At 38.8% G+C, this 233,889-nt stretch overlaps 6 protein-coding genes and 2 long non-coding RNA genes across 22 annotated transcripts in view; 5 read left to right on the forward strand and 3 right to left on the reverse strand.

Moving 5' to 3' along the window:
• Positions 1–21,923: 21,923 nt before the first annotated feature.
• ptpn5 (protein tyrosine phosphatase non-receptor type 5) lies at positions 21,924–110,143 on the reverse strand. 3 transcript variants are annotated; one of them, XR_003410665.3, is made up of 13 exons: positions 109,988–110,143; positions 79,829–80,004; positions 72,730–72,840; positions 56,126–56,203; positions 55,759–55,997; positions 48,516–48,702; positions 45,045–45,129; positions 41,428–41,507; positions 38,000–38,137; positions 32,578–32,688; positions 32,051–32,211; positions 31,754–31,862; positions 21,924–31,652 (listed from the first exon to the last, which is right to left on the reverse strand). XR_003410665.3 is itself a non-coding variant. In XM_027010494.3 (13 exons), exons 2-13 carry the CDS (start codon positions 79,982–79,984, stop codon positions 31,559–31,561), a joined length of 1,554 nt encoding a protein of 517 aa, XP_026866295.3. In that variant the 5' UTR covers positions 79,985–80,004; positions 109,988–110,143; the 3' UTR covers positions 21,924–31,558. The 3 variants fall into 3 exon arrangements, 2 of the variants coding, with proteins under 2 accessions (XP_026866295.3, XP_026866296.1); XM_027010494.3 differs by having other exon boundaries at positions 31,754–31,867; XM_027010495.3 differs by lacking the exon at positions 109,988–110,143 and adding an exon at positions 58,284–58,359 and having other exon boundaries at positions 31,754–31,867; positions 79,829–79,840.
• Positions 110,144–122,663: 12,520 nt separating this feature from the next.
• Positions 122,664–143,363, forward strand: slc67a1 (solute carrier family 67 member 1). Of its 2 annotated transcripts, XM_027010493.3 has the most exons (11): positions 122,664–122,973; positions 123,197–123,353; positions 131,501–131,598; positions 132,338–132,483; positions 132,611–132,743; positions 138,020–138,129; positions 138,676–138,783; positions 140,811–140,911; positions 141,053–141,154; positions 142,545–142,665; positions 142,849–143,363. In XM_027010493.3, the coding sequence occupies exons 2-11, from the start codon at positions 123,249–123,251 to the stop codon at positions 143,022–143,024; spliced, it is 1,200 nt and encodes a 399-aa protein (XP_026866294.1). In that variant the 5' UTR covers positions 122,664–122,973; positions 123,197–123,248; the 3' UTR covers positions 143,025–143,363. The 2 variants fall into 2 exon arrangements, with proteins under 2 accessions (XP_026866294.1, XP_035376843.1); XM_035520950.2 differs by lacking the exon at positions 122,664–122,973 and having other exon boundaries at positions 122,984–123,353.
• Positions 143,364–145,228: 1,865 nt separating this feature from the next.
• Positions 145,229–193,806, forward strand: otog (otogelin). Its single transcript, XM_081706508.1, has 57 exons — positions 145,229–145,431; positions 145,603–145,660; positions 145,972–146,029; positions 147,298–147,361; positions 147,953–148,060; positions 148,444–148,601; positions 149,151–149,272; positions 150,015–150,223; positions 150,494–150,624; positions 150,746–150,852; positions 151,056–151,165; positions 151,541–151,666; positions 151,834–151,942; positions 153,475–153,521; positions 153,992–154,137; positions 155,179–155,311; positions 155,431–155,608; positions 156,335–156,459; positions 156,597–156,809; positions 157,119–157,284; positions 158,320–158,394; positions 158,510–158,553; positions 158,796–158,961; positions 169,720–169,827; positions 170,213–170,351; positions 170,600–170,734; positions 171,741–171,884; positions 172,049–172,168; positions 172,350–172,466; positions 172,931–173,087; positions 173,270–173,296; positions 173,436–173,603; positions 174,055–174,333; positions 174,418–174,538; positions 174,632–174,711; positions 175,085–177,585; positions 178,286–178,463; positions 178,552–178,700; positions 180,860–180,949; positions 181,177–181,363; positions 181,651–181,871; positions 182,291–182,429; positions 182,600–182,788; positions 183,112–183,321; positions 183,897–184,001; positions 184,366–184,470; positions 185,134–185,235; positions 185,326–185,424; positions 185,637–185,677; positions 186,065–186,140; positions 186,321–186,499; positions 187,044–187,148; positions 188,711–188,830; positions 189,519–189,564; positions 190,272–190,343; positions 192,130–192,209; positions 193,216–193,806. Exons 1-57 carry the CDS (start codon positions 145,356–145,358, stop codon positions 193,414–193,416), a joined length of 9,519 nt encoding a protein of 3,172 aa, XP_081562634.1. The 5' UTR covers positions 145,229–145,355; the 3' UTR covers positions 193,417–193,806.
• Positions 193,807–193,892: 86 nt separating this feature from the next.
• tnnt3b (troponin T type 3b (skeletal, fast)) lies at positions 193,893–206,368 on the reverse strand. Of its 8 annotated transcripts, XM_027010500.3 has the most exons (13): positions 206,314–206,368; positions 205,364–205,483; positions 204,172–204,189; positions 203,092–203,110; positions 202,650–202,695; positions 202,289–202,405; positions 201,314–201,391; positions 200,826–200,939; positions 200,063–200,172; positions 199,635–199,725; positions 198,282–198,322; positions 196,934–196,974; positions 193,893–195,404 (listed from the first exon to the last, which is right to left on the reverse strand). In XM_027010500.3, exons 1-13 carry the CDS (start codon positions 206,351–206,353, stop codon positions 195,010–195,012), a joined length of 1,230 nt encoding a protein of 409 aa, XP_026866301.2. In that variant the 5' UTR covers positions 206,354–206,368; the 3' UTR covers positions 193,893–195,009. The 8 variants fall into 8 exon arrangements, with proteins under 8 accessions (XP_026866301.2, XP_026866303.2, XP_026866302.2 ...); XM_027010502.3 differs by lacking the exon at positions 205,364–205,483; XM_027010501.3 differs by lacking the exon at positions 204,172–204,189.
• Positions 206,369–211,280: 4,912 nt separating this feature from the next.
• On the forward strand, positions 211,281–218,399 carry LOC145653188 (uncharacterized). The gene is made up of 2 exons (XM_081706141.1): positions 211,281–211,584; positions 212,980–218,399. The coding sequence occupies exon 2, from the start codon at positions 212,994–212,996 to the stop codon at positions 217,254–217,256; it is 4,263 nt and encodes a 1,420-aa protein (XP_081562267.1). The 5' UTR covers positions 211,281–211,584; positions 212,980–212,993; the 3' UTR covers positions 217,257–218,399.
• lsp1b (lymphocyte specific protein 1 b) lies at positions 212,053–230,091 on the reverse strand. Of its 4 annotated transcripts, none has more exons than XM_027010469.3 (14): positions 229,833–230,091; positions 226,546–226,674; positions 224,994–225,507; positions 224,803–224,918; positions 224,190–224,280; positions 223,863–224,030; positions 222,695–222,736; positions 222,479–222,522; positions 221,152–221,233; positions 220,618–220,755; positions 219,678–219,776; positions 219,247–219,336; positions 218,980–219,085; positions 212,053–212,356 (listed from the first exon to the last, which is right to left on the reverse strand). In XM_027010469.3, exons 1-14 carry the CDS (start codon positions 229,883–229,885, stop codon positions 212,349–212,351), a joined length of 1,680 nt encoding a protein of 559 aa, XP_026866270.2. In that variant the 5' UTR covers positions 229,886–230,091; the 3' UTR covers positions 212,053–212,348. The 4 variants fall into 4 exon arrangements, with proteins under 4 accessions (XP_026866270.2, XP_026866272.2, XP_026866274.2 ...); XM_027010471.3 differs by having other exon boundaries at positions 225,045–225,507; positions 229,833–230,090; XM_027010473.3 differs by having other exon boundaries at positions 226,442–226,674; positions 229,833–229,852.
• LOC113577688 (uncharacterized) lies at positions 226,541–228,004 on the forward strand. The gene is made up of 2 exons (XR_003410662.3): positions 226,541–226,678; positions 227,818–228,004. It is a non-coding gene; the product is annotated as an uncharacterized LOC113577688 (long non-coding RNA).
• Positions 230,092–231,084: 993 nt separating the features above from the next.
• LOC145653261 (uncharacterized) overlaps positions 231,085–233,889 on the forward strand; it is a 7,581-nt gene continuing 4,776 nt past the window's right edge. For both annotated transcript variants that reach the window (XR_014119646.1, XR_014119647.1), the window contains exon 1: positions 231,085–231,238. This is a non-coding gene — a long non-coding RNA (uncharacterized LOC145653261). The remainder of the gene's footprint in view (positions 231,239–233,889) is intronic.

Here is a 233,889-nt window from a genome sequence, read left to right on the forward strand (position 1 = left end):
GTAGCGCCACAGTCCAGGAGCTCACTGATGCCCTGATCCAGGTCTGGGAGGAGATCCCACAGGACACCATCTACTGTTTTATCAGGAGCATACCCAGATGTTGTCAGGACATACAGGCATGTGTGCCATACTCACTCACCACTGAGTCAAATTGAGTTGCTGGGATGAAATTCATGCAGATTGGATCAGCCTGTGACTTTTTTTACATATTTTTTACTTTTATTTTCAGTGCGATTCTGCATCCAGCCTGATGACTTTGGTTTTCATTGAGCATTGTGTAATTTTGTTCTCAACAAAACTGCACAATTTATATCAGTGAAGTGTCACAATTTGAATCTTTCATCTGTCGAGATCCAATCCAAAATGTTACCTTAATTTTTTTGAGTAGTGTATGTATTTGTGTGTTGTGTGTGCGTGTGTGTGTGTGTATACACATCACTTTGCATTGTACATAATATGTATAGTCAGTTCTGTATCTTACCTTAAGGAAAGGGATACACCTCTTTCTCTTTTAATTCAGGGAACAAACATTTTAGTGCAGTATATTTAGTTATATCTCATTTTCAGCTCTGTTCATTTTCTAGCTCATTTGTGTATGGTGTTATAGTGGTTTTATTTTTTCAAATGGTAAGTTAGTGTCAGTATGAATTCAAAGATGAAAATGAAAACCTCTTATCTAGGAATACTGCCAATGCTCAAACAGTGGAGTGCTGAACACAATGCTGTAAAGGTTCTATGTAGAACAGAATTACAAACAGTTTGGATGTATATAGTAATGTATACATCCATTCCCTGCCTATTATATATACCTCTTGTCTGCGTTCATACGTATGTATGTGTGAGGTAAAAAAAAAAAAAAAAGAATTGTGTGTATATATATATATATATATATATATATATATATATATATATATATATATATATATATATATATATATACACACACACACACACACACTCACTCAGACACACTACTCTGTTTTGATCCTACTTCACCCCACCCCCACATAGTTTGACTTAGTTAATTGGATGTTAATTTAATAACCATGAGTACCTACTTAATTGCAGTTATTTTTGCATGCTGTGTAATTAGATACCTTGTAAAAACTTGGAATTTATAGGTCTGATGGTTACAATCATTTTAAAATATTTGATGGCTATTGGACAATTGTCCTAAAATTAAATATGAAAATGCACCCAAGGTGTGATCTGCTAAAATTGGTTTCCCAGAACATTTTACTAACGGTTTGGTCTGGTTTGCGGGGGTGGGTGGGTGATTTTGCTTTACATATATATTAAAAAACAAAACAAAAAACATTTGCATGTCTTAGTCATGTTCAGCTTTCTGAAGAGACAAGTGTCTGTCAAACTGTGGTTTTCCCACCTATATTTGAAAGAATGTCCTTATCCATATTTCTGTTTATTTTATCAATATATCCTACAGTTCAGTCACAGCCACCAACCCCTCAGGGACAAATAACACATTGATTAAAATTATTCAGGTACTTTACAAATGCAGCCTAGTTTTCAATATTACTTAAAAAAAAAAAAAGTTTTCATTTAGCGAAATTGAACAAAATGTAACAAACTTTAGCTATCAATTTGATATGGCTGCTGAATTAATAAAAGCAGGTTAACTTTTGTATGATTTAAAATTTTTAATGTCAAAAAGTACTCCTATTCAATATACTTACAGATTGTCAACTGAAGACTTTAGTTCAAAGTAGAAGGCATCGCATGGAGTTTATACTCTTCTGTACACACCGTGCCTCACTTGCCTTGTCAACAGTGCATCACTTCATAACACTGGTGTTTCAATTCTGTAACCCTCCTCTTAAACACACCCATAACAGTGAGAGTGCATTCCCGTTGTTTGTTGTCCATCAGCTGTCATGAGTCTCTATTTATGTAAGTATTTCAGCTTATAAAATTAGCAGAAACATAGAAATATGTTTAATCAATTATGAAAAATCTTTTAGAGTTCTGAATTTAAAAAAATATGAATAGCTTCTTGGTTAACATATTTGTCACTTTGTTACTCCATTTTTCTAATGTGTTGTTGGATTAGACTTTGTTAGTATTTGTTAAAATGTTGCTATATTAATGATGTGAAACAGCAATTAAGCATTTTATGTTATGTTCAAAAAGAAGGCATTGGAGTCTCTTGCTCTTACTAAAAAAAGGCCTTGGTTGGAATTGGCTGTGGATCCCTTATGCTCCACGAAAAGAATGACTGAAGTATGTGCACCATGAAATAAAAGTGAAATATTTTATTTAGATGTATTACATACATTTTCTCTTGATACTCTGCAGAGCTTATTACATTCTAATACATTCCTAGTGTTGTGGTGTGCAATTATTGAGATGGGAAAGAGTGGAGATGTTTTTTAATGCATGGGACTTGGAATTAAACAAATTGCTGGCATGATTTTTTTTTCTTCCTTTTTATGTACAAAAATGAAATACTTACATGAGAAGGACCCTACTAGTTCTTAACTGGGCAGGTATGCCAGGGTTAATTGTTGCATTGTTAGGGTTGTCTTTCTTTTCTAATATACCTCAGATTGTAGATCACATAGTGGTCTTTAGTGAATGGCTACAAACCTTATGACACTGGTTACTCAGTCACTACAATCCACTGAAGACAGGCATAACCATAATGGACCTCATTTCAAAATTTATTGTTTACAGACTTGTATAATGTAAGAATTTATTGTATGGTATGGGCTTATTTATGTAAATTAATCTATTTTTTGGGGAGTTTTTTTTGTTTGTTTTTTTGTTTTGTTTTGGGTTTTTTTTGGTACTGTAATTTGGACTTGCTCTAGACCATGATTGATGTCAGCAGTTTTGGATACAAGCAGAACAATAATTATGTTGGTTTGACTGCATTCTTTATCTGTTTGAAATTAAATTGTTTTTAAAAACTGGGCTAATGAAGAATAATAAGTTGTTTCTTAATATGTGACATCTCACCCTTTGACATGTTTTTGTGCATGTGTGAATTTTATTGATTATGTTATATCCAGTTAGGTACAATTAACATTTCTGCAAAGAATTTCAGTTGTAACTATGTGCAACTTAGTATTCACTGGATGCTAGAATTTTCTTTTCAAAACCACTATTCTTCTAATAAATTTTGTTGTGAAAAATATCCAGTCAGCTTCATGAATTAAAGGGTGTCAACAGCTTAGTGAAAATTGGGGCATTTGTTAATGCACAATCTGCTCTGTGACACAGACAATACAATCAATGCTGAGTGGCATTTCAGCTTGCGTGTGTGTATGTATGCAGGTGTGTGTGTGTGTGTGTGTGTGTGTGTGTGTGTGTGTGTGTGTGCGTGCGTGTACGCGTGCGCATGTATGTCCTTTAGATGTGTGCCTGCTCCCATCAGCACACGTGTGATGTAAGAGGAGGTGGACTTTTACCATCTGGGCTCTACTGTGGAAAACCAAGAAAATACAGTAGTGCTGAATTTGAACACTACTGTGATGTGTTTGTTTGCTCATAAGCTCAGTTGGTCTTGTTCTAGTATCACAAAACAAAGGACACCCAGTTTGAAATATATGGTGTGCCTTTGATTGTGCCTGCATAACAAGCAAGTAACTTGATCAATAATGTTAACTTTAACTAGCTAGATGTTTGTAATATTTATGGCAAGCTCTCTGTATATATTACCTTGATGGAAGTGTGGCCAATTCAATCATGCTATGCACTGTAGTCATACCAAAAAAATGTGCATTAATATGGACTTTGCTATTGACAAAAAGCAAACATATTTGTACATAAACTATAAACAATAAATATACAAATTATGCATCTTTTGATATGATATATTGCATATTTTAAATGTTATTTAATTTGTTACCCATTCATACAAGTCTATTAGAATGTTTATTTAGCTGATCATATTACAATAAACTATGAGACCGAGACATTAATGATGTGAACATTTACCAAAGACAACATGAATATTGCGAACATTAACACTAATGTGAACATGATCAATAACCGACAACGAAGCACACTTCCGCAGCGGTTTAAGTACACACAGACATTACCAGACTAAAGCATGTGCAGGTGTGTGCTAAGTACAAAGGCGTGGTTACAAACAAGATAATTAAGTCCCACTGCACATGGTGGGCCATATCATGTGACTAGTGGGGAGGGGAGCTTTCTGTGACATCTCCAATGAGCTCAACAGTTCCATATCCCAGGTTTTTCCACTGCATTTGGCAAGATTTTGATAGCTTGTTGGAGGGAAAGAGTCCTTATCCCCATCTCCTTGGTCACAGATGTAGAAACATAAGCCAGGAACCCGGGTAGCATCCATTGCCATTTGAGAATACTTGGTCTTTTTTCTCATAATCTCCTTAAACACCATATTCCCATTGTATTCTTGATTCAACAACATATGGTTGCTTTTCTGCTGTGGACCCCAAGTCTGCTCAGTGTTGTACTTACAATGCCTGTGTTCGAAATGACATACTACTCGTGTACTGATTGGGCCCCAAATCTGTATGCATTATGTGACTCAAAGAAATTTTTCCAGTATGCAGAAGATACCTGGATGATGCGCTACTTTTGCCAAATACGTGGACCAGAGGAACCTTCATGGTGTACTGCATCCCGTCATGCGAGGGTGTTGGAAAATCTTTCACAAGTGGGTGGAACTTTCATATATTCCTTTATAATTTGGTTTGCATTTCTTGCATACTTGATTCTACTATGGGGACCAGTATGTAGTATACATTTTATACTAAGTGCAGTCAATGTCTGAGGTAAGCAAAGATTTTTTTTCCCAATTCAACATCAATCTTCCAATCCTGAGCCGTATTCTTGCATCCTTTGAAGTTATATGGTGCATTGGTTGGACTGTATCTACAAATAGTGTGAAGTGGACATTTCATACCGATGTTTGTGGGAGAGCTTTTGTGGTGGTTTGCTTTGGTTCCAAAGTGATGCCAGCTGTTTAAGAACTTGGTAATACTGCCAAGCGTAGTACACTTTGGTGAGGCTTGTAGTGCATCCTGTTAAAATATGCCTTAGGGATGCAGGTGCTTGATGAAGGGAGAAAGAAGGGTCTTCTCCCAAGCATTGCTTCAGGTTCTGCAATGTGGGTAAAGCAGTATTTTTCAGGGTTCTTGCAGTTAGTCCATTGTTCACTGAGATGCCTTGGCTCTGCCTCCTGCAGTCTTCTCACCTCCTGATGTCTTCTTACCTCATCCTGTCTTCTCACCGCCTCCTCAATAAGCAATCTCTTCTGCATTGTAATTCCCTTGTGCCACTGTGGAATTTTTGGGATGAGTCTAAAACCCATCCCCTGTGCTAGGCTTGGCCAAGTACATCTCTGTAATGAAGAGCAGACTTAACACTTTGAATAGCTTCAGTTGGGGTCCACTTCCATGTTACTGTGTAGGGGACTTCACTTTGGTGGCTTTGAATAATTCCACCAGACATACAATTGATAATCCCAGTTTACCATTTGCATTTTATTTTCATTCATGCAGTTTACTCTTTACAGCTTTTCCACTTTGTAGATTTCATACACAATTGAGGCTATATGAGTCTAGGAATGTTATCAAGCTGGAAACACAAGTTTTCCTGACAATGTCTTTTTGTTGCAATGACTGTTATTTTTAAGATGTTCAACTGAGCTTTGCATCATATCATCAGCCCATCATATCATCAGCCCATCATGTCATCAGGGAAGAGCTGTCATCAGTGTTGTTATATAGACTCATATAAATGGTAATCAGTGATCAAACTGTAGCCTTTTTCCCTCCTGCAACCCATTTTACAGCTCTGATTTACAGCTCTAATGAGCTCACTTGCTATAGTGAAGGACAGTTTTATCCAGAGCATTGTACATATCATTATACATATACACAAATACATACATAAAACATTCCTGTCTCATCAAAGAATGGCAACAGATGCAAGTGTAGGTGGAGTTATTTATAATTTAAGGCTAATAAGTAGTTCATTGATAATCATATTTGAGTACTTTTAAGGAGAGTGTAATATTATTAGAGGATGGATATTGGTAAAATGCAGTTGTTGAGGGGCAGTATGATTGAGATATCATTGAAGGGCAGTAACTGAATGGGAAGTAGGCATTGAAATGCTTGAGAAGCATTAGTAATTGTGGGGTTATTAATGTTTAAATTAGTCATAGGTAATGGGAAGTTGTGAATTTTTTGGCTAAGGATGCTAGATGTGTTTAGGTGTTGTTTTGGTTGAGACAGAACTGTAGGACAGCTAAGGTTTAGGGTTATTAATTTGATGAATTGTTGTTGAGGGGATTTTGGCTGATTGTTATAGTTGTATTTAAGGGGCTTTTGGCTCTGTGTGGTACTATTTGTTGAAAATGTTTAAATCAGCCTTACAGCCTGTATATGTCAGATATGGAATTTGCATCAATTGAGCAGATGTCTTCTGACCTAAGAACCCTAAGAAGATTAAGACAATCATGAGAAAAGTGAAAATACATGAAAAGAAAGCATTTACAAATGTTATGGTCAAACAATCAAACAACAACCTTAGCAATCACTAGTGAAATAATAAATCTGTTAAATGTAAAGCTGCATGAATAAAATGATTCTCTATCAGCAGAGAAGGAGCAATTTTACATTGTTCTTTTTCTGATTACTTCCATGCTGTGCTCAACTGAGTAGTCACAACCTTCCCGGCAATCCTTTGCAGCGTTACAGGTTAAAAGCAGACAGTATTAAAATATCTTTTTAGACATGTCTGCTGTAAACGCATACAAACAATAAACAATCACCAATGAGTATTTACATAACGTTACTGGTAAGTATATACATTTTCATTGTAAGTATATACATTTTCATTCTCAATTCAGGCAATTTAAAGGTTCCCCTGTCTTCAAAGGATGGCTGTGGTACCACCAAACCTCCTAGAGGGAAGCACTGCTCTCTTTCCTTGGGAAACCTTGTAAGTATGCAACTCATCATTGACATTGCACAGTCACATGGTGTTACACTGTCCTTTGGGACATCACATGTACATACACATGTGCACACGCACATACATTAATGAATGTATGAGTATTAAAGTACAGAGTGTGGCAGTAAGGTGGAATGCAGATGATGCAGCTGGTGCAGGAAGTATGCTTTATTTGTGGTGCTGGGCTTTCTTTGTGATGGACCTGATGTCGATGGCCTATTTCATATCCCTGGTGATTGCAATTCAAGGAACTTGGAGGGCTGGAGAGTTTCCTCTAAAGTTTCTTCTGAGTGTGTTTAACACCAAGTTCTATGGAGGTGCAGTCATTAGTGTAGATTGTGAAGAGCAGTGGAGAGAGCATACACCCTTGGGGACCACCAATACTGATTGTCCAGGTGCCAGATGGCATTTTTCCCAGGTTCACCTGCTGCACTCTGCCACTGAAGAAGCTGGTGATCCACTGACAGGTAGAGGCAGGCATGCTGAGTTAAAAGTTTATTGGGAGCAGTTTTTGGCTATGTGCATTGTGTACACACAAGCAATGTGTAATTATGTTTAGTACACAATTAAGTTAGTATGTGTACACACATGCAAGTTTGTATGTGGCTATATGTACACACTAGCAAGTTGGTCAGCACAAACCTATAGACAAGAGGGTGAAATCTATGGCTGCCACTTTACTTGAACAGTAAATAAATAAATACATAGGTATACCGCATATGCAAATGATAAACAAGGTATGGGTGTAACTTTGCTTGAGTCACTAAGCATTTAAATATGCAGTTAGAAATCTTTTACTGTCTTCTTTTCCAGTTTAACCAGTGTTTTAGAATGGTATTGTCCTTAACTGACTGTTGTCACATGATGATATGTATCTGATACAGACAACAAAACACTCTTGTAAGTCTTATAAGACCGCATGCCAAATGCTGCATATGTAAATGTAATTATGAACTGAGTTGTGTCTAGTTTTATAATGACCAACCTTGCAAAACTGTGCAAGACATGTCCACTTACAGGTCTTAACACCCCTTGGATTCCTGGTGATTGGTTGCTTGCAGAGGACTTTAGCTGATGGGTCAGGGATATCCTGGGAATCCTAAAGCACAATCAGGCCAGTCATACATATTGATCGAACAGGCCAACATCAAAGTGCAATTTACGGAATTGCAATTGCACTTCATCTTCACATTCTGGTAAACAGCCAGTCTTTTTGTATCTATGCATTTTCTGTATTTGCTTAAGACATTGACAATGTTAAACTGGCTTTAAATGATTGCTGTAAAAATGTTGAACAACTGCTTTTAGTACCTGTATGTAAATTGACTGTCATACATTATTTGTATTTCCAGTGTAACAGCTTTCATTTATTAATGGCTATTTTATTAACAGCTGTTATGCTGAGGCTATTAACAAGTTTGCTGGCTATGAATAGTCTTTCAAATAGAAATGTCATTAGTTAATATTTTGTGAGTGAAAAATAATGAATTACTCATCTGTCCATTTTTTAAAATAAATTCATATTTATTAATCATAAATTGTAACAGATCAAAGAGATGCAGGAAGCATGTGCAGAAGGTTAATGTGCTTTTCCACATGATGCTAGGCAAGAGTATGTTCACACAGATAATAGTCAAACAGATGCAGGCAGAGCAATACAGGGCAGGTATAAGCAGAGTCAAAAACAGTCCCAGTGTCCACAGGGGCAAACAGGTGTAAAACAGCAGGCAACAGAACAAGAATCTAAAGGTTCAGTCTACAGTCAAATAAAAGTAACTAAAAGGATATTTGTGGGCAGATTTTTTCCAAAACTACAGTGGGTTTTATTGGTCTTGACCAGATGGGTGTTTTCAACATGAGCCAGTGATGCGTCAGTTCGGACAAATACACACTAATGCAAAGAAATTATTAAGATAATAACAAAAGAAACAAAGGCATCAAAATTAAAATATGGTAAACTAAGACAACCTAGTATTTCTAGCTGCTTAGTGAGAGGTTATCGACTGGTTTAAGAAACGAAAAAGAAAACGCTTTGTCTCTGCTGATGTTCCAGGGTTTGCCAACCCCCCCACCCCCTGTTTCAGTACATTTTGCAGTTTGCCAGATTGCCATAGTGCTCAATTTGACAGACTCTCCTGCAGGGGTAATATTTGTACAGTGGCATGCAAAAGTTTGGGCACCCTGGTGAACGGTTAAGCAAGTTGAAGATGACATGATCTCCAAAATGGCATGTTCATTTTGTATTTTAAGCAAAAACGATTATTTATTTTCAGCTTTTACATTTTCAAAATAACAAAAAAAGGAAAAGGGTCTGAAGGAAAACTTCAGGAACCCTGCATGGTTACTACCTAGTAGCACCCCCTTTGACAAGTATCAAAGCTTGTAAATGCTAGCCAGCCAAGAGTCTTTCAATTCATGTCTTGTGGGTTTTTTCATCAATTCTTCCTTGCAACAGTCTTCCAGTTCTGTGAGGTTCCTGGGCCGTCTTGCATGCACTACTCTTTAGAGGTCTATCCACAGATTCCCAATGATGTTCAGATCAGGGGACTGTGAGGGCCATGGTAAAACCTTCAGCTTGCGCCTTTTGAGGTAGTCTATTGTGGATTTTGAGGTGAGTGGTAAGGAGGTGGACGCATGTACAGAGAAGAGCAAGACTTATTAAGGGCAAATCCAGAGTTGTAGTCAGAGTAGTCCAGAGTATTACCAACATGGAGAGTCATAGAATACATGATTAAACTCAACAAGGGCTAGGATAAATGAAGGACTAAACACATGGAGGCTTGAGTAAACAAAGGCAAGAATTAACATACAGGCTAGGGAAAATGGACATGACATATGCATTCAGGCAGCAGAAAAAACGAAACTGGGGCATGGAACTAAAATACACGAGACAGGGAAAACACGGAAGCTGGGAGGGACTAACCGTGACAAGGTGTGTGTAGGATCATTATCCATTTGTAGAAGCCATCCCCTTTTCAACTTCAGCATTTTTACAGATGGTGTTATATTTGCTTCCAGAATTTGCTGAAATTTCATTGAATCCATTCTTTCCTCTAGCCGTGAAATGTTCCTCGTGCCATTGGCTGCAACACAACCCCAAAGCATGACTGATCCCACCCATTCTTAATGGTTGGAGAGGTGTTCTTTTCATGAAATTCTGTGCCCTTTTTTCTCCAAACATAGCTTTGCTCATTGCGGCCAGAGAGTTCTATTTTAACCTCATCGGTCCACAGGACATGTTTCCAAAATGCATCATTTTTGTTTAGATGTTCTTTTGCAAACTACTGATGCTGAATTTTCTGGTGAGGATGCAGAGAGGTTTTCTTCTGATGACTCTTCCATGAAGGCAATATTTGTGCAGGTGTCTCTGAACAGTAGAACAATGTACCACAACTCCAGGATTCTGATAAATCTTCCTGAAGGTCATTTGCAGTATAACCTTCTCCTGCTTTGTGGGCCTCAACCATTTTCAGAGTGCTAGGCAGCTGCTTAGAAGAACCAATGGCTTTTTTGGACAAGGTTAGAGGAGTCTGGGTATTTATAAAGCTTAGAAATGTGCATTACCTGGTCTTTCCTAACAATGATTGTAAACAAGCCATAACCCTAACAGACTAATTAAGGTCTGAGATTTTGGTCAGTTATCTGAGCGTTCAAATCTCCTAGGGTTCCCATACTTTTGTAAAGTATTCCTTTCCTTTTTTCACTCTAAAATTGTACAAAACCAAAATAATACATTGATATTGCTTAAAATGTTGAAAAGTGTGTTTCATCTTTAACTTTATGCCTTTTGGAGATCTTTTCATCTTCAGCTTGCTTAACTGTTCATAGTAACATTTATTTTGACCAGAGGTGTCCAAACTTTTGCATGCCACTGTATATCTTGGACGAAATAAGGCCTGCCTAGGTCATAATCAATATTCAATAACCTCTGTTCACATTTGGGGGAAACAAATTTAAAAGATATAGGAATACAGGAATATATATGATCCACCACAAATCAGTTATAAAGAAAATAAAGAAATAAAGCAATAACAGAATTAAAAAGTAATAATAATAAAGAAAAGAAAATATTCCTATCAATTTCTACCTCCTGGCCTTAGAATGAGGGTAGAGCAATTGGATAATCAGTTTAATTACTTTCCTGGTTTCTAGACGTTACAAACTGCAAACTTTAATATGTTGTCTAATTGTTTCATATAAGATTTCTGGTAAACACAACTAGGAGTGAGTAGCAATTTGTTTACAATATGAAGTGAGCAACATACGGATGAGGTAATATGAGTGAATAGTACAAATTAATGAGGTACAAGTAATGAACAGAATAATGCAACAACAAGTACTTAGAAAATAACAGAAGCAATTTGGTGATTGTATTAAAATCACCATACATTACTGTTTGATTATTTCACATCATAGTAGATTGAATGGTCATTTGTTACTTTGTGAGTCTGTGGGATGAGAAAAGTTACTTGTCTTGGTAGGGATCTGAGTTTAATGGAATTTATGGTCTCAGTTTCTTACAATATGTCCAGGCTGGTAGGGGCTTTTCACCTTACCATCCATCAGTTTATGACTCTAAAGGAGGGTGGGTTGAGGGTCAGAAGCCAGGCCATCTTGATAGCCAGACCATTTATGGGTTTGTTGCCCATGTCAGAAGGCTCTGCTGATTTGTTTAAAATATACATGTGTTAAGCAAAAATACAGAGGAGGTAATATGAATGCACAGTGCTTGGGTCTTCCAACAAGACAATCCTAAGTACATTTCAAAAGCAACTAAGACATGGCTAGTCAAGGTTCTGCAATAGCCCTCTCAGTCTCAAGAGTATAACCCAATTGAAAATATGTGGTCTCTATTGAAAAGATCAGTTCATAAGAGAAAACCTAGGAATCTCAGTCCAACATCCCTCCACAAATGCTCTCAAACCATGTATTTTAAAATCAGCTTGACCCATGTTGTGTGCAGGGGGTTGGCATGTGTCCTTAAACCTTGCAGATGGGCCCAACAGATGGAGGAAGTGCAGTGTAGGGGGAGAAAGTTGGCTGTGGGCTGTGTTTGTTTGTGTGTGTGTGTGTGTGTGTGTGTGTGTGTGTGTGTGTGTGTGTGTGTGTATATATATATATATATATAAAGAGAGAGAGAGAGAGAGAGAGATAGAGAGATAGATAGATAGATAGTAAAAGATGTAGAAGCACTTACACAGCTGATGAAGGACCTCTGTTCTAAATGTCCTTGTGTACTTCACTGCATTGGTTGTATATAATTGACTTGTTTTTTTTGCAAAGATCAATAATAATAATAATAATAATAATAATAATAACAACAAGAACTATAATAATAATAAATGCACAGATCACCCCTTGCTCTTACTAGAATATACTCTGCCCATCCAGTTAAAACACCCTGTTGTTCAGCGCCATCTCCATCAGAACATCAGAAAAAAAAAAATCTAAATTTATTTCTATAGTGCATTTTACAACAGATGTCACAAAGCAGCTTTACAAATGTCCAAGTCCAAGCCCCCATTGAGCAAGCCAAGGGCAACAGTGGCAAGGACAAACTCCCTAGAGCATGAGGAAGAAACCTTGAAAGTAACCAAGACTCAAAGGAGGGGCCCATCCTCCTCTGGCTGACAATGGTCACCACAATAATAACAATTCATTCCTTGCCATGTAACTGAACTTTATCACAAAAAATAATGCATTCCAGCCACTGCATTTCAGCCCTACCACAAAATGGCCTGCTAACCTTTCAGTGATCATCTCGTTAGCTCAGGAAAAAGTGTTAACAAGGACAAGGCAGCTGATATCTCTCTGTTATGCTGATTGGATTAGAACAGCAGACTGGTTGCTATAAAAGGGGGTGGTATTTGAAATCATTGTCTTCTTCTGTTAACCATGGTTACCTCCAAGGAATCACATGCAGTCATCATTGCTTTGCATCAAAAGGGCTTCACAGGCAAGGATATTGCTGTTTGTAGGATTGTGCCTAAATAAACCATTTACTGAATTATCAAGAACTTGAAGGAAAGAGATTCTGTTGGTGTGAAGAAGGCTTCCCGGCACCCAAGAAAGTCCATCAATTGTCGGGACCATCTCTTAAAGAGAATTCAGCTACGGGATCAGGTCAACACCAGTGCAGAGCTTGAAAAATGCAAGAAAATTTACTGCTACCACAAATGAGTGAGTCTGACAAAACCCATCAGAAATTTCTTTTTTTAATACTGGCAAATATTTTGTTTCTCAGCTACTGATATATAACCCAAAATGACAAAATATTGATTATTCCAACTGTATATGTATGTTACAACCCCACCTAGGCTGTGAGGCCATAACAAGGAAAAGGAAAGGTAAACAGTTAACAGAATGTAAGTTGTAAAAAGTGCAAAGCAACAAAACAAACAGAAGCACAAATGAAGTCTCCTTTTGGTGTATTTCACAGTGGATATTAATTACAAACAATCTTATTGGTGCAATGTTTTCAGGGGTGACCAAGGCCAAAACAATAAACACCCAACAAAAATAGCAGTCAGTCCCTACCACCAGTATCCAACACCAAAGTACCAAACAGAACAATATTTACACTGTTTATACAATATCTATATGTATATATACACAACAGCTACTGAAGCTGAAGGGGAGAAGCCAAGGGGCGAAGCCAAAGAATGAAGTCCAAAAATGGGGAAAACAAGGTCATACACAAAAGTCACACAAAATTGCAACCACAAGCCAAAGAAACCAACAAATACAAACCAACAAAACTGTCACCCTTCTCTCTTCTCTTCCTCCTTCTCTCTTGTGGGAGGGGACATTAAATATTAGCAGCAGTTGTCTTGAAAACCTGGTGAGGAATGGGGCAAAGTCTCAAATAGGGGAAATCACCCCGCCCCCCCACCAATAAGCGTTAACTTCCAAAGGAAGTTCGAGCACAAAAAACAACAAAACAAGTCAAAATCATCAACATCTGGAAAGAGCATCTGCCACTACTTTTGAACGAGAACCAACATCAAAGCCATGCTGAAAGACATGGAACGTCTGAAACTTATGTGGGGTATTTCTAAATAAGACTGGTGAGGTCAGCTTTGGCTTCTAAGGGCAAGTCAGACAACTTTTCAGGGAGATGTGTTAATGTTTCTGAGTTAGGCAGATGAGCACAAGGCAGACAGTTCCAACCTAAATGCAAATCATCCTGTTCAGGGGAATATTCAGTAGCATTACAACAGTTGAAACAGGAGTACAAGAAGGCAAATCTTCAACATGTTAATATGACACAAGCGACTTTCATCATTGTTTCAGTGTAGCTATCACGTAGTTGGTGGGAGACAATTTGGACAGGATCACATAGGGGAAAAAACAAACGCACTGAGGGAAGAGCCAGTAATGGGGAGAAGAGCGAGTACTTTCTCACCAGCCTCAAATTGTCTCTTGACTGCCTTTCTGTCATATTTAATCTTCATGGTGGTCTGAGAAGAACACAGGTTCTTCTTGGATATTTCTCAAACTGCCTGTAGCCTGTCATGAAGCCTAGAAACAAAGTTGTAGACAGCCACTTCTCATGTAGGACCTTAAGAGGTCTGTGAACAGCACATACAAAGAGCAACGTGTTTGGGCTGAAACCAAGAGACTCATTCACAGTATTACGGATGGCAAATAAAAGTGGGACTCCCTCATCCCAATCTTTATCACATTCAAAAAAATATGTCCTCAGCATATTCTTAAAGGTTTGATGGAACCGTTCCAAAGCACCCTGAGATTCTGGTTGATGGGTGCTAGATACTTGATGGTGTATGTAGAGCTCATGGTTAACCTGGGTGAATAGATTAGATGTAAAATTTGTGCCTTGGTCAGACTGAATACATTTGGGTATGCCAAATGTGGTACAGAACTTAGTGCTTTGATCACAGCTTTTGACTTTAGGGAATGAAGGGGAATAGTTTCAGGATATCTTGTAACAGTACACATCAAGTTAAAAAGATAACGATTTCCGGAGCATGTTTTTGGAAAGGGTCCAAAACAGTTAACTAAAACTCTTTCAAACAGTTCACCAACAGTGGGGATGGGACACAGTGAAGCATATGGGACAACCTGATTAGGTTTCCCAACTAGCTGACAGGTACAGCAGTACTTTACTACATCAGATCTAACTGATGTCCACAAGAAATATTTTAGGATATGCTGAGTGGTCTGACTCTTAGATGACCAGAGAGTGGATGATCATGAGCTAGAGACAGTATGTGGGAACGATACGACAAAGGAACAACTATTTGAGTCACAAATTCACATTCTAGGTTGCTAGTAAACATAACCCATGTTCTCATTAAAATATGTTCCTGAATAAAATACTTGCTTTGATATCCCAAGAGTTTATTTTTCCTATCAATCAGTTTAAAACACTGAGCCAGCATCTCATCAGACCTATAAGCAGCAATAAGATCATACCTAGACATCAAGTTAGCAAGGAAGTGCTCTTTATTATGCATAGGAGAATAACAATGTGAAGCACTGACAAAACAAAAAAAACAAACTAATCTTTCTTCAAGAAAACAGCTAGATGACGTGTCAAGACTCTCAGGTCTGTGATAGAGACCCCGCCAGCCTCCTGGAGTGCAGTCGGCCTGGCCGACGTGGATGCTCCCTGTGAAAGTAGGCTGTGAGCTTGGGATCCAATACTTGAGAGGCCGGTATCCAACACCGTTCCTCCAGGCTGTACCCCTCCCAGTTGACCAGATACTGCAGCTGTGTTCCTCTCCACCTAGAATTGAGCAAGGTACGTACCTTGTATGCCGGTCCCCCCTCAATGTCCAGGGGCGGAGGCGGAGTACTTGATGGCTCACCTTCCTCTGCAAGGGGACTCTCTACCACCTGGTTTTAGGGCTGACATGTGGAAGGCCTGAGATGCCCTGCTGCTTCCAGGCAAACCTAGCTTGTAAGTAACTTTGTTAATCCGCCTGGTTATGGTGTAATAGCCTTCATATTTGGCCATTAGCTTCCTCGTGGAGCCTGCTCAGCCATCTTTCGTCGAAACCCACACCTTTTGTCCCAGTTCATAACGAGGTGTTTCCCCACATTTCCTATCCACGTTTTTCTTGTAGTTTACAATCTCTGATGCGTCTCCTCCCAGAACTGCAAACTGCAGCAAAACCACATCTCCACTGGTCGGACAGACGTAGGTGGATTCCAGGGATAGAGAGGTGGCTGATACCCTAGGACACATTCAAATGGTGTTACTCTGGTCCCTGTATGGTACAGCGAGTTTTGTGCATACTGCGCCCAGGGTAGGTATGCACTCCAGGTCTCGGTGTGCTGTTGACTATACAAGCATAAAAACTTGCCCAGTTCTTGATTCACCCTTTTGGCCTGTCCATTAGCCTGGGGGTGGTATCCAGATGTCAGGCTGACCATGATGTTCAGCTTCCTAAGCAGTTCTTTCCAGAGTCTAGATATGAAATGAGGGCCCCTGTCAGAGACAATGTCTTCCGGCAAACCAAATTGCCAAAATACATGGCAGAAGAGTTGGTCGGCCATTTCCAAGGTAGTAGGTAGACCTTTTAGCGGTATAAACCATACCATTTTAGAGAAACAATCTATGATCACCAGTATTATGGTGTTCTCAGAGACAGGCAGATCTGTAACAAAATCAATAGCTATATGAGACCAGGTACCAGAAGAGTGGGTAGGGGAAGTATCTTACCTGCAGGTGGGATGCATGGACTTTTGCTCCGGGCACAATCTGTGCACGATGCCACATACCTTACGATCTCCTTATTCATGACAGGCCACTAATAGTGAGCGCTTAGCAATTGTGCAGTGCACATAAACCACCGATGGCCCACACGATAAGGGCTCTGTGGTGTTTGGGTGGCACAAAGACAGTGAGGTAGGCAGTGCAGACTCAGATCGGCTGCCTCTATCTCTTGATCAAGATCCCATTTCAGTGTTGCCAAGAAGCAGGAGGGGGAGAGAACTGGCTCCAGGCTGGTTGACTGGGCTTCCGCATTATGTTGCCTGGAGAGCGTGTCTGCCCTTATGTTGTTCTTTCTCGGTCTATACGTGACACAGAATTTGAATCTGGAGAAGAAGAGTGACCACAGGCTTGCCTGGAGTTCAATCTCTTGTAGTTCTGTAGGTACTCCAAGTTCTTATGGTCGGTGATGACCATAAAGGGGTATTTCGCTCCCTACAACCAATGTCCCCACTCCTCGAATGCAAGTTTCATCGCCAGCAGTTCCCGATCTCCCACCACGTAGTTCCTCTCAGTGGGGCTCAGTTTTTTGAGAAGTAGGCTATAGGTTTTAGTTGTCCTGCCTTACCCTTGTGTTGGGACAACACAGTGCCTACTCCCACGTCTGACGCATCCACCTCTACCATAAAAGGCCTTTCGGGATCTGGTTGCTACAGAACCGGAGTGGTCTTCAAATCCTCAAAGGATTTTTCCACCTGGTGGTTCCATTTCACCCTCTTGGCCTGTCCTCGAAGGAGGTCCGTGAGGGGCCTGGCCAGAGTACTGAATGACCTAATAAATCTACGGTAGAAATGAGCAAACCCCAGGAAACACTATAGTACCCTGCACGTCTGTGGTCCAGCTGATAATGCCGGCCTGGCTTTCTGATCCTTCCTCTTCTTAGGTGTCATAAAACCCACAGACTGCAGTGTAAGGATACTCTTACTTGGTTATACAAGGAACTGTGCCTATAAATGGGCAGTGGTAACTCAGTGATTAAGGTGCTTGACTTGTCATTGGATGGTTGCTGGTTCAAGACTCTCTAACGCTCAATTGCTCAAGTTGTACTCACTCATAATTGTAACTTGCTTTGGATAAAAGCATCAGCTAAATGCCATAAATGTAAATACATTCCATCAGACTCAATCCTTTACCAGGACAACCATCTTTTCTCAACCCACAGATATGTTTTATAAGTGTCCATTGTTTTATTACTCTTTTCATAACTTTTTCCTTATTAATTTGCATTATTCATCCTAATCAATTCACTATAAACATACAAATGAATTGATCAGGATGAATAATGCAAATTAAGCAACAGCTGTTGCTGTTTATTGTAAAAAAGTTGACCACTCCTAATTTATTCATGGTGGGTCTTACTAGAATGTCCTACAGGAATTATTTCCCCTATTGTGAAGAGAAAAGTTATTGAATATGCATGAACCAAGCCCAACACATACCTAGAAAGTTTGACCCCCTTCTCAGTCTGAGTACAAGGTGTGAAACAGAGAAGGACCCATGAAGCCACCCCAAAACATAACTTCTCAGAGGAGACATCAACCTTTCTTTTAATCTAAGTCAACAGCCTCTTGCTAATGGTTAGAAAAGACTCAAATTTCAAATTTTATTACTTTTTTTTTTTACTTACTTTGTTGGTTTGATAATTTCTTATTATAGTTTGTGTTCATCAGAATTTGTTTATCACATCTTATATCAAGCAAACTTACCTGGTTGTGTTGATTAAGACCAGATTTCCACTGTGAAGCGAGTGATGAATCCAAAACCTCTGCTTTGGAAAGGTCTGCCCATGTCAAAACTGAGCCAGCTCTGAAGATCCAGTCCCATGGACTGAGAAGCCTGGTAGTTTTATTGTCATTGGCCTTGATTCCTTGTGCATTGTCGAGTCAGCAACACCTGGGGAAAATGGACACTCTCTCTCATTGTCATCCCAGTGGTTTGATAGGAGACGGACTTTCTCTCAGTGCCACCTAGATAGTTTCAATGGAAAATGAACACTTGTTCTCAGTGCCATCCAGAGGGTTTTGATGGGAAATGGACATTCTCATTGCAATCCAGATGGTGTGATGGAAGATGGACACTGACTCTCTGTGACATCCAGACGGCTTCACCCAGTCGGTTTGACATGGTCGAGCCAACGAATCCTTCCTCCCCTCTGTAATGCAGCCTTCTCAATTCTATGATTAATTAGTTCTCCCACTGGCAGATTCACCACAGTTTCCCCCTTCTCTCCTGTGTCATCCTGTAATACCTTGAGTCATGTTCTTTCCCTACAAAACTACCTTGGTTAAGTTTCCTTTGTTGGTTATACTGTTAGGTCTGTTTACTATAGTTATTCTAGTGAACTCAATACTACTAGTCATTGTTATTAGTAGAGTCTTAGTCAATAATTTTTAAGCATGTGTTCCTGTCTACTCAATAAACATACTTTAGTCATACTGTCAAACAGTCATAATGTCGAGAGATATTCTAATGTTTGGTAGACAAGAAATAATCACATATTGAACTGGTGACTTTCTTGAGTTGAGACTGAATTATTAAGTCATTAATAAATTTAAAAATTATAAATTTTCCTTGTTAATCATGCGCTCTAATTTACCTTATCAACAGTGAATGGCAATTTATTAGTGTTAAAACCACTATACATCAATGTCTAGTTCGCTCTGCACAGGACCATAAAACTTTCCAGAGAGTGGTGACGACTGCCAAATGTCACGGTAGACCAGCCATCCAGCAGGAGAGAATTGCCCACTTGTGCTAGGGATCAACCCAGTTACCAGCCTATTGATTATTGATTGATTGTATTCACCTGTTCCCTCTGTTCACCCACCTATTTAAACCCACAGGTACATGAAAAAAAATGCTGCACAATAGCGGACTATAGACCTGATGATCTTTGAACGTTCCTGCGCTCCCTTTGTACAAGGAATTATATTTTGTGTTTTTTGTTTCATCAGTGCTTTTTATGTTATTCTCTATGGATAATAAAGAGCCCTTCCCTGCAATCCCGCCTCTCGCTTCCTCCGTCACAGAATGTGCAGCCACCTGGAAGCGAGGCGAGTAGCCCTGACTGGGCGCACCTGCTGGCTGTACAGATGGTGTCACTGGACCAGCAAAGGCAGGAAATTGGAGAGATCCGCTCTCTAGTTCAGAATCTCGGGGTATGTGTGGAGCATCTAACCTTGAATCCTGAGAACCAAAACCCATTTCTGGCTGCCCTGTTGGTTCCAGAGGGGGTAAGGGGTTTGCTAGCAGAGGTATACGGAGGAGCTCTGGAGGGCTGCAAAGTGTTAGTGAACTTTTTTTGGTTACCAACCCCATCTGCGTGACCATGCCAAGGTCTCTTTTGTGATCTCTAGTCTTACCGGGAAAGCCTGTACCTGGTGAACCGCACTGGTTGAAAGCCATGTTTTCTCATCCCCGGCAAGGGAGATTATGTGGACAAGCATTACTACGCCTGAGACAGGGGGCCAGATCAGTGGTTGATTACGCCATGGAATATCAAACCCTTGCGGCGGGATCGAAATGGAACGAAACGGCATTGGTGGATGTCTTCCTATGCGGTCTAAGGAAATTGCTGCAGGCAGAAGATAGCCTGCAAACAGGAGGTGGCTACGCTAAATGAGGCAGCGCATTTAGTGATCACGTATGATCGCCTACTGTAAGAAAGACATCATCACCTGGAGCAGAGGATACCCCATCGAGAGGGTACGCTGTTGAGAGGACTGGCAGATACACCAGAGGAACCCATGTAATTGGGTGTGGCTGGGGTCCGCCGTAACCCTAGAGAGTGGAGAAAGAATGACTGTCCCGTGAGTTACTCCCCCACCAGATCCATGTGTAAAATCCTGGTTAAAGTGTTTCACCAGGGCCGTATCCAACCATGGACTGGGCGTTTGTGAGGAGACTGGGGATAAGACTGATTCCTTTGCCTGCCCCTAAGAGTTCAAGCGCTGGATGGAGGACTGGTGGGATCGGGTTACGTGTCACACCTTGTGTAGTACTAAAAATGACTGAGGAACACATTGAGCAAATTGCTTTTTATCTTCTTTAGTGCCTATAACCTAATAAGGATTAGGAAGGGTGAAGAGTGGAAGACCGCACAACCTCCGGGCATTATGAGTACTTAGTTCTGCCATATGGTCTCACCACAGCTCCCTCAATATTTCAGGCCTACATTCAAGAGGTCCTAAGGGAGTTTCTGAATAGATCCTTTGTTGCCTATATCAACGATATCTTGATCTATTCCTCTTCCTGGACCCAACATATGCGTGTTGAAGGGTTGTCCTTCCTGTCCAATTGCGGAGCCACCTGTACTGCAAGCTTGAGACTGCAAGTTCCACCGCAAAGAGGTGAGTTTCCTAGGGTACATTATTTGTGAGGGCAGCATGTGCATGCAACCCGGTAAGGTAGAGGCAGTGAAGGATTGACCAAACCTGCAGGTGGGAACTACATTTCCTAGAATTTGCACATTTTTCACACCAAAGCCATCACAGGAGCAGTCTTCCCATCACTGGAAGACATTTACCACACCAGGGTATTCAGGAGAGCACACATACACAGACACAACTCTCTTCAGACTCCTACCATCAGTGAGATGGTACAGGAGTGTGAAATAATCAACTAGACTCAATAACAGATTTTATGCACAGACTGAACAACCATCACTGACACAAGAACTTTCTGTCTAACAATGTAATACACTCCAACACATGCAAACACATACGCACAGACATGTATGCTTTTTGTTGCTGCACTGCATTTGCACACTATGCACTATACAAAGAACATTTAAAAGTCTCACTGCTCTTAGTCTATCACTACATTTCAATGAGCACTTTACATTTATTACACTCCACACTCCAATGTCTTTTATTGTACGTGCTTAAAACAACCTACCTCATATGTACATACATCCCAGCTTATACGTACATAATATACATCTTCTCAAATGATCCTTTATTTTATTTCCTTTCCCTTTTTCTCATATTTATATATTTTGTATTTTTACAATATATTAGCTGGAATGCAAGGGAATGCAGAATAAGAATTTTATGGTCCAATGTAACTGACTGACTGCTAGGCATTTGACAAAAAACACAATAACTATGTTGGGCCATCAACACACTGTCATTGCCAGACTTAGACCAACATGAAGACTTTAGTGTAATCCATTAAAACAAACAAACAAATAAATAATGATGCAATTACAAATTGATTATGAAAGATAATATTTTTAAATTAGGGCTATAACACAGAAGCTTGGCACAGGATTATCAAAACTCTTGAAAAGCAAACAGTTACAGGCAATTACAGGTCAACTAGGGACAACAACCACAGAAGACAGGGTAATTACCAAAGCTTTGAAGGAATGCCCCCCAGCCTCCAGAGTGCAGGAACAGTCAACTTTTACAGAATTAGGGTTAGAATGCCAGATATAAATAACTCGGAACCAGAAAGGCTATATCATAAATGTTAAAATGAACAGACATAAATTTCCAGAGTGTGGTTTTATGGAATATGTAGCGCATGACTGTGGAAGTGATGCAAATTGATTACAAAAGAGATTCTCAACTGTGATAGTTAGGCAATTATCTTAACTAATCATGTAAATTACTGCAAGGTGGCCATGTTACAGTGACAAAAACCTTCTTCTTTATAACAACAGAATGTCTATGAAATGACAAAAAAAAAAGCAGGAAATTCATAAAGGAAAAAGGTTTGGTAAAGGCAGTCTTCAGTATATGTGTTTAAAGAAAATGAGACTGCAGTCAGATTTCCCTGAAAACAAACAAGTTTAAAAAATAGCTTCAAAGGCAAACCCTGTCAAATGAAGGGGCTGGTGATTTCAATAGGTAATAGACCAAATAGAATTTTTCAGTGAACGACAGGCAGAACCGACTTTAAATAACTTTTACAACACTAGGAGCGGGAAGGGTGTTTTGGACAGTGGATTTGTTCAAGTTGATTGGGCTACACATCACAGAGAAAACCATTGTTAGCTCTTACCCTGCCAGCTGGCGACGGTTACTGAATGAGCATGTCGGATTTGGTACCATGTGGGAGACAAAATTATCATTGAGGATTTCAGAACTGTAGGGTTGTAGTCTGGAAACCTACCCTGAGCTGAGTATCAGAAACACAAATAAAACACTAAATTTAATGAATCTTCAACAATTAAGATTTAACAATCAAGTGGGTGAGAATATAGAAAACAGATCTGGATTTAGAAAAGGTTTTTAAGGATGTTTTTAATGAGCAGAGGTGTAGTAGTCACAAGAGTTCTTGTTAGTGTATTCAAATCAAACAGGTAGAAATGTTAGCAGCATTTAGGCTATTTCTGTTCAAAATATAAATTAAAAATTGCATTTTCATGCACAGATTAATGACTGTCACCTAATGCCAGATGAGCCCATACCTGATTTCTAATTTCTTGCTCCTCACCAACCCGACCTGTTCCCTGTGTAACCCTGCTCAGCAATCTCCTTAGTTTTGACGTAACCTTGTTGAGTGTAATTCTAAGCATCCTACTGTGCCCATTGACCTTTGATTGTTTTTTGTTTGTTTGTTTGTTTGTTTTTGGATCTCGCCTTGGATCTCAAATATCAGGAGAGGCAGTGTTTTTCTGCCTCTCCTGATATTTGACCACTGCCTGTTTTAGACTACATTCTTTGGATTGTGTTGTACTTTAACCTTTTCAGCCTACTGATTACCATTAAACTGGATCCTAACCCTCTCACTGAGCAGTCACATTCATTCCCATTTAAACCAAACCTGCTTGTTCACAATGAGTGACATCAAAAAAAATTCTCCACTATGACGCTTAGGCAATTAAAAATGTATTCACATTTATAAATGTATTCACATTTCCATTTTTAAGTTAAGCTAATGAAGCTCCATTTAACCTCCAGCTTTTTCTCTCTACTCTGAAATGTAACCGCAACACAACCACAGTTAATACAAATACAGAACAAAATAGAAGTCACTGGTATAAACATGATACCAACAGATCCAAAAAACCCTTCAGTGCTACATGATGGTGGTGGATATTTCAGGTTGATATTTCATTGGAACTGCAGTTGATGATAAGGGCATATGGGTAGTAGGTAGCATATTTTGGTATGTAATTGATAAGGTTGTCATGATTTCACAAACTACCATGTTTGAAAAGACTAAAATCATTCATTTGCTCATGCAAAGCAGTACAAGCTGAAATTCTATAACATACTAAACATACATCAATCAATTATATAGAAGAGCCACATAGATACAACAACTTATTGAAATAAAAATAAATTCAATGTAGGGTCACATTCACTTGGTGATTCATTATCATAAAAAAGCATACGTATACTCCACATTATTGTATAAACCAGCTGTTATTTACATAGTTAAGATTAGTTTGGATACAGTGTTTCGGTATTTTCATACATAAAACCTTAAGGTGCAGAATCAGTGCTTTTTATTGACTAACTGAAATAGTTTTTTTAAAAGACAGGAACAAATTAGACAAAGACAAAGGAAAAGGTATATTTAGAAGAATCACTCAATGTTGAGCAAGGTCCTGTTGATCTGATGTGTAAAGATAATTCAGAGTGTCTCATTACTACAACCTTAGTTCTTCATGTTTAATGTTTGAACAAAACCAGACATTATTTTGCTTTAAATGAATGTGCTGGTTTAACCTGTTCCTGGTTACCATGCACACTTCAGACTATGAGTTTAAAAATCAGTCAAGCTTTCACAAAGAAATACACAAAATATACAATAATAATAAAAAATATATACACACATTACAAAAATTATCTAAACTTTCACATAATTAAACAGCATAGCATGAATACTCACAAGTCCATTAAAATGTTTTAGTAATTACACAGATATTTAACTATATTCTATGATTCTGTCTATCAGTTAAGTTAAAATTTTAGATAAGCCTGATTTTACTAATACCTTTTACTCATCATGACAATTTGTGATGAGACACTAACTATGTTTCCATCCAAGTGTTTTTTTGTGGCAAATGTATGCAGAGAGAACCATTTTTCTTAAACTGCATAGGTGGGCTGTGAAGGAAACAACAACAATCTTCAGTGTCAAACAAACACTTCTATATATTATTTTTAAAATGATTACACATGCTCTCAATTTTTGCACTTCCATATTTAAATTTATCTCTGGGGTCTATTCTATTCTATTTTATTAACATATAGTTTTCTGTATTTAATAATACATTTTATTTCAATTACTATAGTATTACAACAGGTTTTGTTTAATTTAGACCTCCACAGGTTAATTTAGCATGTGGTTGGATATCATGATTAATGTCATTAAGAATAAAACCTTCTCAAAAATCTCAAATAAATAAATTAATTAAAAATGTGAGAAACATGAATCAATTATTGTCACTGGATGCCACTGGATGGTCTTTGTTAATGTATATTTCCCAGAGCAACTGGACAACCAAGAAAGGTGCTGATACATTTATTTTCATGTTGTTGTTATGTTTTCTTCGAGGCAGGAAAAGAAAATACATTAAAATTAATTTCTGTAGTGAACAGCTATATTTTCTGACATTTTTGTTTTGTGCTCCATTTTGGATTTGATATGATCAAATGACTACTGATTATAGGTTTTTTTTGCAGTGTTTTAGAATTCGTTGTTTCAACATGTTCAAATAAAAAGTAGTATACCCCTTGATTGGCTATCTGTAGGAGATGTACTACAATTGATCTTTTTTCCACATTTTAGTTTAACCTCTCAATCCAGTCTTACTGTTTAGTTGTTAATCTTAATATATTAGGTTAATATTAGTAAATTAGCATATTAGATTAATCTTATTATATTAGACCTACCCCTGTTTGTGTAGAAGCAATCAGTGAATCTATGTTATCAAACCATTACACCTGAGAAGGTCTGTAACATGGTTAGCTAACTGTGCTGAGAAAACTGTGCTAAGCATGGTTTGTAAATGTCCGTTGCCGAATTGTGTTTATGTGGATTAAGTGATCGGAATAGTTCTTGTCCATCCTCAGATATGTTCTTGTGGTAAAGTGATTGGAATATTCCTTGTGCATACTGAGAACTGTTTGGGTCTACCATGGAAAAGAAAAAGTCGTCTTTCCACACCCAGGTTATTACTGTTAAAAAAACTTTTTTTTTCTAGATCTATACACATTCACACCTTTTTTAACAGAGATTCCAAATATAAATACTACAACTTCTCATAATTACTAATGTTCTAAGGTACTATTCACATACTATAATACAGCATATGGAAATGACTGTAAAATCATTATAATCTTTTAATTGATATATGTCGTAGTATTTCTATAGTCTGCAAAATCATAGCAGCTCAGTAATATGTTATTAAACAGTTATTGTATAATACATTCTTATCTGTTTAATTCAACATTATACTGCTGCTGCAATACTGGCAGAAAATAATTATTCTCGAGAGAGCTGAAAGAGAGACAGAAAAGAGGTTTAACAAACCGATACATTTCTGCTGCTTTCAAAGCTGTGCGTAATTGGCTTGTCTAGTGAAGTCTGGTGACTGTGGTGTATTACTGTATCCTAGATTATTTTGGGAGAAGTGGGATCAGATACAGAATATGTTAGGGAATGTAATAGCAAATGTGGTGTGATGAGTCAATAGAAAATCATTGCATGGACTAGATCAAATTGTGTCTTGTTTTTGATACATGGGATGTAGGCTATTAGTCTAGCATGTTTAGAACATGTTTTAAATAACAGTGACATATTGAGATTCTTACAATAAAATGACACAAAAATACAAATATAAATAAGCAGCAAAAATTATATAATAGTGTACAGATGGAAGATAATAATAATTTTAAAGAATATGCCAATGTGATGCTTGCAACCTTGAGTACATTTGAAATGCATCATGACGCATTTCACCTGTCAGGTTGCACAAAAATTATACTTCATATAATAAGATACCTGAACCTAGTTGCATTAAACTTTAAATGGGTAAAGCAAGTGCAACAGTTCATTTGATAGCTTCAAGTATGCCACTTGGTAAAGTAGCACCAACCAACATTAAATGGGCTTTACATATACCTTGCAAGAGAAAATTTGTATTACTAAGTAGTTGTTTTGACCCTTAAGCTGTGTGGCGTTTGTTGGTATATTTTGGTATATTTTAGAATGTCCTCCACCTGCTTAACTACTGTGGAAGAGTTTCTCTTAAAAGAGTTTCAGTGGGGAGGAAAACACTGTCAAATCTGTGTACTCTGCCCGATCTGACTATACGCAGAACATCACAGTTGCATGCATTACATTTTACAACATTTTGTGAGAGGAGAAAAATAACCCCAGATTAGATATAACAGAAAAGGTCCTCAGTGCCTCCAACAATTCTAATGAAAGGTATCTTAATGTTATCTAACTTAGCTGCTTGATAGTAAAGTAGGATAACTTTACTGAATCTAACATTTCTTAGTACAGACTGTTTACTAATCATATAGCCTCTTTGTTGAAGAGAAGCTGATAGGCTAGTTTGTGAAAGAAGAAAACTTATGAAGCCTATGTAGGTCCAGTGTCTGATACAAATTCCTTAGGGATCAATAAAGTGATAATAGAGGGATAGAGGGATTGTTAAAAAAAAAATCTGTAGCCTATCTAGGCTAACGCATGGTCATTATTTCTCATTCAGCAATGTGGAGGGGGAAGTCAATCATAGACGTGGCCATCCAAGAAGAACATGCTTTTTTGAAAGTTTCCTCACTACTAGGTCTACACTGGAATTACGTGAGAAAAAAAAAATACTGTGAGGATGAAAGACCAAATAATGAAATCAGTACAAGAATCTATCCTGAGTTGAGTCCTATTTCCCTTCAACATATGGTTTATAGATTGAAAAGTCAGTTAGTGCACCCACCATGAATAGACTTCATATATTCTGCTTTTTCCTCCTGATAAAAGGGTATAATGCATCCATAGATTCATCTAGCAGTTATATTTAAAATATGTATGTTACCATTTTGTTAACATTTTCATTTGATGCCAATGGAGGTCAATGGAAAGACAATCATTTTTAAATTTTTAAATGGAAAATGTTTAACATTTCCTAGAGGTCAGTCCATTACACAGTACATGTAATATATCCCAAAATTCTGCAGATTTGGTCAGCACTGCATATCAAATGGGGCCGGTTCACAGATCTTATAGCCACAGGTGATGCCAAACAGGCTATGCCAAGGCGACTACACCAAACAGACAATACCACACAAGAAGCAAGTTGATAGGGCTTCCAGGCTGTTTTGTCACTATGCTAACTTTAACATTGAACAAAGCTCCTTACATTTACATGTTCAGCATTTGGCAGACGATTTATCTGTTGTGCAGTTTTGTTCAGATTACATTTTATGTAGATATATACAGGGTGTTTCTGAGTCCAGTGTGCATATATACACATTATCTAAAGATTTTTAATCAGATTTAATATATTTGGATTGATGAAAATCTCTGTCTCTAAATGTAGCCAGTAGTACCATTTTAGAATGGATTCCTCAATCTTGTTAGATTTCAAATGATTAATTTTTCTGATGGGTGATTAAGCCAGTTGGACTTATGTTGTCTTGCAATGAAATTAGAAAAATATTTTTGTATCTGTGTTAAATGTAGTATGTGCAGTAGTTTGTAACATTTTTTTTCATGAACTGAAAGCAATTTTTAGCCTGTGTGGGGCCAGACTAAGGAAACATATAGAAATATTTTTGACTATGTTCTGATACTGACTCTATTAGGTGTTTCACAAAACACCAACATGAAATCTAGTTCAAACTGATTATATTTGTTGCAAACTGTGTCTCGGTTTGCTGTGCTGCCACATTTTTCAGTTTTGATGTTTTGTCGGATTTCACCTGCCCTGACAGAAAATCTTGCTTTTCTTTATGTAGTGATTCATAATGCTGGCACAGGTTGTATTTATAGTGATTCATAATGCTGGCACGGGTTGTATTTATAGTGATTCATAATGCTGGCATGGGTTGTATTCTTTAAACACAATTGCTGGCCTCTCTCCACTAACCCTCTGCTTGCACTGCATAATTAAAAGATAATATGGCAGGAAAATTGCATACTGTGGCCAATTTTATTTTATTTTTCTCCACTAGATGTATTGCTTTTAGATGTGGAATGGGCCAGACAGCAAGCGTTGATGTTGCTGTTAAAAGGTGCTGGGTCAGAAGAAAGGAGCTTAGTTTGAGGAACTCTGTGCTAACCTGTCTAGTTTTTGGTTGGTTACATCTCTTCCATATGGAGCTCAGTTATTGGTGTCATAGCCTATAGCTTCATGACTATGCAATATAAGATTGTTATTCACTATAATCAATTAGTCTCATGTATTATATCTGACATAATAGGTAAGTGTAATGCCACAAAGTTAGTCAGGGAGCAGTCTTTATACTACATATAAAAATAAGAATAAATAATAGAATAAAAAGAGAAATACTGCACTTTATATTTCCTTGCTTTCACACAATGCTGCAATTACAGTATTTGCCTAAAATCAAGTTTTCTCTTTCACTCCATCCTGCACTGTGACTGCAAATTAGTATTCCTTATTGTCAATATAATGAAGGATAGTTTTAATGTGATAAAAAATGTAACTGCATATATTAGAAAATTGCTTTATGATTTCCAAATCTGGAAGGTCTCATCATTTGGCCATGGAAAAATATCTAGAATGTTAGCGGTAGAACACTTCTATGAAAAAACATTTTATTAAACTACTTTAATTTAATAGCATAATAAACCTGGGGTGCATTTCCCAATGAGAATTAATCTTAGCGATTCATAAACAACTTTAAGAATGATGTTAATTTATGAAAACAACTTTTGTGAGTGTTTCCCCAAAACCTTCTTAATCTCCTAAACTACGAATTAATTTTAAGTGTTTGTTGACTGTGCCTATGCACCTCTGCTGGTAAAGCACCATCAGTCAGAAACCAAACCACTGATTTATATCCATGTTGTCATTAAAAACTATTGTGAAAACAATTATTATAAAGACGAATAAGTATTTAAATTCATAATAGGGGAAAAACATAAACATTACATTGGCAATTCATAATAAACCTATCAATAGGAACTAGTATGTCAAACCAGCAATGCAAATTGTTGCCAATACTTGCTACTACTACTACTACTACAGAAAAAAAGCATTCATTTACTTGATTTAAATGTGTACATCAACAAATAATCTGTATTTCATTCAAGTTAAACTCTTGCATGAAAGCTTGATTTGAGACACATAATAAAATAGAAAATGGATTAAAAAATCCATGTCTCTACAGAATACGCCACAGAAATATAACCAATGTCTGGCTGCTCCTCTTATTTCCCACATATTAGTTTCACTGTTCTAATTCTCTTATTATACAAAACGCAATGTCTAGCCAACTAAAGAAAATCTTCAAAGGAAAGTGGGAAACTTTAAAACTGCCTGTAAAGCACCGTTTCTCAGCTCACTTCCCAGGACGGATCACTAGTTTGAAAATCACCACCATAAAGAATGAAATTCCCTAGGTGCCAGGATATAAAAACAAAAGTATACAGTTGAACCTAGAGAAAAGGCTGGCCAAAGTATCTCAAATGAAGAGGGAAAATGATATTTTCAGTGGGTTGAAGTAGCGCTATGCATGGACCTGTAAAATGAAACTCATTCACTCACTGTTTTTCCTCTCAGAGCAGACAGAAAGGCGCACATAATGTCACGTGATGTTATGCAAACTAATTGGTTATTTGTAAATGTGTTTTTGTGAAATAAAAGATTAAATTTGGCATTAATTATACAGCTTTTTATTTGTTGTCACAACAAAGCCATCCTTGAATCAGTTCGTAAGTTCTCCATTCCAGAGTGTTAATAGGCTTTGTAATTTGTAGATTAAAGAGGGAAAAAATGAAATTAAATAATTAAATCCTAACTGCTTTAGTATACAAATAAAAATAGATATAAATTGACTGTCCAAATTCTTTTGGAGGACGCATTATATTTAATTGGAGGGCACTTAATATTTAATTGATTTAGGCATCCAGTTACAAAGGGCTCTATATACTTATTTAATCGGACATTTTGCATGTCTAAGTTCTATTTTTTTTTCCCTTTTCATACAACATATGCTAGATGGTTTGGAGGTCAGTGGGGGAAAGGATTAAATTTGTTTTTAATTCTAAATCTGACAACAGATGGTGAAGGATGTTTGGGACTGTTCCAAGGCACTTCACAGTTGTTTTAGGGATACTGACAAGATAGGTATAGCATTGCTTACTGGTAAATTTCTGGTAGTTAGGATGTTGCAGTTTGACATTTAATTAAAGTGTTAGGCCACTGTTAGTGTTGGGGTAATATTGTAAAAGTATTAAGATTTTAATTAATCCCAAATAGTTCATCAGACAGGCCATATAGATGAACTGGGCAATCAGTACTCTCCTGATAACGCTGCAGCATGAAAAATGCTGCAGAAAAAGCACATGTAGCCCTCATCCTCTCATGCTGGTAGGTATCATGTAGTAAGGGAATGCTGAGACAACAGGTTGGAATTGACATTGGGGATAAAATTGGGGTCAAACAAACAAACAAAAAAAAAAACAGTCCCCTATGACGCCTTATGAAGTCTTACTGATTCCAAAGGTAGATAAGGGTATTGTGGGAGTTGAAGTCCTGAGTTGAAGTCTTGCAGGTACACTCATAAACTCACACTTAATGCTAGATCTTTGTGTAATACAGCCTAGCAGGAAGAGAACGTATGCATGACTGGCTCAGGTCTGTCGCAGGCAGATAGGAGGTGCTGATAGACTGATGGTTAGGGTTTGCTGTAGACACTACTCTTCTGATCTCTGATTCAGCTGCCTCTCATACAGACTGAGCACATGATGCACAAACTGGTACTGCTCCGCTGTCTGAATCATGCCTCCCCTATACACACAAGAAGATTATTTATTACTGTTCATGCATATATTGAATTATTAACATACTATCTATAGGTTATATGCCGCACACTGTGCATATATTTATACCGGTCCAAACGCAGCTGACAGGTGGTTCTCAAGATGTCCACCACTCCTTCACATCTCAGCTGCTCACACAGAATAGTAGTGGCAATGAAGCACCCAGTGCGGCCAATTCCTGCACTGAGAGGAGTCATACAGTCAACACAAATACTTTACTTTGAGAAAGCAGAGACAAAAAGGCTGAAGGATGTCAATGTATCTTAGGTAAGATATCATTTCATAATTTTTCAGTACATTGCTATATCATACCACATTGTGGTATGGACTTACAGTAAAATATATAAAATATGTTTGTTATTGTACCTGCAGTGGACAATGACTGGTCCACTGTGGGCTAGAGCCTGTTTCCTAGCTTCTTCTACTTCTTGGACCAGTTGTAAAAGTGGGGGAGCTTTGTCTGGAGTTTTCTGATCAGGCCATGATGTGTACCAGTAGTGCCTGAGACAGCGCACCTCACCCTCATACTACACACACACACACACACACACACACACACACACACCTTGCTTTTAAACACTTTCAGCATTTGAGGTCTTACATATGTCACATAGGTGTGTGTGTGTGCGTGTGTATATATATATATATATATATATATATATATATATATATATATATATATATATATATATATATATATATATATATATTTAGATTTCCCCCCCCTAAGGTTAGTGATATATCTAACCCTAACACTCTCACTCACACACTCACTCACACAGACAAACACACATAATGGATTTTTTTTTGTTGTTGAATTTTTCTATATAACACATCATAATGAAAAATATAGGCTTTTTGAAAACACTGATCAGCAAGTCAGAAAGAATTACCTTCACAGTGAAGATTCTTAGGCTGTAGTCATCTGCCTGGATGAACTGTTTAACAGTGATTTCAATGCCTTCGCAGGTTACACTATCTTCTGGCCAGTATTCTGTACATTTCTAACACACACACACACACACACACACACACACACACACACACACACACACACACACACACAAGCATATACATACATATTGACATGATTGGTTGCACTCTCATCTAGATACACATTTACATACAGTGGTGTAAATGCATCCTTGAAAAACTTATTTTTCTTATTTTCTTCTTCAAATTTTTGTTTGAACACAAAACATAATTTAAACATATTTGCCATAAATGGATGTTAAGTGACATGCTTGACCAGATAGTTTATTGCCTATACTAACAGTACTGAAGATCAGTCCACCGTACTAATACACATTTTACTGCAGTTTTTTAACAATTTGTAAACAGTGTTTCAATACAGTTCACGTTTTCATGTCTTTATACATCTTACTGCCCAAACATGCATGAATGCTTTGTGAATCATAATGCAATGACTTAAGCAACATGAACACTTGATGGCAGCAAGAGGTTTTCATAGGCTGGGAGGGGCATGTTTCCTGTGTGAATGTGGCTCTAGACCATCTTTCATTTAATTTCATAACGACAATATAATGAAACTTGGTAGTTGATATGATTTTATCACTATTAGTAACTCTCTGGTGAAATATTCTCTTTTTCTCTCTTCTGTTCTGAAAGAGACTCTTAGAAAACAACAGTAACTGCACCGCCTTCTTCCAGTAAAAACCTTTTTTTTGTTGAGTTCTCATTAGTAAACTGCAGCAGGTTGTTTTGCACTTCAACAGTGTCACTCCTTAAAATGCACATCCATGATGTGAGAGGTGATAAAACCTGTAGCTCACTGGTGACCTAGTCTTCATAGGCTTTTGTGCAAATTTGATAAATAAGCCTTAATTTAGTTTGTGCCTACAAAAATCAATTAACACATGCAAAATACTTCGAAAATCTGTCCCTTAGTGTCCTTGTCTTGTATGTCTTTTTCATTTTCCCATTTTTTCACATTAGCAAAATTTACCAATACATTGCAGCTCTCGAAATCCAAACACTTTCTGCATTATGAACCCGAACAGGTTTACTGCAATTCACTTAGAAATGGTTAATTACCTGTTTTCTCCTTCATCCCTCCATTAATGACATCCCAGGTTTTTGTTCTTTTTATGTATTTATGCCACTAATTATTTATTTATTTGTTTTAGGTAAACAAGTAGTTTTCCTATGGTTTAAACAATCATTCAATTTTGGTATTTTAGTTTAAATAGACAAACTTAGTAACTTATATGTGTACCTATTGCGTTCTACCTGAGCCACCTAATCAAGGACTGGTCAGTATTTTCATCAAGGAAATAAATTATCAGGAGTGTTTCTGTTAACTCAACTGGTGTATATAGTTTGACTACATTGCTGGCATGGAATTCTTAGCACAGCAGCATAACCTGTAAAATGTTTTTCTTTCTTTCTTTTTTCATATTACTATAGCCACATTTATAATTTCCTTGAATTAAGCACACTGAATTTTCTCTAGCCATTTTGTTTTGCAGATTGAGTGGTATGATTGTACAAAGTGGTATGATTTACAAGACAGCAATGTTCTTCAGTTGGAATGTGTGGTTGAAATGTAAGTCAACATAAATTCATGGTTAATATTTGTTACTGTCTTGAATGTGGATGCTTTTAAATTGTCATATTAATGCTTATTTTAAAAAAGTGGAGCAGTGGTAGCTCAGGTACTTGACTAGTAATCCAAGTCATTTCAAGCCCCACCACTGCCTGTGAGCAAGGCCCTTGGGTGCTGAAGTTGTACTCAGTCATAACTGTAAATTGCTTTGGATAAAGGCATCAGTTGATGCTGTAATTGTCTATAAACAAACTAGTTATGTTCATAATCAGTTAGCCAGCAGTGCACTGGTCACACCAATGACCACTGTCTACCCTGATACCTGTGGGTCACCCATAGGCTGCTTTTATATTTAGTATTCCATCATTCATCTACATCCAAGACTTCCATTATTGGTAAGATCTCCGATATATCTTTTTGGATCATCTTGAGCAAAAATATGTTTAATGTAACAGAATGTTCTGAACTTCATCAGGTTCTACCATCTGTTGACTTAACTTTCTGAGGGTTCAAAATAATAAATCATCAGCAGACATTTGAATAAGATACATGAATATTCAAATAAAATACGTTGTACATGTTTTTCAAGTTGTAAATTAAGGTTTGTCAATCATAAATTGTTGTAAATTAAAGACTTACTCTTATGTTCTAATAACAGAAGAAAATATTGCCATAATGACAGGTTGTAATAAGATATGGGGAGTTGGAGTAAAAAGATGAGAGTATTCAAAGAGAATTAGATGTGAGTATTCCTAGAGTACTAGATGAGAGTATTACAAGTTATTATTGTGGCGGCCTCTACTTCAAGAAACACCGTTTTCTTTAGACCCACCCACTTGCTTTCAGGCTACTCTTCTTTGAAAGAGTGTTTCTAAAATACTTTTTACTACACAATTTCAAATTGTTGTTTTCCAATAAAACGGTTTGAAACTTTGGTCTCTGAATTGTTTGCTCTACCACTGGTGAAACAAATATATCAGTGATATATAACATATGTCACACAAGTTAAAAGTGGTCACACTTCAGTGGTCACTTGACCTGTGCCCACTTTAGTCAACCAGTTGTACATTAAATCAGTTGGTCAAACATGCCTTTCTCAGAGTCAGTGAAACTTTCACAGACATATTGAATTGTGTGACCTGAATCACAAAAATGGTGCTGCTTCTGGTACCTCAGTTTCCCCTGTGTTGTAAATATAGGACTCTTTACATGCTGTTTTGGAAAATCCCAGACAAACAAATGCAAATAGTAAATGGCAAAAAAGGTGGTAAAAGCCAGCCTTCTGAATTTGGGCTTTGAGGATATTATTATTCCTAAATTTCACAATTTGGTTTGTTACTCCACCCTAAAATTATCATATTTATTTTTATTATCATATAATTATCATATTTATTTTTATTATCATAATTTATAATTATCTTGTGTGTGCTGATGAAGAAAAGCACTGGCAATTTAAGTAAGTGGTGCATAAATAGCATAGTGGGAATTAAAGAAAGTAGCAGTGTATTTGATTACTCCATGATTTGATATTAGTGATATTAATGATACATTACTATTTGGTGCTAGGTGGTCTTGAGCCTGAACCATCTTTTATGAATTTCTATAATTGTGTTGCACTAGAAATTATATAGTTGTTTAGTCAAAGATTGGTTTATTTAAGTAATTCATAAAACTGTTTCCAGTGTTTTATTCTTTGTTTTTCACCTTTGTATATTTTAAATCGAGCAGTAAATAGATGACATTTTACCTTTTTAAGGTAACCTCAAATTAAGTGTGCCATTGCTAATAATTGTTGTTTTCACACTGGACACATTGTTCAGCATACAATATGCTGCAAATCAAGATGTCTAGATGGCAAGAAAATATATTCAGTAACCAAATAATACAGTATCTGGTTTAATGCAATGTTGTGATAAGGAATGAGCTACAGGCATCATAGCAGTAAACCCACAACTGTGTATGTACCTAGATAAAAATGTAACACATTGTATCTAACAGCCTTTAAATGATTGTCCCTTCATAAGTAAGATGGCAGTGACAATTGCATCATTGCCTGCTATATCCTCAAAAGAAAATAATGTTACTCAAGAAAGCAAAGCAATGCCATTACGTAATGGTTACAACAGGTATATTGATAAATATGTGCAAACTGGTCTCATTTATTCTAAAAAAGACGAGAATTTGGTCAAATCTAGTACTATTTCTTAGCCAAATCAAAACATAATGGGTCACATTTTCTAAGCATGCAAAACCAGCAGTGTGTAGAAATTTAGCATGTGGAGCAGACGTGAGTTTGTGTCTCATTCATCATGATCTATCTCTTCAGTAACATCAGCAAACTGGTTCATTGCTTTGGCATTAATATATGGACCATCCAAAATACATTATTACATGATTACCATACAGTGTATAGCTGTGCTTATATTATGGAACCCAGCTATTGTGTTGAAACCCAACTTGGATGTGTAAACCCTCTTTGTCTGTGACCATGTACATCATGTAATCATGGCTCTTCACACAACAGTACTGGGTTCAGGCATAGTGCCATTTTTATTAGCTGAAGAACAGAAAAAAACAAATTGTTGCTTTTATGAAAAGACAGGCTGCAGCTCCTAGCTCTTATTTAACAAAGAGGGAACCACAGGTTAAAGGTTTGTTTAATAGTAAAGAGGAAGGCTTTCCTCTTATCGCTAATATATGTAATCCACACATATTAAAAACTATTTTACAGAGATCCAATATTTATATTATGATACATTTTATATTATTTCTTAGGAGCAGATCTCAACTTTTCTGTCTATTACACATAATGACAGTGACTGGTATAGCGATGATTTCAGACTATTTTAACCTGAGAATTCTATTTATAGTGAAAAATGTATGTTAACCACAATATAAATCATAGTCTGTATTGTAAAGCCAATAATTTAAAGAACTTCATACAATAAAACCTCTGCAACCTCTGTCTTATTATGCACTCCTGGAAAATGTATATGTCATACTTGGCACATCTTTGCCCTCAAGAATGTAGAGTTGACTGGGAGATGCCTGCAGTTCTCCTCTCTGTATGCTGAAATGAAGTAGATGTGAACATGTAGATGGCAGCCAGAAGTTTTTGTAAGGTGAGGAATGCTGTCACTCTACTGTGTTCAAAGATCTGTCATCTTATTTCGTTAAATAATGACAATATAATGTGACTTGATAGTCAACACAATTTTATTATTAGTAATTTTCTGGTGAAATATTTTTCGTTGACAATTTCTTTGATAATTGCTGTAGCACTCTTTGCAAACAAAGTAATTGTGCAATCTTCTCCTTATCCACTCTGTTCATGATAGTAAATCTCTACAGGTTGTTAATTTCTAAATTTCCTCCCCTAATTTTGTGCTTCAAGTGCCACTCCTTAAAATGTATATTCATGAAGTGAATATTTCTGAAGTGAGGTGCTAAAACCTGCAGCTTAGTAATGATCTCATCTGCACACACAAAAAGGCTTCTGTGTACCTTTAATATATCAGCTCTGCCATAGTTTTATGTGTGTTTATTCAAAACATAAGGAAATATGGCCCTGTGTTTGTAGTTTAAAAATACTAACTGAAACTACAGAGCTAATTTAAAATTTCTTTTAAATTCAAATGTGTGCAGGAGAAGTTGGTAAATTATTACCATTAAGCAAAAGAGTACTAATGATAAATCTAATAGAAACTTGATTACAATATTATCTATTATCTAATATGTGTCTTCCTTACCTCATTTTTCTCTTCAATGTTGGTGATCATGACAATGATTGGGCAGTGTTCCTGCCAAATCATCCTCCAGAAATCTCCCACAGTGTTCACAGTTGGACCCTGTGTGGCAATATATACCTTTTCTTGTCCACCATAGCCCTAAACACACACACACACACACACACACACACACACACACACACACACACACACACACACACACACACACACACACACACAGAGTAATTGCAGAATTATAATAAAAGACTATACAATGTCACATTTGTGTTTTATCTCCTGCTTCATCATTTGTTTTATGAGTAACACATTATTGTGTGTTCATCATGCATCATTGCTTGATTTAGTTGTTTTCCCATATAATAGGCAAAATAGACAGAGTTTATGATAAATGACGGTAATCAAATATGTAATAAATATTTCAAAACTATCAAAGCATGTAGTATAAGGTGACAAAGCATAAAATCTGATAGAAAAATAAAAAAGTAGGAATGCAGGAAAGAGATGATATTTTCCCACTGGTATGTCTGCATGTGTTTGTGATGACAAATAAGCAGATGGTTGAAAGGGTCACTTTACACACAAAGTGGCTACAGGGTATTCCCACAAAAAATGAATAGGTTTTATGATCCGTTTTATCTCAAGGTAGATATTTCATATTGCAGTGTCCTTGCACACATGACAATGCTATCAGTGTGTATTCTTGATTTTAACCTTTGCTCTAATCTTTGGTGTCTGCTTTTGGAATTAGCAGGTGTGCTCTGTAATTGTCTGAAATTTAGATGATAAAAGAAAGGAGGTTTAGCACTTTCATATGTAATTGTTACAGGTTCAGGAACTTAGGTAATCAATCCCTTTCCCACCATATAGTCTACAGATGGTAGAACCTGATGAAGTTCAGAACATTCTGTTACATAGTCTACAGTATGTGTGTTGAGTGGGGATTTTAGTTGATGAAATGCACTTTTTAGTGGCCGGAAATGCAGAATTTTATTGAATTTTTCATTTTTCAACTTTAGCATTGGAGACATAAGTAAAATGTATTTATATGGTGCGTTGTCACCTTTACAACAAACTTTAGACTGATGGGAAGGGGTAAGTTTGGAAGTCAGAGAGGAATGGGTGAACATACCCCAATTCTAGGTGAGTATCTATTGCAGGGTACAAGAAGTGATTGTGGCTAACATCATCCATACACAATTCCAGTTGTCTAGGGGGTGACATATGTCTTGTCCAGCTGCATATGGACTTTTTTCTAACTTTTGGGGCAGAGGGAAGAAAATGCAGAGCTATTCTAGACAAATGGAAATGTTCATCCATTTATTTTGTATCAAGTATCACAACAAGCCATCTCTATTTGAATTCACAATGAAGGTATGACATTCTAAGGCATACTCACAAGCAGGTTAAGCCACTTTTCAGTTAGTGGAATGGTCAAACATATCTTTAACTGCTATCAGTCATATCAGACTAGCAGTCAGGCCACAGCTGTTTACTATCTCAGCAACAACCAGCATGATAGAAATATATATTGTTGCTTGCCATTGTCAAAGTTTAATTCTGCACTTGTGTTGCGCTCATTCATGCAGGTTCCGTGTCCTCAAACTGACATGCACTGCATAACAGTAATGCAATTTTAGTAATGTAAGTAGTACAATAGTGCAAGTCTAACAAGCTTAAGTTAAAAGAATGAATCCTTACAATAATGTAAATATTGACTATATTATTCCAATATTAGCGAAACTATATTGTCTGTCAAACTTACAAAATTACAAAATTTTGTTACTGACATATAATGCTCTATATGGCACCCCAGTACCAGTACCAGCAGTTTACACTAGTTTCCCTATCCATACCTATAATAATAATAATAATAAATAAATAAATATGAAAAAAAAATTATGTCCTCTGGTTGATTTTATTTACATTTCAGCAATAGGAAGATGTTAGATCTTAGTACCCAGCAAACAGGGAAGGATGTTTGCTAGGAATACCTTTTCTTAATGTCTTCAAGTAGGCCTGGAATTTTAATGTTCTGGTATCTGGAACATCCTTTCAAATGAGACCAATGATTGTAGTATTTTTAACAATTTTAATGATTTTTAGGACAGAGGATGTGTCACGGAACACTCCCCTTGCCACTGGTCACATGGTATGGCCCACCGCATGCAGTGGAAGTCACTTTGTATTGTTTGTGACCACGCCCCCATGATGGCACACACCTGCACCTGGTTTAATGTTGTGTGTATTTAAACCCTGTTGATGTGTACCTCAGTGTTGGTCATTGTTTGTGTTGCTAGTCACACGTGTATTTATGTTAATTTATGTTATGTGTTTTATGTTTGTGGTGCCATCGTTAGTGTTCATGTTAAACATTTGTTATGTTTGAGTGCCGTCGTTGTATACGCTACATGTCAATAAACATGTCTGTGTGTCCTGCTCCGCGCCCTGCAGCATCGGTCATTGAGGGTATCAGGCTACCGTTGTAACTTGCTTGTCTTTGTATGGTTATAATTGTGCTCTGAATGTATTTGATCCTGCCCCTGCCCCATGTTTTTTGTGCTTTTGTTTTACTTATTTTTGAATGCTGATATGAGGATTACAAAATCTCAGAAAAGATCATTAACAAGGTCCTTACTTATTAAATCCAGTTCTCAAAATGTCTTAAATGTGGGGCAGATGCACAGAAAACCTTCACATTGCTTTATATTTACTTGTGAGCATTACTTACATTAAAGTGAGTATTTTATGCCTACCACTGTCATGTGGAATTAGCAAATATTATGTCCTGGCTGGCACCCCAGCAAACACAAGGCAGTGCCAAAGCATCTAACCCTATGCCAGCACCATAGATCACAGCACAGTACCAGACAGAACCTTAGATCACAACTCAGACAAGCACCAATCAGAACCACAGATCACAGTATAATTCTCACAAACATCACCACTTATCTTCCACAAAGTACTGATTACCTCTATTCACTCTCACTGTCTCCAATCATCCAATCACACATTTTCTTTGGCATAGCATGGTTACCATCAAGTTTTATGAATCTGGCCTTATATGTCTTAAATGGTGAATTTAAGAATGCAGGCCACATGCCTTACATTAAATAAATGGGGTAGAAACATAATAGGGTAATCTATGTGGGCAGGATTTTAGGGTGTCTATGATTCATTGTCATGGAGATCAGAGGGGAAGTTGGGAACATACACAAAGTTTGCTGGGGGGAGGAGCTTCAGGCAGGCTACCAATCATACATCATTAAAAAAAAAAGCCTTGAAACAAGTTGAAATTAAGGATTTTTTTCTGTTATCTGTAATTAATATTTTGATGTAGCATCATAACACAGAAAGCTGTTTTAAAACCAGAAATCTGAACTGTGAAAACCTATAAAATAAAATCTGGCATTCAAATCTAATCTACTTACCTTCAAATAGTTAGCATTGATATAGGTGCTGAGAAAGTCATCCTCCTCTGCTGCTTGAAGGCAAACTCTACTGTGTGTATCTGAAACAAACATTGATGTTCATGGTTAATAATACAACTTAAATTAAAAATCTGAATTCTAGAAAGTAATATCACACAAACATCTATTATAATCTTCATTGCATACACTCACGCATATACATATATATACATTTTGAAAAAATAATGTGAGGATTAGTAAATACTAAATGCATCAGTGTTCATATATCATGTAGTCTGGAAAGAGTTAGAATTGGTGATGTTCAGATTGTGAGGGGTCAGCATTGATAATCATGAAGACTGAATCTGCAGACCTGATGATGCTCTGTATTTTGTATAAGTCATGTTTTCTGGCAGAGCTGCACCAGACTATTATGGAAGAAGTGATGACTGATTAGCTTTGTAGAACTTCACCAACAGCAGTTGGGGCCAGCCAGATCCCAGTTGGTTTAGCAAGTAGTCGTGGCCAAAGGTTTTGAGACTAGCACAAATTATGTTTGCTGCTTCAGTTTTTATGGTGGCAACTTGCATTAACTCTAGATTGTGAAGAGTGATAAGATGAATTGCAATTAATTGCAAAGTCATTCCTTGCCATGAAAATAAACTTAAATCACAAAAATTACTGCATTCCATCCCCTGTATTTTAGCCCTGCCACAAAATGGCCTGCTAACATCATTTCAGTGATCTTCTTGTTAGCTCAGGAGAAAGTGTTTTAACGAGGACAAGGCAGCTGATATCTCTCTGTCATTCTGATTAGAAGATCAGACTGGTTGCTTTAAAATGGTGGTGATACTTGAAGTTTTCTTCTGTTAACCATGGTTACCTCCAAGGAAACACATGTCATCTTTGCATTGCATCAAAAGGGATTCAGAGGCAAGGACATTGCTGCTTTTAAGATAGCGCCCAAGAACTTGAAGGTTCAATTGCAGTGAAGAAGGCTTCAGGGCACCCAAGAAAGTCAAGCAAGCGCCAGGACCATGTCTTAAAGAGGATGCAGCTATGGGAGTGAGTCAACACCAGTGCACAGCTTGCTCAGGAATGGCAGAAGGCAGATGTGAGTGCATCTGCACACACATTGAGGCGAAGGCTTTTGGAGAATGGCTTGGTGTCAAGAAGGGCAGCGAAGACACCACTTCTCTCCAAGAAAAACATCAAGGACAGACTGACATTCTGCAGGAAGTATAGGGATTGGACTGCAGAAGACTGGGGTAAAGTTATTTTCTCAGATGAAACCCCAATTTGGGACATTTGGACAAATGGTTGTCCTGAGAAGAAAAGGTGAGTGCTCCCATGAGGTAACCTGGGAGCATTCATATGTGGGGTTGCTTCTCGTCCAAGGGAGTGAGTTTGCTCAAAATTTTGCCTAAGAACACTGCTATGAATAAGGAATGATATCAAAACATCCTCTAAGAACAACTTTTCCCAGCGATCCAGGAGCAATTTGGAGACATTGAAATTTTGGGTTCAAGGCCGGGAAACTTCCCAAATCTCAATCCTATTGAAAACATGTGATCAATTCTAAAAAAGAATTTTGAATTGCTTTTTGTTGATATATACAGAACTAAATGGTCTGGCCCCACAATATATGAGTGAACTCAATGTTTACTACAACACCTGCCTACTGTATACGAAGAGAAACCATGCATTTTGACTATTAGTAAAATTTTGTAAAATTTGTAAGAGTTTCTAATTCAGGACCCAGACATACTTTCAATTTTTTTTAATGCTCGCTAAAGACTTTTTTACTCAAGCTTTTGAGTAATGTCCTGTATATAAAGACACAAAGTCAAAGAGTTTTCTGAAAATCTGATCCAGCCATTTGATTTTAGTTATTCTGGTAGATAAATCTGCTGGAGCTGCATGCTGACCACTGGCAGATCTATTGTATATGGACTGTTGACTTATTTATTTATGACTTATTTATCATTACCAATCTAATTACATCTTTCATTTACCTGAACACTTTTATCCAAAGCAGCTTACAATTGTGACTGAGTACATTTTGAGCAATTGGGGGTTAAGGGCATTGCTCATAGGCCTAACAGTAGGCAGCAGTGGGACTTGACCCAGCAACCCAACTCAAGTACAAGTCAAGTACCTTAACCTCTGAACTGACTCTGTGGCTTCAGGAAGCTTCAGTATTAAGTGCATGGTGCAAGGTCTGGAAATTCCAGTACAAATTCCTACAACAACCCCTATTGATTCAGGCTATGGATGAATTTTCTTTTCGCTCAAGGAAGATTCAGGAACAAAACAATGGCTAAAACATCATGCTGGTGTTACGCAAATGGATATAGTAAGTTAGAATTTTGTCATCACAGTACCCTGTTATTTTAGGAAGCATGACTCTTGTATTTTCTGGCACCTTACAGAGTCTGTAGCTTGGTCATCTGAGTACAAGGATGACCAGTGCAAATCCACCTCCATAAAATATCTTGCCCCCCAGGGCATGGAACATATTTTTTGGGAGCACAGAGGAGGCATTTAGTAAGAAAGCCACCATGGAATTATCACCAGACTGATCCTGGGACTGTCCTGTTGAGCTATACCACTATACTTCCAGTTTAGCCCATGCTGGTAAAAAGAATGCTGCTGTGGAGAATACATCAAGAAGGTCCTATAATGTATGGGATTATATAACCCTTCCTTGTCTACAGCGTCTGATGGACTTTTCTTCATGGTGGAGAAAGATTGTGGACTGTGACCCTGTTTTGACTACTGTTGTTTCTCATCTATCTGGTGAACCTAGAGGGTCTTGTCTCTCATGAGAGACAGTTTGATGAGGCTTTTGATGCATTGACCATTTCAAGCGCAAGAATCTTCTTAGTATATGTTTTTGAAGACGTAGGCATGTCTCCTGGTCTCTGACTACAGATCTCAAACATCACTTTGCATGTGCTTTGGTGTTGGCCTATTCTAAGACATTTGTAATTGAGTTGGGGATTGAGACTGTCCTGTTGCAGAAGCAAGGATTACCACCAAAGCTTATTCCAGCATATAGAATACATACGCCAGTAGACTGGAATTATAGCATCAGCAACCAGAAGCTCCTTGCCATCAAGATAGCCCTGGAAGTGTGGATACATTATCTGGAGAGCTATTTCTATGCTTTCATTGGCTACATCAACTGCAGGAATTTATCATTAGAGCCCAATGCCTATCTTCTAAGTGAGGTGAACAATGTCTTTTTTTCTGGGTTTCAGGTCACTACTTTACACAGACCAAGTTTCAAGAACACTCAAGCAGTTACGTTGTCACATCCATGACCCTGAGCTACCATATAGTTCCATCTACCTACTTAGATGCTCACTTTTCTTGGGATGTTGACAAGAAAGTCAGAAAAAGCCAGAATGAGACACCCAAAATTGAACAGGCCAACAGAGGATGTGTGTGTTCCCAGACGATTTTTAAAAGAAGGCTTATCACCTAGCAAACACCTCTCTGGATATCAGCCATCTTGGAAGGAGTCTCATATTCAGCTCCTGTCCCAAAATTCCTGGTTGCCTACATTCAGCACTATTTATGGTTTTAAATATGTACATCAAAGGTTTATATCATACACTCTTATGCATACTCACTTGGCAGGATGGTTTTGTAACGATTCTTCCTCACCACACCTGGTATGTTATATTCCTTTGGGTCAACAAAGTTCATTGGTGTTTCCTATTCAAGCAAGAATAACAGAAAGAATATTACTCCGATTAGAAATTTACCAGTACATTTAATAAACCTGGCATGTTTGTGTCTTCTCTAACTCTCTCTCTCTCTCTCTCTCTTTTCAGGGATAAAGCAAAAACAAATGTTTTATTCTGTCCAGGTCTCCATCTTCAATTTACAAAGAGGCCTCCATAGGAGGATAGTCTATTTTTTGTTTGTTTTTAAAAAAGGTGCCACACCATCTTTTTAATTTGGCTGCTTTTTTCTACCATGCAGTCGCTTCCTTCAGGTTTTCATTTAAAAAAACAAAAAACAAAAGCAAAAAAAGCAAAAAGTGGTGGCAGCTGAGAATAAGGCAGATGATGCGTATGTGGTCTTGGCACTCAACACCTGGTAAATAAATAAAATTAGGATTTCAACACCACCTCAAACAAAACCATTGTTACTACTCTTTAATACAGCTGTCAAGATACACAAAAACTTGAATCTACACTTTCTTTAAATACTCAAGTCTACTAGGGTTTTAAGGGAAAACTTTTCTATTGCCAGTTTGCATATTGTAATTTTATCCATCATCCATCTACATAACTTTTCAGTGCATGTTTGAATTTATCTCATTATGAAACTAAACAAAACTATGTTTAAGTGAGCCTCATGTAATAAGACATACAAAATAAAAGAAACAGCACTAGCATTAAAAAACAGTGCAATTCTTGCAATAAATGCAAAAGTGTTTGTCATGTGGGAGCACCCAGCCCCCACACATCCATCAATCAACTACCTATGAACATTATAACCATCACCTGTCCCTCGTATCTCCAATGCTATTTATTCCCGCAGGTCTCCTTTCCAGATGCTTCTCACATTAGCCACACAATTTGTGTTTACCTTATTTATCTTAGTTGCTTTCTAGCCTACATTTGGTTTGTTAATAAACCTTGAAGTTCCTGGCACTTGTGCCTGGTTCTCTGACCCACATACCCAAGATGTCATGGAATGTACAGCCTAATGAAAGGAGTGCAGTGAATGAGCTGTGTTCATAAGAGGTGCTTAGCTTGCAAGGGTCCACAATAGGTCATCACCAGCCACAGGAACTTGCAGAAGAGCAATTAGAACTGCACCAGCTGCAACAATCTTAGAATGTCTTTGAGGCTACTCTCTCTGTGAGCCCAACTCCTGTAGACAGTAGCCCCACCCCTGGACGTTTTATGATGGTGACCTTGAAGATTCTAAAAGCTTCCTGATTCAATGTGAATTTTTTGGGGATATCAGCCAGTTATGCTGGAGCACTGTTGATGGCATTCATTGTCAATTGGCTCACTGGGAGAGCCAAGGCTTAAGGCACTGCACTGGTGACCTCCGACTCCCCACTGAGGCACAGCTACCCCAACATCGTCCACTAGCTCATTGAGGTTTTGCTTGTGGTCAAGCCCTGAATCAAGCAGAGCTGCCCAGTAATTCAAGCAGAGCTGCCCAGTATTCCCTGGAGTTCCATATGGTGGCAGCTGCTACGCAATAAATGAATGAAGAGACCCTTATAGACATGTTCATACAGGGACTGAGAAAGGACCTCCAAGCTGAGCTGGCATGTTGCGAGGAGGCAAGGTTCCTGAATGAATGTGTGGACCACACCATCCATTATGACTACCTCTGGAGGTCATGCATTATTCTGCAGCTGCTGCCACAGCATTGTCCACACCAGCATGGGAACGACCAGCTGAGCCCATGTAGCTGGGCAGTGCCCACCTCCTTAGCAGAGGAGTGGGGTTCCAGAACTGACTGTTTATGTATTGTGGGGGGAATGAACAGGCTGTGTATGTATTGTGAATGATCACATTCGAATGTCCTGCTATCTCTGCCACCTCACCACTGATGAGCAACTGAGTAGCATTCACTGTGCCAAATCAATTATTACTTTAAAGGGGAATATTACAAACAATGCTTGCACTCTCCTCATCCCAGCCCTAGTGGACTCTGGAGCAATAGGGAGCTTCATGGACCACAGGGTGGCCAGAAACCTTGGAGTGGAGGCACTGCCAATGCCTCACATCATTGTAGTGGGCTCTGGAGGGGGTCCTGTGAGGAAAGGACATATCACAGACTCCTGTGCTAGGCTTACACAGCTTCCTACACAACCAGCCCCTGTCATTCCTTCTCACTTACTCCCCCACACATCCTGTCACCTTAGGTTTTCCCTGGCTACAGTTACATAACCCCCTCATTTCCTGTTCCTATATACAGATACTCTGTTGGTTCCTTTTGTCATTACCATTGTCATTACCTCGGGTTTCTGGTTTTACCCGTGGTCCACCTCCATCGAGTGCCTGGATGCCTATTCCAATCTCTTGGCTGATGTCTTCTCCTCTATCAAAACCACACATTTGCCATCGCACACTATAATGGATTATGCTATTAAGATAGTTGAAAGCACGTGCCCTCCTAGGTGCCTGGTCTATCCCCTTTCGTGGAACAATATATACAGGAGGCCCCAGCTCAGGACTGCATCTTCTCCTCCACCTCTTCAGCCACAGCAAGTGTTTTTTTCCCTTAAGATGAAAGACAGTCATCTCTTTCCCTGCAGAGATGATAGGGACTTAAATGCCCTCCTGGTGGGGCTTATAGGGGCTTAAATTACCCCCACTCCCTGCTTCTGGACCCTGCGGCTCAAAAGCAGCTACTTCACCAAACTCAATCTATACAGTACCTATAATTTGATACCCATGAGGGAGGGGGACAAATGGAAGAATGCAGTCAGCATGCACTCTGATCACCATGAGTACCTGATTCTTCAGTATAGCCTAGCAACAGTCCTTGGAAATAACTGCATGGGTTGTATATATAGAATTAATGTGGTGAATTATATAAGTTGTGTTATTAACCACATAAAAGAGTCAACCAGGCAACACCTGGTCAAAACCATCACTGCCACATCAGATAAATTCCTATAAATTCATAATATCTTTATTAAAATTAAAAGTTGAAAATTTCATATACTGTGGAGACAATTTTAGATGGCCATGCTGGGGACACCAAAGGCACATTATATTGGTCTTGACTCAGTTAGGTTGACAAGTTTTACTTGACTTGAATGTAAGTATTCAAATAGCTCTAAGAAAAATTTGTATATTTTTTAGCGAAAAAACCCATGCTTTCCCAGATATAGTATATTTATGTTGTTTTTAGAACAATGCATCTATTTTTACACACGAAAAGTTCTCAGTGCCCAGAGACATATAAAAGAAAATATCAAACCCATCATCTACTAGAGTTCAACTCATGATCCTACAAAACAGCTGTTTTGCTGACATTATCAAGGTAGTGCACACATTTTACCCAATTGTCTTTATTTTGTGTGTGCGCGCTTCTTTTAAAATATAACAAATAAGACTTACATAGAACTCAGCTTGTAGTGCAGCATCATTTAAAGCCCGTGTGTGCAGCTGTGCAGGTGAAAGAATATTAGATGCCCTCTCAAGGTACTCCTGTGTGCTCTGCTCTCGAGGAGACAGCAGTGCACCATAAGGCTCTGTGGTGCCAGGTGTGCACATATCCAGAGTCAGAGACACGTTTGAGCCCCTCCTGTGGTGACAAAATCCAGACAACAGTCATAAAGGAGCCGCATAACATATATCTAAACCCCAGTGTGCATGTGTGTGTGTGTATCCAAACATACACAGATGTAATGGTAGTAAAAATAAAAAAATTACAAGATACACAAAGCAAAATTGATAAAGAAACAGGATATTTCCCATTTTAGACAAACATCCTTCATCAGCCAGTGTTTCTACATACATATTACGGCATACATATGTTTTGTTTATTGTGATCATCTGTGTTCTTTGGATTACTTGACAGACGTTTGAACATTGTTTTTAAGAGATATACCCTGTAAATGGAGTATAGATACTCAAGTGGCCTTGCATTTGCAAGGTGGGTGTTTCTACTACAGTGGATGGTAACAGTACAGTAATAATACATTTAGAATTGGCATTGAACTGATACAACGTAGAGCAGCAGAAACCTGACAAAATTACAAAGAGGAGAGGAGAAAGAATAAGTAAAGCAATCTCCTTCTCTAAAACTATTAAGTTAATTACCCTGTGACTTCAGTATATTCAGAGTGTGTAAAAAGCAGAAAAGTTCCTGAGTTTGCCATCAGCCTGCTGAGTTTTAAGCTGTACTGGAAAGAAGCAGATAACTCTGTCTGCAGATTTTTTTTCTGAGAGAAAAATTCATCTTGTAATCATTATCAGATTATACTTCTCTTGGTTTTAAGAAGAGGTTGACTGAAGAGAGATTGTAGTCAAAGTACAGTTCGGCTCATATAGATTAGTGCCTGGTGTATGTACTAAATAGAACAGTGATTTGATGTGAAATTTGTAAAGTGGGCTCAAACCCACGTCAGCTAGATAATGACACTAATGTTAGTGAGCAACCACACTAACAATGGTAGGCCCATGTGCAGAACAGTTAGATCTTGGATCAGGTAAACCAAAAGGAAAAAACTAAACCCCATGCCAAACATGGAAAAAGGGAGAACAAAGGACGCCATGAGAAAGAAATGGCAACCCCGATTCACTGGGGAAAACCAAAGTAAAACTTCCCAAACAAAACCAGAAAACGGGGAGGAACTTGAATGGCTAAGGGAATCCTCGGGAGAGAGACAGACTTGAGAGGGAAAACTGGAGAGGGGACAAGAAGTGAGGTGTAGCATGAGGGCTCAGACCTCAATACTTGAAGTTACCGGCTAGGAGCTTGGCTCAGAACCTTGGCACAGACCCAGCACTGAATGACGGGGTCACTGGGCTTATAAAAGGTCTAGCCCAGCTGTTGGGTGTTAAGCCTTATTAGTGGTGTGGTTGACTTGAGGCCTCCCTCTGGTGGCCGGAGAGGCCATCAGCCTGGTGCCAACCCTTACAATACCACCCCCCCTGGAAGGGGCAGCTCCTGACGTCCAAAGGTCAGCTGCACGATCCCGCCAAAAACCCCAAATGAGTTCACGGTCCATAATATGATGGGAGGGGACCCAGGAGCGCTCCTCCGGCCCGTATCCCTCCCAGTCCACCAAATACTGAACTTCACCACGAACCCATCGGACATCCAAGAGATGCTTGACCATGTATACCGGTGCACCGTCCACGATGCGTGGACCCGGCAGGTTGGAGGGGCCCACCAAACACAATACGGGCCTAAGGCGAGATACGTGGAAAGTAGGGTGGACACGCAATGATGGGGGAAGGGCAAGGTGATAAAAACAGGGTTTATGCCGCGAAGAACCTTGAATGGCCCGATGTAGAGAGGGGCAAGTTTGCAGGTATAACCACGCAAAGGCAGGTCCTTGGCCAATAACAAACTCCACCCATAAAAGGTTCTCAGACAAAGTGGATGGACAGAAAGAGGCCAGACAGCGGAGGGTGCACTCCAAGTCCTGGTTAGCCCTTTCAGTCTGGCCGTTGGATTGGGGATGGAAGCCAGAGGACAAGCTGGCAACAACTGACAAAAGGCCCACCAGAACCGGCTAGTGAATTGAGGCCAACAGTCTGACATGATGTCGCTAGGCAGCCCATGAAGATGGACAACTTGTGTAAGTAATAGTTGAGCTGTCTCTTTCACAGATGGCAGTTTTTGCAGTGCAATAAGGTGGCCAGCCTTGGAGAACCTGTCGACAGCCACCAAAATCACAGTGTTGCCCCTTGATGGGGGCAGCCCCGTGATAAAATCAAGCAACAGATGAGACCAAGGGTGCAGGGACAGTCAGTGGGTGCAACAGACCAGCAGGCCTAGTCTTGTGGTCCTTGCACTGAGTGCAGATGCAACAGGAGTTCACAAACGCTCGGATGTCGGGTTCCATGCATGGCCACCAAAATTGCCCGTGTGACTCCTGGGTGCCCTGAAAAGGGGGATGCATGTCCCCATTCGAGGACCTGAGCTCTAACCACCTTAGGAACATACAGCCGTCCTGGTGGGCCTCCACCGGGTCTGGTTCAGCCATGAGAGCCTGACGTGCTGCCTTCTCAACCCCCACTGGATTGGTGCCATGACGTGGGCCCTTGGGATAACGGTTGAGGTCAGAGCAGAAGGCAGTGAGGATTCGAACTGGTGGGAGAGGACATCAGGTTTAATGTTCTTAGTGCCCGGCCGGTATAATGAGGTAAAATCAAACCAGGCAAAGAACAGTCCCCATCTGCACTGGCACGGATTAAGTCGCTTGCCTTGTTGTATGTAGGCCAAGTGTTTGTGGTTTGTTCAGACCAGGAAGGGGTGTTTTGCCCCCTCCAGACAGTGTCTCCACTTGGAGTGCAAGCTTGACCGCCAGTAATTTGCGGTCGCCCACATCGTAGTTCCGTTCTGCTGGGGACAGATGCCAAGAGAAGTAGGCACAGGGATGCAGTTTTTTGTCCTCTCCTGATCACTGGGACAGAACTGCACCAACACCCACCTCAGATGCATCCACCTCAATGATAAATAGAAGCTCTGCATCAGGGAGCCGAAGAATAGGAGCTGTGATTAGATGGTGCTTTAGTTCTTCGAACGCCTGCTGGGCTTCGGTGGACCAGCAGAACCGACCAGACGCTTTCCTGGTCAATGTGGTCAGTGAGGCTGCAACCGTGCTAAAGTTCTTCACGAACCTGCGGTAGAAGTTCAGGAAGCCCAGGAAGCATTGGACCAGATGCACCAAGGCGGGTTTAGGCCAGCTCTCCACAGCCCATACCTTGGCCGGGTCCATACATAACGTGTTGTAGGAGATGATAAATCCCAAAAAGGAGGAGATAGTTTATGCATGGAACATGGACTTCTCCAGCTTGACGAAGAGGTGGTTCTCGAGTAGGAGCTGGAGAACCCACCCAACATGGGTAACATGTTCATCTGCTGTTTGGCTGTAAATCAATATGTCATCTAAGTAGATGAACACGTACCTATTAAGGGCTTCCCTTAAGACCTCATTGATGTACCGTTGGAAGACAGTGGGTGCGTTCATCAGCCCAAACGGCATGACGAGGTATTCATAGTGCCCAGAGGGGGTGATGAACGCCGTCTTCCACTCGTCTCCCTCCTGGATTCTCACTAAGTTGTAGGCAATGTGCAGGTTCAGTTTAGTAAAAATGGAGGCCTGCTGCACTGTCTTGAATGCTGATGTCATGAGGGGCAATGGATAGCGGTCCTTGATGCTTATTTTGTTAAGGCCCTGGTAGTCTATACAGGGGCATAGCCCACAATCTTTCTTCCCAACAAAGAAGAACCCCGCACCAGCCAGGGAAGTAGATGGCCAGATGAACCCTAGGGCCAAGGACTCTTGTATATACTCATCCATTGCCTGATGTTCGGCCCCAAAAGGGAGAACAGGCAGCCTCTAGGGAGACTGGAGCCCAGGAGGAGGTTTATGGCCATGTCATATGGCTGGTGGGGAGGCAATAGTTGGGCCTTCTGTTTGCTAAATGCTTCCCTGAGGTCCCAGTATTCCTGGGGGACTCGAGACCAGTCCAGACTGCCAGAACCATGACTGGACCCAGACCAAGCCTTGGGTAGCTGCAAACAGGAGCTCCGACATGACAAACCCCAAGACAGCATTGACCGGGTCAGCCAGTCCACTGTTACTGAAGCCAGGAGTACCCCAAAATCAGTTGTAAGTCGGAAGCATGGATAATATACAATGCAATCTGTTCAGTGTATGGGCTGACTTGCAACATGATTGGACCAGTCTGATGGCCAACAACCCCTGGCTCAAGGGACCGACCATCAATGGTGGCATTGGGTAAGGGTTCGTCCAGTGGGACCAGCGGCAGGGCTAACTTGTGGGCTAACCCAGCATCAAGAAACTTGCCCGCCACCTCCCGAGTCCACGAATGCCTGGAGACATTTTTCAAACATTCCCCAAGCAATTGTGGTACAACCCTTGAGCTCGCGGAGGACTAGTTGAGCCAATCAGAGGTCCTCCCTCCCCTGACTGATGTTGTCTTTTCCCCTGGAGCTCAGGACAAGCTAGGTGGAGATTACCTGAGCTTCTGCAGTACAGACACCTCCCCTCCCACATCCGCACGTCATGCTCACTTCGGGAAAGGGGGGTGTGTCCGATCTGCATTGGCTGGGGTCCGGACTCCCCCCGCTTGTCAGGCACATGAACAGGACTAAGGGTACACAGAGCTCCGTGACAGCTTCCACTGATCTCTGGTCCCCATGCTCTGTGCCTCTCCCGTATGCGATTCGCAACACCAGATTGATCAGGTCATCGAGAGAGGTGGAAGTATATCGGTGGACCAGTTCATCTTTCAGCTCGTCGCTGCAGAGCGGCAATCAGCACTGTTGGGTTCCATCCACTCTGGGCCGTGTAATCAGCCACCACTATTTTCCCCTGAGGTGCATTAAGAAGACAAATAGCCATCTCCTCTCCAGTGACTGGATGGTGAAAAGTCCATTTGAGGGCATCAGTGAACACCACCACAGTGGAACATACATCTGTTTGGTGCTCCCAGACCAGGGTGGCCCATGCCAGAGCCCACCCGGTCATAAGGGAGATTATGTATGCCACCTTAGCTCACTCAGTGGGGAGCCAAGAGGGCTGCTGCTCGAAAGCGAGTGAGCATTGAAGGAGGAACCCCCTACACTGCCTCACCAGCAGAGCTGGACATGGACTGGCTCTGCCGCTGCCATAGCCACCTCCTGAGTAGGGGCAGCTGAAGGCACTGGTGCTAATATCATGAGGTCTCTCAGGGCCTGCAACTGGGAAGTGATCCATTGCAGGGCTTGCTCATGTCGACCAACAGTCACCACCTGATTGTCAGAGCTACTTTTACCTGTTCTACCCAGGTCAGCTAGGTGATGATACCAACAGCCTACTGGGTGAGCAACCACGCTCCAACAATAGTGGACCCATGTGCAGAACAGTTAGATCTTGGATCAGGTAAACAAAAGGAAAAAACTAAACACCACGCCGAGCGTGGAAAAAGTGAGAACAAAGGACGCCATGGGAAGAAATCGCAACCCCAATGCACTGGGAAAACCAAACTAAAACTTCCCAAACAAAACCAGAAAATGGCGAGGAACTTGAATGGCTAAGGGAATCCTCAGGAGAGAAACAGACTCGAGAGGAAAAACTGGAAAGGACGTGTAAAAATACAGACACCCTCGCAGCACAGAAATGAGGTGCAGCACAAGGGCTCACAGACATTCAATCAAATGATATTTCTCTAATCAAATTATAGAACTTTTGCTATATATATATATATATATATATATATATATATATTAATGATCAAATTATATATATATATATATATATATATATATATATATACACAAATCTATTGCAAACGTTCTATAATAGATTTTATATCTATCTATCTATCTATCTATCTATCTATCTATCTATCTATCTATCTATCTATCTATCTATATAATGTTTGGTGTTGAATTATTATGGGCATTTTAAAATATGAACTCATAAACTGACATTTTCAACAATAAACACATGAATAATGAAAGTTCACCCATGTAATGAGCATCCATGTGTTCATCAGTGTCACAAAACATGTTAGTTAGTTAGCATTTAACTGCAATGGAGTTTGATGCAGTTGATGGTGTAAGACAGCAAGGAACAGTGGAAACTGCTTTGGGGAAACTCTGTTGTGCATCCTCTAGCCTTTCCTAAATTGTCAGTTTCTAACCATGGGACTACTTCTAATAACGTACAAAGCACTGAATGGTTTTGCCTCACAGTACCTTAGAGAACTCTTGGTGCATTATGATCCGCCACATCTGCTTACACCAAAAGGTGCAGGTTTTTTACTACTAGCAAGAATAAGAAAATTTACCGCAGGTGGCAGAGCCTTTTCCGATAAAGCAGTCCTATAAAGCTGTCGACACCATCGGGACAAGACTAGGACCTCTAGAAAATTGGACTAGACATTAATTGGTTATTTTTTCATTTTATTATTAGTTATTTATTTTTCTATGATTTTTCAAAGCCCCCCGCCCTTGAGTCTTGGTTACTCTCAAGGTTTCTTCCTTATACTTTTGTGAGTTTTTCCTTGCCACTGTTGCCCTCTGCGGCACTGGGGGCTTGGACTTGGACATTTGTAAAGCTGCTTTGTGACATCTGTTGTAAAAAGAGCTACATAAATAAATTTTCATTTTGACTGATAATATTTTTGGGTGACAGTCTAAACAGAATTACTGGCACCCTTAATTAATATAAATTAATCATGTTGAATAAAATTCACTTTAATATCTGTAAGATTTTTTTTTTAATGTCCTTAGCAATAGAAGTAAATAGTTTTAATCTGGTACAACTGACTAGTATGACTGGAGTAATGTTGCAGAAAATGAGTTGGGTTACAGTTTACAATGCAATACTTATAAAAATGTATCTATAAGAGGTGTATCTAATAAAATGGACAGTAATTGTAGATGTTTCCAAAATAGTCAGAAGATGAATTAGCATTTTTAATGAGTATATCTTCTATGTGATCTTTCTTTCTCTTTCTCTTTCTCTTTCTCTTTCTCTTTCTCTCTCTCTCACACACACACACACACACACACACACACACACACACACACACGAGCTCTGCTCTCAAATTCATATACATACTTAATTACTGAGGAATTCAGTGTCAGTTTAGTGTGGTCAGAAAACATCACCTTTCCTGTAGGCCCACAGGCTTGACTGTGAGAGTTGTGGGGTCACTCTCTGTCTTCATATCCATAAAGCACTCAAACACAGGTGTTTCTGGAACTGCATCCAGTTCATAGAAATCCTCCTGTTTGGCATCAGTCCACTCAGAGTATGTGAAGGACGGCTGTCTGCTCATAGATTGACGACGGTTTTCAGGGAAGCCAGTAGAAATACCAGGCACCAATGTTCTAATGCAGAATAATGCCTAGAGAGATACAGAAAGAGAAACAGAAACAGAAAGAGAGAGAGAGAGACCTGTAGAGTTGCTGTTGTGTATATAAAGTAAGACACAGTATTTAGTAGTGAACTCTACAGTGTATAAAAAGTACTTACTCCAGTGCCAAGGATCACCACTCCGAGAAACAGTGTTGCTAACAAGGGACACACACACTCAATTCTCCAAATCTCCATCTGCAGAGAAAGGTATTCGGGTGTTATTACTTTTGCACATGCCAGGAGGACAGTTTAATTCTTGAGGCAAATTCTGCTATGATCCAATATGAGGTGAGTATGAATTGAGTATGTGCTTAAACCATTTTACAGGATGTTAGAGTTTTATGTACATTTATGCAATTTTTTTTAGATCCATTTTAAAGGCACTTACAGGAACAGGCTACACTATCAGCACAAAAGATATGGTGCAATATCTCTGTATAAAAAGCATAACTGATAATTGGAAAACACAGATTTGTTATTCAGATCAATGCATTGTAACTAAACCCTTATATAGAACTTGTATAAACAGAACAATTAAAAGATTTTAAAATTAAAATAACCTGTCACATTTCCCAAATATCCTATATTTAAAAGCTAAAATGGTTTTCAGAAGAGTAGCATTTATTACATTTTCTTAATGTATTCAATATAATTTTAACTGTTGGGTGGTTGGAAACATGACAGATAACTGTTAACAACTGTTAGTAGCTGTTAACGAAATTGGATTGTTTATGATAACAAATTGTTCATTTGTCAGCTTCTTTTAAATATTTGTAAGTTAATGAACAAATGAAGTGACATCATGGATGCAGCTTCAATGTATTTAATATATTTTCTGCCATGTAGCGTAACCTGTGATATTGCTAGATGTAGTTCACTGTTTGCTAAATCTCTTTTTGTGTGTCTTTAATATAGTTAAGGCTACTAGCATAGCGAACTTTTTTTTTTTTTAAAGTAGTTTGCCAAGTAGTGGGAGGAACACATAAAAACGCTGCTTAAAGCCTACAAAACAATCAATGTTTTAAAATTATTTAGAGATATTCTGAGGGAGAGGGGATTTATACACACAGCAGAACAGTACCTTCATCAAAGTAATGATAAACAACAACAACAGAAAAAAAGAAAAACAAAAAAATTATTCCTGACCAATGAGTGAAAGACTTTTGCATCTATGCTCCATTCCCCAAACCCCTCAACAAAGTTTTTCATAATGTGTGAAGTCAAATAGGATCAAATAAACATTGAACGAAAAGTATCAATTTCACCTTGATCTAGACTAGACAGGACTAGGTGAGAAAGCGCTTGTAAGCACAAACAAAATTTGAGTGGTCCAGTGTTTTCTAAATTTAAAAAAATCATATTGACTAATATAGGGTATCTAATTTTGAAGAAATTTAAAAAATTTCCATGAAAACATTGTTTGTCACAATACAACGCAATCAGCTAATATTAGACATATTCTCTTGTCTGTTTTTCCCTTGACCTCATTTCACTTTAATTTGATGAAATATCTTTTAAATCTAATTTTTTAAAATCTAATCTCAAATGATATCTCCTATATTTCTGCAGGAGTATAAACTTCTGAGTGACTCGAAGTGTCTTTAGTCATGTCATGGCTAAAGTTTTTTGAGCTTTAGCCATGACATAGTCTCTTTGGCTTTAGCAGCTCTTAATTCCACTACTGATGTTTTTTAAATGATGTTTTTGTTTACTCTGCTCTAAATGCAGTGTCTAAACTCATTAAGTTACTCTTTTTACTCTTAGACAGCACATTTATGAATTACGCTTCTGAACAAATTGGGTGGGTTGTCTAGCCTTTAAAGGCATTTTCAGTGTTAAATATACTGATTCATCCTTTTTATAAACATGTGCTCTTGTACAAACAGCGGTTGATGTGGATCATTTATGTCAAGTTTCTTAGGTTTGCTAAATCAAATGTGGAACAGTCATTCAAACCAACTTTATCAAAAATGTCTGAAGAACTTAGGAATTTTCTAGTATGAAAATTTGGGGTTGGCCCCAGCCAAGTCCACCAAACCTCAAGACAGACAAGGTTTTTGTTCTATACCTTTTACAGTTCATCTGCATGCCCCTTTAAAGGAAAGGTTCAGCAAAAAAAATCAAATGTACATAATTTTACCTTTAGCACAAATGCAGTTGATTGCTTCTTTTTACTTTTGCATTGTAGCTACAAGGCAAACGTAGCTAAAAAGTAAGGTAAGCTTATTCCCATGAAATAACATAGTGCAAACAGCATACCAAAATCATCACATACCTGCCCCCGTGTAGAGTTGTTAAGTATTCTCAAATAGACTTGCTTATGTGATTTTGAGACTGTATGTCACTGCTATCTGAAAAATGAAGAAAAAGTACAGCCAAAATTCTAGCTTCAAGATGGCAGCTTTTACTTTTTTAAGCTATGCAGTGTTCATTTGTCCATTTAAAAAATCAAAATGAATAAGGGCTTTAAGTTCTCACTGCTATTTCACGGAAATCAGGTTATGTGAGTCAATTCTGGACAGCACATTGCAGACAATTGCAGCTGTCAGTTCCACAGAGCACACACCAACCCAGTACTTTCAGTTCCACAGAGCACACACCAACCAGGTATTTCCAATAAAATGAAGAGTAGGAGAAATCTGCATCTGACATTAATCAATGGTACATGTAATTACATGGTATATTAATCAGTGTTACATATAATAACATCTTAATCAGAGTTACATGTAATGACATCACGCTTGCTATTTTGAGCTTGCTATCTCTTTCTATGCCAACCTCTCTAGATCTCTCCTTCACTTCCTTTTTCCCCATTTGCTACAATTACAGCTTATTGCCTCCTGTAATGGAGCTTTAATGCGTGTCGTGGGTGATGTGCACTCATGGCCAACTATGCACATAAACCTACAGAAAGTGGTAAACAAGCTGTTAACGTGTTATTTCCACTGATTCCATTGCTCTGCTTAGGCTAAACGTGTCGTTTCCATGGTATCATGTAGCACATTTTCAAGAGCCAATCAAAATATATTCAACACTTCCAACCACAAACCTACAATGTCTTTCTGTGCAATATTAAATGCCGGTTTCAAGCTAGCATTAAGCTTTATTATCTGGAAGACTAAAAGTGAAATCGCAGCTGGTCAGGTTTTGGTTTTATTTATTGACAATGACATGAATAAAGCTTTTGCAAACCTAGCAACACTTTATCACATATTTAGGGTATTTCTCACATGTGAAAATCTCAGACCATGACCTCATTTCAGATTCACTTAGCTTTCAAGTGCCCAACATTCACTGGTTACCATGCACCAGGTGGTGGTTGTCATCCACCCCTCCTGTCATGCTTGTCACCAGCACTACAGATTCCATTTTCAGTTTCCAGAGAGACTTCATAATCCTCCCATCGATCTTGTTTGTTCTAATTCCCATCTATTGATTCCATCCATTGTTAATTTTCCTACTATTCTCAGTGTATTTAAATCCCATTGTTTGTCCTGTTCATGGCAAAGTCCCAGCTAGTGTTTGCTAGAATATTCTGAGCCATTTGTTATTTCTTGCCTGTTTCCATAATCTCTTTTTCGCCTGGTTTTTGTCTTCTGTTTTCACCCAGCCCTTGTTTTTGTCTGCCTGCCTACTTATGACCTTTGCCTGTTCTCCTGATTTCATTGTATTGCATTGCACTTTTGTTTGTCTAGCTCACTCTACATTAAACCTCTCATTTTACTGACCCTGCACTCAACTTCACTACCTAATGTAGCCAGTGGGTTCAACTCGCCCAATGCTATCATGACTCAGAAACAGCTGCTGGATCAACATTATTAAGGGCTTGAATAGCTAGGTAATATGATTGACAACCTCTCTAAGATTTGCTAGGAAATATTCTTGTATCACTCACATACCATAAAGAATGGTGTGATATGATTTACATAGGTTGTCATACCTATGCAAAAGAGATTATTACTTCCATTAAGTAATTGCCATTATACATGTCCTACTTTAGCTAACCCTAACAAGGTCACCAGCATTATAACCGGTCTACTAGCCTATATACATTATATACATATATACATTGTTATTATAGTGAATTAAAAAAATAAAAATGTCTTAATTTTCCAGAAATTTCTGTTACTGTTGTTTTGGTGATTACACTTATGTCTGCCTTCCATGTGAGGCACTAATAAAAAGTAGAACCAGATATTATATAGGTATACCTGGACATGCCAGGTGAACAAATGTTTGACACAAAGCTACATTTCCCATAATAATGTGCTTAGTTCACTGATGTGTGCAATACATTTTTCCATATTAAAGACTACAGAGCATTGTTTAGTCACAGTACACATACATTTTTTAGCTTAAAATGCTTTATTTTCAGTAAAAATAATAGCAAGTACTCATCCCCTGAAATCTTTGCTTTAGCATACAGACTGTGAAGTTTGGGTTGAAGAGTAAGTTTAACATACTAAACTGTATGTTGTAACTATTTGGAGTTTTAATATATAAAACTATATATATATATATATATATATATATATATATATATATATATATATATATATATATATATATATATATATATATATATATATATACACTGCCTGGCCAAAAAAAAGGCCACACACTAATATTTCGTTGGACCACCTTTAGCTTTGATTACAGCATGCATTCACTGTGACATCATTTCCACAACTTTCTGCAATGTCCCAACAATTATTAATTTTCCCCGAAGATTTTGTATTGATGATGGGAGATTTGGACCACTGCGCAAAGTCTTCTCCAGCACATCCCAAAGATTCTCAGTGGAGTTCAGGTCTGGACTCTGTGGTGGCCAATCCAAGTGTGAAAATGATGTCTCATGTGCCCTGAACCACTCTTTCACAATTTGAGCTTGATGAATCCTGGCATTGTCATCTTGGAATATGCTCGTGCCATCAGGGAAGAAAAAATCCATTGATGGAATAACCTGGTCGTTCAGTATATTCAGGTAGTCAGCTGACCTCATTCTTTCTTATTTGTAGACCTGACCAACTGCAGCAACCCCAGATCATAGCACTGCCCCCACAAGCTTGTACAGTAGGCACTAGACATGATGGGTGCATCACTTCAGCTGCCTCTCTTCTGACCCTGATGTGCCCATCACTCTGGAACAGGGTAAATCTGGACTCATCGGACCACATGACCTTCCTCCATTGCTCCAGAGTCCAATCTTTATGCTCCCTAGCAAATTGAAGCCGTTTTTGCCAGTTAGCCTTACTGCCTAGTAGTTTTCTTAAGGCTGCACAGCTGTTTAGTCCCAATCCATTGAGTTCCCTTCGAATTGTGCATGTGGAAATGCTCTTACTTTCACAGATTAACATATTTTCCACAACCACAGGATGTGTCTTTCGACATGATTGTTTAACAAATGAGAAGCTACTCACTGCTTCAGTTAGGGTTAAATAACTTGTTGCCAGCTGAAACATAATCACCCATGCAGTAATTATCCAATGGGAGGCTCTTACCTATTTGCTTAGTTAAACCCAGGTGATGACCTTTTTTTGGCCAGGCAGTGTATATACAGTTGTGCTCATAAGCTTACTTACCCTGGGTCATTTGTGTAGTTTCTGTTGTCATTATGATTTTAAAAAGGGCAAAAACAATTGTTTGATAAATGGCTTGACCCAACCACTAAACATGAATAAAAGAAAAGTCATTATATTAACATTATAGCCATATATATGTAGCTATATAACATATAGCCATATTTTAGACATGAACTCTGGTGCAGTTCATTTGATGTATGACCACAGCAGAGAAAGATTGAAGTGTGGGCAACATGGGCAAGAATTTTGTCAGGAATGGCACAAGCGACCACACAAAAAAACATTGGAATGGTGACATTTGCACATCATGTCAATGATGTCATCATGTCAAAGTGTGGGTCAGTTAACCTTGTTCGAATGCTATTACACATAAGGTGACAATATTCTATTTTCTGTCCAATTAGCTTACTTAAAATCAGATAAAATTTCACACATTTTCATCAAGATAACGTGTGTAGCTTGCATCAGAATTATTACAACCTACCTATCATATTGCTGAGTGTTTCACTTTTGTTCCTGTTAACTGAGGTGATGTCATAAAGATGTGATTGAATTAGATGTCCCAAGTGCAGTATGTCCTGAGCTCAGTATGAGGAATTTCCAATGCTTTACGATTACTTAAAATATGTGTATATTCTGCTGATAATTTGTATCTTGTGATATCATGATATATTATTCTTTTGGGGTGTTTTATGCCTTGTCACGGAACGCTCGTCTCCCGCGAGGCACATGGTTTGGCCAGCCACGTGCAGTAGGAGGGTCATGTTTGTAGCCACACCTGCACACCTGCACACCTGTATTGTGTTAGTCTTTGTGTATTTAAACTCGTTGTGTGCAGTGTTGTCAGTTATTGTTGGTGTAATGTGTGAACGTTAAATGTTTTTCTTGTCGTTGTTAAATGTAAGCGTGTTTGTTCAGTGGTAACCGTGTTGCGTTCATTGTTTGTAACACATGTGAGTGCCGTTGTCTTTATGTTTCAATTAAATGTTCGTCCATGTCGAAGAGAGTCTGTGCATCCTGCCCCTCGCCCTGCGGCACTCAGACCACCACACGTTACATGCCTAGCCAAGCATGTTCTATGATTCATTTAGTTCTTTTTCTGAATGTTTGATTAATTGTGCATAATGACATGTAGAATTATATTTTAATTATATATTTTGGGTATCTGACTCATATACTGTATTTCAATGCAAATTCAGGGGCACTGTAATACTGAAATATTTTGGAGCACCCTCTGGCACTAGCCAGGATGAGGAGCCATCTACCTCCTCAGCCACACAGGTGCCTTCACAAATGTTGTCTGAACCTGAGGATGAGGATGAGGACTGAAGGCCCATATGCTTCCACCTCTCCCCAGCAGGATTCTTCAGGTGTTTTTGAATAAATTTCCCTTTTTGCACAGTTTTAATTTTCCAGCACTATAAATAATAATACATATAAAATAGTGCCCCTGTACTTTATGTTAGAAATGACTGTAGCAGCCTTCCCTCCAAATCCTGCTGCTGAGGATGGAACTCTGTCTAGTGAGCCACCACCTAACTTTGATAACCTAGTGATATGAAAATTAATTCAGCTCAGGACTGACAGTCTGGAAACATGCAAAATATTTACTGACTTCACACGATAACAGGACAGAAAACCAAACCTGCATGAAAACATGAAACAAACTGGCATAAGATATGGGAATCAATTGTTAAATATTATATTATGGCACTTATGGAGGCTGGGAGGATAAACCGGAGAGAGCTGCTGACATGTTTCACTGCTATTGTGCAATCTCAGTACTTTCATATGGGTTATTCAGTGTTCCTTATTATTTGATGATACCCCGAAGAAGCTGGAAGTGACATTTTCCAATGTTGTTGTTGATTCTGCAACCTCAGTCCTTCCGTAAATATTTTTTTTCATTGGAAAATGTGGGAGAGAAGTTTGGAGTACTGTTAACCTTCCAAAGTCTCTCAGCTTTAGTATGGCACCGAACTATAAAGATCACCCAGACTTAGTATGAAACTGAACTATAAAGATCACTCAGAGTTAGTATGGCATTGAACTATAAAGAACACCCAGACTTAGTATGACACTGAACTATAAAGAACACCCAGACTTAGTATGACACTGAACTAGACTTAAATGTCAGAGAGCTTAAACAGGAACAGAAGAATTTGCCTGACTTACTATCGAAGACCATTACCCTGACTGAGCTACTGATATTTGCACACGAAAAGGCGGTCCCAGAAATGTATCCAAATTTGTGGCCTGCTCTCAAGAATTTGCCGTACTCTTCTCCAGTGACCGTTGCTGAAGCAGAGAGGAGCCTTTCAAAGCTGAAGCTCCTCAGGTCCACCATGTCACAGGAACACCAAAGTGGCCTTGCTGTCATGAGCATTAAGAATAGTTGCTGGGCCGATCCCTGATTTTACAGGTTTTAGATGGTGGATTTGCAATCATTTTGTATGGTGCATCTTTGAAGTGAAATAGTGTAATAATCAGGTTATCTTCTTTAGGGTATTATAGTGTTATTCTGTTTGCATGTTTGTGTGATATAGGACTTGTGCAATTTGGTTTTATTGTGTGTTTTTGTAATTAATAGATAAATCACTTTACTGATTTTAAAGGGAAGGTCAAGTGTCACAGCAGTGCAACAGAGAAAGAAATGTTATGTAAGTAAAATGGCAACATAAAAAGTAACTGATAAAAATATCTACAATAAAAATAAATACAGTAATATTGCAATAATAATAGGTACAGTAAACATAAGGTTAAAAAACTGCAATGTTTAGTAAGTTGTGTAGATATTATGCAACAAAATAAAAAAAATGGGATCAGAAATAAGCACAGTAAGTCAGTGTACAGTAAGTCACATAACTATTATGCTGTGTAAAGATATATGTACAGATGTACAGAGGCATCCTCTGAATAATAAATGACCAAGTTAACCAAGAATAAGTACTTTGTAAGCTACACAGTGAGAATAGAATAAAGTGTAGCTAAAGTGGCTGTGCATTGTAAACAATACCATATACATATATTAATAAATTTGTTGGCAATGCATAATGTTACTTTGAATGATCATCTGATGCTCAGTGTGCCAGTAGTGGTTCAGTGTACAATAATGATAATGATATCCCGACACAGTGGAGAGGAGTTGTGCAGTGAAATTGCCATTGGAAGAAACGATCTCCTGCACCACTCCTTGCTACTGTGGAGCTGAATAAGTCTGTTGCTGAAGGTTTGGATCACTTTTGGCCTTCCAGTCCATTTTGTTCAAGGATGACACCCAGGTATTTGCATGTGTCTACCTGCTTAACATCCTGACCCCTGAGGGCAACTGGCCTGGTTGTGGTGCCTTTCCTCCTGAAGTCCACCACCATCTTTTTGGTCTGAGAGACATCAAGGAGCAGTTGGTTCCTCTAACATGTGATGTGAGGACAACCAGTCTGAGGTTGTTCAAGGAGGAGGTAGTTGATTCTTCGAAACAGGAACCAGACAGGACAATTTCCACAGCCCTGGCACCCTCTCCTGTTTAAGGTTCAGATTGAAGAAGTGCCACACAGCTGGGTGACACAAACCTTCAGAACCCGTGGGCTGATTCCATCAGGTCCTGCAGATTTGCCTGGTTTCAGCTTCTCCAGCTGTCTCTTCACCTGGCTGGCTGTCACATCTATGTGTGATTGTTGTGAGTCCACGGATAATGGATGTGAGGTGGTGGTGGTGGTGGGGCGGGGGGGTGTAGGAGAGAAAGGGGAGTGGAGGTGGTGAGGAAGCAGGGGAGATGCCTCTGTTGGTTGTGGGGTTGGGTGTTGTGTTGAATCTGTGAAAGAACACATTCAGCTCATTGGCTCTGTCCAATCTGGTCTTTACTGCCCACCTCTCCTTTGCATTGCTTCCGTCCAGTTTCCTTCTGTAGGCTTCTCTGCCCTCAGTCTCACCTCGGTCACAGCTCCTTTGTTGATCTCTGTCCTTTATTCTGAAAGCCTGTTACTTCCTATTTTCCTACTTCCTGTCATTTTGTTAATGTCCTCACCAGCTGATTCACAAAACAATCCCCGGCCTGTCATGTCAGACAGGAACTACAGAGCCTCCTCTGTCTCAAGTGACCACCTCCTTATCCTCCTCACCATCACTGCCTTAGAATCACAGGCCAGTATGTGGGTGACAGTAAAACCAGGTTGTGATCAGATCCACACAATGGAGATAGGGCAGATTAACTGTATGCATCTTCAATCTTAGCATACAGAAGATCCAGTACTTTGTTCTCCCTGGTTGTACAGTTAACAAACTGGTGGTCCTTGGAAGTGAGGTGGAGAGTGAAACATGATTAAAGTTTCCTGAGATGCTAATGAAAGAGCTTGGGCACCGGGTCTCATGACGTATAGGAGTATGACATCTGCTTTGGCTGCTGGTGGAATGTAAACAATAACAACAATTGCGATTGTGAAGTCCCTTGGTAGATAATATAGACATAGGCTAACCGCTAACAGTTCATTGTTTGGGCAACAATGGCGTTCCTATACAATAATACATCTGGGATTACACTGTTGTTCACCATGAGGGCAACTTCTCCTTTGTTCCTGCCACTCAGATTCACGTCTCTGTCTCCCCTCACTGTATGAAAACCAGGGATGGAAACACTCTAGTCTGGGATATCAGCACACAGCCACATATTCAGTTTGCCCATTTTATTTCCAAGAGATCTCATGTTTCCCATTATTACAGAGGGAATAAATGGTTTATATTGTCTCTGCATTGGTTTCCTTTTAATTCCAGCTCTGCACCCTCTGAATGGTCTGCATAGTTCCTTGGAAACTTTAAACTGATCAGTAGCTGCATGTGTGTGTAGGTGAGGGGCCCAATTGTTCTCCATACTGCTCAACAAAGTTCTAATAAATAAAAAACTGCCATCTGAACAAGATAAAACTAACATGAAGGAAAAGATAATAACTAAGTAAAGTAAGTAAAATAACCATTGTAAGAAACTAACAGAAAGAGTAGAAAAACCTAACATGAGCAATAAACAGGCGGGAGTTGTTGTAACTGTCTGCCTCCTCCATGACACAATTTTATATTTATTATAGTGTAATAAGGGTAATAATTCAATTATCTTTTTATTTGTATTAACGCCCAATTTGTTTCTATTTCTCTTTATTTCTTCTATTTGGTATTCTTATTTTTGTATATATGTTGATATTTGTATAAGTTAATGATTATTTATTTGTCTTTCCAAACATCTTAATAAATATTACAATTAGTGCACAGGTTGGGGGCAGAAGCAGGGGTTCGTCCATGGTTCCATACAAGCTTGAATTGCCACAGGAACACAACATGGACCAAAGGCAACAAACAGATCAAACACAGGTCATGATGTCACCAGGTACACTCCTTAACACCACATGAGAGAGCAGAGTGGTTTTGAAAATGAGTAGTGGTCAGACATGGAGCAGTGAAGAGGTAAAATTCAACATTCACATTTGGTTCAATGAACAAAACTGTTCTACACATGGGGAAAAATGCACAAAAATGCTTAAGCATTCTGTCACACCGGCTGAACCCCAAGCACATTACAACACCCAACATGCTGTTCATCACACGACTAATGACTCAACCAATCATACACATTCCTTCAGATCCTCATCACTGGAATATTGATATATACATTCAACTGTATTTAAACCTGCTTAGAACTTCCCAGTATTGCGAAGTATTGCCACTAGTATCTACTGTGCTGTGCATACTGAATGTTCTTTTCTTGATTTCTCTCCAGTGTATCGTTTTTGTTTTTTTGCTCTTCTGTCTTCTGATTTTTGCTTGCCCCTTTTTGAAATAGTTTGCCGGGTTTATGATTGCTGTCTGTTTTTTTGACATGGACTGATTACCTTAATGATTTGGATAACCCCTGTCTTTGCTTTCCTGCTTTTGACCCTGGCTTGTTCACCCACCACGAACTTGGAATACAATAAATCCATCGCTCTACATCCGTGAGCGTCTGACCTTGCTTGCCCCGACACAGAATACTTTGCCACTATGCAGATGGCGGATTCAGAGGCATTCATTAAAGGAAGCTATTACCAGCCAAGGACAGCTACTTGGCCAACACCAACAGGTACTTGAGGGATTCACGCGGTCTATGGACACGCGGTCTATGGCATCCGTTGCCATTCCCAGCGGTACTCCAAATGCAGTCCCCATGAGTAAACCCGATAAATACGACAGCTCTCAAGAAAGTGTCAGGGTTTTTTGTTACAATGCACCCTGTATTTCAATAGCATCCCTCCTTGTTCTAACCAAGCAAAGATTGCATTCCATACCTCTCGTCTAATGGAAAAAGTGCTAGTTTGGGCTACTGCCGTCTGGGAAAACATACAGGCGGTTTCTTTTGAGGACTTCATCGCTCAATTTAATGTCGTTTTCAATCACCCACATGGGGGGAGAGCATGCGGAGAAATGCTTAGCAAACTCTGCCAGGGCAGACTTCTGTGTCAGCCTATGCCCGTGAGTTCTGTACCGTTGCTGCTGGTAGTGGGTGGAACATTGCGGCCCTGCTTGTCACTTTCCAGAATGGTCTGAACACAGAGGTACTGCATGAACTGGCTTACTGGGATGACGAGCTCAACCTCGATCAGTTTATAGCCCTAGCCATCCATCTTGACCATTTTCTATGGGAATGAAAACCGTGTAGAGCCAACAGTACCCCTTTAACTTATACCACTCCTGTAACAAGAGTAGATCCCAAACAAGAGAATGCAGTGGAGCCCATGCAATGTGATTCTGCTTGCCTGACTGTGGAGGAAAGGAGACACCGTTTCCTGGAGGGACTGTGCCTGTACTGTGGGTCTTCAGGACATGTTGTCAGGGAGTGTCATATTAGACCCAACAGGTCTACTTCCTTGTCCCATAGAGGAGACATGTTCACCAAACCACTTACCAAGGTAGGGATCATATCCATTAAACAGATGGTAGTGAAGTCTTTTACGTTACCTGTCTGTTAAGGCTCATACTCCCTCCTCTCTGTTTACAGCCCTGATTGACTCCGGAGTAGAAGGCAATTTTATACACGCCCACCTAGTTAAAGATTTAGACATCCCTGTAGAGTCCTTACCTAAGACCCTTCGCCTAGCTGCTCTAGATGGGTCTTCAGTAGGGCCTGGCTCCATCACTCTGTGCACTACACCAGTCAGACTCACCACTAGCGCACTTCACTCAGAACTCATCTCACTACTGGTTATAGAAGCCTCATCCTTTCCAATCATTCTGGGCCTTCCATGCTTGGAACAACACAACCCAAACATATCACGGTCACAAAGGGAGATCACTCATTGGTCGTCTCAATGTCAAGAAGGACTGTCTAACGTTACCTACATAGGACCTATGTTCCATCTCTGTAGAAAGCCCTGCTGACAACCACACCTTTTCTGTTCCTCAAGAGTACCAGGATCTCACTATGGTGTTCAGTAAACAAAGAGATACCTTGTTACCCCGTCACCACACAAATGATTGCTCCATCGATCACCTGGAGGGAGCCGTGTTACCTAAAGCCTGCATACTGTATATCCCCTCTCCCAAGAAGAGGAGAAAGCCATGGAGACGTACATTGACGAGACACTAACTCAAGGCTTTATTCAACCTTCCATGTCCCCCCTGCCGTCTGACTTCTTCTTTGTAAGGAAGAAGGTTGGAGGTCTACATCCATGCATTGATTATCGCAACCTTAATCAGATATCCAGAAAATATGCATACCCGTTACCACTTGTCCCTGTTGCCCTAGAACATCTTAGAGAAGCCAAATACTTCACCAAATTAGACCTCCGTAGTGCATACAACCTGATACATATAAAAAAAGGAGATGAGTGTAAGACTGCCTTCAGTACCACCAAGGGTAACTATGAATATAAAGTTATGCTTTATGCCTTACGGTCTCAGGGTAGCACCATCTGTCTTCCAAGCATTTATCAACGACACACTTTGTGAATACATAGGAAAATATGTGTTCGTGTGCATCGATGACATCTTCATATACTCACGGGATCTGGAATCTCACATACAACAAGTCCGTTCTGTTTTGAAGAAACTCCTGGACAATGGACTGTATGTGAAAGGAGAGAAATATGAGTTCCAACTCACTACTATGACCTTCTTGGGATATGTAATCAGCCAGGGCGGTATCACCATGGATGACGTAGATAGAAGCCATTCTCACTTGGCCCACACCCACCACAGTCAAGAAGCTCCAGAGTATCATCGGCTTCGCGAACCTCTACCAATGCTTCATTAGGAACTTCAGTAGAATAGCAGCTCCTCTTACAGCCCTCCTGAAAGGAGCAGTGACCAAGCTATGCTGGAGCCAAGAGGCAGAGTGATCATTCAGAGAGCTAAAGAAAGTATTTACCACTGCTCCCCTTCTTGCTGACCCGACTATCCCGTTTGTGGTGGAGGTAGATTCCTTGAACATAGGCATAGGGGCTGTTCTATCTCAGAGACATAAGGCTTCCAAACTACATCCCGTGGCGTATTTTTTCCATAAACTGGCCCTGGCTGAATGTAACTATGGAATAGAAGAACGTGAAGTGTTAGCCATCAAACTGGCTTTAGAAGAATGGAGGCACTGGTTGGAGGGGGCTAACCATCCTTTTTTAGTGATCACTGATCACCAGAATTTAGAATATATGCAGTCAGCCAAATGATTGAACCCCATCAAGCCTTTTGGTCATTGTCCTTTTCTAGATTCCATTTCAGGATTATGTATCATCCGGGGTCCCGCAATATTAAAGCTGATGCCCTGTCCCACATTCACCTAAGGGAGACGGATGAGGACTCTTATGACCAGGAAAACTTCCTTCCCACCTGGGTACATTTGGCATCCATACATTGGGAGATAGATGAGGAAATTGAACAAGCCACGCAAGGTACCATCATCCCAAAAGATTGTCCTGCAGGGATACGTTACATACTGGCATCATGGTGGGATTGGCTGTTAATCTGGGTTCATTCTTCACTCGCTACGGGACAGCCCAGTGAGACTCGCACTCAACAGCTCCTGGCTAGCCAATATTGGTGGGAGATGATCACAAGTGATGTACAAAGGTACGTTTCTTCCTGTTCTGTATGCAGCCAACAACCCCTAACACTCTACCTGCAGGTAAACTCATGCCACTTCCCAGACCTGAAAGACCCTGGTCCCATATAGCCAATGATTTCATCAATGACCTACCCTGCTCAAATGACAATACTACTATACTTATGGTGTATGATTCATTGCCTTTACTGGATTTCCCACAGCTCTTCAGATTGCAGAGGCCCTGTTCAACCAGGTATTCAGCATCCTGGAAGACATCTTGTCGGACTGGGGACCTCAATTCACTTCCCGTGTGTGGTGAGCCTTTTTTGAACACATAGGAGTTGCCATTAGCCTTACTTCTGGTTATCACCCACATGATAATGGCCAATGCAAACAGACTAATCAAGAACTAAGCAAGTTCCTGTGCTGTTTTTGTTTGCACTATCCATCAGACTGGTCTATGTTCCTTCCTTGGGCAGAAATTGCCCAAAACTCGCTCACAAGTTTCTCCACTGGTATAACACCTTTTGAGTGTTTCCTAGGCTACCAGCCCCCGATGGCCCCGTGGACCTCGATTACGACCAATATCCCTGCTGTGGATGAATGGATGCAATGCAGCGAGAGGGTATGGAAGGAGATGCACCAGCCGGGAGACCATGTATGGTTCTCTCATGGAGACCATACGGGATTTCCGTAAACCGGGTTCATGTCACAAACTTGGTCCTAAGTATATTGGTCCCTTTGAAGTATGCAAACGCATAAATGAAGTGACTTACCAACTCAATCTGCCTGCACATTAGCAGATCTCTAGGTCATTCCATGTCTCGCTTCTCAAGCCTGCTGTTCCAGCTCCTTTGGATGAGATGTCTCCTGACGACACTCCACCTCAACAGGTTGACTATGGCAACCTAGTGTATGTGGTACATCGCATTCTGGACTCCAGGAGACGAGGGAATTCGGTCCAGTACATGGTTGATTGGAAGGGGTTTGGTCCTGAGGAACAGATCTGGGTCCCTCGTTGTGATGTCCTGGATCCCGGTCTACTTTCAGATTTCCACATGCAGTTTCCTGACAGGCCTGCTCCTTGTTCTCGGGGACGCCCTTGCCGCCTTCCTTCTGGGGGGTTCTCAGGTGGGTTCGGCATTTTCCGCACCAGTCGTTGGGCGTCGTTGGCATCCTCATACCTCGGCTGTTCAGGTCTCTTTGGGGGGGGGGGGGGGGACTACTGTCATGACGGCCAAACCCCAAGTACATGACTCTACCAATCATACACATTCCTTCAGATCCTCATCACCAGCCGGAATATTGATTTCACTTGTTTCTCTACATTCAACTGTATTTAAACCTGCCTAGAACTTCCCATTATTGCGAAGTATTGCCACTAGTATCTACTGTGCATACCGAGTGTTCTTTTCTTGATTTCTCTCCTGTGTATCGGTTTTGTTTTTTTGCTCTTCTGTCTTCTGATTTTGCCTACCCCTTTTTGGAATAGTTTGCCTGGTTTATGATTGCTCTCTGGCTTTTTGACATGGACTGATTACCTTAATGATTTGCATTACCCCTGTCTTTGCCTTCCTGGATTTGACCCTGGCTTGTTCACCCACCACGAACTTGGAATACAATAAATCCATCGCTCTACATCCGTGAGCATCTGCCCTTGCTTGCCCCGTCACACATTCAAAATGCACTCCCTGCAGTAGAGGAATTCCTTGTGCTGTTGCTTCCATAATGCCTCCTTAAATTTGTCAGTTCTTCCTGAATTTTCAACTGATAAAAATACCACCCCAAACACAAACCCCTCTCATAAGGCAGTTTGCATTTTGGCAGTTATTGCGGAGAAATATGTCATAAAATTCAGCTGTTCAGTCCTGATGTGACCCATCTATATAACTGTTTAAATCTTTTGCTTCAATGGTTAATATGTTAGTTTGAACGATAAGCAAACCAGGAGTGAAAAGCAACAATGTAAAATTTTTTGCTTTTGTCTGGACCAAGGGAACTAACTACTAATATAAACTGAATCTTAATGTCCGGTGTTAGGGACCAGTCACCTTTGATATTTAGTGTATAAATCTGTGAGTAGTCACCTGTTGGCCAGAGGAGTCAGTAGTTGATAGCAGATACTGCAGGAGGTCCAACACTTTATGGGCTGCTGGAAAAGCTCTGTATCCATTCAGCATGTAGAGAACCCACAAACCCTGCACACAACACATGTACATATAAACTGAGAACCACATTATTATTATTATTATTACTATTAGTATTATTTTTGTTATTGATAGTATTGTTAATATTATCATCATTACTATATTCATTATACTGCAATGTTCTGTTTTCTTGCACCACATTCAGAAGAGAGGCTGAGATTTCCAAATGGCACATACAGCAAGTAGTAACTATTAAAGCATATAACTTTTGGTCTACTGTGTGAAATACAATAAGTGGTTTACAGTAAGTAATACTAATGCTAGAATTGACAGAACTACTTTCATGGAACACTCCCCCCCATGAGTCACATGGTACGGTCTGCCACGTGCAGGGGGTTCATTTGTTTGTAGCCACACCCTCCGTGAGGGCACACACCTGTACAGGGTTTAGACGTTAAGTGTTTGTATGTTTATTTAAACCACTGTCAGTGTGCACCTCGTTGTTGGTCATTGTTTGTGTTGATGTGTATGCATGTTAAACGTCTATGTTTGTAACTGTAGCTATTAATTTCTACATATAACTAGTTAATACAGCAGTTATTTGGTATTACATTATAAGTAAACAATTTATTAGTATGTTTCCCCTGTTTCCTGCTTTTCTTATTTTACAGTTTTTGTAAATGTATAGGGTAATCACAATTAATGAAATAACCGTAAAGCTCCAATTGTCTCTCAATGCCTCTGGTTCCCATAAAGAGAAAGGATACCTTTCTGTCAACAGCACTGATTTCTCACCCCATTATTCTCCTTCCTTCTGATTTTTAAATCTGTCATTCTTTACTATTTACTTTTGGTTACCATGAGTGTTTGTCTTTTCTTTGATTTGTTGATTGTTTTGTAAAGCTTTAAAACAGCCACAATGCATCCAAAAGGAATGATCCCTCATGCAAAACAACAATAACAACACAGTCCATGGGGTCCAATGTAACAGACAAACTATAATCTAAAACATAACATAGATGTAAAATCTAAACTCAAACTCCTTATCTGTTGCATGCAAACTCCAAGAGCTTATCAAATAAAATCTGAAGCACTTTACTGTGTTGATTGATTAACATGAAGTATTGATTGATTGACATGAAGTGTTCCTGTTTATCCCCTTGGCCTGTAATTACTCTTAATAAATATCTTAACTGACATGCAACTACTGATACTGGATAGTGAAGACAGATCAATGCTTTTCACTTCATGAATACTTCAGATGCTTAGCTAACTAATTAGTTATCTTAAATAAAAAGCTCTGGTTAGCTACACATGGCTGTCAGAAAGCAAACTGTGAAAACAGACCCAAAAGGAACAGGAACATTACAAAATGTAGCCATGCTAACAAATGAAATATTCACATCACAGTCTCACATAGTCACGTACAGTACTGCAGGCACACATCCTTTCTCTGTGAGCCATCTAGAGACTTAAAAAAAAGTAAAGGTCAGTAAGCCATGAGTCGGAAGGGAGTTAGGCAGGTTGTATTAATGGAGGAAGGAGACAGAGAGGGGAGAAAACAAGCAGAGTGAGACCTTCATGAGACCTCGGCCATGGAAACTCATTCCGTGAAGCTCCACTGTTCTTGAGCTAATATGAAGACCACATGAAGGTTGGAGGTCTGTAGTGATTCATTCTGCAGAAAGTTGGTGACCTCTGAACACTATGTGCCTCAACATCTACTGACCCTGCTCTGTCACTTCATGGGTGAGTTGCTGTCATTCCCAATCACTTCCACTTTGTTATAATAATCAGTAGACAGTTGACTGTGGAATATTTAGTAGCGAGGAAATTTCACAGCTGGACTTTTTGCACAGGTGTTTTTTGTAAAATTGGAGCTTGAGTTTGAGAAAGGTGCTATATAAATAATAATAATAATAATAATAATTATAGGCGGGGCTACTAGCAAGGGGTTGGAACAGAACAAAACCAAAACAAGGAAGCGTGGCAAAACAGAACCAAAGCGAAACCAGGAACAGAAAACAAAACAAACAAGTGAAGGTGTCACCGTGGGAACTGCAATGCCAGGAGCAGGAAAATGTGACACAGTGACAACTATTACAGTTTTATAAACTAAAAGCCTTTACTAACTCTCCTAATTGAGCGCTCTGTCGTTGAGGCAGATGATTTTTTTAAATAAAGACATTTGCAGAATATAATTCTGCATCTCTCTCATGTGGAAACCCAGGTTGAATTATTAGCACTCTATTGATTATGGGTTTTGCTGTAACTCAAATCAGCCTTTTTAAAACCACAATTCTAGACATGCTGTCCAGGACAGGGGGAGAGGTCACTTAGTCTAAATTCAGGTTTACAGGTTGTCTAGCCAGCTTTCTGGAATACAGCCCAGGGGCACTGCTTAAAAAACATCCTATCAAGCATTGAACAGGTGAAAACTTGCACGCTAGTGGCATACTGTGATAAGAAACAAAGATTTGTAAAAATCGTCTCCATTGTATTTTTCCTCATGACCTTTTTGACAATTCCAGCTGCACTTTTCCAACAAGCTATTCGATTGTGGAAAATGTGGGCTTGTTGTGGAGTGTGTACAAATTCCAATGCTTTAGAAAAGCCTTTAAACTTGCACTGCTAAATTGTGGACTGTTGTCAGTAAATACTTCAGATGGCACTCCATGTTTGGCAAAACTGGCCTACATGCAAGTAATAATGCTTTGTGCTGTACTGGGAGTTCAGACGACATATTTCTGTGTACAGGAATAGCCAGTGACTATCAGGAAGTCTTTGGTGTGAACAGCCCCCACTTTCTGACACGGTCTCTGAGCAAATGGATGTGGCATTAGTGGTTTACTTGCATTACTCAGCCGACATTTAAAGCATGTCTGGCAGGATGATCCAATATCTGAAATATCCTGATTGATTTTAGGCTGGAAGATAATTTTGCGAGCTCTTCTCTTACACTTCTCCATGTCCCTCATGAACTCACTATAGCATCTGTTTTTGTAGACTTTTTGGGATGGCTATCTTTCTGTCTTTGTATATGATATCATCGACCACAGTCAGCTCTACAGTTCCAATATTCCAGAACATCTGAGGTGCACTCTTGCCTTACTTCATGCCAACCTCTTTGAAATGTTTTAGGGTGTGAGCCTTCTCTGTCTCTCTGCAAATCTCTCTGATGCATCTTTACAACTGCAACAGATTATGATGAAGTCACCATATTCACATGCACTTCCACTTTCTCAGCCATTTTCTGGTTGGGTGGGGCGTTGGTATCTCCAGCTCTGGACTAAAGCTGTATGTACAGTATCTACAACTCTAAACTGTAGAAACCTGAGGTATCTCAAGTTGAGGTTTGAGTAAGATTCGACTTCTGACCCTCCACAGTCACTGGGACCTTCCTCTGAGGCTCTCATTTGTTTTTTCAGTTGCTGCTGCATATGAGGTGTAATGTGTTTCTCAAATGCTGCTGTATATTTGGTGTAGCATTCTTTTGAATACTGCTCTACATGTGGTGTGGTGTTACTTCACAATGAAAAAAGCAAATTTTTGAAATATTCTGTAAACAGTGCCACCATCTTAAAAAGTATGTACATTGTTGTTTGTGGGTTCTATAGAACCTAACAAGTATGCCCTTTATACCATTCTAAAGCTTGTTCAGTCCAATCATTCAAAGTGTGACAAGCTCCAACTATTCAGGTGCAGTTGTGGATTTAATTGACTATTCAGAAAAACTTTGAAGTTCCTTGGCACAGTTTGCTTTCTGGCTACTGCCACTGATTGAATTAACAATTCATTAAACAATTGAATCCATTAAAGTCTGAGTGTTTTGTTAATGTGGTTGAATATTTGCTGAAATCCACACAAATTGTATTAGAATTAGCAGTGGCAATGGATCTCTTATGACTCTTGTTAAAAACAAGAGTATCGTGTGTAAATCATGACTGTCCTCTCTCAAGATGTAAGAAGCAGAACAGTCAAATCCATCAAAAGAAGACCTCATCCAAGGACCAGTTGAACAATATGGTTCTCCACCAGTACAAAAAGAACCAAAATATCTTTATAGCCCTGAGAAGTCAAATGGGAAAGAAGATATACACGTCAATTGATAAAGGCAAGGCATTATCCACACAAACACCATCAATACCTGCTGGCACTATTATCAGCACAAACACCAACAACACCTTCTAAGCTGAAGAATGACTGGCCAACTTGTCACTTTAAAAATGCTATAAAATCACTTCAAGTAACTCAAATACATCAGTATCCTCCACAAAATAGAAAAAAAAATGAATAAAGAGAAGCTGTTAATTCAGTTTTCTATTAAACAACTATATAAATATATTAAAATAAGTTGCTTTAAACGGAATTACAAGTATACAAGAAACATCATTTACAGGTGGAAACTCTTAACTTGGTATTCAATAACATGCATACTTTTTTTTACAGTAATTATCAACAGTTTTTGCAATAGATTATTAAAAAAAAATTTGGCCAGATTTACTGTAATTTCTACACAAGATTTTTTCACTGCCTGTGTGAAATAGAACGACAGCATGTAAAAGAGAGAACCATCTGTGGGTGTGTGAGAGATGATGATGTGCGTGAGACACTGATAGTATATTATGGTCCCTGCTATAGTTGAGATGATAATCACTGTTCTGAAAACAAGCCGGAGTCTAACATGCCAGTAATTCACTCGATTCTTGATTTGATTAGTAACAGAAGGAGTAGGGCAGTTTAAATACATGCAGTAGATGTAGTGAGGTTATGATTGTACTGGGAGCTTTTCTGCCAGTTCAAAGGGTTAACATTTTAACATCAGATCTTTGGCAAATCATTTTTAGTAAATGATCTTTATAGGTTCATGCACACTATTCCTTAATGAAACATGGTTGGCAGAAGGCTGTAGCAAAATGGTTTTCCAGTCTACAGTTTTATAAATACATGCTGAACTCCTAAGAGAGAGTAGCCACTAGCTCACTTTCCAAATAATACTTCTGTTACATATTGAAAGGTGCTCTCAGAATCTAATTTTTAATAATTCACAGATCCCCAAAGTACTGTGTAAAGTTAATGACTTCACTGAACTATTGCCAGTTATCGCCCTTGATTATGACTTATCATGACTAACATCCCCTTGCATAATATCAAGCACAATAATGCCAAAAAAGTTCTGCATCATTTGATACTTTGGTATTTCACAGCTTATTAAAAAAGTCCTTACAATTGGAGCAACAACCAGGATTTGGTGATTACTAAGTCTTTACAACTGAACTTATTGCCAAGGATTTGGCACATTCTGATCATATTGTGTCTTCTTTGACATACCATGTATTTTTTTGGATACTCAAACCAGTTCTGTTTTTGTTGAAAAAGATACATAAGTGAAAGTAATCAGTTTATGAAAAGGCATAGTTATTACCATCCATAAGTGCAGACTCTAGTTTTAACATTTACCTCTTTTAAGCGATTTTTTAAAATCACAAAAAAAATCACAAATAATTATTCAATATTACAGTTAACAGTACTTCAGTCAACTACTATAGTTACTACAACAATATATTAATATAATATAGTTAACTACTGCTTCAGAATATACATTCATGTTTATTTATTCATTTCAACTCAAACTGGACAACATTCAGAATGTTATCACCAGAAATTAAACAAGTGGCGTTCGGTTTTGTTCCATATCAACCAGATAGCTAAGTTATTTCTAAAAATACAACTGTCTACAGTCTTTTAGTCATAATTGTGCATATATTTAAAGTATTCTATTTTAACCTTTTTGCCATTTCTGCCTTGCTTGTTTTCTGTGGGGATAGGCATTATTAAATTACACCTATTATCAATGTGTCGATAGTTTACTGTAAGGTAGGAGTGGGGCTTTCATATTAATATGCTGAATGAATAATAAATCATAAGGACATTATTTAGAGCAGTGGTTCCAGTAGTGGGGTGCACATCGCCTGGGGGCATGGACCTACTGTGGAGGGAAGGCAGATGAAACAAAAGACATGTCGGAGTGGGAGGGCGGGCTCGAAAATATTCTTATCTACAAAAGTATGCACTGCAGAAAAAGTCTGGGCAGCACTGATTAAAGCATAAACTTACACAGATTTGTATGTCTGTGTCTGGATTTGAAGAATGATAATTAAGCTAAGGTTGTTTATATCCTTAACCAGCTGTAAAAATAAAAGACAAAAGCTTAAGAGTAACATCATTACAAACTAACAAAAGCTTATATTCATTTCAACCTGACATCATTATACACATATGTATTTACAAATTTGGCTTCGGTGGTCAATTTGTAGGCCTGTTATTGATTATTATTGACACTGTTGTCTACATAATCTATTTTTAGTCAGTGGTGTTGTGTGAAATGTTAGCTAATCTACTAATATGAAACAAATAGCCTAGTCTTCATCATGGCCAGACAGACTAAGCATATTTAAAATGTTTCAGTTGCCTTTATGACAAATGCTGTATCTTACTGTTTTGAATGTTTCTTATGGATAACGGCATAATGATTGCTTTGTCTTACTGGCAGTTTAAACAATTGACCTGTTGCAGTGCATAAACTACAATTGCTGTCACTAGAAGGGCTGATGCAGCAAGGGCTATGCTCACGCCCTCTCTCTCACACAGTGAACATTAAATAACAAGTCAAAAAATATTAGGTACTCATGCATCTTGTCAGTGAAGTCAGCTGCATTTTTTACCCAGTTGTATTGAGCTTCAAATTAAAATTTTAGCTCCAAAAAATGACCAAGGTCTGGACCTCAGTGACCTCATAGATGGCAATGGTGAAGAACTGTGAAGTTGATGCAAAATCTCACACATCAAAAAATACTGCAAGAATATGACATTAATGTGCATTTGCTTGCATGTCTGTTTAATTTTTAAAAATTGTTTAATAATGACATATTAATTATGCTCTTATATAAATTATTCTGGTTTATTTTCTATTCTAGAAAATTCAAAATGTATGCAGCAGTAGATAAGCTCAAACAGTATAGGGTGTTTGTAGACTCACAGTAACTTGAGAGACGGTGTATAGGAGGAGAAATGCTCCAGCTGTAACACTTGCTCTCCACATTCTTCTCCACAGGCCAGCAGGTGCAGTACTGGGGGCATATGAGCCATCACTCTCTTCTGCTGGCATGTCCTTATCAGCAGACTGTTCTGCCATGCTTTTCTCTGCAAAACTTTCTGTAAAAAAGATAGAGTTACTAACTACAGTGAAATAGAAATCCAATTTCTGAAACACACAGAGGTGCCAAAATGTAAAGATATGTTCCAGCCCAAACCTTCTGCATCATATAAAAAAAACAACACTGACACTAATTCATAAATACATTACATACTATATTACATTCCACAGTTCAATAATAATACATTATGTATATTAGAGACATAATAATAACAGATATAGCTGTCCTAAAGCAATTTGAATTGATTCCCTTTACATATTTTAAGAGACATAAGTGTTAATCAGGTGATTACTGCGGACAAGTATTTAGGCAGTTCACTGCCTAGATTGTGCTGTGGTTGGGAATCAAAGCACAGGCATATGGGATACTTGACCATGGTAGATGGTAGACCAATTGAGCCACTGTAGATGCTGAAAGGCTGGTGACTTTGAGGTGATGTTATGTTATTGAACATATATATTTTTGTTATATTTTAGAACATATAATGAAAGACACAACTTCTGTTGATGGGAAGTGAACCACTAATGTGGGTAATCCACTGTATGCACTGTAACAGGCTCAACAAGTTAAGCAAATTGCAATACTGTGAAACTGTTGAGAGCAGTATGTAATTTTTTTTAAAAATATGCTTAATTAGTAGTTAATTATAGAATAATTCAGTACAATTATCATGACTGTTACTCCAAACAATACAATTTGACAACAGAAAGTATTTATATACATTCTGTTCGTTTCATCCAAAATTGGTTCTGAGACTGTGGATGTGGAGTTCTGAGACTGTGGATGATGAACAGGCACAGAAACACACACACACACGCACACACACACACACACACACACACACATATATATATATATATCGTAACACTATAAAGCTTAACATTGGGTTTGTAAATACAGGATAACAGCATTACAATCATTTGTGTCTTCATCCATGTGCCTAATAACTGTATTTATGTGCCTAATTTTCAAATATCAATATTTGAAAATTAGAATATTACTGGTTTACAGTGAAAACATCTCTTTATTATTCTGTTCTCTCATTTTTGATTTTATCAGGTCCAGCAATATTCCATGTGTTACTGTGAGTTCTGTCTTAATTCACCAGTCAAATCTATCACTGGCGAAATATATCACTACGTAACACTGGTCCTGTGTTTTTTAAAAAAAGATAAAGAGATAAAAAGGTTAGTTTAACCCCACTTATAATGTTGCTTATAGGTGAAGAACCCAGTGGCCTGTTGATTCTGGCATACACTTTAGCTAGGGATAGCTTTAAATGTATTTATTTGTTTGTTTGTTTCTTTGCTTATTGCATTAAACTTATTTTCTCTGAATAATAATGTGGCCTGACTATTAAGTAGCATTAATTAGAGTAGCATTTTCTGCATAAACACAAATGTTAAGAGGGTTGTTGCATGTTTCTCTCTCTCTCTCTCTCTCTCTCACACACACACACACACACACACACACACACACACACACACACACACTCACAGCAAACAATGGTCAGGTTTAAGTAGAGTGGATAGTAAAAGATGTTCACTCATCTATTCCCTTCTGTTCCTGGCATCCCTTTCTCTCTCTTTGTCATTCGTACTTTCTGATGAATAAAACATATTACCATCTCTATTCATGCTGCAGCTGGAGTGTCGTCAGCATCTCCGGCTTCTATATAGCAAGGATTACTGCCACAAAACAGCTACAACCACGGACACATCCAGTTTTTTCTCACACCCCCACATAATCAACTCAACAAACTTGTTCAATCAACAGTTTATTTCTGGCCATGGTACGTTCTTGAGACAGAATGAGAGATGTAGGTGGTTTTTGTATACAACAAATATAAGATTTTATGATTCAAGTGAACCTATGAGGCTGGGAGCTTCAAGAAACAAAACAAAAAAAAACAATTCATTAAGGAAATGTATTATTGTAAAAGCTGAAAAATAAAAAAGCCAAAATGATCAACAGAACGTGTGGATTCAATACAATGTGTTTCTAAGTCTTAGGGTAATTCATTGTTGTGTACTTAACTGCAGATTAACAATTTCAGTACACTATTATATAATATACTGGGGTAAAATTGATAGATGGGAACACTAGGAGGATATATTACAATATATTTTTGGATAAAAGGTTTAATACTTGTCTCCGTTTCGCAAAGCTATGAGGTATATTGAGCTATCATAGTCCAATGAGTTAAATCAAGCTATCGTGTGTTAAAAAGTCTTTTGTTCACATAGTTCTTTTACTTATGGGGTGTCTAGAAAACATTTGCATTCTTATAGGTTTTAGCTCTAGTCATTATTTTATTTCAGTGGACCAGCTTTTGAAGATATCCTTTAGGCAATTTGTTGTTTACCTCTGTATTTTATGACTCTAGAGCAGACAACAGATCTGAATCTAAGGGTTTTTTTTTTATTTTGTGCTGCACACAATTCTACAGTTTAGTTTACATAATTGTATAAAAAAAGGTGAACATGCTTAGTTTTACTTTTCCATAAACATCTCCAGACCAGTGAAATGAAGGGACTGGAGTCAAGATAAATAGTAACAGAAGAGGCTAAAACCAACTACACAACATAACACAAGTATGTGGTTTGTCAGATAAGGTCTGAGTTTACTTCTATTGTACTGACTGAAGTATACATTCCCTCTATGGCCAATGGTCACACAATTTCCATGGTACCATCATCCAACATGACCTTCAACGGATTATGAATATTAGTGTGCAAATAAAAAACTTCAGCACTTGCACTTTCTCTGACAACTGGTTCATACCTAGCAGGGATTTTTCCGCTTATGATGGTCTCTGCTCCTCCTCATTTCTATCCTTGGGTTTCTGCTGTCTGAGGTACTCACTAAGCACTTCATTCCTTGGGGCCATCAACCTGGTGTAATCCTGGATCTTGGTTGTTTCATTCTAGATAATGACTCTCTATACTGTATAGTACTGTACATATAGTATCTATCTATCTATCTATCTATCTATCTATCTATCTATCTATCTATCTATCTATCTATCTATCTATCTATCTATCTAGAGAGAGAGAGAGAGAGAGAGAGAGAGAGAGAGAGAGAGAGAGAGAGAGAAGGAGGGCAGCCTTGAAACAACCAAGATCCAGGTTTGGCCCCAAGTGACGAAGTGCTTACTGAAGACATGCTGAGTGCAAAATGTTTAACTATTCTTTGTCTGTCGTTATTGATATATCCGTGAGAAGTGTAGATTAATTGCTATTCTGACAGATAAGATTGTAACACTAGAGGTGTGCATCCAGACCTTAGAAAGTTTTAGACCTACCAAGGAAATAGAAGTGCAAGCGCTGGATGCCTTAGGCGAAGTTACCAAGCCCTCAACCCCAGCACTATAGCCCTCACAGCAGGGCGAATGGGTGACGATATAGCGATATGAGCTTTGGCTTGCCTACGGGAGCCTCTCCCATTCTTGTGTTCAACAGGTTTGCCCCATTCAGCAAGCCACCTGCTGAGAAGCTCTGGTTATAGGGGAGTCTATTTTGTGACACTTGAAATTAGCTAGGCCTTTAGGGACACCAGCAGCAGTAGTTGTATAGCGGGGGTCAGGGTATTGCAGGTAATCTTAAGGTCTTAGGCAAACAGAGGTTCTCTAAGATAGTCATTCATGTAGGTGCTAACGATATATGCCTTTGCCAGTCAGAGATTACTAAAAATAATATTGCAGAGGTATGTCAATTAGTGAAGGCTATGTTCGATGCTGTAGTATGCTCTGGTCCCATCCCAAAGCATCGTGGCAATATGACATACAGCCAGATATCATCGCGGATGGTGCTCACAAAACAATGTGGGGGTTTTAGACAATTGGACCACATTCGAGGGCAAGCCAGGCCTTTTATGGCAGGATGGTATCCATCCTACCAGGGAGGGTGCTGCTCTCCTTTTCTGTAACATAAACCAAGTCTTATCATAGACCTAGTTAATCTATAACAATCTAGAGCGGAGGCCAGGCAGCAGACAAAGAAGTTAAACCAACCGTCAGCTGGTCACTACGTGACGTCCTCCTAGGTTCATCATATTTACACTCTGTCTGCTCCCCGAGCTAAGCAGAACTACAGAAACCAAAGAAAAAACATGTCTTAATAACCTAACACTGCCTGCAGCTTTCATCTAAAGCTGGGTTTACTAAATGTTAGATCCTGTAACGTGGAGGCTTTAAGGAGGATGCGGAAACGAGTAGCATGACAGACCAACACACGTTTATTTGACATTTAAACGTTAACAGAGGCAAAAACCAACAACACAAATACGTAAATGACAGACCTTGGCTTTGGCTATTTAATGGCCCCTTCTAGAAGAAGGAAGAGAAGAGAGAAGGGAGACTGCTTTGTTAGCTTGGAGTTTGTTGGTTTGTTTGGCTGTGACTGAAAATGTGTATGACTTTTTGTATGACCTTGTTTTTCCTCATTTTTAGACTTCGTCTTTGGCTTCGCCCCTCCTGCCTGTGTGTGTGTGTGTGTGTGTGTGTGTGTGTATATTGTATAAAGAGTGTAAATATTGTTTGTTTGGTACATTGGTGTTGTACACTGGTGGTAGGAAGTGACTGCCATTTTTGCTGGGTGTGGGTTTTGCCTCTGTTTGTGTCAGGAGGTTAGGAAGGTCTGTTGTATATTTCTTTTGTTTGTTAGGATTATTGAGTGTGCATTTTTCTTTCACTAGTGTGTTTTTTTTTTTAATTGTTTTGGCCTGGGTCACTCCTAAAGGAATAGCACCAGTAAGATTATTTGTAAATAATATATAATACACAATAATACACAAAAAAGGAGACTTCCATTTGTGCTTCTGTTTTTGTTGCTGTTAATTTGTTTTTTTTTTGTTTTTGTTTTTGTTTTTTGGGGGGGAGGGGCAGTTTCCGCAATCTGTTAGCCATTCACATTTTTCTTTTCTCCCTGTTACGACCTCACACTAGATGGGGTCGTAACACAAATTATGCATAACCAGAAAGAGCAATTATTGTTGGTGATTTCAATATTCACTTTTATAGAGTACAAGACCACCTGAGATCAGCCTTTAGTATTATATTAGAATCAATTGGTTTCACACAATATATGAGAACCCACACACTTTGGTGGACATACAATTTACAATTGATTTAGTACTGACATATGATGTCATTTCAGACCATTCCCTCATTTGAACTATATATGAGCCACAATACAGCAACTTCACCTGGCTACCACAACAGACAGCCAATCACGTCAGCCAATGCATCTAGATTTATAACAAATCTCCCAGAATTTGCAATTAGGATACCCTCAAACTGTCACGGTATGGTCCCTCCTCCCAAACATCTTCCTGTGTGAGTATGTATGTATGTGTGTTTGTTAACCCTGGTATCACCATCCGAAGCTGCCCGTAGCCTGGGCATAACTTTGGACAACCAGTTGTTGTTCTCAACTCATGTTTCTAATCTAACCTGGTCTTCCAGATTTCTCCTTTGTAACATACGAAGGATTTGGCCCTTTCTCTCACAGGAAGTTACCCAGGTGCTAGTGCAGTCTCTTGTGATCTCAAAGCTTGACTATTGCAACTCGCTACTTGCTGGTCTTCCTCTAAGAGCCAACAAACCTTTACAACTTATCCAGAATGCAGCAGCACAACTGGTCTTCAAACTTCCAAAGTTTATACATGTCACTCCACTGCTGCATTCCCTTTATTGGCTCGCAATAGCTGCACGCATCAGATTTAAAACCTTGATGCGTGCCTACAAAGCCAAAAATGAACCATCCCCTTCATACATGAGGTCAATAGTCAAAGCCCGATCCGTACCTCGAGTACTTCGACCCTCAAGTATGGCTCGGCTTGAAATACCTTGCTTTAGGATTCATGGACGACAAGCAGCGAGGCTATTTTCTGTCCTGGCTCCAAGAGGAAGGAATGAACTCCCACTTGCAGTCTACAAACACAGACTGAAGACCCATCTATTTGCAGAATATATAAAGGACAACTGACACTGCTCCCATATTGACTGACTAAATTAATACTTATTGTAGGGTATTGTTTTTTAACAAACTCTAGCACTTATTTTTTTTTATTGCACTTATCATTGTTTAAGATAGACCTTATGTATTTTGTACTTTTGGGTATCAGCACTGATCCCTGTATTCTACAGTATTCTAGTTCATTGGTATGCTGGACTCTAATCTACTGTACTATACTAGGATAATCTATGAGTAAATGACAAAGCACTTCGTAAATCACTCTGGATGAGAGCATCTGCTAAATGCCGTAAATGTAAAAGTATAAGAGAAGGAAGATGGGAAAGAAGACGCGTAACTGCTCCTCTCCAGTCCATGCAAGGAAACCCCCCATAATCTTGGGCACGCTCTATACGGGAACAACAGGGGAGATTGCTCCTGGAAACATTTGGGGGGGCCCTGTATATAGCTCAGGATCGGACTCTGTGAAGTCCGACAGACCTTTGACAGACTAATGGAACTGGTATGAATATGACGATGCAGTGACATTAGTCTGCAGTTGGACTCCAAGTCTGACCGTGAGGAGGATGGCGGAGAAGGAGGCCCTCCATAGGGACCCTCTCTCTTTTAGCGACACTGCAGACTATGAGAGTGATGAGCCTTCAGCCCCCAAGGCTCCACCCAAGGCTCTGCCCAGGGCGTGCTGCTCCGGAGCAAGCAAGCTGCCCCGTGTGACTTTCATGGAGGCATCATCATCGTCCAAGGAAAACACTCCTACCCCTAAGGCAAATAGCCCCAGAGTGCATGTGTCTACATCCAAGCCTCAGAGAGGCAAGAAGGCAGCGGCACCAGTGCCTGCCCCAGAAACGGGCAAAACAGCTTGTGCACTTCCAGACCTGAGCAGCTGCCACCCAAGCCGCTGAAAGACAATTCCAACTCCAACCCAGCTGACGACTGGGGGATGGGCTTAGGCTCCTGCCAGCTTCCCCAGACCAATCACAACCCTTTGTTTAATTATATTCATGTACCTGTCCCGGTCACTGTGCCAATCCCAGTCACACTTAACGTGTCCGTCACTTTGTCTCCCTTTGTGTCTGTGCCTGTACGCTGTCTTTATGTTTATCAATAAACATTGTTGAGTATCACATGGCTGGTTTGTGCATCCTACCAAGCCTCCCAACATTACAAAAACCAAACGGAATTTGATCAAATGATTGAATGCTTAGAATCAGTATTTCGCTGCACACTCAATGATGTTGCTCTATTCAAGAATAAAAAATTTAGGGGCAAAAAAGTTGTATCTTTGCATAATGATCACATTCACAATTTAAAACAAAACACTTGAAATATAGAATGTAAATGGTGGCACACTAAGCTTGTAGTCTTCCAGCTTGCATGGAAGGCTCTCCTTCCTTGTAGAGAAAGGCAATTATTACCGCTCAAACAGCTTCTCTCACCCATAATAGAAAATAGTCAAAATAATCCTAGATTTCTCTTTAGTACAATTGCACATCAGAATAAAACTGACAACAATGCTCAGATTACAACATCATATAGTGAGGTCATGGTTTTCTTCACTGAATATTAACGTGACATCAGGCATATATCGAGACCAGACTTGGACCTCTAGAAAACTGGACATTAATTGCTTATTTTTCATTTTATTATTATTTATTTTTCTCTTAAAATTGTTATTATTGTGGTGACTGTGGTGACTATTGTGGTAGCCCCCCCCCACCCCCCTTGAGTCTTGGTTCCTCTCAAGGTTTCATCCTCATGCTCTATGGAGTTTTTCCTTGCCACTGTCGCCCGTGGCTTGCTCACTGGGGGCTTGGACTATTTGTGACATCTGTTGTAAAAAGCACTATATAAATACATCTGATTTTAGTTTAATTGATAATTTGGTAGAAAAACTTTATAAGATTCACAAATGGAAGCCCATCAGGACTTCGTGCTTTATGACTATGCATGACAATATTTATGATGCATTTATGACTTGATCTGAAAAACTCCATTTATTATTTTTGTTCAGAGGATACAGGATATCGTTCCAATTCATATATTGTGTTCTACTCTCCTTGACACACCAAACATTTAAGTGATCTGTAATCATGGTCATTCAAGATTATTTCCAATCTAATTTCTTCCGTGAAGTTGACGGTTTGTCACTCTCCTTCTGGTTCTTAACCCAGTTCTAGTCATTTCTCCTTCAGCATTCTCTTAGCTTGATGCAGCCCAATAATGTCAATATTATGTGTTTCTATCATGAGAAACTACTCAATGCATCAGTTAAGGTTGCCAGCTGAAACATATTGATCACTGCCATAATTATGCAAACACTCAAAATATTTGTTAATTTAAATCCAATCAGCTTTTTGGGGCCTGGCAGTGTAATTCATATTCAATTGAAATTTGACAAGATTAACTATACATATAAGGCACATCCATCTACTATATTTGCTAAGTCCCCATTCAGTTTAATACCCGACTGTCTGGCAGTCCACGTAACCTAACTTCAGAATTCCATAGTCACTGTTCCGCTGGGCTGTACAGTAGTGTTAGCTGCAAATGCTGTTACATCCAAAATTATATCTCATAAAAGACTCATAGGCCTGCAGGATACAGTCTCGTTAGTTTGCAGTACTCAGGTCAGGGCAAACCTTCAACAATCCTCCTTTGTGCTGTAATCTGTGTTGTTGTAGTGTTCAACCCTTGCTTTGATTGTGAAGCAAAGCCCTACAATGGGTCTAAGCAGCTGGCCCTCCCTGAGTCTAAGAGCTAATATACAATGAACTCTCCAATTAAGGGAGCTTTTGGAAATAACCTGTTCCCTTATGACCTCCTTTAATGCCTTAGAGACAAATTCAAGTCAGATCCAACTTCTGTTTTTATTTGGGTCATTCATTACATGAGCAATTTTTCATAGTCCATTAGTTACTTTTGTTTGGGATGCAGATCCTTCAAGCTGCACTTTTGATGCATTTTTGCAGTGTAACATCCATGTCACAAAAAACATATATTGATCTGAACTGGGACCAATGATGAATGGATTAATGCCATATTGTCAGAATTTTCTGGATGTTTATCCAGCAATTCTGCCAGCATACCCATGGAAATCTCCCAAGTGTCTCAGTAACTTCCATGCTTGATACTTCACCAATTTGTGTTGACATATTGCTGTTTTCATTTTAGAAGCTGGTATGCAATTTCTTTTCAAATACAAAATTAAAAAAAATTGGAGGATAGCCAGTAATTGTTGTTTTCCAGTGACAGAATAGAGCATTCTCTGCAATTAAAGATATTTGCTAGGAACCTCTCACAAACACATTCACTCTCTACTCTACATCCTCCTAACTGGAAGCCCCAGTTCCACTTATAGGGAGAACATCTCCCTGTTTATGATGCCTCCAAACCATCATGCCACCACCATTCTTGACATGGTAATGCACAGCTCTTTCAATCTGTAGTTTTTCCATGTCATATACTTTGGACACTGACTTAAAAGTTTACATTTATGTTTATTAATACAGAGCATATTTTTCTTGTCATCTGTTCACTAGGTTTTATTGGTCTTTGCCAACCGAAAGAAGTGGTTTCTTGTGTTTGACACAACCATTAAGGCCTTTGTTAGATACACCCAGATTTATTGCAATTTCTTTTTATACAGCCTCCCTTGCTTCCAGGGTTCTGTTTCCTAGTAGTGTTAAAATAATCTTAAGTGAGAGAGTGTTCAGTGTGACACCTGCTCTACCATTTAAATATGATTTGTGTTACTGTGCTTCTGGGAAACCCAGCCCAGGTCATTATGTTGATTTTATTACTCAGCTCAATGTTTCATTTTGCCATTTCTTGCTATTCTTTTCAGAATTTAAGCTGTACAGCAGGTACTCCTGATAATTATGCTACAGTGTGACAATCTCCCTCTCCAAATCTGTGTTAGTTTCCATGGTTACCTTGCCATGTTCTTTTGTTTTGGTTTTTCTTTTAGTTTAGTCTACACCCTATCATGTGTTCATGTTTCCAGCCTTTAATGTGTTCCCTACCACCTGTATTCATGTGTGTAGCACACACCTGCACCTGGTTTAGTTTTGTTATGTCTGTTAGTGTGTGCATCGGGGTTGGTCATTGTTCATGTTGCCTTTGTTCATGTTCACATTGTTCATGCTAATCGTGTTTGTATTCATGCTCACCGTTTATGTTATGTGAGTTGCGTTGTCTGTTCCGTATGTTAAATGACTGTCTCAAGGAAGGGAGTCTATGTCTATATGTCCTGCTTCTTGCACTGTGGCACTCGGGCCGTTACACAGTACTAGTACTATATATATATGTATATATATATATATATATATATATATATATATATATATATATATATATATATATATATATATATATCATCGCAACATAGCCTCCTCCTGTTTGTGTTTCTGCATTGGCAGTGGCTACTGAGTATTCTCCGGAACAGGATAGTCTACATTTTGCTCATAACTGCCTACCCTGTGCTTGTTCACCCATCTCTGAGGCTTTACAACATCTCCCCGAAAAGCTGTCAGACTTGCCACCATCCGCTCGAGATGACATCATTGCTCTTATTCTGATGCACCCTGCTCTCTTCACAAACATTCCATCTCGTATCTCGGTTTTGCAACACAACATTAATGTGGATTCTAAGACTCCAATTAAGGAACATCCCTACCATATTAACCCCCAGAAACATGCCTTGCTAGAAAAAGAAACCACTTATCTCCTTGACACAGGTCTTGCCATTCCCAGTACAAGCCCTTGGTGTTCCCTGTGCCTCATAGTTCCAAAACCGTTTTGCACCGATTACCATAAGATAAACCAAGTGACAGTACAGGATTTGTTCCCCATGCCTCTGATATCTCAGCTTTTGTCACTCCAGATAAGTTTACTGGTATACTGCCTCAAAAACGCCCCGTCCATCTTCCAGAGGCTCATGACTATGGTGTTGGGTGATGTCCCAAATTATGAGGCTTACTTAAATGATATTGTTGTGTACACAGGTACGTGGGAACAACATTTGCAGGTTTTAGACCTGGTATTTAAGAAGCTGCAAGGGGTTTTGCTCATTCTGAACTTGGAAAAGTGTGACTTTGGAAAAGGGGAAGTGTCTTACTTAGGGAAGCTAACTTAGGGAAGCATAGTACGCCCTCTAGACAACAAGATACAAGAGATTCAGTCTTTTCCTCCACCTGACAACAAGTGGATCCTTACACATTTCCTTGGAATGGCAGGGTTTTACCACTGTTTTTGTAGGAATTTCTTGACTGTTAGCCCCCCTAACAAACTTGCTCCATGAGAAGGGACATTTTGTATGGTCCCTACCATGTCAGAAGGCTTTTGATGCTATAAAGGCATTACTCCACACCGATCCTTACTGTGCTTGTTTAGTCTCGTCCTTTTAAACTCGAAGTAAATTCCAGCGGTACCAGTTCTGGAGCAGTCCTCATTCAGGTGGATGCACACGGGTTGGAACATCTTGTTTGGTATTTTTCTAAAAGGTTTATTAAGCACCAACTAGTGTACAGCGCCATTGAAAAGGAAACATTTGCTTCCATAAAATGCATTGCCACTGGAAATGAGAAATCTTTCATTCTTATGGTCTCAAAGGTGGTTAACAAACTCATAAGCCAGCCTTCTCTTGGTTTCCCCAATGAAAAACTTTATATAAAAGTTATATATATATATATATATATATATATATATATATATATATATATATATATATATATATATATATATATATATATATATACATAAAATAAAAGTAGGTTATATTACTCTTACCTACCCACCCAATGTTACCAAAAGTAATTTATCCAGGTAAAATACTAGACAGATAGTGGTATAAAATAATACATTTCAAATATTCTCATTACTGTAATTGAATACTTTTTCAAAGCAACTGCATTTATAAAAAACAAAAAAACAAAAAACAAAAAAACCCAAAACACTAACACTGCAATATTTCCTCATTTCATTCACTAATAACTCTTTAAGTTCATATTCTATAATTGTACTAATAACTTTTTAAATTCATATTCTCTAATTGGACTAGTTCTACCTAGTGAATCAAACCAAATTCTGCTGATGTCACAAGTCCCTCCCACTCTCAGCATCACCCTCCTAATGATCACTAACTGCTCTAATATGTTCCACGTTCCTTGTTTAGCTCTCCCTTTAAATAGTCCTCCATTTCCCCAGTTTACTCTACTTTGCTCACCTTCAATGCCCTGTTATGTGGACTGTTTACTATTCATGCCTGCAATTGCATCCATCCTCATCCATGTACAATAACTAAAATTGTGACACAGCTTCCTGTGTTGCCTGGGTGCACATTATCTGCTTGCTCTCTGCTTTTAGCATGCTATGTATGCACTTTTTACAAATATACTTTTAATTTTAAACTTGAATGTCTGAGAGTTTAGTCTACTGAAGCTAAGATTTCATGTGACTAAAAATATCATCATTTAATGATTTCATCTTAAAATAATTTTGAAACCTTAAAAACTAGTTTTAAACTTTATTTTATTTTTCCATTTGTTAGATAAAGGAGCAGTGTGAAAGACAGCAGTAAAGGAATATACACCAAACCAATTCATGGTGTATAATGTGGCCACAAATGATTTTTTTTTAAATTAACTTAGAATGGGCCCTTCTCTCTTCCGACAGAACTGCCATGTTGTACCGCTATATTTCTACATTAGCCCAGAAAAGACAAACCAAACATTGGCTCTGTATGCCTTTTGCATTTTTACATTGAAGCAGTGCAGTTCGATTGTGGTGGTGCTATAGCACAAACTGGATGAAATAGAAAGAAAAAGAAGAAGTGGTTGCTGTCGGTGGTTAAACATTTGTGTTGTGAGAAGTTTGAGAACCCACATTTTAGACAAATGAAGACTCATACTTCTTAGCACAAGAAAAGTCAAGGTAGAGTGAATACTTGTCATCAAGTGAAAACATGAACAAAGCTAAATAAAATCAGGACAGACAATGGAAGAAAACAGGAATAAAAACTGGTGTTGCATTTCGCTAAAAAGTTACAAAATTGCCTGTTTTCTGCTGAACAGGTAATTTAATGTACCAATCTAAATTAAATTTATTGCTGTAGTTAGAACTTGGCCAAAGTAACCTTTTTTTTCCTGTGTCAGTGTAAATACTTAATTGCTACCAGGATTGTAATTTTTATTCATATGCCAAAGCTAAAATTTCTCTTTTGTAGCTATTTGTACCAAAAAACTGGTTACATTTCCGAGATCAGTCTAGAGCTGCTGAAAGTTATTGCCAGTAAGAATGAAATACAGTCATACAGTCTGGAGACAGAGAAGAAAATCTGGAATACATAGTTGTCACGGTATACTCCCCTTCCCACTGATCACATAGTACGGCCCACTACGTGCAGTGGGAGTCTACTGTTGTCTGTGTTCAATGTGACTGCCTTTTTGTTGCCACACCCCCTTGTTAACACACCTGCACCTTGTTCTTTGCTTCATCTATGTATTTAAACCCCTGTGTGTTGTACCATGGTGTTGGTCAGGTTCAGGTTCAAGTTAGTTGTTAGCACATAAATTAGTTCTTGTACCCGTTGTTTATCATTCGTATCACGCCACACTGGTTGACATATGTGCATGTCATATTGTTTATTGTTCTAGTCTTATATAAATAAATGTATGTTTACGTCAAGAGAGGTCTGTGCATCCTGCTCCTTGCCCTGTGGCACTCGGGCCATCACAATAGTAAGAACCAGGACAAAATGAAACCAACTAACCCTAACACAACCCATCTCCAATAATAACTGACAATAGGAACCCGAGGGGTACAAATTGTTATGATAGAGTCTAGGTTAGTCTGTAACCTCAAGTGTAGAATGATGGATAGGTAAATGTTAAATAATTAAACTGTGGGAAAAGGTAGTGAATGGAATAACAAATGTGAACAGAATGGAATAATAAAGAGGTATATTAAATGGTAAATGTAAATGGGTATATTAAACACAGATGGAATAATGAATAGAATAATGAATGGCTATATTGTAATGAATGGCTGTATTTAATGAATGGATATATTGTAATGAATGGGTATATTGTAATGAATGGCTGTATTTAATGAATGGATATATTGTAATGAATGGGTATATTGTAATGAATGGCTGTATTTAATGAATGGGTATATTGTAATGAATGGGTATATTGTAATGAATGGCTGTATTTAATGAATGAATATATTGTAATGAATGGGTATGTTGTAAGCTACACAGGGGACAAACAAGCACACAAGAAAGACATTGGGATGTTCGCTGCTAAAACAGAAACAAATAATAACAACAAAAAATCCCACTAACTGTACAAGAGGAGAATTTCACTAACCTGGTGCAAAAAAAAAAAAAAGGGGGGGGGGGGGGGGGGACACATTCACTTACCTAAAAAACATAAACAAACAAAACACAACAGAAACAGTGACTAACCCTGCATCTGAAATGACATTTACATTCCTGGTTTTGAGCGACTACGCTGAACTGGCCTAAGAACTTATGGCCATTTCTGTTACAGTGTAAACTAAGAATAAAAGCACAAGAGGTATGCTTATCACTCTCTCTAAACCCACAACACATACAGCAGAGCATAACAAAATACACAGAATAATTGAACAGAAATAAGAAATTCCTGACTTCAGTCAAGGGCATGAAATGACAAAACATGAGACACAAACCAAAACAAATCATGTGGTGACATACCATGTGAAAAGAATGGAACAAAAACAAATAAAACAAGCACATGGAGCTCAGCACCACAGCAACGGCAATGCAGTAAAGTTTATAAAAGCTTATAAAAGCTGCTACCACAATGCACAACAACTCTCTCATCCCTCCTCTTCAGTTTATTGTTATCATTGTTATCATGTAATTAGTAGAAAAAGTAACATTAATCTTAGATGTACCTTTATTATTGTATGTATGTTCAGATAGCTCACTGCAGTTCTATAAACTATGGATAGGCAATAATAATAATAATAATAATAATAATAATAATAATAATAATAATGCTCTGTTGTGTAAGGAGAGACAAAATGTAAGTGCATTTTGGCAATGAAGTTATCACTCCTGCTGGTTATTCTAGACATATAAATCAGAAATTATATAAAACTTTCCATGCAAAAATAGACTGCAATGCTTTACTGGTAGAGCTATATACCAATTGATTATCCTGAAAGACCAAGCAAGGAATAAGAAATCATGCAACGGCCAAGGCTAATCCATTTAGAGACATCCTTGAATTGGCCTTTGTTGAAAATGGAATCATGAAATCATTTTGAATATGTGGAAAACTCTAAAAATTAACTTTTAAAATAAGCCAGTTAATATTCTATATGGTTATCATAGGTGTTTCGTGTTTGTCTCTGATCAAGCAGTACCTGAATGTGCTGAAAGCTTCCAATTTTGGAAAATCCAAACAGCACTTGTATCAGTCATCAGTCTTGCAAGCAGATAAGCTCAATGTCTTCAATATTTTTGAAAACACAAATACCGGTACTAATGGTGTTCTCTGTGAGCATTCTTTCTATGTGATAGATGTTTTACCTTCTGATTTGATAAAACTAACAAATTTAATGAAGCTTTTTAAGAAAAAGTCTCTCTGCCACCCCCACCCTCACCCCACACACACACCACAGAACACACACACACACAAACAAACAAACAAACAAATACAAAAACACACACTTTGTGCTCAGTAAACAATAGATGCAGGACTGTGGTCTGATGTGATTTTTACTGCCATGAAGGTATCCATGGAAACAAACATTCACTTGGAAATGGTTAATATAGTATTACGATTAAACACAGACATCAAACTCCCACATCCCATAACATTTACTTCCCACTGATAGCCCTTAACCCCATAAAATGTACTTCCCACTGATTAATCCTTAATACTTATTGCCAATACACAGTACAGTTTCCTAAATCATGCCTATGCTCATTATATTTCCAGATCCTACAGCCAACCATTCCATCTCTCATTCATATGCACACAAAAAAAGACAACCATAAGGATTACAGAAAAAAGTGACAAAAAACTGATGCCTGATAATACATTATTGTGAAACTATCTGGAACATCAACAACAAGTAGACTAGCAGTACAATCACAACACCTTGAAGTTAAGCAATGTTTTACAGATTCAAATGTGTTAAGTCCTTCTTCAGTAATACCTAGTTCTAAAACCGTGTCCATGGTTCAACTGATCAATATAAGATATTGAGTAAAATATTGTAATGCTTATTTCTTGAGCACAAAATTAATCTATTCTAGTTTACATTATATTAACATTATGTGACTTTTGGTTTCACCTGAAAGAGAGGTAATGAACCTGACAACATATCTGTTATACTAGTAAATACAGCACTGCTATAGGAAATTATGGACTATCTGCCAACTATGCTATGTTTTGCCTGTAAGTAGTGTACATTAGTTGTTCACAACTTTTATAGAGCACTATGCTAACAACTATAGTGGACTATATAGGGCATCTGAAATGCCTACTGAATGTCTGATACACTAAATAGAACACTAAACAGTAATAGGGTGTGAATTCTGACATAGTTTGGTATTGGTGACATCATGTCTCTGGGTAAGTAAATACTTTGATGTCAAAATGATTAACTATGAACGGTATTCTTTTCCATGGTAACCAGTGGGATTCACAGTGAATAAAAATCTCCACATCTGCTTCAGAACAGTGCACAGCTCGTCATGTTTGCATTTCACATCACGCAGTATTGCTTTATATTGTGGTATCACATGAACCAGTCTTAGTTAGCTGGCTAACATTTAGGCCACTATATGAAAAACACTAAGATCTTCTTTATAAAAGTTGCTAATGTTAGCATAGAAGAAGTGAACGTCCACATTACCTTGAAAGTTATTACCTTGACACAAAGACACACAGTCCACATTGCCTTAAAGTTAATTTTGACATTACCTTCCAGGAAAGTGGAAGTTAGTTTCTTTCAAGTTTGTGACATGTTCCTAGCTATGTTCTTGAGCATGCTTCATTCAGGTTGTGAGTTTTAAACCAACAAATATATGTCGCTCATAGAAACTGCCTTATTTTATGATATGAGATGATATAATTTATTTGTGGTCAGTTAGGTTTTTTATATTATTCAGGTAGATGCTGATGGCTGACAAATAAAACTAAGGGGCTGAGAGCGTCAGCCCCTCAAATGCCTGTGTACATTCCTGTGTAAAGGTTTTATACCTGCTAACTGCCTGTAGCCTGGTGAAATAAAGTTTTTGATAAATAAACTCTGTGACATGGTGAGGCAAAGCAGGATGTTTGGGACGAGTCGTATCGAACACAATGAAACATTTTATTGTAACACAAAACAAAGACGAACGCATGGCTAGCAAGCTAACCAGGTTAAACATTGACAGCATCATATGCAAACACAAGGCTTGTATACATGTACACTAACGATACGCAATGAGGAGCAGGTGTGAAACACAGGGAGGGCGTGACCATACAGAGGAACGCATGCACCCACACACACACACACACACACACACACACACACACACACACACACAGAGGGAGACATTTGGAGGGAGGGGCCGTATCGTGACACTCTCCTAATGTAATTATGTAATTTATTTTGCTAAAATTCAAAATGTATAAATATATTCAGAACACATTTCAGAATAGATTTAGAATACATATTGAAAAGGCACACTTGAAACAGCTGTGGTGTATGGCCATTTGTTGAGGCCATTTGTTGGTGTTATGGGTTGACAGTTGTAATTTGTAATTTGTAAGGTGCTTCTGGATGGTAAATCTGTTAACTTTGCAAAGAATAACTTTTGAAACTTTTCAAACCACCTATTTGAACAGGACACATATATAGTGATATCTTTCATGGCTCTCTATTGCCATTGTTAATCTAAATTTTTCAGTGACTTAATTATTTACCTGTATTATCTAGCTAATAGAACAACAGTTAAAGCTAACAAGAAGCAAATAAATAATATTGGTAGCTACTGCTAGCTAGTTTATTCCAAAATGTCAGATCTTTTTAAAATGATCATTTGTCCATTTATATTGCAATTTTAGTCAGGGGGGGGGGGGGGGGGCTTTCATTTTAGTAAATTAGCAAAACCTTTCAATATTATGAAAATTTAAATATTTTGAAATCATCTTTCTTCCAATGTCTCAATGCCTAAGTCTTGTAAGTTTTATTGTTCATATAAGGCTTAACAGATAGCTTATATTATGTTATATCTACCCTTGGTTGTTGTAGCTCAGTAACAACAAGTCTTTTGGTGTCCATATTGTCCATACAGTGATCCACCAACTTTCAGTCTACATCACAAGCATTCTGAGATGTGTTACTTGTCCATTTAATGCTTCTCTCACAAAACCGATATGATCCTGTTTCATCAATGTTTCAATCCACATTAACATGTCACATCTATTACTATATGATATCATTCATCCTTACTAGATTTTATTGTTTTTATTGAGTCTTTTTCCCATTTATTAACCTGCGCAGCATAACGATCTTTTCACGATAGCTGAGTAAGTTGTATCCCACTGCCACTGTAGCACTTACTTGTACTGTCATGATAGGTAATCAAGAAACCAACTGGTCAAATATATTGGTCAACAATGATTCTAGCCATAACAAAGAGTAGGCACAATACTGTTCACCATGCCTTAAGATGAGCTCTAACAAGGTTGTCAAACACTGGCTGTTTCATCTCTCTCTGTTTCATTATTTCTTATGTTCCAAGAAACTGTACTGCATTGTCCTCTCCTGATGATTTTCTCTCTACATATTTCCATCTATGAGCTACTTGAACGGGTAGCATCTCTCAGGTTCAGGCAGGTTCCCTCTGGTCGTTCTTCTCCATGGCTTACCCCTGAGTTACGTACCCTGAAAAGCAAAGGTTGGCACCTTGAGCGCCTCTATAAGAGAATTGGTCTCACTGTTCATCAAGTAGCCTATTCTGACCATATGCTTAATTATAGGTCAGCTCTAAATACTGCGCGCTCACACTTCATTTCCTCTGCTATCAATGGTCCCAGACATAAGACCAAAACTCTCTTTTCCACTATTAATAAGATCCTTCAGCCTCCATCTTCCTCTCCATCTGGTACTGTTGAACAATTTGAAGGTTTTCTTAGATTCTTTAATGAAAAAATTGCCTAAATTAACCAGTTTTTACCCTCTGCTCTCCCTACATCTGATTATGGGGAGACCCTTCTCATCCCTGCTGCTAAACAATCCTCTGCCTTCTCTCACACCCAACCTTCCCTAATCTCTGAGATTATAACAAAATCTAATTCCTCTACCTGCCAATTTGATCCTGCCCCTACTACTCTTCTTAAGAAGTGTTGTTCTGCTATTTCTGCTCCCATCTGTCATCTCATTAATGCATCCCTTACCTTAGGTTGTGTTCCTTCAGCTCTCAAAACCTCATCTATCATTCCCATTCTTAAAAAAACTGGACTAAATGCTGCACTTTTGATAATTACTGGCCCATTTCCAATTTCCCTTTGCTGGCCAAGGTATTAGAAAAAGTCATAGCTTCTCAACTGCAGTCTTTCTTAAATACATAGGCTCTCTTTGAACCCTTTCAATCTGGTTTCCGTCCCATGCACAGCACTGAGACAGCCCTCTTACATGTTCTAAATGATCTTCCTCTCTCTTCTGATTCTGATGTCCTAAGTATTCTCCTCCTTCTATATATAAGTGTCACATTTGACACAATTAACTATAACATACTCTTTTCCCACCTCTCAATCATTGGCATTACTAACATGGTTCTTGAATGGTTCTCATCCTATATTTCAAATAGAACACATTATTTTGTTTCAGGTAAATACAAATCGCACACTGCTACTATCTTGATCAGTTCCTCATCCACGATTAGGAACCTTGGCATACTCTTTGACTCCTCTCTCTCTTTTGAACCCCATGTCAAATCCCTGGTCAAAAATGCCTTTTTTCACCTCTATAATATTACTAGGCTTAGGCCCATGCTTTCCAAACATGACGCTGAGACCTTGGTTCACACCTTGATCACCTCCCTTCTTGATTACTGTAACTCTCTCTTCATTGGCATCCCTAACAAAACCATCTACTCATTTCAATATGTCCAAAACTCAGCCACAAGAATCCTCCTTTATATAAGTAAATTAGTTCAGATCACTCCTAGTCTACATCAGCTACACTGGTTCCCCATCCCTGAACACATTCAGTTCAAAATCCTCCTCCTTACATACAAAGCTCTGCACGGTCTGTCACCTCCCTATCTATCTCTTATTGCCCCATCCATACACTTCAGTCCTCTAATGCAGGTCTTCTCTCCATCCCCATGTTTAGACTGGTGTCTATAGGAGGCAAATCCTTGTCATGGCCCCAAAACTATGGAACACTTTACACTGCAAATTACACTGCAAATTACACTGCAAATCTCTCCATCTCTGCTCCACATTCTTCTCCTTCAAATCTCAACTTAAAACATATCTCTTTTCTCAACACTTTTCATAACATCTTTTCTTATCTGTATTTGTTAATTATTGTGTTGTTTCAATGGCATTGTAAAGTGACCTCGTGTCTGTGAAAGGTGCTATATAAATTGAACGTATAATAATAATAATAATAATAATATTATTATTATTATTATTATTATTATTATTATTATTATTAAAAACCTGTGGAAAAAGAAAAGACAAGACTTGTGCTCAGAGAGTTTGAAACAACTACAGTCGATGCATCAGTGTACTATTTCAGTGTACTATAGAGAGCTCAAAGAACTGATTGTGTCAAAATCTCCCAGTGACAAACTGAAATACTTCAAACTAAAAGAAAATCAAAGCTCTTTTAGTCCAAGTGTTACTACACTGGCAACGAAAACAAAGCGATAAAAGTGACAATCCTGGATCTCTAATAACACAGTATGTGCAATAATTTGATTCACTCTGCGAATCCCAAAAAATCGCAAATAACCCAGAAGCTGCAATCAAACAATTCATGCAGTCAGCCCTAAAACTACTACTGGACACTGTAAACCAATAATGTTTCACTGAGTTCATCACCTCAGCACATAAAACATCAGCATTACTGCAAAGCGCAAAGTTTGAACATTACAAACCAAAAAAAATAAATCGAAAATGAAAGGAACTACATATGGCCTAATAGACCAGTTTATTGTAGAAATACAAAAGCAAACTTAAAACGTCTGCCAGTCTTGAAGGCATTTTAGTAAGAGAGAAAACTGCACTGTTTGTGATTAAGCTGTACACTGATGGATAGCTCTACCGTGACAGTTCTACCACCTGACTTTAGACACAATAGTTTATACACCAAAATAAAAGCAGTGCTTTAAATTTACATCATGCTGTCATCTAGTAAAACAAACAGCACATTTACTCCTGACGTTACAGTTGCTTCTTATCTATCTTTGTTTTTTTCTTTCCTTCCCTTTTTCTCTCTGTCAGACTCTTCTTTCGTGTTTAAGAGTTGTTTGTCTTTGTGTCTGTCTAACTGTTAAAGTTAACTTGATAAGTTTGTGTAAAAGGAAATTTGTATGCTAATATAATGGGGATGATTACGGTGAAGTTGCTTCTATCCAAACTGTTATCCACTATCAGTAGTGTTGATACCCTACACACACTATGATTTTTTCAATGAATTGTTTTCATTCATATTCTCTAAATATTCTTAAAATGTACACTTCAATGTACATAAATCACATAGCTGTTAATTGACATTACGCTATATCAATGATCTCACTTAATGCAGCACTAGGTAATCCATATAAAATTGTAATATTTGCTAAAACTGTTACAATGTAAAAGGCTGACAGTAGTACATGAGACAAATAATCTATGAAAAAATCAGGCTGTCTACAGCTAGTCCTCCTGATGGCATTTACAAGGATCCACTGTGCTGGAATCAAAACAGTAGGAGTGTCTGAAGGAGTGTCTATCACTGTTTGTGCATGTGCACGCTCTTATGCCCTGTCGAGCACAATCAGAAAGTGGCTTCAGGAACTTTGCAAAAACTATGGTGGATAACCATCAATAAAACAATCAACATCCCTCTTTTGCCAACAACAGTTTAGATGACAAAGTTGCACCCTAGTGGGTAGGACTTTGGGCTGACAATTGGAAACTGCAGTTGGGCTCTTGAGCAGGGCTCTTAACCCTCTCAGATCTAGGGCTGCTGCACAATGACTGACCCCAGCTTCTCCGGAACTGTGTTTTGTTACTTTATACTTGTACCAAGAAATGTAAAATAATTGAATAAGTGATTTTCTGATAGATTAATAAACAGCAACTAAAATAAGTGTAAACCTGATCAGATTACAAGCAGACATATATCTGATACAAGAAACTCACTTAACAGTGAGTTCCCATAATCCCATAATCAGAAATAAAGAACAAGTATTTTAATCAACATACAATTCTAAGAAAAGCGACCAAAAAATAATACTTATAAATAATTCCACCAATCCACAGTTCTACCAACACTGATCCTGAAGGGTGTCACAATTGGCGTAGTCTGTGTATTTAAACCCTGTGTATTTCCCTGTTACTTTGCTGGTCTTTGAAATCCATGTTTCTTTGTTCTCTGTAGTTGGATCTACTAAGACCTGTCGTGTTTGTCTGACCGTGTTTCTTAGCCTGTTTGTGTAGTTTGTGTTCCATATTGTAGCCTGTTTAGTTATTTTCCTGTTATCATGTTTTACTTTCTGTTTATTTGATCTTGTATCATCTATTCATTTTGGCTCTATGACCCTGGATTGTACTAAAGACTCTGATTGTGGATTTGCCTTTAATAAATCTCGGTCTTTTCAGCATATGCATCCACCTCGTGATCGCTCCATGTTACAAAGGGTGATATGATCAACACCACCATCGACTACTGCAACAACAATATTTTTTATTCATGATCCAAATTCTCAGATTCTTCACTTATAATTGGAGGTGATTAAAGTGGGATGAATAACTGTATTGATACAGTTTAAACAGATCTACCACCGCAGTTAATTCTTGAAAGTGGCACTCCATGGAAACATTAAAGCAATACATGAGTGATTGTGGACATGGTAATAGTTGGCAACCAAAATATGCATTAATCACAGAATATTCACATATTTCATCAACCTATTAATCATTCTTTTAACTTTCTTCTTACCAGTAGCTCAAATTATGTCTAATATTTGAGATACCAGAATTTATCCCATCATAATCAGTGATCATGCCCCTATATCACTCAGTCTAATCAAACAAATCAAAACAACAACACAAGATGAAGATTTAACACTTCTTTGCTTAAAAGTAATTTTTCACAAAGGAGCAGACATCCTTCATAAAAAATATATATATTCTCCAGTAATCTCATCTACATTGCTTTGGCAAACAGCAGAACAAGTAATGAGAGGAAAAATTGCTACTTTCTAGTGGCCTGATCAAAACAAAAGCTGATCCAACCAAGCTACACAGTTTTGTTATCTTCCTTTTACTCTTTCCTGTTCACAACTAGTTGGGGTAGCACCTTTTATACTGGTTTAATACTGCGATGTCATTTTAATGCAATACTCCACTAAGTGCAATATTCTTTGTGCTTTGTGTTCTTGTTTGTCAATTGTTTCTTGTCTTGGTTGGACTGATCAGAAGTAATATTTGTTGTATATATTGTACAATGACAATAAAGGCATTCTATTCTATTCTATTCTATTCTATTCTATTCTATTCTATTCTATTCTATAATAATTTCTTGCCACATTCCTGCAGGTAAACCCAATACTACAAACTAGGAGGACTAGGAAAACTAGGAGGACTCTTGTCCTTCTCCTGGATTGAGGATGGCTTCTCCTGGATTGAGGATGGCTTCTCCCTTGTCGTACGTATACTCTTTTTTACATAGCTCAGTTTTTATCCTATCTGTTTCTTTTGTACCACTGCTGATTCGTCCTGGCTGCTCTCCTAGTGAGAAGTTCTATGTATGTATCTACCTAATGCTGGTGCGAGATGCAGGTTATGGCAGTGTGATATAAGGGTCATCATCACATATACATTCCTCATGAAATGCAGAGAAATTGGTCCAGCTTTTATTTTATTGTGACTGATTTATTGTAATGGTCTTATAATTGGATGCTCTAAAAAAGTCATTAAATAAAATTTTACAAGATGCAGCAACCAGAGCCTTTGCAAGAGTTTGAAGGTTTTACCATGTTAGTTCAATTCTTTCAGCTCTGCACTGGCTCCCAGTTAAATTTCAAATCAACTTTAAAATACTCTTGTGGACATAAAAAGCTGTAAATGGTATGGCCCCACAGCATATGAGTGAAGTCAATGAATACTATAACTATATACCTATTGTGTATTTTGCAGGGTCCCCCGGTAATAGAGTTTTCTGGTAATCTGCTTCATGCATTCGTGCATTCACTCAGGCTTGTGACAATGATATAATGCAATGTCTTAGAAAGCCCTCAGGATAGTGCTTGTCACCCCAAATTTACTATAATTTATTCCTATATTCCTTTTTGGCTAAATTAGCATTCTAGAATTTTACCCTTTATAGTGGAGGTTCTGTAATGGGACTTTTCCATTGCAATCTGTCACATTTGCATTTTCCAAGACAGGTTCCTGCCCTCCTGTATGATGACCTGAGGTTGGACATTGAGAAAACTGATGAGCTAACTGACCAAAAGGACCAACTGACTCATTTGAACGTGTATGAGACAAAAAACTGGAGAACTGTGTCCCTGCATTGATCCAAATTCCAAATGCTTGCATCAATAAATAACATTCCCAAATCTCAAAACATGAGGAAATAGAAATGGAAATAGATAGTGTTCGCTACTTGATGCATAAAATGCCTTAAAGTAAGATATATAAAAAGGTTCTGTCAAGTTAAACTTGGTGAACTGAATTTAAACCTTCACACATGTAACTGTGGCACATAACCTTTAGAGGCTTTCCTTTTTAATTAGTTGATTTTCAAAAAATAATTGATGTTCCATAAGACAGAGGAAGTCAAAAGGGTAAAATTGATCTGATGGAGCTTATATTAGAGGCTGAGTGTTGGAAGTCACGGGAGTTGTTTGTGGTCAACTTAATAAGCCAAAAGTACAGGCTATCAAAGCCAAGCCAAAATTATATGACCAAAAAGCACTTGAAATCATGAACTACTTTGGAAAGCTTATTTTTATCAAGCAGCTTAGGGAAGCTCATCCAAGCCAAAATTGACTGTTATTGAACAGTAGTTCATGGTGTAGAATGGAAGGACATAAAAGGAGCTGTAGCCAAGGAGCCCATGCTGACACGTTTACAAGCAGATATGGCTTACCAAGGCCTCAATGTTACTGAACCAGTATTGTTACACAGCATGATGATTAAGCGTTAATATTTATGGATAGAAAATAAGTGCCTGGGACATCTCATAAAAATTTCCTTGCTTATTGTTCTGGATCTGGAGCCTCGTAGGATCTTAGCCTTGTTCTCCACCAGTCTCTATGACTCCTCTTATTTGGACTTGGGGTGTCCAAATATATGGCTTGCATGTGCAAATGTATATGATCCCTGCTGCATTGTTTTGTCTTTCAGTGTATGCTTTTCCTGCCAGCATTTTGCATGCTGGGCCCAGAGTGAACATGCCTGCAGAGCCAGGGACACACCTCCAGTGCCTGCCCTTCCAGCAGGTGCTGTGTTAGTGCGCCTGTTGTGTTTGTTTGCGGGCACGCTTCCTTGTTTCTGTGTGAACCCACTCTCTATTTGGGTGCGGTATGTTGTCTTTCTCGGTTGGGTCCCACTGAGGCTGCCACTGCTGCCAATCGGCGCAGGCTGCTGTTGCCACTGGTCTCCACTGCACTTCCTGTCCGGTTGAGGATGTAGCTGCAACTGTTAGCCGCATTGCTTCTGGCTCCTATGAGGCTGCTGTGGATCGTCAGCCTGGTCAGACCCATCAAGGAGCAACACCGTACTGCCCTGGGAGAGGCACAGACTTCTCCTTTCCCCCTCACATGTTGAGAGATCTCCCTTGATGTTGGCTCCTAGCCCTTGTGTTGGGTGGGCACCAGACATTGCAGTGTTGTCTTAAGTGTATAAATGTACACGGTGGCCTGGGGTTCACTGTCCTGAAAGCAGACACGTCGTGAGCCGTGCCCTTGGGGAGGTGGGGATGTATTGTCATGGTATGCTCCCTTTCCCACTGATCATGTTGTACAGCCCACCACATGCACTGTATTTTTTTGTTGACTGTATTCATTGTGACTTGTGTCTTGTTTGTAACCACACACCCCTTGTTAGCACACACCTGCACTAAGTCCTTGTTTCAGTATGTATTTAAACCCCTCTATTTGTGTAGTTTGATGTCGGTCATTGTTCATGTGCATGTTCATATTAGGTGTTATATGTATCATGTTTGATGTTCATGTTAGCTGTTACGCGTTCATTGTATTCACGCTACACTGGTTATACGTGAGTGCCATATTGTCTGTTGTTCTTGTCTAGTGTGAATAAATGTCTGTCTGAGTCGAGAGGTCTGCGCATCCTGCTCCTTGCCCTGCGGCACTTGGGCCAACACAGATACTGGTTGTTAGCCATTGACTATCTATTAAATAATAGAAATGGATCTGCTATCTGTAATTTCAGCACAAAGAAAAATAGTTCATTTGAAATACTTTTTCACCAGACATGGCATTCCTTCAGTGGTGGTTACAGTCACTGATCCTCAATTAACCTGTGGCGCAATGGTGATAAATAGTAAAGGCAGTACTTTCTAAAACATGAGGAACCCCCGAACAGAGAAAGATCAGGATTGATCAGGATCAGGAAAGACCAGTCAGGATTGACGCCATGGCTTGCAATGCACAAAGCTTCAGGAACTGTCAGTCATTTTCTTTTCTGTTTTACTGTAGCTTTGATGTGATCACAGCAGACTGTCAGGCCTTCAGAGTGGCTCAAATTTTAGCCTGGATTTAGATCTATGGATGTTCGGTATCAGAGGCATTAGGGGAGCATGACAGAGTTTTGGAAATTGAAAACATTGGTCAGACAAAAACTGTTTCATGTGTGGGCATTTTTATGTATATTTGTTAATTGTGATTCTCGTTTAAAAGTTAATTTTGAACCATTACAAGGCATAGTGTTGAGTTAAAAGGAAGATTTGTGGCAGCTTATGACACAGCAGCAGCGGTGAAATGGGCAGAAGCAAATTAATACAGGACTATATCTCCAGTAATACTGGACTCTAATTTGAGTAATACAAGACTCTAACTCCAGCCCCAGAAATAAAGTCTAGCTTTGCTCTTGCATAAACATTGCCAACACTTCTTCTGAAGTATCTTTTTAATGCGTTTTTTAATTAATTAATTTATTTTTATCAGAGCTTGAGGATCCAACAAAAAAAGCTTTTACTGTACAAATGTTCTGAAAAATTAAAACCCAGACCAATGGTGCAGTGGTTAATGTTAGTTGTAACAAGCAAAATATGTACTCTGTCAGCTAGTTTGCTTAGTATCTATATAACTCTACTATTTAAAATAGTCAAGAACGGTCAGAATAACCAGCACAAATCAGTAGCAATTAGAAAATGGACTATGAGGTTGTGTGCTGCTTTGTGTGCACAACTTTATGTGAACATGAAACACAGCTTCATGTGTTGTAGTCCATACACATTTCACTAAAAGTCAACGTTGTGGGTTGAATTCATGACAAATAAATCAATCCATCAGCTTTGTTAATAAACATACACAGAGTGTGGCATTCACTTCATATTTGCCTGTGCTTTGGCCAGTAAGCTTAGATTAAAGGAGCAAAAGGTCATTTTTACCAGCAAAAAGTCACAAACAATATTTATGAAAGTGATTATTTATTATTTTAACATTTATTATTTTTTCTACGATGTGCACCTCACCTGAAATGAAGAATCAAATTGCTTTGTAGTCCTCAAATGAACCAGTTTATGCTCTATAGAGCAGGTCCCACACAGGGAAACAGTCATGTTTAAAATTAGATTTAGCAGAGAATCTTTTAAACATGCAGCCTCTAGGTGACAGTATAATGGCTGTTTCCCAATATGAAGAAGAATCATTAGAAAAATAACTAGCTCTTTTAACATTACTCCTTTAACATTGCTCCTTTAACAGTCATTATATAATTTCATCCATTGTGTCTAAAATACCAGCCAGTATTACACCATATAAATACAGCCAAAATAACCCAAAAAGACATGATTTACCTATATATAACCTACCTGCAAATTAAAAGTGACTATGTGGCATTGAATATAATTTCATTTTCAACTTTCAAGCTGCACTAAATAGACATAGGCCATTGCCTGTGAATTTCTAACAACTGTTGGAAGGCTTGTGATTGTTTATAATGTGACATATGATATAATTTTGTGGTTTCTGAAGACCATGGTTTCGGTGTATGGAATGCATGGAGGGATCTTCTTTTTTTATGTACTTTCAAAACAAAGAACATTAAATTTTTTCTCAGCGTATTCCAAATTTGTAAAGTTCATTAAAAGATTAGATTCATGTGTCATTTTACAGTGTAATAACCCATATATAATATTACAGTGTAATATCCCATATGTCATCTTACAGTGCAATATCCCATGTAATATGTAATATGTAATCTTAGTGTAATATCCCCTGTGTAATCTTACAGTTTAATATCCTATATGTAACACCCATTGTATGTTTCACATGTATGTTTCATACATGTGCTCATCAATCGCTATTTCATCCTGATTTGAGAAATGTATAAATTAATTTACAATTAACACAACACTCACCTTGTTAATTTGCAGTGCTCAAATAAATAAATGAATTGTGTTAGATCCACTGCCCAAATAAATAAATGAATGGTGTTAGATTCACTGCTCAAATGAATAAATGAATTGTGTTAGATCCACTGCCCAAATGAATAAATGAATGGTGTTAGATTCTCTGCCCAAATGAATAAATGAATGGTGTTAGATTCACAGCCCAAATGAATAAATGAATGGTGTTAGATTCACTGCTAAATTAATAAACGAATGATGTTAGATTCACTGCACAAAAAATAAATGAATGGTCTTAGATTCCTTGCCTAAATGAATAAATGAATGATGTTAGATTCACTGCCCAAATGAAAAAAAAAAGAAAGAAAAAAAAGAATGGTGTTAGATTCATTGGCACTTTGGGAAACTGACTGAAAGTAAACTATTTTCTACTACCATGAAACACATACAAAAAAAAGTAAATGACCCACAATTCAACTGTGAACTGTAAAATTAATTATCGGTCTAAAATGTATTCTTCCCCCCTTCTTTCTCTTTCTCTCTCTCTCTCTCTCTCTCTCTCTCTCTCTCTCTCTCTCTCTCTCTCTCTCTCTCTCTCTCTCTCTCACACACACACACACACACACACACAAGATGGTGGTTTAGCTAGGCCTATAGGTAAAGGTTTCTCCAATACGACCTATAATGTACTTGTTGAATACCGAGTCAGATAGACAGACAGACAGATAAATGTAACAAAACGTATCTTAAACCCGAAGCCTTTTTCCAAATATCAAGATTAAATTGAGGCTGTTACAAACCTGACAAACAACCATTTATGTTACATATAAGCTACGTAAACATACATAGTAGTCAAATCCACCTCTTAATTTATGCGCACATTAGAACAAGCACACGGCGATGTGAAGGTATACACACACAGTGTAACCCCTCATTTCCTCATATGTCCAAACGCCTCTTTAACGAGCGATGTGAAAAATAATTCATTTAAAGAGTAGCATAATTTAATGTAAAGCTCATTGACTAGTTTCGCCCATTGAGAATTATCCGTCGTTGCTTCTTTATCATGTATGCGCATTCGCAGAAAAGCTATTATTGCTGCCAACGAATCATTAACACTGTTAGAAAAAAAATAATTAACGTAGAAAATATGGAAGCGTTGAAACGGATCTTGAGGGAGGAAAAGCATAAATGCGCGCTTACCTTTCAGACTGATGGAGACGGCGAGAATGAGCGCACTGGCTCTTGCAACATCATTAATATTCACATCACAGCACTAACGGAGCCGCGCGGAGGAAGAAAAGGTAGCGTGAGACGCTGCAGTCTCCGCAGAATGAACAGAGGCCTTCCACCACTCCGCCCGTGCTATTGAGCCCGCCTCTCTCAGCTCAGATGCAGGATGAGGAAGAGGAGTGTGTGTGTGTGTGTGTGTGTGTGTGTGTGTGTGTGTGTGTGTGTGTGTGTGTGTGTGTGTGTGTGTGTATCTCTGTTCATGACGTGTAAGGTGTTGTATTTTGTGGTTTTCTTTGGCGCATCTACGGCGTGCTCTAGGTAGCAACTGTGCGTGGCTGATCGGTAACCTAGACAACAGAGCAACGTAGCGTTATCAGTACTGTGGCTGCACCGGAGGATGTATTTTCAGCAGCTCGTCTTCATTATACGTTTTCTGATAATAGTTTCTGCCTACCGACCTAAACATGTATCGTTTGTCATTATATCCTCAGTTCATTACATCCTCAATTCTCTATAATTCCATTCTATGGAATTATATTGTCAATAGATTTAGGAAAGGGTACCAAGTATTTAATACTAGCCATTTTAGCACATCCAACAAGAATAGTAACCAGAGTACAATTAGGATCAACAATTAGGATCTCCTTAGTCATATATAGTCAAACTACACAAACTACGCACTATTGGAATTAGTCACTCTCAAGTTCCTATGTAGGGTATTTTTTAAACCAAGCTTACAGTCCAGTGGAGTGAAATAAGCCTACTAATAACTGGATGAAAATGTTGTTCATTCATGCTTGCTGTATTCAAGAGAGTTTAGTGCTACTGGTGTCTTCTGTGCTTTACTGCTTTGCACATTTGTTTTTCCATCTAACTGCAGTCCATTCAATAATTGCATTGCATTTCTGACTCTAACAGTCAAAGTCAAATTTATTTATATAGCGCTTTTTACAACAGATGTTGTCACAAAGCAGCTTTATGAATGTCTGAGTCCAAGCCCCCAGTGAGCAAGCCAAGGGTAACAGTGGCAAGGAAAAACTCCCTAGAGCACGAGGAAGAAACCTGGAGATGGACCAAGACCCACCCTCCTCTGGCCGAAAGAATGGAGGCGTCAGGTCTTGACCCGTTTTATATGACGTTATATATTAGTATATATTTTGTAAGTCACAACTATCTTGTCTGACATCCCTATCATCAAGTGGTTCGATCCCTGGTGATGACTGGGTGTCAGTAGCGAGTCTAGAAATGTATAAATCTGGTAGCCATTGTGTGGCCAAGGCAACTTTAGGGGTCCAAGTCCATAAAGCAAAACTTATGTGTAATTTTCAAAAAACTCATTTTTTGTGATTGTTAATTGCCTTTATATTGTTAAAAGAATGCAGCAGAAAACCCATACAAATGCATATCCTTGAGTTTCAAATAAATCTCCATTGTCAGAATTAGAGTAGAGGAAGGTCAATAATAATGAGACAGATCAGAATAACATTACTGCAAGACTTAATCAGTTAATGAGACTACAAGTTGGGTCTTGAGTCTGAAGTGAGCACAAGCCTACTTTTGCATCTATAGTTGTGAATTCTAGTTTAGTCTCATTATGTGGTGGCAGAGAGAGTGGACTGGGAGGGTACATCCAGAACTCCCAGGATGCCATGTGCAAAACTGGTCAAAAATGAATGTTTAATGCTGTTTAAAAGAGTGGAAGATTTGTGTGTGTATCTGTTCACTGAACTTGGTCTGTTTCCTTTATTTTATTAGCTAGCATTTTTAGAGTATTACTCTTTTCATACATCATACAGTTCATACAGTTTCCTCAGCAATTAGTTCTGATTCTGTCATGTTCATGGGAGGTGCGATGATGTTATGGTATAATAAAAAGTAAACCTGTCTGAAGGAGAGAACCTATATGTTGCACATAGCTAAATGCAGCATTTAAAAGAAATAAGCATATTATCTTGGAACGGTTTCACTGTTTCTATAGCAACTTTCTCTGCTGGAAACAAATATAGCTAAAATACCGTGCTAGCTACCAGCCAATGTAAGAAGAATGTAACGGTACACTCCACTTCCCACTATCACATGGTAGAGCACACCACGTGAAGTGGGAGTATATTGTTGACTGTTTTCACTGTGAATGCACCTTGTTTTTTGCCATGCCCCATTGTTAGCACACACCTGCACCTTGGTATTGTGACGGGCGAGGGTTAAGCAGGATGCGAGGACGAAGCACGTCGAACACAAACATACATTTTTATTTCACACAGGAATCACACACGTCTTAACACAGACTACTTAGATCAAACCTGGACAACTTTGACGATACGAAACGAGACTTATATATGCTCATGACAATTACACACAACAAGGATCAGGTGCACAACACAAGAGGGCGTGGCAATACGAACACACACAGACACGCACACGCATGCAGACTTGTCTGTCTTCTTTGAGAGAGGTCTGTGCATCCTGCTCATTGCCCTGCGACACTTGAGCCATCACATGTATGAACATTTATGCAACGTGAATTTTTTGCTAAACTTACTTTCGCTTCGCTCTGCTGGTATCTGTATTTAATTTCATATGTTGAATAACTTTCTCTCAGATATGTGGGTGAAAATAGCTTAATCAGCCACTTACATGAAAGAAATTTTGGAATGGCACATAGGACGGCCAATCAGATTTCAAATGTGGCCAGTGTCAAGTTTACCCCAGCCTCCGTCTACACCATTGCAGAGAGTCCAAGAAATCATTTGGCCTCACTCTTGCCCATCCCCTATCCCTCAACACAGAGCAACCAATATGGGTGTCGCCTTACCAGTGAGGGCAGAGCTGGTGATTGGTGCTCTCCTCCAAGTGTGTTGGATCATCCAGGGATGTCACTCTAGTAGCAACTGAAAAATATGCAGTGCCCGACTATACGTGTATTGAAGGAAGCATGTGTTAGCCTTCACCATCTTGGCTTCGAAGTGTTGTGTAATGGGGGGAAACTTAGTTAGCTAGTGAATGGAATTGGAAACCACTAACACTGGGAGAAAACCTGGGATAAAAAGTTAAAAAAGAAAGAAATCAGGGAAACCCTGGGAGCTGAATTCTTCAACATCCCCCAGAAGGTAACAATTTACATTTCACCACTGTTACAGTGTCACTATATCGTTAATTACAATGTAGTCTCTTGACTAACAATATATAATAATGAATTGCTACTCTGTACTTATGTACTGGAAATATGTGTACTTGCATACTGTGTAATTGTTACGAACTAGATTAGCCCTAATCATTAAATCAGATCTATCTCATCTGAGTTCTAATTATTCCCACATGATCTTCATCATCCCTGAGTTCTAATTATTCCCACATGATCTTCATCATCCATAAATTCTAATTATTCCCACCTGATCATTATCATGCCTTTGCTCAACTCGCTGTCTTACATGCCACTATTTCCCTGTTATTGTTGTGATGCATACACAGTGAGTTTTGTGCCTGTTGGTTCTCCTGGTTATCGATCTTTGCTTCCCTCCTAGACTACACCCAACGTCTGATCCTTGTAAACCTCTCGGACTCTGCCTTTCTGTTTCGACTCTGGAATGGATAGACTATGACCTAGATTATGTTCTCCCTACCCCTGGACTAAGACATACTGGCCTAGTAGTTGATGCTCTTGGTTCCAGTAGCCTGCTCTGTGTTGCAAATAAACCCTTGTGTTATTGGATCCACCCCTTCCCGAGTTTTTACTATCATTACAGTAAGGAGGAATATTCAAGTGTATGATACTCAAGTACAAGTTGCATTGAGATCCTTGATTCTGTGCTCAGGAAGTGATTTACATACTTTAGCTGCTTTTATTTCCCAGCATCAAAGGCAGGCAAAGATTCCATGCCAAAGATGCTGACAGGTACATCATGTTAGGATCTATTCTGAGGTTTTACCAAAAAAAGAGATTTTGCAAAAAGATAATAAAACACCACAGGACCAATGCATGTTCAGTAACTTTTATTCATTGTGGAAGTTCTTTCTGACTGCAAAAACCAAAAATTTGTGTCAGTCTCAAAACTTTTGGCCACGACTGTATATACTCTATTCTTTAATGCAAATTGGCTTACACTCTATGAACTCAGAACTGTGTAAGACAACTGTAGATGCCAAATCTAAGCCAGTAGCAGGAGTCACCATGAAGTGCAGGATTTAGATGCCCTGTCCCCACTGCTGTTTTGGCCTGAAGCCCCTCAGTGAGATCCTCACCAAGAATCACCAAGAGTGACTATGAATACAGGCTATAGAATGGAGCAACAATCAGCCACCTTCTGTACATGGATGACTTCAAGCTGCATTACAGAAGTGAACGAGACATTGACTCACTAATCTATCTCACCAGAATATATAACAATGACAATGGAATGCAATTAAGACTGGTTAAGTGTGGTCGTATGTTTACAAAAAGAGGGAAGGTGGCTAGAACAGAGGGGATCACACTACCAGAGGGTAATATAACAGATGTTGAGGGCAGGTTCAAGTACCTTGGAATCCCACAAACAAATAGGAATAATGAAGAGGCCACAAGGAAAGCAGCTACAGTCAAATACCTACAAAGAGTGAGGCAAATCCTGCAAAGTCAGCTGAATGGGAAACCAAGATCCGAGCTATCAGCACCTATGCCCTGCCAGTCATCAGGTACCCGCTGGCATAATAACATGGCCTAAGCAGGAGATAGAAGCCATTGACATCAAGAGATTGAAACTCCTCACACACCATGGCTGAGGTCTAGTGAGCATCAAAGTCACTATCCAGTATAAATCAGCCACAATCCAGGAATACACCAAGATAATGGCCTCAAGTAACAAAGTGCTTAGTGAATACCTCAAACAGCAAAAACCCAAGGAAGATGGAAATGAGGAGGAACAGGGACCATCATGGGAGGAAAAACCCCTGCACAGTATGTACCACCAGCAGATAGTGGAAGTGGCTGATATGGAGAAGTCCTACCAATGACTGGAAAAGGATGGATTGAAAGACAACACTGAGGCACTAATCATGGCAGCACAGGACCAAGCGCTAAACACAAGATCAGTAGAGGTTGGGATCTACCACACCTGGCACATAACAACCAGCACATAATGACGGGATGCACAAAGGCAAGGGCGTACATAGAACTCCAAAACCAATTGCGTGACATAGTATACAGGAACATCTGTCCAAGTACGGGCTGGAATTTCCAAGTTCTAAGTGGGATATACCCCCTAAGGTGGTGGGAAATAACCATGCTAAGAACCTGTGGAACTTCCAAGATACAGACAGACAAGATGGCTAACCAGCCAGACAAAGTAGTGGTGGACATACAAATAGAAGAGGGCCATAGTGATAGATGTGGCAATGCAGAGTGATAGCAACATCAGGAAAAAGGAACACAAGAAGCTGGAGAAATACCAAGGGCTGAAAGAAGAGACAGAAAAGATGAGGGAGTGAGGGCAAATGTAGTTCCCGTGGTTCTGATAGCACTAGGGACTGTAACCCCCAAACTAGAAGAATGGCTCCAAGAGAGTCCAGTCCTGGGAACAGCTAAGATACTATGCAGGATTCTCAGGCTCCCAGGCCTCTGGTAGAGGACCCAGGCTTGAAGGAAAAAGACCACCTGGAGGGTGGGTGGGAAATCTTTTTTCACTTTTATAGTGAAAAAAATGGTTTTAAATAATTTTTCATTCACTTGTGTAGTGGCCAAGACCCTCTGAGATCAGTGTTTAGTTCAGCGTTTAATAGAATCATTTGGTTTCACTCAATATATGTCACGGAACGCTCGCCTCCTGCAAGTCACTGTGGAGCCTGGGCCGAGGAGGACCGAGGAGCACCACGACGACCAGAAAGAGGGCGGTCACGTGGAGCCAGCGGGATCTCAAAAGCCCCTTCCCCTCAGCGGACTCGCCAGCGAGACTGGATGGGTCTGCCCAAAGCCTCGGAGGCAAACCGCCTCAGGGACGCTCCTAGAGCGGCGGGACAGAGGAGGACCATTAGGGGAGGTAGCACATCTGGAACCGGGGAGACGTGCAACCCCGTGTGTCCGTTGAGGCTACGGACACGTCGAGGCGCCTGCGGAGACGGCAGGCGTCACGTCACAGTTCCTTATGTTTGTGTGTTGGCGCTATCGTGTGTGTTTGCGCCTTTCGTTGACAGGTGCAATGTTTTGTGGAGCGTACCGGACTGCCCCGAGAGAGGCAGGGAAGCTGCTTTTCTCCCTCTTGCCGCGAGGTCTCCCTTGCTGGCGGCACCTAGCCTTCCTGGTACTGAGTGGGCACCGGGCACTGCCGTGCTGTGTGTTGTGTTTACGTGTATATGGCGCCCGGAGGCTCGCGTTCATTGGACGGACGCGTCGGGAGCCGCGCCCCTTGGAAGGGGGTTCTGTCACGGAATGCTCGCCTCCCGCGTGTCATGTGGTTCCGCCAGCCACGTGCAGTAGGAGGACTTTCATTTGTGACCATGCCTGCACACACCTGTACTTCGTTTTGTCTGTGTGTATTTAAACTCACATCAGGATGTGCGGCGTCGTGGGTCATCGTAGCTTTAATGTCTAAATGTAACGTGTTTGTTAAATGTATCTTTGTCTATTGTGTTCGTTTAACGGCAATCGTTTCTAGTTCATGTTTATCATTTGTAATATGTGAGTGCCGCTGTCATTTATGTTATTAAATGTTCACCCCTGTCGAGGAAGTCTGTGCGTCCTGCCCTTTGCCCTGCGGCACTCGGGCCGACACGCGTTACAATATATAAGAGAATCCACACACTCTAGTGCACATGCGCTTGATTTTGTACTGACATATGGTATAGAAATGTTCAAGTTCGCTTTATTTGTCATATGTATATAAACACAATGTACAATGTATATATGGATATGTGTATGTACACAATGTACAGTTCCAGTTTACAAATGTACAGATTTAATGTCACATGGTGGTGGTGGTCCCCACAGTTAATCAGTTTCCCTGATTCAGGGCCCGACTGGCCTGTGGGAAGAAGCTCCTCTTCAGTCTCTCTCTATTGGTCTTCAGGGAGTGAAAGCACTTCCCTGACCTCAACAAAGAGAAGAGCCTATTGTTTGGATGGGTGGGGTCCTTCACAATCCTCCTGGCCTTGGTCTGGCACCACTTGTAATAGATGGTGGGCAGGTCAGGAAGTTCCGTATGAATGATGTGCTCTGCTAAATGTGCCACCCTTTGGAGTGCTTGTCCGTCCTGCTTGGTGCTGTTCCCAAACCAGACTGTGATGTTCCCCGTGAGGATGCTCTCGATAGTGCAGGTGTAGAAGTTCCGCAGTACCTTGGAGGGCAGTCTGAAGTCTCTTAGGCGTCTGAGGTGGTAAAGACGCTGACGAGCCTTCTTTGCCAGGCGAGAGCAGGACAGGTCTTGCGAGATGTGAACTCCAAGGTATTTGAAACTATCTACTCTTTCCACCGTGGTTCCATTGATCCTCACAGGTTGGTAGTGCCGCTCCTGCTTCTTGCTGCAGTCCACAATCAGCTCCTTTGTCTTGCTGACGTTTAGGAGGAGATTATTTTCCTGGCACCAGTTTTCCAGGTGTTAAATCTCCTCCAGGTAGGCCCTCTCATGTAATGAATCTGCTGTCCCGAGTGCCGATGGGCGTGGAGCAGGACGCACAGACTCCCTAGATAAGGTGAAACACTTATTAACGAAAGACACAAACAACATTGGTGGCACTCACAATATTAAAAGACATAACCTCCATAATTAACACAGCGCACTACACAATAACACTTCATAAGGACTACATACGTGTTTAACATAACAGCAGACTAACAATGAGCAACACCATACACACACTAGCAGAGATTTAAATAGACACGACATTAAACCCCGTGCAGGTGAGCTTAATCACAAAAGGCGTGGCCACAAACAAGGTGAACCCCCCTGCATGCGGCAGGCCATACCATGTGACTCGTGGGGGGGAGCGTCCCGTGACAAGAAATAGAGAACATAGTCATACTACCCCAGTCTCAGACCATCTCAGACCATTCCCTCATTTCATTTGAACTAAATATGAGCCAAAATATAGTAACCTTGCCTCACTCCTACATCAGATGCACATTAGACATTGCATCTAAGATTTACTGCAAATCTCCCAGACTTATCATTTGTGACTGGGATACCCTCAAACTCCATGGAACTTGATCAAATGTCTGAATGTTTAGAATCAGTATTTTGCTGCACACTCAATGATATTGCTACACAAAATAGGAACAAAAAATTAGCTCCTTAGTATACTGATCACAGTCACAATTTAAAATGGAACACTCGAAAGATAGATTGTAAATGGTGCCAAAACTTGTAGTTTTCCAGCTTGCATGGAAGGAGAGCCTTCTCAGGTATAGAAAAACCTTTATTACCACTCAAAAATCTTATCTCTCGACCCTTATAGAAAATAACAAAAGTAATCCCAGATTTCTATTTAGTACAATTACACATCTAACGGAATAAAACTGACACCAATTCTCAGATTACAAGATCACATAGTAGTAATGAGTTCATCAATTTTTTCAATGAGAAATTTAAGCACATTACAGATAACATTCAGAGTATTAATGTGACATTAGGCAACTACTTAGACATGAAAACAACCAAGACAAAAAAAACTCTAAAATCATTGATTCTTATCCAGCCTGAACTTACAGTACACCTCTGATCTCCCATGTCAGCTGTCAATCTGCAGGCCCATCTCAAACCTTTTCATTTATGTAGCTCACCAGCTAAACTCAAACCTGCATCAGAACCAAATACATGAAGTTTTCAGTCAGGGTTTACGCCTTATAATAGTACAGAAACAGCACTGATTAAAGTAATTAATGACCTGTTGTTGACCTCTGAACAGCGTTATGTCTCTTTGCTTGTATTGCTTGATCTGAGTGCAGCATTTGACACCACTGATCACAACATTTTGCTAGATAAACTAGAAAATGTTCTTGGGATTAAAAGAGAACATAAATGGAGACTTTTCAGCATACAGCAAGGTTAGCTATGGTGTCCCACAAGGATCAGTTCAAGGGCCTCTGTTTTTTTATTTATATATGCCACCTATAGGTGATATTATATGTAAACACTGTTCTCGTTATGCTGATGATGCTCTTTTGTCTCAGTCAAACCAAAGGACACATATCAGTTTAGTATTACTGAGGAATGTGTAAAGGATGTCGGACACTGGATGTTGAGCAACTTTCTCTCACTTAATCCTGACAAAACAGAAGTGCTTCTTTTAGACCCAGAGACACCTAGGACCTCACTCTCTAATTACTTGATGAGCCTCAATGGTCTCCCAGTCACATTTTCTTTAACAGTTAAAAATCTTGGATTGATTATGGATCCCAGTCTCTTGTTTGAAACTCATGTAAAAAATATTGATAGGACTACCTTTCTTCACATAATGCCGAAAAGCTAGTGTATGCATTTATCACTTCAAGATTGGACTACTACCATTATGTGCCTAAACAAGCTCCATCTAGATCAAAATGCAATAGCCAGAGTTACTGGCTTAGCTACATTACATTGACTCCCAGTAAAATTTCGTATTGATTATAAGATACTTCTAATGACTTACAAAGCACTGAATGGTTTTGCCCTCATACCTGTATTTTCCTTTGGCTCTATTCTTTTAGCTGTGATGCCACATCCATCTTTGCACATTATTGTTCCATAATTTACACACGTTAATACCCGGATATGCCTAATAACACATTCTCTATATGTCGAGGTACACGTACTCCTGATGTCATGTTGTTACTGAGCATTAACCCGTCTCAGCTGCCACCATGATGCCCCTGATGTCCCCTGTTGTAGCCCACCACACCTCCACCCCAGCCAACTACGTCTCCTTCTCCTTGACAGGCCTTCTCATGGAAGATGGGTTTTGCATACATGCACACCATCGAAACTAGACTACGACTTCAAGAAAACATTAATTGCTTATTACTTTATCCTCTCTCATTTCTTATTCTATTCTTTATTATTCATATTCTTACGACCCTTGGTGGGTCTTTTTTTTTTTTTTGTCTGTTTCTATGTATTTTGTCGCAGGTTGTCTTGTTGTCCACGTTTACATCACCTTTTGGTGGTGTTGGTTGCTGGTTTCTGTGGATTTTGCTGGTTTTCATCTGTTATGACTTCTGGGTTTGATTTGAAACAGTTCTTCCCCACACTGGAAAAGTTTGATGAGTGTCGGAAGGATGATTTGTTGCTGATAGCGGATTTCTTCAATGTAGGGTGGCCAGGGTAACGCCAATTTGTAACAAAGCTTAACCTATTAAAGGGATATTGGCAAGTTCTGTTAATGGCGAGAGCCTCTGAAATCACTGCTTTTGCTACCCCTGATGCATTCCTACAATATCAGATCATACCTTTTGGTTTAAAAAATGCTCCAGCGATGTTTCAACATCTTATGAACAGAGTATTAGCTGGCATTGAAGGGTGAGATGCCTATTGAGACGATTTTATTGTGTATTCGGATACATGGAAAAATCACATACACGCCCTTCATGAGGTATTCCTCCGGTTCCAAGAATCCACATTAACCCTAATTCTGGCTAAATGTGAATTTGGCCATGCTACGGTGTCTTATTTGGAGAAACATGTGGGTTGTGGTGTTGCACGTCCTCTGGATGCAAAGGTGCAGGCCATACTGGCTTTTTCTGCCCCTACAACCAGAAGAGAATTATGGCGTATTCTTGACGTGATGGGATACTACAGGAGTTTCTGTCATAATTTCTCAGATGTGGTACATCCTCTTACAAGCCTTCTGTGTAAGTCTAAGCCTTTTGTTTGGTCTTCAATCTGTCAGGCAGTGTTTGATGCCGTAAAACGGCTGCTGTGTTCGTCACCTGTCCTTTCTGCCCCTAACTTTGCGAAGCGACTTAAATTGGATGTCGATGCAAGTGGAGCGGTGTTAGTACAGGAGGATGCTGTTGGCATAGATCATCCTGTATCTTATTTCTCTGCAAAATGTAATCGACATCAACTACATTATAGCAAAATAGAGAAAGAAGCTCTCACCCTGTTGCTAGCCATTCAGCATTTTGAGGTTTACATCAGTTCTAGTGTTCTACCTGTGACTGTGTATACTGACCACAACCCTCTCGTGTTTTTGCATCATATGTCCAACTCCAATTGTAGGCTCATGTGCTGGTCTTTAATTTGCCCAAATTTTAACCTTAATATTGTACACAAAAGGGGAAAAGTAGATGTAGTGGCAGATGGGTTGTCATGGTCTGGAAACCCTTTGATTACTCTTATGGCTGGGGGTGTTACCACCCTTGGTGGGTCATTTTTTTTGTCTATTTCTATGTATTTTGTTGCAGGCTGTCTTGTTGTCCGCATTTCCATTGCCGCACCAGGTGCTGACGATTGACGGTGATTGCAACATGTGGCCTGATTGGTTATTCTGCCTTACCACACCTCACATATAGCCATTCGAGGAGAAGAGCCAGGAGCCCTACCTTTGCATACTTGGCATTGTGTCTATTCTTTTTGGGTTGTGATTATGTGAGGGTTTCGTGTTTAGTTTGGTTATGTATGTACAGAGTATGTTGGTCATAGAGATGTAGGGAGATGACGCCATTTATTTTGGGCACTTTATTCTCTGTTTTGGTTTAGGGAATTAGGGCACTTTTTTGTTGATCCTTTATGTTTATTCTTTTTCTTGTTAGGCAAGTTATTTGATCTGTTTTCATTCCAGACCTGTTTGTTGGTTGTTTTGACATTGTCATCTACCAACATACACCACTCTACGAATAAAGACCAATTGTACTTTATCTCCTTTTTTCTGTTATGGTCCGGAGCCTAGACCGGGTCATGACAATATTGTTACTAGTGTAGTGACTGTTGTTGGCCAGAGGAGGATTGCCCCCCTTTGAATCTTGGTTCCTCTCAAGGTTTCCTCCTCATGCTCTAGGGAGATTTTCATTACCACTGTCACCCTTGGCTTGCTCACTGGAGGCTTGGACTTGGACATGTGTAAAGCCGCTTTGTAAAAAGCACTATATGAATAAATTTAAATTTGACATTATATATATATATAAATATACACACACACACACACACATTTTACATTGCAGCATGCATGTTTAGTCTTTGGAATCTATAGGCTACAATAAATGGGGAAAAAAAACAAAAAAAAAGATGTAATTTCAACTTCTAAATCATTGCTACACTAGGCAACAACTTTTTTTAAAAACTTTTTTTGTCCCACATACTAAAATAGGTAGACCTTATAGTACTTTTATGCTGAAATCAAATCTGTTCTTATAGTCTTTCTGTAAGAAAGTGACACAGCAATGACATTTTATTACACTTAAAATATGTACAAACGTACTTCTAAAAAAATACAGTTGGCTTCAGACACATCCCTGTTCAGTGTCCAGAAAAAGACCACACAATCCACCTTCGTTGTTACTGCCTTTACATACCACAATGATATGTGAGTATACTGGGACAAAAAAAAATCTGTGCCCGATAGATTAATTCGGAGGGGCTGTTTTCGCAAGGGGCAAAATCTTTTGTTAACCAGTCTAATCAAAGCAAACGTGCCAAGCTGCTACGCGTGTATAGTCTGACGTGTGTTACGGCCCACTAGGCGCTATGACGTGTTTTAGGGAGTCCCATACCATTTAACCGGATTTCTGCTTCTGCGCTGCACAATGTCCAGCTTTTTAGCTGGGGAACTGAATTTGAGTTCTAAAGTGTTCGAGCCTTTCCTGATAAAATCACGTCTGTGTATCTTGGATCTGCAAGAAAGGCTACTGACGAATGCTCGCTATGGTGATGTTTTTTGCGTAGTCTACTTTTTGATTTATCGAACATCGACTACTAGTCTGGGAAAGCAAAACCACGAAAAACACCCAGAATCCTGCTGGAAGATAAAGTCTTTTTTTTTTTTTTTCCCTGGCGAGTTTCATAACTTGCCGACTGCGGGTGTGTTTCTGTGTTTCAAGCTTTACTTTAAGTTCAAAGTCCCATACCTTTCCTCGTAGATCATACATTTCGTTGAACTCCAGGGGTCTAAAAAGCAAGGCTGTTTTCTGCTCGATCAAGTATAACCCTTTAGATATGGTTCTCTTCATGATGCAGTTTAGACGAATAGCATAGACAAATAACTGGAGGACTAGACCAACTTTTTATTCATTTTGATTTTTAGTGGAGAATCCGGATTACGACAGTTAAACAACAGTGACAGAAGACTAGCCATCATGGAACCGCCGACATCGCCAAAGATTCAAAAAGTTATACATGTCACCTACCTCATCGTGGCTATAGACATAACCTCGCTCTTCCTGCAGCTTTCAGTAACACCGGTAGGTCACGACTTATATATTTGGTGATCACTTCGCTTGTTACTCTTACTGTAAAGGTGTATCTAATGGGGTGCCATAAATTTACTGTCTTTATTGTCGACTCTACCGTAGTTTGTGTCTTGGTTTAAGGGTCGTGTTGGACTCCTATTTGTGATAGCTAAGGAACACAATTAATCACTTTTGTAAGCCACACTGGATAAGAGTATCTGCTAAATACTCTAAATGTAAATGTGTCAACCTCTATGAGCCTCTTTCATGAGTAACGTCTACTCTTAACGCAATGTCCATGCAAACAACTAGGATTATAGTAAGCACAACAAATATAACTGATCAAGGACCTCTGTCCATTATGAGCCATTCAGTGAGGGACTACACCTTGGTTACTACAAATTTTCTGTACCTCACTACAGTTTTGAATATCTCTCTGTCTGTCTGTCTCTCGCTGTCACGCTCTTGCTCGTATATACTTGGACTAGGACATTTGTAAAGCTGCTTTGTGACAACAACTGGTGTAAAAAATGCTATATAAATAAATTCGCCTTGACATATATATAAACAGAACATTTCAGATGTTTGCTTGCACAACTGATGAAGGACCTCTGTCTGAAACATTCTGTTTCTCTGGAAACTGTATACATTTCTACAATTTTGAATATCTCTACATCGCTTACTACAGCACACTGCAGTTACTCACTTGATATATATAAAATCTCCACTCGCCCTCCCGGAGGTCTTTTTCCTTCAAGCTCTGATTCTGGGAGCTTGAGGGGCTGCATAGTATCTTGGCTGTTCCCAGGACTGCACTCTTCTGGATGGAGATCTCAGATGGCGTTCCTGGGATCTGCTGGAGCCGTTCTCCCAGCTTGGGGTCACAGCCACTAGTGCTCTGATTACTATAGGAACCACAGTTGCCTTCACCCTCCATATCTTTTCTAGTTCTTCATTCAGCCCTTGGTATTTCTCAAGCTTTTAGTGTTCCTTGTTCTTGATGTTGCCATCACTTGGGATTACAAATCTATCACTACAGCCCTCTTCTAATATTTATTCTCCACTACATCTGGTTGGTTAGCCATTACCATGTTGTCGGTCTGTATCTGGAATTCCCACAGGATCTTCCCTCACTCATTTTTTACCACCTTTGGGGGAGTATACCACTTGGACCTTGGAACTTCCATCCCATACTCAGCCTGTTTCTGTATGATACCAGCCACTTGGTTATTTTGTTCCAGTTATTTGCTTGTGTGTGTGTGTGTATGTATGCGTGCAAGCATGCAGGATGCAATGTTTAATATACATCTTCTTGGGTACTTGGGACTGTGGCAAACAGCAAAAATATTGGCTCTAAGGTGATATAAAAAAACTCCCACTGTTGTGGTGAGAAATATGTAAATCATATTTGAAGAACCCTTACACTTGAATAACACTTAGGAATAAAGTGTAAACTGATATTGTGAAACCTTGTGTTAGAAATTTGAATCAGGAGACTTGGTAATCTTCATATTTTCTGTTTGTGTGTGTATCTTCAGATCAGTTTTTTTCGGAGACTTAAGTGGGAGTGGGGGTGGGGGTGGGTGGGTGGGGGGGGTTGGGAGGGTGATGGATAGGGAATGAGTGTGTGAGGCCTCAGATGCCTCAGCTCAGAGAATGTTCTCACCCTCTGACCTTGGTGCCTGCTTTCACAGAGCCATAACGTGCCGTAGCATAGAAAACAGGAACATTCACAAGTATTGCACTTAACAAATCTGTCAAACATAATATAAAACAGCATATATATATATATATATATATATATATATATATATATATATATAAATTTATTTATTTTTATGTGAGAATTTCTCCGTGGATGGCTGCTTATTAGACCTGTCCTTCCAGACACAATATAAATCTGTTTGGAGTAATGAGGTCAAATATACTGTCCATAGGCAGTGAAGGAACATTACAGTCATCCTTTCCTGGGATACACCATTCATTAATTTCAGGTTATGACAACTAGGGATATTAATTAATCAAGCTGCAGGAGCATGTGAAATTAAGCATGTCACGGTTAGAGATTGGGTATGCAGACCAAGAAATTCCATTATGAATATTTACGAGCTGTGGGACACATTACAGATTGACTACCAAAAATATGTGCTCAGGTAACAGACAAAAGATGAGCAAAAATAATGCCTCCTAAATCAACAAATGACATTCTGGGAATTGTACTTCCTCCCTCACTAATTCTTACTCCTTTGCCTACAAGGTGTGATACTGAGTCTGCTGACCACGTTTGCACCTGAATTCTGAATCTACTCTCATACTTGATTTTTGCAAAACCCCTTCATGTCTTACAAAGAATGATGGGTCTACCTGAGCTGTGGAAAGGTTTTTCCCTTTGAAACTATTAGCTTACTCAAAGGTAGCTTAGATGTTGCTTTGGTGTCAGAATTGGTACAAAGTGCCATGTACACACAATACCAACAGCCAAGAGTTGATACTTTGTATAGTTTATGGAGCTTGGCTTGAACATGTTGACAATGTATGCTCTTCTAAGAATGCAGTCCCATAGAGTAGAACAGTACAGCAAGTGTACATATGATGTTTCACATGATTTTGTCTTGTCCTTGTTGGTTATCAGGAGTTCAGCTTGTCGATCTTGTATTCTCATCTCACACGCACCAGGCTGCATCATAATGAGAGAGAGAGAATGAGAGTGATTGATTTGCACAGGGAACTCTTCATCATTGAGTTTGTCTGGGCTGGTATAGCTGCACACAATGTGTTGAAATTTTCACCTGCAGGTGTGGCCTCCATAGCCTAAAAACATAGGTCTTTCCTGAGGCTCTGTGTTTCTTCACTACCTGCCCTGTGAAGGTAGGGTCCTGCACTAGCATTTTAACTGTGTGCGAGGCAGAGCCATTTGCTTCTATCCAACATGAAAACTATTCAGCCACCACCAGGACATCTTGTTTTTCCTCATACTTTGGTAGTGTATTGTAGCCTAAATTTAAAGAGATAACAGGCCACTGCTCTCTCAGCAGGAGTCCGTATCTGAGTGTTACACTGACCTTGTGAAATGTAACACAATTTTGAACAATTGATTTTGCTTGCACCCTAAATTTAGGACTTAACCAAGAGTGTGAAAACTTTGATCAATGTATCCACCCCTGTGTGAACTACAAAATGAATGAGTGGTCAAGTAGGGAAATGGCAATATAGGTGCTACTAGCTTTCCCCCCTTTGGTTCAGATACCTCTTGGATCAACTTTTGCACCGGAGTCAGTCCATGTACAAGTTTCCCTGATTTGAGAACTGGACTGTAGCTCATGTATAGAGGAAATGCCAGGTTTGCTACGCTCTTTCAGTGAGACGCAGTCAGTGGAAAGCTTGAAATACTTTCCCGACACATCAGTGAGCAGCTGCTTTGTGTCTCACTTGAATCACTGTTATTGTGCTTTGATTTTTATAGTGGCTAGTTCACCATGTAGTTTAACTGTTTCCAAATCCATGTTTTTAACCAGGATTCCTGCAACTGCCAAGAAGTCACTGTGATGCCACAGGTGTCCAAAACCACACGCAACCCCAGTTGCAAACGGAGTGTTTGTGTAAATGGCGACCCTTTGGACTAGTCCACAGTAACATCGGAAAATTGGAGAGCATGCCTGTTTTTAATGTTATAACCACTAAAGACTTTTGGGCTCCATCCAATTCAGAAAAATTATGTGCAGTTAAATTATTAAAAGCAATTTGAAGCTATCAACAAAAGTTTTATTACAATTAATTTTAAGAAAAATTAAATTTGTCCAAAACATAATTTTGTATTTCTTTGTTTTGCCACTGTGGTTTGCAGTTCAGTTTTGATTGCACTGGTTAACAAATATTTTGTCCCATACAAAATATCTATTTCTCATGTATTTTTGTACGCTGAATCCAAGTATGTTTTCAGAATGTCTGTCATGCAGATGTTTGTTGTTGTTGTTCCAGTATACTTGCATATGTATAGTAAGGAAAAAGCCCCAAAGAATGGAGAGCCTCTCTGTGTCGGCAGACTATTGCTGGATACCAAAGTTATTCACAAAGTGAGGCCCATTCTCAGTCATCAATTTTGTCAGTAGTGAGACTGTCTAGCTCTCAATCTTTTTCTTCCTTGTCTATGCATGAGATCAATTAAGACAGGACCTATTGTTTGGGAGCACTAGATTCCTAGGATAGATTATCCAAGGTGTTGCCATTTCAAAGTTAGTGGGTGCAATTGTACTTGCACAACAAAATTATTTAGCCTTAGAATTATCAGAGTATTCTGAGTCAGAGTTGGCATATATAATAGCCACGTCTGGATCCAGTCATTTGGGATGAAGCATTCTCCTCCTCAGTGTTACGTTATTGCCGTGGAGGCAGGGGTTGTTGCCTTAGCTTGGACTTAAGGTGGTTCCTGTCTCATTTGGAGTAATTTAATGGCCTCTGAGCATTTTGAAGCAGATGTTTTATGCTTTTTACACTATTAGTCTACCTTTTAATTCTTCCTGTTAAGAGTATTTGGACTCCCAATACCGCTAAATAACAAGTAGGCATTCTTCAGAGTCGTGCTTGATGGTACACCCCAATGCCTTTTTATACTCTTCTAGGGTCATGCCCTATAAGTGGGAAAACCTTTAGAGCAAAAATACTGAGATCTTTAGTTCATGCTTCCCAACCTCATCTATTATCTCTGAATTGTAACTCTACTTAGGCACCTTTGTTCCACAGTTCTTAATGTTTATTTATTTGCATGCGTACAGCTTTTTCTTCAGCTCAGTTTTTCAGCATGAGGGTGGTAGTCAGTCTAAGTACACAGGAGAGAGGTCAGACTTAAGTAGATGGAGAGAGAGCGAGAAGGGGGGATGGATAGATCGGGGGCAAAAATTTTCTCTCAACTGAAGCTTCCCTGACATTGCTGCATGCTTTCAGAGCATGTGTGCATACATATTGCACCAAGGCACCTTCAAGAATTAGAGAAGCACTTACTAAGCTTGGGTATGAATCTTTCTAAAGTAATTATATAAATCAGAATCTGTAACAATCAAAATCCAGACATGCAATGCTCTGCTCACAAAAACTGGCATTAGTTGACAGAACAGTTCAGAGACCTCAACAAGTCAATTCCATGTTAACTTTTCATTGAACAAAATTCCTTGAAATAATTTTAGGTCCTAGTCAAACAAACTGAATCAGCTTGAGTAAGAACACTGGCATTACCCACACTCTCAGCAAGAACACAAATGTCTGTTAAGGACACTGCATAATTTGCATAATTCTCTGATAAAGTATCTCCTGTATCAATCAGAAATGAAACATCTTGTTCCCCTATTAGAGGAACAGAGATGCTTTTGACACATTTGCTGATGGCATGATGGGCAGAAGCGGCAGGGCAAACTAGTTTAACAGTCAGTTCAGTGGCCTATTTTTGCGATAGAAGGGACACTCAGAATCTAACTTTGCAGGATGCCTTTCTGTTATTGACTGGTTGCTGCATGATGCTTGTGTGCCAGCTGTCTATCAGTGTAGCAGCAATATTTGGAGAAACAAATTGCAATTCATCATTTAACTCAAGCTCATGCTTGAGATCTGACCATCTAGCATTTCTCCAGTTCAGCACTGTAGTAACCAGACCGTGATTTTAACCAAGCAGATGAGAGATATACAGGAGAGGCATCTGAATTCCTCCACGTGTCACCCTTCCGGTGGTCGGTCATAGTTTTAATTGGGTGTAATTTGGGAATAAGCCATAGATGGACAAAGTCAATTTTATTTATATATATATAATAAAATCACTCAGTATTTACAAGTGGAAACTTGGTAGTTATGCAGAGAACAAGACAAATTTATCTTCAACCAATGACAGGATGGGATGGTACCCTTATAGATTCAACTAAAGGAATAGATTACTAGATAACGGGTAGAGAGTAGTACCTAATAAATCCGTAACTCCTTGTATGTGTGCAATATTTATGTGTTCGAAGTGTTCAGATAACCTGACCTATTTTGGATTATGAACTTGGGAAAAGTATTGTGAAATCATTTGTAAGGTCTGTAAAAACAGGTAAACTAAAAACAATTTAAAAAACAGCAGCAAAATAAAAAATATTAAAAAAAAATGTAGTTGTTATCTAGAATTGCTGATATTGTATTACTTGAATTAAATCAATACAATTACATTTTTAAATATTACTCATTTAAGTACAACATACAACATCAAGACCTAAAGGGTTTTTAAATTATTATTATGGATTACTGTCAACAAATGTTACCAACATTTTGAGTGTCGCAAACCGAGTTGAATCAAAATTACAGTTAAAGTATATTTTCACAGATTTGAGATATAGTGTGGTAGCTGGTAGGCCTAAATGGATACAATTCGACTTGGACATCTGTAAAGAAGCTTTGTGATGATGGCTGTTGTAAAAAGTGCTATATAAATAAATTTGACTTTGACAATTACTAGCAGTAGGGTAACAAACCAGAACATAGTTTCAGATATGCTATCTGCAGAATGCTAATAGCATAAAACCTATGATACCCTAGGGTTTTTTAGCCACTTATTTAATTGGATGCTACAAATCTAAATAAAACAATATTTACCTATCATTTACAGCAACTTCAATTTAAGATAATCTTAGGAAAAATCAATATGTAATCATAGATTTCTCTGCAACCCATTTCTCATACACAAACTTTTTCAACTTTTCAACTTTTGCACTCACTGACTTCATCTCAAAGTTACATCCAAATGTTGTATTTGGGTTTGTTGTGAGTTTTAAAGGCAATGGTATGCTGTAGATTTTAAGATGGACAAGAATTCAACCAAAAGCTTGAAGTGTTTATTAGAGAAACATGAAAATGTTCAGATGAAAGCTCTACAATATTTTTAAAAAGTGCAATCCTCAAAATGTTTGCTGTATGCTGACTGACACTAGACAGCCCTGGAGTCCTGTGTCTCTGCATGAGTTTGTATTAACCTCATCTGAAAATAGGAAGGCATACCCAGGCATATAACAGCAGTGAGTTAAAATGGAATTTCATAGTATAGCATAGTATAGACTTTGTGTCTATCTGCTGCATCTGTAATGAATTGTTAGTTGCCAGTTGGCTTAGAAAATAAGAGAAAGCCAGTAGTTAACAGGACAGAAATACAATCAAGAAACATTAAACATAATCATAAAAAAAATAAACCTTTTATTATTCTGACTGGCTCTGTCTGCCACCAGAGGGAGGCAGTGAGCTACCACTCAGTAATTCGTGACAGCCTACATAAGGCTGCTTCCAGGTTGCTGCTGTCTGTGCCTAAAGTTGGTAATCTTGTGTAACATCTTGTTGATGCTGATTACTAAATAGCCATTTACTTCTCTTAAATCTCTCTCCGCACAGACAGTTTTGATATTTTTTAAACAAATAAATAACCCCACACTAAATTAACACACAACTGTACACTTTAGTTCTTTCGCTCTTTAGCCAGACTTTATTGGCCTCTCATTCGTTCTTCTGTTCTTAGCCTCACTATGAGCCTTTACCCAGAGTCCTACTTTCTCTTGTCCTGGGTTAAATAACACTAAAATGTTAAACTGGTAATTCTGCTCTTACCTTTCCAGGAAATATGAGACACAGCCAGGTGGGTTTGAACAATCTAAAATGAATTAACCCTAAAAAAAAAAAAAAAAAGGTTCTGGCAATTGTACAAAGCAGAACGCTATTTTAAAGAAGTATTAACATATTTTGGTTCAGTTCTTTTAGTTTAGTGAGTTCTAGTTCAGTAGAAATACAATAAAAGCACATCAGTATCTCATACCTGTTTATTCTAGCGTTATTCTTGTGGTGTATGGGTATAAAGACTGTTGAAGCACAACAGGAATGAATGCATTAAATACTGATCTTTAAATGGAGCCTTAGAGACTTTTTCCCTGCCATTTTCAGCTATATAATGTCAAAAGTACAGTTGAACTCAGTGGTAGGTTGGTTGTTATTCACTCAGTGAACTGTAGTTTTATTATTGTTTGCATGGACAACTACAGGCCAGTTGGTATGATAAAACATTTCCATTAGAAACTGGCATTAATTATTATTAGACCATCATAATCCAATTTGTTTGATATTTGATTTCCAAGCAGTTAATGCATTCTCTCTTTGTGCAGTATCTCGCAAAAAAGATGGGATTTGACACACTCTGGTTTGGATACCTGCAGACAACTGTGGGCGTGATGCAGCTCCTGGGTGGCCCTGTGTTTGGCAGGTGAGAAGCATAGGTGTTGTTCTGGTTAAAAAGGCAAAGTTGAACATTTTGGAAAAAAGAAAAGCATATTTTTTATGCATATGAAAGACACAAAAATAAACAACAAAAAAACCCCCAGAAATTACAATGCTTTTTTGATAGATGAAGTGGGTATATGAAACGGCAACAAGGAACATTTTCTGGAATCATCTTAGATGCTTTGTCACTGATGTGCAGGTCCAGTCCAGTGTTCACATCATCTCTTCTGCAACATGCAGATAAAACAAAGATTAGTAGTTAGATTTGTAAAGATGAACAAGAGATGAACAGTCCATAATCAGTATACATATGCCATTGATCAGCATGCAGCTCTGGCAGGTCTATGTATAGCAGCATAACTAAAAGGGAGGGTCAGAGGGTGACCACAGTCCTCGGGGCTCTGAGACTTGGCACTGCATTCACATCATCAGTCACAAATCGGAGTGATCAAATGTTGTTGGGCAACAGCGTCAACACCTCGGGTTACCAAAAAATTATGACTGGGTGCCCCAGGTCACAGAAGACATTTTTGTGCAGGAAGCTAACCAACAGCTTAATAAAAAAGTACATCTTTAACCTAGATTTAAAAATTGGGAGTGTTTGAATCCTGAATTAAAACTTGATTGCAGTTTAATAACTGGCTTTATGGGAAAAAGCTGTTCACCCGGTACAATACATTTTTTTTCCCCCTAATGTCTTCAATCTGTACATGTTTCCTTAGGTTTGCAGATATATTTGGAGCACGTGCCGCTCTCTCTCTGTCCTGCTTTGCATCAATGGTTTCTTTTCTGCTCTTAGCAGCAGCAGACAGCACCATATTACTCTTTCTGCACAAACTACCGGCTGTTTTCATGCATGTCCTCCCAGGTAACACACACACTTGTATGTACATGCAGCCAATCAGACACATTTTGATGTTGAAAACTGTGTGTGTGTGTGTGTGTGTGTGTGTGTGTGTGTGTGTGTGTGTGTGTGTGTGTGTGTGTGAGAACAGGATCACAGATGGTTGTGGCAGACCTGTCTGAAAGTGGAAAACGGGCAGAGGCCCTGGCAAAGCTTGGTCTGTGTTTTGGAATTGGCATGATTGCTGGCTCATCACTGGGAGGCACCCTCAGCACACACTATGGGTATTTTCACATGTGTGCACACACACACTTTTTTTGTTTGTTATATATTTATTTAACCAGAGTATATTCACATGTAAATAGCATACTCTGATTTCTTAGAATGAATTTAGGCCATAATCTTTTTTTAATATAATAAAGAGAAGTAGATTTCAGCTCAGTAATCGGATTTCTCAGTGCATGTATCTACATGCTCTGTGTATCCTGCTATGTTTTCACACATGGGCAGGGCAGTCTAAGAATTCCAAAAGATATCAAAGTTGTACCAGAAAATGCATAATTTCGAACAATTGCCAAAATAAACGCACAAAGTGCCCCCCCCCCCCCGAAAAAAAACAAAAAACAAAGAAGCCTAAGAAGGACAGCAGTCCACACATGAAACAATAAAAATGTAAGTCCATATTTGCCAGTAAAATGACTCCATGTCATATGCACATCATATGCTACTTCACTGAGTTTTCTCAATCAAATTCCTGTCAAATTACTGTCAGGCTCACGCAGACTCTGATTTCTCTGACTCCTGAAGTACATGTAAGCATGTTAATTAGGTTACTGACAAAAATCCTATTTATTTATTTATTTATTGTCATTATCTGATTATTGAGTGCATGTAAACATACTTTGTATTACAGATCCAGGTGTGATCAGCCCAAAAGTGGACATGGCTCAAGCTAGTATATAGTTATTTTGACCCAAGATTTGGCATACATGTATTACTTTAATAGCACTTTATATATAAAAAATAATAAGTGGGACAAAAAGCAGCATTAGGTTCTAATGGAATACAGTATATATTTAGAATACAAATATGAAGTCCACAGTATGTTTGGAAATATTCAGTAAGGATTCTCCTAAAGATTTATGATGCAATTTATGATGATGATTTCATAATACAATTATCATATTCCAATACAATTACGCCAAACATTTAGAAAAATCCTTACAGAATACATCACTGTCAATTAACACCCTCACTTCTAATTTGGTAATTCCTGTAATAAGTAATTTTGGCTAGAGTTTAGCATAAACTAGCATGCTGGATATAAAATTGGTCGGCTTGCTGACATAATTGAGAAAATAGGATTTCAAATGGCAGTAGTAGATGCCGCTGAACTAGATATCTAATGGCTGTTATGACTTGGCTTCCTCTTACCCTTCATTTTTTTTAATGTTAATGCTAGGAAATATGACCGCGTTTAATATCCAAGCTACCAGTCAAACATTAAACAAGATGCATCTTATCTGTGATAACATGGTAAACCCAGTTATGGTGGTTTATTTAAAATATGCCAAATCAGTAGGCTTGATTTCTAAAATTGGTAAATGATGAAACAACAACTTTACATGTGCCTATTCAAAATGTATTATATTAAATGTATATTCTTTATGTAGGGAAGCTTACGTAAATTTCATAAACAGGGCAATTCAAGGTGTTTTGCAAATGAAGTATAAAACACAAAATGATGAACCTTAAAAATTAAATTAAAAATAAAACAATCTGAAAGATAATCAAATAATCTTGCATCAGCACATGCAAAACTAGATTACACTATAATTTAAAAGTACAGTTAAAGTGAAGAGAAAGCAGTCTTGATGCTCACTTAGATACTGAAAAATAGAATTGTTTTTAACCTGGATTTAACAATAATTATATTTGGTGAACATTTACCTACCTGCACAATCCCTCTTCAACCTCCTGATTTTAGTTACATTTACATTTGCACTTAGAGAAGTGTTTTGTCATTTACTCAAAGAAGTTCAGAACAGTAGGTTAGCGTTCAGAGTACACGTGAGCTTCTATCCCCCTGCCTACATGTAACGGCAAGTCACATTGGTGTGTGTAGTCGTTTGTTTATGTCCTTGTGCTCACGTTGGATGGTAGATGTGGGGAAATTTGGGTTTGTATTAAATGGTGTGGTACCGATTAACACAGTGTCTTTAAATATCATCAAACTTTCCTGTGAAATGGGACCATAAATGTGTCTTAGTATGATGTAGTGGGCTTTTTTTTTTCTTTGTTTGTTTTGAATTTGTGTGTGTGTGTGTGTGTGTGTGTGTGTGAGAGAGAGAGAGAGAGAGAGAGAGCGAGAGAGAGAACTAGCTTTTATCTGCCATAAACTGATAATGTACTCTTACTCCATAACTGAGTTTAAATGCTTAAGGCGGGTATGTCCAGTGTCTGGTCCTGGAGGGCGGAGTGTAATTTATTACTCTACTGAGACACATATACTATACCTGGCAATGGACTAATGAGCTGAATTAGGTGTCTTTTAAGCATTTGTCAATTACCACAGTGATTTTTGTCGTGGTTTGACACCACATTGCTACATTAACATTACATGTTATTTAATTAATGTTGCACTGTGGGGTCAAAGCGTTTTTGTTATTATGCCAAGTTTAATTTAATTAGGCATAGAATAAATTCTGAAAATCAGCAAAATATTTCCTCAGCAAAATGTTTTTGTTTCATTAAGTAGGCATATGTAATTCAAATTAATACAGATGTAATTCAGTCAAAGAGTAAAATAAGGTGAAAGTCAACAAGATAACATTTCCTTTCAGCTGCCACTGGCTGGAGAGTGAGTGAGTGAGTGAGTGAGTGAGTGAGGACTCCCATGATGCCATGCCATGTTTTTGTTGTGTGCTTTATTTCAGTTGGCTTGTCTTAAGTTTGTTTAATTGTGTGTAGAGATCCACCCTCTCTGTGATGTGGTTTTTCTGCACATTTCTTGGTTTTGCTGTGCTTGTTGTGCTGCCACAAATGAACCTTTTTTGGAGCCGTGATGTCAACTGACACTCTTTTTCACGCTGATGCTACAGTGGTTTCAGAAGTGGGATAAAGCCACGGAGTCTGAAGTGATCGAGTGATGCATCAACAAACTCACAGGCAGGTAGAAGCCCAGAGGAGAACTGGGTAACAAGCAGTACGCCTGCTCTCGGCCTGATGGTTGCAGCCAGCCAAGAACAGATGGCTGGAGAAGATGGCAAAAAGGCTTGTGCACCAGAGCCCAGCAGCAGAGCCCAGCCAGTGCCTAGCGTGGGAGGTGTGACTAGTATCTATCTAACACTATAACAGTGAAGGCAGACGGGTGCGATACTCCGCACAGTTCCGAATGGCTGCCCAGCATCCCTCACTGCGATGCAGTTGTGTCTGGAACTGGAGAGGAAAGCACTTCAGGATCTGCCACCTGAGCAGCATGATGACCTTGCATCATTGACTCAGGCTGGACTAGCCATCTGACTTCTGAACTTTCCCAATGGACCGGACTTCTTTTTTTTTTTTTTCTTACTGGCCCATTAAACAGGTAAATCAATCCACTGGTGGAGTCATGTCTTTAACCCCCCAAGCTGGTAGCAGTTCATTAAATAGCTAGGAAAAAAAGTCAGAATAAGAATAAAAATGGATAGGACAAAACACAATGGAGGCACAGAGATGCAAAAAAGACCATTAGACAGATGTTGCCAAATGTGTCAAAATAACTGGCATGTTTGCTGCAGGACATTGTTCAGCACCCATGCTTGATGAAGAGATGGAGCAAGATGAGGGCAAGAATGGAGGGAGTGTAGAACATGGGGTAAGCAGAAGCTAACATTGATGAGCAAGGAAACCTGCTCAATGTTATGAGAGGTGCTGGTGATGATTGGCCTCGAGCTATGCTGGAGTCCAGAAACCCATTAAGACACCTTAATAAAATTGTGCAAAAAAGTACTAGTGATGAACAAACTAGCTTGTGATTGCAAAGTTATGTTGATAACATTACAATAAAACAAATTCTGCATGTGTTCAGTTTGGTTAGCTTGTTACTTTTATGACTGCATTTGTAGTTTGCTAGCTAGCTCATCATAATATCAACATTACCATGTAGTCAGGTCACAGAGGTTAGCTAACAAACTGCGCTCTGGGTCAGACAATTAGTAAACATTTCTTACCAGCTAGCAAGATAGATCTTTCCTATTGTACCTGGAGAGCTAAGAAATCTATTTTAATGTGCCTCTGATATGTTTTCTGCTTCGTCATGTGCTCTCTGCAAACACCTGATTGCTGGGGAACAGGAACATTCCAACTGAAGTCCATCACTGCTGGCTCCCATTAGAGGGAGATGGGGGCTTGTGATCGTAGTAGAGGGTCTGAGCTGTGTTTACGAGTTGTGGCTCATGGGTACACAGGACGCATGGATATTTGGCTTTGGTTTCCTCGTGGTGGGTGTGTGTGACTGTGCTCACACTTGGGGGCATAAATGCTGAACGTAAATAGGAGACAAATTAAGTGCGTGACGAGGGGCAGGGCAGAGGCAGGGTTGGTCTCCATGGCAACATCACCCATGTTTTCATGGGTAAAGCTTCCACTTCTGGAGGAACTCGGCATGCAGCATTGGAGCTGGTTTACTGTGTTGAGAACACACGAGCAGCACCCTCGTCAGCTCTGATGACACTGTGGATAACCGAGAATGTGGAAGGGATGGAGAGTAGCAGTGACAGGTGAGCGGAGCGCAGTGGCTGTTGTCACCCCATACCAGCTCCATGAGCGAGAACTCGGGGTGCCCACTCCTGAGATGGACTGGAGCCAGCCAGGGTGGCGGGTTGACCAGGCTGTCAGCTGAGCGACATGCACCCGCAAGCTCCAGGTACCGTGTGGAGGCTGTGTGGGTCAGCAGGAAGGCTGATCATTGAGCGTGTGATGCTTGGGATCCACCGCTGGATGGAGAGCGAGCGTGAGCAGGGAGAGCAACAGCGGGGACTCCCATGATGCTGTACCCCATCCCACTTCCTGTAATTTAGTTAAATTTAATGTTTAAAATATGGTGGTTTTATTAGTTTAGTTGTTTTGTGCTACTGGTGTTGTGTTGTCTTCTTGCATTAGTTTAATTTGTCTCAAGATCGCCCCAATCATTGTGATTTTCAGTTAGAAACCCTCCGTATGTTTGTTTACTCTAGTGCTTAATGGTTTTGCATCTTGGCTGTATTTATTGTGCTGATGCAAGCAAAGCATTGATGTGGAGCCATGACTTCCAACTCTTCTTTCTGTGAGCCGATGCTACAGGATGATAGTTTTAGATTTAGTTGAAAAGCATAATGGCCTACCTGTCTATTTTAGCTCAGCATTCAAGTGAATTACAAAAAAAACAACTTTTATCAGTCATTGGTTAAAATCAGGCTTATTGTAATGAGTTTCTTTTTGGGTCCCTTCAATTTAAGCAGTTCGGGTTTTCATTTATTCAATTTGGGTGAGACCACAAGGATGTCTGGTTTAAAATGTGGGTTGTTTGTTTGTTTTCTAGGGAGAAGTTTACAGCATGTGTGGCTGCTGGTGGTAGTTTGGTCAGTCTACTGCTGGTGCTGAAATTCATTCCTAAGCACACCAAAAAACACGCCACAAAGCAGAGCAATGGTAGGATACATGCATACATTTATATTAAAATGGGTCTTTGGAGTTATGGTAGTGCTAGAGAATAATTTTATAGGTGCTGAATTACTAATGTTGGTAATATTTAAATGTTGACTTGCTAATTTCATGCACATTTCAGATGCCATCCTATCTCCAGTTTTTGTGAAAAACCATAAATTTAAAATCAGTTTTCCTCATTTTAAGTAGATTATATTATATCTAATCTCCTGAGAAATATGTCGTTTGGCTATTTTGACTTGGAATTAAAACATGGTCTGTGTTTTTGCATATTACTGTGTTTTAAAGAAATAGTATAAGCAATTAGAAAAATATTCAGGAATATTGAGCAACCAGCTCTGTTGTGATAACATTCAAAACTATTATTTATTTTCAGAATATTCATTTCTGTGATAATTAAGTGTAATAGAAATATGTACAGCCAGTTGATCGTTATTGTGGAATAAATCCCCCCATGATCAAGCAGTACTGTTTTTTTTTCCCCTAACTAAACATGATTCTAGCCATTATAATGTGTGTGTGTGTCTGTAGGAGGTGGAGCTGGCTCTGTGTTTAACTTAAAGGAGATCATCAGGTTAATGAAGTTTCCAGGTGTTGCAAAGACTTTCACTGTAAAGATCATCTCAGGACTTCCATCAGGTGAGTCACATATTCACCCTGACAAAAAAAAAAGTCATTCAAATAATAACATGATAAATGTTTTAAAGAATGTTCACTAGCATGTGGGACAAATAGTAGTGACGAGAGGTGCAGGCGCTGGTATAGGCATAAAAGCGTAGTCCCTGTGGTGTATTAAAGGAGACATGGAACGTTTCTTCAATTTAGACCAGTTTCCTGTGTAGTGTTGGAGTAACATAAAAAATTTGCTTAATCCAGGATAATTTAGATTTTTTTATACTGTCTCCATTAAAAGGAAAATGTTGGGGGTTTTTGGTTGATTTTGTATGATAAAATATATTTGGGCTACTTTTTCCAATGTAAATAAAAGCAATTTTGAAGCAAAGTTATTATCCTAACCACTTCCTACTCACTTCCATGCAGCTAGTCACTTCCTAGGATCTAAAATCCATACTGGCCTTCCCAACAAATAAGGTTGTACTCAGTCATACTGGCACTGTTACTGGATACTCGGTGCCACCAGTTCTATTTGCATTTTACCTACTATGTCATCAAGCATTCCCCAATACAGCATATCCATACTGGCCTCCCAGGTGACTAAGACCATACCAGCCTCACCATTGTTAAAGCATTACACCGTGAGACCTCTGGGGGGGTTTTTTTGCCACCAATGTCCAATCTTGCATTTCAACCAATATATGAATATTTATAGCCTGCAACCACTCTCCAATACACTGTCCTTCAGGCACAGCCTAACTGCTCTATTCATATCATTACTGAGCGACACTTATCAAAGAAACAAGCTAGAGAGCTAAGCACCTTATTTTCTCCATGTATATGGTCCCTGTGAAAATCTAAGCTTACATGCTGACACAGGATGCTTCAGTGTCCCAACACCTGCCAATAATTTACAACCATGATCTTCACCAGTGCACTGTTCAAGGTTTTGTGGAGTCAGAAGGACATGATGATGAGTTGCTCCAAGCAAAAAATGTAATGTAATTTACATCCATTGGTCTTGCCAGGAGATTTCTCAAAATTTTCCCAACAAAGCTATTGTCCCTGTGAAGGTGCTGCTATACACCGTCCATCACATTCATGAATAAAACACACAATCATTCACCTTCTCTCTGGAGTCTTTAATTGTACTTTGCATTTGCCTATCCACATCTCTGTGCCCTAGTGTGCTCCTAGCTAGCTGCACCACCAATCAAGGGTCCCACTTTCTCCCTGCTTTTGTGACTGCTGCAGCCACTTTTATCACTGTGTCCTTAGATCCTAACAAAATCATCTCGCTGCTTACCTAAAACCAAATTCCACAAGCAGGGATATATATTGGATAAGTGATGGGTAACGAACATTTGAACCAGTGTTTTAAAATGTTTAGAAGAATATTAGAAATAATTCTAATAATAATAGTTTTAAAAGAAAATATATGATGGCTTTGATTATAGGCACAAAACTCATTTTTAGCAGATCGCTAGGAAAGAGAAGAAAATGTACTGAAGCTTCTTTTTGTGGTAGAAAACATGCTAGTTGTTTTTTGTACCTGTTTGGTGGGCGGAGCTTAACTAGTGGCAGGAAGGCACAGCTAGCATAGCAGTATCAGGTGTTGGACTATAGGAATAAGGATCATCCGGACATCATCTGGAGTTAATTTAAAGGTTTGCCTGCAATAAACCGTTTGTCATACACCAATAGTTGCCAACCAGTTGATTGTGATCGATCCTACCACATGACATAACTTTGCATTCTGTATAGATCTCACTAATCTGTTACAGATGACTGGTCAGATGATTGCTATTTTTCTCATTATTGTTTTTTCTCTGTATGTATGGATTCCTCCAGTTTGTCTCTTTAAATAACAAATCATGAAGCTGTCAATTAGGCTTGTGTCCACTCACCAGTTGCATTTAATAACATATGTACTGGCATGCAGGATTTGATGGACAGAACAGAGTTTTAAAATTTTCTTTTTTTAAAGTAATTCACCAAGTGTCTTTGTTTATTAAATGGCTCAATACTAAAAATCTAAATATGTTTTGCAGGTATTTTTCAGGTCATGTTCTTCATTATTGCTATAAACGTTTTCCAGTTACAGCCAAAGCAAAATGGTTACCTGATGGCCTACTTCGGTTTAGTGCAAATGGTACATACATCCACAAGCACACATACAAATAAATACATGCAGTGATGTAGGCTGTCCAGATTATCTTCCTACCTTATTAAAACGTGTGCTCTTTTTAGCACTCATATGGTATGCCTTCATGTGTGTGTGTGCTTCTCTTAGGTGATTCAGGGTGCTGTTATTGGACGACTGACGGCCAGATATTCAGAGTACTCTTTGCTCCGTGTCACAGTAGGTCTCAGCAGCTTTGTGGGACTTGCACAGGTACACACACCAAACAGAAGGAATCATACAAATGAGAACACATTGTGATCACTTTAACCATGTTTAATGTAAAGGAGCAGTGTAATGTGGAGCGAATTGGAGACGAATGCAAACGCTGAGAGGAGCGATATTGAGGGCAAATCCAAAATCAGGGTCATAATCATGGTCCAGTGTCAGAGAGCCAACATGGAGTGATCTGGGAAAGATGATGATAAAGTAAATATGAAAACTACAAACCAAAAAACTGGAAGAAGCATGCAGAAAACAGGCTATGTGCAAAATTACAGTCAGCGTGAAGTCACAGAGGCTAGAACAACAGCTACGTAAAGAGAACACAACAGAGCCATTACATTTACGGCATTTAGCAAACGCTCTTATCCAGGGCGACTTACAAAAGTGCTTTGTCATTTACTCATAGAATATATCCTAATACAGTAGGTTAGAATCAACATACCAATGAACTCGAATACTCAAGAATACAGGGATGAATGCTGATACCTAGAAGTACAAAATACATAAGGTCTATCTTAAACAGTAAACAATGATAAGTGCTATAAACAATAAGTGCTAGAGTTTGTTAAACAACATAAACAATACCCTACAATAAGTATTAATTTAGTCAGTCAATATCTGAGCAGTGTCAGTTGTCCTTTAAATATTCTGCAAATAGATGGGTTTTCAGTCTGCGTTTGAAGACTGCAAGGGACTGTGCTGTCCGGACAGCAAGTGGGAGTTCATTCCACCATCTTGGAGCCAGGACAGAAAATGGTCTCTGCTTGTCGTCCATGAGACCTGAAGGAAGCCATGGATTAACAGTGACCAGTGACAAGACTGAACAAACGCAGGATATAAATACATGTACTAATGAGAGTTAACAAGACACAGATGATATAAATGAAAGGCAGGCAATATGAATATCTATCAGCATTATGCAGCAGGACCATCAGGCTGCCAAAGGCACAGGGAATTCCTAACTTAACTTTGATGTTTCTAAAGATTCACATATAAACAGGCAGTGGTTGCCGCTTACTTTTCATGGGGTACCGGTCCGGTGGAATTTGTCTGGCCTTGAAACGCTACGTGTCTGCGCAAGACACCCTGGGTCAAAGCCATGAGCGGAATCAGCATCCAGAGCATTGTGCAATTCACAACCCAGCTGGGATGTGGAAACGAGTGGCATTTGAGAAGATATCTAGCCAATCTGTTAAAATCAGTTTTGTTTGAGAACTGAAATATATGGAAATGTGTGTGAGAATGTTTTGGTGTCACACAATTATAACAATCATTTCTTTTTTGTCATCAGTATATTTATATATACTACTACTACTACTATTACTACTACTACAGCTAACTACTTTTACTAATATTTGTAATAATTCTACTTTCCCAGGCCCTAACCACCAATGTGTTCCAATTCTGTTTTGTTGCTGTGCCAATGATGTTCTGTACCAGTGTGTTCAATGTTATCACAGACAGTATCCTAACAAAGAGTGTCCCAGCATCTGACACAGGTAATAAAATATTATTTTATTCATAACTTAGACATGCTAAGTATAACTTTACAAACGGGTCACTTTCTACATATGGTAACTGTGTGTGTGTTTTTGTGTGCCCATGCACATCTGTGCTATTCATGCTTGTGATTTGTGTGTGTGTGTGTGTGTGTGTGTGTGTGTGTGTGTGTGTGTGTGTAGGTGCCATGCTGGGTTTGTGCGCATCTGTGCAGTCTTTCATGCGCACGGTTGGGCCAACCATTGGGGGTTTCCTCTACGAGACATATGGCGTGGCATCATTTGGATATACTCAGTTCAGTGTCAACATCATTGTCTTTAGTCTGCTGCTTATATCCCACACCAAGAGAAACCTATAGTCATTAATGGATATATTACAAAATATACATGCTTTCGCATTAAATTACTTTCACATTATACACCATATTATAGATACTGCCAGGATCAATAATTTGTGTTTAGTTATAACTCCTTTATAATTCAGTTATAACGCTAACCCTAGCATTTATAGTCATTCCCATTTATCACATAGCTATTTAAGTAGTATTTAGGCAGTAAATTTGAATCTTTCTATTTAATGGTTTGATATGGTTTGGCTTTGACTGACTAATTATGCTAATCATATGAGGCAGTGTGATACATTTTCATATATGTAATACAGTTAACATTTGTTACACTACAGTGTTTTTGTTTTTTTGTTTTTTATAAACAATTTCTTCAATCTTTATGTAGTCATGGTCTTAGAGCTGTAATTTCAATCTTCCATAAAAGGTTCCTCTTCCATAAACATAAGAAATTGTGCAGAATCAGCACTACTGGGGGGGGGGGGGGAAGCCTGAAAGATTGCTGAGCAGTGGCACATATTAGTTTATTATACAATGCATCATTTTATACATGTAGTAAACAGGGTAAACCCAAAATGTCTGACAGGGAAGCAAGATGTACTGTTCATGGCAAAATGAATATAGACACCAATCCTAATTACTGAGTTCAGTTGCTTTAGCCTCACCCATCACTATCAGGTCCATAAAATCAAGCGCATAGCACTGCAATCTCCATAGACAAATGCTGGAGGGCCAGGTTGATGGTACTTCCTGAGTCCAACAGGGTCATAATATTGTGCCTTTCTAAGTCTGACCTGCCTGTAAACAGCCATAGACGGAGGTTACGCTACTTACAACTCGCGATCTGCGATACATTAGAAGGTGTATACAGTGAATATATATTTAACACACTGATCCTAATTAAAATTTGTTTAGTTGTAGATCTGCTCTGAACTCCGTTTCAACCCCCACACCCAATGTTCATTCTGCATCATTCCCACATATTTTAGTACTTTTAATCATTTTTGTAAAGCATTCGTGTACAGTAAATAAATACAAAAATGGCACTAAATTTACCTCCCAAATACCCGCACAGGGCACTGATCTTGTTCAACCTCAATTATTAAAACAGGTTGTCCCAGGTTGTTCTGTGAATTATGAAAGCGTTCTGTAATGGATTCACTGGCCCTTGTTAGCATAAAATCATTAATTACTTACAAGGTTGGTACAAGCATCGGTCACTTGTATTCCTACGCCTAACCTTTCTCGCTTGTTGTGGCTCGTGCTGAAGTGCGGTGAAACGCGATGACGCATCACTACCAACAGCATTTAAACGAGCGCGAAGCAGTAAAATAATCCCAGGTGTGTTATACAAATATCCTGCAGTGTGTGCTTTATCAGTAATTAACATGGAAATAACACCATAAAAGCAAAATTTCCTGTAAGGAGAAAGCGTATATATATGTATGTGTGTGTGTGTGTGTGTATGTGTGTATATGTATATGTATGTATGTATGTATATATATATATATATATATATATACACACACATATACATAGATATATAGATATAGATAGATAGATAGATAGATAGATAGATATAGATAGAGATAGAGATAGATATAGATGCATTTTTGTTTAATTTTGCATGATCGTAGCTCAACTTTGTGGAAAAGTTACACTTTACCCTACACTTTCAGGTACTCAGCTGTCGAATCGAGAAACGTTATTTATTCATTTATTTTTGCAGAGTGCAAAAAGTGTAGAAATAATGTAGTCGTTGCCCAATTATTCAAACGTTTAACCAGAGTCACGGGCCTCCACTACAGTAAGACAAAGACGCGTTAACAAAGAAGCCATATCAGGCATCTACTGCCAATACCCACTTACGAAGCGGAAGATTCGGAAATTGAAATCTTATCATTATTCTCCAAAATGGGTTTTAAAAAGCGTCCCATGCGTCAAAGGCATGGTTTCGATTACCTTCCATTTGTGGTTTCTGCAGGTTCAGAAATTCCTCGTTAGTTATTCATTTGAAGTCATGGTATGCTCCTCTGTTATATATATATATATATATATATATATATATATATATATATATATAAATCTTGGGCTAAAGTTAAGAGTGTTGGTTACTGGAAGTGTGTAATGAGTTGAATCAATGACTGGTTGTCTGAATATATTATGCTAATGAGCGCGGGCAGTGCAACTTCGGGAGAACAGTTGGGATGCTGGCGAACAAGAGAACTGGAAGATCAGCGCCAGGACAACATTGCTCATAAGAAAATGTGTCGGTAGTTCTGTAACCGATCGAAAACTGTGAGGGGAGAATTTGATTCCACTTCGTGTGGTATATATGAGTCACGAATGGATCCTAATTTAAACTTAATACAAAAAATATTTCCTTACTTTTTACTGTTCTGTTTTGGCTTAATACATCAAGGTAAGGCTTACGGAAATCTAATATTTATCTTAGTTTTCATTTTTGTTTAACCTGCTTTCAATATAAATATAAATCATGTCTGAGTTTGATTAAGATGCTGAAATTAATTAATTGTTATGTTTTAGACGTGAAAATATATATTTATTGATACTTATCACAATCTCTTTTCAGTACCTATTTCGTGGGGCACAGAAAGAGTGAATTTAACTAACCAGCATGGTCTTGAAAAGTAAGCGTTACATGTTACTAAAGTATTAATTGAGTAACCTGTCCCAGTCACTGCATGAGGCAGGATAAATCAATGTAACATCACCCGATGATGAATAATCATTGTTTATGCATTGATCTCAGTTAAATAAGGCTGCCAGATTGTCTTGAAGTTTTTATAGTATAGTCTTATCTTTCTAATATGTATGCAAAACACAGTATATTTGGAAGTTGAAAGATGGTGTCTTGCATTCAAGTGCCTGCTTTTCTGTCTAACACAAGTGCTGATTACCTGTGAGGAACAAACCATGCCTTGTTCTCTGTGTGTCTCAGCAGTGAGAGCAGCAGGATAATGCTGGCGAAATGGGACCCTGGTTCCCAAGCAGAGCAGGTAGGAGAGACACACAGTGGCGCTGAAGCATTGCTTTGAAAGTGCGCTCAGACACATTGGGTCCAGGCACCTGGGCTAAATGTAGTGGCATACGATTGAATACATATCATTTTAGGATGAAAATGATTGTAGGCTCACATAATTTTATTTATGTTTATTTTCAATGAGCAGAACATATTTGTGTAATCTAAGTAGGCTGGTTGGGCTCATGCTGAATTTAAGCCTGTGTGTCCCCACATCCCCCCATGCAGATATCAGGTGCTATTATTTGAATATCTGTTTCATAGCACTCCATTGAACCCTCCCACCCCAATCCAGTAATTAAAAAGTAATGGTTAAAAAAAGGAAAAGGCCTTTATTCTTGTATTTAATGTGATGAATTCATCAAATTAATTTGGCCAGTAGCCACTTTATTGTTTATTGTGAAATGAACACCCTGAATCCATTGTAAATTAAGTCACCTCTCCACCTTCGTTATACTCAGCGCTGATGTTTAATAAGTGAGCGGCAAATGATAAAACCACTGCTTGCTTTGTTTCGCTTTTGGGATAAAGGCCATCAGCAGCCTGGTTTCAGGTGTCCCTCCGCATTTGGAATTGGGAAGGGCGGAGCTGTTCCCAGTATGCTGCTGAGCCACTATTCACTGCCCCCACTCTGGGGGACACTGGTCTCCTTCATAATGTGTTGTCAGAATACATCTCCTTTGTAGTCGTGTAAGCGACATGAAATTACTGAACTCTCAGATATCAGGTGTGATGTACAAAGAGGCAAACAAAATAGTTTTGATCAGATAAGAGAGAAATGCTTAGTACTAAAGCAGCTGACTAAAGCGCATGTTAACTTCATCTCAGAGAATGAGTTTATTAGCATCATACATCAGTCTGATTGGAATTAAAGGTTACTGCTATATAGTTTAGGGTTTTTGGGCAGTAGTAGCTCAGTGGTTAAGATACTAGCCTTGTACAAGTTCAAGCCCCACTGCCACCAGGTTGCCACTGTTGGGTCCCTAAGCAAGGTCCATAAACCTCAAATTGTATTCAGTCATGGTTGTAAGTTGCTTTAGATAAAAGTGTCAGGTAAATGTGCTATGAGACAGAGCAAGCAAGTTCTTTTGTTATTAGGAATTGAGGAGTTTGTTTAGTTTACTGGCCAGATATTTTTCAGCTAATCATTGCTTTTATTTCAAGCAATGCATAGATGTTGTCTTCATATGGTGAGTCATAAGTGCATTGAAAGTTGCACTAACTTTATTTAACTTCTCTCCTAAGCAAATATTACTAAGCAACACATCAGAGCACAGTGAATCGGAGTGGGCTGGCCGTAGAGCTATGGGTAAGGTCACTTCCTCAGCTGTGCTGCAAGCTTAACCAAGAATGCTGTACATATGTTTCAGCCTGAATAATTATCTTGTACTAAATAAGTATGTGCAATAGATCAGCCATTTTATTATTAGTGAAATTACAGTCTGTAGTTCATCTGTTGGCCTGTTTAATTGGTGAACTGCCCTCAACACTGTTTATCACTGATCAAATTCTAATCATCACTTAACAGAATGGCAGACAATTCTCAACAGTGCTCTCAAACACTGACATGGTAGTGGCATGTCTCTTGGTATTGAGCTAGGTTATCAGTTTATCAGCCACAACAACAATGCTGGGGGTGCTAATTTTTGTGCAGTATTTTTAGTAGTTAGAATAAAAGCATTGATTTAAATTGGACTGATTTTAAACCTTATCTTTTGAAGCCGATTTCAGACCTGATCAGCAGCTGTTTAAAATTATGTCTACAATCATTAGATTATCACTGTCACTGACCACATACAGGCTTGTAGAGTAGACAAACCCAAGGCTAAATTTAGAGGTAGTGATACTCAATAACACATGCATGAGCAGTATATATCACACAGTATGTTATATTTTTTAGTACATAACAGTCCTTGCACGTTCCCATGCCTGAATGGGGGACAGTGTCTCTCAGAAAACACCTGCAACTGCTCTATCTACCAGGCCACTGGATCACGCTGTCAAACAGGTACTGTTAACATTTAGCAACACACTTTCACTTTCACTTTTTATGATTCTGTAGCTGCTTATATTTTGACCTGTTGATAACCTCATCGTTGCTATGATGGTTTTAGATCATATAGCGAATTGGGGGTCAATTTCTAAATTATTGAAATTATACAGTGTTTCATACCATACTATGTAATGTTTACATAAAAAACCAAAGCTCAGAAATACTTGCACATAAAACACATAATAAACATTGTGTATATGGTCTATACTACTGAATAAAACAACCAGGTTATTACATACTACTGTTTAGCATTGCTTAAAGGGCATTACTTATTGACTTGGAGCTCGAATGTATTTGCCAAGCTTCAATTCAGGAAAGTAATATATGAAATGTTTCAGTTCCTAATTCAGGTTTGGAAAGGGAGATGACGTGCCGGTCATGGGGCCAGTACAATTACGAGACTTTTGATGGCCTTTATTACTACTTTCCTGGGAAGTGCAGTTACACTCTCTTGAAAGACTGTGAGGACAATACACAGTCAAGTGTGCTGATACAGGTACTTAAACATTAAAAAAAATAAATAACTGAACACACTTTCGGTGTATTTCAATTCTAGCAGTATGTTGAGTAGGTCAGCTGATCAGCTGCAGTTTAAGTTGAAGTAGCTGGTGTGTGTGTGTGTGTGTGTGTGTGTGTGTGTGTGTGTTTGTGTGTGTGTTTTATGTGGGTTTTGCCTGGGAAAGATATTTGTTGGCCATCTTAGAGAACGTGATCTCATTATTACAGTCAGTTTATGTCCATTCCAGTTTAATACAGTAATTACAGGCTGAGCCAAAACAGCATTGGCTTTGTTCTCTGAGATTCAGTGATAGGAATCCAAAGTAGTGAAACAGCTTTGGCCTAAAGGCTTTTTGTGAGCCATTTGCTTAATGCCAATATCGTTTGTCAATAAATTAAAGGGGCAGCTAAAAGTAATTCAGTATGGTTACTGTAATCACTAGACCAAGATGGCTAAAAGTAGTTGTTTATCTACAGTTATATATTGTTCTGCTGGTTCTACTACTATTATGCCTCTCCTTCTCTGTGCTGCATCTCCTTTCTGCAGGTTCATAATGATCCAGAATGTGGTTTTCGTCCTTACTCCTGCACACGATCAGTAAGCCTCTTCCTGCCATGGGAAGGGGAGATTAGGTTACAGAACTACAATGTCAGTTTCAAAGGTCAAAGGTAATGAATACTTGCACTCCACAAACCTTCTGTTACTCATATGCCACGGTGCTGTTTCTAAAATGGATGGACGTGTGTGTGTGTGTGTGTGTGTGTGTGTGTGTGTGACTATTTTCTGAGTGTTTTGTCAATCTTCATTTCCAGATTTTCCTAAGTTTTAGCTTCTGAGTGCCACAATCCATTTTAAAACAGTTCCTTTATTATTATGTGTTATCATTAGCAAGTTTCCAAATCACCCAAATGAAAATCAGCATAATAAAGTTAGAGGTGCATAATAAAGTTAAACTCATTTATGGTAGCAAGGGATCCCTTTTCTTAGTGCTCAGGCCTGAGTACACCAAGGTGCTAATAATGTCAGAAAAACATGCTGTGACAGAAATCCACAGCACAGGAACATGTTTTTACCTTGTGTGTGTGTTTGTGATGGTGGGGGGGGTGTGTGGGGGGGGGGGGGGGTGTGATCAACATGGTTTAAAACTACATTTACAATTGTTCATCAAAATATGGGTATGTTTGTGTATGTGTGGAGACATGTTTACATACATATTAATACTTCCCAGAACTGCATAGACCCCATTCATTGCAGATATTTAGATGTCCCAACACTAACACACCTGCCTTCACTCTTTAAGTTGCTTGGTAATTATCCTACAAGTAATGTGCATCACAGCAGGGACGTAAAAATGTTGAGTGCTTGGGATTTCCAAGATAGGGATCGTGAGACATGTGTTTCCTCCTGCAGTGTGCAACTGCCTCATAACATCCATGACATTGAGCTGGAGCGGATTGCTGACTACATCCTGGTCTCGCAAGCTCAAGGTTTCATGCTGGCCTGGCAGGGGCTTAGCAGTTCCATCTACATCAAGATGAGTCCAGAGTTTGTGGGACGCACCTGTGGTCTGTGTGGCAACTTCAATGCTGATATTCAGGATGATCTGAAGACCAGCTATGGTAAGTTTCTGTCCTGAACAAAGCCTTTTATTTAAGAGAAATGTTCAGATTATAGTCATTTAGTGGCGCTATTCATTAACATCTCATCGACATCTCATGTGCTCATGATTACTGAGTAATGCCAGCAATGCCATCCTATTAAATGTCAACTGTGAATAGACTGCCACTATTTTTCATATCCAAATATGTAAATATTTATTCTCAGTCTTTAATCACTCTTCTGTGCTGAATGCTATGACTAGATGAGATGTTAATTTTTGATTGGTCCAGGTATGCTCACAGAAGACATTGCTATTTTTGGGAACAGCTGGATGGAGGAGGAGCCACAGGGACCCACATGTCCAACCATTCCATCTTTCTATCCATCTCCCTGTTCTACGCAGGACCCTCACATTCTAATGGTATTTTACACACACACACACACACACACACACACACACACACACACACACACACACACACTGTATATGCACCCACACAAACACAAAATGCCTCTTTAATGCAGAACTCTGTTTGCTATAGAAAGTGGAAGAGGTGTGTGCATCTTTACTGAAAGAGCCATTTAAATCCTGCCATCAGTTTGTTAGTCCATATTCATATATGGCCAGCTGCTCCAATGACCTCTGCCTGTAAGTATAAATCACATAGTGTAAAAACTGATTATTTTACAGACACCAACCGACTAAACCTTTATACAACTGAAAAGTCTAAGGTGTGTGTGTGTATGTGTGTGTGTGAGAGAGCATGTATACATGTGAGAGACAGAAAAAGTACAAGTGTGTGTGCATATATGAGTGTGTTTGGAATGTTTCTGTCTGATCCCTATTGCTAGGTCTGGTCCCAATGGTGAGGTTGTTTGCCAAGTCTTTATGGAGTATGCAAGAGTGTGTGCCCATGCTGGTCACCCACTACACAACTGGAGAGCACGTTTTCCTGTCTGCGGTGTGTTACACAGAAACACACAAGTGTTATTCCATTCCCCTACCTTTAATAGACAGTTATAAATTAATTAATAAATAAATTAACGTTAATAAGAATAACATTATAGAATAACAGAATAAAAGCATAGCTGATCCCAGAGAAACCTTTATAGAACACATATGTTATGATCAAAAATATAATAAAACAACAACCCATACAGCCGCAGTTACACTCCAAGCTAAGCAATTCTGCTGTAAATACTTGCTGTGTGTGCAAAGTGTCTGCATGAAAATGTGTTTTTGTTTGTCTATTCAGCAGTAGCAAGCTAATCAGCAGAAGGTGGAATGGTCATAATTATCAAGGTTTTATAAGATGTCCAACATTTTTGCTTTATAGGTATTGAATGTCCTCTAGGGCTTCATTACAGAGAGTGCATCACCTGCTGTCCTGTGCACTGTAGTGTTGAACGGATGTGCATTGACAACAAGCTCCAGTGTCTGGATGGCTGCTACTGTCCAGATGGTGAGCAAGACAGAACACTAAACTGCCTCTTTGATGCAAACATGCTATGCCTCCTGCATTCATAAAGAATGAATTGGTACCATGTATCATCTATTTGTGTGTATATATACATATACACAGGCATATGTGATCAGTGTACAGACTCTCTATATGTATATCTTGTGCAGATCTGATCTATGATGATGGTATGTGTGTGAAGTCATCAGACTGCCCATGTGAGCATCGTGGAATGCTGTACCCCTCAGGACACACCATACAAGACGAGTGCAACAACTGGTCAGACCCACCAGCAAACATCTGCACAGCCTTAGACATTATTTATTCAATAAGTCTTATACAAGCATTTACCTCTGAAACATCTGTGAATCAAGGAGCATTTTAAACAACTGAGACACAGTCAACACTTATAAGCACTACAGAAAGGTGATGAGACTAAACTGAAAAAGTTGATGCTGTAATAGATTTTTAACCTGAGTAAGAACAGTTTAACCTTAAACTGCTTTACTAATTTATTTGGCTTTGGTATCTGGAAAATACTTTTCAACACAGGATGTTCTTCTTCAAACTTAAAACAATAGCAGTAATGATAACATTTCAAGGACAATATTAAAATCAGTCAATATCAGATGCTGTCAGATAAAAGCTCCCACTGGATTACAATACTGCATGTGTTAAACTGACACTGCTCCTAACACATACCGATAATGCTGTCTACATCTCTTAATGACAGCATTTAATAGTGCATGTTAGGAGCAGTGTCAGTTTAACACATGCATTACTGAAATCCAGGGGCAGCTTTTAAGAATGGGATAGTAGTCCTATGCCAGAATAATCATATCTGTGTCTGTTCACACACTGGAAGAACTGCTAACTATTAACTAGCTAGCTTCCATCACTTCGTGAAAAGCTTGTCTGTTTATATTTTTTCTTTGATTGTGTATTTGTGGGTTTTGTTTAGTTGATGATGTTAACAAAATGGTGATATCTCTACCAACCATGTATGAAAATGAAGAGAAATACTAACATGCAGTAACAATATGGTGTGACATGAAGTGTAGAAATGATCATTGCAAAATTAGGGCAAGAAAAGTTTATGGATTTTATAGTAGTATAGGGGTAGTATAAGTGTAGATAAAACCATTTCTGTGAAATGCAGAAATGCATTTATGAAACAAGTTTGCATCATCTGACAAATCACATGACATACTATAAAATACTCACTTATATGATATTTACTTTGATTAGCTAATTCTCTTATAGCACTGACGGGACTATTGGTTGTCCACTTTGTACAGATTTTTTAGAGTATTTGAGGATAACTTGCATAGCAAAAAGTAATGAGTACTTTCCAAGATGTAATGAGTAATGTAATCTCTCTGCATTTTGAGATAAGTAGTTAGTCATTTGTAAGAGATTGTTTTATAAGTAACTACCCCAACATTGGTTAGGAGTGTGTTGTCATGTGGTGTCATTTCTATGATGTTTGTAGCATAACAGCAGTTTTGAAAAATGAAGCAAATAGTGTGCATAAGGGTATTCAGATGTATTTCAGTTCCATATGAGAAGCTCTCAAACAGCTAAAAGTAGATTTTTTATTCTGTATTTTATTTTATTTTTAGTTTTTTGAGTAAGATGTATCAGCTGGGTATATTTGTATATTAGTTTTTGATAAACAATTAAATAAATATAACTCTTGGCTACTGTACATACTACTGTACATAAACATTATATAAGTAATAACAGAAATATTTCCATGGATGGTGAATTTGTAATAACTTTTATTCATTTTATTGTCTCATGTATTTCAGCACCTGTGTTGGTGGTTTGTGGAACTGCACAAAACACAGTTGCCCAGGTAGACTCTCTCTCACTTGTCCCTATTCCTCTGTCCATCCTTTAAACAGGCAATATTGTGTCTATGCTGACTGAACTGGTTTTATTTAGATGCTACAGAGCAATACGACCATAATGAATATACAAGCATCATAAGAATGTTGATATAGCAAATTATTTGTGATAACTGTTGATATTCATTATCATTATAAGTAAAAGGCAAATGTGAATGGTAGTATATTAAACATTAAAATGTACTCAAGAAGCTGTAGCTTAGATGAACATTAAATGACCTAAGATACTTATGACCTAAGAAATGGTAAGCCTGTAACCACAGTACCTTAAAATGATATAATGCCACTGGATTGATGTATTTTCATTAAGTGTATTACGTAAAATATTCTGGGTAATATTGTAACATTAACAAGCAAAAAAAATAAGTTTGAATTAGCACAGCTTTAAAAAAATTGTTTTCTCTTTTGAATGATGCAGGAGAATGCTCGGTTACAGGAGATATGTACTTCCAGTCTTTTGATGGTCATGTTTACACCTTCTTGGCTACATGCCAGTATGTTTTAGCCAAGAGCCGTAATTCAGGCGGCTTCATAGTGACGATCCAGAATGCTCCATGTGGACCTGTAAGTGCTTTAATGTTGTCACATTATCTACAAAAATATAGTAATTCCAAGTACAGATTTTTGCTAAGGAGGTATATTGGGTATGTTTATTGAATTCTGGAGCCAACGTTAGTATACATCAGACTTTTGATGTTGATCTTTCGATAATTTCTGCCAGATAATTTCAATTAGTAATTAGTAAAGAAATGTGAGATGTTGAAATCACTTTGAAATAGTATGAAATCAGAATGTAAAATAATTAATCATTTTGTCTTCTAGTCTGCTTATGTGGAAATGGGACTGAGCTATCGCCAGAGTGCTCTGAAAGATAAATCGAAGTCTGAAATGCATTTATGTCGTTATAAAATCCTTTGTTGTTCAACAAATAGATCATAAAAGCCTTGAAAGATGGAGAGCTCTTCTTTCTTAAAGCCTCTCTCTCCCAGATTTCAGCACTGATGATAGCAAATTTCACCATGCAGAGTGCAGCTTGGAGTAGAGTGTCACTGTCTGGAATTTGAACAAGCCATTCAATTTATCTGTACATCAAAGTAATACATCCAAAGACTTTGTGTGTGAGAGAGAGAGAGAGAGAGAGAGAGAGAGAGAGAGAGAGAGAGAGAGAGAGAGAGAGAGAGATGAAACAGAGAGCGAGAGAAGCATTCAGGAAAGTGGCTGGTGAGAGATCTTTCTTTGGGCAGACTGCACCTATCGGTGTTTTCTGTAGCCTTCATGAATGAGGTGATTCAGACTCTGAGTAGGTTATCTCACTGTGAAATACTAACATGCAGTAACCATATGGTGTGACATGAAGTGTAGAAATGATCATTGCAAAATTAGGGCAAGAAAAGTTTATGGATTTTATAGTAGTATAGGGGTAGTATAAGTGTAGATAAAACCATTTCTGTGAAATGCAGAAATGCATTCAGGTGCTGAACACCTGAAAAGCTATTCTTCAGGTGTGCCTGCATTGGTTCCATATCTCTACCTGTGTGTGTGTGTGTGTGTGTGTGTGTGTGTGTGTGTGTGTGTGTGTGTGTGTGTGTGTATACTATATTGTAGAATCTGGATGGAGCTTGTATTCAGTCAGTGAACCTGATACTGAATGATGATCCTCGTACTGAGGTTACACTCAGCCACAGTGGTGAGGTATACATGAGGAGCCAGTTCCACATCACTCTGCCACATTCTGATGGTAACGCGTTCTTTCCACTCTGGATGAAATCAAAAATTGCAGTAGTGTGCCTCATCTTTGTGCTTCTGTATTAAGATGAATGTGTGTTCTTTTCTTTCTATTTATGTGTGTATGTTCAGAGGTGTTTCAGATCCAGGAGTTGTCGTCCATGTTCGTTCAGGTGAAAACCAGTCAAGGTCTGCTGCTACAGTACAACTGGAGAGAGTTCCGGCTATATCTGCAGCTCGGGGAACTGTGGAGGGATGACACAGTTGGGCTTTGTGGGACCTTCAATGGAAACATCCAGGATGACTTTCTGTGAGTGTCACACTAACTTTAAATGTCTCCTTCACTTGTGTTCTGGGTGAGGCCAAAGTCTGTTTTCCTGAGCTTTGCAATACTTGCATGGAAGAGTTTATCTACAAGAAATAGCTTGTAGAGACATGTAGCGTCCTACAGTCTCAGTATGCACAGTTGATGTTGGCCATCCTCCAAGCAATGGTCAGTCTGTGTCCACAGGGCCACTGTTGGCCACCCTCAAAGCAACAGTTAGACTGATGTGTGTAACAATTCCAGTACCACTGATGTGCCTGAATCACTATACCTGTAATACGCCAATGTCACTGCTGTGTTGTGAATAGTCCACCACATAAATAATTTCCAGTCAGCAGTGATCCTATTGTCTGAAACTGACCAATAACAAACATGGTAAAGATATTTTGCACAGACCTTTTTTAATTGTGCTCCCCCTATTTGTACAATGTGCAATTACAATGGTGGCTCAGTGCTTAAGGTACCTGATTAATAATCAGAAGGTTGCCAGTTCAAGTCCCACCACTGCCAAGTTGCCACTGTTGTGCCCCTGAACGAGACTTTTAACCTCAAGTTGTACTCAGTGTAAGATGTTTTGGATAAAAGCGTCAGCTAAATGCTGTAAATGTAAAATGGAGATTGCATAGGTGCATTATAAACATTTATAATGAAGGGGTAAGTGAGTCTCTGTGCAAATGCACTGATTGTGTGTTGAATGCATGCATGTGCTAGTGCACCTTCAGGCATGATCGAGAGTACTCCACATTTGTTTGGGAATGCATGGCGTGTGTCATCAGCCTGTGTGCCGCGGCCAAGCTTACCACAGCTTGACCCTTGTGATACTCATCAACAGGCAGGTAACATGTCTATTGTACACACACTCAACCACACATGCACTGATAACTCTTTAAAGCAGTAATGTGAATAAATGTCATAATGCGTGTGGGTGTGTGTGTGTGTGTGTGTATGTTCGTGCGCGCGCGTGCGTCTTCAGCCTCCTATGCAGTGGAAAAATGTGAGCTGTTGATGCAGGAGGTTTTCGCTGTGTGCCATGAGTACGTGAGTCCCATGGTCTTCCAGCTGCAGTGTCGTGCGGATGTGTGCAGGTGTGGAACTCCATGCCTCTGCTCTGCCCTCGCCCACTACACTCGTGCATGCCGGAAGCACAACGTCATCATTGAATTCCGCTTGCATGTGCCTGAGTGTTGTGAGTCTCACTGTGGACCTCTCACACACATTCTGAAAACAAGCATGTGCTCACATACACATATATGTGACTTTAACTATTAATCACTATATTTGATGGTAACTATTAAAGAAATACACCTAATCTCTATCTTTGGTTTCTTTTGCATGATTGATTACCATGGACAATTTCAATCTATTTTATTGTACCTAGAAAAGAACAGAAAAATCTGTTGACCCAAAGCATATAATGGCAATCAAAGAGTTTACTCTTTCTCAGAATTGTCTCCCTGAAATCAACCAGTCTCACAATGAGGCCTATGTTTTGCAGCGGTCACATGTCCACCAACAATGGAATATGGTGTGTGTGTGTCATCATGTCAGCGGCACTGCCTGTCGCTGTCAGTCCCACAGCTGTGTGGAGAGGAGTGTGAAGAGGGATGTGTGTGTCCGCAAGGAACATACTACAGCACGCACACGCATGCCTGCGTTAAACGGTGCAGTAACATACATACCCTGACATGCTGACACATCAGCATCAGAATCTATAGTGCAACAGTAACTGTATGGTGCAAAGTTTTGAGCCTTCATCAAGCACTGCATTAAATGCTCTGGATTACTCTGCACTGTGCTTTATTCTCCCAGTACAATAACACTATGATTCAATGTGTGCTGTATCTACCACCCTCCAGAATCAGCAATACATGCAACAATATGCTTTGCAGCAATATGCTTTGTTCTCCGTCAACACTGTGCTAGCAACACAGACCTGGAACTAATGCTCAAAACTCAGACACTCGCACTTCAATATTTATAGTCCAAATTCTTTTACAATGCTGAATCCACATTTTTCACGTGATTTCTATTCACTCCAGGCTTGTGAGAACTGAGGCGGTGTTCAGAGCTGCAGTAAAGGAGAGCATTCAGAACCAGCCTGCACGGTTCACTTCTAGTTGCAGCACTAAAATATTTGAGTAGTAGTATCCGGAGACTATGCAGATTGGGTTACGGCTAGTTGTGTGTTCTGCTGCTGTGCTCTTGTAAAAGTCACTTAACCCTAGTTGGCATCAGGGTGAAGGTTAATGTGAGCTATGTATTCTGTCTATATTTGCTCTGCTGTGTTGCTGATTTTACACAAATGTTCATTTGTAATGTATGTTAATACTTCTTCAATATTCATAAGAGCTGTTGTACTCATAGATTCCTCAATTGTTATGATGTTATTGATAAATTAGTATTTTCTGTTAATCTTGTGATTTTACTATTTTTTACTGTGTTACAATAATAATTGTATGATATGCGCAAAGCAATTTCTCTAGATGTGAGTGTTCAATAGGGCTGAGGAGCTATTTTTCCTCCTTATATTGTTAATATAGTTTCTATAATACATTCTATGGGTGAGTATTTGTCTTCAGATATTTAATATTGTAATATGTACATGTAACCGATGCATTTTTTTAAGGACTGACTGCATAAGACAGCATGCTTAATCAGGTGGATGTGTTAATGTGGGGTTTTTGTGCATTATACAGGAGTGAATGTCCATGCAGTTTCTTGGGAGCCGAATACTCTCCTGGAGATGTAATCTTGACATCATCCAGTGTACAGTAAGATCCGAACATTTATCAAACCAAGCTGTAGCAGGGTTTACCAATTTGCCAGTCTGTCTTTGGTGTATTCAGTTCTCACACTAACCATGATTTATCATGATTTCCTGTGTAGAATTTGCCAAGATGGAAAACTTATCTTGCAAACCATTATTACCGGTGAGTGTCAGTGTATTTCATACTATAGAAGTCTACTAGTTATGAGGTCATTTTAGATGGTTTACAAATGGGCAAATTAAAACCATTTTACTGTGAGTTATACTGTGTATGACTATGTATGTGACAAATAAACCAAACTTGAACTTAAAATGCTTCATCCGATAGTACTAATTGGACGAGACTGCCCAGTTTCCTAATTACTGAGACACAGGACACTCTATGTATGTTTTTGCTCTCCTCAGATAAGCTGTGCCCACCTGGGCAGGTTTACGAAGACTGTGGGAACAGGCTGGAAGGGCCATCAACTAGTAAAGGTTTAGCCTGTCTCCCCACATGTGAGTCTTACCTGCTCAATCTCACCTGCTCCATCCACGAGCCTTGTGTGCCTGGCTGTGTCTGTCCTGCAGGGTGAGTACTGTGCTGTCACTATTGCCCCAGATGCATGTCAGAATCCCCAGAGCATTTAGAGTTTGCTGTTCTACTTTGGTATTATAACATATTACCCATGGTGTGGGAAGGTGATCTTTTACTGTCTCGATAGCTACATTTCAGCAGCTGCTTTTTGTAGCTGCCATGTTCCATGAGCACATACTACGTAGCAGTTCAAATCCAATAGCTGTTGTTGTCATGTAACTGCATTACCTGAAAGCCTGGATTCGCTTAAGAAGGTGTTTCATATTAGTAGGTTATTACTACAACCAGTGACATTTCAATTGTAAATGAGCGTGATTTAACTATGCAATCTCTGATGTATACTGTATCAGTGGTATATCTAAAGCACACTACTTACCATTTCATTTTGTTTTGTTGTTCACTGGAAACAAGTGGAGAGTGAAGTAGCTTGAAGTATATAGATTTCAAAGATATGATAATCTGTCATGATAATTCCTGTAGTAACACATATCAGTGGTAAAGTGCACCATATGTCTCAGTGGTAACATGTGTAACATATGTGTTCAGTGTAGCCAGATGCCCAGCTGGCTTGTATCTCAAGAAAAGAATATAAGATGTACCGTGGTCCAGATATCATTTTTTCATAATGCTGTGTTTTCTGACATTTGTTTGTGTATGATGTTTTTCATGGCCATACTACAAAACAACAACAACAACAATAATAATAATATATGTCTTTGTGCAAAATATAGGAAAAGGGGCAAATAGATCATGAAAAACTACTGAAATTTTTTAATATGAAAACAAATATTTCTATAAACAAACTTATAGTAATTTCCTATCAATGTCATAATTTCTCGATTTTATGGTACATACGTGACTACATTTTCCATATTTACATAATCCATCAGCAATGTCTTTGTTTAGACCAGTGAATGATTTTTGGTGTATTTGGGAAGGTGGAAATACCTGATGTCAGAGAATAGTGTATGGAATGGCCTACTGTTGGAATACATGCATGCTCTCAGAATTGTATTAGTTCTCATGAAAAATTCTGAAAATGTACATTTTCTAAAAATCTAAAATTATTTTAATGCCCTGATTGAGAAGACAGCATCCACAACTTGCTGCTTTAATGACAGACAACTAACTGAACCTAGGAGTTTATTGATAAAGGCAGCACTCACTGGTTACTGATAGAAACAGCATTTGCTGTAGTGGTTTTACTGTGGTGGAGTGGCCTGCTTTTATGTCGCATTAAGAGAACAGTCAATGTTCTGCTGCAATGTAGAGAAACTGCCTGCTGCTTTACTGTGGACCATGGAAAGAGTTCTTATTTCATTCCACTTCCTTCTAGTTCCACGCGTCAGATTTCCACTAAGGGCTACGAAGTGTTCCTGACTCCTGCTTGGCCAGTGGATTTTTGTTACTTGATACGTTTAATTCCAGTGTCCGCACAAGCACAGTGAGGTTAAGTGCCATAAAATGAGTTTAACTTCCCGAAGCCTTCCTCTGTCACAGCAGCTTGGATAAATGTTTGCTCTCCACTTACCTTCTCCAGCACTCTCTCCTCATTGACTACTGTCTTCCAAGTAGAAGAGTTTTTGATGTTTTATGTTGTGCCAGTTTGAACATTTTACAGATTTTAAATCTTTTGTGTTCTGTGTACATATTGATGATTTGGTTTGGTCTACACGGCGGGGTTTCTTACACGCCATTACATGATCGCTCAGACCTCTGGAGAGTGAAATGAGGTCTGACCAGTAGACCTGCTGAATTACAGCTGAATAGTTTACAAAGAGGGAAATGCTGCTGAGTATTCATTACTCATGTGGTGATGAGAGTGAGTGAACAAGAGAATGAAAAACTAGGAGGTAGACTGTACATAGGGAACATTGAGATATTTCAGATGGTGTGTGGGTGTGTGTGTGTGTGTGTGATTCACTTATTCCTGACATTTTGACCTTTTAAATGAAAGCCTATCACACAGTGACACCATGGGAATGGAATCACAGGGCTGTCATGAGTGTTTAATAACCTCCTGAAACTCGATAGTTTGGCATCTGGACTGGAATAAATATGGCACAAAGGCACCTTATGACAAAATTAGAAACATTTTGATAAGGGAATCGATAAGTCTGAAACTGATTAAATGTGCCATTGATGGCTAACCCTGTGATGCATGTATTATATCATTGACTGTGAAGTACACTTCCACATTAGGAGCAGTTGATTGTGCTGAGTAGTATATAAATATTACAGTAGTATTTAGAGCACCAGCAGGCTCAAGGTTCAACATGACACCAACATGACAGGAGTAGGCGTACCTTAGCAGTTAGATAGAATAGATTATTTGGCACATCCAAGTACTAAAGTGTGTGAAAAAGGGGTATATCATGTGTAAGGAAGCACTCTGGCAGATCTGTCTATGGCAGCACAGCTAAAAGGAAACACAGAAATGAGAGTTTCCTGGAACATCAGCAATCCAAACTTGAGTGACAAAAGAGAGGTGAAGTGACAGTTTACCATAACTCTTAGTGCTCATGAATCCAGATCTACATCTTTACCTAAGATGAGGGGTATTTAATAAAATACCTGATTAAAACAAATAGGGTTTCAGCCTAGCTCTAAATACTGAAACTACTTCTGAGTCTTGAACATTGACAGGAAGGTGATTGCATATCATGGGAGCTTTATAGCAAAGGGCCTTGGTAGTATTTCAGGTAGATTTCCTTATTCTAGGTACTAATTAAAAGCTGCACATTTTGATCTAAGAAGACCTGGCAGATCAGCTTCTGGGTTACAAGACCGGTCAGTGCTTTGTAGGTCATTAGAATTTTTTTATAATGAATACAAAATGTAGGATTCAATGCAATGTAGCTAATTCAGGAGTAATGTGATCACTCTGGCTTTTGCATTTTAAACTAACTGGAGCTTCTTTAAGCACTTAGTGGTGCAAACAGATAGTAATGCATTACAGGAGTCTAATCTGGAAGTGATAAATACAAGTGATAGCTGATGTGATGGCTTTTTGCATCAAGTAATGGTAGTATATTTCTAATCATTGCAATGTTCCTGAGGTGGTGAACAGATGTCCTAGAAATATTATTAACATGAACTTTGAACAAGATGCTGAGATCCCCAGTTCCACCTAGATCTTTAATTGTAAAACATTCTGTACTTCAAAGGTTTATTACATAATCAGAGGGTATACTCTTGGTTGCCTGTGGGACTAATAGAAGCACTTCTGTTTCATCAGGATTAAGTGAGAAAGCGTCTGTCATTTAAACACTTCTTAATATTAGGCTGATATTTGTTCTTGGTTTGGCTATAACATATAACTGAGCGTCATCAGCATTGCAGTGGGAACTAGCACTGTGTTGATGAATAATTTCTATCAAAGGTATTTTATATAATAAAATAAAAAGCAGGGGCCCTAGAACAGATCCTTGTGTGACACTTCAGCATCCATCAAGGATAGTTTTAAATTCTCCATTTATGTTCACAAACTGGTAACCATCTAACTACTAAACCAGGAAAGGGCCATTCTTTTAATCCCCTAAACATTTTTTAATCTTGAAACATTTAACTAAATGCTGTGATCTATGATGTTAAATGCTGCACTGAGATCAAGCACTATATGCAAAGACACACAACCCTAGTTGGAAGCCAACACCAGGTCATTAACTGCTTTAATCACTGCTGACTCTGTACAATGATGAGGCCTAAACTCTGACTGAAAGTCTTCATGTATCTGGCTCTGAGGCAGGTATGAGCCTAACTGATGAACTACATCTTTTTCTAAGATCTTAGAAAGTTTGAAACAAGCCTATAGTTTGACTACTGTTTTGAATGATTTAGGTACGTAGCTAGTGTTCATGGAGGAGTTTATTATATTTAATAGAGGTTTGATTACTTCAGGTAGTAGAGGTATATTTGTTTAATAAGGTGTGTGGGCAGTGAATCTCGTAAGCAGGTGTAAGATTTTGAGGAGCAAATGTATTATCTTAGTTCACACTGTTGGATAGAAGTAAAAGAACTATCTATCTCTTTTTTAGCATGGATGATTTGCTATCTGTGTAATTTCCTACTACAGCCATTGCAAAGGGCCACAAACAATAATAATTCAGAGTGGATTCCAGATTTCCAGTTACTACTATATTAACAATATTTTCTTCACGTTCTTGTTTGAACGCCAACCTTAAATTTACCTCATATTTTAACATTTGAATTGCATGAACTGCAATAACACTTCTGCATTATTATGTTATGAATATATTATATTCTGAATGCTTTGTCTTTCCGGATATAACCTCGAAATACAGTACAAAGCTTTCACAAAATAGTACCAACTTTAATAATCTAGGAAGTATTTGATGTAGGACAGAATGAAAGAACAGAATGTTGGCAAATAAGAGGGTTAGGGTTAGGGTTAGGGTTAGGGTTAGGGTTAGGGTTAGGGTTACATTGCCATCCAGCTACATAACAAGATTTATAATTCTTATAACCAAATGTTTCATCCCAAAAAACACCACAAAAATTTTAATAAAAATTATTCAGAACAATATTGCTTTTCACACCAGCTGACAAAGGAAAACTTTGCTTAGGTCAAAATAAAAGTTTTTTAAGCAGAGAGGCAACTGTGTTGCTGGCAAAATGTTTTCATCAAACAGGTCAGAAATGGAGCACAATAATCTCAAACATCTTAGTTTCAGTGAGCATCCTATTTGGAGACCTTGTTGTTTAAAACCTGGTTCTGTGCACATCATACACTTTTTATATTTGGTGACCTTCTGTTTGTTGTATGTAACAACAGTAAGATAATTACATACAAAAATGAAAAGCATGGCATAGGTGCTATCCTTGACTCTTAATGTTTCATAAATAATCTGAAATGTATTGTATAGGCTGGCAGTGACCTAATGAGAGACCTGTTATTATAGACCTGTTATACCACTAACTATTATGAAAAGAATAAAGGATTACTTGAAAAAAGTAACTACTATTTTTTTTAAAGACATTAACACTGTTTAACTGCTGCTAAAGAAAGATTTGATGGTAATTGAGTAGTATTTTGCATTGTCCCAGTGCTGTACATTAAATGTTCTGCAGTGAGAATAAGTGAGGATTAACAAGGAGCACTGATGACAAAGAGGACCATAATTTTCTTGTGCTGACTGTAAAGTGAAAAAATTTAGCTTTTGGTCATAGTGACGGCATAAGAGAATGAGTCAAGCAGCAATTGATACTTATCCCGATTGGTCAGTGAATTGGAATTCTGCCATTTCCATTCAGCTCCCCTTAACATTACTCTGAGGACAGGTTATGGGACATCTGAAGACTAGACATTTGTGGTTGGCTTGGTTGACAGAGTTGGTCAACACAGCAAAAGACTGGATGTGCACAGTGGGTTAGATATCCATAGTGATCTTAACTCTGAAAACTGACATATATAAAAGTACAAAGAGTTTGACCTGATCCAAAACTGAGTGATGTCTCTGCATCATATATAGCATAAAGCTGAAGAACAAGATGTCCTCACTGTGGAAATGTTTGTTTATATTTTTTATACACCTCATAATGTAACATTTGTATTTTATTACTGGTTATAATAGTTTGCTACATTATTACTCTGCTTTATTGTCTCCAATCTATAGAATGAGTTGTTCATGGATCCTGAATACTTACTAAATGGTTGGGATAGGTATTGTTCTTCAGACACAGTGGCTGGCTTCATGTGTGTCCAACCATGCAGTCTTATGAACTGTCAAACAAAAACTTGTATAGTTAAAATAGATAAATTAGGGGATTAGAAACTGCTATTTTAGGTGAATTTTAAGAGTGAGCAATGGCTACCAGGAAAGATATCGTAAAACAGAATATTTGACATCACAGTTTATCATTTTGAAAATGTAGACGGTGGACAACATATGCATTCCCATTTCCTGATAATAGGTGCTAATCTGTAAATGTAAATAAATAAATTTAATATCTATGGCATGCCTTGGCATCCCTACATTGTACATCATAAATATTCAACAACTTTGTGTCAACCTTCATCTTAAGATTTTTGAAAACAAAAAGCTTTTATTAATGATTATGTATTAAACATTTTATCTTAAAATGGCTCAATAGCTGTTAAATGTTCAGCAAATTCAGAAAGCAAATGAGTTTTTAATGTTGCAGTTTAATAACAATCAACTCCACCAGAGGCAATCTGGAGCTACCGAAAGGGACTTTCCACAGAGACACAGAGAAGGACCCCCCTCCCACAACCCCTAAAGCCCCTGGACAGAGACAGACTCAGAAAGCAGTCTGTCTGATCTGATCACTCTCTCTCTCTTTCCCCCTGTGGTGTGTATTTTAGCAGCATTTGATATGTGGGCTACGCTCAAAGAGGACACAGATTACCCTATGAACTTGTTCACATTGCTAAGACTGCTAATGTAGTTGCCTACATTTTTTCGCCTGTGCATAGCTCCTGAAAAAAAACAGTGAAGGTTCAAAAGGTTTGTCATCTATCTATCTCATTCATATATATATATATATATATATATATATATATATATATATATATATATATATATATATATATATATAAACAAACATAAACACACACACACAAGGTTTAGTAATGTTTACTAGCTTGCTTGGTAATTAGTGGATTACTTTGTTATTTATTCAATTAGACTACTCGGTGCCATTTAATGTACAAATCAGATTTCTCCCTCTCTTACTCCTTTGACCATTGTCAGTGCTCATGTTGCTTTGTGTGCTTTTGGATAACGGACATAGAGCAGTGTTTGTGAGTGGTGAATTCCTTTACTAATGAACTAGAACAATTATGCCCCTAGCTGGGCTTTATTTATTCTGTAAACAGAAGGATCAAATGACTGATAAGCTGCTTATAGACATTCCTGCTGGCTGTCTCACCAAATCAGCACGTTTTCATTAGGCTAAAAACTATCAAAATAAAAGGCTTGCATGACGTTAATGTTTCATGTTTCAATGTAATTTTTTTTAAAGGTTAGTAGGTGCATGTTAACATTCTCTGTGCATATTGACCCTTTCTTGAAGTTAAGACCTGGTTTTAGTGACTATTAAAAGACCATTTTCACTCATTCATTACCTGGCTATTTTAACACAAGGCTGAAATTTTACAGATGTGGATTTTACAGAAGGATGTTCTGCTAAAAAAGAAATTTAATTAGCAGTAGATAATTATGCTAATTTCTTCCCATCAATGTGTTACGTAAACATGGTTTTTAGACCAATAGATTTTTTCGTGTATGTAATGTTCATATTCATATACCTTATGTCTTCATTTTAGTTAAACATATCAATTTTATAGGTATAGCATTTAACAAAATAGTTGTGCCCAAGTATAGTATATAACATAGCAAATGCTGCTCTAAGACTACATGGAAATCTCAACATCCTCTAAAATGTGAAAAAACGGTTATTTAAGTCAGTTACTTAACTGTCTCATTCCAAATAAATATTTGTATTTATTTACAAAGAATCTACAAAGAATCGTCAGACGATGCTGGGCAGACCGATAAGTGACTGTTAGGGTGTGTCACACCGACAGGTTTCAGAGCAGGTGCCCATGGTTGCTTGTCGTCTTGCTACACAAACCAAAGCAGCTTAATTGGCTGGAGTCTCTGCCGACAGACACATTCCCTCAAAATGCAGTGAATACAGCACACGTACTGTTAAAATATTTTGTGTGTTGATATTATAGGATTGCTCCTGGTTTATCCATTTTTTTTTTGTCTTTATTTAGCAGTTGTTGTAGGTATTAGTGTAACATTCTCTGCCATAGTGCAACTGGCTCACTGCCTTTCAGTAATGTATTAAGGACTCTGCACATGCGCAAATGAGTACACATGCAGACTACAGAGCATGCACATGTGGGCAGGCTGTGAGGTAGATAAGTAAACAGGCAGGTAGGCCAGCAGTCCATTCATTTATTTCATTCTGATGGGATTAAATTGACAGTTCGTTCTGCTGCAAATAATTTACTCAGCGCTTGGATGTAAATGGTATTTCAAAAAACATATGAAGTGCTTCTACATTAAATGTCTTGCTCCACCTTCAGTTAAACCATATTTCAAGCAAAAGTTAAAGAAATATCCCCAAGGGGCAAAATGCTTGCCTGAATGTTTTTTGCATCACTGTCTGGGTTTGCACTATTTGTTTTGCTGAATGTTCACTATTGCATGGAAATGCTGCTACTCAGTGGACATTTACATTAGTATGTTTACATTAGTAAGCATTGGCCAACAACTATGATGGGCTCCTGCAGTAATCTGAAAGGATTTTAGAGGATGAAACCAAAGTAGAGGAGGAGACTGGCTTAATCAGGACACTGGAGGATTTTGAGTTTGTTTTTATGTTGAATACATATTGACCAGATCTTCTCAGAAACTAGTCTTTGACATTGTGCAGCTGGAGGCTATGGATGTTTGCAAACATACAGCAAACATACAATTGTGAGTCTATTTACTATGCCTGTGTTGACACATTGTGCTCACCTAAAGAAACAGATACAGAGGTAGATGGCCTTTCAATGGCTGTTGTCGAGGAATGTTTTAAAAATGTATCTAAAATGTAAGACGGTGTTTTTCATCCGCTATGTCTGTTTTTAAGTTTTTGTTGACTGAATTTAGCAATAGCAATTTAGTTTGAATTCATAGAGAATTTCTGATTGCTTCACAAAATGGTATAAACATAAAATTGAATAAACACAAAAGCTTGCACAAATGTAGGTTTTTAAAAAGTACATAGGTACTACAATACTGTAACTAGGAAGCTTACTCTACAGTCAAAATCAAGATCAGAAGACTTGAGAGGAGTAGCTGCTATTTAGCATATCCTTTGACTAGACTGGGACGTGAAGAGGTTTACATCAGATAATGTAGCCTTGGCTAACCTTTCTCTCACTAATTACGTTAAACTGAGATACCCCACTGATGTAGGCCCAATCAAATGAAACAAAGCAATGGTTGGACTGTGATGCTGACAGGATCATAAAAACATGATTGCAATAAATTATTATGTGAAACAAAACTACAGATTCTAGAGCTACACTGTTCCACTGCCTTGGGATCAAGGGACAGAAATCATTTATGCATGTGGTAGCTCAATGCTTAAGGTTCTTGACTTGTAATTGGAAGCTTGTTGGTTCAAGCCCCACCACTGCCAAGTTGCTACTGTTGGGCCCCTGAGCAAGGCCCTTAACTCTCAGTTGCTCAAGCTGTACTCAGTCATAATTATAAGTTGCTTTGGATAAAAGTGTCAGCTATATGATGTAAATGACATGGCTATTGCTGTATTACAAGTGTCTTTCACTCACAAAGTCAAGATTGTTTTAGAGCAACATACCTTTAGAAAAAGATTACAAGCACTGCATGAGAGTATTCCAAGGTATGCAGAGTTGCATACTCTTGCTTCTAACTGCAGCTTTTACAACAACAGAACACTGTTGAACATTGTGACACAAATGCAGTGCAGGATGTACAGCCACACAAAACAAGAAACATGCAACCCCACACAGAGGTGTGGCTAACTCCACACAGAGGCCCTCAGGGAAAGCCAACTGTAAGTCTTGTAACAAAAGTGTTATTTTGTGCCTCTCAGCCCCAAACAGTGATGTGCATGAGATAAAATACAGATTCCTGTATTTGGAGAATTATGAATAATTATTAAGTCCCAAAAAGATTTCTGCATCATTTCAGAATTCTCACACTTACCTACTGTCAAAAACAGAGAAGAGAAGTGGACCAAGCAATGAGCCCCAAGGGACACCATTGGAGAGTCTACATGGAGTGGATGTAGATTAACTCCACAAGTAATAGGACTGCCCTTCCAGATAGGACTGGGACCATTTCCATGCAAAACATGTGAGGTTGGAGACTAAGAAGACAATGTTGTGATTTACTGTGTCAAAGGCTAAAGAAAGTTTCAGAAGAATAACAGATGACACTTTGACCTTTTGTCTGTCTTCTTTCAGTAATCTTATGTAGTTCTTGTCAGAGAGGGCCATTCTAAATCCTGAACATGTGCCCAGATGGAGGTTTGGGGTTTCAAAAAAAACAAACAACAAACACTTATTTGATGGACATGAACTGAGAAAGTTTCGATAAGTCTGATTGTTTTGGTGTTCTTTCTGAATAAATGTATTCTTTCTGAATACATAAGTTGTTCCATAGCACTATATAACACTGAAAAGGCAATCAGCCAGATTTTTTAATGCTTTTCTGGAGTTGGACTTGACTTCAGTTCTCAGTTTATTGGTAACATTTATGTTTTTAAATGGTTTAAAGAGATTGTTAGAGTGTGTATGAGAGCGTGTGTGTGTTCATAGGTAATGCTGGCAGTTCAGTAGTGATTAAAGATGCTTTGAAGATAGTAAATTATCTAGCATGCTGGCAGATGGAGAAAGAGAGCTGTTAGCGCCTCTCTATCTGGGGTGTAAGTTTACGAAGTGCTCACAGACGCTGCTGGGAACTCTCATGTCCCAGTCACAGCACTCAAACCGGTGAAAATGATTCAACCTGCATTTTACAAGATTCTTATCTGGAGAGAAAGCGAAAGAGGGGGAGAGGGTAACCTTGGTACTGTGAGAATGAAAATTGGCTGTTTTTCTCAGGCAACCTTTTTTATTGTTTTTCTCAGCCATCAGACCAGCCATAATCTCCTTAGGTTTAATATCTTTTGTGATGTGGAGTGTGTAGAGCTTAATTCTATGTCTGTGTGTTCATCTTATAGGCTTTTAAAGCATGTTGATGAGTGTTTTGAGCCTATTGCATGTCCATGTTTGTGGAAGGGTAAAGAATATTACCCTGGAGACAGAGTGTCATCACCCTGCCACCAGTGGTAAGTATTCTTCCTGACACCAAGTTGAGTAGAGTACTTTTTAAATCAATAGAAAAAGAGCAAATATTTGACTATCAGTTTATAATGAAGTTTATAATCAGTTTATAATGAAGAAAACAAACAAAAAAGTCAAAGCTTTCATTATTTCTTTGTTACACACACAATGTTCTTGCATTCTGAGATTGTTGTTTTTATAAGCAGTCCAAACAAGTACTCGGTATACTCTGAATTATAAGTAGATGATTGCAATATTACGTAGCACTAGCTCATAAATAAAAAAAACTTGAAGAGTAGAAAGATCAGATTGGACTAACACAGAGCACATTACTCAACAGTAATATTCTGTATACAACAAGGAAAAGTAACTGTACCTATTATGTGTTAGTGTGTGTCAGCATGGTTCATTCCAGTGTGAGTTTCGTCCATGTGCCTCAATATGCACCCTGTATGGAGATCGACATTACCGCACATTTGATGGCCTGATCTTTGATTATATTGGAGCTTGTAAAGTTTACCTACTAAAGGTGAGAAATATGGACAGTATATATCAATAAATCATATTCTTATAAAATTGGTTACCTTCTGTATTGCTGACATATTTGTTCCTTTTTGTACATCATTGTGCCTTTGTGTCTTTACATCTCTCTGTCTCTCTCTTTGTTTGCGTGCGTGTGCGTGCGTGTGTGAGTGCGTGTGTGTGTGTGTGTGTGTGTGTGTGCGTGTGCATGCATGTGTGCATGTGTATGTGTCTACATGTGTGTTTGTGCACAAGACTTCAGCTGATGTAATGATAAGTGTTACAGCCGAGAATGTCGACTGCTTTGAAAATGGTGTAATCTGCAGAAAATCCATTGTCATCTCAGTTGGACAATCCTTCATAATTTTTGATGATGAAAGTGGAAAACCTGTGAGTTAATCACACATAATGTATTCACTTTAAAATCTCATTTCGTATGAAGATTTCATTTATACTTTAATATTTGGGGTGGCTGTGTGGTTCCTATTTTTTTAGAAAACAATACAGCAATGTCTGAAATAGTACAATAACATTGTAACAACAGTCAAACAGATGTTTCACAGGCATTAAATAATCATAAGTATGGTCAAAACAGTCTGAATTAATAACGGCTGCTTAGCTTTCTTTCTGTGAGCTTCATACTGGAATAATCTCTCTTCCAATAGATTCATATACTGAAAGACAAGCTATTTTAAGGATCTGTTTAGAATCTATTTCAGCATCTTTGGTTTGCTTGTCTGTTTATAAACTTGGCAGCACTATACACTGAATTGAATTTATCTGAGCTGAATGCCAAATAGGATGGCTGTCTTGGTGGTGCCAGAGAAGAAAGAAAAAAACTAAGTACAGAATAGTTAAACTAATAAAAATATAATAAAACATAAATAAAATGTAAAACTTAGAATATTGCATGCCAGTATATTGCATCTTAAGAATACTGCACATTACAGTATTACACATTGAGAATGTGGATAGGGTCTAGATCAGACTTTTTCCCTTTGAAGTGAAAGAGTTATTTGGATTTAGAGGTTTTCATGTCTTTGGAATTCATTGTGATTCATTAATTATTTTTGTTTGTTTAATTTTTGTGGAAATTATTTCCAAAAAGATTATTATACTCACTTGGTTTATTATTCATTTATTATAGTTACTTGGTTATTATTTATGTGTTATGGTTACTTGATTATTATTTATATATATCATTGTTGCTTGGCTATTATTTATTTATTATAGTTACTTGGTTATTATTTATTTATTATATTTACTTGTTTTTATTTGTAGTGCTCTGAAAGTTTCTGGTTGTTAATTTATTTCTGCTTTGTTCAATTTGTTAATTTTAAATTGAGATTTTTATGTATGTTTTGGAGTTTGATAATATTATTTTGCCTGTGTGCAGAACCCAGCCAGCATGATTGAGAGGCAGAATGTGTACATCTGGAATGCAGGCTACTTCACCTTTATTCACCTGTTGCAGTATGAGCTCTCATTGCTCTGGGACAGAAAAACCACTATCCACATACAAGCCGGACCCCGCTGGCAGGTCAGACATGCTTACACAATCCACTCTTCTGAGACATGCGCACACGCACACGTGCACGCGCGCGCACACACACACACACACACACACACACACACACAGAAAACTGGTACAAATCAAAAAATACATTTGTGTGTGTGTGTGCACGTGCATGTGTCTATTCCCAGGGTAAACTCTCTGGCCTGTGTGGGAACTTTGATCTGAAAACAGTGAATGATATGAGAACACCTGATAACATGGACTTATTGACAGCACAGGAGTTTGGAAACAGTTGGACCGCAGCAGAGGCAGGACACGCACACACACATACATACGGACTCACATAGACACTAATGTCTAACTGGAATAGAAAATATCAAATACCTCTGGATGTTAACATAAATATTGTTTGTTTTAGTTAATTTTTTTTTTTTAGAAACATATAGATGATCTGATTTTAATTTTTATATAGTGTGTGTGTGTTTTCAGTGTGTGAACAGTCCTGATATAAGGCATCCGTGCACTTTGAATCCTCTACGTGAACCTTTTGCTAAGAGGCAATGTGGGATTTTGCTCAGCGAAGTGTTCCAAGTCTGTCACCCGGTGGTGAGTGAAAGAATTAGTCATCTACTGTTTCTCTAGCAGAACCTCAGAGTAGCAATGGCAGTATTTAATTGGCTTAATTACTATGAGAATTTGTGTAACTATGTAGTGTGGACATATGTTTGTGTATGTATTGTGTATTTATGTGCATGTTAAAATGTGCCTGCATGTTAAAATGTGCCTGTTAAAATGTGGCAGATAGATAGATAGATAGATAGATAGATAGATAGATAGATAGATAGATAGATAGATAGATAGATAGATAGATAGATACCTTGAACAAAAAAAATTCAGCTGAATACTATTTTGCAGACTATAAGATGTCAGGCCGATTAGAGCTGTTATATGTGAAAACGTGCTGTGTAGGCGGAAGTGACGTTCTACATGAACTGTAAACGCATACCGTGCTGTGTAGGTCGATGTGACGTGGTTGTACATGAACTGTAAACATGTACCTTGTTGTGTAGGTGGACGTGACGTGGTTCTACATGAACTGCCTAGCTGATACCTGTGGCTGCAGCCGTGGAGGGGACTGTGAGTGCTTCTGTACAAGTGTGGCAGTGTATGCTCACCGATGCTGCCATCACGGAATCACCATTGACTGGCGCACCCCCTCCTTGTGCCGTGAGTAACTGTCACTTTTAGTGTGTTTGCAAATATGTTCAGGGTTAAGGTTAGGCTTAACCTGAAAGCCACTGTTCCACCAGGCATACACTGACATACGGTGTATTCAGAGAGTGAAGAGATGAGTCAGGTGTTGTAATGATTAGAATAAACAGTAATGTTTTTTTTGTTTCTGATTGCAGCATATGACTGTGAATACTACAATAAAGGTATGCAGAGAATAAATCCATTGTTTTCGGCAATCGTTTGACAGCTTCCCATGATGATTAGAAGTCCGTGTGTGTGTGTGTGTGTGTGTGTGTGTGTGTGTGTGCGTGTGTGTGTGTTTGCTTGAAAAATGTTATACAGTTATAGGTAAAGGTCCATTGAGGTTGCTAACCCATAGGGACAGGAACTTGCTATTAGCAGCCAATCAGACAAATGGAATGGTGTTCCTGAAAAGGGGAATGGAGAGTACTGATGGTGTCCTGACTCGGTTCATGATGACACCAGGACTCAGCAAAACCAGACCGCACGGTAGAACACGCGCATCCTTATGTGCACACATATAAAACATGTTATATTTGCTATAGTAAACCACATGCTTATGCATTTAACTGTGTTTTGGTCTTTGTGGACAACTAGTCATGGCCTATTCTCTTTTTACATCCAGCAGATTACCACTGGTAAATATTAATATTTGTGTTTAAATGTATTCAAATTGAGGCTCGCCAATGCCAGAATTGTATAATACAATGATACCCATTACAAATAACAAACTCAAGCCAAAGTACAACATTATATAAAATATAATATAATTCATGTCCTAGTGGCATCTGCTAGTCAGGAAACATGCATCTTTCAAATAATCATGTCTGATGGGTATTACCTATTATCAGTACATAATGGAGGTTTTTGTTTTGTTTTAGGCCCTATGAGGTTGATACTGTTTAATGTGACTTGAAGGATACTGTTTTTTGTGCTCTAGACCCATCACTAGTTTCCTTTGAAGCAGCAGATAGACCAAACTACTTCCTCCACACCGAACGCAGTGGCCGTTTAAGACTGCACAAATGGGAGGACAGCAAGGCATTCTGGGATGCAGCAACTTTTATACTGCATAGAAACACATGGATCTCTGGATTTGATTCACTAGAGTCACTCGTGTGGCCAGGATTTTTCCTACACTACATGCTGTCAAGACTCCAACTCCTGAAGTACAACCACTCAGATCGCTACCGGAGGGCCACTCTCTTCAAACTTGCTGGTAAGACATGTACACACAAACATGTGCACACAAACGTGTGGATGATTTTAGATTCTCTAAATCCTTTTTTTTTTTTTTTTAAAGCAGGCAGCACCACAGACTACTCCATGGGTCCTCTTTGCCAATGGCGATATGAGTCCTGTGTGAGTCCATGTTTTAGAACATGCAGTGACCCAGCAGCACGGAGCTGTATTGATATTTTAAAGTAAGAACATAAATACACAGCTAACACTTATTTACGTCTGTGTTTCACCATCATCTTATGTGTGTAATGATAAGCTTGTGTAATTCTCTGCAGGGTAGAGGGATGTGTGGCCCAGTGTCCAGTGCACATGGTTTTGGACGAGGTCACTCAAAAATGTGTCTACGTGGAGGACTGTAAGCTACTGCACATCAATGCATTTCTGCTACTGCTACAAAATGCAAAATTATAAAAGAGCAATACTTATCCTTTTCTCAATGAAAATGCCAAAAAATTGCTGGTCAGTGTTTTTACTGATGCTGTGACTATTAAAATTAATTGTTCAAATGCTGTTGCCTGCCAAAAGGTGATATTCAGTACATTTGCCTCTTATCCATAAGCCTAAGCACACAGCAAAACTACTTTTACTGCTACAAAACTTGGAGCAGGTATTGGGCAAGGTTACCGTAAAGCTCTGTAACTAATATTTCTATGTAATTCTGTGTGCATTGCTCTTTCCTTTCTCTTGTGCTGGGCATCCTGTCTAACCTGTGGTGTGTTTGTGTGCAGGTATTAACCCTCCAGTTACACCACCAGGCCTCATAACAACATCTACAGTTGTCACTTCTGAACCTCTGGATACAGAGATCTCCACCAGTAGCCGTCCAGCTACAGAGTCAATCACCTCCACAACTCAGATGATGTCACCCTCTCCAAAACCTAGTAGTACAGCTAGTACAACAGCCACTACGGGCGGTTTAATTCTCTCGCCCACACCAAGTACTGCTCCTATCATGGCTGTGCTAGAGACAACTGTAACAACTGTGAAGACATCTGTCTCCTCCGCTAAGCCACTATCTTCTACTCCCAGAACCACTAGAAGCCCCGACATGTCCTCTCTTTCCCCCATTACAGTAAGGACACAGACAGTGTCTACTTCTATCTCTTCACCAGTGACCTCTGCAACTCTAAGGTCAGCAGGGGCTTTGGCACTATCCACAGTTACCAGCTCACCTGTAGTGTCCAGCGTGTCCCCTATGTCAGCTGAGCAGCCCACTAGAATAAGTACTCTCCTCTTTCTCCCAAAATCTACCCCCAGAGACACTACTGAGTCCACTTCCCTGACGCTCAAAGAGTCTCTTCTAGATACAGCCAGCACTGAACCTGCCACTGTCTCAAAGCTTTCCAATGCCACTGCCAGACCCACTGTGATCTCTACAGCCAGTGCAAAGACTTTTAGTGCTGAAACCTCTTCAATATATGGAGTTCCTCCATTGGAGTTAAATACATCTGCCACCATAACACAGCCAACTGTATCTCCTCCTATACATATATTGACTGTTACAACTCCTGTGTTCACTCCATCCACAGAGTTCAACACAACAGTTAGTGCCTTCAGAACTCTGAAATCAACACCAGTAAGTGGCACTGAAACAAGAGAATATTCAGTGGCACACACCACAGGGACAACTAAGCCTACTTCATCTGCTGTGATGAAAACCTCTACAACACACCTCCCAGTGAAACCTGAGACATCACCCTTAACACAAACAACACACTCTTTGCTTACGATTACTACACCAGAGCAACTTGAAACTTCCAAAACAACCTTACCTGTCATCCCAGATATAGATCAGCAAGCAACTCAAATCATTTCAGGGCCTTCCACAGTTTCTACAATTAAGGCAGTAGAAACCATACTGACAACAACTGATCAGCCAACTCTTATTCCCCGTAGCATTCACACACCCTGGTCTCCTGCAGTTCCAGTCTCTGAGAAGATTTTACACACAACAACATCCTGGGGATTGAGTCAAACTGCCACCACACGGTTCACTTCTACCCAGTCTGTTCCACCTGAACTCTTTCAAACCACTATTAAAGTCGCAGAGCCCACTGATACAAGCACCGCAGTGCCATTGCTAACCACACACACCACTGTATTTCCTTCACCTATAGAACATATCACATCAGTGCTGACACCTTCACAGGTCTTACCCACTCACGTGACAACCCCCAGAACTTCTCCAATGGTAATCACTGGTACCACATCGAAGGCTACCACAGCAAGCTCCACAGAGTCACATGTGAGTCCATTTCCAGAGTCATCCTCAGCCACAGCACACCTCAGAGAGAGTGTCATCACCTCCACTCAGCTTTCTACATCACATCCCACAATTGCAGCCAAGATAATGACAAAGGAAACACTGCCTAGTTATACACCAGGGTCTCCCAAGGTTACTATCACTACCTCAGCAACCACATTAGTCCCACAGAAACAACCAACAGTTTCTACTTCCATGATGAGCACTGCAGCTGCAACTGAAAAGCCTCACCCAACTTTGTCAACCACAGGGAGCAAGACCTCCACCCTCAGCTCTGCAATTCTCCATCTAAAAACGGAGACAACTCATTACCCTCCACACACCGATAGAGCTGCACTATCTACTACTAAAGCCACACAACCTTCATCATGGTCACCTGCACTGTACATGTCCAGCACATCACCTCCAGAATTGACTTCTCCCTCAGAGAGAATGACAACCATCCTCACCTCAACTATTTCTGTCTCCACCACACAAGGAACTCCCAGGATCACAAAAACAACAAGTATTTCACCTTCATTGGTGACTGAAAAGGCTGCCACAAGTACATTTGTTTCTCTGGAGATGACAGAGCCTGTTTCCCAAACTAGCCTCTTCTCAACAATTCGTAGCACGAAGGCATATCCTCAAACACCTGAACATGCAAGTGAAACCAAGACCACTGCAATATTGATGAGCACAGTCACTGCAACAGACAGTCCTTTGGCACCATCCAACTACACAACTACAACCTCTAAAACGACTACCTCTCCCACAACTTCATCTTCATCAGCAAGTCCAGTGGTGACTGAACGACCCCCTGCCCCAGACATTTCCCCAGAGGTTAGTTCTGTAGTCCCTGCAACACCCACCTCTCCATCTGTAACAGAGTCAAAGCACTGGATGACTCCAGAAGAGGAGACTTCTTTGACTAAAACAGCTTCATCCACCACAACAGAGGGTGTTGTTTCCCCCAAAGTCTGCATGGTGAGTTCAAAAAAACAGGCCAGTCTTCTATGTTTTCAAGTCTGATGGTGTTCAATGCAATAGGGCATTATGTAGTCTTTGATATTTTGGTACTCCTCACTGTCAATAATTTGATTAATATTAGTATTTTAAAATGTCTCAATACAAAGTTCTGAAAGACATTTTTCATCTAACCTAAAATAGCTGTCTGTTCTCCCAATTAATTGTACTGCTTGTATTGTTGGTGTAGTTTCCAGACTTGGTCCAACAGACTGTGTTTTACAGGGATTTGTTTTACCTGCTCCAACACACCTAACTCAGATGATCAACTAATGATGAGTTTAATCATTAACTTTAACTATATAAGTAATCTAACTAAAATTGTGACTGAAGCTCACATTCTTCACATTCATACTTCCCCTAAATTTACAACTGCACAGGTTATAGTTAAAGATCTTGCTACAAACAAAATCAAAAGATATGATGTTGAAACCATCATGTTGAAATGGTTGATGATATGTAAATTGTTTAATTTTTTTAATACTTATACTCTATCTCTCACTCTGTGTGTGTGTGTGTGTGTGTGTGTGTGTGTATGTATGTATGTATGTATGTATGTATGTATGTATGTATGTATGTATGTATGTATGTGTGTGTGTGTGTGTGTGTGTGTGTGTGTGTGTGTGTGTGTGTGTGTGTGTGTGTGTGTGTGTCTTTGTAGCCACCATATTCTGAGGTGGTGGATGAGTGCACTAAACTCATTTGTGTGAGTGGTCAGTTGCTCTTGTTCAATAAGTCCCAGAGCTGTCCCTACGACTCCAGCCCCCCAAACTGTGGCCTCCTGGGATTCGCTGTACAGGTCAATGGGGACAAGTGCTGCCCAAAGTGGACCTGTCCATGTGAGTAATACACCTTACACCCAGGTGTACAGATTGTTATGTACAGTATTTTTAAAGGTTGAATATTGTGGTTTGTGTTGGTGTTTAGGTCGCTGTTCAGTATTTCCTGACCTGAATGTGGTGACATTTGATGGGAACAATGTGGCCATTTTTAAAGCTGCTTCCTATGTGGTGACTCGGCTGCCCAACGAGACCATCAGCATTCTGGTGGAGGAGTGCCACAGCACGGACAGCACAGTGAGACACATATACAATCAGACAGGACAGTGAGACACATATACAATCAGACAGCACAGTGAGACAGATATACGCTCAGACAGCACAGTGAGACACATATACAATCAGACAGGACAATGAGACAGATATACACTCAGACAGGACAATGAGACAGATATACACTCAGACAGCACAGTGAGACACATATACAATCAGACAGGACAATGAGACAGATATACACTCAGACAGCACAGTGAGACACATGTACACTCAGACAGGACAATGAGACAGATATACACTCAGACAGCACAGTGAGACACATGTACACTCAGACAGGACAATGAGACAGATATACACTCAGCTCAGACAGCACAGTGAGACACATGTACACTCAGACAGGACAATGAGACAGATATACACTCAGACAGCACAGTGAGACACATGTACACTCAGACAGCACAGTGAGACAGATATACACTCAGCTCAGACAGCACAGTGAGACACATGTACACTCAGACAGGACAATGAGACAGATATACACTCAGCTCAGACAGCACAGTGAGACAGATATACACTCAGCTCAGACAGCACAGTGAGACAGATATACACTCAGCTCAGACAGCACAGTGAGACAGATGTATATTCAGATCAGACAGCACAGTGAGGCACATGTACACTCAGACAGAACAGTGAGACAGATATACACTCAGCTCAGACAGCACAGTGAGACAGATATACACTCAGCTCAGACAGCACAGTGAGACAGATATACACTCAGCTCAGACAGCACAGTGAGACACATGTACACTCAGACAGCACAGTGAGACAGATATACACTCAGACAGCACAGTGAGACAGATATACACTCAGCTCAGACAGCACAGTGAGACAGATATACACTCAGCTCAGACAGCACAGTGAGACACATGTACACTCAGACAGCACAGTGAGACAGATATACACTCAGACAGCACAGTGAGACAGATATACACTCAGCTCAGACAGCACAGTGGGACAGATATACACTCAGCTCAGACAGCACAGTGAGACAGATATACACTCAGCTCAGACAGCACAGTGAGACACATGTACACTCAGACAGCACAGTGAGACAGATATACACTCAGACAGCACAGTGAGACAGATATACACTCAGCTCAGACAGCACAGTGGGACAGATATACACTCAGCTCAGACAGCACAGTGAGACAGATATACACTCAGCTCAGACAGCACAGTGAGACACATGTACACTCAGACAGCACAGTGAGACAGATATACACTCAGACAGCACAGTGAGACAGATATACACTCAGCTCAGACAGCACAGTGGGACAGATATACACTCAGCTCAGACAGCACAGTGAGACAGATATACACTCAGCTCAGACAGCACAGTGAGACAGATATACACTCAGCTCAGACAGCACAGTGAGACAGATATACACTCAGCTCAGACAGCACAGTGAGACACATGTACACTCAGACAGCACAGTGAGACAGATATACACTCAGACAGCACAGTGAGACAGATATACACTCAGACAGCACAGTGAGACAGATATACACTCAGCTCAGACAGCACAGTGGGACAGATATACACTCAGCTCAGACAGCACAGTGAGACACATGTACACTCAGACAGCACAGTGAGACACATGTACACTCAGACAGCACAGTGAGACAGATATACACTCAGACAGCACAGTGAGACAGATATACACTCAGCTCAGACAGCACAGTGGGACAGATATACACTCAGTTTTCTATTCTGTGCCTCTTTGGGACCCATTTCCTTCTTCTTTCCTCCATGCCTCTCCTCTCACATCAGAATAATTGAAACAATTAGATTTTTTTTGCACTGTGCAGTTAATACAACTCTGGTCACTTGTGTAGTCAGTATTTGGTAAGTGCAGACATTGTAACCTACATTTTTGTTTGATTCCAACTCCCAGGTCAGGTACTTAATGTTATACACTCCTTTACTAATTGATTCAAGTGTTGAAAGCTGAAATGCAATGCAAAAATGTGCATTGCCTTGAGGTGTTTGAGGAGTGGTTTGCAAAGTTTTGATTGAGATCATGTGCAATGCCAGTCGGTTCACTTTTCCTGGAGATGTCAGGTCCTACATTTGCCTTATTTTTCATGTCACTGTTTTTACTCTTCATTTGGCTCTCCAGGTTATCTGGAACTTCACACACCTGTGCCTGACAGCTTTGAATATTACCCATGAAGCCAATGAGGTGCTCATAAATCGCATCCAGAGACATGTGAGTACATGTGTCTGCCTATCTATCTACTCCAGTATACAATTACCATTTATCCATTTAAATACACATTTAACAGACAACAGAAAGCAGAGGCATGCAAATGGAGCTACATTAATATCTGCCAGCTATTTTTAGTATACCTGTGCATTTATTTCTCTGTCACCATATTCTTAACTTGCTCATGTGGTGCATGTACTGGATTCAGGAATTTCTCTCCTTTTTCACAGCTGTATGTGAGCTCTAGGTATGCAAAACCACGGTTTAAAAAGTATGGTTTTGAGGTTCTAGATACAGGGAACATGTATCTGATCCGAAGTCCTGCGGGCCTGAAGATCCAGTGGTTCCACAGTACAGGCATGATGGTGATTGAAACAGACACCTGCACTAACAAGCTCTCCACCATGGGACTATGCGGTATGTGGCCAACCATCTCACACAATCATAACTTCTCGTCACGGTGCAAGACAGGTCAGACACTCGCGGATGACCATCAATCAAACAGTTTATTAACATCAATACAAACCAGGCAAACGCAAAGAGCAAATCCAATTCTGAGTCGAGGAGCTGGCATGGGTGATAGAACAGGAGCAAACAGGCAAGGCATGTAGTGTGTGATTCCGGAGGGCTGCATGACATGTCTGTACATTTTTTAATTTCTGTTTTTGAATATAAATGCAAACTTTATTGCGCTGTTACTGCAGGCTGTTGTGATGGTAACCCGTTGAACGATCTGACCCTGTCCAATGGTACCGTTGTGGCTGAGACTGAGGATCCAGCTGTGTTCATTGATAGCTGGCAGGTGCCCAACACCACCAGCTATGTAAGCCACAGCAGGAGGAGGGAGGTTAACTGCTCCACCAGTGACTGCTCCACCTGTCATAGCATGCTCAACAACCCCAGCTTCACCGCCTGCCGCCCCTATGTATGCAACCTTACACAGCCACACATACAATTCTTACATGCCTGCAACTTTTATACCTTCCCAGTACTTCAATATGACAAAAATAACAAAATATGCATTTAAGATGAAAAGATTAAACAATAAGATAAATACTGGTGAAAAGTGCAGATTATTAACTTTTATTTATAAGTATTTAGGTTGGAATGTGCAGTTAATTGCCTGTGTGCCCACATCTATATCGCGCATTCTATATCAAAAGAGCTTAAGAGAAGTCCACTAACATACATAAGCTGCTAACTTCAGATGCACCCCTATAGTATCTGCCATTTGGTTACAACTTTTGGTGTGTTCTTGTGTATATGTGTGTGTGTGTGTGTGTGTGTGTGTGTGTGTGTGTGTGTGTGTGTGTGTGCGCATGTGCATGCATGCATGCATGTCAGGTTCCACCAGCCACATTTTGTGAAGTGTGGGTGCGAGATGCGGAGTACGTTAACAACCCTTGTGTAGCTCTTGCTGCCTACGTGGCATCCTGTAACAGGTTCAACATCTGTATCGAGTGGAGAAGTCCACACTACTGCCGTACGTTTCAGTCCACATACACACGATTCTTTTTTATTTCTTAAAGATTATTATGAAAAGCTACTTAACCTGCAAATGTAATAGTTTTAGCTTCTTTGACTTCTCAAATGACAAGGAATTGACTGTGTAATTTGTATATTCAGTGCATTTCTCTGCCTCTTTTCCTCTAGCATTCATGTGCCCAGAGAATCTGCAGTACCAGGCATGTCTGTCAGCCTGTACAGCAGTGTCATGTCCTAACCAGGACTTTGAGTATCACGTAGAGCAGTGCTCAGGCCTGTCTGAGGGCTGTGAGTGCCCGCAGGGAACTCTCCTTCATCGGCCCTACTCTACACTGTGCATCCCACCTCAAAAATGTGGTATGGTCTCCCATCCATCTCCAACTTAATACTTTCCTCTTTACTGCTGGTTATTCATCCATTTTTTTTCCTTTCCTGAATGTAAAGCACCCTTGGGTTTGTGAAGTGCCCTATATAAAGTATTATATATATTAATAATAATAAGTATTGTTGTTGTTGTTATTACTATTGGCATTATTATAATTATTATTATTACTATTGGCATTATTATTATTATTGCTGTTGTTGTTGTTATTATTATTATTATTATTATTATTATCCATCTCTCACATCATCTTCTCTAATCACAGTTGTTTGAACTTGATGTTCCGTTATTTCTGCAGCTTGCACTGATAGCTTTGGTGCTCCTCGCACCCTGGGGGAGGTCTGGAAGGCGTCCATTGATGGATGCTGTATGTATAGGTGTGAGAGTGATGGCATCGTGCCAGTCAAGTTCAACTGCAGCAATGTTCCCCAGCCAGTTTGTACACGAGCAGGAGAGATCAGCATCAGCCTTGCAGATGACAACAGTTGCTGCCCACGAAGAATGTGTGGTCAGTTAAACACATACCTAAAATTTGCATGGACAGTATATACATACATGCCAAACATTAATGTATAATGTTGAGTTTCCAATCTGTATTACTTGCTAAATTACGGTCCTCATAGACACAAAAATTGGTTTATTAGACAAAATGAAGAAATGTTTGTGTAAGGTGGAGCGATCATGAGTCATACCCATACGCTGAGAAGACTGAGATTTATTAAGAGCAAATCGATATTCAGAGCCGTAGTCATGGTCCAGTGTCAGTGGGCCAACATGGAGAGTCCAGGAATACATTTTAAACAAGGAATACATTTCAATAGGCTACAATAAGGAAACTACAGAAAACAGGCTGTGTACAAAACTACAGACAATGTGAAAGCCACCTATACAAACACAAACAAGGCATACAAATTGCATATTCCAATTTTACATGGGAGTAAAAGTCCTGAATGCATTTCATGCAGTTCCTATCTTGCTGCTGTGGTCACATCTAACCAACATATATACATCTAGACCTACTGTGCTGTTCTGTGCTTTAGTGTGTGTGATCATACCTAAATTAAACAGTGTGCTGTGTTGCAGTGTGTAATCAGAGTGCATGTGAAGCAGCTCCTCTTGGGTGTAAATTTGGAGAAAAGATGGTGTCATACTTTAGACAAGACTCTTGCTGTCCAGAGTACGCATGTGGTGAGTATAAAGAATGTGTTTGTAATGTTTGAAAGTGAGTCTTTGTGTTGATTTGTGATGTGTGGTAATAGTACTCTGACCTATGGAGTCCTTGATGTTGGTCTGGGTGCCAGCACACGCACTTATGTGTGTGTCTGTGCATCTGTCTGTGTGCCTGTGTATATCTGTCCTATCTTAGATTTTAAAGTTGATGTAAATGTGTGGTAAAATGTGTGTAAGTAATGTGTGGTAATAGCACCATAATGTGTGGTAATAGGCTGGCTTGATGCTCGTCTGTTTGGGTGAAAGTAATACTACTGTTTTTCACTGTGTCATCCTGATGTACATACACATATGCACTAGTGGGTCGGTCCTCTGTCTGTAGAGTGTGATCCTGAGCAGTGTGTGCTGGATGTTCCTGTGTGTCGGGAGGATCAGGCGCTTATTGTCACTCACACTGAAGGGAGCTGCTGCCTAGCCCACATTTGCAGTGAGTCATCGCCTTTAATTTGTGCTGGTGTAATACTGCTATGGCAAGTACATCTCCTTAATGTATATAACGAGCACTGCAATATGTGACATGGAAACCACTTAAAAACAGACATCACTTGCAACTGATCAAATTAATAAAAATTTCCTGTTAACATTAAGAGTCTATCATTGTCAAAATCATGAAAAAAAAATGTGGCAATGTAGTATGGAACTGATAGAACAATGTGTGGCATCGGGAACATTCACATCCCTAGTAACAAATCCCACATTTAACCTTACCCACTACAATGCTTTCTAGTTGATACAGTTTAAAATCAGGACAAATTGCATGTGGTAGACATAAACACTGCCTAATAAAAATGCCCTTCTGTTCTGATGAAAAAGGCTTCAAATTCCACACCTGTCTCAAAACCAAAGTGTGTTTCTGCCCCTTCTTTGCAGGTTTAGTGTACAGTCACACACATATTTAAGCTTGTCGAACAAGAACATTTACTGAAAGCAAGCCTTGTGATGCTAGTACTTTGCAAAACATTTGTTTAGGTTCTTCAAATTTGAGACTCCATGTTCTGTGATGTTATATTTCATTGCTGGACAATGCAATCTTTTGACATTGTTTAATAGATGCGTGTGTGTGTGTGTTTGGTTTCTGTGCATGTTGCAGTGTGTGATGTTTGTTCTGATGTAGTCCCTGACTGTGCCAGTGTTGAACTGCTCACAGTGGACACAAACAGTACAGAACGTTGCTGCCCAGTTTACCACTGCTGTGAGTCCACACTAGATGCTATCGTACTTCTCTCACACACATAGTACATAGTACACATGTACAGATATCTTTGTGCGTGTGTATTCTCAGTGTGCGAGCCATCCCGATGTTCAGTGATGACTTGTCCAGTTGGAATGACTGTTGTCTCCACTGTGAATCCAGAGCAGTGCTGCCCATCACAGACATGTGGTAAATTACCCCTCAGTCTATGTGGAAATTAATGAGAGAAGCTGTGTGTGTGTGTGTGTGTGTGTGTGTGTGTGTGTGTGTGTGTGTGTGTGTGTGTGTGTGTGTGTGTGTGTGTTTGTTTGTTTGAGTTTGTGTTTGTGTTTGTGTTTGAGTTTGTGTTTGTGTAAGGTGACCTAAAACTGATGTTTTGCTTGGTCTTTGGTCTCTTTCAGAATGCGCATGCGAAAAAATCACTTGGCCTAAATGTTCCTTGGTAAGTCAGTTGAGTCAAATTCCAGTATTTGTTTATCTTTGTTTGTTTTTAACTGTTTTCCCGTATGATGGTGTGTCCCATGCTATATCACCAGCGGCATCTCCATCTGCAGTAGGAGTCCAGAGTCTGGATTTCTAGGAGACAGTATATATAATCCCATGCCAAATCAGACACTGAAATCAGAGCATCTCTTTCCACTGGGGAAAGGGCGCCAATGAGTATTATCAATGGAGCAGTGTAAAACCAGGAAATTGCCACTTATCATCATAACAGTGAAAACACCATGATTACGTTATATTTTTTTCTTACATTGGGCCAGCTGTTTTTATAGTTAAGGTTTTGTTCCATTGTATGACACTCACGTGTTACTCTGCTGCTGTGTTAAAGGGTGAGAGTTTGCAATTAGACAGAACATTTCTGACAGATCCTGCGAACCAGTGCAGCTGCAAACAATATCAGTGCGGTAAGAAAAAAAATGCCCTGAAACTAAAGCTGCCAATCAAAGCTTTAAAAATAGAATTGATTCTACATTGTTAACATTAATAACGTCTGTCTTCATAACTGGCATGTGTATATACAGTATTTAGGTCTTGTTCTATAATGATAATATATTTGGTGCGTGTGTGTTTGTGCACTTATTCAGTGAGAGATGCAGTATGTATAGATGGAGAAAGAGGTGTGATGAGGCCAGGTCAAACTCTGATGGAACACACTGCTCTGGGTGTGTGCTACACCACGAGGTGCACACGCACTCTGGACCCTGACACGGGTTTCTACCGCATACAAGCATCCAGTACTAACTGCACAGCACAGTGTCAGCCTGTAAGTACTTAGAACATGCACATGCAAAAGTCAGGCACATGCAGTAAAGCATAGAGAAACATGTCAAATAAACATGCACACAGGCACATGCAGTTAAACATGAAGAACCACACTTAAGCACACAGTCAAAATAAAGAAAAAACACATAGATTGAATTGGCCCAGAGGACACTCCCCCACCATTTTCTTAGAAACTGCATGTATCACTGATTGGGGTAGAGTCTCTAACTGTACACCTATAAAGTGTGCGTACAAAGTACGTATTTCTGATGATCAGTGAGTGTAAATGAGAATTGTACTATTTTTGTGATCTTGTTCAGAAAACTGCCATACTACAGATTCCAGTCCTATGAGAGCTTTGTTTTATCCTTCAGAAATATAAGTGCCACATGCAAAGGGAAATATTCCATTAACAAATAGCTGTTCTGAACACCTGCTCTCACACACCAGCTGGTTTTAGAAGCTTTCCCACTTTTTAAATTCCATCTTGACACCTGTACATGTACATTCTTTTCACATTATTTTTGATTTTTTTTACCCCTCAGAACCAGGTTTATGTTCCCCCTAAGGACCAGAGCGCCTGCTGTGGACTGTGTAAGAATGTGTCTTGTGTGCAGCACAGTGACAATGGATCTCTGACCTTGTACAAGGTGAGACTCTACGACAAAATGTTCTGCAAAAATAAAAACGAAGGTTACAGATATGTTTGTGTTATACATATATACAGTATATCATCACTTTACCAAATTTGAACTAAACTTAAGTCCTTTAAATGCCCAAGCCTCTAAATAATTGGGTTAACATTAATCCAGTAAATAAAATCAGTTATTAAAAGCCGTTATTTAGACCCACCAGATTAGTTAATCATTGGGTAGTGTTCAGTCCCTTAAGTGGTGCAGATTAAAACCTCTCTGTGAATAGTCAGTATTTGTAAAGATCCCACTGTCAAATTACATTTTAATTCCATGAAAGTTGGGACAGAGGAGTATAAATACACACGCCGAGGTGTGTAACACTAACAATAGGGGTAAGGCGACATGTGAGTTGAGGAGGGCGGTGGTTAAGGTACTTGACTTGTAATCGGAAGGTTGTGGGTTCAAGCCCCACCACTGGCAAGGTTGGGCCCCTGGGCAAGGCCCTTAACCTTCAATTGCTCAAGTTGTACTCAGTCATAATTGTACGTTGCTTTCGATAAAAGTTTCGGGGAGTGTGATGCCTGGGATGTGTGGATAAGCAAATGGTCCCAAAAACAATGAGTTAAATTCCCTTCTAAGTTTTTACAGTTATCGCAAAGGTTACATAAACTGGTATTGATTCTACGTCGAGATGCTGAAGTGATATATAAATGGTTCAGCACTTTGAATTGTTTCCCCAGACTGAATTAAATGGTAAATAATGTGAGAGACATTCACAAACTTCCCTGCAGTCAGCATCTTCAGTTGAGCAGACTTTTCCCCATGGTGCCTTAGTTTTTTCAGCATTGTCTGTCCTACAGTTAACAACCAGTAGAAGTGCTGAACAACTTACCTGGTCTGAGGTCAGTAACTGCTCATCCCTTAGTGAATGTTCATCCCTCAATAACTTCCACTGAGGATATGGAAAATACCTTGGGATATGATATGGGATATGAGAGTAGTTGCAAAATGATGGAGCTACTGTCAACATTTTTCAAACCTCACTTACGTCACCAATAGTATATATACCCTTCTTACCCCCTCTGGCCTGATGTGAGTAGGTGTTAAGATGGAGGCATCTGCAGCATAGCCTTAAGATTCTGAAAATAATGCCAGATAGATACCATGTTTTCAAGCAGTATATTATACTTAATCCATGAGGATACCTCGGTCTGTGACAGAAATAAGAAATTTCTATTTCAAATAAGATACCAACCCATGTAGATTCGAGCTCATTAACAAACCCGTCTGGAAGAATCTGAGTTGGTCAGCCAATCAGTATCTTTTAAAACATGGAGCAGCAAGATTGTCGAGGCTACTTTACTTGATCAAAGGGAACTATATCTCAATCTAGCTTTCTTTTTCTCCAAATAAAAGATATAACTGCAATGCAAATATTATTAAAGGCTTTCCTTTAAGATACCTGTCTTAAAAAATGTACCACATTTGTGTTGTGAGCTGTGTGGGCTATAACAGTGTTGACAGCATTCCCTGTGGTATGCTGTCAACTTTAACACGTGCTGTCTGCTGCCCAGCAGCCGGGGAAAAGCTGGGTGTCAGACTGCATGCGGTATGACTGTGCAGACACTCAGTCTGGGCCAGTGCTGGTGTCCTACTCCTACAGCTGCCCCCCCTTCAATGAGACAGAATGCATGAAGGTAAACACACACACAGACACAGACACACACACACACACACACACACACAGACACACACACACACACACACACACACACACACACAGACACACACACACACACACACACACACACACACACACACACACACACACATACATACAAGCATACACACATGGAATTCTATGGAATTCACTGGCATAGTTTTTACAAGTCTGATTTCAGATATTTTAAGTACATCATAAATCATCATGATTTGGATTTAATATGGATAAGGGACAGTCTGTCTTTTGCCTTTCTAAAATGTATTTGATAAGGCAATATTTTTACATTAACTAATGGAGCTAAGTAGACCCATTAGGGTGTAGGTTCAGGGTTAGTTCAGGGCTAAGATATTTTATTTTATTTTATTTTATTTTATTTTATATATATATATATATATATATATATATATATATATATATATATATATATATATATATATATATAATCTCACACACACACACACACACACACACACGTCGAGCTGAAAATATAACTATATATATATATATATATATATATATATATATATATATATATATATATATATATATATATATATATATATATATATAGCTGAAGTATGCAGATAAGTGTTTTATCAGCTTGCATATGAGTTGCATTTTGTCCACTCATATTTCTTCCTAAGCAAATATTCTTATCCTAGATTGGAGGCACAGTAGTTACATACATGGATGGATGCTGCAAAACATGTGAGTTCTGTACATGGTCAACTTTTTTCAGTATTTTAACTTTATTTTTAGATTTTAGTTACCATGAGACCTGCACTATAGTATCTTTATTTTCCTGATGATTAAGTAAGTTTTTTAAGATGAAAGTCAGCGGTAGCGCTAAAATGTGATTTTTGGGCAAGTGTATGGGCAAAAATCTGAATCTGAGTCACTCATATTTAAATAATACGGGTGTGAATTCTGTTTGGAATTGGACTTAATAAAATGTGATAAATTAACAATAAAATATGGATTACCACCTGCTGTGTTCACTACTAAACATATCAAAGTTTATCCTTAATTAAATAAAAGGCATTCACAGTAAGTTAAATTTTAAAAAAAAAAGTCACACCCATATTATCCAGACTCAAATCCAGTTCTTTTTGTCTATTTTTATACCTGCATCGAATAAAAATCTCATTAGATCTAGAATCTTTGACAATAGACAGTCATATGAATGACAGCTCATATGCCCTGCATTGTCTATTTTTCTGTCTTTACTTAGCTTTGCTACAGTATTCACTTCAGTATGAAGAGTTAATATGTAAACAATAAAGAACCGAAACAACAATTAAGCAAAGACATTTAGCTCAAAGATTATATAAAATGAGACATGTTGCATATTCAGATGTACATGCAGATTAATTAGTTTCCTGTAGCACACTGTAACACTGTACCAATCTCCTCAGGCACTGGAAACACCCTCCTCCCTTTCCCTGTTAGCACACTGAAACCCACCATTAGCACAAACTGTGAACGAGGTACCCAATGCTCATGCCAGAAAATAAGGCTCTCCATCACCATTGTTGAGTCCCAACAATGTACTTCCCCATTAAAATACAGAATACAAAAGAACTATGTAAATAAGTCATTACTGAGACAAAACACACTAAGTTTGACCTTTTCTGAAATCTTTCCCCATTTTGCTCGGTTGGGCAGTGCATTGTTGATTGCCAACAATGTACTGTTGGTAGTGGCCACTTAGTGATTATGATTCAGTGCATGATTCAGAAAGCCTGGGCTAATGACGTGTGTGTGTGTGTGTGTGTGTGTGTGTGTGTGTGTGTGTGTGTGTGTGTGTGGTAATCCTTTGGGTGATATGGCACAGCAATGAATACATTCCAGCACCATACATTTTGGTTACATTTTTGTATACCCATGAAATGTTTTAGTAATGCCATTTAACAGCATTACTGACATATGCTACATTACCCAAATTATTACAGAGCTTGCTAGCTCTAGGCTGTAGTTCTTTATTTAGCTTTAAGTTTTAAATATGTTTTATTGCCAAAGAATCAGTAGTGCTTTTTGTTTTGGGGTGGTGGAACATTTATTTTGGATAGTAGAACACATTGTAGGCAAACCACCGGTATTTTAATTTAAGACTAGTTTAATGTTTAATATTTAGCAGCCAAGTGGGGAAAGAGTAGTGTTAATTTGAAGTTCCAGTAATATGGATGTGGTGTGGAGATCTGTAAGAAAATTTGACATCAAAAATAAATGTGGTGCCTCAGTGAATAATGTGGGTGGATACAGTATACCCAGTATTTGCTGTGATTTACACAGTAGGGTCCACGACAAAGAGCCGGTTTTATTTAATCATTTATAAAAATTAATGGAACATTTCTTAAATTGATAATTATTGCTCAATAATGCATTATTCAAAGTCTGAACGAACATGAAAGAAAATCTAAAAAAAAATGTTGTATCATACCAAACTTCAGCGTTATATGCATCTATCAAAGTTTGAATGAAAAAAAAAACAAAACAAGAAACTTAAAAAACAGCTGAATTCACTGCCTCTGTGTTGTCCTCATATTCTTAATGGATACACATCATTGACATTCTTCCAACATCCAAGGCACCCAACCTGCCCTTGAGATAAGAAGATTGCAAGTTGGGATGTGGCTAGATTGCTCAGACAAGAAACGATCCCTCCAAGCAAACACATAGTGATGCATAAGGACAAGTGACATTAGCTTTACCCGAAAATTAAATTCCATGATCAATGTGAAATTATTCCATTTACACTGAAAGGGGAAGTATCCTATCAGAGAACTTATAATCTTAGCAGTTACTTGTCACCAGTTACTTGTACATTCATATTGTGTGCCCACAATACTAACAATAACTCTGTTAGAAAGCAGTCATGTATTTAGTTTTCCTGGCACTTTAAAACAGCAAAGGATTAGCATTTTTAGCATGTAAGTAGCCCTGCTATGAAAGTGAAATATATCTTAATATCATTTTGCTTTGCTTTTTCTTCTACATATTAATCTGTATCCAATTCAGTATGGTTGAAGGAGCTTAGTGACACAGTTCAAGTGTAATATATATTTTGACAAAAAATGTTTGTTTTACATAACTGACAGAAATAAAAACCGTTAAGTAAGCGGATTCAGAGTTTTGGGCCCTACTGTATGTTACACAATCTTAGATGAAGTTAAAACAATTTTTATTATTATCTACTTTATTAAGCCATTCTAAAAAGTTCATGTTGTATTACTGTATGATTTATAGAACATTACATGCTTTCACACATTGTAGGCAAGGAGGATGGAAAATCATGTCAGAAAGTTACAGTGAGGATGACAATACGGAAAAATGATTGCCGTAGTAACAGACCGGTAAGTTGTTCACAGCAATTGTGTTTTCTGTCTGCATATGTCTGGTATTAGTGTTACAATCACACCCATCTTGAGACAGGAAGGACGTGTAGTAGTGGATGATGTGTGGCTTATTCTCAGCATACGCAACAGTACATAATCTGTAATATATCTTTAATTTGTAGTCTTGCCAGCATGGACTGTTTGCAGCAATGCATAATGTGTTCTCTCTTGAGTTAAACAGTTAATATCTACTTTGTAGACACAGCTCGAGAGTGTCTCTCAATTGTCCATTTTTAAAAAACATTGTACCATTAGTAATAATTCAACAGAACAAAATAATATAAACATACAACAAAAATACAAAATTACATGCTGTACGACCGCATGGTATTGTAACAGCAAACTAAGCGATCTAGCCAATGCTTGATAGTACTGTATATGCCTGCAAATATAAACTCAACTTATAATGTTTCACGTTATATAGGTTTGAAAGAAAAATAAACTCTGACCTCAAATGAGTACGGCAACCACAAAATATATCTTAATTTGTAATTTCGTCAGCATGCTGTGTCTGCCCACATGAATCAGGCTGAAATTAGTGAAAACTGGCATGAAAAGTCTATATATAACTGTAATTTTGTGTATGTGTGTATTTATTAATCTGGCATTCGATAAAAAAGCCCCTTCAATTTCTCATTATGTCATTATTTTATTGTTTATTGAACTAGACAAAGGGAGCAGTAATCCTCGCAGCAAATCTGTTGTGCTGCGAGTATCTCAGGATTCTCTAATTTTGACAGAGCTGCATAAGATGACACAAGATAGGTGGTGCCAAAATCATTTAGCACAAAGTTCACTACATAACTGTTTTACCCCATTACTTTAGGATGACTCAAATGATCTTATTTTACAGACTTTGTTTTAGACATGCCCCTCTAACAAAGCTCACTTTAGATGATGGACTGTCACAAAGACTAATTGAGTCAGATACGTATCTTACACTATGTTCCCAAACTTCTTCCAGGTGAACATAGTGTCATGTGATGGCAAGTGTCCTTCAGCGAGTATTTACAACTACAACATCAACACTTACGCACGGTTCTGTAAGTGCTGTAGGGAGATGGGTCTCCAGCGCCGCTCGGTCCAACTCTACTGCAGTGGCAACTCTTCCTGGGTCAGCTACTCCATACAGGAGCCAACAGACTGCTCCTGCCAGTGGTCCTAAAGCATGCAATAACACGCAAACTCAACTGAAAGTGTCAGTTCCACAACACTGTATGTTCACGTACCCTTGAGCAAGGGGAATTCTAGCACTGTCAAACGGATCTGATATATTGTTGCTTTATAACTTGAACAGAAAGTGTTACTCATTAATTAAGTGAACTTGAAAACATAGCTTAATTTTACAGGGACAAAAAATTAGTGTCCATCCATAACTCATATGACATTATAGGTATTGGTGTACTGTTGTTTTGTGGTGTAATCTGTCCCTTAGTGTTACACTAATGAAATTGTGTGTGCCACCAACACTCAACGGGGATCCATAAAGCCTCATGGTTTGTACAAAAACAAAAAAAAACAAAAAACACAGTAAAGTAATTATATGTATTAGATGCTTTACTATAGGAAATATAACTTTTTAATGTACTTTAGATTAAGTGATTCCAGATGTTTTGTAATCAACCATGCCATTTTTTACAGTTAAAATTGAACTATATTTCATGCACTTTATTTATTTATTACATTACATAAACAATTTCAAAATTCATGACAAAATTGGAAATATTCATTTATGGGCTTGTCGTTTTGTAAAGCACTTGAAATATCAATTCCTTGATAGACAGTGCATTCACCAAAGTAGGCATTGCCCAACTTGATGTTACAAGATTCAGTAGAACAGTGCAAGGTCATATACTGTTGATGGCATCATGAAAAATATGCAATGTAAATGGTTCAGACATAAGAACAGTTTAGAAGCCTCTAACATTTTTACAAAATATGTGCTTAGCTTCAACTTGGATTATAACGAACTTGTATCATTTATATATATATATATATATATATATATATATATATATATATATATATATATATATATATATATAAAGTACGCGCACACAATTTTCCATTTTCAATAAAAACTAAACAAAAACTAAAAATGTGTCTGGACTTTTTTACACTGCTTAATAATGCCGACCAATTTCATGAGGTGAGCAGGTCAGATATTTTTGGAGACAAGCACAGGATGCTCTAAAGCAAGGATTTGGGCATGTGTTCATAAAAACGATTAAAAACAATTTTTAGTTCGTGTTGGTTATGTTAGTCTCATTGTGCAATACCAATAAAGGAAACTTAGGAGAGGAGACTTGGTTTGCCTACTACAATTTGGGGTGGAAAACCTGGCACCAAACCATTTATTTAAATGTATCCAACAGCAAGCATATCCTTCCTGTAACATCTGTTGGTTTCTGTTTGTTTAGTTTTGCAGACAATGTTCAACTCAAAGACTTTGGCTTGATCATCTCTACTTAATATGAATGCTTGCTGGTCTAATTATTTTTATTTCACCAAGTCCCAGCTGTCATGAGTTCCTTAGGCATATCTGGATTCGGGGTAATTTCACTGTAGAAACTGAGAGCTAGTTTGTCTGTACCCTCTATATAAAAATGAAATTCTCATAAAATGTGAGTGGATTATCTTATTGACAAACATATATTTTAAAAGAAGTGAATTGTGTCTACAGTGATGTCTCCAAACACATATCTTACAACAGTAAGTGTTAATTGAATGCAATTTAAGTGTCTACAATTTAATGCAATTAAATTAAATTTAAGTGCGTACTTAAATGTCTTAAGTGTAGAGCTATGGCCCTCCTGCACTCTGTTAAATGGGAGAGTGTGACACCTGAACAAAGATGCAGAAAAAGCTGAAGAACTAATACTTTATTTACATACACACACAATGAGAACCTAGCAGTGGTCAGATGGAACAGGGCTCTACTTTGACTGCAAGTAAGACTAGGCCAGGGATGCATCACATGGCATTTGGTAGGTGAGGCTGAGTCAGTCTTTGGCTGTCTGAAGACCCCCGGTGCAGCTGGAGGAGCCTGAGGGCACAGGTCTACGGCTTGGAGCGGCGGGTGGGGATGTAGTTTAACCAGCAGGACGTTGGAAACTTTACTTTCTGCGGCGAGCGGCAGCACCCTTCTTGGAGCTGTGATGGTATGTGAATGCGAAAAGAAAGGATAGGGGATAGGTAATTGGAGGTGACCTCAGTACACAGTGAAGAAGTACAAGATGAGGGCAAAACAGGAAAGGAACAGCAAGACTATTAGCAAGACAACTATCTCAGATACATTTCATAGGTTTACAGTTACAGACTATAACCATACACAGTTGTTTATCACAGGATAACTATATTGTGTGGATTGCAGACCATTCTCAGCACAGCAGTGAAAATAGCATGATAATGAGCATTTCGTTTGTATGAATCGGGTTCAGATTAAGCACTGCTGGGTTCAGAGTAGTCTGGCCCACAAATGTCTTCAGCCAGCAGCAGTCTTATGGTCAAAAAACTCACCGCTGATACTGGAAGATGGTGCACAACAGGGCAGTTGTATAATTGTGTCTAAGAAATAGGTTTTTCTAATAAATACCTCTCATATAAGTGTAGTTTTATTTGTTTATTTTCTCAGGAACATTCCTTTCTAAAAAATGTTAAAGTGCTTGCACTAAACTGTATTAAAGAATATGTAGTCTAATGTCTACTCATGAGGGAATGTTAATGTAAGTACAGTAAAGCATGTAGAGCAGGCCAGTCTACTCCAGCCACTGCAGAGGTCCTCTGTGAAGATACACTGACCCATGTCGTTCACTCCTGTTCTCAGCACTCTGTTGTGTTGTAACTCAGGACACAGCGAAGGCGAGTGTTGAAGCAGAAAACATGCAGTGCATGCAAGACTTACTGTTGTATTCGCAGATCTCATTAAAGATCATTCCTTCACTAGATTGCTCACTCTCGCTCACTCTCTCACACTCCCATTACTGTTGAGCATCTATATGCCACGTTATGAGCAGCTACATTATTTAGCTCACACTACACACACTTATTTTATATAACGCTTTAGAGCAATGAAAAAATAAGCCTGAAGATATTGCCTGGGAATCTGTCCTGAAAGTTAGTCATGTGGTACTTGTAAAAAGAATATCTATAAATGATGGTTAAGGGGCCACATAGAGCCTATAGAAAAATCAGCACTGTTGTGTCATCACCTCCAATCTCCAGTCAGTATGGAGTCAACGTGAAATAGACATCAACCCCTTAGCTTCATATTTTCCAGAGCACCTTTGTCTCATTAGTACTTTATCTTAGCAGAATTGTAAGCCGAATATTGTTCGTCAATAGTAAATATGAGAAGTATGGCAGAGAAGTATATGCAGTTCTCAAAAAGGTTGTTACATTATCGTTCACAGTGCTGGACACATGAAACAGTGATCACTGACTACAGACAATGAACAACGGATCTCATTTTTCATTGCTTGGGCAAAAGATACAAAAAATAAGTAACAATTTTGGTAAATTATACAGGATTCACACTAAAAATGTATGAGTAGTTACATAGCTCAACTGAGGGTAGCCCATTCCATAAAACACTAATATTCACTAATAAAATTTAGCCATGTTGCTATTGGGCATGTTTGTTTGAATATGAGAGTGTGTGTATGTGATGTAGAGATACTCACTGTTTCTGCAGCTCATCAATACGATTGCGAAGTGAGATGACCTGAAAACAACATATAGGCATCTTTAAACCAGCCAGAATATTACCTCTTTCTCTGGGATAACCAAGGAGGTACCGTTCCTCTTGACTCACTCTTCATACACACTCACTTTCATACTCGCACACTCAGCGTCTCTGACCTGAGCTTTGCCAGCGGTCGCACAGCTGTCTGTGTTAGGATGCAGAGTGAGAGGGAGAACTAACAGACCCCTCAGCAAATGCTGTGTGGGGTGTTCACACACACACTCACACACACTTACCTGCACAACCAAATGTGTGTGATACTGCCACCACCTTTAACTCACCTTTATACTGCAGCTTTTTGGACTTCTGCCCTCACACTCATGCTCTTTTACCTTTCCACAGCTTGTGTGTGTATGAGGGACTGTACATGAATTAATCCTACCTTGACATACTACACTACTATACTATTACAAGTTTTATGCTTCAACGCTTATCTACACTGTAACAAAACAAAGTTCCACTAACTCAGAGTATTAATGCTAACCACCTGCTAGCTTTTTTTAAACCCCAGCTCCTTATTAAACTCATCTTTATTAAACTCATCCATATTAAACTCATGCATATTAAATTCAGGACCCACTTTGTCAGCTCACATATTAAGTTTTAATAAAGTTAACTAACTTGCTGACTCTACTTTTAGACTGGAGTTGGGAAAACTTGTGAGTTTATGTTCTTTTGCCAATAAAATTTGTCAGAAGGCCCTCAGCGAAGAAAACCAAACATAGGACCATCATGTATGGTCCATGGAACAAAGGCATTTTGAATGTTCAAAAGTCTAAATTTCATCCAACTCCAGCCTAGAAGTCAGACCTGCTGACTACACATTACTTTACACTGCAATTTCAGCTGACATGAATTTTTTATTCAAATTTAACTTAATGTTTCACAATAAATAAGTTAAATGAGTTGTGTATATAAGTAAGTGGTTAGTGTTCTTACCTTTTAAAGTTGGAATAACCCTTTCTACCACTTAAACCTTAATCAAAATCTAAAATAAAAATAGGTAAAGCTACTTAGAGACTGACTGATGTATAAGAGGAGAGATCCACTGGCCTAAGCGACTTTGTCTGTATGACCATAAGGTGCTCATCTGAAGCACGAACTGAAGTAATGTTGAATTCCATTTTGGGTTCTTTACCTGAGGCTGGGTTGTGAGCTGTTTTCCCACTGCCAAGGGTTTGTCTCATGCATGCATACCATGCTTTTGCTGCCAGATCCTGTTGCTAGACCTTGCTTGTTGCTAGGCTGTGGCTGTTGCTAAACTTGACCTAGTTTCAATTACTCACAATTTACTGAGTTCCTCCACTCTCTGACGCAGGGTAGTAATCTGGGAAAAATCAGAGTACAGCTGCATTCAGACCTTCACTAATCCACAGCCTTCCCAATTCTTTCACACAAGATATAATGTGTGTGTGTGTGTGTGAGAGAGAGAGAGAGAGAGAGAGAGAGAGAGAGAGTGAGTGAGTGAGTGCTATTTCAAGGAATGATCCTTTTCACAAAAAGAAGGCAGTCTGGATGAAAGAACAGGATAACAAAGCATGTTTTACCCAATAGCAGACTTGTGGTTGGGGCAGTGGTAGCACAGTGGTTAAGGTTCTACCTTGGTTAAGGTGCTATTAAGACTAGTAATCAGAAAATTACCAGTTTAAGCCTCACCACTGTCAAGTTACCACTGCTGGGCCCTTGAGCAATGGCCTTAACCGTCAATTACTCAAGGTGTGTTCAGTCATGATTGTAAGTTACTTTAGAAAAAAGCGTCAGCCAAATTTTGTCTTAATTTCACTGCACATCACATTTCTGAAACTGATGAATATGTACGTGTTGACAATGGGACAGGTCAGTGGTAATTTTACATGCAGGGATTTAAAACTACAAAATGGTAAACATGATTGAGATAAAAAATTAAGTGTGGGCTCCTGTATAGCTCAACAGCAGTGCCAGTTAGTTCACAGAATTGAGCTTTTTAAATTATGTTTGGGGTTGTGATTTGTTTTGCTTTGATTTTGCAGCATTTAGAAAGGTGCAGTAGATGCCTTCATGTACTGAGGAAAAAGCACTAGCCATCAGCCACCCAGGCTTGTACATGCAGCTTCAATGAAAATTTCAGAGTATCCTAGGCAATTGCAGCCTGAAGAAACAGTGTAAATAAAGACCTTTCCTAAGGGCTATAGATAAAGTGTCTCAAAGCAACCAAACAGAATCATCTAAAAGATGAAACATGTAGTGGAATCCTGAGTCTTGTAGGTCAGGACTTTAGGCCAAACCTCACTTTTGATGATATGACTGAAACATGAGAGAATGAACTAAAAGGTAGGCAAAAGGTATATTTTGCCTAAAAAGACAGAAAAGATAAAAAGTTAGTTATAATGAAAAATTAAAGTTGAATAATATATTTTTAATAGTGATGTGTATTCTGACTCCATATTGTCAATTGATGTACAGTTTGATTCTTTTTATTAGCACACAATTGTGAAATAACATACCCTTTACAAATATTTGAATAACTATAAATTAACTATAGTAGAAGTTGATATAGAATTAGTCAGTCACAAGAATAAACTAATGTTAATGTAGTAAGGTGCATTAAATGCTGATTTAAGACCATGAAACAGACGCCATTAGGATTAAATATGCCTCACCTCATATTTCTGTCTCTTCAGCTTCTCGATGTGGTCAAACTTCTCTGACTCAAGAGAGAACATCCAGTCCCAGAGCTCTTTGGCTTTATCCCTACAAACATACCCACAAAGCAGCAAACGTACCCCAAACAGTCAGTTCGGGCACTTCAGAGCACCATATTACAATGCAGTAGTTGATACACATACACTCAAATTTCTCAACAAAATTGCCATTGTTAAAATTAACACAGATTAAAATTCTGAATATTTGTGACTGAAAAGATCCTTAAAAGAGCAAGTTACTTTAAAGTAAAAATGAAACTACTGTCTGTAGCAGTTCAGCACAGTTGGCCATACAGCGCTGACTGTATATGCAACATTACATGTAATGTAATATGTAACGCCACATTAGTACACTAGTAGGGAGACTGAAAACCCAGGTGGAGCACCTCAGTTTGTCCTCATTCAGGTGGTCAATGTTCAGGGCCTTGCGTCTCTCAGCCAATATCTTCTTCTTCTTCTCTCTTTCCGTCTGCTTTTTTCCTTTCTTCTGGTCAGCCTATATCAAACAAACCATCTTAAAATAAGTGATGGTACTGAGGATAAATGTCATTCATACTGATAAAGCAGAGTGATGAGCAATTAGAGTGTGAATTGAACAAAAGATTAGGATGTGCATTAGAGGCTCATGTTAGGGTAAGCTGTTTATTGGGGGGGCATTGGCGGGTGGGTTGGTTGGTTGTCATAATGTTATGGACCTTTTATTATGAACTTTAAATGCCACAGACTAGAATAAGTACAGACAAAGTATCATATTTGCATATAGTTAGTCTATTTTAAGATGATAATTATATACTGATCGCTATTATGTTTTGACAAATACCAGCAAATAGTATTAAAAAACTAGAAAATACAAATAGACAGTCCTCACTTCAGCCCAATTAGTCACTTGTCATTTGAGTCCAAGTGTCCAAGTGTTGAAGACATAAAGACAATTAAAAGGTTCAATACTGCTCCCTCCTAGAGCATACATATAACCATATAAGCTACATAGATGTACATAAGGTTGGGGTAAATATCCCTCGCAAGGATCACTGCATATATGTGCTTAGGTTTTGAGGTAAATATACCTGGCTGGGCCTGCCTGGGTTTACTGCAGTTTGGGTTATTGTGAGTATTGTGTATTGTGAAAAGAGCTGACAGGATGTGTACCTTCTGCAGGTAGCTGCTGTAGTTGGAGCCCATGCTGGTGAGAACGGACTTCTTCTTAGCATCGTCCTCTGCTTTCCTTTTGGCGTCTAACTCCTCTTTCCTCAGCCTTTCTTCCTGTCGCACATACCCACACACATACATTGCTTTGTGGATGCCAGCACACATGCATATATATCACATATGCATTCACATATCGTACACATACCTTATGTGACGCTTTTACATCCTACATTTCTTTCTAGATTTTGTCAGTACCCAGTATGACGTGATTGGGCTAATGCATCGCCTCTGAGCAGACTGAACCCCACACGCACACAAAAATCTATTTTAATGCAACTGGTAAACAAGATGAGCATGGAACAACCCTTTAATAGTTCATATTCCAGTAGTTCATATTCCAACGATTTTCTTCCACCGCTCATTACACAATAATTGGAAGCAGCTTCACCACGTAAGATTCTGAGTGAAAAGAAGTGAGCGTAGCACACCTCTCGTCTGGCTTGGCGCTCTTTATCTTTCTCAGCACGGATCCTCTGCTGTTCTGCTCTCTCAGCCCTCCGCTTCTCCTGTGACATTAAAGTTGTAAAGTTACTCCAGTGCAATTATTGGAAGGCAACAAACTGGGAATTATGTTATTGTAGTAAATCAGAAAATTATGCTATTAAGTCAGGAACATGTCATCTTAAGAAAGCACTCAAGGAGCACGTGCCACTTCCCAAAACTGTAGGTACATTTACTTGTTATTAAGTGAATGCATATCACCAGTGAATTTCCTGAAATCATATAAATCGTATCTACATTCTATCTACATGTAGATGCAAGTGTAGACATACAAACGTTAGCCCACCTGTTAGTATGCAAAGATAATCAACCACATTCTAGCTTGATGATCATAGGTCGGTTTCTAACCACAGGACCCCTGTTGATATTATTTGAGCAGCAGACCATTCTCAACACATTAACACTGATCGTGTGTCAGTGTTCAGCTGATTGTGAGTGGCCATCCATCCAAATATATCAAGCAAGCCACAGTTTTCTGACAGGAAACTGACCACTGATGAAGTATTCATGAAAGGCTAACACAAATTGTGTATATTCATTAATGGCTAACACAAAATGTGCATGTAAGCCTTGTTACAAGGTAAGTAAGCTCTGCCAAATATTAAGCAGCCAAATTTAGATTATGTCTACATGTGTAATTAAACAATTTTCAGCATTTTTACAGATCTTGCATATCCAGCATCTGAGGAGAGGCGCAGTGGCAGTCCTTCCCTGAGAGACTGCACTATGGGGATTAGTTTTGGGCAATTAAAGAGACTGAACCTTTGGGAATGCATGGATCTGTTTGTTTACATATGCCTTAGAGTCTTAAGGACCAGACGCTATGTTTTTCCACACATGGGCCCAGGTAGCAGCTTAATGTGCTGTGATGTTGAGGTCCTGCTGGTCACTGAAGCACTCACAATCCTCTCCTTCAGAGCAATAAGCTCCTCTTCTTCCTTTTTTCTGCACTCAAAGTGGGCATCAATCAGTGTCTGCAGCTCGATGAGGTCCTTATTCTGACGCTTTTTCTGGATGTCCTGTTAGACACATTCATACACACGTGCACAATTTGAGGACTTATCTTAAATCATGGTTAATTACATAGCACAGCAACAGACTGGGAAACATTTTCTACGCGGTTCGTCATTGTAGGTTTAGGATCATTGCAAATGTGCTGGAAACATTAAATGAGAGGTTGAATGAGTGATTTCTAGATCACCTTTGATGTAGCTGAAATAACAGAGAGATAATAAATAGGGATAATAAAAGATAACTGCTTACATCAAAGTCCACTTTTTCACCATCAGGGATTTTTGGTGCACTTGGCCTGAATAGACAGATAAAAAGATTGTGTGTACCAGCAATGCACTCAAGCGACAAACTAAATATGATAATAATCCTTATTTAAACAGGTATTTCCTTCTTAATCTAAAATGTAAAAATGATTTACATAAAAATTCATTTAAATAAAAGACCCTAATTCCTACTATTAATTCCTACTATTAAGTCCTACTATTCTCTGAAGTAGCATTCCAGAATGAAAGAGGTGCAAGAAAAAGTGTATGAGTGGGACTGCAAAGGTTAAACTTTAAAAACAACATACTTATTCAGTCCATATTTATATATTATTTTGCAGTATATTATTATGTGGTGTAGTACTGGTGCAAAAAGCTAGATAAAGATATGATCATGCTAATCAGCATTTAATTGTACTTCTACTTACTTGAATTTTGGCTTCTCCTCTACACAAAAGAAAATAGAAAAGAGAGATGGACATGTACTGTTATAAATGTCATAAATTAAAAGATCTAAAGGTCCTTCAGCAATCCTTGAAGTCTTAAATATCAGAATGTGTTTATACAGTTACATTTTATCCACTTTGTTATCCACTGAGGACCTTCAATTATAAGAAATTAACAAGAGACTAAATTCTACAAATTTCAAGATTGTCATTCACCATAAAATTCAGCAAAAACACATATACCAAAAATATATTTGTGTGTAATTTATTAATTAATTTATTTATTGGTCAACATGTTAGTTTTGGTTGGCAAACCATTGTAAAATTTCAATTCTATAATCAGTTCTGCCCAAGATACTGATGAGGAATTAACTTCCAACATATTTCAAACACTGTGGAATTAAGTTCATAATAAAAATAAGTGTGGAGTGGATAAAAAACAGATTCTAACCATCATGTGTATGAATAATACTACCACTCTCAAAGCACAAGGAGACACCTCACAGTAAGTACAAAATTAATACACAGTTCATCTACGGCAGGTGAATTTTTATGTTAACTACGACCAGACATTCTCAGCAGCTAACAGCAGTGCTATGTGTGTGGAATGTTTAATTTTAACCTTGACAAAAAGTCAATGCCTATATGATCAGGTCTGCTTGGCAAAGAAACAAAGAGTGCTGTTTTACTCTCCCTCATCCACTAGTGGGGGACATTGCATGCAAAGGGAGGGAAGCAGAGCAGAGCAGAGCAGAGCAATGATGTCACTGCAAAGTTAAAGCAAATGGCAGCATTTCATATTCCTTCACCCTTTTTTTCACCTGGCCTCAATACCAACAAGGGTAGCAAGATGCTAAGAATGACCTGCTTTCTCTGTGTGCTACATAGGTCTAAATGTGCAGTTAGAAATTGTCTTTAGAACTGTAGAAATGTGTAGAGAGTTGGTTCCATGGTGGGCTTCTAATGGCTTTGTGTGGTGCATGCCTGGGGGTGTAAATGTTTCCCCCATGCACTCCTACCAATCAGAATGAGACATATAGTGTAAGAGAATGGACAACATACCTTCCTCTTCATAGGCCTCTGCATGCAGTAAGCAGTGAAGGTAAGAGCAGAACAGAAAGCATTAGTTGGGCCATCCTGGGCCTCTGTCTGCCCAGAACGGCCCTCACTTTACAATGCAAGACTTGTCTGAATATTCATTAACAATCCCATTCAGAAAGGAGGCCGTAAATTATTTATAAAGGAATCTATATTCCCAGCATAACACCCCAGCATAAGCAAATAGTATTAATGTAATAAAAAAACAATGAAATAAAATGAATAAAAATGAACTCAAACAGTAATTAATGCAGACATTGCAAAACATTTTTAATATTTACAAATTCATATAGAACAAAAATGGTGTTAAAACAATGGCTAAGATTCTGTATGGTAAGTAAATTAAGTTAGATTCATAAGTTATTAAGTTAGATTCAAATATGATCTGTGATCAATACCAGTGATATTGTTAATTTTCTAACAGGAATGACCTTTTTTGATCCTATGAGAATTTCCATCCTTTTGTACAAAGAAAAACATGTATTAACACATTGACTTGAATACAAGATTCTGATAGCGGGTTCATGCTGTAAGTCACTCCATTCACTATTATGAGATCCACTGTGAGACACTGTTTGGCAGACAGGGGCTTTAGCTAGTAGTGGCAGTAGTTGCAGCATTAACATAATTCTCAGGTTTTTGCTAGCAGTAGTATTTTTTAGTGTTCAACGGGTAGGAAAAGCAATGAGGTATGTCACAGCTAACTCCTGTGTGAGCATCGGGGATGCTACAATTAGTCTAGTAATGTTCTGGTTGCTCAGAGAAATAATTTGCTCAAACGCCACTGACATGCTGTGTGGAAGCAATTTAGATGCTGTTGTTTTCTTGGCTTGATCTTAATTGCAGCTGTAAACGAGGTGAATTGGAATTTGGAATCCTTCTTAGGTGCCTATTTTTTCCAATCCTTAATTAAAATTCAGGATGAACTTAGGTGGCATTGACTTCAGCCCTTTTGCACAAGGCCATGCCTTCTTCAGAGTTGGGACATTTGAAAAAGAGGCATTTTATGTTCAGAAGTGGCTTGGCAAAAGCTGGTCACAATAATAACTTGGTTTGGGATTATGGCAATTAGGGAGCACTGCCTGGTTGCAGTTCTGGTTTTAACTATTTCAAAAGAGTTGGTAGGGAAGGATGAATGAATATCCATGCCACATACCTTCCTCATGCACCTCTGGTTCTGGTTCTGGCTCTGGCTCAGGTTCTTCCTCAGGCTCTGCCTCTGGGGCTGCCTCAGGCTCTGCCTCTGGGGCTACCTCTACCTCTACTACCTCTCCAGCTAACGCCACATGCAGCAAGCAGCCAGCGGGAGGAAGGTGGTGCCGGTTATTGAATTACAGAAAAGAGAGACAGCGCATTTAGCTATGGGAGATGACTTGCAGGTTAAAGAGAGAAAGAGGAAGTGCAGCAGGGATACCGAAAGAAAGGACAGGGAGATGAGCGAAAGAGAGCACACGGCAGGACGAGAGAAAAACTTGTCATTTCACAATCATGACGTTGGTAAGTTTCAGAGCTAGTGCCTAAAAAAAACATAACTGACTCAAAACATCAGGTCATGTGAAGTCAGACATTCTTGCCAGCTAGCTTCTCACACAGTTTTGATATGAAGGTCATATTCAAATATCCTAAAGGTTTACTCGAGTACACACGTAATACACACTGATTGGCATCCATAGTAGCCAAATGGTTGTGCTAAGTTTGGTTAGCAATCAGATGAATGGTCAGCTTCATTAGAGGTTAAGCTATGCACTAAGTTTAGTTAGCTTCTCTTGAGGTTAGATTAATGTGCTATGTTCACTTTGCCCTTTTACATTACAGTCTATACAAAGCACAACTAAGAGAGGTCACTTCTATACATTAGTGAAAGCAGAAGTTGTTAATATTGACTTGGCTATTTATTTTATTTGGGGGAGGGGGGGGGGGGGGGTATGTGTTATTATTTGGTTAGGTATTTCTCAAAATGAATATTACACTCACATACCACAATCAATTTTCACATGAAATTGGTAAAAAAAAAAAAGGGGGGGGGAAACTAGGTTATAGGCAATCATATGTGTAAATGTGTAAATTAGTGTGGTAGATTATTGTTACTATAAACTCTTCTTTTACCTTCCTCTTCGACCTCTTCATATGTAAAAAGACAATACATGTACACAGTTACAATTACATCTTATGCTATTACAGTAAGCAATGCATTGCATGCATTCCAATCATCTACTCAGCGGGGCTCTTTCTGGACATTGTTTTTTATGTAACATTACATACAATCAGTGCACCAGAAGCCTATAGACGATCAGAAGGATACAACAAGAGAGGAATCTGACCCAAAATCTCCTGCTGTTTGCAACTTTAAGGACATTCTAAAATTAATTCTTCAAACTAAAACTGGAAAAGTCACAAACTACTTCCAAACCTCAAGTGGCATTATCTCAGCCCTGAATATTTGTATACACTGTGAAAGGGTTTTAAAATATTTCTCAGACAAGAAATGCTCAGAACAGCGATATACTCATAAACTTGCAGAATTATTGCAATTTCTTTAATGTTGCTGACTTTTTATTTAGCCTTATTAACTGTAGACTAGCAGTGAATACATGCCTAATCCATACAAAATATACACTTAAATTCTTACTCACCCTCAACCCCACTGAAAAAGAAGAAAAGGAAATATTGCAAGTGTCAAATAAATACACTCATATTTTACTTTTCATGAAGTGGTCAAAATAATCACAAACAAAAAGCAGAAATACTCACATGTCCTCTGTGTCAGACATGATGACCACGGATTTTATGCCTAAAGTAATGAATGGAACACATTCTGTCAGAAAGTATTTCAGGGTGCTGTTCTCTTTTCTACTCACACAAAGAGCAGCTGAACCATGCTCTTGGCTCCATAGTGATTCTCTACAATCTGACTGACACCTCATTAGCCTAAATATATTTCATGATCTTTGCTTCCCATTTGTAACACCTATTTTTCTCTTTTAACATATATCTTTATGTCTTCATTATGCACTGGCACCCGACTTCTTAAGCCTTTCTCCCTCTATGGGTATTTATATTTCTGAGCATTTTTTAAAGAATGTACTGTTCTCCCACACATCACTGATCCTGCGCCTGTTTTGAATTATGGTATTCTGATGATATCAACCCTTTTAACAAGTGTGGCCTTTAGTGCCCTATTCTCGAGTGCTGTGTCACAGAGCTAAAGCACAGCTGCAGACATTTTTGGGGATTATCTGGAGATCAGGTTTCCCAAGCATCTACCCTCCTACTATGTCTTCCTTATGTGGACAAAGCCCGCAACAAATATTTATCACAGCAAATGAGGGAATGACAAATGACACTGATCGTCATGTTACTGTTATCTCAGAAACTAACACAACCATCTTTCATCAATGATATTTTACTCAAATAGTTATATTTGTGACTATAAGTAAATTGAGTTTTACAGTTTGGTTTGTATTAAACCTTTAAAATTTAATAAATGAAAGTTTTGCCAGTGGTGCTTGAAGAGCACTGCTCTTGGATATTATTATTGTTATTACGACATCTATTCTTTACTAATTCTCTACTGTCATCGCCAACACTGTAGTTTACACTGCAGAGCCACTGTGATCAATCTGTAAATCCTGCAGTATATTGTGTTGGCCATAAAGGATTTAGAGTGTGTTAAGAATAAAGCAGTCCTCTGCTTACTGAGACTAGATGCATCCTACCCAACCTCATGAACCTGCTATTAATACAATACAAAGTATTGCAAGCCATTGTTAGTCTTTGAATTTAACATTAACACATTATTATATTAAGATTTATATTAAAATAAATACAATCACTATTATAGTTTTGATAAATAACTCTTGCTAATTGCAAATGCTAATCTACTTCATACGTTAATTTATAATGTGCAAGTTCAAAAGTGAACCAATTGTTAGAACAATAACTCATAAATTACTCAGTCAAACACTAAAGAGAAATCATCTACCAATTTTACATGCTCAGGGACCTGCTCAGCTGAGCCAGGCAGGGTCTGTTAGCTCATCGCAACATCTCTGAATATCTTACCTCTGAAAAACAGAAAGAAAAGGGTGTCCCTTTGCTGGCTGGGAGGCTCTGCACACTTTCACACTTATTTGTTCGTATGTTATACCAGTACTTAATCTTCTAAGGTCCCTTATTGGCTGAGAGATTAAGCAAGGAAGATGGGGCAGATTTACATCCACAGGACCGCCCCAACACACAAACTCAGACACATACAAACACTTGTAACTCAATAAGGACACCAAGAGAATATGTAATGGAAGGACACTGGGGTCTAGAAAGCTGAGACGTCTCATTGCTAAATCTGTCATAATACAAGGAGAGCGAAAATAAGGGCAAGCCAATGGGGTGAGAAACCTTGGACCTTTTACACATCAATCTGGCATGCAGAAAATCCTCTGTGGTCTTCAGGGACATATGTGAACTTCAGACCTGCTGGGCAAAAAGCCAATGTCCATATCCAAGTATATAGGTAATAAGTAACTGTTATTGTCCCAGATGAATTCAAATAAATGTATACCTCAAATAAACATTAAAAACTAAATGTATGTTGCCACATACAGTACCATTAGAAATGGTCAGCAATGGTTTTGCTTCCTGCTTCCTGTTTATCATGTATTTTTGCAGGCTGAATCCAAATACTTTTTCAGAATATTTCTGAATAAGTAATATATATTTCATTAAATGTTTAATTGCCCTGTCATTTAAAAACCATACATGATAGAAAATGTCTAAACAGATTTGAATTGAGCATAAAAAGTACTATAAGGTCTATCTATTCAATTTTGAGAAGCAAAAAAGGTTCAAATTTTATTGTGCAATGCTATTAGCACCCTTGGTATAAATTAGAAAAAATGGCCATCCGTTACTATGTATTTTACTGTAGTATAAAAATGATGCATCAAATTATAAAATCCCTTTCAAACATCTTTCCAAGTGGGACAGATCAGAGAATGCAGAAATGGAAGCAAGTTACTGACCTTCATAGTACACTACCTCTAAATATAGCTAGACACAAAAATTTATATTTCTATTCTATTTAATATTTGGACATTATCTTAGATGCTAAGACAACTGCCTCAACTGCCTCAACTGCCTGTACCTGACTTGATAAGGACATATGCTTGAAAAGGACACATTTGTTCCTGTACAGCGTGAAAATAGTTTGTGAGGCAACAATTCTGAAAGAATCACAGTTGGCTATGTTGTTATGTCAAGTTATATTGGTTGTACCAGTGTTCACCAAGACTCAAGACTTATGATAAGATGTCACATCTATGCTAACTAGCTATTTGGAAGCATTGACAGAAGAGATCCAGTACTCTTATCAAATCCCAAATGCATGCACCTGTAAAAAGTCTAAACTGAAAATTATAACCTGGACAAAACTGAATAGAATATAGGCAAAGATGTTAGGAAGACTACATTTTAAATAAATAATCTTCTAAATGTCAGACATCTCTCTTTTCTGTCTGAAGTATGAAGCAATCCTGCAAGGAGGGGCCAATTTCAAAATGAAATTAGGTTAGATTGATTACATAACCAGCAGCTGTGGTTAAGCATGCCACTGCATCATCCACTCAGATTAGGAGAGTTATCCAACATGCATTGGCGCCACCGGCATCATGATGACATAATTCGTTAAAATCTTGCGAGAGGGAAGCGGCTGCAGGTTTCAAAACAGTTGCTCTTCACCTGGCTGCACAAGCTAAAAGTCTTGATCCCGACAGAGCTTAATCTGCATCGGCTGCTAGCTCTCATGGGGCTTGCTGACCACAAAGTCAACCCACCCTTGTGAATTAGAGCTAGAGTTTCAGGCCAGCCAAACCTGGTGCTAGAATAGTTATGATGACGTGAAATTTACATGTCATTTTCACATGTGAGAAAATGTGTGAAAACATATATGAAAATGTGACAATGTCCAGTGAAACAGGTCATTGTCCAGAGTTTCCCTATCTGAGATGCGCTGCATGTTTCAGAGGTATATTTATCATGCCCTCACCTGCTCTGCCTCGCCTGTCCCCTGACGCCATCTCAAGGGTCATCCATTACTGTAGTCACTGAAGTGTAGTGTGTTATATGAATCCCCAAATAAATCAGTTCATTTAAATGTGTTTACTGCTGAGGGCGAGTGCGTTCCGATGGAAAAATGCTCTCCAAGTCCTTCTCTCCTGCCATTGGCTGTAAGGGGCCACTCATGTGATGCATTTGCTACGCACTTCTGAGTTCCCATGGAAAGTGGGCGAGGGTATGTTGAAAACTGGTTTTGAAATGGTGATGCATTCTCATTACAGGAAATATGGTTTAGGTGGTTTAGGTGAGGGGAGTCATGGCTTGATGCAAAACTTGCGCTGCGGAAATCGTTTTGTTTATAACCTGCGTTTAGATCGCTGTTCACCTAACTGTTCAGATAACAGTCAGGTAGCAAGTTCATTGTTTGATCAAATCTGTTGAAGTTCCTTGAATCTATTTCAGGGTCAGAAGTTCAAACCAAATCAAATCAAATTTATTATAGTCTTGTCCCGATGGTGTGCACGTGTCCGAAACCCATCCCACGAGAGAACATCCATCAAGGGCAATGGAGAAGTAGTTGGCTGGGGTGGAGGTGTGGTGGGCTACAGCAGGGGGCATCAGGGGGTGGTGGGAGGAGCCATGGCAGCTGAGACGGGTTGAGGTTCACCAATCTCCTCATCTCTTCAGCCAGTCGCATAATAGAAAATGCTCTTTTCACACATGGAGGCTCATTCGGACATTTGCTGGACTTTGTACAAGAGAGCTTGCATGATGAATTCTGCGCAGTATTATCTGGTACAACCAATTTGGACATTTGCATTCTCCTCTGGAAATGTTCTGGGTTACCTTGCATGTCTGAAAGGGCCTATAGTAGTTTGAATGAACTAACAATATAACTTTCAAAAACAAGATAATTGATCCTGAAATTGAGCAAACCACAGCATCATGATCCTCTGAGACATGAGTAATATCCTGTTATTCAGGATGTTAGTCTTCATTCTTCTACTTCACTGGCTCCCAGCAAATCACAGTGTGTCTCTGTAGCAGATGAGTAGTGCAAGAAAGTGCTCCGAGCAGCCAGCAGGGGCATCTGACACTATACCAGCACTGCAGCAGTACACACTTACACAAATGCCCCCTCTCCTTCAGTCATATGTCTCAGGTGAAGTGGAAACCCCCTGCCTGGTTACTGCTCCCTGGATTTAGGGCAAGTGGTTTTATTTTTGGTATGACTCGATCTCAGTGCCCTGGGGCTCAACTCTGAAGCTCTGCACCCTGAGAACACAGAACTGGAGCTGCCACACATACCCTGCTAACTTCTCACAGGTAAATGTAATTAATTATGCATGCCCACTTTCTAAACAAAAGTATTCATGAAACATACATTGAAAACATTTATCCATAAATACACTAGTCTCTACATAGCATTTGCTTCTATAATGCATTATGAATGTGTGCAGTGAGAGATTTCTGTGGTTTCTTTTTTCCCTTCGCACAGAAACTGCACTTAATAACTTAGGTTATTAATATTGTTTATTTAGTTTAACAAGTTATTAATTACTCTTTCTTTTTTTGAGCTGGGATGGAAAGTATGCCACGTATCTGCGCTACCAAAGCCAAAAACGGTGGGGGTGCAATGGTTTTAGATGTCAGTTCAGGTCTCAGATCAGTGAGATGCTCTAGATCTGTTCATATGCACCAACAGAAGTTATTACTGCATATCCTAGAACAGTGTTAACTTAAAAAAGATAAAAGGTGGGATTGTTCTTTAACAATCACAAAAAGGCACTCTACTTTCCTTTGATTTGCCTGTATAATTTATTCGACTGCAAGGTTAATAACTGGACAGCAGACATCCAAGTACATTATAATATGAATGAGCAGAGACTATTAGTGAACAGTGTCTTCATATGACTCAAAATACAGAGAGGAGCAAAAATAATCAGGCTAAAATTTAGTGACTTATCTAGATTGCAAGGCTTAAAAGAAAAGACATTTAGTTCAATGCTGAGCATAATACTTTTTAGAGAAATTAATAGAATTAATTCAGAAGAAAGTCCAGTGTCATTGCTTCAGAGATCTTCAGGGTCCTACTGGCCTGGAAGAGGAGAGATATAGAGGAGGGATATTTGGAAATTATTCTAAAGCATTTAGCAAATGTATCATAAGTAAAAGAATGTTGAAAATTATAGACATCCTGAATGTCAAGTCAAATTCCAAAATCTTTTTTACTAGATCAATTATAAACCCTTTCTTACTTAAAGTAAGATAATTAATCAGCATCACAATAGATTGTATAAAATGTTTTCATTTTAAGTATATTTTCAGCACTATTTGAAAATATTCTAACACCTATTTACCCAGCAAAAATGTTTTTGCTTTGCTGTAGTTTTGTTAATTGTACAGATGAGGTCTCAACGCTGAAAAGCATATATTGGTTGTAGGTTGTGTATTTTGCAGCATCTACCAAAGCAATTGAGTAAGGAAAGCTGCTGGTATGTGACCTACATCAATGTGGGAAATTTAAAAACATATTTAAGTATCAATATTCCCTTGTAGGATATCCTGCTTGTGTCAGTTTTAAACATACTCAAAAATATTCTCACAACTGATTAATCTATCTTTTCATTAAATCTTATGGTGAGCAATGCACATTTATGAGTTGAGGTGCATGTACAACTAAAACATGCTAAATGTCAAACGTGTGTGTGTTTACTGTAGGAAGTGAATTGCTGATGGCTGTAAATTATGGTAGCCAATCAGACCTGCTCTCCCAGCAATACCCCCCTCCCCTCCTGCCCAAGCCTGGGAAGGACAATGCCCGTCTGCAGAAGCTTATCAAGAAAAAGTCCAAGAAAATAGGTGGCTCCTCCACTCAGACACCCATACCGTTCCGGTCAAACTTGTCACCTGTGAGTGAGGCGAGTGCAGATCAGGAGTACAGTGGTCTCTCCTCTCCCCCTGCAACCCCAGAGACTCCTCGCTACAGCAGGACACTTGACTCCTTTCTGACTCAAGAGTCAGGCTTTTTTCCCAGGGCTCTTGACTCACACAACTCTAGCTTCCCATACCTTTGCTCAGCCTATAGTCGTCACTACAGTTCCACTCCGACTCTGTCTTCACAGATATATTCAGCTGCTATACCATCATCTGATCGCCAAATAGCACCTCTCTATACATGCTCTTCTTTTTTGTTTGATGATGACAGCGAGCTAGCCACAGATGTTGAACCTGCTCTGTCTTCTGAAAAAGCCTTCAAGCAAATATTCACACCGAATACACCAGAAATCTCTAACACTGCAGAAAATCAGGAACCACAAATCCCTGTATCATTTAATTTTGTTCAGACAAATCCTTCTGCAGATACTTATATAGCCTCCATTGAAACACAAGCATCAGCCTTGACTCAGCCAACTGGTCCACATTTGGCTCCAACAAGTGCTCCTACATTTGTCCACAGAACAGTAAGCCAGTCTTATGGAGGTTGGTCTACAAATATTGCACGTCCACTGGGCAGTTATCATCTGAAAAATGATCATGTCATGAAAACAATTTCAAATGAATCTCCTGCATCATATGGATCCACTGACAAGATTTTAAATATGAAGAACTCATCAGATTTTCCGCAAAAGACGATGTATACTTCTAAGGCTACGTTTTATGAAATATCAAAGCCACTTCCTCAGAATAGTAGTGTATTAAATTCAACATATCAAGTGTCTGTTTCACAAGGAGTCAAACTAATATCCTCAGAGACTAAAGGATCTGCAACTAAAGGATGTATAGAATCAACTTTTTTTGATCATCAAAATCAGAATGAACAAAATTCCTGTGCTAATAAATTTTCTTCACACTCTGCATCATCCAAGGATGTGCCTGTCTTTGTGCCTAATACTCATGGAACCAAAATGCAGAATGATCAGGAGATAATATCCACAATACCCATTATTTCACCAGAGAATTTTCCAGTAAAACTAAATAATGAAATGTTGGAACCAGCTGTTGAACATAGAGTGATATTATCTACACCCAATGGATTACTTCACTTGGACACTGAAGAAACACCTGCAATTTTTAAAGAATATTCTAAGAAACACTTGACTTCAAAACTGCCAAGCAGTAAAATTTCATCGTCTAAGACTTTCTCAACTGAAACTTGTATGGAAAAATCAAGACAACATGAAGTGTTTGCCTCTACATCTAAACAGGAGTATAATATGTCTGAGGATTGTGGTTTACATATACCAGTGTTGACATCAAAGTCTTGTTTAGTGACAGCAGAAAATAGCATTTCAAGAGCTACTCCTCATACATATCAAATACCAAACAACCCTGTCTATTGGTCACCCAAACCTTCAGTACAATTCCTTAGACAAGAGAAACCTGACAATGTACAAAGTCCTCAGAACATCCCTAAAATAAAATCAACATACTATGGATTGACTCCAGCAGAATATATTGCTTATGGTGGAATTAAAGCTAACACATGTAATGGTCGGCCAGAATCTCTGCTTCAAACATCTGACAGTCCTAAACATGCACAAAGTAATTCTTTAATGTCCAAATCAGCTATTGGATTATCTAGTGATTCATTCTTGCAAGCTATTTCAAGTGATGAAGTGTTCACTGAAATGTCTGAAATCTTAGAAACTGGCTTGCCACAAACTTCAAAACCACAAATGTCAGACTCCTGTGGAACATTACAGGCTATAGATTCTTCAAACATTCTAAACAGCAAGGCACAACTGATAAAATCAATCAAAAACCCTACTCCAGATACAGTAAAGCCTGCTTTGAAGGAAAAATGTGCTAAATCTGGAATATCATCATTTTTAGCTGTTAATCATGAATCTGTAAATTCTGCCAGTGTTGTATGTGGGGTAGAAACTCAAAGAGCACCTACCCTAGGAGATCTGAGCATTGGCACCTCTTCATCTATGGCATATGAAGAAAAAATGCCAACTAGCCCTTTTCCCATGGCACAGTCAGATATTCCAAACTTAAACACGGCTGGATTGTCAACAAAAAAATTTTTATCAATACAAAATATTCCAATGCAAGCAACAGGGGCAGAGAATTTATCAAAATCTGTATATCCGACAGAAATATTTGACCCTGTCTCTGTGCTGACAGCCCTTATACCAGTTCCATCAAAGTCCAAAAAGGATTCTGTTTCTCTAGAGACAAAACTCACTGAAACACAAACAAATCCCAAATCTTCTAGTACAGTCAATTTGGCTAAGAACTTCTCCAGAGCAACAGACAGCCTGACATCAGTTAAAAATGGAAGTAAACCATTGCAGTCCACTAATACCAAAGTACCTGAAATGCTACATACACACACTAGGGAGTCCATTATAATCACTGCTGATTTAAAAACTACTAGCATCCCAGGTACACCAAATAAACCAGGAGCTTTCTCAAAGCCAGCTTCACCTAAAAGTTCAGACTCTTGTCAGATAGATTGCTCCAAGTCAAACTCACCTATACCTGTATTGTTTTCTTCAGTACATAACTCACACTATTTGGAAACCTCAGCAGTTCCTAGACTGTTGACTCAGAACAACCAAAGAATTGAAAGCTTTTATGTGCCTTTTCAAGATGCCACAGCTCCTCAAATTCTAGAGCAAAATTGCAATACCACAGTTTCATCAGACAACCAGCCACTCACCAAACTTGCTGTGAACACCAGCAGTTCAAGGAAGAATACTCTAGACAGCCAAGCAGCCACTGTGAATATAGCTACAAACCAGCACCTTAAACCCATAGTCAGGAATGCTGCACACACTACAGAATGCAGCACTTCTATTACAGACCCAAGACCTTGCATATTTTCTGCTACAAACATTCATCACTCTATTAAAGTTGATACAGAAGCAAGAGCAGCAAAACAACATAGTGTTGACAAAAATTCATCCACATCTTTATCAAATTCAACCAAACCTGAAGGTGTGGTCATCAAAGACATAGACTTCCCTTTAAACACATTAACAGAGTCTAAATACTCTGTAGAACATTCTATATCACATACCAAATCACTTAGCAGGGAAGCATCTCTCAACAAACCAATCAGTACCAGGAACAACCTTGCAAAAGCGTTGCTTAAAGCAGCAAAATCTGTTACATCCTCTATAGATACAGAAACAAAAATTCCTGTTAATGTCACTATTCCATCCAAAACAAAGTCTACCATAGAATCAGAATCAGAAATGCCAACAAATTTAAATGAATCCAGTACTATTACATATGCTGAAGTGTCTGATCCTGTGACTGTTCACTGTAAGACTCTCATGCCCAACTTCAGAACAGATTCACCCACAAACACGCAAGCTACAACTCCTCAAACTGAAGAATCCAGTGTGAATAGGACCAGTCTACATAATGCACAGGACATGGCCAAACAACATATAAACTTTGAACACCCAGAGGTTGTGGAGAAGGGAGGCATGAAGAAGGCAGAAGTAAGCCCAAAGCAGAAGCCTAAGGGCCTAAAAGCAAAACTTAGTGGCTGGTCCCGACTGAAGAAGCACATGGTAGTGGAACCGGAAAAGCCCAATTTTCCAGAGCCAGAACAAGAGAAAGAGAATGACAAGACCATTGGGTCTGAAGAGGAAATGATGAGTCATGATGTGATGGAAAAAAAAGCAGCCCCCAGAGCTCTGAAAATGTGGGATGCTGTACTCTTCCAAATGTTCTCCACCAAGGAAAACATAATGAAGCATATCCATGGCAACAAAATTGAAGTAGACAAGAGAAAAACATCAAAAGACAGCTCACCAGAAGTCCCGTCATTTGTGCATCGCCTACCAATCCTTCTCTACAGTCCTCGCTTTGATGCCCGCAAGCTAAAAGAAGCAGCTGAAAAACCTCTTACCAAAATTGCCACAGTATTTGAGAGGAGTTTGTTACACCGTAAAAATGAAGGGGAAGAGCCAAAAGACTTTAACAGGACAGCCAAAGGATTTGGTACAGCAAAAACAAAGACAAGTGATCTTTAGTTGTTCCACAGATATAATTAAATAGTAATCATTAAAATTTGGGATATGTCAATGACTAAATTGGGAGAAAACTGGTAAAAAAAAATAAAATAAAATCCAGTTTATTTTAATTAGTAAACTAGAAATATTAAGGTTTTAAAATGAGAGGAAAATATTCCCAAATATTTGAACTGCAAATGAGCCAATTTTTGGCATTTTTATGGAAAGGAAGTACTGTAGTTTAGTTTGTAGGATTTATAGCATTTGGCATATGCTTTAATCCAGAGTTATATACATATAATAATCAACAGACATCAGGTAATCAAACCCATGACTTTAGTGATTAATAACTTGAGCTACCTGATACCAGTTGAGCTACAGGAGTACCATGTACTTGTCATTTGTTTTGATTTCACATATTACAGAGAAGAAAATGACTAAATTTGAGCTGAATGCAGTGGACATGGACTAAACTGTAACTGGATACAATGATGTGACTACAGAAGTAACAACTTTTTCAGGAGACCTACAGTGCCAGGCCAGAGTCCTGTTATAATAGTCTCTGCACTCTAAGTAAGACTGGTACATTCCTGCACTTGCAAGGAAGGAATGAGGGAGTGAAGGCTCCAGCTGATCAGGCTGTGGCAGACAGTTGACAGAGACACATGATACATAATTTGGGGTCTGAGAAAGAATGAGAAAGTCAAAATAAAGAACTGAGAGGACAGCTGGAGGTCTGGTGAGCTAGGAAATGTTCTAGCACAGAATGGTTTAGAATGTGCCATCTCAGCAAGATGGCATCAGTGCCATGAAGTGGAACCGGTATTAGAACGTTTATTATGATATTACAAAGGCTAAGCTTCTGTTCAGAGTGGGAATGGGTGGTAAACAGAGATGGGTTTATTTTTCATGCATGTTTTTGAGACTTTTTATTATAGATATTTTGTTTCATAAAAGGTTAGTTTTGTTTCCTGATGAGTGGTGTAGATATAAAAATGTTTGACATCAAAATGTTACATTAATGCCACTAGTATTTGTCAGGGTTAATACTTCAAATGAAAAAGCTTAATTTCTCTGTTATAGTAAATCTTCACAGTGGTTGAAATGTAAGCAATAGTTAAAATACAAAAAAATATATACAAAATAAATAAATATTTGACAGAATTGGTGCTCCTATTACTGGTCTCTCTCTATTTTTGTTGTCAGAAGTTATTTATCAGTGATTCTGCTTGTGTTTTTATTTTGTTTGTGCAAATATTTTGTGTAAGTACAGAGTGCAAACATGCACAATGTAAATGATTTAGTCATGGTCATTTCTTGTTTTGTTTTTATGTGCTAATTAATATGGCAGCTTTAACCCTAGGTTTCATTCGGAATATTTCGAGGCCAAATTGCTTTTCACCACCGTGTGATTAACTGATGATTATCTCTGCACATATATGCACTCTATATAAAAGATCATTTCATTCAGTCCAAAATGTTTAAGTGTAGTAGACTAGAGGCAGCAGCAGCTGTTTCATTTACAACAGCAGGGTGCATTCACAAAGGAAAGGAACATGGTGAAAAGCTCTCACCTTACAAAGGAAAGGTGCCGATACAAATAACTTACAAGAACTTTTTATAGACAAGAGTCTATAGCTTTATAAACCTCCTGCTTATAGCTACACAAAATAAGGAATAAATGCAAATGCTCAGTAAAGATTTGATCAGCTGTCAGATTACAGTATAAAGGGCACTTTCTTACTTTGTTTTCTATTTGTGTGATTGATACTGTCACTATCACCAACCAAAACCTTTTCATATTTCCCATGGCCAGTCTCAACAAATTTGAACTTCTTCCCCAAGCTTGCCTAGAGTGGGAGGAAAACAAAAATAAAAGTCTAATATTCATATTTATTCATATATTGGAGTAAATGAAAAAATATGTACATTTCATGGTATCTGTTAAGTCCATAGAGCAAAGCTCTGTAGTAGCCTCCACTTTTGTTCAGAATGGCATTGAGTGCTTTACCTTCCCTTCTGGTTTCTTTGTTGAAGATGTCTCCAGTGTTTCCCACATGGTCTTTTTGAGTCGCACATCACCAGACTTCACCTCATTAGGCTGATAGGAGAGAACAGCTGTGGTTGGAACATTTATCGTGTTTTATTCACTCATTAACTATTAGTAGCTAAAGCTTCAGGTGAAAGGTCTTAAGTGAAAAATTATTTGTTCTGCAACCAACCAGCAGATGACTGTATCAGTATGTTGGAGGGTTGAGTGTTACCTGACAGCAGGAAAGACTAAGTAGAACAGCATATATAGCCAGAGTAGAAATAAGAAAGTTGAGGGTAAGTTGGAAAGAGATGAAGATCCAGCAGATAGAGACTGCAATGGGTAGATTCTTAAATGATTAAAAACTTGAGATTTTTTCATTTAGCTTTTGAGGTCCAGGTTTTACTGACTGTTGGTTTGGAAGAGGGGCTTTTGCAATGGACATCAGGGCTACCCTTCACCCATTGAGTGATCAGATCTGCCACACCCACGTTCAGGCCTTCAGTATCCTGAATTAAAAATCACAAAAGTATTCCTAAAATTCCTGTTGCATTTCAAGCAAGAAAATTATGATTTGATCATTTTCCCCATATTACATATAAGTTATTAAAGAAATAGTGTTTTATTATAGTGGAAGTATAACAATTTATAATGCAGTGTTATAATAATGTGTACACCTTTATATATTTGGAATATAAGTACAAATCTAGTATATAAAAAATTAGATAGAATTTTGTCCAACTTAGATGATGGTATTTAAAATAGTTCTAAGTAAAACATCATGAACATAGTAACAAATTCACATACTACTCAAATAATCTAGTATTCAGTACTCATATTCTCATTAATTCAGTCATATATACATGTACCTATTCATCCATGTTTTCAACTGCCCATTTTAGTGAATCCACATATAAGACACTACGTCCAACAATTACGGTTAAAAACACCAGAAGGAACATACATTGGGGGTGAAATGCTCAGTGCCATTGTTACACATTACCCCAGGACAAGGACATCTCATTAGGAGCTTGCCCAGACATTGTCTGGACATACAGGCATGTGGGAGCAATACACACTACTGAGTCACGTTATGAGTTGCCATAATGACTGTGTTTTCAATTTTTATTTAGATTTTTGGTATGATTCTGAATCCAGCCCTCATGGGTTGAAGATTTTGGTTTCCATTGTAATGTTATTTTGTTCGCAGCGAAGTACAAAATTTATATCAGTAAACATTTTCAGCTTGAATCTTTCATTCATTGAAAGCCAATGTGTGATTTAAGTGTTCCGGTATAGGCTTAGATATGTGGTTTAATTCTGATGGCAAAGCATTAACATGGCAGGTACCTTAGTGGATAGAACCTTCTGGTTCTGGTTCCAGGTTTCTCCCACCTCAAACAAGTTCTTCCGGGCCGCTAGAGGTTCTGGGCTGGCTGCTAAGTCCATAAGAACTTGTTTTGTGTCTCTTGCTTCTTGACCACTCAGCTACAGATGCGCATACAGCCACACCCACACAAACACATGTACGGTGTTAGATGGGTGACATTCTCAGCAAGCAGCTGAAGACTGACTCACTCATTCCATTTCTCATAGAGGAGTCAACGAGTTGCTGACACTACAACACACTTACAAGAGATGCTCATCCCATGTCTGATAATGGAAATGGATTACAGCCACACTCATTCATTGCAAGGGTAGAATAATCACAGATACAGTCATAACTAGCAATCCTTTTCAAAGTAATACGAGAGATTGGATTTTGGCTCCTGGACTGGATTGTCCAGAGTACTCATTGTCTTGATCCAAATCTTAAGCGTTAAATGTTAAATGACATTTGTGAAAATGCCATCGGTATAATCCTGTAGGTGACTCTTTCTGTACCTCAACTGCGTGGTTGTACTGTTCCAGTCGGCTATCAATCTTAGAGATGGTCATTGGCGGTTCAGTCTTCTTAACGCTGTTACTGTTTTAAAAAGCACATTTAAATTTCAATCTGATGGTTCAAATAAATTTCATTAATAACCACACCTCTGTAACCAAGAAATGATCCTAATTAGTGAAAAGGGGAGCTTTTTCCAGGGTTGTCTCTGTAGACAATATAACCACATCTGAGAAGCCTTGGTGAAGCTTATTTAGCAGGGATGTGCAGAGCACAGCATTTGTATAAGTATTTATTTAGGCAGCAAAATAATTTGTATTTGTATTCAAATAGAAATGGAAATACGTGTCACAATCCTGTTTGTTTCATTATGCTTCAATTTTAGGATATTGTGTGTTAATTTTAGTATATGGAGTGTTAATATAAATGCTCTTCAATAAACTACTGAAGATCACTACAAGTAGTGTCAGAATGCAGTTTCTTCTCTATTTTATATTTAAAATGTTTAAAAATCCATGTTGCAAAATGGGGTTGGGGACAGGAACTGCATGGTCAAAAATACACTGCTAACTATGGAAGAAAGTTAACTAGCAAACAATAGAGCTAGCAATGGAGCCAACTAGCAATGGAACTTGCTGTCTGCAAAAAGGAGTGTAGCCTAACAGGCTATGCATTTATCTCAATCCTTGTCAAGATAAATAGGCATGTACATAGATGCCATGTGTAAATAGGTGACAACTGTAGATGCTATTCAAAACAGTCACACAAAAGGAAAGCCTACTTCTACACTGCCAACAATACAGGCCATGTTACAGAACTCATATGAAAATGCTAGCCTAATCTCTTTCCAGTCAAACACACTTCACTGCAACTGCAATAGCAGTACAGCAACTGTGCCAGAATAGCTATAAATAGCATTCTACTTCTCGAGTGTTATATCTGCAACTGTGTGACACCGTGTGTGCTGATTTGAGCAGTGAGCACAGCATGCAGGTGAACTAGCTATTAACTACTCTGACAAAGCTGACGTGGGAGAAAGCTCTTACTCCTGGTCAAAAAGCACTGCCAGTCCAACCAGAAAACAAACAAAATACCAATGTCATAATAAACTACATCAGGAAACCTGTTAAGATAAAAAAAAAATAATAATAATCAAAAAACGCTGCTCATTTTCAGTACCTGTTCTCTCTCTCTCCTCTACTCTCTCCCCTCACAGTCTAACACCACAATCCAGAACATGTTCTGCTGATCTTGTTCTGTTTGCTAACCTCACAAATCACTCTAACCACATTAAGCTTGAGAGAGTTTATGTTTTATAACTAAACCCACCTATTCTTGACAGAGCGACTCAGACATTCAGTCCTCTCAGAAATCTGTAAGTGAATAATACCATAGCATTAGAAACACATTTAGCTCCCCCTTGTCTGGATTTTTAAATGTCTCTATGTGTGAATGCAGGTGAATGCCTTTGAGTGTTCAGCAATATGCAGACATGCAAAGCCATTATACACATATACACACACAAGCAGCAAGCCAGTGACTCACCGAACACACATAACCTTCTGTCAGACCCTCTGTATCCTCATCCTGAAACCAGCAAGCACACACAAATGTACACAAAGCCACACACATACACATACATGTGTGTGTGCACACACACACAGGCACATAAAGAGCTACACATACACACTCAACATCTCAGCAGAGACTTTGATGACCACATGCAACAAACAGAAATAGCTCAGTGTGCTTATGTATATGTGTGTGTGTGTTTTTTTTTCATTTACTGACAGAGAGCACATCACCTAACACACACACACACACACACACACACACACACACACACAGAGAGAGACCCACACAAATTTGCACATGTTGGTAATCACAATGCAGGTTTGACAAGCAAGTTTAAGGTCATCAGCAGTGAGGCTTATTAAAAGATTAATTGAGATCATAGCCCTATTACCAGTAGCGCTCTATAACGAAGTTTACCATTGTTGTGTGGTCTACCGTATCACAAAACTAACTAAATTGACTGATCTGTGTTCAGGAAATGGTTAATGTGTGCAAACCTTCATGAAGCAAACCTTCATGAATTCCACAAAATAAAGCGAAAATATTTAGTTCTGAACTCCTGTAACTAATCTTAAAATAAATGTGCTTTGTAGACTCTATTAAAAATATATCCTTTATAAGAATAGTTCTTATAGTGTTACAAATATGTCTGGCTAAAGCTCTGGCCTTAGAGTGGAAATTTTTTTTTTTTTGCATATTTAAGTGCTTAACAGATAGTATAAGGTTAAACAATTTTATATATATATATATATATATATATATATATATATATATATATATATATATATATATATATATATAAAATTACTAAAGGAATTCTAATAAAAGATTATACCATTGCATTATACTCATATTTGCCTCTGTTATAAGTATTGAAATGTTATGTCGTATGGTGTAATGCAAAGTTGTGTCCAAGGACATTGCACAAAAATTATCTACTGCAATCCAAGTGTTGCTTTGTTTAACGTCATCTTAAGAGCTACATTGCACAATAGTTGTTAATGCAATGAGTTGTCACAAATACTGTTACAGTTGTACACAGTAAAAATGTAATGTCAGTAAATAATAATCAATAAATAGATTATCATGAGCTATGCTTTGACGCTGTTAGGTGTTGTGTTATCTGTGCAGCGTTTACCATGAGAGTAGGACTCAGAGGGCTAAAAGGTTCATCTGCTTCAGAGCTAGACAAACTTAGCTTTTTTATCCTCTCCATCACATCTCTTCTCTTTCTCTCCCTCTCCTCTTCTCTCATCCTCTTCACTCTCTCTTCTTCTGTTTCCTCTTTCATTCTCCATTCTTCAGTCTGGGAAAATAAAATGGATTAGAAATCAAATTAATCTTGATGACAAATATTTTAGAGTGTGGGTGTGTTTTTGCGTATGTCTGCAACTGTGTGTGGCTTTGCGCTATATGTGGGCCTGTGGGCATACTCATATGTGCGTTAGTGTGTGTGTGTATATACCTCTTCTTGAAATAGTGACTGTTCTTCCTTCTCACTGTGGTGTGGGTTTTCACTGATCTCTAACCCTGTCACAGGCTCTCCCTCAACCAAACTACATAAGAGAGAGAGAGAGAGAGAGAGAGAGAGAGAGAGAGAGAGAGAGAGAGAGAGAGCGAGAACAACTTTAATCTGCATAAAGCAACATGACAGAAAAGGATGAAAGATATTTTATTTTACCTGTTTGCACTGAGCAGAGAGCTTTCCACAACAGAGTCCATGATTCATGTGACTTTGCTTTATTAACTGAACATAGGAAGGATGCATGCTTGAAGGAAGTTGTGTAACACACCTAGAGGTGGCTAAGCCTTTCACAACTCAGTGAAATGTGGTATGTACAATTTTTAAAGGATTATAACCATTCTGATACAGAATCTGCTCTTGTTCACCTAATGAATCATTGTAATTAGGTTATGAAAAGATAAAATTATCCTATATGTGTTCTCTCTCTGCAAAGTCTGTTTCATGACATAGTATTGTCTAAAGAGACAGACAAAAAGTACTTCAAGCTATGTATTATTTTTTTATATTTTAACTTTATTTACTGATAAGTTTTTTGTCTGTAGTGTATCAGTACCATGGCATGCTCTTTAAAGCTTCTTCCTGCCGAGCAGTAATATCACATCTTACTTCCTGTTGGAGGCGTGGTTTTGAGGTACAAGTAATCCTCATCTCTTTCCTCTTTTCCCTCACCTGGCACCAAAACAAAACGATCATCCTCTATTGTTTGTAAACAAACAATGTCAGTCTACTAACTGATTTACGTACTGAAAGAAGTAGAGTGGGATTGCTTAAATGACAGTGATGACAACTACTTGCACTTTTGCTTGTGTTGTATCTCTGACTCTCTCTGCTCTTAATTTGCATGTCCTCCTGCCTCGGTGTCTCCGATACCCAACCCCTTCCTTTCGCCTCTGTCATTACCACCATGCCGGACTCCTCTCTTTCTCTACTTCTCTGCTCTTCTCTTTCTTTCTCTCTGCATTCACCAGCCTCAACCCACTCATCCTCATCTTCCTCTCCGTCCTCATTTCGCTGCTGAGAAAGAGGAGGTGGGGTCAGGCAACATAGGGCAGAGTTGACATGGCCATTCGAGCCATTTATTTGTTGTTTACTGTGTTGGGCGGAGCTGTTGAATTGAGGCTGCAGTTGGTGGGCATTTAATTGTGCTTCCACTTTTCGAAGATTGTTTGTTTGACTCTGTTTCTCCACATGTTGTGAGAAACCAATGAGGACATCAGCATCCTCCAGAGATAACAAAGAGTCTTGCTCTCTTTCGCACCTGAAGAAGAAAGATGTATTCATTTTCCACAACAAAATATCTACATTACCAGTAATACTGAAAGATACAGGATTACTTGCGCTTATTTAAATATTTCACTACTATTGATTAATTGAATCCTTCTGTAATTAATTGTTGTTCAGTATTATACTTGTGTTTGTTTTAGAACTCTTTCAAGGTATCGACATTGACTCCTGTATCTAGCAGTATCCTGGTTCAATTGTAAATTGTACTCTGTTATGTGATACTGGTTAGGATGCATTCTATGAGTAGATAACCAAACAATTTTTAACCCTCTCTGGTTAAGAGCATCTTCTAAATGCTGTAAATGTAAATGAAGAAACCCTTAAAAGAGCAGTGTGCAATGGGTGGGGTCAGTGGATAAAGAACGTGGCAGAAAATCAAGATATCTTGCTACATTGTGCAGCATTCTGAGAAACTACCACTCCAGTTGGCAGGTGTTAGCTGCTCTGGGCAAAAGCATAAGCTAATTGTAAAAATATAGTAATAACACTGGGGATGGAATATTATCAGGGGAGAAAGTGTGGGTTTGATTACACTCACATAGTCAGAGAAAGCAGGTGTCAGCCAGAGCTCAGGGCCTGAGACTCCATGGAAACCAAACAAACAAACTGACACTTGTTTCCTGTTTCTATCCCTAGGCTCTTATCAGACACCTCTAACGCTGCTGTTGAATCATTCTCCTCTTTTTTAGTCTTTGTATGATAGATTAACCACAGCATGGTCTGAAATAAGGACTGAAATAGATTGCATTCATGTTTCAGTAGAAACATCTGAATACTGTGGAGTTGGGTTACAATGGACAATCAAAATTCACTGGAAGTGGTGGAACCCCTTAGTAGGGGGCTATTCCTTTAAATACAACACACATCCATACCATCTACCAGCATGGAGAAGAGCCAGTGGAATTTACCCTATAATGTTTGAGACAACAACATAGACCATGTTGTGGGTGATAAGAGGGGGTCAGCGGTCATGCTGGCAGAGGATAAGACCACATGAGCTTGCATTACTGACGGGCTATCCTGGCACAGTTGAGGCTTGCATCTGTCTTGTGCAGACACCGTCGAACTGGCTGCTCTCGCACGGCATCGGCGTTCCCTTTCAGACTCCTGTGCATCTTCCAAGCTCCGCTGAACTGTGATCCTGGGTACATATACAAACATACACACACATATACTGTTTATCGACAGATACATAGTATGTTCTTGTTGGTGACTTAAGCAGTATTGGCTCCTGCACTACTGAAATGCAAAAGATTATAAATTAATCATTCTGCGGTAGGCTAAGTTACTGAATGTTCTTCGAGAATGTTCCTCTGCCAATCTTAAATCCTTTTTGTCAAAATCCTACAATATCACATGGGTGTAGTCTATCACATGATGTAGTCAAATGATGCTATATTGCTACTGAAAATAAAAATATACTTAATGTGTTTTCTATACAATTCACAGAATATGCAGTTTTAGAGTTCTAATTGATTAAATGCTATATACTAATAACTTTTGTTGTTTTCAGTATTTAGTAATACAGTGATATATACTCAGGGCCTTTACTTTTGTAGTGGTGAATATGTAAGGTCCCAGGTTCTCTGTGTAATGTCAAAACCTGTACTTGTATTCTGTTATCACTAAGGTAACACATCTCCATGACTACCTCAGGGGGCAAGACAAGGGGTCACAAGAGATAGAATGGCAGAGGAACAAAGCAGGAAATGAACTATGAACAATAATGGACAGGACAGGAAATGCAGACAGGAGAGGAAATGCAGATATCATGCTGACAGGAAATGTTTCTCTGACATCCTGTAGACAAGTTGACCCCACAAAAGCGAGAAAATCAATTTGGTTCACCAAGATTTGTGACCACACTGAAGAACATAAAGTCTTTATTATGAAAACTTTCTTATTTTCCTGTCACTGTGGAAACATTTGTAGTTGTCTTCAATGTGAGACAATAAAACTGAATTCATCATAGAGTATGTTTATGAATACAGTGTTTTGGGAGCATATGATCCTGACATGTGATCTAAGCAGCAAAGCAGTCAGGAAGTGTGAGTTTACTCCCAGCTTTAGGCAAACATGGTGAGGCAAACACCCAGACCTGCCTACTCCAAGGACACATCTCGTCTGGTTAAATCAAACTCACCTCACTTTTAATTATTGTCACCTGGTCATTCCATTAAACTCCCCATTTTAACCAGACACAGCGAAGTATTGCATTTCCTGAGATGCACACTGAGTGGTTTCTGGTTCTCGTCCTGGTTCTTGAATTCTGTTTTCCATGCAGACTAAGCCTCCTGTCTGATCCCTCGGGACTTCCTGGACTCTGCCTATGCGTGATGACTCTGTACTGGATCGAACTGGAATTGGAATTTCCTCATACAGGCCTTCAGCACCTAAGGCACAGAGCTAACCCCACACCATCTACCCTTCAACAGCCTGCATAAAAAATTAATAAATATCTCTCACACTTAGATCCCCACTTCTCTGAGTGTTTATTATCATGAAAGTATACAAAACATACAAAAGTATACTTAAATGCAAAACTATGAACAGTTTGAGGTAACAAGGAGCTGTACAACATGTCTAAAGATAAAATAGATAGTAATGTTACATTTTTGCATTTTTCCATATCATATGTTATCGCGCTTTGACTAATTTAGTTTGCATTGTATCAAACTACTGTAGGAGAAATTTTATTGACTGTGTAATTAATATGTATCCTGTTTCTTTGTGTTTGCAAAATTACAACAAAGGTCTAGACTGAAATAAAAATTGCAATCTGAAAAGCAAAGGTGAAAAGTTCTTTTCACCTTTGTGCTGTGACAGTGATATCTCTTGCCGCATGCAGCTAAAATGTTTTACTGCACTGTAGTGCAATCTAAAACAAATAAACATTTTACAGATAGCATAAAATAAACAAAATCCATTTGGAAATAGAAGATCGCAACACAACTGCCCACCATGACTTGTGTTTGGCTAATCAGAATCTGATGTACGCAGAGAGGCCGGGATCAGATGTTTGGAATCTTGCTTGGAATTGCTATCATTATCTACAGGGAGCCCCAAAGCCATAAGTGACAGCATTACCTTTAGCACTTCTATGTAGAAATTCACTACTGAAGTACCAAAGCCAGACATAAATTTGTGAAACTCATGGTGGCTGCAAAAGTGAAAGAGTAACATGTATTACATAGCTGACTGTAACTAGAAACTCTGAAACTCTAGAATAACTGAAAACATTTGACTGGGTGTGCAATGTCAGCTCTATTCTGCAAAGCAGATGTTGGCTGTGAGTCTGTATGTCATTTATGTGGTATGCAATTGTACTTGTGTTGACAACTCAGTAAAACCTAAAAAAAAGGGCACATTTTTTAAAGTAAGCTCTTTCTCTTGCAGGATTTTATCACCCATTGTATTGTGATGTTAATATTTTGCAGATTACAAGCTTTTGTTGTTGTAATTTTGCCAATTCCAGAACCACTGTGACCCACATTATGACCTGCATAGTGGAAGGTCTGCTGATCAGGGGGGTTGTGGGTATGTGTGTATGGGCTTCTGCAGATACATTTTGACAGTGGGATGGGCCAAAGTGAATCATTAGAGAAATTCCAATTCCAACAATACAGGAACCCGTTAAAGTAAGTCAGTACCCTTTCTGAAGATGCCATTTGTTAAATGTACCACCAACAACCCCACTCCACATTTTCTGCACTGCACTTCTAGCATCAGTCACAAGCTTTATTAGTCTCCCCAAGATTACATTTACCATATCAATGCAAAGAAGAGAAATTCAAATAAACACACGCGCGCGCGCGCGCACACACACACACACACACACACACACACACACACACACACACGCACGCGCACACACACACAAGCACACACACACACACGCACGCGCGCGCACACACAAGCACACACACACACACACACAAGCACACACACACACACACACACACACACACACACAAGCACACACACACACACGCGCGCGCACACACGCACGCACGCACACACACACACACACGCGCGCGCGCACACACACACAAGCACACACACACACAATACTCCTGAACTTAGTTCCACTTACAGCAGTCAATACAATTACAATGAATCTGATAGAAATATTACATCATATGGATCAAGAATGAATTCTAAGGTTGTTTGGCCAAACGAAAGAGTAATTGTATGGAAAAATGTGAATCTCACAAGCAGAGTTTTCTAAAACATTTTCTAAGACATTATCTTACTCAAGTTATTCCTTTAATGCATTACCAAATACACATTCACACCCACCTCTGGAGGTTCAGCAGTCCCTGCTTTCTGGAGTGTTGTCTTAACATGGACATCTGGTCTGCCTGACTCAGTCGATCAACACACTAACAACAGCAGCCTTTATCAGTCTCTTCTGTAGTCTATCAGCAGAATATTTCTATACAAAATAAAATGTTAAATTAAATATCCAGATTACACTGGATATTATACAAGTGCTCTGTCTCGCTCTCTCTCTCTTTCTCTCTCCTGTTTCTCTTTCTCTCTCATTCTTAGGTTTTTCATAGTATCCCTCCTCACTAGCACTCTCTTCCAATCAGTAGGTTGGAAAATCACATGACTTCTTTGTGAAATGAAAAACAGCTCACTTAATATATTCACAAAGAACTAAGTGAGATTTTCATTTATGTGGCACTCAATGTGATTCTTTTTTTATTTTATTTTAATTAATTTAGACTTAATCACTTGATACTGAATTCTCTACCCAGTATTAAATTATGCATGAATTATGCACAGCACCTTTCCTCCTGGATTTGAATGTAACAAAATGACAAAACTGATCCAGTCAGACATGCTGTATTCTTTATAGTGAGCCACAGGGAAACAGAAAGGCTGTAATTGCTGCCCCCCCCCCCCCCCCCCCCAAAAAAAAAAAAGAAAATAAAAAAAAATAAAAATAAAAAAAAAGATTATTATTTATTTTATATTTAAATATATGAGGAAATCATTAAGGAAAAGCTGTACAGTTAAAAGCTATCATTGAAATATTTATTTATTTATTTATTTTAAGTGTGTTTTTCCCTGTTACAAAACTATTGAGTTGTTTTTTACTTCTAAAACAACTTCAGATGTAATTTGCTTGGATATAAGCATTATCCTTATGTGTTCCCAGTGTGTATTACAATGTAGAGGGTGATTTGAGGAATAAAACATTCTCCAAGGTTCACTGATGGAGGATTACATACATTGCCTGGTGTCACCAACTGCTTTAGCCTCTAAAATGACCTGACCTAAGGTGTGTTATCCTAAGGTGTACATCTTCTATATGTAGGAAGAAAGTGGGTTAAGGGTTTTCAGTCTTTGTTTCATATTACAAATGTTGTGATGCTGCCACATACAATATTGGCCATCTTGAGTTGGAACAACTTTGTCTAATATCTGATAGTTACAATTTCTCAAGGGTTTGCTTTCCTGATTGATCTTACTTAATAGTGCCCTCTGCTGGAGCAACTGGGACAGAAAGTACTTCCTGTACATTTCTGTCCTTCCTGTTAGATTACAAATGGGTGGGAAGAAGAAGAAGAAAAAGGGAGACACAGTTTCCACATTGGAAGTTGAATTTTGTCAGTCTGGTGACTTTTAGAGGCATATGGAATTATCCTGTTTGTGGATCAAACGAGTTTTTTACCTCTGAAATTTCCCATGAGTTGGTAAGATGACCCCTTTTCAATTTTTGTCTGGCACAGTCCTTTGGGATACCTGCATATTTTATTTATTTTTCTATGATAATAAACAAATGTTTGCTAAATAAACAAAAGCTTCCTTTAAAAAAAATGTTTCTATTATCACTGGTCCGCTTAAAAAATAAAATATTAATTCTAATACAATAAAACATTAATTCAAATAAGCATTGATACAATAAAAAAGTAAGATTTTTTTTGTTTGTCTATACTTCCATGTATACAAAATCCAATGTTTAAAAAATCCTGCGTCTCACTTTGAGTGCTTGGCCGCATTTACTTTCCTTACAATTGTGCCTTCTTTCCGAGAGTGCAGTGCAACATTTTTGCCTGGGATTGTGCTCTTCTGAACAGAGACTGAGAGAGAGATAGAGGGATCAGAGAGTGAGAAAGAGAGAGAATGGTATAGTAAAAATTGCATTAAGCGCAATGCTTGTACAGCTGATGAAGCACCTCTGTCCAAAATGTCAGTTCACTCCTGGCTAACACTGCATGATATAAATAACTCAGAACAAAGTTACAAATATCAAAGTTACAACTATCTACAAATATCTGGCTAATACATCATCAGAAACATTTAGTTTTTCAATAACCAGCATTTTAGTGATTATTATAGTCGTAACAATGACACATACAATTACACTGTATCAACATTCCTCATTATTAAACCTAATCCTGAAAATAAAATAAAAAACCACACATACTTTGTCAACTCCACTGTCAACACTATATGTCAACACAATCTGTATGATGCACAAAAATGCACAAAATTGATGCATAAAATTGTACAAGACCCCATTAAATTCTTACATTTCTTACACTCTCCAACACATAGACATTGCTCATAAAAAAGTGACCAGGGTGTCATATATGAGCAAGACAAGAAACCATGAAACAAAATTAAATAAACCAACATAAACGTACATTAGGAGCTTAGATGTGGCAAAGCTCAAAAACAATGGAATTGTATGTTTACAAGGCTTATGTGCAAACTCAATAATCAAAACTGTTCTGAAGGCAGCTCTGCGTTGGAGGCAGAAGGGATGTAATTGGTTAACAGTCAATAGGTGGATATTTTCAAATACCACTCATTCACCCCGCATGGTTCTTCAGCTGTGACTTCCAGAAGTGACTTTAAAAGTAAGTACCGCAGCAATACACAGATCTATTAGAAACATTAGTATCTGTTCAAAACACTTTTGCTACTTTGAAGTTATATTTAGTGTAATTGAATTCTGCAGCCCACCTTAAGTAGCGCTGTGTAAATCAGAGGATTGTCATGTTGATGACATTTGTTGATGTCCAGAGTCAAGGACTCAGATATAATCTTCTCTTTTACAAGGGGAAGAATATAGAGCAGCTATCTGTGGAACTGACACTAGTGTTAGGTTGACACTAGGGTTAATGTTAGGAAACTAAAACCATCTAAAAAAAATTTATTAAAAAAAAAACAACAAAAAAAAAACCATATAACAATATAACAACCAAATAAAACATTTAATTAAAACAAAAGGCAAACTACAGTTAAAATTGTGATGCAGAGCTAGGTTTGTTCTGCCATCAAAGCAGAGCTGCGTTCAGAACAATTTTGATTAATGATTTTGCACATGCACATTTACGAGGTACTGCGATAGTATCAGTGGCCATGTTTCCACTCAAGTGATTGTTTTCTGAAAATTGCTTCAGCACCTATAAATGTTTATCGATATAAACTGTGTTTGTAGCGATTTTAGCTAGAATTATAACAATATCCATACATGGACATACATGTTTAAGTGTTAAAGTCATTTTCAGAAAATCAGCTGAATGTAAATGTGACAATTGTAATCAAAATATGTACAATCAGTGCTATTAATGTAAACATCACAACAGTGAAATATACATTTACAAAATACTAGTTATTCTGACCCTTAAAATAGTACTCCCAAATAAATAGGTGGCCACCGGACATGCTAAAATTAGGGTGCCAGAATGTGCCTTGAGTTTGTAGGCCTGACATCACGGGCCAAACTTAGTGTGTGCGCTGCTGCTCCAGCTCCTCCTTGAGGTAATTTAAGAATGACATAGTGAAGGACAGGAGACACAGAAGCAAGGATGGAGGGATAACCTTAGAAGGAGTGAGTAGGATATCGAACAGGCAAGACTTCACAAATGTGACTACAAAAATAATATCTACAGCACTGCCATTGACATTTCTGAGGATTATAACTTACTGCTTTAAAAGATGAGGAAAATGACTCTGAAGGAATGTGAGCGTGCCTTGAATGTTCTTCCACATTTTCGATAGGATATGAATTTACTTAGTTTAATAAACTTTAATAAAGCTACTAATTTTTTTTTTTTACTGTAATTGTGTAATACTCCCACTTTAAGCAGCACTAGTATGTACACCAGAGGGTTGTCATTATTGACGTGGAATGAAGCTAAAACAATGTGAAGTATGAAGCTTAAACAATGCCATTATGGTCTGTACTAGAAAAGATCTATCCGTTTAGTGACAAGTGTTTCTTTACACCTGACCAGGGTCAAGGGTCTTTAAACAATAAGGGCCAGGTTCAGACCCTCAAAATAGATATATGTAATTTATGGCTGTTTGTTCTAACAGCACCCTCTCAGGTTCC

The sequence above is a fragment of the Electrophorus electricus genome, chromosome 23 (assembly GCF_041902795.1).
Source record: "Electrophorus electricus isolate QZ-2024a chromosome 23, ASM4190279v1, whole genome shotgun sequence".
Lineage (NCBI taxonomy): Eukaryota > Metazoa > Chordata > Actinopteri > Gymnotiformes > Gymnotidae > Electrophorus > Electrophorus electricus.

Excerpts from the sequence above, each read along its gene's own strand:
- slc67a1 (XM_027010493.3), top strand. The coding sequence starts at position 123,249 with ATGGAACCGCCGACATCGCCAAAGATTCAAAAAGTTATACATGTCACC. Across the intron at positions 123,354-131,500 it reads TGCAGCTTTCAGTAACACCG|TATCTCGCAAAAAAGATGGG; the intron begins GTAGGTCACGAC and ends CTCTTTGTGCAG. Across the intron at positions 140,912-141,052 it reads ACTTCGGTTTAGTGCAAATG|GTGATTCAGGGTGCTGTTAT; the intron begins GTACATACATCC and ends TGCTTCTCTTAG.
- otog (XM_081706508.1), top strand. The coding sequence starts at position 145,356 with ATGGATCCTAATTTAAACTTAATACAAAAAATATTTCCTTACTTTTTA. Across the intron at positions 182,789-183,111 it reads CATCCCACCTCAAAAATGTG|CTTGCACTGATAGCTTTGGT; the intron begins GTATGGTCTCCC and ends TTATTTCTGCAG. Across the intron at positions 190,344-192,129 it reads TAGCACAAACTGTGAACGAG|GCAAGGAGGATGGAAAATCA; the intron begins GTACCCAATGCT and ends CACACATTGTAG.
- LOC145653188 (XM_081706141.1), top strand. The coding sequence starts at position 212,994 with ATGGCTGTAAATTATGGTAGCCAATCAGACCTGCTCTCCCAGCAATAC.
- lsp1b (XM_027010469.3), bottom strand. The coding sequence starts at position 229,885 with ATGTCCATGTTAAGACAACACTCCAGAAAGCAGGGACTGCTGAACCTC. Across the intron at positions 221,234-222,478 it reads AGTCGCTCTGTCAAGAATAG|TAACAGCGTTAAGAAGACTG; the intron begins GTGGGTTTAGTT and ends TTTTTAAAACAG. Across the intron at positions 219,086-219,246 it reads CAAAGAAACCAGAAGGGAAG|GCAAGCTTGGGGAAGAAGTT; the intron begins GTAAAGCACTCA and ends CTCCCACTCTAG.
- tnnt3b (XM_027010500.3), bottom strand. The coding sequence starts at position 206,353 with ATGTATTGTCTTTTTACATATGAAGAGGTCGAAGAGGAAG. Across the intron at positions 200,940-201,313 it reads AGCGCCAAGCCAGACGAGAG|GAAGAAAGGCTGAGGAAAGA; the intron begins GTGTGCTACGCT and ends TATGTGCGACAG. Across the intron at positions 200,173-200,825 it reads ACAGCAGCTACCTGCAGAAG|GCTGACCAGAAGAAAGGAAA; the intron begins GTACACATCCTG and ends TGTTTGATATAG.
- ptpn5 (XM_027010494.3), bottom strand. The coding sequence starts at position 79,984 with ATGGCAGAACAGTCTGCTGATAAGGACATGCCAGCAGAAGAGAGTGAT. Across the intron at positions 72,841-79,828 it reads ACACCGTCTCTCAAGTTACT|GGTTTGTGGGTTCTCTACAT; the intron begins GTGAGTCTACAA and ends TGTTGTGTGCAG. Across the intron at positions 31,653-31,753 it reads TGTCAGCTGCGTTTGGACCG|GGGAGGCATGATTCAGACAG; the intron begins GTATAAATATAT and ends TTGTGTGTATAG.